The 288,358-nt window shown below is 37.1% G+C and overlaps 1 protein-coding gene and 1 non-coding gene across 2 annotated transcripts; one reads left to right on the top strand and one right to left on the bottom strand.

Moving 5' to 3' along the window:
* The first annotated feature begins 61,256 nt into the window (after nt 1-61,256).
* Nucleotides 61,257-272,151, top strand: FREM2 (FRAS1 related extracellular matrix 2). Its single transcript, XM_020969996.2, is given in 25 exon segments — nt 61,257-66,473; nt 66,475-66,760; nt 73,824-73,913; nt 159,928-160,074; nt 165,335-165,565; nt 176,092-176,217; nt 178,587-178,838; nt 222,582-222,731; nt 224,897-225,106; nt 225,967-226,164; nt 227,697-227,861; nt 227,950-228,132; nt 229,973-230,103; nt 231,641-231,799; nt 233,811-234,114; nt 236,090-236,221; nt 237,685-238,016; nt 258,015-258,207; nt 260,044-260,148; nt 263,019-263,146; nt 263,388-263,522; nt 266,476-266,602; nt 268,538-268,725; nt 268,996-269,142; nt 269,543-272,151. Coding segments are annotated over 25 exon segments (9,579 nt in total). The 5' UTR covers nt 61,257-61,526; the 3' UTR covers nt 270,056-272,151.
* LOC144454727 (U6 spliceosomal RNA) lies at nt 139,843-139,949 on the bottom strand. Its single transcript, XR_013483229.1, has one exon. It is a non-coding gene; the product is annotated as a U6 spliceosomal RNA (small nuclear RNA).
* Nucleotides 272,152-288,358: the final 16,207 nt, after the last annotated feature.

The raw sequence follows: 288,358 nt of genomic DNA, 5'->3' as shown, positions 1-288,358 counted from the left end.
CAAAGCACTTTTCATATATTATTTTATTTGATCTTAAACTCTTCTCTATGCAACTCTACCTTCCTTGTGGAGTAGGAGGGTATAATGTAGTAGTGGGGGCTGAGTTAGATTATTTCCAAACAACAGGTCAGATGAATTTCCATAATGCCTGGCAAAAGGTACTGTGTGTGTGTGTGTGTGTGTGTGTGTGTGTGTGTGTGTGTTAATTGAGTGGTATAGTTTTAGATTGCAACATGTCATTATTGGTCCCTTTCCCTCTTTGGAAAAATGCAAAGCACACAATTTATCTGAAAAGCTACCGAATAATGGCTGAATGCCCTCTGGGGCTAGTCCCACTTTAGAGTAAGACTGGTTAGTATAAACATGTGTTGGTTCAACTCTTGTTCATTTATTCATGGAGAAGGGGGAAGAGGGAATCACTTCATGCCTTGTGCACAGCTATGCGTTATGGCAGCAGAACCTCTTGCCACTGCCAAGAGGAAGAGGTCCTGGGGCAACAGAAGCACAAACCCATGACAGTATCTAATCACCCCTGAAATAACTTGACTGAGAGTAAGTCTAGCAGTTACCTATCATCAACAGAGCTGGATAAGCATGACCTGAATGGCTCAGGGGAATCAAGGACACAGTACTCCAAACTGAAAGTTGTCTGGCAAATGACCTAGCTGGAGCCATGATTTTTATCAGCTTCCACCCCGCCTTAAGGACCACATGTCTTTTTTTTTTCCCTAACCTTCCTTCCCCCCCCCAACCTCCCCAAGGGTGTTCTTCCCCACCTCCAACCCCACCCCCTTTCCATTCTTTTATTAAGATCATCAAGAGGTAACATAACCATTCCCAGGCTCTGTTTAATTGGACTTCCTCTAATGATCATGATAATGATAGGATTAAAGAGGGGATGCTGTATCAAATGATTACATTTGAATGTAAGCAGTTTATTCTTTAGTCCTTTACCATTGTTCATTCATGTGTTAACCTTCTTATGTTCCTCTTCATTTTTGTGTTAGAATTTGTTTCCCCACAGCTGTATTGTTTTCATCAGGAATGCTTGGAAGTCCTCTATTTCTTTAAAAATCCATTTTTTCTCCTGTGGTATTATAGTCAGTTTTTCTGGAAAAGTTATTCTTGGCTATAGGCTCATATTCTTTGCCTACTGGAATATCATATTCCAAGTTCTCCACTCCTTTATCATAGTGGCTGCTAAATCATGTGTGATCCTGACTGTGGCTCCTCAGTATTTGAATTCTTTCTTTCTGGCTGCTTGCAGCATTTTTCCTTTGATCTGGAAGCTCTGGATTTTGGCTATGATATTCCTGGAAGTTTTCATTTTGGGTTTTCTTTCAAGAGATGTCTGATGGATTCCTTTTGCTTCCACTCTGCCCTTTAGTTCTAAAAGATCTTAAGAAGTTTTCTTTTAAGATTTCTTGAAATAGGATGTCTAGGCTTTTTTTTTTTTTGGCCCTAGCTTTCAGATAGACCAATGACTCTCAATCTTTCTCCCCTGGATCTGTTTTTCAAGTCAGCTGTCTTTGCTATGAGATGCCTTACATTTTCTTCTAATTTTTCCAGCCTTTTAATTTTGTTTTAGTATTCTTGTTGCCTCATGGAGTCATTGGCCTCTTTTTGGCCCATTTTCATTTTTAGGGAATTTGTTGCTTGGGAAAGGTTTTGTAATTTGTGAGTCAAGTCTAGTTCCTTCTTCCATGGCTCTCATTTCTTTCCCATTTTCCTCTCTAAACACTTTCATTCCATTAATGAAGACAATTTAAAACTCTTTTTATCAACTTTTGCTTCATATTTTCCAGGAATTCTGGTTGAGTTAGTGCCTGAGCTATGTTTTTCCCTGAGGCATTGCTTGTAGATGTTCTGGAGTCATTCTTTTCTTCTATATTTGTGTCTTGAGAATCCCTGCCACCAAAATAGCTTATGACCTTCTTCTTTTTGTTGTTGTTGTTGTCGTTATTTGCCCATTCTTTCAGTTTATTTCCTGATTTTGGAATTCATGTTAGAGAAGGACTCTAGGGCACACCTAGAGGTAAGGTCTGGGCTGGTACCAATGCTGCTTTGTCAGGTTATTGAGTATTATGTTATTCTAGAATCTCAGGGATAGGCTGGAATACTGTAGCAAGTTTTCAGTGCTTCCATAGTGGTCTTGATATGGTTTATGGTTCAGAGGTGCTAGGACCCCAATATCACAATATGCGAATCCTGTCCAAAAGAATTCGACCCAAGCCTTCTTTCAGCCAAGGACAAGGTTTATTAGAACATCCATCATATTGGGCAGACTCTTAAGGAGTCTTATTGGCTAGATGATAAGAATCTAAGCAGTGGCTAGATTTTAAGAATCCCAGCAGTGGTTAGATTTTAGGAATCTGAGCAGTGGCGAGATTATAAGAATCTAAGCCAACCACATGTCTTAGTAATGGAAATATCTAATAGTAGACTTCACAGGTTCATAGACTGGGAGAATGTGTAGGGATCTTAGAGATCTCCTAATCCACTCCACTCTCCTATTTTACGAAACAGGAAAAAGTAGCCCTGATATGTCCAAAGTAATGAAGCAAATGAGATGTAGACTTGATGCTCAAAACCAGGTCTTCTCATTCTAAGTCCAATTCTAGTTCCTTTCCATCATGCTGAGCAGAAACAGCCTCTTCTCTCAACTTAATGGAAAAAATTAATTGTAGACTGGTCACTCTGTGTGATCTCAAAGCTGTGATGCTCATACAGGATTTTGCTTTGTGACCACAAGGATTTCATCTTCTTAATGTCTTAAGCTCCTTTCTCAGCTGGCTCTTTGTATGAAACTGTCTTTCTCTCTCTCTCTCTCTCTCTCTCTCTCTCTCTCTCTCTCTCTCTCTCTTTTTTAATCTAAAATGCAGACACTTTCACAAAGAAGGCATGTCCAAAATCCATGTCCTTATGTTCCTGTGACCCCTGGGGAGATGGGCTCATTGCTTATGGCTTTCTGTGCAGAGCACAAAGTATGGTATTATACATGCTTAAAAAGAGACATAGCACAACAGAAGGAAAAACAACAAGAAAGAAAAACAAACAAATAAAAAACAAAACAAAAGAGACATAGCTCAGAATATTACCAGGGAAGAGTAAAAGGCATTGGTGTTATCTAAAGAATAAGCACCAGATGTTCTACCCAATATAAGATCTTTTTTTCTGTGCTGATTTCGTAACATAGCTAAGTAGTTTATCACCAATAATGTAGGTTACCAAGATATCAAGTTTGACATTGAATCAAGGTTTATCCTAGATTTATTCTTATTCCATGTCAGGACACTTAGTGATGCCATCTATTGTCATAGGATTAGAATTGTCACTCAATAATCCCCCAATACATATTTTTGTTTGTCTACTTTTGGACTTGTTCAGGCTTGTGAAGTATTTTAACATTGGACTAAGTCTTTGAATGTTAACTTAAGATAAAGTTGGTGAAGATCAGAGATCTAGAGCTAGAATTGACCTTAGAAACCATCTGGCACAACTCTTAATTTTACAGATGAGGAAATAGGCCTAAAGCAACGAAGTGACTTACTCAAGGTCACCTAATTAGTAAGCATCAAAGGTCATTTGACTGTGGACACTGTACCAGGTTGCTTTCTATATTCCTCACTTATTACATTAAATGGCACTGACAACCTGTCCAGTCATCCAAGGCAAACACCTCGGAGTAACCTTGACTCTCTAATCTTTACATTGGACAACTTCATGGCCAGAATCTTGCTACTTTCACCACAACAGGATTTTCCCTTTCCTCTTGATCTCCATAACCATTTCTTTAATACAAACAACAATCATCTCTTACCCTGGCAATTGAAATATTCTTATAGTCATCCCCCATTACCATCACTGAATCTTTCCATTCTCTCCTTATCATCCCCTCTAAAGTTGTGTTCTTCACCTAGCCCTTTCTGCTATGGAATCTCTCTTCTTTCTATGCATAGTTGGTACCGCAACAATTACAACAAAACCAATCCTGATTGATATTTAAAAGTAATAAGACAACCACAGTGGGCAATCAATTTAAACTATTAGCCCCTTTTTATAGTCTGTGCTACAAGAAGAGCTATCTCTGAAATTGTTTGATTTCTACAAGTCAAGTTTTGTCTACACAGCAACTGGAAGCATCTTAAGTCATGTAATGAAAATATATTAATACGAGGGGGACTCCAACTAAGCCTACTGCTGGCATCTAGAATAATATGCTTAACTTGCAACTTTATTTATTGGCACTGTACCAACAATCAGTCAACAAGTATTAACTGAGTGCCCACAGGGGCATATGGTATATCTGCACTGTATCTGCTGCTGGCAACATATGTAGAGTTTCCAAGCCATGTGCATTGTTCTTCTTTGGCCTAACAATGTAGACACTTCCTTGAAGACACATGCAAAAGCGAAGAAAGATGCAACATGTTTAAACTCGAAGATGTGTCCTGTTTCTGTTTGCATGGTAAAATCTATCTTAGAGTAAAATATTTCAAATATGTATGGATGGTATTTTGCTTTTAGTGGTGAGAGAAAGAGTTGTAATCTTCAAAATCTTTGAGAAATATCAACAGAAATGTACAACCGGGTGGCTTGGATTTATAATGTTCCCATTTCCCAGAGAAGCAAACATAAAAGTTAAGTAATATACCTAAGGTCTTAGAACTAATCAATAATAGAACCAAAGATAACTCTGGCTAAATCAACTAAGTAAAAGTATGCTTTATTTAGCTTATAGAATGGTAATTGTACCATAATACTTTTTCAATTTGAGTGTCTATTGGATCTACAATGAAATGGTGGGTTAGTACAGAGATATCTTGTATTGGAAAGGAAATGTGATGAACTGGAAAAAAGGCCATAATAAATTGGAGTTAAGACCCTGGTTTCTAGCTCAATTCCACTGATATAATAATAAACTACATAACCTTGGACAAATCATTCAGATTTCCTGGACTCCTTTTCCTCATCTGTACAACGAAGAGTTTGGATTAAAATTTTTCTAATATTGCTGTTACGAAAGACAGCAGTCTATTTGACCTGAATTCAAGACCTATCTCTGATATGCTAGCTGTGTGTCCCCAGAAAAGTCTTTTAATGTTTCAGTGCCCCAGATAACTCTCTAAGATTATCAGTTTCAGAGAAGGAGATAATCTGCATTGGTAGAAGATGTCTCCTAATCTAGAGTTTGCTACCTTGATGAAATAAAAAAAAATCCAGTCCTCCTTCCCCCACAAAAAATGATTTCCTATCAATTCTGACATTCTGTGCTTCCAAAAATAATTTTAAAAATATTTAGCAAGCACACTCTTTCATTAGGCAGTTTTAGATCAATAGTTTTAAATTTTCAAATACATACCCACTAGCCGACACAAAGCTAATGATCTCTTGATCACCAAATCTGATGGTCTTTAGTTTAGACCAGAGATTCTTAACCTGTTTGTGTCATGGACCCCTTTGGCAATGCAGTGAACACTATGGAGCCCTGCTCAGAATATTTTTAAATGAATAAAATAAGATACAAAAGATTAAGAAGAGAATGAATTATTTTGAAACAATGATGTAAATCTATTCATGGGCCCCTTAAAAAATCTGTGGACCTTAGATTAAAAACATATTTCTGCTGCATTTGACACTACTGGCCACCCTCTCCTTCTTAATATTCTCTCCTCTTGGGATTTTTGTAACCTACTGGCTTCTGGTTTTCCTACCAGGTTGATTGCTCCTTCTCTTTCTCCTTTTCTGGATCATCATTTGACTATGGGTATTTACTAACATTGTGCCCTGATCTCTTCTCCCTGCTTCAAATGTCCCCCCATTACAATCCATCCCTCACTCAGCTGTCAAATTGATCTTTTTCAAGCACAGGTCTCACTATGTCATCCCACTATTCAATAATATTGAGTAGTAATCCCTATTATCTGCAGGATCAAGTATAAAATTCTGTGTTTGGCTTTTAAAGCACTTCAGCTCAGTACCTCCTAATTCTTGTGTCTGACCTCTGTTAACTATTTCATATTTATCCTCTATGTAACTTGTTTGTACTCATTTGTTTGCTTGTTCTATACCCCGTTGAATTCTGAGGTCCTTGAGGGTGAGGACTGTTTTGGGCCCTTCCTTGTATCCCCAGCACTTATTACAATGTCTGGCTGATTCTCATTGACTGACTGATTGGCACCTTCCTACCTTTCCAGTCTTTTCATGTTTTCTCATACCTTACATCCCCCATGTGCTCTGTGATCTAGAATACATGAGGCAGATAGAAGCACAGTGGATAGATTTCAAGGTTTGGAGTCAAGAATACATAAGCTCAAATCTGGCCTCAGATATTTGCTAGATGTGTGACCCTAGTCAAATCACTTAACTCCTGTTTGTCTCAGTTTCCTCACTGGTAAAATGAGGATAATAATAGTACCTACCTTGTGAAGACCAAATGAGATGATTGTAAAATGCTAGTGCGCAGTGCCTGGCACATAGTTATACGTGTGTGTGTGTGTGTGTGTGTGTGATGTATATATATATATATATATATATATATATATATATATATATATATATATATATATATAAATATATGTGTGTGTATATGTGTATATGTGTATATGTATGTATATATGTATGTACACACATATATACACACACATATGTGTGTATATATGTGTGTATATATGTGTATGTGTGTGTATATATATGTGTATTTGTGTATATATGTGTGTATATGTGTGTGTATGTAAATGCCAGTTATCATAACTATTCTCATGCAGTAACTATTCCTTGAACATGTTACTTTATCTCGTGACTCCACGTATTTTCACTAGATATCTGACTGGAAAGTTCTTCTTTCTCAAATCTACCTCCTGGCTTCCTTCAAGTCTCATTTAAAACCTCATCTTCCACAAGAAGCCTTTCCCAATCTCTCTTAATGTTAATGACTTCACTCTAAGATTCCCCCCATTCATCTTGCACATATCTTATGTGCACATAATTGTTTGCATGTTATGTCTCCTATTAGACTATATGAATTCTTCAAGAGCTGGGACTAGTGTTCGTTGCTTTTCCTTCTTTGTTGTTGTTGTTGTTGTTGACCTTTCTTTGTATCCTCAGCACTTAGCTCAGTGCCTGGCAATAGCAGGTACTTAATAAATGCTTGACTGACTCTCTTGGTAACTTCATCAGTTATGCAGATAGCGTGTGTGTGTGTGTGTGTGTGTGTGTGTGTGTGTGTGTGTGTGTGTCCAGTCCAAGCTTCTTTATCACCAGTTGTCAATTCACACTGTATGTCCTGGAGGACATCTTAAATTCAACACATTTAAAACTGAACTTTTTATCTTTTGCCTGCCCCAAGTCATTCCTTCTTTGAAATTCCCTATTTCTGTCAGAGGGAACCATCATTTGACACTATTGACTCCTCCCCCCGCTTCTGAATATTCTCTTTATTGCAATTATCTCATTTGGTCCTCACCAACAACCCTGGGGGATAGGTCTTATTATTATCATCATTTTACAGATGACTAAACTGAGGCAAGCAGGGGTTAAGAGACTTGCATCATCATTCCTCCAAATGTATAACTTATCCTGGACTCATCACTCCCATTCACTCCATATATCCAATTAGTTACCAAATCTTTGTATTTGTACCTTCATAATATTTCTTATCAAGTACTTTTTCCCTAGCCACATACCCACCATTTTAGTTCAGATCCCTATCATCTCTCATCTAGACTATTACAATGGCCTCCTTCTTTTTAAAAAAATTGTTTATTTATAATTTGTTTCTTATTTTAATTTATTAATTTAAAAACGTTGAGTTCCAAATTCTCTTCCTCCCCAGCACCCCTACTCAGTCCATTTAGAAGGCTAACATGATGATATCATTTATATGTGTGAAGTCATGAAAAATATATTTTCATATTAATAATGTTGAAAACAAAAAGCAAGAAAAACAAAGCAAGTGGGGAAAAAAAGATGCTTCAGTCTGCCCTCAGAGCTCACTACTTCTCTTTCTGGAGGTTGATAGAATTTCTCACTATGGGTCCTCTGGAATTGTCTTGGATTATTGCATTGATCGGAATAGATAAGTCTTTTGATCATCATTATCACATTGTGTTAATATTTACAATGTTCTCCTGTTCTGCTCACTTCACTTTATATCAATTTATGTAACTTTCCAAGTTTTTCTGGAATTATCCTGCTCACCATTTTTTATAGCACAATAGTATTCCATCACAATCATATGCCACAACTTGTTCAACTGTTCCCCGGTTGATGAGTATCCCCTGAATTTCAATTCTTTAACATCTTTAACATGTACTTAAAGATCCTTTTCATTTTTCTTTGATTTCTTTGTTATACAGACCTGACAGTTGTGTTGCTGGGTCAAAGGGTAAGCATGGTTTTACAGTGCTTTGAGCATGGTTCCAAACTGCTCTCCAGAATGATTGGAGCCATTCACAATTCCACCAACAATGTATTGGTGTACCTATTTTTTCCATAACCCCTCCAGCATTTGTCATTTTCCTTTTGTCACACTAGCTAATTTGATAGGCGTGAGCTATTACCTCAGAGTAGTTTTAATTTGGATTTCTCTAATCAATAGCGATTTGGAAGGGTTTTTTTGTGTGCCTATTGATGGTTTCGATTTCTTCTTCTAAAACTGACTGTTCATATCCTTAGATCATTTAGAAAATGGGGAATGGCTTTAACTTTTATAGATTTGGCTCAGTTCCCTATATATTTGAGAAATGAGAAATGGTCTCCTTCCTAATTTCTTTACCTACCTCAACTTCACACTTCTGTCAAAGTAATCTGACCATTTACTTCTATGAAATAAACTACAGTATCTTCCTATTGCCTCTCAGATAATATAAACCTGTTCAGATTTTAAATTTCTATGCTTGGCTCCAACATAATTTTGCATTCTCACTGGACATCACTTCCATACTCTATGATCAAGCCAAACTGGTTTTATCTCAATCACTTACGTAAGGCACTCCATCTTCCATTTTCATCATTTTGCATTAGCCATTGCTCATGCTTAGAATACACCCTCTCCTTCCCTCTGTCTCAGAGTCTCTCATTTTTTTAAGATGCAGGTCAGGCACCAACTTCTACATAGAACATTTCTTGATCTCCTCAATGTTAGTGCCCTCCTACCTATGTAATAACTTGTATTTAACTACTTTGCATATGTTTAGATTTATCCACTTTATATTTAAAATGAGCATATTTTGTAAAAATATTATTTAATATTTCATTTTTTCCCAAATTATGTGTAAAAATAATTTTTACATTAATTTTTTAAAATTTTGAGTTCCAAATTCTCTCCATCTCTTCCCCCCTCATCGACAAGGCAAGCAGTTTGATGTAGGTATGTGTAGTCACACAAAACATACTTTCAAATTAGTCATGTTTTAAAAGAAAATACAGACCAAAAAATCTCCAAGAAAAATAAAGTAAAAAAAAAAGTATGCTTAGATCTGCATTCAGACTCCATCAGTTCTTTCTCTGGGAATGGATAAGATTTTTCATCATAAGTCTTTCAGAGTTGTTCATTTCACTTCACTGATCACTTCACTCAGCATCAGTTCATGTATGTCTTTCCAGGTTTTTCTGAAGTCTGCCTGCTTCATCATTTTTTATAGCATAATAGTATTCCATTATATTCATATAACACAGTTTGTTCAACCATTCTCCAATTGATGGGCATCTCTTCAATTTCCAATTCTTGGCCACCAGAAAAAGAGCTGCTATAAATATTTTTTGCACATATACACCCTTCTCATTTTTGTTTTATATATCTTTGGGATATAGGCCCAGGATAGTAATCCTGGGTCAAAGGGTATGCATGGCATTATAACCCTTTGGGCATAGTTCCAAAGTGCTCTGCATAATGGTTGAATCAGTTCACAAATTTACCAACAGTGCATTAGTGTCTCAATTTTCCCATATCCCCTCCAACATTTGTCATTGTCCTTTTCTGACCTATTAGCCAATTTAATAGGTATGAGGTAGTACCTCAGATTTGTTTTAATTTTGCACAAAGTAGATATATTTTCACATGTATCTTTTGTCTCTCCCATTGGAATGAAAGCTCATTGTGAAATAGGGATAGTATCATTCTCTGTACTTGTTTTCCCAGCCCCTACTATATTGCCTGGCACAAAGTAGGCATTTAATAAATACTTGTTGATGATTTATTGAAAGGATTAGTGAGAATAAATAGAAATTAAGATGAAGTAGGGGAACAGGGAAAATATTATGATTTAGCACCAAGACTGAGCCTGAAAATAATCAAAACTTTCATTGCCAGTATGTGATTCAAACTGGCGATTGTTTTTCCAGTATACGGGGCAGCAAGGTGGTGCAGTGGATAGAATGCCAGGCCTTGGGTGGGAAAGACTCATCTTACTGAGTTCAAATCTGGCCTCAGACACTAGCTGTGTGACTCTGGGCAAATCATGAGCTGCAGAATTAAACGGCAAACCTCTCCAGTATTTTTGCCAAGAAAACCCCAAATAGCATCATGAAGAGTAGGCACACCTGAAAAACAATACAACAACAACAACAACAACAGCAACAACAACAATCTGATCAACTCTGGTCTATGGAATTTGTGAATACTCTTTGCACATTTTAAAGCTTGACATGGATTCTTTGCTTCTCTACTCTCTATCCTTCCATGATGCTAAGAACCTGTGTTGGAGATAGGAAAGGAGAATTAGAAATGAGGGATAGAAGAGTTAGATATTGTAAAAAGCATAAATTGTACTAAACCTAGATATAGTAATTCCCTCCACATTGCAGGGATTAAGGATGCCATGCCCCCACGATCTAGAAAATCCACATGAAATTTTTTGGCTTTTTCTTACAACCAAAGAATAAGTCTCCTGGATTCATGGATTTCTGGCTCTTTTTTCTTGATATGCCTCCAGTTGACTCATTAACATCTCTTAATGGTGGCCAACCACAGTAGTCATTTTGCCTGAATGAAACATATCTAACAATTCTGTTTTTTCACTTTAAGTTCCTCACTTTCCTCTGTTTCTTGGGAGCACTAGGAACACTTAGCTTGGGACCCATGATTTTAATAGAATTAATGGAATTTAAATAACACAAAATATGTGAAACTTGAGACAGAAAGATCACTGTGAGATGTCATGTGAGAGATTGCTGTAAACACATTTGGCATCCCCAAACCGGTGCATAGAACTACAGTTCTTTTACTACAAATTTAAAGAAAAAAATTATTTAGCTGTTCATTTATGCTGTTAAACAGTAGAATACACACTGTAATGGTAATATTATGTATAATAATACATATATTTTATGCATTTATGTGTTACTAAACTTTTTTTTAAGATATCTGTACATTTTTAGCCTTTGTGTGTCATCTGTTGGCTTTCACATTTTTTGCAAACTTTAACTTTTTACTTCTAAAAATTGTGTATATTTATGGTATTAAAAGATAAAATATGTTGATATCATACAATACTATAGATCTATTTTTATGCATTTTTGAGTTTGTAAACTTTTTCTGTGTTGTCTGCTGTCCTTCTGAAAAACTTCCATTCATTAAATTCCCATTTAATTTCTTACGTCAACCCACAATATATCAAAACCTTGTTGGGAAAAGTCATGTTGTGGAAAGGATAACTGTATAGCCAATGCACCAGAATTTGTAACATGCATGTACTTTACAGTCTCTAGCTAGTCTCTTAAATTTTCATTTCAAATGCATCAATTAATCAATGGTAAAAAAACTTAATTTCTTAACCCTGATAGAACTTTACACAGTGCCTTGGATATTGTAGGTAGTGTCGAACAAATATTTGTTGAATGAATAAATGCTCTTTAAGAATAAATGAGCTCTGATTAAGACCATTCAAAAGGAACAAAGAAAGAGTAGCAATAGGAGAAATACATATTGTCAAATTTCTGTTTGCATTCTAAAAGATAAATTGTTAAGGCTAAATGATATGCTTATTTAAAATGTCATGCAATGCCCCCTTTGAAACAAGATGTTAATGTACAAACTTTCTAAACTCAGGCTTTTAATAATATAGTGTCTGCAGACTCAGACTTTTAAGCTTTAGTCAAACAATGATCATTCAAGTTGACAACTATAAGAGGCTCTGGGAAGAGGCTAAGCAGTGAGCAACAGAGTCATTGCTACATATGGTTTTGGAGAGAAAGGGTCTTGGAACTCCCCCATAGACCAGATCATGAGCCTAATAATGTCTCTTCATTAATTTTGGTATGAACATACATAAAAGACACATGAATACCTTTTATCCTCAAGTAGCATATGTTCTTTTTTCTTTTTTAACAATTTCATCCAATTTTTAAGTCTCCCTCAACCCAGCTTTTACTTTTGCACTTTTCCTGAGTTGTCCTTTCTAATATTTTTTTTCACCTTAATTTTTTTGCTATTAGGATTTTCTTAAGAGTATCCACAACAATGCACTTATTCTCAGTGAAAGAGGATAGACATTCTGAGTAGAGGTGTCTCTGTGTCATTGCCTTATCTCCATTTATCAATATTTATGTGTACCTTAGGATAAAGAAAAAAAACTTTGGGCAACTTTGAGATCCTCAGAAGCAAGTTCTTAAATGAGAACCATATTAGACAAAACATTAGCATGAAATCCCTATCCAGTATTCACCCCATTATTCATTTTTTTGTTTCTCCTGTGGCTTTGACTACATTGGTTCTCCTAGATCCTCTACCACCAGCATAACCAAGCTGGAAAATTTGCCCTGGTTTCTTCCCTATCGAAGAAAACGCAGTGGGTAGAGTACTGGGTCTTGGTCTGAAGTCAGGAAGACATCTTTCTGAGTTCAAATCTGGCCTCAGACATTTACTAGCTAGGTGACTCTGGGCAAGTCACTTAATTCTCTTTGCCTCAGTTTCCTCATCTGTAAAATGAGCTAGGGAAGGAAATGGCGAACCACTTCAAGATCTTAATCAAGAAAACCCCAAACAGGTTCATGAAGAGTCAGATACAACTGAAATGAATGAATGACAAAATGTCAAATCCTCAGATTTCCCTGAATCCGGGAGATACAAGCTTTCAAAATTCAGATGTATCCAGTGCTCCATCCAGATCATAGGCTAGTAGATCAAAAGTTAGAAGAGACCTTAGAGACAACCAAGTTCAAATCTAACTCATGAGGGACTGGCTGAGATGCTGTGTGTTGGAGGAAAAGAGCATACAACACTAATATATTTTATTATTTAGTTAAGTACAATTATTATTTTGTGAAATTATTTAGACAGTTTCCACATGCAGTTTTAACCTTCATTAAATATAAAGGTATACATGTGCATGTTATTTTTCAATGTAGGCCATAGCATTCAAAATTAGTAGAATTTTATTCAATTTTTTAAAAAAATTGAATTTAATGAAGTTTAGCTAGTGTGATCAGTGCCTGGTCCTACCTCCTTGGGTTGTTGTGAGGATCAAAAGAAATTATAGGTAAAGCACTTTGCAAACCTCAAAGCACTCTATAAATATCAGTTACTCATTTATTATTATTATTATTATTATTATTATTATTATTATTATTAAGGAGAGCAAAGTAGGTTTTTCTAACACCACTTCTCTTCTAGTAGCACAGAAACAGCTGATCTCAGCAATTGATGTAACAAGAATAATTAGTTAATACAGAAGCTATTGGGTGCCCCTTTTTGCCCACACAGTAAAGCCTCCTCAGTCAGCTTTGCTCTTCCCCCACCATCCTCTAGGTATAAAAATTGCCAGTTCTGGTTCAGGAAATGTGAAGGAGGCCAGATATGTGTATGAGAGATCAGTCAGATTGTGTAAACTGATAAAGAAACACCTTGTCAAAACATAGTCAGAACAATGCCCCCATGACCTCTGGGAGACTTCTTAGCAAAGTAGAAGGTACAGATTATTTGACACACGCTATTGACTCTGTGTGTGTCTCATCATTGCACTTATAAAAATGTAAGAATAATTCTCAAAAATATTCAAGTATTGCATTTGCCTTATGATCAAATTAGATCTTAGTCTTGTTCAGAAATTAGATTTTAGTCTAACTCACAAATTCATCCTCCAACACTGAACACTTGCTCAGAAACCAAGCAAGAGAAAAGAACACAGCTTCTCATTTGTATATTGTATTTTCTGGAAGGTTGCCAATGTTCCTTAAACTTTCAAACATTTAGACTAGGGGACCAGAAAGTATTAAGTTTAGCATTATGTCTGTGGAAATTTTTGTCCATACTTCAACACTGAATTCCACACACACACTCCTTCCCCAACCTCAAGCCATTTCTTAGCAAAAACAGATAAAGGATGACAGTCAGACTCACTCTTACTCAATAACAGTACTAACATTTATATAGCACTTTAAGGTTTTCAAAACACTTCACATACTTTATCTCACTCAACATGACCACCCTGTGAGGTAGTTGCTGCTGTTATCCTCATTTTACAGATGAGGAAACTGAGGCTCATAAAACTTAAGTGAGTTGCTTAAGGTCACCTGGCTAGTAAGTGTCCAAGGAAAGATTGAAACTCAAATCTTTCTAACTTTAAGTCCCACCAACTATTTAAGGAGCAAAAATGCTACTGATTTGGCCTGGGAATATTTGTAAACATGCTGCATATATTGTGCTTAAATGGGGCTTGTTAGATGAAAGTCAATCCCAGAAAAAATGTCTCCAAAGTTATATGTATGCTACAATTCCAAAGAACTGAAGACAAAAAATGCTATCCATCTCTAGATAGAGAACTGATGAATTCTCAGTGCAGATTGAAGCATATTTTCCCCCCATAACATGGCTAATGTGGAAATACGTTTTACATGATGATATTTCTATAGTATTTCTTGCCTTCTTAATGGAGAGAGAAGGGGTGAAAGGAGAAAGAGAACTTAGAACTGAAAATAAAAATAAAATTATGTGTATATATGAGCCTGCCTTGGCATGGCTTATGATGCACTGAACAAGTCAAGTTGTTAAACAATACTAGCCTTATTTTATAGACTTATTGGCAGACTCAAAACAAAATCATAGAATCTTAATATATTGAGACATTGAGAAGACATCTTGTCACAGGATTATAGATCGAGATATGGAAGAGACTTTAAGAGTTTATCTAGTCTAAACCCTGAATTTTACAGATAAGGAGTCTGAGGCTAAGAATGGTTCAATGACTTGCCCAAGATCACATAAGTAGCAAGGGGCAGAGTCAGAATTTGAATGTAGATCCTTTGACTCCAAATACAGTGGGGTTTTTTTTCTTTCCATTTTTATACAGGTATACTATTATTGGGATGATATTCTTATCTGTGCATGAAGAAATTTAACTTGATAATAGGGACGTGCAGGAAAAACTGATGAGCAAGCCTGGAAAGCCAGAGATCACTAAAGTGGTAATTAAAATAGTGTAGCCAGGAGATAATGATAAATCCAATAGAAAGATTTGAATGGGAGATAATTTCTCAATGTATTTGTTGTGTTTAAAGGACCAATGAGACATCCAGGTAAAGATGTCTAGAGAGCAATTGGAAATGAAAGTGAAAAGAGAGGTCAGAGCTGGAAATATGGATTTGAGAATCATTTCATCCATTATTTCCATTTGATCATCAACAATAGATGAATTATTCTTTTGATATTATATCCAAGGACAAACCTAAATTTTGTTCGTGTGTGTGTGTGTGTGTGTGTGTGTGTGTGTGTGTGTGTGTGTGTGTAAAACCAGAGTTTTTAGTCAAATCTGGAGTATTTTGCATGAAATGCATTAAAATGGTGGGGAAACTGCTCAGACAATGCACGGACTTTGATGAAGAGCACAATAGGTGAAAGAGCTTTGGAGAAAGTTATTTTTGTGATATTTTCAGGAGGACATGTGTGGTGCCAGATTCCATTTGGTACCTATCCCAGGCAAATGAAAAGAGAAAGACTGACTTTGGAAGCAATAGACATGTAAGGGAAGTTGCTGGTTCTCAATGTCTCTGATTTTCAGTTTCACTCTGTAAAGATTTTGGGAATTTTACTCTGGGTGCAATTAATGTGTCTTTCTAAGTTGAGTTATGATCTCATCTTGTTCCTATCTAAAAAGTTAATTCACTCATTTATTTTTATGGCATATTCTAATCTGCAGAACTTATCTGATGCCTGTTCTTTGTTCGTTTGGATAAATAGTTTTATTCTCTGTTTTTACTAGTCTTTTGTGTACCTAGTATTTGGTAGCAAGGAATGAAAGTAAGCTCAATGAATAAATTAAAAACATGATGGAAATTAAATTATTTTGAAACAATTTACATATCTTATTTTATTTAAGCATCACAATAACTCTGTGTCATAAATATAATTATTCTCATTTTACAAATGGAGAAACTAAGACTTAAAGAGTTTATAGCTAGTTAATAGTTATATGGAATTCCACAGCACCTACTTCAGCCACCTTCATTTCTATTGGAACAAATTGTTCTTATCCACCCATTTCACCAGGGAAAGTTTTCTTGTGCTTCAGGTAGACATCCACCTTATTCACTGAAAAACCTGTTGGTTACCCTCAACCTGGTTTAGCCATCTGCCAAGATGGTTTTATTGGGGTGTGGCCACTGCACATCCTACAGCTTCTTAGAGCTGCAGGTGAGAACTCGATGAGGGTAGACACCAAAGGTTAATGAGCAGCCCTGAAAAGGGTTCAGCAATTGCTCAAACCAGAGGTCTATTCTTCCCTCAACACCTCATAAGCACCAATTATCCCCATTTTACAGGTGAAGAAACAGACACAGAGAGGTGTAATGATTTTCCCAGGAAAACATGCCTAGTAAGTTTCTAAGGCAGGCTTTGAACTCATCCTCTTGATTCTAAGACCCACATCTACCCACTGACCTCCTAGCTGCCATGGGTGTAATCGGTGATGCTGGTGGTGATACTTTGATTCAGAATATAAACATGGAAGTGAAATAAGGTACTTCATTTGCCTTTGTCTTATATTTATGTCTCATTTGTAACAGTTTAATATGCTTTAGTGTATCAGACATTCAGAAAATTTCTGAGTTATTTTTTTCTTATATAACTAAAGACAGGAAGATAAGATAGGTTAATCATGTGGCATAGCCACAATTGGTATTCTCAAAATATCAAAAGAAGATGAGAAATGCCTCCAGCATGATGGCTGAACCACCTGTGGTGAACTTGGGGGATAATATGGACATAACTTCCATGGGATGGGCAGGCATGAGTGGGTTTCATTCCATCTCATTGGAAACAATCCTCAAATCAGTGAGATCACAGATTCATTTGGGTATTTGGGAACTAGAGATAGATATTTTTATGAATTTTTATGAATGTTTCAATATTTTACCAACATAAAGAAAGGTATTACATATACATATATCACATAGCTATATATTATGTGGTGTGATACATTCCAAGGTGTAGGGTTTTTTTAAATCAGTTCACTCCCACATCAGTGCCATGCAACATGTATTAAGAAAGAAGCTACATTTAGAATTCATGTTAAGTTGGAAGCATTCATTAATTCTTTTAATAGCATGGTTTTCCCCTGTGGCTAAAATAATCCAGAACATTTGTGAAATATTATGATATTTATAGTTCTAACACAATACTATTTTCAGTAACATGAAAACACAGAGGATAGTAACAGTAGTGTCCCTTCTACATAAGGGTAGTCTTACATATTCCTTGATGGAAATATGTAAAAAATTTTAGAAGTAGACCATTACTTTGATAGTGTAATGTCCATTCTTATTTGTAAGCATGTCACATGATTATCCATGAGCTGAATGTGAATTAGACAACCTATTAATTTCTGGTGAGGTGGCTCATAAAACCTAAGTGATAAAAATGATTAATGCATTATTCTGTTTGATTCTCTTTTCCAAGTAGTCAACTCTGCATTTTTTTAAAGAAAGAAAAACCTCTACAATCACTTCCAAAATTAGTGACTCTAAGGTCTCCAGTTCTAACACTTTTGTTTTAACATTCAAAAGGTTGTTTAATATTCAAAAGTAGAAAATATTGCCTGGGTTCATGGATACTCTCATCTGACCCTACATAGAATATTTTGAGAATATCCTGAGGGCTATACAACATATGCAACAAAAGAGATGAGTACTCTCAACCTCTGCTCAAAGAAAGCAAACTTTATACTCTTATGCTTTATACCTGGCAGATTAATGAGTTTCCAGATAAAAACATAAGGATCAGAGTTTTCTTCTTGGTGATAGGTCATCAGACTTTGCTACCTGCATTTATAAATGTGAGGTGAAATGGGGGGCCTCTTATCAAATTGATAAGCTTAACCAATTTTATGAAACCCATAGAACATGAACCTTTGTGGAGTTGCATTTGCAAGGTGCCTCTCCTTAACGTATTGGCATATTTACTGCTGCCTTACACGGAGAGCTATTGTTTGGGTTTCAGGTACTGGGGCATGCTGCCTTTGGTTGGAGGATGTTGACTCATTGGGATTCAGTAGGAGAGGCTCTTTTTAGAGATGCTGCCTTTCTCCATGGTATATAAAAGCAAACTGATAACTTATGAGCTTAGACTTCCTTTTCACCTTGAGAAGATAGATCAATAGAAGAGTAGCCACCTCTCTCTGTCTCCTCTTCCTAGGCAAAAGGAATGGCTATTTTGGGATATGTGCTTGCAATAGAAGAGGGCTTATGAGTACATTTTCTAAGGTCAAAATAAAAGCAGCCAGGATATTATAAGATTTCCTAAAGGAGTACATGATAGAAGAACATGTGAATGCCCACTCCAGCCAAGGGTGGAGACCTAGGCTTGGAGGTTGACTCACAAGCGATGCGTAATTTAAGAGTCCTCAAGTTCAGGTGTTCCTAAGTTTGAGAGTTCAGAGATGGGGCTTTCCAGAGGAAGAAGGGGTTTCACTGATGCAATGTGGTCTCTGGAGAAAGAAGATCACTCACATAATTACTGATCATCATCCTAATTGGAGAACAAAGCCAACACCTTATTTCAGGCCTTTCTGAGAGACAAAAGTGTGGGATATTTGGGCGCCTTGTGTATTTCTGTATCTGTTTGCAGACTCTTGTAAGTGCTTTGCATTTTATGCTTTTTTTCTTTTTTTGGTGGTTGAGTTTAATAACAACTTTATCATGCTACATTTGCATGTGCTACTTTACATGCTTGTATGTGGCCTGGTAACCCTTATTACCCACATTGGGACAAACACAGGTATAAGTTTTATTTTGGAGATTTCTTAGAGTAACTCCAGGTCAGGACTATAAATCAAAGAGAGAAAATAACCTTCTTGGTCCCCAGGATTATATCTGGTCTATCTGAGCCTTGGGCTAAAGGTTACAGCAAAGAAAAAATCACCCCTACTAGAATAAAAAGTCATCCTCACATCAGTCACCAGACATCAATATGTGTGAGCCTCAGAGCTTTAAAAAGAATAAATTTGACTGTGTAGAAAAATATTCTTTTCTAATCTCATGGCTAATTATAAGAAATTGGTACTCGATATTTTAAGGTCATTAATTTAACGTATTTAAACTAATGTATTATATGCAGAAAATTAAACTACTAATCAGAGCAAGAATAGCACAAGACAGATCGGGTATGGTCCCAGTGAGTCAAATACTCTGAATACAGTTATCAATCAGTCAACATTTATTAAGGACCTACTCTGTGCCATGGGTTTTGCTAGGTGCTTTGGATAAGGACTGGACCTATGACTTCATTAGTACTCATTTCACAGAACTTTGCTTTTTTGTGCTTTGCTTTTTGCAAATTGTAGGTTTGTGTCAACCCTGTGTCTAGCAAGTCTGTCTGTGCCATTTTTCCAACAGCATGTGCTCACATCATGTCTTTGTCACATTTTGGTAATTCTCACAATAGTTGAAACTTTTTCATTATTATTATAACTGTTATTATGATCTATGACCAGTGATCTCTGATGTTACTATTGTAATTGCTTTGGGGCACCATGAACCATGCTTATATAAGACAGCAAACTTAATCAATAAATGTTATCTGTCTTTTGACTGATCTACCTATTGTCCATTCCTGGTCTCTCTCCCTCTCCTCCAGCCTCCCTATTCTCTGAGACACAATAATATGGGAATTAGGCCAAGGAACAGCCTCTAAAGTTGAAGTGAAAGGAAGAGTCAATCCATATGGCAGACTTCATTTTTGTCTTACCTTAAGAAATTGCCGCTTTTCCTTCCCGGAGCTAAGATGGCAGAGTGAAAAGGCAGCCGCTCTCACCCTCCCCTATCAGCCTCTGAAAACCCAGAAAATATCACCCAGGAAAAAAAAACCCCACAACAGCTGAACTGGAAGAAAGACAGGGAACAGCCGGAACAGCAGTGCAGCAGGCCAGGAAATGGGTCTCCCAGTGCCTCAGCAAAAATAAAGGAAGCAGCACTACAAAGGGCCCCAGGTGGATAAGCACCCTGCAGCACTCATCTGAAAGGAGCTGAAGAAAGCAACCTAGAGTCTTCCTAAAATCCCAGCCTTGCTGATTCCAACCCAACACCAGGTAAGCTGTCAGAACCCCAACTGTCAACCAAGGGAAGATCCTGAAACCCAGGTGGTAGAGCAAGCAAACACCAACACCTGGACATCTGAGTGCCTCAGTGAGAGTGTGGAACCGGTAGAAAGCAGCTGAGAAAACCACCAGGTGCCTTGGCATGCTACCACAAAGGAATCTCCCAGTGCATTAACAGAAACAATGGAGGCAGCACTGCAAGGGGCCCCAGGAAGATAAACACCCTGCAGCACCCATCTAAAAGGAGCTGAAGAAAGCTAGAGGAAAGGAAAAGCAGGCAACCTAGAATTGCCTGAAAGTTCCAGCCTTGCTGATTCCAGCCCAACATGAGGTAAGCTGCCAAAACCCTACAGCCTCCAATTGCCAACATAAGAGGCCCCAACACACAAAGCCAGTGACCAAGACCTAGGCTCCCAACACAAGAATCTTGGGTCAGTGCCTTCTGTTCCCCAGCAGGAGAGCTCAATCTCTTTAAAGGCCATGGAATAAAGAAACCATGAGTAAAAAGAAACATACCATAGATTCATATTATGAGAAGAGTGAAGATCAAGACAGAAATTCTGAAGAGGACAACATTGTCAACAAACCCACATCTGCAACATCAAAAGGGAATATGAACTGGTCTGAAGCCCAAAAAGCCTTCTTAGAAGAGCTCAAGAAGGATTTTAAAAGTCTAATGAGAGAGGTAGAAGAGTCCTTAAAAAATACAATTGGCCAATTGGAAAAAAAGTACACTGAAGAAAACTAGTCTCTAAAAAACACAATTGGCCAATTGAAGAAGGAAGTATAAAAACTAACAGAAGAAAGCAATCTGTTAAAAACTAGAATTGGACAAATGGAAACTAATGACTCTATGAGAGCAAGAATCAGTCAAACAGAAACAAAAAAAAAGAAAAAATAGATGAAAACGTAAAATACCTCATCAGTAAAACAACCAACCTGGAAAATCAATCCAGGACAGATAGTTTAAAAATCGTTGGACTACCTGAAAATCATGATGGAAAAAAGAGCCTGGACAGTATCTTTCAGGAAATTATAAAGGAAAACTGCCTGGAAGTCCTACAATCAGAAGGTAAAATAACCATAGAAAGAATATACTCACCACCTGAAAGAGATCCCAAATTGACAACACTAAGGATTATGATAGCAAAATTCCAAAATCACCAGATGAAAGAGAAGGTGCTGCAAGTAGCCAGAGAGAAACAATTTAAATATCATGGAAGCAGAGTCAGGATTACACAGGACCTTGCAGCTTCTACATTAAAAGACCACAGGGCATGGAACATGATATTCCTCAAGGCAAAGGAGCTTGGATTGCAGCCAAGGATCAACTACCCTGCAAAAATGAGCATGATTTTTCAAGGGAGAGATGGATATTCAACAAATAGGGGACTTCCAAACCTTCCTGATAAAAAGACCAGAGCTCAACAAAAAATTTGATCTTCAAACAAGATTCAAGAAAGACACAAAAAGGTAAATGGGACAGAAAGATACAAAATGTTGTTAATAAGGGCAGACTGTTTACATCCTTACAAGGGAGGATGACACTTGCATCTCTTGAGAACTGTATTGTTATTACACCATGTTAAAGGAGTATATATAAAGGGGGTGGATATTAGTTGACTTTGATGTAATGATAAAAAAAAATCTAATCAAGTGGGTTAAATGGATCCAAGTAAGTGGATTAGTCTGATATTAGAAAATGTACTGAGAAAAGAGTAGGCAGACAAGGGTAAATCACATTACAGGAAAAGACACAAAATCCTATTACATCAGAGGGAAAGAAGGAAGGGGAGGTGAGCATTGTTTGAACCTTACTCTCATCAGATTTGGCTCAAGAAGGGAATAACATAATCAGTTAGGTATAGAAATCTAACTTGCCCTACAGGCAGTAGGAGGGAAAAGGGGAAAGAAAAGGGAGGGAGAATAGAGGGGAGGGAAGAAGCAGTAAGGGCAAAGGGGAAGAAAAGGGAAAGGGATAATAGAAGGGAGGAGAGACTGAAGGAGGTGGTGGTCAAAAACAAAACAGTAGTGATGGGGGAAAGGAGAAAGGTAAAAGAAAAGCATAGATAGGTGGAAAAAAAGGATGGAGAAAAAGACACAGATAGTAATCATAACTGTGATAGTTGAATCACTATCTTTTCTTTTTTCTATTCTGTTGAGTTTTGTTTCCTCTTTCTAATGGTTCCTCCTATTGGTTTTAATTTTTACTTACAACTTCACTAATGTGAAAATATGTTTAATAGGAATGTAAGTGTATAGCCTGCATCAGATTGTGTGCTGTGGTGGTGAGGAGGAAGAGGGAGAAAAATTTTAAACTCAAAAGCATATGGAAGGGATTGTTGATAAATCAAAATAAATCAATAAAATACAAAAAATAATTTTTTTTTAAAAATTGCCACAGCCACCCCAACCTTCAGCAACCACCACCCTAATCAATCAACAGCCATCAACACTGAAGCTAGACCCTCCACCAGCAAAAGATTATAGCTCCCTGAAGCTTCAGATGATAGCATTTTTTTTAGCAATAAAGTATTTTTAATTAAAGTATGTATGTAGTTGTACTGCATAATACTGTTGTACACTCAACAGACTACAATATAGTGTAAACATAACTTTTATGTATAGTGGGAAGCCAAAAAATTACTTGACTTGATTTATTATGATATTCAATTTATTGTGGTGTTTTGGAACTGAACCCACAATACCTTCAATGTATGCCTGTATAGGAATTTCTGGGTGAAAGAATTTGCTCTATCAATGCAGGTTGGAACTTCTGCAATATATAGTCTTAGGGAGTTGCCTAGAGCACTAAGAGGTTAAGTGACTTGCACAGTCATACATACAATATGTGTTTGAGTCAGGACTTGAACCCAGGTCTCTTTGACTCTGAAGCCAGCTCCCTTACCTTGGCAACCCTGAAAAATCAGTGAAACAATTTCCAGGGCTTAATTGTTTCGAGGAAATAAGTCATATGCAATTGACATAGCGTTACTTCCTGGTCACTTAAGGCATTAAAAGCCTACTTTGCCCACAAGTAGTCAGCACTGTTATTGCTCTGGGCTTCAACACATCTGACCAGCATGGCTTCCTATGAAGATGACTGTCCTGAAATAAATGAACCAACATCATGTCTTTGTTGAATATCCAAGTCATTGCTAACTAAACTTCTTTTGGTAAAATATTATATGCTCTATAAGTTATTTATTTCATTCTAATCCCAAGCCAGAGCCACTGGAGCAGTCTACGTCTTGCCCTAGAACAGAGGGTAGGGTGTGTTCTCTTTTAGATGAAGAGTCATTAGGAATCTCCTTTGCTCAAACCTATGTTTCTTTTTAAGAAAAAGATTATTTCAATATACTTAACATTGTGTTTCGCTAGGGCCCTGAACATTTGGAGCTATAGCTAGAGTAGGAAATCAGGGATTAACCCGAGGTCAAATAATTGCCTCATTTTGGAGGCACTCTTGGTGGGTGATTTAAAGGGAGAGGGCCTGGTGGTGGCACGTGATCAAGGCTAATGGTATATCTGGGGTGAGCCAATGTCAGAATGAGAAGAGTGAAAGTAAGAACAGAGAGTTTGATTGTCTCCTTGACAAAGTCTAGCAGGACACAAGCTTTCATGACCTAGTGATGGGGAGAAAGGCCCCTTGACCATCAAGTTGTTCCCTTCAGTGCAGAGAGTAGTAACCCAAGGGCCACTTTATACCATGGATACCAACTGGGGAAAGGGGGACATACTAGACATTAATGGCAGTTTGGTATATCTTCACTTCCCTACCCATGATCCAACTAGGGGGAAGTAGAGGACATATTAACAAGCATGGACAAAATGAGGGAGCCAAGATGGCAGAGTAAGTAGTAAATAGCTACACCACTCCCATAGTTACCTCCAAACAACCATGAAGTAGAGTCCCAAAACAAATCCTGGAACAGCAGACCAGCAAAAAGATGGGGTAAAACAATCCCTTAGCTCCCCAAAACTTGAAGGACTGGCAAGAAAGGTCCATCTCACTCTGGTGAAAGGAGAGCACAGTCCAGGATGGGAAGTATCCCACAAGCTAGCAGCAAGTCCCACCTCAGCAAATCAGTGAAAGATCCTGAGCTCCAGTGTGGTGGAGCAGGCAAACAACAATACCAGGACCCCCCACATTCCTTATCATAGAGGAACCATCAGACTCCAGCTCTGAGAAACACCATGTGTTTCAATGTAGCCCCAGACAAACAGGTGTCCTCCAGTGGCCAGATTTCCACATGCTTCAGCAGAGCCCCAGGCAGGCATATAGATGCCTATACTACAGATGCCTAAGCAAACACACAGCCTCCAGCCAGCACCAGCCAGCCATGCTTCAGTGTAGCCCTGAGCAAAGTGGTAGTTACCAGAGACCTGACTGTATGTGCTTCAGTGTAGCCGCTGGGAAATGCAAAAACACCCCACAGTGCCTCAGTACACACCATATACCACTAGGACCCAAGTTCAGCATCAGGTAAGCTGCCAGATCCTTCAGTCTCCAGCAGCACCAGCCAACCCCCACCACGCTCCCTCAGAAAGTACCAGATGTAAAAGTCCCTCATGGGTACAGCACCAGGTAAAGAGCCAAAGCCTGTAGCCACTATCACAAGAAGAAGGAAACAGTGTCTCTTCCACCCCGGAAGCAGAGCTCAATTTTAAAAGAAAGGAAAAAGGTGAAAAAAGTGGGAAGGAATGAACAGAAAACAGCAAAAAAAAAAAATAATCTGACCATAGAAAGTTATTAAAGTAAGAGGGAAGACAAAGGCACAAACTCAAAAGAGGACAACAATGTCAAAAAACCTATGGGCAAAACCCTAAAGAAAAATGGAAAGTTGTCTCAAGCCCAGAAAGATCTCATGGAAGAGCTCAAAAAGGACAGTAAAATCATATAAGAAAAATTGAGAAAAGAAATGAGAGTGATTCAAGAGAATTATGAAAAAAGAGTCAACAGCTTAGGAAATTGCTTAAAAAGTAGAATTGGCCGAACAGAAAAGGAGACACAAAAATCCACTGAAGAAAATAACTCCTTAAAGAGTACAATTGGCCAAATGGAAAAGAAAGTACAAAAACTAATTGAGGAAAACAATATCACAAAAGTTAGAATTAAACAAGTGGAGGTGAATGACTCTATGAGATATCATGAATCAATCAAACAGATTCAAAAGACTGAAAAAAATAGAAGAAAATGTAAAATGACTCATGGGAAAAACAACTGACCTGGAAAATAGATCCAGGAGAGAAAATTCAGAATCATTGGAATACCTGAAAGTCATAATCAAAAGGAGGACCTGGACAGCATCTTTCAAGAAATTATGAAGGAAAACTGCCCTGATGTCCTGGAACCAGGATTCCCAAAATTAAAAAAAAAAAAAGCTTAAGGATCATTATAGTCAAATTTCAGAACTATCAGGTCAAGGAAAAAATAATACAGTGGTAAGAAAGAAATAATTCAAATATTGTGGAGTCACAATCAGGATCATATAGGACTTGGCAGCTGCAACATTAAAGAATCAGAGTTTTGGAACATGATATTCCAGAGGGTAACGAATCACTTACCCAGAAAAAATAAGCATGGTACATCAAGGGTCATTCAGCGAAACAGAAGGATTTCAAGCCTTCATAAGGAGAAGACCAAAACTAAACCAAAAAGTTGATCTTCAATATCAAAACCCAAGAGAAGCATAAACAGGTAAAAAGGGAAAAGAAAACACATGGGATTCAATAGAGCTAAACTGTTTGCATTCCCCTACAGGGGAAGATAATATTTGTACCTCTTAAAAATTTATCACTAACAGCACAGATAAAGGAATATATGTAGACAGCAGATATGGGTACAAGGTGTATTTAAGGGAATGACATAAAAACAATTAAGAGATGAGAAAGAGAAGCACAAAGGGTGCAGAAAAAAGGGAGAGGTAGAATGGGGGTAAATTATCTCCCACGAAGAGGTGAGAAAGACCTATTACAGTGGAGGGGAAGATGGGAGAGTCGGCAATGGATGATGTTTGAAACTTAGTCTCATCAGTATTGGCTCAAAGAGGGAATAATATACACAATCGATTGAATATAGAAATCTATCTTACCCAACAGGGAAGTAGAAGGGGAGGAGACTGACTAAAGTGAGGGGACTGACATAAGGGAGGGCAGATCAGGGGAAGTGGTAAAGAGAAGCAAAACACTGGTGAGGTGGGAAAGGATGAAAGGGGAGAGAGGGGTAACAAGAGGAAGAATAGGATGGAGGGAAATACACAGGTAGTAGTCATAATGGTGAATGTGAAAGGGATGAAATCTCCCATAAAATGGAAGCAGATAGTAAGGTAGATAAAAAACCAGAATCCTACAACATGTTGCTTACAAAAAACACAGTTGAAGCAGAGATGCATAGAGTAAAGGTAAGGGGCTGGAGCAGAATCTATTATACTTCAGCTGAAAGTGAAAAAAAAAAAGCAAGGGTAGCAATCTTGATCTTAGAGAAAGTAAAAGCAAAAATATACCTAATTAAAATATAAAAGGAAGGAAACCATACCTTGCTAAAAGATACCATAGACAACGAAGCAATCAAATTAGAAGAGCAAGGAAGTCTACCTGTCAGATCTATGGTGAGGGGAAGAATTCATGACCAAATAAGAGATAGAGAACATTATGAAATGTAGAATAAATAATTTTGATCATATTGAATTGAAAAGCTTTTGTACAAACAAAACCAATGCAACCAAGATTAGAAGGAAAGCGGAAAGGTGGAAAACAATCTTTACAGCAAGTGTCTCTGATAAAGGCCTCATTTCTCAAATATGTAGAGAACTGAGTCAAATTTATGAGAATATAAGCCATTTCCCAATTGATAAATGCTCAAAGGATATGAACAGGCAGTTTTCAGATGAAGAAATCAAAGTTATCTACAGGCATATGAGGAAGTGCTCTAAATCACTTTTGATTAGATAAATGTAAATTAAAACAACTCTGAAATACCACCTCACACCAATCAGATTGGCTAATATGACAAAAAAAAAAAAAGAAAATGATAGATGTTGGTGAAGATGTGGGGAAATTGGGACACTAATGCAATGTTGGTGGATTTGTGAATTGATCCAATCACTTGGAGAGCTATTTGGAAATATGCCCAAAGGGGAACTAAAGTGCACATTCCCTTTGTTCCAGCAATTCCACTATTAGGTCTATATCCCAAAGAGATCACAAAAAGGGGCAAGGACCTATATGGGCAAATATATTTATAGCAACCCTTTTTATGGTGGCAAAATATTGGAAACTGAGGGGATGCCCATCAATTGGGGAATGACTGAACAAGTTGTGGTGTATGAATGTAATGAAAAACTATTGGGCAATAAGAAATTATGAGCAGGCAGATTTCAAAAAAAAAAACCTGGAAAGACTTGTACAAAGTATCAGCAACATTGTGGGTTGATCATCCATGAATGACTCAACTCTTCTCAGCAACACAATGATCCAAGACAAGTACAAAGGACTCACAAAGCAAAATGCTATCCACATCCAGAAAAAGAACTGATGGACTCAGAATGCAGATCAAAGCATGTTTTCATCACTTACTTTATCCTTTCTCGTGATTTTATTTCCTTTTGATCTATTTCCTCTTCCACAACTGGGACAAAGAAATATTTTACATAATAGCACATATATAAACTGCATCAGACTGCCTGCTGTTTTCAGAAAAGGGGAGAGAGGGAGAAAAATCAAAAACTCAAAATCTTGTAAAAACAAATGCTAAAAATGTTTCTTAATAGGTAATTAGGAAAAATAAAATACTACTTAAATAAAAAAAAATAGAAAGATGAAGGCTAAGAAAGGTCATCACCACCCCTGCCTTCCTAATTCTGGGACATTATTTTTGCCCCAGCTTTGCCCTATCTGGCTTCTTAGGCTTTCCCAAGATCCATAGCTTGGGAAGAAGAGAAGTAGTTAAAAGGAAGATGGGAGGGCTAAGTTGTAACTGTGTGGAGGAAACTCTGTTAGGGGAGAGGGAGGTATTTAAGAGATTCTGGTCTCCAGCAAGGATTGGAATATACTGTGGAAGGGGAAAATGCTTTCCTAGCCTAGGGCTTCTCCACTAATCTCAGTGATCCCTGAGAAGAAGCATGAGAAGGATACTTCAAGTGCATCAAAGCAAAGAAGTCTACCCCTGAGCCCTTGCTGAAGACCCATTTTGGAGAAAAGAAAACTGAAGTTAAGAAATTTGCTCAAATTTACACATTTAACATATGAACAAAGCTGAGGCTCAAAAGGCTAGGTCTCTGACTCCAAATTCAGTGCTCTTTCCACTTCAGCATGCTTCATTCATTATCTGGTAGAATAGCCATGGCTTCTTCTTCCCCAGATATAGAGGTACACTTCACTTTCAAACCATTTTTAAACCATGCTGTCTCTACCAATTCCATCATCTCTACCACCTCCCCACCAAAACTTTGGATACCACTCACAGAACCACCCTGATCTCTGATAGGGAATTTTGAACTTATTTTACCCATATCCATGTCACAACTATTCTTTATAGCAATTTCTACAGTATGCCTCCATGTACAAATACATTCCCCCCCCCAACTCCTTTTATGTTTTATCTTCCCATATTAGAATGTAAGCTCCTAGAGGTAGGTGCTGTGCCATTTGCTTATGTTTGTGTTCTGAATATTTAGTGCAGTGTCTGGTACACAGTGCTTGCTAAATGTTCTATTTCTCTATCTACTGTCGTGTATCTATTGACACAGGCAGGTATGAAGATCATTATGGGTCATATTTTTATAGCAGGAAAAGGTCCTCAACATGCTCATTAAAAAAAAAAGCCTTCATTCTTTTTATAACATCTGTGGAAAATGTGAATATGTACATGTATGCATTCATACCAGCCCTTCAGGGAAAGGCTTGAGCACAACTTTCATGCATAAATCACATTTATTTATAGTTCCTTATGCCATTCCCTTGTTCCAAAAATGGATAATTCTTAATTTATGTTTATAGCTGCAGAATTTATAGCTCTAAAAAGAGATAGAGATGGCCACACAAAAGAGAGTTTGCATGGTATGATACATACACACACACATACACACATATGTATTGCTGGGTGAAAAGGTATACACAATTTAATAGCCCTTTGGACACAGCTCCAAATTGCTCTCCAGAATGGTTAGATCAGTTCACAATTCCACCAACACTGCATTAGTGTCCCAATTTTCCTACATCCACTCTAACATTTGTTATTTTCCTTTTCTGTCATGTTAGCCAATCTGATAGATATAAGGTGGTACCTCAGGGTTATTTTAATTTACATTTCTCTAATCAATAGTGATTTAGAGCATTTTTTCATATGACTACAGATAGCTTTGATTACTCCACATAAAAACTGCCTGTTCATATCCTTTGAACATTTATCAATTGGGGAGTGACTTGTATTCTTATAAATTTGACTCACTTCTCCATACATTTGAGAAATGAGGCTTTTATCAGAGACACTGTAAACTTTTCCCCCAGTTTTTTGGTTTCCTTCTAATCTTGGCTGTATTTGGTTTTGTTTGTGCAAAATCTTTTTAATTTCATGTAATCAAAATTATCCGTTTTACTTCCTATGATGCTCTGTATCTCTTGTTTGGTCATAAATTCTTCTCTTATCCATAGATCTAACAGGTAACATATCCTATACCCTCCTAATTTTCTTATGGCATCACCGCTTTTGTCTAAATCATGTACCCATTTTGATCTTAGTTTGGTATATGGTGGGAGATGTCAGTCTATATCTATTTTCTGTGAAACTGCTTTTCAGTTTTCCTAGCAGTTTTTGTCAAATGTTGAATTCTTGTTCCCAAAGTTTGGTTCTTCAGGTTTTTTCAAACATTAGATTATTATGGTTATTTACTGTTGTGTATTGTGGACCTAATTTATTTTACTGATATGCCACTCTATTTCTTAGCCAATACCAAATTATTTTGATGATTACCACTTTGCAATACAGTTGGAGATCTGGTATAGCAATGCCACCTTTCTTCACATTTTTTTTCATTGATTCTCTTGATATCCTTGATCTTTTGTTCTTCCAGATGAATTTTGCTATTGTTTTATCTAGCTCTATGTGACAATTTTTGGTAGTTTGACTGGTATGGCACTGAATAAGTAAATTAATTTAGGTAGAATTGTCATTTTTATTATATAGGCTTGGCCTACCCATGAGCAATTAATATTTTTCCAGTTGTTTAGATTTAATGTTACTTGTGTGAAAAATGTTTTGCAACTGTGTTCATATAGTTCCTAGTTTGTCTTGGCAGATAGACTCCCAAGTATTTTATATTATCTACAGTTATTTTTAAATGGAATTTCTTTTTCTATCTCTTGCTGCTGGATTTTGTTGGTAATATATAGTTTTTATATCCTGCAACTTTGCTGAAGTTGTTAATTATTTCAACAAGTTTTTTAGTTGATTTTCTATGATTCTCCAAGTATACCACCATATCATCTGCAAAGAGTGCTTTGTTTCCTTATTGCCTATTCTAATTCCTTCAATTTCTTTTTCTTCTCTTATTGCTATAGCTAGCATGTCTGGTACAATATTGAATAATAATGGTGTATACACGCTACTTTAAGGGGAAAAAAACTTGTTTTCCCAAAATTTTGAGGACTGATGGTCTGTGCAAGAATGCACTAATTGAGATGGCTGGGAGAGAAGGACTGGCTGCTAGGAAAAAAGAATGTGTTGCTATAGAGTTGTAGGAAGAAAGATGGGAGCAGCAGCATTAGCAGATGGTAACTATCATCTTTCAATGACAAACAATTCTCTGAAGCCAGAGAGCTACCAAGTTCCTCAGATCTGCAGATGGCAGGGGATTCAACTTTGTCCAGTGAGTTTTGAGGCTATTTTATACAGTATAGTGCAGTTTACAGCAAAAGAACAAAACCTGTCTGTCCCTCTCTGTTTCTCCCTCCCAAGACACAGAAGGATAATAGAGAGTTATATAGGCATTTCTGAAAGGTTTCCCTTTTCTCATCCTGTAAAAAGCACTATAGAGTGAAAAGTCCATGTGGCTCTTCACCCCACACTAGGATTCAATCCTTTTCCAATGTGCTCCCAGAAGATGCACAAACTCTTTCCAGCCAATCAGCAAAGCAGTACTTCTATTCTAATTAACAAGTTCCCAGCCCACCAACAGAAGTCAGTTGTCTTAAGCAGAAGACATTCATGTCTTTGATCCTCTGTTTCTTGTGATCTCTGCTCTGCTTATTCTATTTCTTCTTTTTTTTGTCTCTTCATGTAGCTTTTTTTCTGGCTTCTTACGTCTTTCCAGTCAAAAACTTCTGCTGGTCAGTGACTCATCTTTACTTTATGGGGTAAAACTCAAGAAATTCTCCATTTAAGTAAGAACCTGACATTTCTTATATAAATTTCCCATAGTCTCCAGTTATTTGACTTAACAACTTATTTGTTATAAACCTCAAAACTCTAAAAACAGTGACATAAATGAATTAATGGATCACAATAGCCTTCAGTTATTGTTACCTCAGTCATTGCTGGTCCTCTCATTCAACTCAGAACAACCTGTCCTCAGAATGATCTGTTTCCCTCCTCAATGCTCTATCTAAAATGCATTGTTTCTTCTCATGATCATTTTTGTCAGTTTTCCTATGTAAAAGATTTTTTTCTTTCCTGTTCAACAAACTATTCATATATGAAAGGGGCAATCCTTTATACAAAAAACAAAACCAAAAATACAACTTTTCATTCCACCCAGACACCTCTTTTCCTAGTCAAAGCCGAATGCCTAGAAAGAGCTGTATATACGTTTGCCTCCATTCACTTACCTCCATTAGTTTTTTCCCTTGCAATCTAAATCCCTTCTTCTACTAAAACTACTACCTTCAAGCTTACCAACCTTCTCGACTGCTAAATTTAATGAATTGTTCTTAACCTTTATTTTACTTGGCCCCTGAAGATTTTGGTATTTTTCCTCAGCCCCTCTTCTCGAATACTCTTTCCTCCTTAGGTTTTTTGGTGGTATTACTCTTCATCAGTTCTTCTGCCTTTCTGACTACCCCTTCCCAATATCCTTTGCTGAACCTTCATTCACCTCCTGTCCAGAAGTTGTGGTTGTTCTACAGGCTTTGTCAGTGCTGGCCTTTCAGTTTCTCTTTCTCTGCACTCTATTTCTTGGTGCTTTCATCAGATCCTATAGGTTCAATGATCATTTCTCTGCAGACAACTTCCAAATTTTTGTGTCTAGCCTCAGGTTCTCTCTTGCACCTAAGTCTCATAGCATCAACCACCTACTTACTGGCCATCTCTAGCAAAATGATCTATTAGCATTTTTAATTCAATATGTGAAAAATAGACTTACTTTTTTAGCGAGTCCTTATTTACTAAACCTGTCTGTTCCCCTCTGTGTCTCCCCACAAGACAGAGAGGAATAGTAGAGAGTGATGTAAGCACTTATGAAAGGTTTCCCTTTTCTCACTTTGTAAAAGGCACTATAGAGTGATAGGTCATGTAGCTCTTTGCCCTACAACAGGATTCAATCCTCTTCTAATATGATCCCAGAAGATGCGCCAAACTCTTTCCAGCCAATCAGCAAAGCAATTCCTCTATTCCAATTAACAAGTTCCCAGCCCACCAACAGAAGTCAGCTGCCTTAGCTAGAAGACTTTCATGTCTTCATCCTCTGCTTCTTGTGACTCCTGTGCTCTGCTTATTCTTCTATTTCTTTTCCCTCTCCATTCTTCTCTTTCATCTCTCCTCCAAACTTCCCTATTTTTTGAAGGTGATTGAAGACATTACAAAGTTTCCAGTTACCCACATTCACATTACTGAAAACATGCTAATGCTTCATTTTAATCTCATTTATCCAATCAGCTGCCAAATGTTATCAATTCTAGCTCCATAATATCTCTTCTACCCATTCTTTTATCTAAAGTCACATGAAGTCCTTATCATGCTTTATGTGGGAGTTTTGAAACACTCTGCTAGTTGTTCTTCCTCTTTTCAATCCCTTTCTTTTACAATCTATCTTCCACATAGTGCCAGGTTAAACTTCTTAAAATATACAAGTCTACTCTATGTTCTTAAAATACAGGTCATATCATTCAACTTTTCAAAAATCTTACATGATTTCCAATTATCTCTAAAATATAAAAGAAACTCTTTACCTTTTTATTTAGTGACCTCCATATTTCCCACCTACCTTTTATAGATGTACTTCATACTCCATCTTTTCTTTTTCAAATATATCACATGGGCACTGATATTTGAGATGAATAAATGCCTCATGAAATGAAGTCTCTTATTGTCATTGGAGATATGATTCTCACATGTGACAGGTCTGCCACCTCTTTTGATTGCCCTTCCCAAGGAAAACCTATATGCCATCCTTCCATTTAGTTAAAAATTCCTTTTGTCTTCTTGTTTCATTCATAACAAAAATTTTAAGATTGAGAGAATTTAGTTCTTTAAATAGGATGTGTACTGTTTTGTCTTAGGACAAGAATTTCCATTTTGAAAGAGCTAAATCAGTCTTTATGGCCTAAATGTTATTTATATTTTATTGTTGATTTTTAGAAGCCATCTGTAAAAGTAGAAGGATAAACAATGATCTCTAAAGTCTCTTCAACTCTGACAATTTCTATGATTCTGTGATTCTATGAAAAAGGACATAAGTTTTAGAAATTTAAAAAATGCTTTTAAACACAGAGGTATTTATGAAGAGAAGGGAATGATCTCTACAAGCCATCATGGATTAAAGTCATGTCCTACTAGCTTAATTTTTTTCTTTGACATGGTGTCTTGAAAGATATGAGGAATTATATAAATTCAGCATACCTGAACTTCAGGAAGAATGTTGATAAAGTTTCAAAATATTCATTTGATTAAGATGAAAAGATGTTAGCAAGTTGATAGTAAAGTTAGGGAGATTCAAAACTAGTTGAATGATAAGACAGTGAATGGTGATTAATGTCAGCCTGGAGAGTGAGTGGCCCTGTGCTTTTAAACATTTGTATCAGTGCCTTCTCAACAAGCATATATGAACTGACCATATTTGCCAAGTATTTGTGTTAAGTGCTGTGGGTCATGGTATTCAAATATGCAATTGACACAAAGCTAGAAAGGATAGCTTTGTGTCAGCAGGATATAATAATTAAATATAATAGGATTACATTTACCAAGGAAAAATCAAAGTCTTATCCTTTGGTCCAAAACATTAAATTTACAAAGACAAGAGGGCAGAAGTTTAGCTAGAAAAAATTGTGCTAAAAAGTCTGGGAGGATGGATAGTGTTACAGGCTGTCCAAAAAATAAGTCCAATATTAATCAACAGTATGAAATGGCAATCAAAAATAAATTTAATGTATATCCAGGGTAAATTAATGGTGGCATAATATCTGGAGCAAGGAGATGACACTTTGACTGTACTATGCCCTGCTCAAGCCCCTTCTAGAGTATTATGTTCAGTTTGGGGATTCCACATTTTAGGAAGGTCGTGAAGAACTGAGAGTATACAGGAGTTGGTTGGGATAGTGACAGGCTAGAGTCTGCAATCATGAAAGGCTTTGCTGAAAGTTCTGGGAATATTGAACCTTAGAAGGCAGATAGATGGCATGGTAGACAGAGCATGTGACTTAGAATCAGGAGGAGTAGAGTTCAAATCCTGCCTTTAGCTTTGTGACCTTGGGCAAGTCATTTGATTTCTCTCAGCTTCTATCAGATATAGGCTGTTCTGACAACAAGATTTCCCTCAGATGAATATACTGAGATAACCCGTCTAAAAGCAGAGCAATGACAGAAGTAAATGATAGTTGTAGAATGTCATGGTCTACCAGTCCATTTTGGTGTGACTGTCTTTAGAGTTTTGAAGTTTATAACTGATAAAACATAAGCCCAAGCTTCCTCATTTGTAAAATGGAAATATAACAATAATAATAATAATATAATTTACTTCATGGAGTTATTGGGATATCCAAATGAGATAACATATGAAACACTTTCTAAATCTGAAAGTGCAATAAACCTCTAGTTATTATTGTTGTTACTGTTGTTATTGCCCTAAATATAGTGGGATATTTCACGTAGAAGAGGGATTAACTTTGTTCTGCTTGGCCCAAGGAAGAACGAATAGAAGAAAGTGGTGGAATTTGCAGAGAAGCAGATTTAGTTTTAGAAAAGCTTCCTAACAATTAGAGCCAGTCAAAAATGAAATGGTGCCATTTTAAACAGTATTCTTATTAATGATTTGGATGGAGGCACAGATGAATTTGGAATAGGTTAAATGATATGCTGGAGATACCTTCATCTTGGAGGCCTGCTTCTCTTGTTTCTGAGTTCCTCCCTGGGACCTCCATTTGAGGAAGTGCACACTTCTATCCCAGCTCAGCTCCTGTCTTAGCTCCAAAGTCCTTTTCCACTCCCATTTACAACTCCTATACTGTTTTCCTCTAATGGAATGTAAACTCCTTGAGGGCAGAGCCTGTCTTTCTTGTGGCTTGTATTTTTGTTCCCAGGTTTCATACAGTGCCTAGTACAAGGTAAATGCTTAATGAATGCTTAATCTAATCTCTAATGTCCAAGGAGATAATAGCTTCCCCTTCATTGTTTTTCAGAAGTGACCTTATGGATCATAATGTCCATGGGACATTTTTTTTTAACAAAAATACTGGAGTGGTTTGTCATTTTTTTCTCCAGTGTGTTAAGGGAAACAGGTTAAGAGACTTGCACAGGGTCACACAGCTAATAAGGTTCTGAGGCTGAATTTGAACTCAGGTCTTCCTGACTTCAGCCCCAGCACTCTACCCGCTGACCTATTTAGCTGCCCCATTAGAGTTAATCAAATGAGGGAGGAATGACTAATGTGTGGGACAGTGACCACTGAAATCAAAAGTTTGAAGTCTGAATCAGAGATCAGAAAAGGTCTTTATTCTTTCTCATGAGAAAGGGCACAGCCCTTGTGGCTGCTCAAGCCAGGGCAGCCAGGGAGAGCACAGCTGGCTGTGTGTAGCCCTAACGCTTGCCCCCTTCCACTGTCTTACCTCTTTCCCCCATTGGCTAGGTACTCAAGGCATACAATCTAACTAATGTGCAATAGAAGCAAACATACCCATATTTGGGAACTAGATGTATGCGTGGGCCAGGAAGCAAGTGACAGCGACCAGGAACTGCCTGTGCTGACGTGGGTTTTTGTTTTTTTTTTTTGAGAAAGGTGAAACTCAATTCAGGGCTTAGGCTTGAGGAAACTGAACTTTAGGCCATCTCTCACACTCATTTCCAGGCATAAGTTGTACCTAATGAAGTCTGAGGTCCTGGATTCCCCTGAGGATTATGTTACATGACATGCTATGAAGGGATTATAATTTTATGTTTAGCCTAGTGAAGAGATGATTTGGGGGACAGTAGCAGAGGTAGGACATGATAACTGTCAGCAAGTTTTGAAGGACTGTCATAGAAAAAGAAGGATTATACTTATACCCATTAATTTCAAAGGGCAGAACTAGCACCACTGAGTAGGAGAGGCAGATTTCAGGCCCTTAGAAGGAAAGCACATTTTAATAACTAATGCTGTTAAAAGTTGAATGTAAGGAGCATGGCAGTCTTTAAGCAGAGACTTGACCAATTGTCGGGGACAGTACAAAGGGGATTCCTGATCATACATAGCTTAGATCGTATGACCTCCAAGGCTCTTTGATATTCTATGACTCTATGTACATTTTGTAATCCAAAGATGATTTCTTGCCTCCAGGGTAATATAATGTGATTGGTGTAGTAATTGTGCCATCGGGAGAGATGAATGTGGCTGCATATTTGTCTTATGTGAATTAACCTGCTTTAAAAACCTTTTTTTTGTTTAACAAACCAGCTTTCAATTTTGTTATTACATTCATTGCCTTGTTTCTATTGAACTGCATTTCTAATTGTAGCTTGTTAGACTTAATTTCAATGCATTGTTAGATTAGCCAAGATAATATTACTTTTGAAATACTTTCAGATTTTTGCCAACCTCAACTGTACTCTGTTATGATTCACGGCTATGTACACACTATAAATCACACAGCACAATTAACCCATTCACTGTTTTGCAAGCTATATTTCTAGTTGGTGGCTACAGTAGTGCTAGTCATCCCATTGTGCTAAAAAACTGCTTTGGCAAAAACAAAAGAATTTCAAGCCCAGTTTTCTGGACTTCCCAGTGGAATATGAGACATGTGTCAGAAACATGGGGATAAAAGGACTTATACCTTTTTTGTATCATGGACTCCCATTGGAATTTCAAAGTTTCTAGTTTTATGAAGCCAGTTCAGTGACCTTTCTTAGAATAATGTTTTCAAATGCATAAAATTGGGGAAACTAGGTGATACAGTAGATAGAGCACTAGCCCTGGAGTCAAGAGGACCAGCGTTCAAATCTGGCCTCAGACACTTATTACTTAACCCCAATTGCCTCAAATAAATACATGTATAAGATAGAATATATAGGATTGTAATTGAAATATGGTTAAAATATTTTTAAACATAATTTACAGACTGTAGATAAAGAATTCTTGGATTAAAGTGCATGCTTTTAGCACACAACATACTTAAGAACTTTTGAAGCACACAAAATCATAATCTGGACCATTCCATCTCCAATTCACCTAAGACCAGGAAAGAATAGACATAATAAGGACAGAAGGACATAGTATGTATTCATAGCCACATGGTGCCTAGGTGGGGAAATGAGCCAGCTGTAGCATCACTTGCTATTCTCACTGATCCTACCTCTCTTCCCAATAAGAGGCTCACAGGATTTCTTTCATGCTAAAGCCAACAGAGAGAGAGAGAGATTTCAATTTTATATGTGTGTGCGTTTTGTATGCACATTCAGTTCTAATTCAGCAGCTAGTTAAAAGGCTTTTCATTACCATGCGGTAAACTGACAGGGAATATCTGTGCATTCTCATCAGGGAAGTAAAAAAGCCACCATTCCATCATGAACTTCTGGAAGAAGGATCACTAAGTTTCCATGTGGGTTGACACCAAGCACAGCATATTGTGTATGATTTAAGGACTGGACTCTCATTAGCCAGTCCCTTCTTTTCTAGTTGCACTCCCTCCAAAATCATATATTACCTTCTAGAATCATAATCTTATTCCTTAAAATATTTTTCTTTCTCCTTCCTGATTTCACTTCTTGTCCTTCTTGTCCTTCTTGTCCTTCTTCTTCTTCTTCTTCTTCTTCTTCTTCTTCTCTTCTTCTTCTTCTTCTTCTCTTCTTCTTCTTCTTCTTCTTCTTCTTCTTCTTCTTCTTCTTCTTCTCTGCCTCTCTCTCTGTCTCTCTCTCTCCATCTGCCTCTCTCTCTGTCTCTCTCTCTCATCTCTCTTCTCTCTCTCTCTCTCTCTCTCTCTCTCTGTCTCTCTCTCTCTCTCTCTCTCTGTCTCTCTGTGTCTCCTTCCTTCCCTCTAAATATGGCTATAATAGTAAGGTTAGTTTTAATTGATTTTTTAAAAAAGTCTTACACTTTCCTGTCTTATCAGACAACATATAAGGAATATAATGTAATACTTTATTGTTGATTTAAAGTCATTGTAGTATACATTAATTATTCCAAAGTACTATAAAATAATGATGACATCATGGGCTACTGAGGTAGATAAACCTCAGTACCTTCAGTAACTTTCCCCAAGCTGGGCCATTCTTTTCTTTGTTATTTGTTTTCCTTACTCTTAGCTGTCTCTGATCTCCATAGTTTCCTTTATTTATTTATTTATTTTTGGCTAGGCAGTGGGGTTCAGTGACTTGCCCAGAGTCACACAGCTAGTAAGTGTCAAGACCCTGACTCCAGGGCCAGTGGTCTATCCACTGTGCCACCTAGCTGCCCCCATAGTTTCCATTGATAACTACAAGTCATCTGTGAGTGTCCTCCCCTCTCCTGGCTCTTTGCTGCTTTCTTTACTACATACAGTGCCATCTCTAGTTGTTCTGATATGTATCTGGCCACTGGACCCAGATGGCTCCAGAGGAGAAAGTAAGGCTGGTGATTTTGCACAGCCCTCCTCACTTACATCCAATTCACTTGCTTGTCATGGCATCACTTCCATGATGTCATGGTCCTCTTCAAGAATGGACGAACAACAACAATAACACACACACATTCACACACATACATACATGCATGCATGCACACATATACATACAAAACTAAATGGATAAATATACATCCATTGTCACAGAACTGTATGTCCCTTGAACTACAGAGTATAAAAATATTCCAGGCACAAGGTGATTAGGATCTGAACTAGAGAAGAGGCTGTATGAATGGAAAAAGAGAATAGAAGTAGCACAAATAAAACTTGGCAACTGATAGGATATAGAAGGTAATATAGATACAGAAAAGGAAGAGTCAAGGATGACACAAAGTTTATGAAATTTGGTGACCAGAAGGATGGTGTTGTAATTGATAAGAATAGAAAAATTAAGAGAAGAAATCTATTTGGGAAGAAATAAATTAATTCCATTATTGAAAAAGTAGGACATCTGGGTAGAGATAGTGAATAGGCAATTAGTGATAGAGGGTTGGGGTTCAAGAGCGAGATTACAGCTAAAGGGATGGATTTGAGAGTCATTAGTAAAGGGATATTTGAAACAGTGGGGCCAATGAGAATATCAAGAGACAAAGTATATAGAGAAAAGAGAGTAAGTCCCGGAACCAAGCCTTGGGAGATGCCCACTCTTATTAAGCAAGACATGAATGATGATCCAGCAAAGGAAACTGAGAAGGAAAGGTCAAGTGCGTAAGAGGAGAACCAAGAAACAAATATTATCAAGCCAAAGAAAGTAAACGTCCAGGAAGAGTGAGGGTATTTGACAGTGTCAAAAGCTACAGAGAAGACTACTATGATGGGATTGGATTGTGATGCCCATCAGAATAAATAGTTAAATTGATTTTTAATAACCTTAGAGAGAAGTTTCATTCTTGTATCAGGGTAGTAAGTCAGATTGTAAGGGGCTGGGAAAGTGAATAAGAAGGGACAAAATGGAGATAAGCAGTACAGAAGACCTTTGGGGGATTTTGGTTGTGAAAGGAAGGAGAGATATAAGACTAGGACAGTAACTTAAAGGGAGAGGCAAGTCCAAGTATGGTAGACTACTCTCTTCTTAACTTTAGGAATCACTAAATCACTCAATTATTAGTGTACCGAATCTTCTTAAAAGTGAGTGTGCTACAATTCTTTTGTGATAACTATGTACTTTGAGGTAATACCATTTTAGATTATATACCCACGCACAATTATGATTTAGATATTTCCAAAAACCAATTAAACTTGTCACCACATAGTCTTTTTGTTAAAAGAAAATAAAAATGGATGATTTTAAGAAACCGCTATAGAATCAGAAATAAGATAAATAATATTATTTGCTCTTTATGAAAAGGAATGCAGGTCATATATTCATCTTATGCTCTGAAATTTTTTGGTTTTTCACTCTCTTAACAATGTACAAACTGATGAGTCAAATTACCAATTAGCCAATTATACAATCAGTAAGGATCTGCATACATTGGTTTACATTGTTTAAATTTCAATATGATGAAGTGAACTGTATTTGCTGGTTTTGTTATGACAACCATTGTTATGGAGATTAGTGGATCTGTCTTATGAGGAGAGAAAGAATAATGACTGAAAGCATCCTCAGGGCCTAATGCCAAATATTTCTATGGGCGCTTTGAACAGTCATACAACTTCAGTTCCAGAACTCTTGAGTTATCTTTTAAATATTCTGATGCAGATTAAAGTATTAGTCAAAATTATGAAGATGTTTTAAAAAAAAATTTCCATTCTCATGGCCAAGAATGCGTTTGACAGAGTCATCTAAAACTTGTGTTTACAATATCTCTGACCCATAAATAATATGAGTAAACCAATGTGGGACATTTAAAGTGAATAATGTTCACGCATATGTCTAAGTCAGGAGGTAGGCATCTGCCTATGAATTGAGAAAAGGAAAAGAACAGGTCACTTATTGGACCTGATAAAACTAGATTTAATTTTCCCCCTAAAGATTGCTATCAATATAATTGGGGCCCACAATAGAAGAAAGATGAAATTGTCTAACCAGAAACAATGTTTCAAATATATTGGATAACCATTTAGCAAATCATCATCTCACAAAGACTGGGAGGAAAAAATTTAGCAGGGCACTTGTTGACCTAATCATAAGTCATTGCCTTAGAGATGCAAGGGACCTCAGATGTTTTCTAGACATATCCCTCTGCCTGGGCATTTTTAATTGAAATTGCAGGTAAAGGTAAAATAATGCCCAGACAAAACTGAAATACTGAAGACAATGGTGGACAGAAGGCATGACAGAGAAAGATTCACCAGAATGGGAGAGATAGCCAGTAATTCTCAGGTAAAATAACCTGAAAGCACATTAGTTAAAAGATTTATGGACTCGTGTGTCTATAATGTCACGGTCTAGACAATAGACATTCTTCCCACATGAGGTGTCACTGAATGAGCTCATGCTTTTAAAGAATACATATAATAGATAGAAGGAGGGGCACATAACAAAGAATGAGTACAAAATAATGGCACAATTCTTCCTAGAGTGAGTTGAGACTTGAGGAAAAATGCTAAGGATAATAAAGGCTGTTTTAGCTGTGCTTAGGGCTGTGCTTAGGGCTATGTTTAGACCAAGAAGAAGAAGAAGAAGGAAATGCTAGGTATTCACCACTGGGGGAAGATAGAATAATGAGAACAGATGAGCTAGAGAAGATGTGGAGCTTATACATGCCTTTTCCAGCAAGGAGAGTGGTCTTTAAATCAGAAAAGACCAAACAAGTATTATAGAAAGAGAAATAAATCCCTACTTCATAACCGATTAATGGGGAGAAAGTAAAATGGTGCTGATCATTTGCTTAGATACTCTAATAAAATTAGTTCTGGGTAAATTGCATTCTATGGTACTAAAAAATGAAAATCTTGCAGAGTTGATCATATAACCATTATAGGTAATCTCTCAGAAATCCCAGGGGAAGGAGTGGTACATGAAAAACTGTACTCAGAAAAAAAAGGTTATCCTGATTTTCAAAAGTAGGATCAAAATTGAGGCTGGCAACTATAACCTGAGTTTGAATTCAACCTCTTCAAAAATCCTAGAAACAATTGTTAAACAGATAGTTTGTAAGTCCTTAGAAAAAAAAATATTGATTCCTAGCCACCACATTGTGCTCATTGATACATTATGCCCAAGAAAATCCATTTCCTTTTATGATAGGGTCAGTAAACAGTCCTTGTTTTACCGCTGTTTCAGACTCTTTGTGACCCCATTTGGGGTATTCTTGGCAAAGATGCTATAGTGTTTTGACATTTCCTTCCTCAGCTCATTTTATAGATAAAGAAACTGAAGCAAACAGGATTAATTGACTTGCCCAAGGACACACAGCTAGTGAGTGTCTGAGGCTATATTTGAATTCACATCTTCCTGACTCCAGGACTGGAGTTCTATCCACTGTACCACCTAGCTATCCTTATCCTTGTTCTTTTTTTATTGTATCAACGTGTATTTATGTATATATACATATTCATAGCCTTCAATTAAAAATATTAAAATAGCCACTACTATTGTCTCAGTGATTTCTTTCCCCTGATTCTTTTAGCAGTGTGGTTGATTTTTTTAAAATGACCATTGTTTCACATAATAATAAGAAATAAAAAATTTCTATAACAGGACTTCTGGTGCAAGAGTTTCTAGCCCACTTTCTTACCCCAGAGAAGGTCAAGAATTAACCTTCCAGAATGATAATGTAACAAGTGCCTAGGTAAAGGGAGAAATGAAAAGGAAAATTAAGGAACCCCCACACTGAGGATTTAGAATACCAAGAAATCCCAGAGAACCTGCCTTGTGCTTATGAAATTAGAAAACATTTACTGTTAGCCTACTTCCTTAAACCCAGATCACCTAAAGTCTATTTAGTGCAGATAGGTAGTGTTACTCATACCTTACAGAACCTTTTAGGAAAAGCTTTTTTTGTTTGTTTGTTTTGCAAAAGCTTTGTGATCATGTTGTAGGAGGAGGAAGGTTTAGTGCCTTCATATATAGCTTAGCATCATAGAAATTTAGAACTGAAACAAACCTTGCATATTTAGTTCCAATTCTTCATCTAGATGAAATACAGCTAGAGAACTTAGGAAAGTTGCCTATGGTCGCACAGCTGGATGGTTGGCAGCACCAGAACTAGTAACCATCACAGTGTAATGAAAGCACTGGGCTTTCAGATGTGACTTAAAAACCTGACTCCATCACCTACGTCTCTGTAACCTTGGGCAACTGAAATCACCGAAGTCCATTTCAGCCCTTAATGCTCTGTGACCCTGTTTCTGTTGAGTATGTGTCAGATGAGGCTTGGGGTCCTACCTATCTGTAGATTCCTATCTCCTGATCAAGGAATCCCGCCGTCTTCCGAGAAGCACCTGCCATTCTCTTCATCCATTTCTTACAAATTCACTTTTCCTGGATGCCTGGCTATAAGGAAATCTCCATGAGGAACCAAAAGGCAACAGCTCCTCCTCTGAGAACTACCTTGGTTTCCATCTCTGAGACTAAGAATCTCATTACTAGCAATGGTGAGAGAAGAAATGACACCATGGTTCTAAACCCCCAAGAAGTTAATGCAGTTACAGAAATACTAGTCCTTCCATGGCCACAGACTGGCCTGTGGGACAGGTAAGATCTGCACTTTGGCTTCAGAATAGAGATAGGAAGGTGCCAAGTGGTCATTTGCCAGAGCCCCATCCTAAGCTCTTATCTCCTACACAGGCTTAAATAATACTGAAGCTTTGAAGAGGAGTTAGCTATTTCAAAGCATTAATTTGATAAATAGCTATAATGATATATGATTAAGCTTTGGACCAAACAAATAGCTTGTTTATTCACTGTCCTCTGCTGAGCTAGTATGGAAGGCATATGCATGGGGCCCCACTGTTTTTTAGACCTAAATTTAGGAACTTAAACAATTGTTCACCTTATCCTTCTTCTATTCAGTGTTTATATAAATGAATCAGAAGAAAGTATATGAGGCTTAGAAATTTGTGAATGACATAAATTTGGTAGGGCTTACATCACAAATATGTTGAAGGATAAATTTAGATTTGAGAACCTAAAATGCCGGCATGATTGGCCAAATCTAAGAAGATGGTAACTCATAGAGGTAAGCAGGTGGCACAGTGGGTAGACTGCTGGACCTAGAGTCAGAAAGACCTGAGTTCAAATCACACTAGCTGTGTGGTTCTGGGTAAATCTCTTAACCAATTAATTCATGCTTCAGTTTCTTCCTCTGAAAATTGGGTGTAATTATGGCACCTACATCCTAGACTGTGGTGAGGATGAAATGAGATAATTCTTGTAAAATGTTTTGCAACTTTAAAGCGCTGTATAAATATAACATTATTGTTGTCATTATTATTACTATTACTATATTCACAAATTAAAAATTCCATATTTTGTTAAAAAATCAACAGCATGAGTATGAGATAGGAAGAATTTTGCTAATAAACAATTAATCTGAAAAATCCCTAAGGGCTTTAAAGAATTTCAAACTCAATATCAAGTAAACAATGCTAGGAGAGATACTGAAAAATAAATGTGACATTAGGCTGCATTCATTGAACAGTAGTTTGTATGTTGAAGGAAGTTACGGTCTCACTGCACTCTGCCTTGGTCATCCTACATCTAGAGTATTGTGATCAAGTCAAGGAACCATAGTTTGGAGGATACTGACATGACAGAGCATGTCTAGAGGTAGGCAATTGAGATACAAAAGGGCTTGAGGATCAGTTGAAGAACCTGAGCATTTTTAGTTTGAAGGTAAGATGACATAAGGCATATGTTACAACTGTACTTAAATACCTGAAGTGTGATGATGATGGAAAGCAGGTATGTGATGGTGTGTTGGAGCAACTTGAATCATCTTTTGAGAGCTGATTGATTGTTAAATATTCATTATGAACATTTATACCTCAGACATTGGCAAATGCTACAGATCAGGATTTGATTTATTATTGTGTTGGTTGTCTGGCCTTAAGAAAATGATAGCGAATGTATAAATAATTCAAATTAATTTTAAATGCGTCACAATAACATTTTTGAGGGAGGAAAGGGATTAGACTTCTATTTGAGTGCAGAATGAAGAATATTGGGCAGAAGTCTAAGAGAGGTATTTTTTTTTAATAAATTTCCTTTCTCTTCTGATCCATTCTGAGGTTTCTTGTTCCACACTATTTGGGGAGTCGACTAAATTCTTAATTTCTTCACACACTTCCTTTATGTCTTAAATTGTTACAAGAGCTTTATAATTTCCTTGAGTATTTATTATTCATATTTCATTATGATTTTTGTATTTTCTCTGTTGATTTCTCTGCCTAAGCTCTGAGTTTTTATTGTGAATGTTTCCTCTTGAAATATGTGATGTTTCAGCTAAACTGGATATTCCCCTGTCATTCACTTTCTGACTCTTCTCTCTTGACTAGCTGGTACAGCCCCAAGTATAGGCTGCAAAGGGGTCTCAGCCTCTTTGTATCAATAACTATATGGTGTACCACACTGGATCCCTATCCTGAGTAGACAATCTGCTTTGTTTCAGACCCAGAACAACAATAAATAATGGCCTCCTTCTCCATTTCCTCCTTTGTCTCTGTTTTCCTTTTGGTCTTAATAAACATACAATACTTTTGTTCATCATTGTGGGAAGATGGAAAGAGTATTTTGGACATCAATTTGAGGACCACTAACCTAGGGTTCAGAAACTAGTAAAAATGATAGTACATTTCCAGTGCTCCTTTCCTTTCATTTGAGTGGACAAAATCAGCATCTTCCACTTGTTGTATGGTGAGAGAGCTCAAGGGTTGTGCTGACAAGAGTTTCTGAAGTATGGGGAACATGGGGGTTCCCTCGATGAGCTTAGACATGAGCAACTAAGTCTGCCCCTGCCAGAAGTGTTTAGGCTATTGGCAGAGAGTTAGGTTTCACTAATGAGATCTTGAGTTTGCACTGAGATTGGGAATAGGTTAGGGATAGTTCCATTTTACTGTCTTAATCAGACTACATGTGAGATATTTTGCTTAGCTTTAAATGCCAAATTTCACAAAGACACTGATAAGCTGAAGGATCTCCAAAGGAGGATGATCGAGATGAGGAAGAATTTCAGACTGGCATTCATTCTACTTCCAGCCCTGTTCTTGGCGTCTGGATGTCAAAACTATACTCTCTCATCCCATCACTTCCCACAATGCATAGGGCCTTTTACCCTGAAATACCTAACCATCCCTGTAGCTTTCTCAACATGGAAGTTCACTCTGTAAAGTCAATCCCCTTCTCCTGTTGGTGATTTCCTCTGTAAGCCTCAGTTTTGTGGAAAGGCCAAGTCTCATCTCCGCTATTCTGTTCCTGACTTCTGGACTTCAAAATCATGTCCCCTTTAGTGTTTTGTCTTCTCCTCTTAAAATAGAATTTCCTTGAAGGTAGGTACTATTTTTCATTTTGATTATATAGGGTTTGTTTCCTTAGTTATTCTTTCCTTCCTTTCCTTCCTTCGTCCTTCCTTCCTCACTCCCTCCCTCTCTCCTATCCTTTCTTCTTCCCTCTTTCCCTCTCTCCCTCCTTTACTTCCTCCCTCTCTCTTTCCGATTTCCTTCCTTTATCTCTTCTTCCTTCTTTTGCCTTCTTCCTTTTTTCCTTCCCTCACTTATTTCTTTCCTTCCTACTTTTCTTCCATCTTCCCTCCCTCTCTTCTGCCCTGTCTCCCTTCCTTCCTTCTTTTTTTTTTTGGCTGGGAAATGGGGTTAAGTGACTTGCCCAGGGTCACACAGCTAGTTAAGTGTTATGTGTCTGAGGCTGGATTTGAACTCAGGTCCTCCTGAATTCAGGGCCGGTGCTGTATCCACTGTGCCACCTAGCTTCCCCTCTTCCTTCCTTTCAGGTAAGGAAACGTAAGTAAGGGAAAACTTCCTAACAATTAGAGCTGTTCAAAAGTAGAATAAGATGCTTCAGGAAGCAGTGGTTTTCCCTTCATTGGAGGTCTTTAAGCAAAGACTAGAGGACCATTTGTCTGGGATTTTGTACAATTTGGTTTAAGCCTGAGTCATAGAACATTCACCCCTCATTTGCTTTTGTTTACCTTCTTATGTGTCAGAATGACTAGTGGTCTTGTTCAAACTCTACTTAAATCCTGGCAAGTTCTTTAATTCTGTGCTTTGTTTGAAAATTTACAGGTGGAAAATTCATGGACTGTAAGGTCCTAGAATAGCTGACATGAAAAACTCTTAACAAGAAACCCTGCCAAATGTTGGGAAACATTAAACATTTTTTTTAAAAAATGTGTTCCCAGCCTGAGGCCTTGTGTGTTGAACATCAGACCAAAGTGAATTGTTATTAATGACTTGGGTCAGGCCCACGCAGCTGCAGTAACCTGGCTCTACTCCATTTAACCTTCCCTCTCTGTCTTACTGTCTTCCCCTATAGAAGAATAGCCTTTATTTTGCCTTTGATAGTTTTGAATAGATTTTTATTGATAATCTTTTATTTTTAATTTCTCTTATATCCTCCCTCTCTCATTGCTCAGAGAGCTATCTCTTAATAAAAAAAAAAGTTGTAAACCAGGAAAAAAAAGAGAAATAGAAAAAATCAGCAAAATTAATCATCACATCACAAATAGGGTTTTGCTTTAATTGTAGATTACTGTCTTCATTTCATGTTATGTAGACCTAGTTATTAAATGTCTTCAACCAGTTTCTCCCTTCACTAGTCTCTCCCCCATTTCACCCTACCAATATCTCACCCCACAGAGCCCTAAAGCTATTGCTTGTGTTTCAATCTACAATTTCAATTACCCCTTTGACTGGGGAGGGAGTGGAGGTGAAGTGGAGGTGGATGAGAAGTTACGGTCAGCTTGTTGTGCTATTAAGAACACGATTTGAAGAGCAAAATGAGCAGAACAAAGAGAATGTTGTATTAGTAACAGCAATACTTTTCAGAGAACAACTGTGAATGATTAAGTTATTCTGAGCATTATAAATGCTCAAACCAACTACAAAGGACCTATGAATAAAGAGAAAGAACTGACAAATAGAAGTATACTTAATATGGTTTGGTATTGTCAAATGGTGATCTTCTCTAGTGTGGGTGGAGAGGGAAGGAGACAGTTCAGAACTTAAGATGTAACAAAAAAAACCAAAATTAATTTTTATAAAAGAGGGGAAGAACATAATTTGTATTATGGTAGAAAGAGTGTGAAACTGAGTATGATTCTATATTTTTGAGGGTGTGCAAGGGGTGGGGGCGGGGAAATTGTTGAGTTATACTCTTCAGTACAATATTTGAAAAATAAATTTTGTTCTGATTCTTTCACCTCTTCACATTCTATGTTGGAGAGTAGACATTGTTTTAGATCTGGAATCAGGAAGATCTGAGTTCAAGCAGTGTGATTGGGAAAATCACTAGACCTCTCTGAGACTGTTTTCTCTTTTGTAAAACAAAGATAACAGTGTCACCTGTTTCAGAGTTGCAGTGAGGAGCAAATAAGATAATTTATGTCAAGCACTTTGCAAACTTTAAAACAATGTACAAAGGCAAACTATTGTTATGTTATCATCATCCTCCTCCTCCTCATCATTATTATTACCCCCTGTAAACAGCTAGAATATTGTACTAAGCTTCAAGGAGTCAGGCTACCTGTGTAATCATATGCATTAGAATAATATAATGCCCTCAACATGTGAATTAATTGAATTGAATATTTACTCAAATTTGGTGTGTATAATTTGTCATTGCCTGATTTAAAATTTTATCTACATTTTAAAAATTAAAATAACAAATAATGATTTAGGAAAACACGTTGGAGATATGAGGGAAGGTATATTGTATTTAGGAAACAGCACTAAAACAAATAAATGTCCTGTCCTTTATTTATTCATTTGTCAGCAGGGCATCACTAAGCTTTGAGGTTGTGAGGTAGTGACTTTTTCCCACAATAGCAGTCACATACTTGTCTCATACTATTCCCCTTTGGAGCAATAGTGCACATTTACTAGCTAATAGTCAAGGTTCGTAGTCTAGCCAGTGGTCATGGAAGGTAAAGCAGAGTGAGGTAAAGTGGGTGATGAGTTCAATGAACCAGCAAGTCTGGCATCATTAGCACTGCAGGACTGAACCCAGCTCACAGGTCTCCAGCTAACTCCAGTTTTATAGTGCAATTAAAACTCTAAAAAAGTAAAAAAAAAAATGAAATGTCGGTCATGATATTAAGCATGTGGAACTTGAGTCATTTGTTCTAGCAACTTCTTAATGATCACAGTTCATGGAATAGCATTTCCTAAACTAACTTGGCCATAGAACACCTTGGGGCTTAAAATGAGAGAAAGAAAGAAATTGTAAGAAAGAAATGAGAGCTAGACTTGGAACCAAAGGGCCAGGAGTATAATCCCAGCTCTTCTCCTTATTACTTGGATGTCCTTGGCTGAGCAGCTTTAGCTCTATGGGTCTTAGTTTCTTCATTTGTAAAATGATTATTTTCTCTATTTAAGGATAGGGATCAGCTCTTGTTTCTTATCTGGGGGCACTACATTAAGAATTCTCCATCATTATTGGGATAACCTCATCATTCTGTAAGAGTTCATTAATTTGTTTGTATTCGACCTCATTATTACTCTCTGCCTCTCTAATTGGAGGGTAGGGTCCATGATCTCCAAACCTTCATTTAAGGAGGGAGCTCATGGTGGATATTTCCTCATTTCTTACCTGGAAGAACTACTCTGGGACCTCTCTGACTAGCTTCTCTACCATGTTCTATCTCCCTTCTCCTCTACATCCCTTTCAGCTTCCTTTGGATGTTGCCTTCCCCCCAAAAATAGTAAGTTCCTTGAGGTTGGGTAATGTATTTCTTTTTTTCATATGTGTTTCCTCAGCATTTAGTACAGCATGTAGCACATAGTAGGTGCTTAATAAAAGTTTGATTATTATGGAGTAGGTTGGATTGCATAAACAAATTTTAAATTCTATACTCTCATGCTGGATATTGATATGACAAATAAATGTTGTCCTGGTAATCTGGGGGCATATATTTCTCTTGGACTAGACAACATTTGTATAGCAATTTTGTTTTGTAATACTTTGTATATATTAAATTGTTTGATCCTCATAACAACTTTGTGAGGTAGGTATTATTATTAGCCTAGTTTTACAAGTGAGAAACTTAACCCAGAAGTCAAGTGACTTCCCAGTATTTTACAGCTAGTAAGTGTCTGAGGTAGAATACAAGGTCTTTCTGAATCCTGGGAACAAAGCATGTTCTCACCCCAGCAGCAAGAGTGACAGAGATGATCTGAATTTTAACAAGCATAGAAGAGAATGTATCAGTTGCTTACAGGTGTTATTCTATGTTTGTATTTTTTTCAAATGCTAATTGATAATTACACGTATGCAAAATGCAAGTTTGTCTCCCTGGTAAAGGAGAAGGTAAGAGGCTGAAAGAATGCCTCCATACTTTCTAATCTGAAAGGGAAAAGTGAAATTTTCCTTGAAAGAATGGATGAAATTCCTCTCAAAGATGGGGAAAAAATGAATCCTTGGAAGCCAAGAAGTATTCAAACTTCTGTCCTAAATTTGGAGTGTGCAAAATTATGGCACAGAAACAAAAGAGACAGATCACTGAATTGTTGGAACTGTGTAATCAGTATAATTGGATCCTTTAAGGAAGAAACATCTTGTATGCTCCACGGACTAAAGATCCTTCTAAGAGAGAGGACACTAATCACTGTAGGAAGACAGAGAGAGACAAAGAGAGAGACAGAGACAGAGAGAGACAGAGTGAGAGAAAAATCCTGATGGTTGGAGACAGGAACAATTCTTGAGACAGATAGGAAGGAGATTACAAAGGATGGAGAGGAAGCATGGGTACCTGACTCCCCCTTTACTTCTATCTTCTCTACCAGGAACAATGATTTTCAGACTGGGAAGAAAAGGAGAGTTAATAAGTAACTAAACACAGCATAAGTTAGGTGCTGGTAAGAGAGGATTAGAAAGAGATGCAATAATGACAAGTCAGTATGAGTTAATCAAGAATAGATTAAGCAAACTAACTTCATTTCCTTTTGTTAAGATCACTAGACAGAAACTACCACACAAACAGTATACCAGGAGTTCAGCAAGGCACTTAACAAAATCTCTCCTGCTATCCTTGTGAACAGAATGGAGTTATGTGTGCAATAAAATATTATAATTCACTGTACTTGTTACTGGCTAAATGGCTTGGCCTCAAAAGGAGTTATTAATGGGAGGGAGATCGCTTGAGGAATGTCACAATGATCTTTCCACCCTGGTTAGTTCAATATTTTTATTAATGATTTGGATGAAGGCCTAGATGACGTATCTTTTATTTTCATAGTAGAGAAAAGTGGGAGGGATGGTCGAAATATGTAAAGACAAGTCAGGATCCTGAGTTAGTGAGGTGAAATAATATAGAAATGAAATGGAGTTTTAAAAAAAATCGAACGTTTAAGTTAATGAGATGGAGGAGTCTCATCTAGACAAGATTTCATATGAAAAAGACCTGAGGGTTAGTGAATTGAAAGCTCAAAATAAGTCAACAATGTAACATAGCATCCCCCCCCCTAACTATTGGAATGTTCATCTGAATTAATAGAGACACTGTATCAGAATGAGAGAGGCAATAGATCTCCTGTGTTTAGACCACACTTTGATTATAATGTTGAATTCTGAACATCATATTTTGGAAAGAATATTGAAAATATAAATAAGGTCCAGAAGAGAGTAAGCAATATAATAAAGAGACTGGAGACTTATATCAAATATATGCCAGTTGAATGAAATAAGTGTGTTAAATTTAAGAAGATTTGATTGAGGGAAAGGGATGTTAGCTGTTTTGGGGTGTTTGAAGACTTTCATGATATAAAAAAGATTCTACTTGTTGAAATCAGGTAGATTTCAGCTGTTTATAAGAACAAATTTCCAATTAGACAATTAAAGGTATCCAAGTGGAGTGGGTTGCTTTGAGATGTCTGAGCCTCTTCAAAAGGATTCAGACTGACAACTTTAATCAGGTAATTTATAAAGGAAATTGTGGTTCTGGCATAGTTTGGATTCTGTGACTCTTAGATTCCCTGGTTTCATTGAAGACTCAATTCAAATCCCATCTTCTTGCAGAAGCCTTTTCTTAGCTCTTTCCTCCCTGAATTGTTAGTGCTTTCCCCTCGGAAATTACCTTTAAGTTACTATGTATACAATTTGAATGTCAGTAGTTATTTATGTACGTCCATTAGAATGTGAGCTCCTTAAGGGCAGGGGCAATGGCTGCCTTTTTTTGTATGGGCAGAGTTTAGTATAGCTCCTGGAACATAGTGAGCACTTACTAGGTGCATGTTGAGTCTACCTTGCTGACTGTTCAGTGTTCTAAGACTGGCTAAACTGACTGGGTGTGGTGGCTTATACCTATAGTCCTTGCTGCCTGGGAGGCTTAGGTTGGTGGATTGCTTGAGTTCTGGAGTTCTAAGCTTCAGTAGGGCTAAAGGCAGTTGATTAGGTGTCCACACTGAGTCCAGCACCAACAAGATGAACCTCAGAGGGGGAAGGCTATTCTGTGCTGATCAGCATTGAGACTCTTCCCACAGGAAGAGTCAGAGACAGGGTGGGAGTGGGGGAAGGAAAGATTTGTCCTCACTTACATGTTGGCACAATTTTCCCAGGAAAGATATTTTCATGTACAAAGATTCATGAATTTATCTATTGTCTAAACAGACAATATGTTACATAAAATTATTGGCTGGAACTGTCAGTAGGCATCAGTTGGTCAGTCTATCAACATGCCTTTATTAAGTGTTTCCTACGTGCCAGCCTCTGTCTAAGAGAAATACTAACAAGTAAATAAGGGAATATTTCAATTTAGGAAAATTCCTCACTGTTCTATCTTCTTACATTCTCTAAATTATTGCAGTGTTATTTTTATTTTCAGTAAGTTAATTGGCATGAATCTTATTTTCTTGCACTCTAATGAAATGAAATCTCAGTTTCCCTAAGGGATATAGATGAAAGCCCTTCCCCATTTAGCTCTCGCCTAGGGTCTCTTTTCAAATTAACCATTTGTCTCCAACACTCATTTTACACTGAATGATGAATGGCTGAACCAATATTCCAGATTTTGATTTTTTTTCCAGGGCTTTTTTTTCCTGTATGTTGAAAAATTATCATTTTCAATATGTGCTCCATGTCATTAGGGGGAGGCAGGGAGTAACTAAGAAATCAGCAAAAGTACTTAAGAACATTTAAAGAACAGGTTACTTTAAAAAATAGAGATTACTGACTTTCTTCAGGCTACTTAAACTTAATTGTGAGACAGGCCTCTTCCTACCCCAAACAAACTAGTGAACTCTACCCTTCCAGCATACTACCATACTTTGGATGCTGATCTTATCAATTCTTGCAAGACAAACAGAGTTGAGATTTAAAAGGCAGGAAAGGAAAACCCTGAAGCCGAAAGGAAGCCTTATTGATTGCTCAGTTGATCTGGTTTTTTTCCCAGTCAAAAACCAACTCAGTGCCACATAGTGCAGGTAAGGGTCATGGTGCATTTGGGTTATGACATTTTTCAAATGAGATTTCTGAACCAAGGTTTGGAATTTTTTAAAAAAGGAAAAGAAAATTGAGGGCCTTCTGGCATTTTGTGAGAAGTGCTGTACAATGCAACTTAGGCCAAAGAAGATCACAGGTTCTAAGTTGAAAGGAGCCTCAGAAGTCATTCAGTCCAACCCTCTCATTTTGCTGATAAGAAAACTGGGGCACAGAAGTTCATTTACTTGTTCAAAGTTACACACAAAAATAAGCATCAGAGACAAGATCTGAATCTCTGATTCCCAGGCCAGCACTAATTCCACTATTTCATACTGATCACCAAAATTTCCCCTTTTCAGATAACAAAATATTCTAAGTCTAAAATTTATCTTTTCTCTCCTTGATAGAAACGAGAATTGGACCTATGATTTCACTGATACGGAGAACCCCCAGACAAAGAAATTTTCTATCAATGCAGGTTAGCTATTTCTCTCCAACTCTCAGAGCAACAAGAGGTTAAGTGACTTGTCCTAGGTCACACAGTCAGTATGTGTCAGAAGTGGGACTTGAACCTAGTTCTTCCTGACTCTGAGTCCAATTTGCTATCCACTATGCCACAGTTTCTCATGGCTCTTAGATCTGGAGAGAAATTGAAAATATATTAATCAGAATATGAGAACACTTTAAAAACATGCATCTCTAAATAAATATATTATTAATGTTATTATTGTCATCACCATATTTGATAGGACCATATAATTAAATCAATATATATCTTTTGATACTTTGTACTTCATTGCAAAGGTGTGTAGGAGAAGGATGGTAAAAATTAAGCTGTGGAATATGTATCAAGAGTAGGAAATTAGTGGGCCCAGAGGCTTGTACAAATGATAAAATCACACATTTATACTAGAAGGGACCTTAGACATCATGGAGTCTATCTCCCTCAGCTTATGGATGAGGAAACTGAAGCCCAGAAAGGTCTCACAGCTAGGAACTGTCCTAAGCTGTGTTTGAACCCGTGTCTTCCTAACTTTACGTCTAGGGCTTACATCTCTATATCATGAATGCTTTCTTTTAGAAAAGAATAAGGAGCTATTGGTCATGGTGAGCATCCAGTAACATCAACAAAAACATGAAATTGATTATAATTGAACATTAAACTACTTTAACCATCATTAGTGATGGATCAGGGGAATGCTATAGATATATTTTATCAAGATTTTGGCTGTATTAGATGAAGTACCGCAGTGACCCAGGACAAATCAGACAACCTCTTATTGCTCTGAGAGTTATAGAGAAAGAGCTAACCTGCATTCACACACACACACACACACACACACACACACACACGCATGCACGCACGCACGCACGCACACAGAGTCTTGGGCTCCTTTGAAAGTCATCACTTCCAGGAATAAAGAGGTGATAGTCCCTGTCCTGGTGAGACTCTAACTGGAGTATTGAGCTCCTTTCTGGAGATTGCAGTTCAAGAAAGAAATTGATGGAGCATCCAGACGAAAGCAAAGGGGATGGTGAAAGACCTTGAGTCCATGCCATATGAGGATCCGTTAAAGGAAATAAAGATTTTTTTTTTCCTGAAGGAGAAGAAAAGACTAGGGGTATATGATAGCTGTCTTCAAGTACTTGAAGGGCTGTCATATGGAAATGGAAACAGATAAGTACTATTTGACTAACGAGGGCAGCACTAGGAACAGTGGTTTAAAAATTTAGAGTCAAGTTTAGGCTTTATATAAGGAAAAGGTTTCTAACTATTAAAGTTTTCCCAAAGTAACATGTTGTTGTTTAGTTGTTTCAGTCGTGAATGACTCTTTGTGACCCCATTTGGGGTTTTCTTGGCAAAGATACTGGAGTGGTTTGCAATTTCCCTCTTCAGCTTATTTTACAGATGAGAAAACTGAGGCAAACAGAGTTAAGTGATTTGCCCATGGCCACACAGCTAGTAAGTATCTGAGGCCAGACTTGAACCCAGGTCTTCCTGACTCTAGTCCCAGCAATCTATCCACTGTTACCTAGCTGCCATATCCATTAGCTGCGTCCAACTCTTTGTGACCCCATTTGGGATTTCCTTGGCAAAGATGCTGGAGTGGTTTGCCACTTCCTTCGCCAGCTCATTTTATACATGAGGAAACTGAGACAAGCAGGCAAGTGACTTGCCCAGGGTAACGCAGCTAGTAAGTGTCTGAAGCCACATGTGAACTCTGGTCCTCCTGACTTCAGGCCTGGTGCTCTGTGCACTGTGCCACTTAGCTGCCCCTTAAAGTAACATGGTAAGCCTCAGAAGATAATGAGATTCCCCTTACTGAAGGTCAGATGGTCACTTGTCATGCATATCATAATGGGAATTCCTTTTCAGGTATGGGTTAAATCAGGGGTAGGGAACCTGCAGGCTCAAGGCAACATGTGGCCCTCTAGGACCTCAAGTGCAGCCAAAGAAGTTTCCCTTCAATACTGAATTACCATAATTCTGTAAAGATTTACAAAGAAACTTGTCATTTAAATGGAAATATTCTCCCAATGACATTAGAATCTTGGAACAGCTTACAATCCAAAGAATAAAAATTTGAAGGTGCCCAAAAGGCAAAGGGGAGATGTATAATGGGCATAAATAAGCAGTGTATCTCTTATATTCTAAGTGGTATAGTAAGTAGACAGAGTGCTGGAACTGAGGAAGTTTGGGAAGGCCTAAGTTCAAAAACTATCTCAGATTATTATTAACTATGTGATCCTGAACAAGTCACTCAACCTTTTGCAGTCTCATTTTCTCCATCTGTAAAGTGGACATACTTCACAGGGTTTTTTTAAAGGATCAAAGTATATAATATAGGCTTTGCAAATTTTAAAAGGACCACCTAGCAGACTCGAAGACCTACTTGAAGCCTCAGAAAAGTATAACATATGGCTTGTTCGTGTGGATTAAAAAGAAGGAAACACATTTATTAAATACTATGTCACAGGCATAGTACAAAGTACTTTATATATATCCCATTTGATCCTTGCAATTTTCCCCATTTTATAGTTGAGGAAGCTGAGGCACTTAGGTTAAGTGACTTGACCAAGGTCATACATCAGTTAAGTGTTTGAGGCTGGTTTATACTGTTCTTTCTGACTTCAGGCTCAGCACTCTATACACTGCACCACCTAGCTGCCCATCTAGTGGGCATGTAATTTTTTTCCCCTTTAAGTGTGGATTTAAACTATGTGCAACGTCAATATATGAGAAGAATGCATAGTGGAGACAACTTCAGCTCCATGCAACAGCATGAAAGGATTTACTTAATTCCTAAGTAATGTGGCACAAAGGTAAGAAAACAGGGATGGGATTCCAAAGACATGAGTTATGGTCTCTGCTCTACTATTACCTTGCTGTATGACCTTAGTCAAGTTACTGAATCTCCCTGGTTTTTAATTTCTTTATCTTTAAAATAAGGTTAAACTAGGAGAGGGCAACTGGGTGGCACAGTGGATAGACTGCCAGGCCTGAAAGTCAGGAAACCTGAGTTCAAGTCTGGCCTTAGATACTTACTAGCTGAGTGGCCCAAGGCAAATAACTGTTTGCCTCAGCTTCCTCATCTGCAGAATGAGCTAGAGAAGGAAATGGCAAACCACTCCAGAATCTTTGCCAAGGGAAACCCCAGATGGGGTCAGGAAGAGTCATACACAACTGAACAACAAAGACTAGAAGATTTCTAAGGACCTCTTTTAACTCTGAATAATCTCTAAAGCAAAAATAGTTGTAAAATTGGCATTTAGATTTTTCTCCCTTTTGGTCTTCAGACCTTCCAACACCTGAGAGGCTCCTTTCTCAAACCAATCTCATCTAAAGAATGGAAAAGAAGTTATGTCTAAGTTAAGTTCTGCAACTTGTCTACTTGTCACAGACAACATCACTACCTCCAAGCATTTTAAGTGCTGTCACATAGAAGAGGAATTAGACTAGTTCTGCTTGACCCTAGAGGACAGAAGCAAAAACAGCAGAAGGCACAAAGGGGACAAATTTTGAATTGAACTAAGGAAAAATTTGCTAGCAATTACAGTTATCCAAATATGAAATAGATGTCTTTGATGGAAATGAGTTTTCTCTAGAGCTTTAGAAGCAAAGGCTGAGGGCAGCTAGGTGGTGCAGTGGATAGAGCACTAGCTCTGGGGTTAGGAGGACCTGAGTTCAAATCCAGTCTCAGATATTTACTAGCTATGTGATCTTGGGCAAGTCATATAACCCTGATTGCCTCAGTTCCTCATCTGTAAAATGAGCTGGAGAAGGAAATGACAAACCATTCCAGTATCTCTGCCAAGAAAAAAAAAATAGGGTCCCAGGGTCAGACAGGACTGAACGATCACAACAAGGGATATAAATCACTTTTCTGTATTTCAATAACATCAACAGTTAAATAGCACTTTTACATTTGAAAAATCTTACATAAATATTAATGCGTTTTATCCTCACAACAACCTTGGGAGGTAGGTGCTATTGTGATCATTCCCACCTTACAAAGGTGAGGAAACAGAAGCAGACAGATTTAATGACTTGCCTACAGTCACACAGCTACTCTTGGAGGCTGAATTTGAACTCAGGTCTCCCTAAGTCAAGTCAACTGCTCAATCCATTGCATCACTTCACTGCCTCAATGACAAATCATATATTTTCTAAACCATTCAATTCTTGTTTTGCAAAATGTGAAGACTTTCTTAAGCCTTTAAATTGTCTAAATGAACAGTTCTTAGCATTAAAAAGAAAGTTTTCGAGGGATATCTTGTTTTTACATCACCTTTATTTCCTGATATATCCTTCACCACTCCCCAGCCTAGGGATTCATCCATCCTTTGTAACCAAGAATTTTAAAAATTAGCAAAAAAAAAAAAGCTCCACAAAACTAAAATACCAACCTAACTTAATAATCTATGCAATATTCTACATCAATTTTCCTCCACTTCTGCAAAGGGGAGGAATATTTTCATTTATTCTCTAGGGCCAAACTTAGTCAACAGACCTGCACAGAATTCAGTGTCTTTCTTTCTTTCTTTCTTTCTTTCTTTCTTTCTTTCTTTCTTTCTTTCTTTCTTTCCTTCTCTCATATACATTGTTGTAGTCACTGGGCAATCTGTATGTTTTTTTTTTTATTCTGCTTCCTTCTCACTCCACCAGTTAAAATAAGGATTCCCATGTTTCTCCAAATTCTTTGTATTCATTCATTCTTATTGCATGGTAACATTCCATTATATTAATGCACCACAACTTATTTAGCTGTTCCTCAATTGATGAACATCTACTTTGTTTCTAGTTTTTTGCTACTACTAAAAGGTTGATATGAATATTTTGATGTATGTGGGATTTTCTTTCTGTCTCTTATTTTCTTTGAATATGCCTAACAATGAGAGCTCTGGCTCAAAAAGGTTATGTATATTTTAATCACTTTTGGTGGCATAATTCCAAAATGTTTCTGAAATAGTTGAAGCAATTCATAGCAGCATTCACAGTGTATTACTGTGCCCAATTGTCTTGCCTTAGCCCCTACAACATTCATTATTTACAACACACTTTTTGTGTACAGGGGGCTGTATAACAGATAAAATCATGAAACATCCACGATATAGATGAAAGAATATTGGAAGAATAGTTTAAAGACACCTGGGTTCTAGTTTTGATTTTGCCGTTAAGTATCTGTGTAACTTTGAGGAAATTGTTTCACCTCTCTGGGCCTTGATTCCTTGACTTGTTAAATGATCTCTAAGGTTATTGCTAGACTATGATTCTTAATTCAAACTAAAATCACAAAATAAAATTTTTATACTTTTATACTTTTTTTTTACATTTTATAGCTTAAAGATGGACTAACTCAAAATAAATATTTCTTATACCTGTAACCACCTCTCCCAGCCCCAACCGTCCAGTACCGTCAGTCCCCCAACTCCCAAGTACACCTTTCGGCTAAGGTGTACACGAAGGGAATGGCTGGTCAATTTCTATTTTCCCGTGAGTTAGATAAAATATTTTCCTAATGATAAGCAAATCTGCCAAATTATTGGAAGGAACACATATGAAATTTTATTAATGGCTTTAAAAAAAAAAGAAATAAACATCAATGAAAAGGTATAAACACAAGAGGGCAGGAAGAGCTCAAACTTTGAGTTCCGACTACTGTGAAACTCGATCCAATTTATTTTAGCTTGCCCTCCGGATATTTATCAATTCTCTTTACATGCAAAGAAATGTGATGCTGACAAGTAGATTTACTTTGTACTTGGTCTAATTATTGCAAGGGAACAGGAACATCTCTAATGACAGCTCTTCAAGCTCTTCCCGGTTTTTTTTAGCACCTGGGGCCACTTTCTCTCCAGCTCCTTCCTTAATTTGGTTCTTTCAGGACTCTGCTCAAACTGCATTTCCCACGAATTCCAAGTGCCCCTTTCTCTAAGTCTGTGAACTTTGATAGCAAAGGGGGTGGGGAAGGAGAGACTTGTAAAGCCACCCAATGTTCAATGGTGTATCCATTGCGTTTCTTAAAGGGAAGAAGAAATGCGGGGCAAGTTTGGGCTCTTTTCTTCTCAACGCAAGTTATTATTCACATGAAAATCTGCAAGCGGTCATCCTGAACTGCCTCGGTTTCTGGAATTGCCCAAGATATTTGAGTACAAGATCCAGTTTCCCGCCCCCTCCATCCCCACCTCTTTTCTAAAGGGAGGGCTGTACTTCAAATTTTTAGTGAAGAGAGAAAAGGAGGATCCCCAGACTCCAAAGGAAAATGATTCTATGAACTTCGGTCTGTGCATTATGTTCGCCGTCCTCCACTAACAACCAGAACCTGGGCATTGCAAAATAGAAGCCTGTTAGTGCTGGGAGCTCCCAGCTGGTTTGGAGCCAAAGTCTTTTCTCTCCCAATCACTAAGAACAACCTGCTGCAGCTTCTCTCCCCTCCACTCACCCCACCCTTTCCCCAACTCTGCCTTCGACCTGATTGGCAGTAGCTAGTACCCAATCCTCCTTGAGAGCTCCTCCTCCCCAGAGGATTCATTGGTCACTCTGACAGACAGGAGCAAGGGGGGCTAGGGGCGGCATTTCTTTCACGCCCGGGGTCCTCCAGGACCTGCAGAGGAGGGGACGGGGAAAACTGAGTTTGTAGCACTACTCTAGCAAAGGAGTCAGAAGCCGGGAGACCGTGGAGCTGGCAGGGCTCTGCCCTGGTGGAGCCGTCCTTTGAGCCGTGGCGCCAACCTGAACTGCATTGCGCTCTCGGCTCAGTCCAGTTACATCTGGGACCACTGGAGAACGCGGCAAATTCGCTCAGCCCCCTACGCTTCCCAGGGGTGCTGCTTGCTCCCTACTCGGGAAGTAGACTTTGCTGGCTCTCAGGCGCACCCCTATAGACTAAGGAAGGACCGGCATCATGCACCACGGAGTGAGCAGAGCTGCAGGAACTCTCGGGATCCTTCTAGTGCAGCCCGGGACTGTTAGCTCAGTCACCTCGCGGCCGCCCCGCGTGCAGCTGCTGCCTTGGCTCTTACTCCTAATTCTGTCACTAGCGAGGTGGGTCTCCGCTCAACTTGATGGCCCCAGCTCTGCGCTGCTGTCTCCTGGCTTCACTGGGCCATTGGGTGCCACAGGAGAAGGGGTCATAGTGCTGGCTAACCGCGGACTCCGGGTGCCGTTCGGGCGCGCGGTCTGGCTGGACCCTCTGCATGACCTGGTGCTGCAGGTGCAGCCGGGGGATCGCTGCCAGGTGGTGGTGCTGGACAACGACGCACTTTCTCAGCTGCCTGGTCACCTCAGCCCCAAGCGGTTTCCCTGCGACTTTGGACCTGGAGAGGTGAGCTACTCGCACCTGGGCGCCCGCAGCCCTTCCCGGGACCGAGTCCGATTGCAGCTGCGCTACGATACTCCCAGCGGGTCAGTGGTGCTGCCCCTGGTGCTGGAGGTGGAGGTACTCTTTACCCAGCTGGAGATAGTGACCAGGAACTTGCCCCTGGTCGTTGAAGAGCTTCTGGGTACTAGTAACCCGTTAGATCGTCGTAGTCTGGAATTCACTTACCAGCCTGAGACAGAGGAATGCAGGGTAGGCATCCTTTCTGGGCTGGGGGCTCTTCCTCGTTATGGGAAACTGCTTCACTATTCACAGGCTCTAGGAATAGAGAGGGATAGGGGAAGGAGAGAGGGATTGGAGAAGCCTCAAATGATGGACTGCAATACTTTCCTGGAACTGGGAGTGCAGTACTTACATACTGCACCCGGTCGCTCTCCAAATCGGGACTGGGTGCCCATGGTCGTGGAGCTGCACCCCAGAGGTGCCCCCTCAGGAAGCCCATCTTTGAAACGTGAGCACTTTCAGGTGCTGGTGAGGATCCGGGGAGGCACGGAGAACACGCCACCTAAGCCCAGTTTTGTTGCCATGATGATGATGGAGGTGGACCAATTTGTGCTGACTGCCCTGACACCAGACATGTTAGCAGCTGAGGATTCTGAATCAGACCCTGATTTGCTGGTCTTCAATCTCACTTCTCCATTCCAGCAGGGTCAAGGCTACTTGGTGAGCACTGATGACCGCAGCTTACCTCTGTCTTCCTTCACCCAGAGGGACCTGCGTCTCCTCAAAATTGCTTACCAGCCCCCAGCAGAGGATTCTGACCAGGAGCGTCTTTTTGAGCTAGAGCTGGAAGTAGTAGATCCAGAGGGTGTAGCCTCGGATCCTTTTGCCTTCATGGTGGTTGTAAAACCCATGAACACTCTGGCTCCTGTAGTCACCAGAAATACGGGCCTTATCCTTTATGAAGGTCAATCGCGGCCCCTCACTGGTCCACCTGGCAGTGGACCCTCCAATCTGATCATCAGTGATGAAGATGACCTGGATACTGTGCAACTGGAGGTGATAGCTGGCCTTCAGCATGGGCATCTGGCCCTCTTGGGTGCCCATAGTGGAGATCCTGGTTCTGGGCCACCACGAAAGCACTTCACAGTAGCTGAGCTGGAGGCTGGACAGGTTGTCTACCAGCATGATGATAGCGATGGCTCTCTGAGTGATAACTTGGTGCTTCGGATGGTAGATGGAGGAGGCCGGCACCAGGTACAATTCCTCTTTCCCATTACCCTGGTGCCTGTGGATGACCAGCCACCTGTCCTCAATGCTAATACTGGGCTAGTGCTGGCTGAGGGTGACACTGTTCCAATTCCACCGCTGGCTTTGAGTGCCACAGACATCGACTCTGATGACTCTATGATACTTTTTGTGTTGGAGTCCCCCTACTCAACAACAGGACAATTGCTACTCCGCCAGGCCCATCCACCCAGAGATGGGGAGGAGCTTAATGGAGGCTCCTGGAGGCAATTGGTAGATCCCCAGAAGGGTATATTATATGAGAGGTCAGTGACAGAGTGGCGGCAGCAGGACATTGTTGAAGGGAGACTGTTCTACCAGCACATTGGTCCCCACAGCCCTGGAATGGGTCCGGTCACAGACCAGTTTGTCTTTAGAGTTCAGGATGACCATGACCCCCCTAACCAATCAGGACTACAAAAGTTTGTGCTGCGTATTCATCCTGTGGATCGCCTACCTCCAGAGCTAGGCAGTGGTTGCCCACTGAGGATGGTGGTACAAGAATACCAGCTCACCCCACTAAGAAAGAAGTGGTTGCGTTATACTGACCTGGACACAGATGACCGAGAACTCCGCTACATTGTGACCCAGCCCCCCACAGACACAGATGAAAATCATGCTCCAACCCCACTGGGCGCATTGGTTTTGACTGATAATCCCTTAGTTGCAGTGACCCATTTCACCCAAGCCCAGATCAACCACCACAAAATTGCTTATAGACCCCCAGATCAGGAATTGGGGGTGGCTGCTCGGGTAGCCCAGTTCCAGTACCAGGTAGAGGACCAGGCTGGGAATGTGGTTCCAGGGACCTTTACTTTTTATCTACAGCCAGTGGATAATCAACCCCCTGAGATCCTCAATACAGGCTTCACCATCCAGGAGAGGGGCCGGCACATCCTGAGTGAAACTGAGCTGCATGCTACTGATGTGGACACTGAGGCTAGCCGTATCTCCTTCACACTCACTCAGGCTCCCAAGCATGGTCAATTGCAGTTAAGCCAAAGGAAGCTAGTAGTGGGTGAACTCTTTCACTTGGATGACATTGTTCAGGGCAGGGTCGCTTATGTCCACAACGGGGATGAGTCCCCAAGTGACAGCTGCTCTATATCAGTGAGCGATGGCCTTCACGTGGTACCCATTACTCTCAGAGCAAATGTACGCCCTGTAGATGATGAGGTACCCCTTCTGTCCTTGCCTGCTGGCACCCTGGGCTCTTACCTGGATGTATTAGAAAATGAAGCTGCTGAAATCACAGCTCATGTAATCAAGGGTACTGACGAGGACACTGATGATTTTATGCTGACTTTTCTCTTGGAAAACCCCCCACTGCATGGGGAAATCCTGGTCAATGGAGTCCCAGCTGAGCAGTTTTCACAGAGAGATATCCTAGAGGGATCTGTTGTCTATGCCCACACCAGTGGTGAAATAGGCCCATTTCCCAAAGAGGATTCTTTCAACCTGACACTGTCGGATATGTCACAGGAGTGGCGTATTGGGGGCAATATTGTTCAGGGGGTCACTGTGTTGGTGACCATTCTTCCCATTGATAATCAGGCCCCAGAGGTTACTGTGGGTGAGCAATTTATGGTGGTGGAGGGTGATAAAAGAGTAATTACCACTTCCCATATAAGTGCTGAGGATATTGATTCCCCTAATGATGACATTTTATGTACTATAGTTACTCAGCCCATTTCAGGATATGTTGAGAATATTTCCCCAGCTCCAGGCTCAGAGAAATCAAGAGCAGGAATAGCCATCAGTGCCTTCACTCTGAAAGACCTTAAACAGGGACATATTTATTATGTCCAGAGTATCCACAAGAGTGTGGAACCAGTAGAAGATCGATTTGCATTCCGTTGTTCTGATGGGATTAATTTTTCACATAGACACTTTTTTCCCATTGTGATCATTCCAACCAATGATGAGCAGCCAGAAATGTTTATGCGAGAATTTATGGTGATGGAAGGCATGAGTCTGGTTATTGATACCCCCATCCTCAATGCTGCTGATGGAGATATTCCTGCAGATGATCTGACTTTTATCATCACCCACTTTCCCTCCCATGGTCACATCATGAACCAGTTGATAAATGGTACAGTTTTGGTAGAAAGCTTCACCCTGGATCAGATCATTGAGAGTTCTAGCATTATTTATGAGCACGATGACTCTGAGACTCAGGAGGACAGCTTTGCCATAAAACTAACTGATGGTAAGTATTCAGTGGAGAAGAGGGTGATCATATTGGTTATTCCTGTCGATGATGAGACTCCCAGAATGACTATCAATAATGGACTAGAAATTGAAATGGGAGAAACCAAAATTATCAACAACAGGGTACTGATGGCAACTGATTTAGACTCTGAAGACAAAAGTTTGGCTTATATTGTTCGTTATGGACCAGGGCACGGACTGTTGCAGAGACAAAGGCCTGATGGTGCAGTTGAGAATATCACCCTGGGCATGAATTTCACTCAAGATGAAGTGGATAGAGATTTAATTCAATACGTGCATTTGGGGCAAGAAGGTATTCGGGACCTGATCAAATTTGATGTGACTGATGGAATAAATCCTCTCATTGACCGATATTTTTATGTGTCCATTGGTAGCATTGACATGGTTTTCCCAGACGTTATAAGCAAGGGAGTATCCTTGAAAGAAGGTGGCAGGGTAACACTCACAACAGACTTACTGAGCACCAGTGATCTCAACAGTCCTGATGAAAATTTAGTTTTTAGCATCACCAGGGCCCCTGTGAGGGGCCACTTGGAGTGCACAGATAAGTCAGGAGTGCCCATCATTTCTTTCACTCAGCTTCAGCTTGCAGGGAACAAAATTTACTACATTCACACATCTGATGACGAGGTGAAGATGGATAGCTTCGAGTTTGAAGTTACTGATGGACGTAACTCTGTCTTTCGCACTTTCCGGATCTCCATTAGTGATGTAGACAATAAGAAGCCAGTGGTTACTATTCATAATCTGGTGGTGAGTGAAAGTGAAAATAAACTTATCACTCCCTTTGAACTCACTGTAGAAGACAGAGATACTCCTGACCATCTCTTGAAATTCACTGTCACTCAAGTACCTGTTCATGGTTATCTCATGTTCAATAATTCCAGGCCTGTTATGGTCTTTACCAAACAGGACCTGAATGAAAATTTGATCAGCTACAAACATGACGGGACAGAGTCAACTGAAGATAGCTTCTCATTCACCGTGACTGATGGCACGCATGCTGATTTCTATGGTTTTTCCGGACACTGTATTTGAAACAAGGAGACCCCAAATGATGAAAATCCGAGTGATTGCTGTGGACAACAGCTCACCTCAAATTGTGGTGAACAAAGGTGCCCCCACCCTTCGCATCTTGACAACTGGACACTTGGGTTTCATGATTACAAACAAAATATTGAAAGTGGAGGACAAGGACAGCTTGCACATTTCTCTCAAGTTCATTGTGACAGGAGGCCCACACCACGGCTTTCTCTTCAACCTGGGGAAAGGCAATCACAGTGTCGCTCAGTTTACACAAGGTACCATTCTCTTTCCTTTACTTACAGCTACTGAATACACCGGGTTCTGTTTCCAGAAGTGATAGCTTTCATTGACAAATACAAAAATAGAGTATTAGAACAGGAATAGGACCAGATTCAGCTCTTGGCTCGGTTACTAACTTCCTGTGTGAGACACTGTGGATGTCACTTAAACTCTGCGCCTTTGTCTACTTTGTAAAAATGCGGATACTAATACCTACTTAATTCTGCCTCAGAAGGATGCAGTGAGACTAAATGAGATGATGCTTTTGATTATTTTCTTCCCCTTCAGGAAGAAATTAGGAATTCACTGCCTTCTTAGTGCCTTAGGTGCTCAAGCTTTTATCCCACTCCTGGATTCTCTGGTATGTTTAGGCTTATGTTGGGGTTACAACAAGGAAAACTTTTAATCGTTATCTGTAGCCATGTGTCCAATTGTACTGACAGCTGATGGAGGGGATAGGCAGGGAAAGAGGAATGAATGAATGTTTGGAAGGTGATGACATAGGGGAGATACTGAGAAAGGTATGAAAGACAGGATTTTAAGGAAAAAAGCCTGGGATGAATGTATGGAGAAGGGGTTTGTAAGAAGGAAGTCTGCTAGGAAGCTAAGGGAAAGCCTGGGTCATATCTATATCTAAAGCAATGAGTGGAGTTAGGGAGAAATGATTCTGCCCTACAACTCTCTAGAACTTTCTGGGCCATGCTCCCTTCAAGGTTTGCACCTTTAAGGGAAAAAGTTTTTCCAACAGCATAGAAAGAGCTTTTAGCTTTTTGGAAAAATGGATCTAGGTTTGTCAGTTCATCAGTATGGAGAACTCCCAGGGTAGATACTCTTTCCATGACACAGATTAAGAATGCACCTATAATTTACAGTCTCAGAGAGTTGCCTGAGGCACTGGGAGATGAAATGACCTGTCTATAGATAGTCACACAGACAGTGTGTTTCAGAGTATTCAGTATTTCAGGATATTATTGAACTTTGGTCTTCTGCGTTCTAAAGTTTGTCCTCAATCTACATGATGTTCTTTTGGAGGAATGCTGCTATATGAATCCTACTTCCAGTAGTAGTAGTAATAAAAACTATTAATAATAATAACTTTGAACCTAGATAAAACTTACTGTAGAGGACTTTTTGTTTTATTTGATTTCAGTTGGTATTTTGGAGTTGTTCTTGGAACTCATAGGGTCATAGATTGAGAGTTGGAAGGTAACTGAGAAGTCATTTAGTCCAACCCATTTATTTTACACATGAGGTAATCGAGGTCCAGAGAAGGTATGTAAATTGCCCAAGGTTTTACAAGTAATAGTAGCAGAGCTGAGATCAGAAATCCTGGATTCCTGTGACTCCAAGTTTTGTTTTTGGGTTTTTTTTTGTTTTTTAGGGTTTTTTTTTACATAGCACCACAAATAATTCTGATAACTGACCAGAGTGTTGAACCTTCAGAGAGAGTTGCCATGGATTTTTGTGTAATTTGCTTTATTTTACATAAATATATTTCAATATGGAAAATTCAAGTACAGAGGGAGAATAGCTGTCTAGTTATACATACTAAGGGCCAGCTAGGTGGTACAGTGATGGAGTTCTGGACTTGGAGTCAGGAAGATTCATTTTCCTGAGTTCATATCTGGCCTCAGGTACTCACTATCTGTGTGACCCTGGACAACTCATGTAACTCTTTGCCTCAGTTTCCTCATCTGTAAAATGAACCAGAGAAAGAAATGACAAACCATTCCAGTATCTTTGACAAGAAAACCCCAAATGAAGTCAGAAAGAGCTGGACATGACTGAAAATGATGGAACAACAACAAAATATACATACCAAGGATACAGCCATCCCTGGAAATATTATTACATGGTGAATTTTTTGTTATTGTTCAGTAATGTCTGATTCTTCATGAACCCATTTGGTGTTTTCTTGGCAAAGGTAGTGGAGTGGTTTGCCATTTCTTTGTCCAGCTCATTTTATAGATGAGGAAATTGAGGAAAACAGGGTTAAGTGACTTGCCCAGAGTCACACAGCTAGTGAGTACCTGAGGCCAGATTTGAACTCAGGAAGAAGAGTCTTCCTGACTTCAGGCCTATGTGTTAAGAGGACTATTGATTTCTTATAACTTTGTGGTTATTCAAAAATATTGTATCTTGCTAATATTTACTTATAAAATAATTTTGAAAGTGTGATGATAATAATCTATTTTCATGGTAAATGGTGAATTAGTTTATCTTTTCAAGACAGGTTGAGTGAGTTGGATTATAGATGACTTCTATCTAAGGTTCCATCCAAATTAAAAAAAAAAAAACCTTTTGGTTTGGTAAGATTCTATTCACAACCAACAATACATTAAGTGATAACATATTTCCAATTTTCTGTAGGAAATCAAAGCTCTGTTAACAATGTGTGGGAAGCTAAAATAATTATTTAACTAATTCTATCCTCCTCACCCCTCTAGCCTTCACCAGTACCTAGCCTCCAAATCCAAAAGGACATATTGCCTCCATTCCCTAGATATTTTAAAAGCTTAAGTGTGTTTATAATCCAAATTAAAGCTCTTTGAACATAGTACACATTGAACAAATGTTTGATGAATGAATGAATAAACCACTTGCTTTGGCTCCCTTTCTCTGTTTGCATATAGCCTGAGGCAGTAAGGGTGAGTGATTTATGCATAGCTACTGGTGGTATAGTTGGTTACCTAGTTCAGCATTCTCTCTTTGGGTGCAAAGCCCTGACCTCTAGACCTTGTACCCTCCCCCTTTTTTTCAAAGTGCTTTGGTTGCTTTCATGAAAATCCCTCTTAGGGTGACAGAATGGAAACTGGATATATATTCCTCACAATGATTTTTATGCTCAGGGATGAAGTTTAACTCTGGGACATCCCACTGGGAGTGTCCTTTTCCTGTTTCCAAATTCCTAGCAATGCTCTGCTTTTAGATAGCAAATGCTTTAATAAACAAGGGAGTCTCAAAATGTGTTAAAGTGAACTACTTGCCTGTTTTAGACCCTGGCAAATAGCCCCACACTCCAACTCCTTGAATCTTGGCTGAATGCCTGAATATACCCTCGGGCCTGCAGAGACAGGCAAGCTACAGAACTCCAAGTGTCAGGCCAAACCAGCAGGACGCTTTTTTTTGTCAGGGCCTCTGACATGTACTATATAAATGATGCCATGCTGTCTCTCATCTGGTCCATGTTCATGTAAAGGAAAGAAGGTGAGAGGGATGTTTATTGAACATTGAAGAGCAGAAAATGATGCTTTAAACATTGTTCCCCACTGTGAAAAGGATTAGGCATTATATATAATAAGGGGTCCTGGTGAATTTGGAGTAAAAGGTTAATTAAAGTGATCCCAGACCGAATCCGACAGCTCTGAACACATGAGCTGTCTTTTAAATATTAGTGTATGGCAGCACTCTACTGCTCCATTCTGCCCCTCCACCCCTCCACCCCTTGTGCTGTTGTACACAGTATGCCATAGCCTTGTAGTTATCTGTAAATATGAATTAATTGTGAATGATAAACTTTTGTGAGACCTGCAAACTCATATGGTTTCAGCAAAGATCTAAATATTTACTAAGAAAATTACTTCATATATGAGTGTGTATGTGTGTATGTGTGTGTATATACATACATATACATATATATATTATACATAAAATCAAACAGCACTCATTTCAACAAGTTGAGGCTGGAGCTTGGTTCATAGCAGTTATTTGTGGAGATTAGATAAGTGAGAAAGAATGAAAAAACTCCATTATGGAGTTGCCATGGTTGCTTTTCTAGAAACAGAATGATGTTTGTGTCTAGGGTGAGGGCTAAGCTGAGCTGTGGCTTTTGATCCAGAAGGATTTATTGAACTATATTTTGATGGGATTTAGTAAACTAGAGAAATATATGATGTTATACATATGTATATATGTACATACATATATGAATACACATATATCTGTGTATGTGTGTAACATTTCATATATACATAATATTATATTCCAATTTTTAAAATGCACTCAGGAAACTACTAAAGCAATAGTTCAGGCAGGCTAAAAACATCTTTAATGTGAAATTGTATTCCAGACAAAAATGGAACAAATAATTCCTAGAATTCATTGCAGGATACAGTCATGTGTGGTATAATTTAGAAATCATCTTGGAGGAGCTTAATATATTAGCCTAAAGAGTAAAATTGAGGTTGTATTTTAGAGTTCATTTGCAGTTAATCAAGTGATAAATTATATTTTATTAATTATATAAAACAACAAGATTGTATAGAATAGCAGAAATAAATCTAAAGTATGGTAAACAAATATAAGAGAATGTTATCTCATATTGTTTTTAGAAAGATATTTTTATCTTCTTAATTCCTCTATCCTTTAACAAAGGGAATCTATCATCTATCTATACACACGCAGTATATTCATACCTTAAGCATTGTGTGTGTGTGTGTGTGTGTGTGTGTGTGTGTGTGTGTGTGTGTAGTTTAAGGTGTGAATACACCCATAGAATCTCCAGCTTAATCTTTATTAAACATTTCTTGGGATAATTGTACACAAAGACTGCTGTACTCAATGGTTTTCCTTCTTTGACATAAAAAAACCCCCACTGGATATTAGGTTTTTCAATCTCTTAAATGATGAGGTAGGAAGATAAATACACTTTTGGCATGTTTTAGCTCATCATTATCACCTGCCTTGACTTGGAATGAAAATTCTGTGACAATTGAGTGTGGCATGTACTATTTTCATTTTTTTCAGTAATATTTTATTTTCCCCAATTACATGTAAGAAGAATTTAAGCATTCTTTTTTTAAAGTTTTGAGTTTCATATTTTATCTCTCCCTCCCTTCCTTCCCTTCTCTCTAAGGCAGTAAGCAATCTAATATAGGTACATGTGCAAACATGTAAAATGTATTTCCAGGTTAGTCATTTTGTGGAAGAAAACTTTAACAAGAAAGAAAAAAAGACATAAAAAATAGTATCCTTTGGTCTATATTCGGACTCCATTAGTTCTTTCTCTGGAGATGGATAGCATTTTTCATTATAAGTCCTTTGGGATTGTCTTGGATTGTATTGCTGAGAATAGCTAAGTCATTCACAGTTGTTCATTATATAACATTGCTGTTACTGTGTACAAATCTGGTCTGGCTCACTTCGCTTTGTTATCAGTTCAAGTAAGTCTTTTCAAGTTTTTCTGAAATCATTCTGCTTATCATTTCTTATAGCAAAATAATATTCCATTGCAATATGCCACAACTTGTTCAGCCATTCCCCAATTGATGGGCATCCTCTCAATTTCCAATTCCTAGCCACCAAAAAAAAAAAAAAAAGAACTGCTATAAATATTTTGTACAAATATTTTCTATCGTACTACTCTCCTGACATTTATCCTAAGTGTGATCCAGGAAACAAAAAAAGACTAATGGATGCTACTTGACTTGTCACTTCATTTTTTTTCTTCTAGCCTTGGATTTTCTATGAATTTACTCAGTTGGAAGGGATTTGGGGAATCAACTAATAATTCTTGCCCCACCTCTGCCATTCTACAGATAGGATTTTTCATGACCTTAGACAAGCCCTCTTTGATTGGATCTTCATTTAGCAACAAAGGGACATTTCTTTTCCACAACAGCGCATGAGAAATTATAAGTATTAAATCAATTCTCCCCGCCTAGCCCTAAGTTACTTTGGAAGTTGTGTCAACCAGGGGTATCATAGACATGGGCAAATTCTGGCTTGATATCTTTAAAATGAACTATTTGAACTCTTTTTTCTGTACAAATTCAGTGTATAACATGGGGATGTTGGCATCTTGTTTTAGGTCTTTATCATAAGCTCAGTTGCCATCAAGTTACATTGCCCCAGTTAAATTTGATTAAAAGCAGACATGCTACCATATGTTAAAAACAGTGAATTTACAAAGAAATCTATAGACTGAATTTACATGAGGGAACAAAGTCTGATTTCATATTGATTTCACTGGTAGATGATATCTTGTTCTTATGGAGCAACTTATCTAAAATCTCAGGTATTTTATAGGCAGTAACTCATCACCAGGATGTCCATATGTAATTGGCAGTAGTTAGCCTAATGATCCTTTTAAAATGACCACTTCTTTAAACCTCTGTAGCATAAACATTGTCCTATTTTACTGACATAGCCTGGCCTGAGGAAGATAATCTATCATGAGTTTCATTCATGGAAGATTGTACCCACACAAATCACACCCCCTACAACCACTATGCAACATTGAACTTGTATTCTTTCAGGCATTAATAAAGTCTATTTGTGTACATATTTCCCCTTAGGTGAGCACTTAAAGTTCTGTTAAAAGGGAAATGAAAACCCTGACACACTTAATGAGTAAATAAATACTGCACTATAGTTGAATTTATTTTTAGTGATGATTTACTTTTCATGTAGTCTTAGAAACAGCTACTATCTGACTTGTCTGAAACAAATATTGCTTTATGGAGGTGATTACAATGATAGAAGAGAATGTTATTTGATCAGTTTCACTGCCAGTACACCATGATTGGGAAAAATAAGCAGTAGATATAATGAAACAAGTAAGGTGCTTGAAGATAGGGATTCTGTCTTAGTTATCTTTCCATCTTCCTCAAAGCCTATCACAGAGATACTCTGTAAATTATTTAAGTTTAATAGAATTAAGCAAAGGGAAATTGAGGAATGAAATAGCAAATAGGTAACTGGGGACTTAATGTGCTGAGAGGGAAGCTAGAGGTAAAAGGATACCAGAATTGAACTCTTCTACTGCCTCACATTTTTCAGTTTCTTTAGCTGCACTCAACTTACCTCAGTGTAATGTAAGTCAGCTGCTAGAAGACCAAATATCAATATGATACTAGGTTGGAAAGTCTAGAGGCATCTTCCTCTTTCAGAGCTCTGTATCTTACAATGGATTCAGGCATGGGCATGTTAGATAAGCATTTTTTGCATCTGACTGAGCAAAAAGGGATGGGGTGGGGGAGGGCGCAGGTTAATACCTGTTAGCCTGCATTTTTTTTTCCAATTTAAAAAGTTATTTTATTCTTTTTGTTAATTTTCCAGCTGACATCGATGACATGAAGATATGTTATGTCTTAAGAGAAGGTGCTAATGCTACAAGTGATAGTTTCCACTTTACAGTTGAAGATGGTGGTAAGTACTGTGTTTCACATTCTTATGAATGGAAACAAATGTTCAGTGCTTTATTTAATAGCTGCTTATAGTTTAGACCGTGGCAAATTGTTATTATTCTGGTACAATGAAGGCTTGGTGTTTTGTATAAGAATTTTTTAAAAATATGTCATAATATTTCTGGAACCAGCACAGTCATATTTTGCTAAGAGGAGAAGTGATATACCCCTTTAAGTGAGTTATATGATTTGGAAAATATGGAAGAGAAAATTCTACTTTAAAAAAAATCAGATACCATTTTTCTTTTCATAAATTTGTTTATACTTGTTATTGCCAAGATATCAGTAATAGATGACAACATAAATGTAAATTTATTTCATCATCCTGAGTATTACTAATGATTTATGATTTACATTATACAGTGGAAACAACTTTTTGTTTTTCTTCAATGTTGACTTAATGATTCCAGTCTAAGGCAGTGTTTCTCAAAATCGAGGTCTAAGCAAAGGTGCTACAGATAGCTGGCCCAGGACCATGATCAAAATCTCCTTTTCCACATATTGCTATTGAGCACCCCTCCTCCCCATCCAAGGGCTCTGACTAATAATTTGCTCTCTTATCCTTGTTGTTACCCATCTTGTTCTTTTGTTTTCCTGTCATGGAGAAGACAAAATAAAAACATTACTTTTCTCTTCCTTCACAAGAAAAAAGAATAAAAGGAGCCTTAAGAACTAATTTGCAAAGGTAGGGACAGGTAAACATTTGGGTAAAGGGAGGCAAGAGCTATAATAAACTTGAAGAGGAGAAAGGAGAAATCATGTGAGAGATAATGATGTATTAATTTATTATGTTATTTTTAAGGACATTTCATTATGTCATCTGTATCTATATCTATACCACCTATGCTAGTTACCTGTACCACAACAATTTATAATCTAAAGTAATTATTCAAAGATATCTCACCAGATAACTATGCCTAACAAGATCTAAAGTATTTAAGGCATGAAGGCTGCTAAATATATGCGAAAGAGCCAATATGTCTATCAGCCAAATAAGTCATCTATCTGTATAATATATAGACATTATATAAGTCATCTCTCTATATAATATTAGTATTGATTTGGATTCATGATATTGTATTCTTGTTACTTCCCACAATCAAAATGAATCTAGCTCCATCATTTCTAAGGCAATCAAATTATACTTAAGTTTTTCCACTGGGTTAGCTTTCTCTAGCAAGGCCATGCAATTGAGAAATAGGATCATGGTATGAAATAAAGCTGAAACCAACTTAACGTATTTTCTAGCCCACTATTCTGACTTAGTTTTCACTACTCACCTAGAAGTGCCCTTACATGTGCATTTCAGTAATAGACCCTAAAGCAATTTAAATTTATGTAGTATCCAGAGGCCAAGAACTAAACTAGGGACTCCTGCTGACAGGTTTCCTGGGAAGAAATAATGTTCTATAACATTTTATGATTTTTTCTCTACAAAGCTGCACATAAATTATTATAAATCATGGAAATAATTCATCAAAGTCAATACAATGTGGTTTTCATTTTTTCTTTTTTCGTTCTTAAAACAAAGCCCTAAATTCCAGGGATCATATTATTTTACACATTTTTTAAATGGGTGGCATTTACTTAAAGTTTTAGGCTTGGTTCAGACTGCACAAAACAATGAGTCATACATGATTTCAAAATATTTAATGAAGAATGACCAGCTGAAGATAGTAGGTTTATATTTGGAAATGATAGAAATATGACTGGAATACTAAGAGATGTCTGTAGGGAATGAGTGCTGGGTTATTCCATCAGCCTCTTTAACAGCTATTGTTTCACATGAGAAGGGAAAAAAAAACCTCAAAGTATTGCTTGATATTTCCCTCCTCTTCATAGACTTTAAATCATTGTTTGTGGGGCTCAGGTAGGTTCTGGCAGAAAATCAGCTGAGTAACAAGTGTTTCAGAGTTCCTGGGCCGAGGCCAATTCTCCATGGAAGAATCAACACACTAAGGACCCTAAAGACAGAAAATAAAAAAAGTCACAAATGTCTTAGAGTGTTTTTGCTTTGATTTTTATTTCTTAGGAGTTTGTGTTGCATTCTAAAATTCCCAAATATTTGCATGGTCTCATACCCTGAAAAGCTATCTTCTTCGAAACTCTGTTGCTGTTGAATTGTTTCAGTCCTTTCTGATTCTTCATGACTCCATTTGGGGTTTTCTTGACAAAGATACTGGAGTAGTTTGCCATTTCCTTCTCCAGATCATTTTGCAGATGAAGAAACTGAGGCAGACAGAGTTAAGTGACTTGCCCAGGGTCACACAGCTGATGTCTAAGGCTGGATTTCAACTCAGTAAGATGAGTCTTTCTGATTCCAAGCCCAGTGCTCTATCCACTCTGCCACCTAGCTAGTCTTTGAAACCCTATTTAAGATTAAATTCTGTGGTCAAATGTGTGGAGGACTCTTAATGAAATATATGGATGGGGCCGAACCAAACAAAACAGTAAATATATTAGAGAAACACAGAAAGTCTTAATGGCGGAAATATTGCTTCAGGATTTCCCAGCCCATCTGTAAAGCAAGAGTGCTGTTCACAATGCCTTCCAATAATTACTTATAAAATTGTATCTAATATAATGGGGAAAAACGTGCTAAAGACCCACAGTAAAGGAGATAGGATCAAGAATGAGAAACCCTGTGCTACTATGCTACATTTAAGCTCTAGTAATACCGACAATTATTTTGGTTAGGACATAACTATAATTAAGAATATCTTTTGTGGATTGAAACGTGAACATTTTGTATCTCTAAATTTAGCAACACATTCCATACGGTAGGGGTGAGAGCTCTTTCTGACTGTATAATTAAAATACCTTTTGAAGTCTTTATTTTTAAGGCCTCTGCTGTGTGTACCATCTGGAATAGTGAATTTAAGTAGTAGATCCAGCTTATCTCTAATCATATATAATGATTTAATTCATATACTGCTTTACTTAAAATCTTAGCGGTAAATCTACGTCACTGACTCACTGTGAAGTCGGAGAAAACATTTCCTATATTTAATCATCAGGAAGTGAATAGATAGTATAGTTGAATTTGGAATTTAGAGGTCTTTATTCCTAATTTAATATTCAACCCGTTATATCAGTTCCTTTCCCAAAGTCAACAAGGTTGTAAAGAAGCTCACCTTGTTGGGTTTTGCTTTGTTTTGGTTTTTAGCTAAACAATTACCTTGTAAGATAATTGCAGTATTAACAGAATGCCAAGAAGACTTGTAAATAAAGCATTCAGAATGTGCCTTCCTGGAAGCTCAAGTGTTAAACATGATCAGAGGAAAATGTGGAAGAGACTTAGAAAATGGAAGAGATAGAAACAACTTGGGTTTTGTCTATGTATTCTTAAAGACTAAAGATGAAAATAATAGATGCTTACCTTCAGCTCTTGGAACTAGAGGCAAGAGAGCATTCCAGGTTCAGAGGTGTAAGATGGAATGTTGTATACTGAGAGCAATAAGTAGGTTAGTCTGGCTGAACTACAGAGTGCTTGAGTGTGAATAACATATGAAGATCTTGGAAAGACAGGCTGGAGCCAGCCAGTGGAGGCTCTAAATACTAAATAGGGGAGCTCATATTTTATGCCAACAGCAATGAGAAACCACTAAAACCCTTAAGCAAAGGAGTTATATGATCAGGATTTTTAGGAATATCAATTTGGCTTTGTATGGAGGAGGAATCCAAAAGGGAAGAAACTTTATTCAGGGAAAATATTTAGGAGGCCGTTGCCATAAATAGCTCAGGCAGGAGATGATGAAGGGAGTTTGGGTGTGAGTAGAGAAAAGCAAATTGATGCAAGAGATATTAAGGATGTGTAATTAACTGGAAAAGGAAACTACTACAGTACACTTGCCGAGAAAGTGAGACATGAAGATTCAGACACGGCTGAACTTGAACACAAGTGTCTTGCCTTTCATTATATCTCAATGCTTAGTACAGTCCCTGGCACATAGTAAATACTTAATTATTGTTGACGATTAAACTTCTCTGACAAAACAGCTAACAATAATATGATTTCTTTGGTAGCTTACTCACCACTTCTAGTTCTTGTTCTGAAATCTCATAAAGGACTGCAGGGAATTTTTTGGCCAACCCAAGTACCTTAAGTAATTCAAATGTCATTGTATTTCAGTGGGAAGAAGGTAGCCTAGGAAACAGACCTAGCTTCTAACTGGAGCACTATTACTAAAAGGGACAAAACTTGGTTAACTGATTGAATACCGGGTGAGAGTTAAGTAAGAATGCTAAGTTGAGTATCTTTTTGTCTCAGTCTGACTTCAAGAGTCTGCTGGGTGGTACCCCTGCCACAAACCTCTTTCCCCATTCCAGTCCATCTTCTATTCAAGTGTCAAAGCAATCTTCTCAAAGTGCAGGTCTGGTCTTGTCAACTCTCAACTCAAACTGCGGTGGCTCCCTCTCATCTCCAGGATCAGATTTAAAAAGGCTCTGTTTGGCTTTTAAAGGCCTTTATAACATGTCCCTTTCATCATCCCCCATTCGAAGTCTTCTTACATTTTGCAATCCATTGACACTGGCCTCCATGCTAATCCCTGAACAAGACACTCCCATCTCCTGACTATGGGTATTTTCACTGACATGTCTCGAATGATCTCCCTCCTTATTCCCACCTTCTGGTTTCTCTGGCTTCAAGTCCCAACTAAAATCCCACATTCTACAGGGAGTCTTTCCCATTCCTCCTTAATTCTACCTTCCCCTTTAAAAAAAAAATTCCAATTTTTCCTGTGTACAGAGTTATAGAGGGAAGTGTACTTCTTTGTGCAGAGTTGTTTGCATGTTATTTCTCCCATTAGACTCCAAGCTCCTAGATAGCAGGAACTATCTTTTGCCCTTTTTAAAAAATTTCAGTTTATTGACTGACTAACTGGTTGATAAGAAACTGAAGCAGAGAAAGTTGAATAATTTGTCTGATGCCACTTTTAGTAGTAATGCTCCAGTTGGAAGCTAGTTCTGGTTCCTAGGCCACCTTCTTCCCACTGAAATATGATGACATTTGAATTGTTTAAGGTACGTGGGTTGGCCAAAAAATTCCTTGCAGTCCTTTATGAGACTGCAGAACAAGAACTAGAAGTGGCAAATAAGCTAAAAAAGAAATTATATTATCCTTAGCTGTTTTGTCAGGGAAATTTAATCGTCAGCAATCATTAAGTATCTACTGTGTGCCAGGGAGTGTACTAGCATTGAGATATAATGAAAGGCAAAAGCAGTCTTAGACTGTCCTGTCCTCAAGGATCTCTCAGTCTAATGGGAGAGACAACATACTAATAGCTATGTACAAACAAGATTTATACAGGATAATTTGGAGATAATTAACAGAGGAAAGATGCTAAGATTAGCTAAGATTCCCATGACTGGGAAAGGCTTCTTGCAGAAGGTAGGGTATAGGTTGATATTTGAAGGAAGCCAAGGAAGTCCTGAGGTAGGGGAGAAAAAAGAGGAAGAGAATTTCAGGCATTGGGGACTGCCAGTGAAAACATATTGTTTGTACAATGCGCAGGAGCAGGAATAGAGTGGCTTGTGTGAGAAAAAGTAAGGAGTCCAGTCAATGTCACTGGATCTCAGAGTATGTAGAGGTGAATAAAGTATAAGAAGACTTAGAAAAGTAGGAAGGAAAGTGGTTATGAAGGGCTTTAAAAGCTAAACAAAAAACCTTGGTTTTGACTGTGGAGGTGAATAGGGAGCCTCTGGAATTTACTGACTGGGAAGGAAGAGGTGAATGGTCAGAACTTCACTTTAGGAAGGTCACTTTGATAGATGAATGTTGGATGAACTGGAGTGAAGAGAGGCTTGAGGCAACAAAGCAAACCAAAAGCTTACTGCCATAGACAAGGCATGAGTTGGTGAGGGCCAACACAAGGGTGGTGACAGTGTCAGAGGAGAAAAGGAGCCATATGTGAGAGATGTCGAAAAGGTAGAATCAATACGACTTGGCACCAAGTCCTACGGGATGTGAGAGAGTGAGGAGTTGGGTACAAACCTGCATGACTGGGAAACTGGTAATACCCTCAACAGCAAAGTAATAAGAAAATTTGAAAGAGGACAGGCTTCAGGAGGTAAAAGGATGAGTTCAGTTTTGGTTGTGTTGAGTTTAAGATGTTTATAGGAAATCCAGTTTGAGATATCCAATAGGCAAGAAGAGTTGTAAGATATTACAGGAGAGATATTAGGGCTGGATAAATAGAACAAAGAATCATCTTCATTTCCATTAAATATTGTCTAGCTGTTTTTCATTTTTTATCCATTTTCAGAAAATGAGAGATTCAATTAGAATCAGACATTTATTAAGCACCCACTATGCCTAAGACACTGTATTAGACTTTGGGAAAACCAAGGAAAAATAAGAAATGTTTCCTGCCCTCTGGGAACTTATCTCCTACAGGGAGAACTGTGTAATTAAGTTATACAACAATATTTGAGGAAGGGGATGGTGAGCACTAATAATATGCTGTATCAGGAAAGGCTTTCCATAATAGATAGCAGCTAAGATGAGTGTTGAAGGAAGCTAGAAATTCTAAGAGATGGGGTGAAATGAGAGTGCATTCCATGTATGGGTGGGAATTTGTGCAAAGACATGACTGGAGGATATGGAATGCTGAGTTTGGGGAAGAATAAGGAGGCCAGTTTGGCTAAAGTGAATGAAAGGGAAAATGTATACACACATGCATGAACAAATTTGTAAGTATGTATATGTGCATATATTATATGTGTGTATTATACATATATTTACACATATATGTATACAGATATGCATTTACATATGTGTATACAAATACACATAAATATATACATATACTTATCCACTGTCTTTTTTAAGCAAATTAAATTTCAAGTGTATTTTTTTTAAATAAAGGATCAGAGACAAAACCCAACTTCCCTTCTGTTATAGTTCTAAATATGTTAAGTTTTTTAAAAAGCTTAAACTGCACTAAGACTTTTGGAAAAACACACATGCAGGTCTTGGTACAGTTTAAGCTTTAAAAAGCTTAATGAAATTATATGCATACATTTGTATACATACACATATAGTTTTCTAAAGGTGAGCTGGGGCCAGTCTATGAAGGGCTTTAAATACAGAGCTGAGGAGTTGCATTTTGTCCCACAGGGAATAGAGAGCCATGGGACATTCATCAGACTTGTGCTTTAGGAGTATTATTTTATTTTGGTGGCTGTGTAGAAGATGGATGGTCCTGGGGGAAAAAAATGAAAGCAGGCATTTAGATCCCTATTATTCCTAGTTTTCCTTTGTTTTGGATATATTATATGGCAATTTGGAATATGGCATATTTGTAATTTCACCCTGAATACTTCTCAGCTTAATGAATTTCATGAGTTAGTAAACAGTGTTTGGAGGGTGCTTTTTTATCACTACTTCTAATAAGAGGATTTTTGCTACATACTTCCCTTTCTAGTGCTTCAGCCCTGCTTACTTATTCTTTTTTTCATTGTTTCTAGTGTGAGCCCTGAAAAAGTCTAAGTTTTGACTAAGGTGGAGAAGATGGGGGAATTGGGTTGCAGGAAATTCTTTTCAAAGTCTTGTAATTTCACTCATCTTAATTTTCTGGGAAATGGGGATGCCATGGGGATTTAACTATATGAAAACTTTCTAAGCTTTTGATAGAACTGACCATAATTTTTTTTAATTTTTTTTAATTTATGGAATAAAACAAGTATTTTCAAAATGTAGTACAGTAAAAAAGATGACTGCACATGAAACTGCAAATCTGCTATGTACAAATTGCTATTCATTTCAAATATACAACAAAATTATTATGTACGTTTCTTTTTCTTTCTTCTTTTTCCCCACTGCCATCCTAGAAATGGCTACCATTAGACACAACTGGGGGGTATATATATATACATATACACACATATATATGTATATATATATATGTAAAATTATTCTATGCATACTTTTATTTATCAGTTCTTTCTCTGGATGCAGATAGTAGCTTTCTTCACATGTCTTATAGTTAATTTGGGTACTTATAATAGCCAAAATAAATTATTCACTCCAAGTCATTCTTAAAACGATATTGCTGTTACTGTATACAGTGTTCTCTTGGTTCTGCTCATTTTGCTCTTCATTATTTCATGCAAGTCTTTCCATCTTTTTCTAAGATCATTGAGCTAATCATTTCTTATAGCATACTAGCATTCCATCACAATCATATACCACAACTTGTTCAGCCATTCCCCGATTGATGGTCATCCCTGCAGTTTCAGGTTCTTTGCCACCACAAAGAGAGCTGTTATAAACATGTTAGAACATGTAGGCTCTTTTCCTTTTTCCCTAATCATCTTTGGAAATAGACCTATTAGTGGCATTGCTGGGTCAAGGGCTTATGACCATAATATTTTTGAAAGGAAATGATACTATAGCATTCCCCAGGATAGGCCTGGCCTGAACTGTATGGAGGATGAGTTTACCTATACTCCATAGAGTATGAGATGATTTGAGGGTACTCCCATAACCCAATGTTTCTCCCTTATCAATCTACACAATATCTGAACCCTCCACCATTAGGAATTCATTTTTCTGAGATGAAAGCACTGCCTTCTTCTGATATTTTTGAAAGTATAACTCCTGAGAAGGAGCAGAGGGCTCAGTCTTCCAGGAAATTCTTACACTTACCTGGTCTTAAGATGCTTTGTCTTAAATTTACTTGATTTTAAAAGTGACAATGCCTTTATTATTACATTTGTATCAAGTTGTTTTCTTCTCAAAATTTATTGAACATCTTAGAAAACATCAAATCAGCAATGAAAAGTAAATTAGAAGTTTAAATAAGAGTCTAAGGTAGAAGATGGTGCCTGGGATAATTGTAGAATTCTTTCAGACCCTAAAGCAATCTATCATCATAGAAAATATTTTAAATGAGGCCTTTTTATCAAGTCAGGACTTTTTTGTTTGTTTGTTTGTTTGTTTTCCCTCACACACCAGAAAATTTCATTTGGTACTTCTGGATTAGCCAAATATATGGTAGAAGTGTGTTTCACTAAGTACTGCAAGATAAGAATTCCTAGAATGTCATATTACAGGAGAATTGAGGGAGTTTAAGAGAGTAGTAAAGAATACAGAATAATTTCACAGTGGAATTAAGACTTCATCCCAGGGTAGAGCAAGGAGGAATGGGAAAAATGATGAGGTTCAACATTTTTGAGAATTTTCCCCCAACTCTAAAATCTGAGTTACACAGAGAGGGCCCTGTGATCTTTAGAAATGGTCATTTTCCATCCCTAGGAAAAGTTCATTTATACCATTTTCAGGGAAACATCAGCATTTCTTTAGAGAATTTCTAAGTCTATCATTAATTGAAACCTCAGTGGCACCAAGAAATGTGTTGACTAAATCTCTATAGTTTTTAAACCTTTCAAACTAAATTCTGGGAAAACATCATGCTCATTTCTTTAAATGCATTTGCAGTAGAATTGAAAAGTCCTTCACAATCTGGCCCCTTCCTTCCTTTCCAGTCTTCTCATACTTTGCTTCCCTCCTCATATTTCACAATCTAGTAATACCTACCATCTTGCTCTTTCTCAAACATAACATTCCAAATACCAACTCTGCCCCTTTTCACTGCATGTCCCCCATGCCCAGAATGCTCTTGCACTTTACCTCTGCCTCCTGGTTTTCCTCACAATCCAGTTCAATTTTTTTCTTCTGAAAGAGCACTTTCACAATCTTCCCCCATTGCTAGTGTCTTTCCCTTGAGATTACCTTCCATTTATATTTATATATCTTAGATGTGCATCTCGTTTGCTTGTAAGTCTTGTAAAATATCTACAATTTAAATATAAAAAAAATCCAATGCCCTAACCTTGAGTACTAACAGTACCTCACAGATCAGATGGAAGAGGTTAAGAAGGAGACATTGAGATGTAGTAAAAAACAAAACAAAACAAAACACTGAATTTGGAGGCAGAAGACCTTAGTTAACCTCAAGCATTTAGAGTTGTCCAAAAGTAGATTGGGCATCTTCAGGAAGTGGTAGATTCTCCATCCTTGGAGCTCTTTAAGCAGAGGCTACAATATCATTCACTGACTATGATATAATAGGGATTCCTTTGACATATGGGTTGAGCAATATGACCACCAAAGTCCCAGCTCTCATGTTCTGTGATTTTATGATTCTTTGATTCTGATTCCCTGAACCTCAATTTCTTCATCAATAAAAAGAAGGATCTGGACTTGATCTCTAAGGTCTTTGGCTAACTCTGAATCTAAGAGCAGGTGGGAGGGGGAGAATTTTTTATAGGTTTTTTTTTCTTTTTTAAAGCAAGAGGACTTGGTAGTAAAGTTTTATAAAGTGCAATGCAGATCATTGTGGTATAATGGATCATCAAGTACTGGACTTGGAGTCAGGAGATAAAGGTACAAATCCTACTTCTCTAACTTGCTATCTATGGGCAAGTCACCTAACCTCTCTGTAAATAAGGATAATAACAAGTATTGTTCAACTGAGATAATATATGAAAGACATTTTGCAAACCTTTGGAATAGGAAGCTGCTGATAAGGAAACTACCAATGAATATCAGCAACTACACTACAATTAAAGAATTAAAGTCTTAAAGAGTTGTTTTAGAGAGATATGGGAGAGGGGAAAGCATCATGTTTTCTGCCCCAGCATAGCTCCTAAGTTAAGGACCCCCAAGAGGAAAAAAACTCTCCTCAACCACCCACCGTGCCTTCCAACAAAGTCCATGAAAAATAGCTGACACTGATTCAGTCCAGTCAGATAACTAAAGATTGGATGGAATTGGGACAGTGGTCCAGCATGGGGCCTGAAGCAAAGGGGAATGGAATTCAGCTGGGACCAGTTCTGTTGTCCCAGAAGGTACTTGGAGCAGAGACTGAGGCCACTGAGCAATAAATTCCCCACGTGGAAGGAAGCTGAGACAGCTTTGAGTTCCAGCCCCAGGATAAACCCACTATCGAAGATGGAGAAACCAGAGAATGAGCCATAGAGAACAAAGAGGGGAAAAGCTAAAACCACCAAAGATCTTCAAAGGCAGGAACTTCATTCAAAAACGTAGAGCACAGGCAGATAAATCAATACTGAATATACTAAAATTAGAGGGGAAGAGGACTACCAAAACATCCAAGAGACTACAAAAACATTGCAAGACAAAGCAAATTGAACCAACCCCTGATGAAACATAGAACCCTACTGATTCCCAAGAGAGCATGGAACTACAGTATGAGGTTTGAGAGAGAATAATTTTTGAGAGAATTTAATAGGAAACAAATAGCAGAATTTATGGTTTGCCTGGCAGAAATAATTAGTATAATGAAACAACTTGACTGTGGTGGTAAGTTTCTCTAAAGAAGCCAAAAAGAAAACAACAGATTGAGGATATAAATTTACTGAAATAAAAGATAGTCTGAAAGAAGAGAAGCAAGAAAATGATCTCTATACAAGCAAAACATTAGGGATCTTAAAAAAAAAGCTGCAGAGATTTTAGGGGAATTACCTAGGGCAATGAGCTAAAGCATAGGTTCCCAAAGTAGGTGATGCTGCCACCTGAAGGGCACTGGAATGACCCAGGGGGGTGGTAGTAGCCATGGGTGCAATTGGGGGAGGGGGCGGGCATTGAATAAAAATAAGAGGGTGGTGGAAGCATAAGGAAAGAAGATAAGAAAATTTTGAAAAACCATTCATACATGTTTCATCTGCCGTGTAACAGAATTAATGTCATAGTGATTAAATTATTTTGAAAATAAACACACAAAATGCAAGTTATGACTAATCAGTGGTCAAGTCCACTGACAGTTCTTAACAAGCAAATCTTGGCAGGCAAGTGTATCATATGTTGCTGGGAAGTCCAGCATGCATTGGCAGTAATATGTGCATGGAATGACTTGTTTACAATATGAAACTACAGTTATAGGACACAATATTGTGTCATCAGAATTTCAATGCAGGAAAAATATCACAAAGTTACAATAAATTATCAACTTTAAGATGTATCATTTTTTAAAAAAAAATTTGTTTGAAATGATACAAATTTCAAAAAAAAAAAGTTAAAGTAAATTTCCAGGGGAGCACTGAGTAATTTTTTAAAGGGGGTGGTAGGCCAAATAAGTTTGGAAACCTCTGAGCTAAAGGAATTTTCTCAGAGTCACATAGTCAGTATGTGTCAAAGGTAAAACTTGAATCCAGATCACCCAGACGCTGAGCCTAGAGGATTTTCCAGCTATTATAATAAACCACTAAATCTGCATCAGACGAGCAGTTGGAAAGCAAATACTTTTGAGATTTGGGAATATCAATTTGGCACTGCATGGCAGGTAGATGAAAGAAGGAAGAAGCTGGTTGCAAGGAGACCAATTAAGAAGTTATTGCAATAGTTTATAGACAAGAGGTATACTAGACAATCAGTAACAAGGGAACAAACAGACTTTGGAAAATTATACTGATCATGTGGCATTTATTAAGTCTCTCTACCTCACTGGGCCTCAATTTCCTCATCTGAAAAATGAGGGATTTGGATAAAATTATGTCTAAGGTCTCTTTCAGCTTTGAGTCTGATTCCGTGATTAGTTTTTGTTACAAATTATTGCATGAGATTGCTCTTTAAAGTTATTCAAAAAGTAGCCTCATATATTTTTGATGAGCCTATGAAAGAGATTGCCAAATGTGCCTCACTTGGCATGGTGGGGAAGAAGACTTGAACCTTTAATTTTATTTATTCCTTTTATTAAGACAACTGACCAGAACTGACCTCATTTGAACTCCACTGTGGCACAGGGCAAGCAACCTCAGAAGGCAAGGCTTACCGTTGGCAATAGATCTGGGCCAGCAGGCATACCATCAGTGTCAAGCATTACAGCTGCATGAAAGATATGGGCCCAAGCCAGCCTTTTTTTGCTGCTATTCTGTGACTGGGCCTCTCAGTTCCCAGATACTTTCCCATCAGTCATACTTCTTAATTCATATACTCTGGAAAGACATAAATAGAAGCCTGACATAGTAGTGGAAGCTGCAAAGTCATTCCTGGATATGGAATATCATGAGCTCACAAGGAGCTTTTTGGAGTTCACATAGTACATTTGGCAGTCCAGTAGTCATAAACAGGCAGGAAGTGGGCATTCTAGGTAGAAGGTGGTCATGGAACTAGAGAGTAAAATCAGGGTTAGTGGCCAACTGGATTGCTGATTGAACATAAAGTAAAGTGAGGACAAAAAAAAATTAAGGCAGTGAGCAGGAAAATGAGGTCTGAGTAGAAGCATTAAGAGATTATGTAGACCTATTAGGCTTAGAGAGAAAAAGCAAGCATTTTTGGCAATAAAATTAATTGCTGGTGACATGAGAACCAGAGAAAGACATTAATGCCTTAAGGGGGTTATAATAATGCAGTGAAGTAATGTCAGGCTTGGATAGAAATATTTTTTGAACCATGAGTGAAAGAGAGCACATGTTTTAAAATATAGATTCAGGGAAAGGGTGTTGGCTGCCATACTTGAATGCTAGCCATTTCTATTTTTCATTGAGTAATACAGAGTGGTTCGATTCAGTGTGGCACTGCAGGGAATACACTGAGGAGATCTCTATTTCTTAAATGCCTGCCTTTAAATCTCTACCTCAAAAGATTTACACCTTCTCATGAATGTGGTAAAGGAGCTTCTTACATTAAGTGAAGAATTGGGTGAGCTGCCCTCAGTCTCTTCCACAGCTAAGATTCTGTGCTTCTATGTCTAATATGAGAAAATAAATTTGATAAGTTTAAAATATAAAACCATATATAATCTCTCTGTGTGTACATATTTATATATTTGCTAATTTCCACTTACAACGGCCCTTTAGGTCTACTTCAGCAGACATATTTTGCTAAAAACACTGACTCTTTTGGCAACATGATTATCCAATAATTGAATCAAATAAAAGAATAGGGCTTCATTGTCTTTGGAAAATTCTGTAATACTTCTAATGACTCCCCAAGAACTTTCTTGAAACAAAGATAATATCTGTTAAAAGATGATGTTTTCTTTATGGTCTGTATGGCTAAGAGTCAAGGGACAAATTCATGGTACTTGAGCAGGCCATAACACATTACAAAGGATTGCTCAGGAGGAGAATCTTTAAAAAATGTCTCCCGAGAGATGTGTGGCTAGGGGGAAAAGATGAGCCTATCACATAAGGAGAGCAAAAGGAAGTAAAGGAATATGTTCTCTATTGGTGTCCACATGATGTTAAGAGAATGCGAGAAAGATTCTCCCTATCTCTCCCCACCCAGAGGATTTGGGGGAATAAATTACATGGAATGGGTAGGCATGTTTGTGGGTTAATATGTACATCATTGCAAGAAATATCCAAATTGAGGAGATCACAGGTCTGTCAGAATATTAATGAGTTAATGCATAGCATTCTACATTTATTTTGAAAGGCTTAACATGTATTGTATTTACTGCCATTATTAATTATTGTGATTTAACAAAGGTTAAGCAAACTTCCCAGAGTATATTTTAATCTTTCATTATTTTAAATCAAGTATTTATTTTATTTTGTGCTACTTGATAAAATAACACTCATTTCCCCTAAATTTGCTTCATGTGGCTAGCAACCTTAGAAATATTTGTTGAAGTGCTATATATTCTTACTAGCCATTTCCTGTTGGAATTCAACAGAAAACTATTTTGTTCTGTGGAAGAGTCTATGAGACTCCTTCAAGAGATCAAGCCCCTTTGCTACAGGGAGATGTTTGCCAAAGAGATTATTTCAAAGGGCCTAATGAGGAGTATAAGAGTAGGTATCAGAGATTAAATGATATTCCAAAATTTTGGACTTATCTCAAGTTGGGGAATAATCCTAAAGTTGGATGCCATGAGGGTAGATACATTATACTCTGGAGAGTTATGAATGTAGAAAGAGAGCCTTCCTTTCTCTCCTCCTCATCTTACATCATTCAGACATCTCTTGCAACTATCTCCTCCTTCACTCCTGCCTCACATAAAAAGATGGCTTTTCTACTTGCAAAGGAAAATTTCAAATGCATCCTTGATCATATCCCATCCCATCCCATCGCATCCCATCTCATTCCATCCCATCTTTTTATAGCTGATTGCCCCCACTAACATCCCCATACTTTCTTATCTTCAAGTTATCCGTATCTACTGCCTACTTCCTTGCTGCCTACAAACACATTCATGTCCCCATTTTTACTTTAAAAAAGCCCCTCATTTGATCATGCCTTTCCAATTAACTATTATTTTAAACCAATCCTTTTCTTGGCTCAACTCCTCAAGAAGGCCATCTACATACACTCAATGCCTCTGCTTCCTCTCTTTTCTAGACCCTTTGCAATCTGGCTTCCAGTGTCATCATTCAACTGGCATTGCCTTCTCTAAAGTTCCCAATGATTTCTTCATTGCCAAATTTAATGGCCTTTTCCTGATCCTCATCCTCCTTAACCTCTCTGTAGTGTTAGATACTGCTGATCACTTTTTCCTACAGGATATTCTCTCCTCTCTAGGTTTTTATGACAATGCTTTCTCTTGGTTCTCCTACCTAAATTGCTCCTTCTCGGTTTCCTTTGCTGCTTCTTCATCCAGGTCACACCCATTCATTGTGGTTGGGCCTCAAGGCTCTGTCCTGAGTCCTCCTCACTTTTCACTCTATACAATGCTATCTCACTTGGTGAAGCTTCCATCACTTACTTCAGGACAGCTCAAATCCAACGCCACAAAAAGCCTTTTCCAATCTCCACAGCTGCTGGTACTTCCCCTCTAAGATAACTTTCCATCTATTTTCTTTATATCTTGTATGTATCTAATATATTATCTGCCTCTATCAGAATGTAAGCTTCTGGAGAGCAGGCACTTTTTTTCCCCTTTCTTTTTATCTCCAATGCTTAGTACTATATCTGGCACATGATAAATGCTAAATAAATGTTTATAGACTGACTACTTGTGTTAGAGACCTCATAAAATCATATAATCTAGAAATTAAATAGATTTAATCTTAAAATTAAAAGTAATCCAGTCCAACTCCTACCCAGGCCCCATTTAGTTTTGTATAATGGAGGAAGCAGTATTGTATGTGGAAAGTGTACTAGCTCTGGAGTCAGAGGACATGAGTTCAAATTCCCCTCTGATTCTTACTAATTGTGTGTGTGTGTGTGTGTGTGTGTGTGTGTGTTATTTTTACCAAATCATTTAGCTGCTTTGAGTCTGGTTTCATTAGAATGAAATGGTTAGACTGAATGACCTCTGAGGTCCCTTCAAGTGCTAAGTCTAGATCTATGATCTTTCTTCAATATAAATTGAAGATTGTCATTTAACATTTTTATATTCCCAATACATGGAATCCTCTACCTCATTGCTGACTAGCTCCAAATGTTAGACTTGAACTGGTGTACCTTCCTATAACTGCCACTCACTAGTCCTATTTCTCCAATAATAATAATTTTTAAAAGTGTTTACCATATTTCTTTAAAATGTCGTGAGTATTGATGTGACTAGCTTACCCTATCTAATCTTATCACCCTCCTATCAACTTATCCAATATGTCCATTTTTAATTTACCTCTCCTCCCTAGAGTGGTGGCCATGTACTGTGAGACTCCCAGCCTATTTTAATTTTGACTTGAGCACTGATGTAGGACATTGAAAGAGTGAAAGCATAGCATTTAAGTTTTCTGAGCTAAAAAAATATTTATAAACCACTATGCAAGGATTTTTAGTAAAAATTAAATTTGTATTTCATCTAATTAAGTACTGGAAATATAGTATGATATCTCTTTTTAGTTCAGGATGCAATTTGTTTAAAAATACATCATGTCATATATTAGAAGAATTAAAAGTGAGTTCAGTAAATTAACTAGTTGTCATAACACAAAAATTTTCATTCTAGTATTTCCCCCAGTGTAGGTTCTTCTAGGTAGATCTTTGTATATGAATGCTTGACTAATTTTCCTGATTGAAAAAAATATTAACATTTTGTTGCTGTCATCTTTAAAGAAAAAATGAATTCAAGGATCATGAGTGCTTTCCTTGGTTAATAGTAATAATAATGGAATTATATCATTATTTAAGGATTGTAAAGCATTTAATAAATATAAAATTATATATATATATGTATACACATTATTGAATCTTATCTTCATTCCTTCTAAAGAAAATATTACATAAAACTATTTTCCTAAGAATTTAAACAAACTTTGATTAATACTCTGATTTCCTTCAAATAGTGATTTGATAGCAAACTTATCTTTACAGCCAAAACCAACAAGCTTATTATCTGATATTATCCTAATCATCTGCCCTGCTTCACTTCCCTCGATGAGGTCAAAAGGACAAAATGTCATGCTTAATCCTATTCAGCAAATAAGGAAAAATAGGGATTCATTAACATTTAACTTTGTGATAAAGGGTAATGAAGGGGCAAACCATTTGGGAAAGCTATTGGTTTGGTTTTCTTTTTTTTTTTGAGAGAAGCTACATGATTTCTTTGAATACTACACATAAGTTTTTAAAAGAAAAAAATCACAATGTACCATTCCTTTTCCTTAAAGCAAAAATGCCTGTTGACTAAAGAAATATTCATATTCCATGCTTCACTAGAGGTACTATTTTTCAGAAAAGGGAATGTAAATTTAGTAATATTTTCTAATTAGGTTTCAAAAGGTATTAGCAAGTCAACAAGCAAATATTTAGCATTTACAATTCACCAGGCAGTGTGTTAAGTGCTGGGGATACAAAGAAATACAAAAAGATATCTCATTTTCTCAAGGAGTTCATGTTCAAATGAGGATGACAACATGATGTTTCATGTAAATAACCAGGTAATATAAAATATGTGAAGTGTAAATGGAAGGTCATCTCAGAGGGAAGGTTCTAGTAGCTGAAGGGGACCAGGAAAGGCCTTCTGCAGAAGATGAGATGTGAAATAAGTCTTATAGGAAGCCAGGTAAACTAGGAGGCAGAGGTGAAGAGGAGAGCATTAGAACTATGAGGGACAGTCAATGTATAGAGTGCAGAGTATGGAATATCACATAGAAGGAACCCTAAGTAGGTACATGTAGCTTCATTGTAGAGATTGTGGAAAGAAATACAATATTAAAACATTGGAAAGTTAAGAAAGGGTCAGGTTGTAAAGGGATTTAAACAGCAGGATTTTATATTTGACCTCAGAAAAAGAAATAGGAGACTACTAGAATTCATTAAGTTGTGAAGTCAGATCTAAGCTCTAGGAAAACCACTTTGGCATCTACATGGATGGACAGAGTCTTGAGGTAGAGAAACCAACCAGTAGGATATTGCAATAGTCCAGGAGTAAAGTGATGAGGGCCTGTACCAAGATGGAGGCTGTTTGAGTGGAGAAAGGGGAATGTTTACAAGAAATGCTGGGAAAGTAGAAATGACAAAGCCTGGCAACAAGTTAAATGAGGTGAGCAAGAATGAAGAGTCAAGGATGACACTGAGATTCCAGGCTTAGGTGACTAGGATGATAGGGCCCAGGACAGTGTCTTAAGGGACACCTGTGGTTAGTGGACATGATCTAGAATTAGGGGTAGGGAACCTGAGGCCTTGAGGCCACATGTAGACCCCTAGGTTCTTGGGTGTGGCCTTTTGAGTGAGTCCATGTTTTGCAGAACAAATCCTTTTATTAAGGAGATCTGTTCTGTGAAGCTTGGATTCAGTCAAACGGCCACACCCAAAGACCTAGAAGACAATATGTGGCCTCCAGGTCACAGGTTCCCCACCCCTGGTCTATGCTATATAGGTACAGAGTTGAGATGTAAACTCAATCCCTCTCCTTTCCCCAGATACTGAAGTGGTATGTGTGTATGAGGTGGGGAACAGATTATATCCCTGTATGTTAGGGGTGGGAGGTTGTATATCTGTTCTTATTACACTTTGAAGTAAATATTCCTTTGTAAAAATTAATCTGACTGAATGGTTACATGGAACTGGGTGCAAAGGATTCCTAAAATTGGAGGTTTACAATTAGGGGGAGTTTGAGCTAATGACAGAGGCTAGTCAGGAGTGGGGAGCCTGCAGCCTCAAGACCACATGTGGCCCTCTAGGTCCTCAAGTACAGCCCACATGTGCAACCCCTGAGGTACATGAGGATAGAACAAAGGAAGCTAGATGTTTGGGCAGACAGGTAGAGGAACGGGGAAAAACCAGTGTCACAAAAAACCAAGACAAAAGAGAATAGCCACATGAAGAGTATTATTATTAGTGTCAAAAACTACGCAGAGGTTAAGAAGTATGAGGACTGAGAAAAGACCGTTATATCTGGCAATTAAGAGATCACTGGCACATTTGAAAAGGGTGGTTTTAGTTGAATGATGGGAAGCCAGATTGGAAAGGGTTTAGAAGGGAGTGAGAGTACAATAATGGAAGCACCTAGCATAGGCAACTTTCTCAGGAAGTTTACCTGTGAAGTAGAGGAGAGATGTAGGATGACAGCAGGGTTGGTAGGATGAAGTGAGGACTTTTTCTAGGGTAGGGGAGATGTGGGAATATTGCATACAGCAAGTAAGGACTAGTGCATAGGTAGAAATTGAAAATTGGAATGAACACGGGGATGATAGTAGGGACACTCTGCTGTAAAAGACAGAATGGGATGCAATCAAGGGAACACATAAAAAATTTTTCCTTGAAAAGGAAAAGGAACACCTCTTCATGTGAAACAAGGGTAAAGGAGACAGTGAGGAAGATGTCTGAAAGATATGAGATGTGGAAAAGATAACAGGGATCTCTTGGTGATTGCCCTCAAGTTTTTCAATTAAGTATGAGGGGAGATTCTCAGATGTGAAGGTGGAGAGTGGAGAACCATGAGACTCTTGAGGAGGGATGGAAAACTTTGGAATAACCACTATGGTGAATGAGAGAATTAATTAATTAGAATCAATTTGTATATCTGATTCACATGAAAAATTTCTAACTTAATAAAACTTTTCCAAAGGTGGCAATTAATTTCAGTGGAATTGGCTTTGTTCAGAAAAGTTATGGGTCAGAACACTTACGTTGTTATTATTAAAGCATGTTATTATTGAAGCAGGTTAAATCATGTAGTCAGAAACAAATGCTGCTTAACACATGACTTTATTACAAATGTTATTAGTTCTTTTATTTTAGAGAAATAAGTGGAACATAAATAGAATAAATAATTAGGTCTGGTATTTTTATTGAGCTCATTCCTATTATTCTTACTTTCAAATGTAAATTTTATTCATATTTGGATATTTCATATAACATGGTATCCTTAATGATAAAGCCTGATTTTCCTCTTTTTATTCATGGGAACTAGAATTGTAAATTATTGTAGACATGAAGGGACAAAGAGGCCTGCCACTCATTTCTCTGCTGTATAAACCAGTAGAGACAGATTTAATTGTAGAGTGATATAACAAAGAAGTTCTTAACCTTCTTTGTGGTATTATGGACCCCTTTGCCTGTCTTGTAAATAATGTTTTTTAATAATTGAAGAAAATATTACATTACATTTAGAGGTTAGTGAAAATAAAGATGTATTTTTTTTCTTGTTCAAGTTGACAGCCCCACTCCCAGGTTAAGAATCCTTGATCTAACCCCGATTTTACCACTACTTCTGTATCTGAACTGGCAAAACACTAAAAATAGCATTGCCAGGAGGAATTGAGATAGCCCCTTTGCTCTCTTTGAAATGTTGCAAAAGGGGAATGGGAGTAAAAATGGTCTGCATACATCAAAAATCAAGCAGAAATGGGTCATACCTGAAATTTTGTCTTCATCCCCCTAGACCTAAACTTTTTGCTGATCTGACCAAGGAAATTCTACCACCAGTGTTTTTCCTGTTAGAACTTCTCATATTATCATTGATAGCCTCATTGTTATAAAGCTAGGAATTGTTGGAAGACTGAGGTTAAGTTTAAGGAGTTAGTAGATTTTTTTTTCTCTTGTATTTAGCAGTTAAAGATAATGGCAAGCTACTGTTGTATTTTCTAGTAACTTTTGTTTTGTTTTCCTGTTATTTATACTCAGTTCCATATTACCACATCTGTCATACTAAACTTGGCTGAAGAATTGGTCATTTTTCTTGGAAAGGTATTTTTGGAGTTATGGTTATACTTGAGAGGCAATGTGGTGTAATGGTTAGAGCTGGTCTCAGAGTATTGGTTTCAAGACCTGCCTCTAATTCCTATTGGCTGTGTGAAACTGAGCAAAATCCCTTAACTTCTTAGTTTCAGAGATGCTGAACCGCGTTGATAAAGGAAGTCCCGCCATTGGGGAACTCTTAGTATCAATGAAATCACAGGAGTGAATAAAAATGGCAATAATTCTTCAAAATTCAGCTTTGGAAATCTAAAGGAATATATGACACAGCATTCTTATTTTAAAAGATGCATTAAAATGGTAGCTAATGTTTTGTCCCTTAAGTATATATAGACTGCAAGTACAGTGGATACATTGACCCAGCAATACCACTTCTAGGTCTATTTCCAAAGACGATAAGAGGAAAAAGAAAAGAACCTATGTGTTCTAAAATATTTATAGCAGCTCTCTTCATGGTGGCAAAGACCTGGAAATTGCAGGGATGACCCTCAAGTGGGAAATGGTTGAACAAGCCATGGTATATGATCGTGATGGAATACTACTGTGTTTACCCCATTTTTATAATGATCTCTAATAAACTGAAAACTGGTTGAATAGCAGCAAAGCAGCAACAACCCAACAGTTGCTCTATTATATTAACTATCTCATTGATTTACACCCAACGTTCCACAGAATGAATAGAGAACAGAGTGAATGATTTCCTCCTCTTATTAGACTCCCATTGACTCCCCCTGGTCATCCTGACAAACTGGTGGCAGTAATAAGCACTCCTTTTCTTTACTGAGATGATTTAATTTTAAATACGTACTATCAGGTCACTATCTCCCTGGCAAATGTAAACATCCAGATGAGTTACATGCTAAACTAAACTGAACTAGTGCATGGGATGGTACACGTATTTTATTTAGCTAAGAAGAAAGCAAACATAGGAGATTAAAGAAGGAATTTAGTTTTGGACTTTTTTCTGCATAAAGTTCCTTTAGCTTCATTCATAATAAAATCACAAAGTAAAAACCATTTGAAAAGAATTTGTGTTTTAAAAGGTTTTCCTCCAGGTTTTACTCTTGGGAGACTTTCACCCTTTAGGGTCGCATATTTACCCTTTGATGGCGTTTATTTGGTGTGTTGGGATGTCACATGGACATTGAGAAATGTTATGCCTCAGACTATGCAAATTGTTATTTTAAGGCTATCAGTTTCATATTAACTATATATCTGTTTCTAGCTTAAAGATAGCCTTTACCTAACTATATCTTAGCTTTTATAGGTGTTTAAAGTATTTTACTAGCTGTATGATCCTGGGCGTCACTTAATCTTTCTAAGCCTCAATTTTCTTATGCATAAAATAAAGATAATAATAGCACATATCTCACTGGGTTATTGTGGGGATCAAAGGATGTAATGTATGTAAAACAGTTTGTAAAGTTTAAGGCTCTATATAGAGGTCAGCTATTCTTAGCTCTCATTTTTGTCTTAGTTGTTAAAGTCAGACTGATTATATGACAATGATTTACACATGGTGCTGCATAGAAAACACGGGGAAGGAGGCAAGGGTGGGAAGATGATTTCCTTATCTTAATAGATTACAATGTATTCTCCTTGGATACTGTGTAATACTGACAGAAGTGACACTGGCTATCAGTGTTGTTGTTGCTTTGCTTATGAGATTTGGTGGTTTCTAAACCACCAAAGAACCTACCTTTTGTAATCTACCATGCATTGCTACTTAAAGCAATATATTCATGTTAAATGTTGTCCAATAAAATTTTGAAGGCAAAAAGAGAAGGGGACAACAGAGGATGAGATGGGTGGTTAGTGTCATGAAATAAAAAACCTGAGCTTGGACAGACTTTGGGAGATAGTGAAAGATGAAGAGACCTGGTGTACCATGGTCCATAGGGTAACAAAGAGTCGGGCAAAGTGAATGACTAAAAAGCAACAAATAAAATCTGTCCATTTGGCTTCTTTCATCCTGTGGATCTAGTCAGGGATTTTTGATCTAGGCTCCATTAAAAAATATTTTGATAATTGTATTTCAATATAATTGTTTGTCCTTTGTAATCCTACGTGCTTAATTTAATGCATTTAAAACATTATGTTGCAAAGGTGTCCATAGGCTTCAGCAGATTGCCCAAGGAGTCCGTGATATAAACGAGGTTAAGAGCCTTTGATCTAGATATAGATAGAGCTGGATCTTAATTGGATATGGAGATGGGACAGGAAAAGCATAGATAATTACCATTTTGAATAATCTCATTTCAATCTGTCTCCCCTCCAACTCTCTATGCTGCAAGATCTCACACCACTAAGTCCTCAAATGTTGTATGATGTTTCTTTCATCGTATCCAAGCCTAAGGGAGAAAAAAAATTTCACCTCCCAAGGAGCTATGCAATTAGTCTCTGAACCCATGAAGGCTTCAATCCCTTCTTCTGGGGTGTGTGTGTATGTGTGTGTGTGTGTGTGTGTGTGTGTGTGTGTGTGTGTGTACAAAATATACACATATATATGTAATATGTATTACATATATACATAAATAAATATATGTATGTATACACAAGTATATAAATGTGTATATATATATATATATATATATACATATATTGCAAAGTACTTCACAAATTTCTCATTTTATCCTCACCACAACTCTGGGATGTAAGTGATATTATCCCCATTTTATAGATGGGGAAACTGAGGCAAGCCAAAATTAAGTGACTTGCCCAGGGTCACACAGCTATTAAATGTCTGAGGCCAGATTAGAACTCATATCTCTCTGACTCTAGGTCCAGTGCTTTATCTACTGCACCACCCAACTGCCTTCGTATTATCGCTTTAAGCAAAACAGTACAATCATTCAGACAGCTGAAATGAAACATTCAAGAATTCTCTCTAAGAAGAGCAGACTAAAGTTGTGTATACTTCAGGTACCAACTGAGGAAAAGAGCTTGTGTACAACATAGTAAAACAGCAGTTTCTAGTTTGTTACAGTTACTTAATCAATTGAAGATTGTTTTACTTGGCCCAAGTTTTTGTATGTAAGCATAGTAGTACTGAGAAGTGATTGCATGGTTAAATTGCTCCTTTGATTCTACAAATGGTCTATTTGATGCTAACATAATTCTTACTACATTTGATAATTATCTGATTTAATAATTAATTCATTACAGGTCATTTCTACAATCCCACTTGATGACAGAGCATTAATTGGGTCCACATAGATTCCTTAACCAGTATATTTATGAAAAATTTACATTTTATATTGATTAGGATTAAGAGAGTCATTTCTGCAATTGGGGAGGAATTTTTAATTCCACTTAAAGCCAGTGATTAACTCACTTTAAGAATGCTGGTGGAGCAAAAAAAAAAATTTCCTGTGTGTGGGAAAGAGATACACATGCATTCTCACACAGACAAATACACAGACTTTCTCTAAGCTTTTCCAGGGCATGAAAATTTCCTAAGTAAGTGAGATATGTTTAGAAGTTAAGAACAAATTCAGGTCATGTTATCAAGTGATTGGAAGGACTTCATTAAATTCTAGGTTATTTCTAAAGAGATACTTGTATTTCATGAAGACCTGAGTGAACATTTCATTCATTTTCATGACAATGAGATAGATGAAACAGCTACCATTCACTTGACTCACCTGTTTATCTTTGTTGTACCACCATTTTCTGAGTCACAAGATACCTTTGTTGCCTCTATTTACTTCATCAGTTACCAAAATTTGTTAACTCTTCTTTCCTTCCAAAATCTCTTATAACTATCTCTTCTATTAATTTTCACTAGCAGGACCTTAATTCAGGTTCTTATTACCCAGTGTCTAGCTTTTAATCTCTACCCCTTCCCAACTAAAAAAAAAGAAAAAGTTACCTTGGTCTCTTGGCCACCAGTTGTTTTCCCCTCCAGTCCATCCTTCATACTACCACCAAATTGACTTCCTATACATAGTATTGTTTTGCTTTTGAACTCTTTTCAAGAGCTTTCAATGGTTCTGTATTGCCAACATTCACATCCTTTCAGCTGCTTCTTCAAAATAGTCTTGAACTACCTTTCCAACCTTATTTTCTGTGACTGCCCTACACATCGTCTACATGTTTACTTTTGTTCATACAATCCCTCTCACTTGGAATTTCTTCCCCACTGTGTCTCAAAATTCTACCCATCTTGAAGACCAAGTTTTAATAAAAACTTCTTCATGAAACCTTGATCACTCAAAGGAAAGAAATAATGATTTTTTTAAAACTCTTTCACCGCATTGTTTGTGCTGTTTTTATGTTACTTATCATAGTAGAAGAAGGACACTAGGATTGGAATCACAAAACCTGGTTTGAATCCTGGCTTTGTCACTTAGTTAGCTATATTATAATGGTCAAGTCACTTAACTTTTCTTCACCTTAGTTCCTGAATCTATAAATTTCAGAAAATAATTGTGTCAGGTGGTATTCCTTTCTGATTGGGACAATTGTATTGATTGAAAGGAGAGCATAAATGAAGAGAATTGCTTCTGAAACATTAAAAAAAGCAGTCCCACAGAGAAAAGACTCTCATAATAAAGAAAGAAGAGAAAAAGGAAGGAAGGAAGAAGGAAGGGAAGGAAGGAAGGAAGGAAGGAAGGAAGGAAGGAAGGAAGGAAGGAAGGAAGGAAGGAAGGAAATAAGTATTATTAATCACCCACTCTGTGACAAACACTGTGCTAAGCACTTCTACAAATATTATCTTATTTGATTATAAAGATGGCCTAAGTGTTCTGTTTTCCCAGCTTCAAATTAGAACTGACATTAGGAATTTGAGATTAAAAGGTGAGAACCTTGATACTTAGAATTGTTTTGTGACTATGTTCATAGACCATTTTTGGCCTGGTTGACAGAAATGTGGATTAGGTCTATGATGATGATGATGATGGTGATAATGGTGATGGTGATGATGATGATAAGTTAGAGGTGAGCCATAGCTGTTTCCGAGAAAAAGATCAGGTCAAGACCAGACCTCTAAGGTGCAAGATCAGATCTTGAGAGAATGTGAGAAGAATCCTCAGAGCTGGGTCTGAGAAAGACTTCAGATTCTGTACCATTAACTGCTTCTTGGAAGAGCTGATTGGAGAAAAAGCTTTGCCTTTTTGAAGAGTTGATTGTCCAGGAATGGTTCTCTACCTTTTATGGCACTTCCATCTACTACCTAAGAGGTAGAAACCCCTCAGAGCCTAATAAAGGGGGAAATACTTAAAATGTTCCTTTGGATCCTAGGCTTGGGATAGGGCTTTTGTTAAAAGAGCATAATGCAATGTCAGACCTGAGCCAAGGAAACAGACCTGGAAAGAGTCTTAAGACCCCAGGCTTAGGGACTACGTTTCACAAAAGAAAAACTTCATATTAAAAAGAAGAATGGTGTACATATAGCATCTAGCAGAGAATTGGCCCTGTCCAGCAAGGGATTGGAGAGTTCTGGAAAAAGGGCAGCTCTGTCCATGGAATAACTTGCAGTATAGACTGTCCTTAAGAGATACTGAGGGCACAAAGTTCCATAGTCCAGAGCTATGAATTGCCCTCAGGAACACACATCCCCTTTTTATATTCCTCCATGTTATGATTTTCTGAGTTTTTACCCACTTTTCCCCATGATCACTGTGCATTGCTAGGAGAGTATGCCCCAGAATTATGGGCGGAAAGTTATACTTTAATCATTTTTGCTTTACTTTCCATTTAATAAATGTTTCTGGTTAAGAGATAATATGTCATTTTGACTAATTTGTTAAATGGGAAATAGTTGTAGCAGCTCAGGGGTGATCGTGTGTGATAGTAGGAATAAATTGCCTTATCAAGATTATCCTGGTCCCTGAGAAAGTGAGTTGTAGTAGTATGCTTCCTTCAGAAATCACCAACCTGCCAGCATTAGTAAAGACTGGGTGAGCAAGCCAGCCTAGAGAAGAAAGACAAAAGTGGATGTCAGGCAGTGTGCCACTCTATTATACTACGACTGTTTACTGGCCATGGGTACGAGTCAAGTACACTACAAACTATAACATACTTTACAATTATGAGTTACCATTGCTATGTCTTATCTCTTTCCTATACTAAAAACTCCTTATGCATTATTACTTCATGTTCTTTATCTTTGAACCCCTCATAGTTCCTACTATGTTCCTATTACTTCTTCCAATCCATTCATTCAAAGCTGTTTTAAAATGTTGAACAAAACCACTGTTACTATAGCAGACAGGATGAAGTTCTGACTTCTGGTCCAGAAATCAGTGATAATATCACAGCACATATAAGAATTAGTGATATCTCTCTGGTAAAATTGCTATACATAAATGTAAAATATTTTTGAAAGCAAAGCTTTAGGCTAGTGATGAAATATATTTAGGTATGTCAGTTCAAAATTTATAATTACAAAGTGTAAAATCAGTCAAACTTTTTAAAAAGGCATATGTACATATACGCATATATATGCATATATATGTGTGTGTGTGTGTGTGTGTATACATACATATATGTCTGTGTACATATACCATTAGGTACTATTTTAATGCCTTATTTTGAAAGATTTCAAGCACTATTTTATACTATTTCACAAAAATGCATTTATGAGAGAGAGGAAGGAAACCAGTATTAATTACTAGTTCACAAAATCTGTTCCCAAAGAAACTCAAACCACTTTTTTTTAACATTACTTTAAAAGATTTGCTGATTAAATCCTAAGGGAAATGGTCCAAGAAAGGGGATTTTTGTCATTGCCAAATCAAAAGAAAACTAGAGTCTTTATCTAGAAAGAGTATAACCATACAACATAATGTAACAAAGAAAAAGAAGGATATGTGAAATCTTTGCTAACTAATCTGTAGGTTTCTAGACTTCATCAAGGAAAAAGTGAAAGGTGGAAGAAAGAACTAGGGAAAGAAGGATATTGGGTGATTTTTGAGGACCAAAAGTACAGTGAAACTTCTTATTACAGAATGCCTTAGACTTGAAATGACTTGGAATAATAGTTTAATATTTTATAAATGTTAAAGTGTTTTTAAAATTTGAGGTGCCTTTATTATTATTGTACCTAGAATGATGAATTATGAATTGGGAAGCCTTTTGTCTCTAGTTTTTCCAGAACTGCTATGTCATTTAAAATAGAGCATAAACACTGGATACATATTTCCCTGGGTACCTTAAGCAGAAAGCAGAAGCATTAAAGTGTTCAACCTAGTTTCATGTTGTTATTTTTCCCCTCATGGATTGGGTATATTAGAAGTAAGCTTCATGGATTAATTACAACATAGGTAACCACAGATGCAAAGTCTAGTCTTCAGATAGAACATAAACTCCTTGAAGGATGGGACTGTTTCATTATTATCCAGGTAACTCCAGTTCTCAGCGCAATGCCTGGCATATACAAGGCATGTGTCAACTGATTGGTTGACTCAGTTTTACTGTTATGAAATTTCTTCTTATCAGCTGGCCATTGAGTGATCAGGAAGTAGGGAAATGATTTATGCTAAGCAAACTTGGGAGACACTTATTATCAACAAGAATGCCAGTTTATAATTTTATTTTATTTTTAACATTCATTTTTTAAAATTGAGTTCTAAATTATCTCCCTCTCTCTTACTCTCCCCTACCCTTTGAGAAGACAAGCAATATTATATCAATTATGTATGTGAAGTCATACAAAACATATTTCAATATTAGCCACATTGCAAAAAAAAGTGAAAAAAACATAAAATGAAAAAATATGCTTCAATCTGAACTTAGTGTTCATCAGGTCTCTCTCTGGAGGTGGATAGCATTTTTCATCAAGGGTCATTTGGAATTGTCTTGGTTTATTATATTGATCAGAGTAGCTAAGTCTTTCACAGTTGATCATCATTACAGTATAGCTGTTATTGTGTCCACTGTTTTCCAGGTTCCACTCACTTCACTTTGCATCAGTTCATATAACTCTTCTCAGTTTTTCTGAAACCATCCTGCTCATCATTTCTTATAGCATGATAGTATCCCATCACATTTTATATTTATATATGTATGTATATATATATTTATTATATATATATATTATTACCACAATTTATTCAACCATTCTTCAATTTCCAATTCTTTGCCACCACAAAAAGAGCTGCTTTAAATATTTTTGCATATGTACCTATTTTTTCCATATCCCCTCCAGCATCTGTCATTTTCCTTTTCTGTCATGTTAGCCAATCTGATAGGTGTGAGGTGGTACCTCAGAGTTGTTTTAATTTGCAATTCCCTAATCAATAGTAATTTAAAGCATTTTTTTATGTAGCTATTGATAATTTTTATTTCTTCTTCTGAAAACTGCCTGTTCATGTTCTTTAACCATTTATCAATTGGGGAATATGCCAGTTTATATCAGCACTTATTTCTCTAATACTCCAAATACTTGTGTCCATTAATCAGAATACCCTTTTCTTATACCTACTAAAATCCTTTTACAGGAAGCCTTCTCTAACCCCTCTTAATTTTAATGCCTTCTCTCTAGCAATTATCTCTTCTTTATCGTATATGTAGCTCCTCAAGGAACTTGAAGGCACGGATTATTTTGCCTCTTTTTGTATCCCCAGTGCTTACCATAGTAACCAGTATATAGTAGGTGGTGCTTAATAAATATTTATCGATTGGTTGGTAGTGGGTATATCTCTGTTACCTTCATAGAGGGTCAAATTTTTTTTTTCACAGAGTGATCTCATTTCATAACTTGTATCTCAATATAACTCTGTATACCAAACAGACTATTATATTGAGCAATACTGACTGTTTCAAACTACTAATTTCAGAGCAATTAAATATCTGCATTGCTAGAGGGAATTTCTTCTCCAGGAGGCTTCAATTTCAATGAAATTACAAATATAGTCCAAAAAGCCCCAAATTGAATATATTTGCCATCCTTTCCTCTTTTATTTTTGTAATAGAGAAACTGCAGTTTTCACAATGGAATAGTAAAAAAAAAAGCCTATTTGGACTTGAGCCCCAACTCCACCATTAACTCATAGTTTATATGACTATGGATGAACTGCTTAATCTCTCTTAATCTCAGTGTCTTCATGTATAAGATGTCCTAAAAGTTTTAGTGCAAGCTTGAGCAGTTGATGCTTACAATCACACTAAGAGTTTTGAGAGAGCCTTATGAAATGAAGATTAATAATACTTGCCTTACCAGTCTCATGGGTGATTGTGAGAAAAGCCCTATCCTTATGAAATAAGGGGTTATTTATACTGTTCTTTTAAATTCTCAACATGCTTGCCCTAGGAGGATACTAACTTTAAAAAGGTCAATTTCACCCAGCTCATTTCCTACCATTATGGAAGAATGACTAAAATTCAAGCTGCTATCATGATCCTTTGCAAAAAAACAAAATTTCAGGGTCCCTTCTGATCATAGGTGCCTATTTAGCTCTTTGTTCTTCATCATTTATATCTGAAACCAAGTCAAATCAATAAGTGTTTATTAAGTGCCTACTATATGCCAGGCACTGTGCTAAGTTCTGCAGATACAAAGAAAGACAAAAATAGCCACTGCTTTCAAGAAGCACACAGTTTAGTGGGGTAGACAACATGAATACAATTATGTACAAACAAGATATACACAAGATAAATTGGAGATAATCACAAAAGGAAGCCATTAGCATTAAGCAAATGAGAAAAAGTGGGATTTTAGCTGAGACTTCAAGAGAAGTCAAGATTTGGAAATGAAGAAGGAGAAAATTACAAGCTATAGCTTATTGATGACAGTGAGAAAGCAGCCTGGGCTCCTAAGGGAGAAAGGCTGAATCTCCAAAAAGAAAGTAACCCCTGAACTTGGCATGCTAATTTCTGCTAAGGTGCTCAAGGCTTGATTCCAATAGGGAGACAAAAGTGCCTTCATGTGTTTTCTTGATGCTCACCACCAACCCTATTGTGGAATCTTTGCGAACTTCTACAGGGAGATTTCACCAACTTTTTTCATATTCTAGAGCCAAATCATCCCCTGCATGATCTCCTAACAAAATCGTTCAATAGTGGGTGGAGGAAAGAAAAATATTTACCCATTATCTATCCGATGAACCCACAACTGTGACCTTACCCTAATTTGGAATCTGATGGATTTTACTAAAGGAGTTAAATGGTGGTTCACTTAATCAGTGAACCTTCCGCCAAGTTACCAGAGATTTTAATTAAAAGAGTGGAAATGAAAGGTGGTGATTGTGAGGCCTGGCAAAACTAAGTATGGCTCCATAGCTGATTTTAATTAATGTGCAAAGGAAGGTATTGTTTTAACCCTTCCAAAGTTTGCATAGGGTAGTTTCTAGTATTCCAGATCCAAGTTTCTCTGTACTTGAAGAGAAATTTTTAACTGGCTTGCCAAAAGTATCCTATAAATCATAGGTATTTCAGCTCTTAAATTTCTGTGTTCAAGCATGATACTATTGACTGCATCATAGATACTGAGGGAGAAATAAAGGAAAGAAGGAAGGGGTGAAGGAGGGAAGGAAAAGATGATGGAAGGAAGGAATAGGTAAAGGAGAGAGAAAGAAAAGGCAAGGGAGAGATTGAGAGAAGGAAGGAGGGAAGAAAGAGGAAAGGGAGGGAGAGAGGGAATGGGGAAATGGAAGGCAGGAAATAAGCATTCATTAAATGCTACAAGGCACTGTGCTAAATACTATACAAATATCTTATTTAATCCTCATAACAATTCTAGGAGGTAGGAAATAGAGGGGAAAGTAGTTTTCGGAAAATTTCCTCAGGAATTTATTCATCAAATTATTCTTTCATACCTTTGTTCACTCATTTATCAAGAACTTATCTACAGGGCATAATCATATGTTTTTTTTTATAAAGAAAAAGGTCAAATTGTGCTTTTAATAAGCAACCTCTTAAGCAAGTAGCTCTCAGGACCTCTGGGTTTTTTTCAACCATGAAACAGGGGGATTGGACTAGATGACAGTGAGAAAGCAGCCTGGGCTCCTAAGGGAGAAAGGCTGAATCTCAGCTTCCATTTCAGCTCTAAATCTATCATCTGTGATCTTGATGTTCCCAGACCATGGACTGTGCTTCACATTCCGTCCAACTATATGTTTCAACCATATCTTTGCCCTCTTCCTATCTTTGTTTTCTCTGCACCACTAGACCTTCTGAGACCATGCCCTGGGCAACATAATTCACTAAGTTTTGGAACTACCATCCTGGGGTTGTGCTCTTCTGACTGAGGAGTCAATCAACCAAGTACATATGACCTACTTTGTCAAGTCAGCCTCAGGCCCTAGGAAATACTTCACAAATGTTAACCTCCAACTATTTCCTTACACTCTACCCTACTACAGGTCATATCCCATTACCCCTTTGCTTTGGGAATCAACCCTACCATTACTTTCGGAAAGGACATGTTAATCACTGTCTCTATGACTTCTCAAGTGAAATCATCTTTCCCTGGCCATTATTTTTTTAAATGTGTTTTCTTCCCCTATAATTCCTTTGAAGGGAGAGACCATCTTGCTATTGCTTTTTATGGCTTCAGCCCTTAGCACAATAAGTGTTTTAATGCTTTTTATTCATTCGTTAAGTGATTTGTCAAAGGTCACATTAGCTAGTTAATGGCAGAGTTGGCACTTGGAACTCTTGTCTCTTGAGTCTCTGAACAGTGAGATTACAAGTACATATCCATATTTCACAGTGTGGATTAGTGTTATCATATTCATTTCAAAAGATGTCAGGTGTGATGGAGGGGATGGTGATTGGCCTGTTAAGCTTTATGATATAGGAGGCTTCTATATTTATTAATCTTTCAGAATATCAGGTACATTTCTTGAGCAGCTATTCCATTTAGTCATTACCCCCCCTCTCTCTCTCTCTCTCTCTCTCTCTCTCACTCTCTCAACTTAAACACCAAAAGAAGAGAACATACTGTTGTTATTCAGTCATTTCAGTTCTGTCTGACTCTTCATGACCTTATTTGGGGTTTTCTTGGTAGAGATACTGGAGTGGTTTGCTATTTCTTTCTCTAGCTCATTTTACAGATGAGAAAACTAAGGCAAACAGGGTTAAGTACCTTGCCCCCGGTCATATAACCAGTAAGTATCTGAGGCCACATTTAAACTCATAAAGATGAGTCTTCCTAACACCAGATTTGTAAAAAGTCCTGAACTGCTAAAATCTAGACATTATTCTTTAAGGCAATCCTGCCTCTAGGCCAGTGGTCCCCAGATTAGGAGTCCTAGACCACTGAAAGGCCAGGGAATAATGCCAGGGGAATTGTAATGACCCCAAAGGTGGTATGAACAACCAACTGGACTATGGGAAGATGGATTACATTCTGCACTAGTCTATAGTGAGGCTTGTCTCCTAAACATCCTTGCTAACCCTTCACTCATTATCCCCCTGAAATTCCCCTACTCAGCGCTTTCTTATTGCTGTGCAAGGTCCTGACCTTCCCACTTCTGCTGAGGGTTGGCCCCTTAAGGCAGTTATAATTTAATTACTACCTGCAGAACCACAGCAGCATCTTCTCACCCCCACTATGTCCACACCCTCCCTCCCTCACCCCCCCCATCACCTCAGGGCTGTGAAAAGGGCTCCCTGGGAGAGTTGTGCCTTTGAGACAGTGACCAGTGAATAAGATCTCTGCTGTCTCCATATTTTGCTTTGGGAGGGAAAGAATGTGTTACACTGGATGAGCAGCCACGGATAGGTTGCAGTTTGCACAGCGGAATTCATTACACTGTCTCGGCCTCCCATCCTCACCCCACCTCCAAACCTACCCTGCTTGCACTTCCTGTTCAGGGCAAGCACCATATCATGCTTAATTCCTCACTCCGTAAGTCCAAGCAGTTGCCAAATCCTCTCCTTTCCACAATATATCTCTCCTTCTGTATGCTCTATACCCGGCATGCCAGTCCAGCTATCCATCACTTCTTGCCTGCATTATAGCAGGGGCCTCTAATTGGTCACTCCTCCTCAAGTCGCTCCCTTCTCTGATCCATCTGCTCTATACCCACCCACCGCAAGTCTGATCATGTCACCACTTTGCTCAATTAACTCGTGTCTCCTTATTGACTCTGGGATCAAATACAAATTTCCTGCCATTTAAAGTCCTTCACAACCTACTTTGTTAATCTTACTACATTTCTTCTTGCCTTCTTGTACTCTTCAGGCCAGCTAAACGGGTCTTTTGGCTATTCCTCAATTTCATACAAAAACAATCAAAATATTCAAACATGAATGGGAAATTGAGGGATCCATTAAATAGAACTATATAAAGAAAGAAGAATGGATTTATACTAAAAACTTTCTAAGTGCAAATCAGAGACAATTTATCTTTTCTTTTTGCTTTGCTTGTATGAGAGTGAAGATCAACACATGAAGAAACATGACACCTGATAAAAAGTTTTTTGGGTTTTTTTTTATGATCACTGACTCTTATCACCTATAGTTTTTGTGGTTGTATTGCAAATTTGAGCAAAAATAAAAATCTTTAAAGATGTAGCTACTTGGCCAGCAACATTGATTAAAGTAATTACTAACAAACAATTGTTATGTACAAGTCTGGCTTATTTTCCAGAACATAAGCTGGTTTTTAGAAAATAATAAATTATATATCACATCGCTTTTACTAAAAATATATAAGTAACATTTTAGTAAGAACCAAAAGATCTTTTTGTTCCATTAATTTAAAAATATGTTTAAAATATTATGAACATTAATAAACTGGAGAGTTTCTAGAGGAGAACAACAGGAATAGTGCCTGGCACATAATAAGTTCCTAACTAATTCATGTTGACGATTGACTGATTGATTGAAGGACCTTGATTCAACTTATTATGAAGAAACAAGCATGATTGAAGGAACTTGGAATTTGCCTGGGGAAGACAAAAGTGGAAGGGGAACATGATAACTCTCTTCAATATTAAATACCTACATGAATGGCTCTCATGCAGAGGATTAGACTTATTCCATTTAGCCCAACATGGCAAAACCAAGAGCATTTAGTAGAAATTGCAGAGAAGAAAATTTAGACTTGATGTCAACAAAAACTTCCTTATAATTAGAGCTATCCTGAAATGGAATGGGAAGTGGTATATCGCACCCCTGCTCCTGGGTGGAAAGTCTTCAAAGAGAGCCTGGATGACCAATGTATTATATATGCACCTAATCACCATGATCAAGCATGTTACAGTGAACATTCCTTTCACATGTGGATTCAGCTAGAGGGCCTCAAATATCCCTTCAAACTCTCAAATTCTGATTTCCATAATCTCAGTATTTTTCACTTCTATTTTTGTGTGTTTTATAAGATATATAATATATACTTGTGTATATACCACTTTAGGAGGTATATAATATATAATAGTATATGTATTATGAATATATAATATACAAAACATATATGGTATATAATAGTCAAGAGGGAAGGATGAACAATAACAAGATTAGTACAGTAGTACATATTGTAATCGTACTAATAATATGTACATTTGTAAATAAATGTAGAGTGTTTGAAAAGATTTTTGGGCTGCTCTACGTATTTTGGGAATAGCTGATTTTTAAAAATGACTTATATAATCAAAAAAGTTTGGCGACCACTGAGAAGCTAATTAATTCTCCTTCCATCTTTCCCTCTCACCCTTAATTTCTTCAACTTTTAATGGGTGGAAGTTTTATTTTTCATTTTAAAACATGGTAGCAACAAAAGTATATCTGGGATCCTTTTTTTTTTCTTTTATGCTTTTAGAGAAAACTATGTTTCCTCTAACCATTTCTTGACAGTTCAGGACCATCCTTCTAAGCGTCTAGTATTGTATTACACATCCCTTTCTGGAGATGTGTGGAGATGTTTCATCCTGCGCAAAGAAGCTTGAGAGTGTTGTGCTTTTGGGTTCTTCTGTTGGCTTCCCAATCAGTTCATCAGTTGCCACTTTTTACTCTTACTGGACCTGCTGGCAACATCATCCCTTCTCCCTGTTGCTAATTGTAGCTTCCTATCTGCTGTGGGTTTGACAAGAAGCTTGCCCATACTGTGAGAGGTGTGTAAAGGGGAAAGGGGCTAAGAATGCAGCATTAAGTGTTCTCTCATGAAACAGTGAGTTGACTGAGCAACATCTATTTTGACTGATTAGAGATCTTTTTTTTTTCCTACTGATTTTGTGGCTCTTGGTTCTGTTGTGTTGACTGTGCTCTGAATATGTGGGCTATGACTATATTGCATAACATAATTATAAAGCTGCGTCTATGCAAGAATTACAAATGCTTTTTAACTGTTCAAAAAGTAGAGATGGCCGTGTATGATAGAATAGAAAAAAACTGGTTTTGTGGCCAGGAGTCCAGGGTTTAAATCCCAGATGTACCACTTAAGGGACTTTAAACAATTCAGTTCACTCTTATTTTCCTTTTGTTAAGCTTATTTCTCCATTTGTAGAATGAATAGCATATTACAGCATTAAACCAGTTTTTGTTGTGAGGATCAAATGTAATCATGTATGCAATTTCTGGCTGTAAAGAGCTTAAAAATTATTTTATTTATTTGGAAGGGTTTTCTTGGGAGGGGGAGTACAAACCTATGGTGTAGGGAACATCCCAGTGAGTAAACTCTACCCACTGATGCAAATCTACACCTATCTGCAACTTACAACTTAGAAGCACCAAAAGGATCACCCAGCCATTATGTGTCAGAGACAGGATTTGAAAACCATCTTCTTGAATCAGAGACTAGCTCTCTACCCATTACACAATGTTGCTGCTCATAGAAATTATTATTAGCAGTAGTATTATATGGTAATCAGTATTTAGTATAGAGTCATTTCTGCCCTCCCATCCTATTATACTCCAAAGTATGTTCCATTTATGTACCTAATTGGGATTGTATCCAATAGGTCTATAAACAGTCATAATCTCCTATCACTGATCATTGATTTAAAGTAGGAAATTGTCCTGAAGCAGTCAATACAGTTTTCTGGGAGCTACCTGTTTTGAATCTTATTAAAACTTTTATATCATTTTAATGAAATGAAAAATGTATTTTTCATTTAATCTAATGTATTAATTTTTATTTTGATGTTTTAAATTAAATTTTAATGTATTAATTTTTAATTTAATGTATTTAATTTAAGTTTAATTCAGTGTATTCAGTGCTTATTGTTTGTGAAGCACTATCCTTGCCACCAAGGGAGATTCAATGATACATAAGACACAGATGGGCCTTACCCTCATGGAATCTGAAATAAAAAAGAAAAGCAGGTTTTTCATTCAGAACATATTGAGTATCGATACTAGAGAATTTCCTTCAGGCTACTGTACTTTCTTCAAGTAAAGTTGTGCTTTGGGGCCACTGTGTTTTTTGTAAGATGGATGTGACAGGTGTTCTACACACCCAGTGACTTTATTTAGATCTACCATATATAACCAAGAATACAGGTATGTGATGGCTATAAATGTTAACCCTATCCTATGTCAAGTTTCAAACCAAGATTTTGTTGTCAACAATAGTTTTACTTTTGATCATTTACTTCTTTTAAAGCCTAGAATATCATAGACTAGTTATTTATAGTGAGATAATGGCATTCTTTGATTTATACATAAAAATAAGCAATTTTGTGCATACCAGCCTTGGCTTTATCTATTATTGATGAAGACTAAAAGCAGAAACAACTGTCACAACAATTTACTTTAGAGAGTAGCCAATGAAGAAATGAAGGATGAAGGGCCATTTGTCTTTTTTTTTTTTTAATTCTTCATTAGGGCAAGTTGATTAGAAAGGGGAAAGGGGAGTAAAAAACTAATGGTTCAAGAATTCAAAGGCAAGCAAAAAAGTGTGCAAAAACATAGGCCTTCTAAATAAATAAATATCCTGGGGTCACCGATGTCTCACACTAATCCTGGATCTAGTTGAAAAATGATTTAGTTACATTTCTACAGGAATTTCCCAAGAAATTTACCTTAGTTTCTGCTGAAATGTATCTTGTCTCAAAGGGAAGGGCAGCTCATATAATTTCACTTGTTTACAAGAAATGTCTTAATTATGTTATATTTGGGCCAGAACTGTGATTTCAAAAGTATAAGAAACTAGCTGTAAGGGACTTTCTCTACCAATGAAGATCAGCCCCTTCTCTACAAAAACAAAACAAAACAAAATAAATAAGGGGCAGCTAGGTGGTACAGTGGATAGAGCACCAATCCTGTAGTCTGGAAGACCTGAGTTCAAATTTGGCCTCAGATACTTACTAGCTGTGTGACCCTAAACAAGTCTCTTAACCTCCCCACCCACATAAAAGCAATTTAGTCTTCAGAAAGTTGTTTGGAGGCATTAAAAAGTTAAGTGACATGTCCTGGGTCACACAGCCAGTATATGTTAGAGAAAGGACTTAAACCTACATCTTTCGGATTCCCTGACCCCACTCTACCCACTGTACCACACTGCCTCTCATCTTCAATAGTAGATGAGCTCAAATGATTTCTCTGTTCACAACTTCATAGTAGAGGGTAATCCTTAAATAAGGTCTATCCAACCAATGTTGTTTCACACTAACATTGTTGTTACATCAAAACCACTTTATACTGGTGGCTGATCTCCAGGAATGCAAATACACTCAGAACCCTGACAAGTATACAATGGGGAATAATACACCCCAGAGCCTCTAACACTTGAGTTAGTCAGAAAATAATTGGTAAGTAGGTCTGTGGCAGTGCCAGCGAATCCCAGGGAACTCCGACCTACGTAGGCACTCTGCTCCCAATTGCATGCAGCTCTACCTCAAATGGGTGCTGGTTGCTGGTTTCTCCTTTTAGAGCCTGAAGCAAGACACAGGAGAAAGGCAAAACAGTTCTACAGGGAACAGTTACAGCATCATGGGCCCTCTCTTGTCATGTTGCCAGGCTCATCATGAGCACAGGAAACATGTGGGCAGCTCCCCATTGCCCTTGCCCCATCAAAAGGTTGAGCAACCCTAGGTCTCTTTAGATGAGAAAAAGAAGTTGGAAGAAATGAAAGGGAGAGAAAGGAGAGAATTGGAGAGGAGAGAGAAAGAGAGAAGAGAGGAGAGGACAGGAAAGGAAAGGAGAGAAGAGAGGAGAAATAGTATTAGATGATAAAGATTAAAGATTACATAACCTCAGGTCTCTGTGAAGGCCTAATTTAAGCTCTATTTAAATTTTGGCCACCCAAGAACATAGAACTCACAGTTACATCGGTTGGAATCTCTCCTACACCTCCCAGGTGTAGATTGCACAAAATCTATATACAGACTAATAATTGGTATTATTTCTTTCTCTCTCTCTCTCTCTCTCTCTCTCTCTCTCTCTCTCTCTCTCTCTCTCTATCTCTCTCTCTCTCTCTCTCTATATATATATATATATATATATATATACACACACACACATTATATATAATATACATGTATATATATTATATATATGTATATATACACATATATATTCATATATATACACACATATACACATATATGTGTATATGTGTGTGTGTGTATGTGTGTGTACATAAACATATACATACACACAGTTCTTTCAGAAAGATCTTACTTCAGGAGTACTCATATTCAGGGAGGCATCACATTCAATAGTAATATGCTCACTGCAATATTTGGACAAATCTATTTCCGGAAAAGCAATTAATTATGTTTGATGTTGTATTCTTATAGCCAACAGGCTTGTAAATGGAAATATTTTAAGATGAAATCTTAAGTAATGCACACAACAATAATAAGCCATGGCACTCTGGTCCTCCGTCAAAAGGTACTTGTCTTCTGAGGTAGTCTAATCCACACTCCCTCCTCAGTAAAAGGAGCAATAGGTAAGTTCCCAAAGATTTTAGGACATTTCCTTAGAAATTGTTCCAAGATACAACTTAAATAATTGCATTTAACCTGGTGAAATTCTCCTGGCATTAGGCCCTTCCCTTAAAGCAAGGATTCATTATGTGGGGGTCTCCTTTTTTAAAAAGATGCATGTCTTGATAACTGTTTCCATATTATTGGTTCCCTTCATAATCCTTCATATTTCATTTTGTGCATTTTAAAACATTATTTTAAGAAAGATACCATAGATTTCACCCAATAGACAAAGAAATCGATGACACAAAACATGTTAAGAACCTCTGCCTTAAAGCTTTGCTCTCACCTTTACCCTTATTTCATGAAACCATGTCTTTTGTCAGAATTTAGTTTTGGAAGAGACCTTTAAATAAAAAAAGAACATGTCTTTCCATTGCTCTTTGGGTCACCTGCAATTTTTACTCTTCTGAGACTTTAGTGTCCCATGTTTTTGAAACTATATGATATCACTATGAGAATACTGACATTGAAAAGATGAGCTTTTGTGACAGCGACCAATTAGAATGCAAATAAGAAGCATTAAATCAAGTGTACATTTCCTAAACACATTGCAGCCTAATTAACTCCTACTATTCATTTCTGTGACCAGCTCTGAATCACCTGTCTGAAGGGCCTAGGATATACACAAATACACATAGGTATCAAATACATTTGATAAATGTTATCATACAGATGTAGATAGAGAGAGATATAGATTTAGTCATCGACAGAGCCATAGCCATAGATGTTAACATAAATATAGCCATAGCCATAGATAAATACAGACATAGATATAGATATAGACAAAGGCAGAGATAGATCGATACATATCAATATAGATAGATCTAGACATAAGTGTGGGCATGCATATAGAGATACAAATATGCATATACACAGAAACAGCCACAGATGCAGACATAGACATAAAATCAGGCAATATGCATTTTGCATCCCCTTTAGGCAGCTAGGTTTGCTATTTTGTTGTTGCTGCTTTGTTTTGTATTCTGTAATCTCAGCAAGAAAACCCTGTAGTATACCAGAGCCCAGCATAAGGCAATCAGCACATATGTTTCTGAATAGGTAAATCTAGAGGATCTCACTCTACTTATAAGAAATGTTTCTCTTCTCTTAGGATTTTGCGCCAGACACCAGTAATTAGATGATTCTTGTATGTGAAGGAAGTTCATTTTATTTTGTATAATGTTTTGTGCACACTTTGTACAGCACCTTCCAACTCTTATTTTAGAAAGCACTCATGATATATAGACCTGAGGCTTCTGAATAATTAAAATCCTTTAGTCCCTTTCATTTCTGGAGAAAGAGGAGGGAATATACATTTATATAATATCTATGTGTCAAATCCTTTACAAATATTATTTCATTTGATCCTCCCAACAACTTTAAGATGTACATGCAGGTGCTGTTATTATCTGCATTTTATAGTTGAAGAAACTGTAGCAAACAGAGGTTCTGATTTGTCCAGGGTTACACAGCTGGAAAGTGTCTGAGTCTGGATTTGAACTGGGGTCTTTTTGACTTCAAGCCTAGTGCTATAGTTACTGCACCACCTAGCTGATTTCTGGATCCCAAACCAACTTTGCAATATTTTACTAAAGTATGCAAACAGTATAGCTAGAGGAGTTATTAGGATGATATCTCTTATAACTTTTAGTGTGATTATTTCCCATGGAAATGAAGTTGCAAAGACATTATCTTCTCTGAATGTTAGAAAATTTAAAAATACTATTATGACAAGAGCACTAAAATAGGTTGTTTTTCTTATAAAGCTGTTCTTGAAAAGTTCATTGACAAATATATTAACTTGAGGATTCCTGTCACTTATAAAGGATTAACAGATCAGTCAAACTACCTACACATAATAATGTGACAAATTGATTCTTAATGTTTTTCACAGAGAACAACATTTTATCTTGATTCTTTTAAATGTCTACGAACACAGAATAAGAAGTATTCCTAGGCTAGCGTGAATTATCTCTCCAGCTCATCCAAAGCATGCAGCTGCCTTCCATGGTGAATTTAAACAATAAACATAATGGCCATTGCACAAGACTAACTAGGCTTAAAAATTGACAGTGAAAGAAAGTCATGCTAAGGAAACTGCTTCTATGAATGAGCCATGTTTGACACTGTTTCTTAGTGGTGTGGCATTTCTCTCTTGAGAGGTGGCATTTGCATTTCAGCCTTCAGAAGGTTGACATGTTTTCATGTCACCTGTTGCTCTACATTTTCACAAGCTTGTGGACTCCAGGGAGTTATGGAGAGTGCCTATATGTGAATGAAGAAATGGAGCATTCCTTTTTCTGGGTCTAATAACTTCACTTCAAAGGCATTTAAAAAAGGATCATATAACTAGACACTGTTGTTGTTAAGTCTCAAATGAGATCATGAGTATAAAGCAGTTTGTAAACTTTAAAGTAACATATACTGATGATGATGATGATGATGATGATGATGATGATGATGATGATGACTCCTGCTCTATTCTGTCCTAGTAGAACAAAGAATCTATGGTACAGAACTGAGACAGTTTTCAATTTTGTGAATTGCTTTCTCACTACCTGGGGAATTGCTTTTACCTGGGGGTATATTTTTATTGAAGGAAGTGATTATTTGAATTTTCTGGCTCTGAGTCATCTGTTGCACTGGATATTGAACCATAGCTGGAATAAATGGTCTATTTCCAGAAGTAGTGAAGTAGTGGATTACCTCTCACTTAAGTCTTCAAACAAAGGCTGAATGACCACTTGCTGCATATATTACAGTGCGTGTTTCCGTTCAGGTACGGTTGAGTAAGATGATCCATTCTGAAGTTCTGTATGGTTGTGAATTGTGCCCAGTGCACACCCTTTAGGCGCTTATATTCTATAAGCAGAGCTAAGACATCCATTTAATCGTTAATACAAAGTTTTATGTGGTGAAGGTCACAGTGGTTGAACAGAATACAATACAATTTGGGGGGAAGTAGAAATCACTTCTGGCAAGGTTCATAAGGACCTTCATGGAGATTTTCTTTCAGTTGGTTATTGAAACAAAGGCAGGATTCCAACAAGCAGAGAGGAGGAGTTTGAATCCTTTAGTTAATGGGCTTTTTGATGACATAGATTCCTTTGGCAATCTGGTGAAGTCTATGTACCCTTTCTTAGAAATAAAGGTTTCTATAGGCAGCTAGATGGTACAGTAGATAGAGTGCTGGGCCTGTAGTCAGAAAGACCTGGGTTTAAATCTGGCCTTAGACACTTACTAGCTGTGTAACTTTGGGCAAGTCACTTAACCCTGTTTGCCTCATTTTCTTCAGATATAAAATAGAGATAACAGCACCTACCTCCCAGGATTGTCATGAAGATCAAATGAGGTAATATTTATGAAGTGCTTAGCACAGTACCTGGCACATAGGAGGTGCTATATAAATGCTAGCTGTTATTATTAATTTTTTTATTATTAAATATATAAGATTACAAAGGAAACCCATTATATTAAAATACAGTTATGAAAATTTATTTTTAGAGTTCAAGTACTTTAGGTTAAGAACCCCTGCTCTAATTAGAGGGATCAGTACAAAAGATGAGAAAACTGAAAGCCTGTTTGAGGAATGCTGAAAGGTTGACCACAGCATATGGTATTTGTAGGGGAGCTGCAAGAGATAAGGTGGGGAAAGTAGGTTGGGGCCAGATTGTGAAGAATTTTGACTTCTAGACTAAAGAAGTTGGATTTTATTGGCTAAGCAATGGAGAGTTACTGAACATTTTTGAACAATGTGGTGGTAAAATGATCAAAGTTTTACTCCAACTAATATGTCACTGCTGTATGTCAGTAGTGTATGTCAGGATACTAAAACGGGAGAGTGTCTGGAGGCTTGAGACAAGATGAAGTAGAAGAAGATGGGTGAGGATTCAGAGAAATGTTGAGGTTGGGACAGAAGATAAGGGAACAGAAATGTTTTGGGAAAGAAAGTTTAGGATGTTCATGTTACGCATAGCTTCAGTCTTCTCAATAAGTAAGAAATTACTTCATCTTCTGAGAGGAAAGGGGACAGGGGCAAAGAAATGGTAGGGAAGGGGAAGAGGGAGGAGAGAAATGACTCAGTACTTTGAAAAAGCTGGAAACATTGTTTTGGAGAGTTTGGAAAGGAATCGACAAGATAGCAATGAAAGGATTGCCCAGAAACATTGAACATATCTAACACTGTAGCTAAGTATGGTGGGTTGGTTATTCTCCTTCATTCTCAAGGAGGACCAAAATAACATCACTATGTTGAGGTCAAGGTACAGTGTATTTGACTATGACTGATCAGACCAATACAAATTTGGAAGACTACCACAGGTCAGTCGCAAATAGTCCTTATAAAGTTAGATATAGTGAATTGTAGTGGCCTAGAACTATCTTCAGTGACACTAGGAAATCAGGGAATAGAAATAGAAAAATATAATCATAACCACAATTGCAACTACCACCTCTACCATAACAGTAACAAAACTCTATAGATGTGCTAGGACTAGGCATTGGTGCCATAAAAGGTTAAGGATATAGGAGAATTGAGGATGTACACAGGAGTAATTTTGGAATGACAGAGTTGAGAGTAGAATCAAAATTAGATGAGATCTTAGAGAGCTAGAAGAACATAAGATTCTAGATTTAGAGCTGAAAGTGACTCGGAGATCATTTAGTTTAATCCTTCATTTTACAGTTGAGGTAACTGGGATTCAGGTACATCAAGCAATTTACCAAAAAGTCACACAAGTGCTAGGCAACACAGCCAAAATCTAAACTCAAGCTTTCAGTCTCCAAATCCAGTGCTCTTTCCATTGTGCCATAGGACAAGTTAGGAAGGCAAGTCAAGCCAGTAGAGGACTGATGACTTTATTATCACAATAAAGTCTGTGGACAGAAAGAGTGTGTTATAAGTAGACCTCAAAAGAGAAAGTTTTGTTGTCATGGTGACAGAAGCAATTCATTCAAAACACATTTATCAAGCAACCACTATGTGTGTGTATGTGACAGAGATACAAGGAGAAATAAAACATGGTCTTAAAGAGGCATTGGGGAGCAAGATGTCTGTCCATTCCTTCTCTTCTCATCATGATAAGGGTGAGACTCCTTCTACACACACTTACCTAAGAATCGTCAGGCACTGTCATTTGTTTTGCAGTTAAACTCTCCTATAAATGTTTTCTCCTGCATTAAGAATTGTCCTGTTTCACTATTTCTGTGCCTATGCTGTTTCACTTATTCATTCATTCATTCATTCACTCATTCATTCAGTGAGTAGAAATTTAGATGAGCAAGAGTAGGAGAAGTAGTTGCCTCTGCTGAAATGAGCTATTGGGTAAATAATATCCAATAGGTAAATCCATGTTTTAGATATGAATGAGAAGAGAGTGGGAGGAGAGGGTTTCAAAAGAGAAATGCTAAGTAGGAAGACTTACTGGAGAAATTTAGAGGGTTGATCAGCCCCTGTGTTCCCAAGTGGAATGGAGGTCAGATAGCTCCTTTGAAAATTTGCCCCACCCTCAGATTCTGAGGAGACTCAGATTGTGAGGGTGATGGGCGATAAGCAAGTAGCCAAGGAGTTTTTAACAGAGTCACCAGAGAGACACCCAAAGCAACACCTTGTCATCAATTCTTGATGGCAACTTCGGGGCATTTCCTGCCATAGCCATAGAAGACTTTCATAATAGGACTAAGCTAAGATGGCAGCAGGGCTCCAAGGTGTCAAAGTTAAAGGGGGCAGATACAAAGAGAAATCTGCAGTACAGGTCAGCACCTCTCCTAGTAAAGGGGAGATCTAGAGTGTGGCCTTTAGAACTTTCAAGTCCCTGTAGTCCTAGAGCATGTTGACTGCTTCTCCTCCATACTGGTTCCACTTTGATCCTTAAAATGGGATGCTTCCCACCTTGACTTGATATACAATAGCAGTCTGAAACTGACTCCCCAACAGACATCTGATTCCTCAGAGCTTCCAGAAGAGGGATGGGAGTGAAGGGAGGTGTAGGAGGTGGGGAGAGTGGTAGTAGTAGTAGATTTTGCATTATATAGTATCACTTGCACTAGTAAAAATAGAGGATTCTAAGAAGCTGTAATCCATGTTTATTTTCAGCAACCAATGTAACTAGAAGCTATAGAATAGCAGGTGGTGTTTTGTTTAATATAGGCAACTAATCCTTATGATTAAAGTCTGAGGAATTGTAAATCACATATGTTGTCATGCTTTCCAGCCCAGACTCTGTTAGTTTTACTTAAGAAAAAAAAAATGTAATAGTTCCGAGAAGTTATTGAGTAAAATTCTTCTAGTTCTTATTTTGATCAAAGCATTATATGTTCCCTAAAGCTTGTGAAATGTCTTTCTGAAACTATGTCTAATGACTAATTAAGGGGGTAAATGACTCTTCTACTTCCTGAGCCAGGAACAAGTGGGGAGGAAGGGAGGAGATGGGTCCAGGAGCCTAAATAAGCATCTAAGAAAGCTCACTTAATTGGTTGCATAAATTAAAGCTAGTATAATAATGGCCTGGTTAATGCACTAGATCACCTTCAATTTAATGCTGTGTGATATTATGTGGGGATCAGTTTCAAAGAAGATAAATTAAGCAAGAGAGTGCCAGCTCCATAGAGGATCTCATAAGAGCCAGAAATGCTTATCACATTGCTCTTTCATTTCCCTCACTTATTACATATATTGAATCCTTTTTGAGTTGGATTAAGAATCTAGCTTTAGAAGTTTGTGCTATTTTACCTCTATTAGTTATAGAATGATTATTTTTTTACTTATTTAAGCTTTCATTATTCTGGTGGGTGAAAGTGGAACAGATTCTCAAAATTGTTAGGAGAGTATTCATTTCTCTTTTTCCCCTATAAAATCTTTCATATGCACCCCTGAGAGCTGAGAATGGTTGCTTTTCTTTTCTTTCTTATTCATTCTGAACTTAACAAAAGAGCACTTTCATATCCAATGTGGAAACAAAAGAAAGGATTGTATGTGAGGCTGTAAATTTCTGTTATGGAGAGTTTGATTCTCTTTTTAGGTATATAATAAATTCAGCAGGTAACTTTCAAAGCTATCCTGGTAGTTTGTAATTACTTCCTATTGTTCTCTTGAAAGATTATTTTTCCTATCCCTAAAGTCCTCATGATTATTGGCATTAAGTTTTCAGTAATGATCTTCTTACTATTCTCTTGTTATTATTAGAATAAGTTTTTATCTATATCTACATTATAACATGGAGGGATGAAATAAAACAGGAAGGGGGAGGGGAGTCTCTGGACAAAGTATGTGTGTGGGAAGGCTGTGGAGTTGAAGGAATCTTTCTTTATTGTGATTTCCCAAATATTTTGAAACCCATGACCTATACTTTGGGACCAGCTGGGGGAGATGGTAGAGCTCTCTGGACAACAGGAACAGTCTTGACATATAGCAGCCAATGGTAACTACCTGATTGTATATTCCCATACACACTTCTGTAACTGTAATTCTGTAGCTTTTCTATAATAGAGGTTTGGACAAGTGTAGAAAGATCCTATTCAGATTAGGAATACATGCAGCTCTGAACCTGTGGATTCACTTAGAACTGTTGAATACCAAAAACCTATAGACAAAATAGGTTTCAGAGGTGCTTTGTTAAAAGAGACACACAGAGCAATTTGTTTGGGCATGCTTTTTCCAGCCCAAAATGACAGCTCTGAAAGGGTCAGAGTAGCCTCCAGATATACCCTAAAAACAGCAGCTGCAGAGCTGCATTTGTCTTAAGTTCCAGAGAACATTATAAGGAAGTCACAGAAGTAGGTTAAGTGATTCTGATTGGATGTCAGATTCACCCTCTTCTGAACCTAAGCTCTTTAGTCCACTTGCCTTTCCATTGTTCCCAAGTTCTGGTGCATTCTATGTTCTTTCCTTTGTTTAAGGTGAGTCCATTAAGCAAGGTGGGTTCAGCAATGGAATGAAATCAATTGAATAGGCTTATCTTGCTTTTTTGGTATCACCTATTATTAGCTTTCTTTCATCATTTGCTTACGGTATAACACTTTCCCTTTCTCTCATTTCTTTATTGATTTTTCTCCCCTAGCATTATGGAGTACCATCCTTCTAACCACTCAGGCTCAGTGTCATCTTCATCTCTTCATCATCTTCTTCAGTATGTTGCTGAGTCCTATTTAATTTACCTTCACAACAATTACTTGTATGCAGGCATACCTTGGAAATATTGTGGGTTCAGTTTCAGACCACTGCAATAAAGCAAATATCACAACAAAGTGAGTCACATGAATTTTTTTGGTTTCCCGGTGCAAATAAAAGTTATGTTTACACTATGTTGTAGTCTACTACACGTGCAATTGTATTATGTCTAAATAAACATGTATATCTTAATTTAAAAAGAAACTTTATTGCTAAAAAAAAATGCTAACCATCATCTGAGCCTTCAGCAAGTCATCATCTTTTTGCTAGTGAAGAGTTTTGCCTCGATATTGATGGCTGCTGACTGATCAGGGTGGTGGTTGCTGAAGGTTGGGATGACTGGCAATTTCTTAAAATAAGACAGCAATGAAGTTTGCCCAAGGATTGAGTCTTCCTTTCATTTGAACACTTACAGGCCATTGTAGGGTTACTAATTGGCCTAATTTCAATGTTATTGTGTCTTAGGAGATATGAAGGTCAGAAGGGAGGGAGAAAAACAGGAGGAACAGCTAATCGGTGGAGCAGTCAGAACACACACACAGCATTTATTAAGTTTCTGTCTTAGATTGGTGTAGTTCATGATGCCTCAAAACAATTATAACAGTAATATCAAAGATCACTGATCATAGATCACCATAACAGATATAATAATAATAATAATAATAATGAAAAAGTTTGAAATATTGTGAGAATTACCAAAATGTGACACAGAGACACAATGTGAGCACATGCTGTTGGAAAAATGGTACCAGTAGACTTGCTCAGTGCAGCCTTGTCACAAAACTTCAATTTGATAAAAATGCAATATCTGTGAGGTCCAATAAAGTGAAGCACACTAAAACAAGGTATGCCTGTATATTCCCTTCTCTCCTCTGACTCTGCCACCACCCTCATGCAGACAATCATCATCTCAGGCCCAGACTATCACCATAGCCTGCTTGTGGGGCTCCCCTCCTCAAGTCTCTTCCAAATCCAATCCATCTTCAGCTCAGCTGCCCAAGTCACTTTCCTAAAGCATTGGTCTGACCGTTTCACCTCCCTTACTCAGGATCAAATACAAAATCTTTTCTGCTTAACATTGAAAGCCCTTCACAACCTGGCCCTTACCCTTCCAGTCTTTTTATAACGTCTTACCCTCCACAAATTCTGTGATCTAACTACATTGGCCTACTTATAGTTCTTCCGAGCGCAATACTCACTCTCTGTACCTTTGTACTGGCTATTCCTCATGCCTAGAATGTTCTCCCCTTTCCAGCCCTACTTTGTAGTTTCCGCAGCTTCCTTTCAAACTCAGTATGAATCTCACCTTCTATAGGAGGTCTTTCCCAGTTGCTGATGTCTTTCCCTCTGAGATTACCCTCTATCCACTCTGTCTGTCTGTCTATCTATCTATCTATCTATCTATCTATCTATCTATCTGTCTGTCTAGTGTATGGGTATGTATATATACATACATATATAAATACACACATACATATGTTATATGGGTGTGTATGTACATAAAGGGTAATTTGCATGTTGCTTCCCCCATTAGAATGTGAACTCCTTGAGGACAGGAACTGTTTTTGCCTTTCTTCGTATTCCCAGAACTTAGCTAGTGCCGGGCACATAGTAGGCATATAATAAAAGCTTGTTGACAGACTGAAGTATATTGTTGGTTTTATCTCATTTCCCCGCTTTTTGTGGGGGGTGGGGGTGGAGGTTGGAAGGGTGATATGATCCTAAGATTATTTGCCCAATGTCAGAGGAAGAGTAAGTAGCAGAAGTAGAATTCAAACTCAGACCTTCCCATTCTGACACACTGCTTTTCCTGTCCCCTCCCCCCATCACCCAACACACAGTCTTTCCTATGAGGTTTTTATTTTTTCTTTGTACAATATTCTTTTTAAGCAATAAGGCTTATCTGCTCTTTTTGTGGCATTCCTATTCCTATTTCCAGTCCTGAATCAATTAAGTAGGTTCCCTTTCACATTTCCCCCCTTTTGTCTTCCCTTTCTCTCTTCCTTGTTTCACAACTTTCTTGTACTTTTTATAATGCTTCTTTAAGAACACCCAGAGGGCAAAAGGAGTTCCCAATGCCCCCAGCAGTAATGGATTATTCTAATAGTACCACATGCTTTCAAACATGAATCTGCTACTTAGAAACTCTGGATTTCTTCCAAAACTATGAGAAAAACTGATCTCCTGTGCTCTTTAAAAGGGGAAAACTTGCCCTACTACAGAGTATTTTTACTATTAAAAATGCTTTTATATGTAACTGGTAAGAAAATGAGACTTTCTTCTGAATATCAGAAATTGTAAGGTTTCAATATTTCTAACTGCCTTCACATTCTCAATTAAGAAGGTACTTCTCAGCCTAGAAAACACAAGGTTGAATTTGGCGTGCCTGGAGCTCTATGATGAAGCTATATCTCTCTGGTAATGTGTATGTTTTTGAACCTGGCTCATTAAAAGTAAGGCATTACCTGCTTTCTTTGATGGTTGTTTCTGATTATACCTGTTAAAGAGATAAGCACTCCTTTGTTAGTTGCATGCAGTTTATATTCTTAGCTGAAAAGTCTATCCATCAAAATAGTAATTAGGTGTAACATCACAGGAAGAAATTACAGTGAGCACTTTAAAAATTCTTTTTTTTTGTTCAGGAGATACATAGAATACCATATGATTCTTAATATTGAAAATAGGACTGTGGCAATTCCTAAAATGCTCCACTTTATTCAACGCCAAAACAGAGATTTCATGGCTATAGTAATAGCTGTGGGGAGACTCTGACTGACTGCACAATTTTGTCATCATGTAGAATGACCAATCCGGGAGGCATTCAAGCATCCTACCTCAAATTTACCATCTGTATGGCCTGAATAAATCATTTGACCTTCTCGGTTCTCACTTTCCTAATTTGTCAAATTAACCATTTGGTCTAAATGGCCTATGAGATCTTTTCCAGTTCTAGAGCTATCATCCATGGGGTGTTGCTGTGTATGTAGGAAAGGGAAAGTGGGAAGTAATTAAGTTTTGATGGAGCACAAAGGTAAAGCACTTTTTGTTATAGCTTGATTGCATTCCTATCTCCCCTTTCTCCATATCCTTGAGACTTCCATAACCCTATCTGTGGACTCCAGAGGGAACAGAATAAAGGGGTCACCATAGGCCACTACCACCAGAATCTCCTCAGACCCAACAGCCATAAATGGTAAAATGGAGAAGTTATCGATTGAGGAGAGAGAAGTGCAGAAGTGGATATATTCATCCTACCACTAACCATAGTAAACTGCTATTCCATTATAACCTCAATATATTTGAAGCCTTGAGTCATATGTTGATTTATTATATATTTAAAGCATTATTTTCTCCATCATAGCTCTGATTTTCTTTCAGAGAAGTTCATTTCTCAAACCATGAAAGAGAATTTAAATAAAAAGGCAGGATAATTTAACAACTGATTTTAATTAGCTTGCATGTCCTGGTCTAGGGGCTCTGTATAGCCATGTGCTTCAGATCTGTGTCAGATAAGTGGCTAAACCACAGATAAGAAGGGAAAATGGCCAAAGACTAGTTTTATGAGGCTTCTGATGAGTGAAGGGAACTTACAGGAAAATGTCTTGGTTTAAATAGTAGTTCTAGTCCTATCACTATTCTTTGTTATCAAGGAGTGGTCTCTGAAAAGTTGGGTGAATATTAGTTTGTAATTTATATCATTTATTATTTCATACTTGGAAAGCTGACACACTATATAAAATTAGTTTCCAATCATTCTTCTATTTAAAGCAAATGAAAAGATATATATATGTATATATATATGTATATATATATATATATATACATATATAGTGTTGCTTCCTTCTATGTATATCATTGTGTATCCTAACTGCTCTCACCATCTTTATTTTCATTAATGCCATTTCTTCCTCTTTATGCTAAATGTTAGGTAATAAAAGTTCAAATTTGGTAGCTTCATTGTCACTGGTGGAAAAAAATAGTTCGACACACATTTGAATGGATCATTCCCATTTTTCATCTATTTGCTGATTTTTTTTTCTATTTCATTTTTAAATACTCTTAGGCTCATTTGACTTAATTCTCTTTGCAGCCTTCTAATAACTCTTTCCCCTCCATTTTTTTTCTTACTGTTTTATGGGGTAATACTACTCACATTCTTCTCCTGTTCTCCTCTATAAGATTTTTCAAATGAGTTTATGTTCTGATGCAGTGTTGCCTTTGGCTTCCAAATCTCTCTATTTGACAAGTAGATGACATTCACTGGCTGAGGCCGTTCTATGCTTTTTTGGTGCTGTGGCAACTGAGTCTACCACTGTGCCAGGCTGTTAATTATGATTTATAGAGGAGGATGGCTAGATAAGTGCCTATTTACTAGAAAAGAATTGGAATAAGGACAGGATCTCTCTCTCTCTCTCTCTCTCTCTCTCTCTCTCTCTCTCTCTCTCTCTCTCTATAATATATATATATATATATATATATATATATATATATAGGCAACTACCAGCGTAGGAAATTGCTCCTACCAATGCATGTGAGTACCTCATCTGCAACTTAGTCTTAAAAAGTTGTCTAGGGCACTGAGAAACTAAGTGACTTACCTGTATTAGAAGCAGGACTTGAACCCAGGTCTTCTGTTTCCAAGGCTAGTTCTCTCTCTAGCACTTCACATCACCTCTTTGACTAAGGAAGAAGCAGTTAATAAAAAATATATTTTGGTTTTATTTGATTCTTATTTGTATATCCCTCAGTTGTATATTTCAATATTTTAATTAGACAAAAAAAAAATGGAAGGCCAGAGAACTGGGAAGTAAAATAAAGGATGATTTGAAATATACTCTGGTATATTTCAGTAAGAAATTGTGACTTTAACAATACTGTACTGTCATGTGCTATTAGAATATTGCATTGCTTGAAACGAACTTGAACAAACATGAATTGCTAACAGTTTAATTGGAGCCAATAGGTAAACCTAATAATTGAGTTGCTTTTTGCTTCTGTATTTGTTATTGCTAGAACAAAAGTGACAAAGGGAATTGCATTATCCTATTTGGAGTCATTATTTTCCACAAGGAAACAAAAGAACTATTCTATATTCTCCATGTTGATTATATTATAGCTCATGTCAAGCTGATGAATTGAATCTCAAAGCATGTGCCTATTGGAGTTCAATGAACTCAGTAGGCGTCAATACATATTGATGATAATGAAAGGCTTTTAGTTGCAAGTGAAAACACAATTATGAACAATAACTTTAAAATGTCATTTGTTTTTCTTAATGGGTATTCCAATAATAGAGGCCAACAACCTTTTATTCATAACCTTGACTCACCCACCCTGTATATAATAACAAACTGTTTTTGAAGGAGGAAGGAATATAGTTTTGATTTGCCACAATTGCCTTTTTCCTGTCAGAATACGGGCTAGGTCAATTCCCTCTCATATGAAGGGACATGTACCACTGTGATGCCCAGTGATATGCCCAAGCTATCCCACTCAGAGATGGCACATGACAGAGTCAAGTCAGTTGAAGAAAAGTGGTTGATAATGGCTAAACTATTATACTAGGCTGTTCCACAGTGTATAAAGCCTTTAAACACCTCTTAAAAACAACTAATACCTTTATCTTATCACAGTGGCCATATTTCAAAAGAAGTAGCAGTTGCTGACTACCCTGGCGTTTCCCCCTTCATTTACTTCAGTTCGCATAAAATATATATTTAGTGCTTAATTACTATAGACAGTGAACTATAAGGAATACAAGACAAGCAAATTTGCAATTCTGGAAATGAGAGAAAAGAGTAAGACCTACCTCCCAGTGTTGTTATAAGGATGAAATACCCTGTGCAAACTTCAAAGTGCTTTATAAATGCTAGCTATTACTAAATAAGACCAAGTCCCCAACTCAGAGGAACTTATACTTTAATGGAGGATAAGACAAATAGGAAACAAGGTAAGATTAGAAAAATGCCTTAAACAGTATTCAAACTTTTCTTTGGGGGGTCAGAAGAAAAGATGATGCTACTCTGTTGTAGGATCAGGAAACGTTCAATGGAAGAAGTAGCACTTGAGGGATAGTGTTAAAGGATAGGCAGACATAGTAGACAGGGCACTAATAGGACCTGAGATTGAAAGCTAGAATGGGCCTTAGAGGCCTTCTTCCTCATTTTACCTTTTTTACAGTTGAGGAAATGAAGGCTCCAAGAGGTTAACTGATTTACCCAAGTTCCTAAAGGTGGTAAATGTCTGAGCCAGGATTTGAACACATAATTTGTTCAGCACGTTTCCCACTTCCATGGTGACACAAAAGCACAGAACACGCTCAAGAAACACTGAAGGCCAATTGTGGCCATAATGTAGGTCGTGTATTTGAAAGCAGTAGGAGAGAATGGTTTGCTGCTATTGTAAGCCTTGCGAGGGTCATGGGGGCAGGAATCTGCTGAAGCTTCACTTAATTACTAATCCAACAGGTTTATGAAAACCTGGGACAGTTGGGGTAACTACTGATAACTTCCTCCTTAGGAGCAAGGTCATAATGAAATCAAATGATATATTTGTAAGTCATTTAGCACAGTGCCTGGCAAGTGCTATATAAATGCTAATTCCCTCTCTCTCCCTCAGAAGAGATTAGGTGGTCTGATTGGAGTATCCTTGGTGCAAGGGAACTTAGGAAAAGCAAGCTGTCCAAGAATACCTGGTTTTCATTGTAACTTCAGCCCCATCTTTCTCCACGCCATTCTCTGCATGGGATAAGGGTGAGAAGTCTCCAAACAATCGATCAATCGACGAGTATTTATTAGGCTTTTACTGTGTTCCAGGTACTATGCTACATGCTGGACATAGAAGGAAGTCCAAAGCAGTCCCTTCCCTCAATGAATGTACACATTCTAATGAATAAAACAGCATTTAAATAATGAGTTCTATCTAAGACAACATATGATGTAAGTGGAAGATAACTTCAGAGGGAAAGGCTTGGGCAGATGACCAGGGTGAGAGGGGTAAGAAACAACAATCTCCCGCAGAAAGTATGGTTTCAGCTTGCTTTCTAAGAGGCAGAAGTGAGAAAACGCAGAATTCTAGGCCTAGGGACCACCAATACAGAGACACAGAGATGGGAAATTGAATGTTGCATGTGAGCAACAGAAAGTAGGCTAGGATGACTATAGTTTTAAGTAAACCATGAGACCATCCTGAAAGATGAGTAATTGTGTTGCCTCTTTGACAATATTTCTGCCCTTAATTTCTTTTTCTTGTTTTACTACTATCACTTGAATTTCTAAAAGTCACATAAACAGCTAAGCTGGAGAAAGGAAAACCTGAGCATAAATCTAACCCCAGAATTGGAAATTGAGGGGATGCTCATTAATTGGGGAGCAGCTGAATAAAGTCATGATATATAAATGCGATGGGATATTATCGTAATACAAGAAATGATGGTTTTAGAAAGGGGATGGTTTTAGAAAGCTCTGGGAAGACTTATATGAACTGAAGAAAAGTGAAGCGAGCAGAATGAGGGGACCATTTTACACAATGACAGCAATATTGTAAAGATAAATCAACTATGAAAGACTTAGCAACTCTGATCAACACAAATAGTTCACCACAGTTTCAAAGGACTCAAGGTGAAAAATGCTTTCCCCCTCCAAACAGAGAACTGATAGACTCAAAATGCAGTCTATTTTCTTTGTTGTTGTTGTTGTTGTTGTTGTTGTTTGCTGGAACATAACTAATGCAGAAATTTGTTTTGGAGAATTTCATATTTGTAATCATCTTAATATTTTTTTGCTTTCTCAATGGGTACAGCAGGGTTGGAGGAAGGGAGAGCATCAGGAACTGAAAATAAAACAAAATTGAATTTAAAACAAAAAAAGACAAAAGATGAGAATGGTAAACATTGGTTTCATTGTTGGTGGAGCACGTTTTGGGAAACTATTTGGAATTTTGGAAATAAAGTGAATAAAATATCAATTAAAAATCCTCTATTTGCCTCAATTTCTTCAACTGTAAAATGGGAATAATAATAGAACCTACTTCACAGTATTATTCTAACAAATGAGATAATATTTATAAAGCATTTAACATAATGCCTAGTGTGTGGTAGGGGCTGTATAAATGCTAGCTATTATGATGATGACTATTAATGGTAAAGATAACTTTCTTATTTTACTCCTACATTTAGTGGGAAAGCTTTGCATGTATTCTTATTCATGGTGGCTTTTCATTGTACACACACACCCCTACATATACATGTGTACATATATGTTTCTGAATTTAAAATGACTCTTCTATACTTATGCTTTACAGGGATTTTAGCATAAGGGAGGGTTGTATTGATTAAAGACTTTCTCAGCATCTATTGATACAAGCATACTGCGTGAGTTATTTTTCCTTTACAATGATAAATTTAATTGTTTTCCTTATGTTGTATCCTGGTACAAATTCAACATGGTCATAGTGAATGTCTGTGCATATGCATGTGTGTCTATGTATATATACACATGTATATATGTTTTCATATACCTATCTGCACACATTCATATGTATACATAAACACACGTATGTATATACTGTGGTCTTTTTAATTTTTTTGCACTAATATCCATTAATAACATTTGTCTTTAGTTCTTTGCTTTATAATTCTCTGGTTTAGGCATCATTTTTGATGGACATTATATATTTGATAAAATATGTTTGGTAGAATGTTTTGTTTCTCAATTTTTGAGTGTATTTGTATAGCATGGATATTCATTACTTTGTAATCTCTGAAAGATTATTGTCAATAGCTCAGCAATCATATCTGCCAGTTCTTTCAGTTTCCTGGGATATAGAACACATCTAGGTCTGTTGTCTTAAACTTTTGAGAGAAACTTTCTCAATATATCCTTGCTTATCTTAGGCATCACTCCCTATTGATCTTTTTTGTTGTTGTGTCTTTTGTAGTCAAAAATTATTCTTCTTGGCAGAGAAAAGAGAAGCAAACTAAGAATTGAACAATATTATCTACTCGCAGAGAGACAGAAAGAGAATATTTAGTTAGGAGGCTATTATAATATGACAATAAGAAATTATTGATTTTAGTTTAAGACAAACCTATAAATCATTGCCTATTTACATCACATTATCTGAAGTTCTTGAGCATTTTTAAGCTAAAAAGAAGCAGAATATTCATTATATTTAATAGACAAAGATGAACTTTAATGCCACTTTAAAGAAAACATCCAAATTTCCAGCAGATAGAAATCATTCAAATAAAATATTCTTAGTAATTGACAATTCAAGTACTTAAACTCTATTAGTTATTGTATAGATAGATAATGAGATAGATGATAGATAGATAGATAGATAGATAGATAGATAGATAGATAGATAGATAATTATTTATCTGTCTCTCTGCCTATCTTAACACTAAAAATAGATGGGCCCCAAACTGAATATAAAGAGGACTGGTTTGCATCTGAGGAATAGCAAAGTTATTTTAATGACTGCAAGATTCTTCTCAAAACAAAGACCCATCTTTGTAATATCGATATTCTTCCAATGATGTCATATGCCTAAATCACAAAATATTGTAACCCTCAAGTAAATCAAATTGAACATCAACCAAATGACAACGTAGAGTCTCATGTAATGGCAAAAGGAGGCTACTGTGAATTATAGATGCAGAATTATGATTGTGAAGCAGTATAAAGAATGCGATCAAAGGAATATATGGCCAATAATGAAGATGGGGGGGGTCCATAGTGAGATTTAGGATGACTAAGGGATAATCCACGTTCTTCATTAGGTATCCTTGCAATGTCAGAAGAATTGAAGGAAGGTCCCTATAACATTAGGTGAACCCCCTATTACAAACTTGTGAAAGAACATGAGCAAGAGTCACATAGGATGAGCAGTCATAGATAAGTTGCACTTTCCATCATTGGAGGAAATATTCACAATGAGATCACAGATCCACAGGAATTGGTTTGGGTCTCCATATATTTGTCTTGCAGAAGTAGTTAAACACCAACTAAATATGATGGAATATTGCTAAGGCCCATCATGTGAATTCCTATTCAGGAAAGATTCAAATTTATAAAAATAAGAATGATTATGCATTGTATCCTAGAGTTCTGCTGAACTCTAACCTCTTCAGGACACATTTCTAATATTATGCTCAGTACTAGCAGCAACATTTTAAGGAGGAAATTTATAAGCTGAAGACCATCCAGAATAAAGTCATCAAAAGAGTAAAGGATCCTGGGATCAGATCTCATGAGGATCATTTGAAGGAACTGAGACTATTTAACTTTGGCAAAAATAAATTTATGGAAGGACATGATATTGCATTCAGGTAGTTCAATGTCTATCAAGAGGGATTAGACTTTTTTCTGTTTGGTCCCAGAGAACAGAACTAAAGACACAATAGAAAGAAATTACAAATGAGCAAATTTGATCTTGCTAATGGGAAACAAAAAGCAAAACCAAAAATTTTAAAAAGAATAAAAAAGACAAAAAAAAATCTCTGTATAACAATTACAACTGTTCAGAAGTAGAGTGAGCTACCTTAAGAAGTAGTGAGCTCTCCCTCATTGGTGGTATTGGAACAAAAACGAAATGACCACTTACCAGGTATGTCACTGAGGGGACTCTGCTTCAGAGTGGGCTGAGTAGATGGTTTGTGAGGTCCCTGCCAATTTTCAGATTCTGCAGTTCTGTGAAATAACATAACACTGTAATAAAGGACAAAGAACCAGAATATGTTTAAATAAAAAGAAAATCTAACCAGAATGTGCAAATACTGTTGAAATTGAAGTAACCAGAGGACTAGAAAAAGCAACTTGACTTCATATTAGAAGCAAATGGGTTGATGAACTTCAGTGCATTTAAGTGCTACACAAAAATAAATTGTAATCATTGAGTACGTTGAATATACCCAAATAATCTTCAACTGTTTAAAACACTACTTGAAAATCACCTGTTAGTTTGGATAAGGAGATGACATTCCTTTATATCTATTCAAAAGCATACTTTTCTCTAGATTTCTTCATTTGTTCTTAAATTACCTAAAAGATGGAAAATATTCAAAGAGAAAAATAAGATTTGCAATAATGTAATATTTTAGTTTCATTTCTTTTGATCTCATGAATGTTGCAGAAATTATATAGAGATATGTGTATATAGTTATACTTAACTAAGACTATAAAAAGAAATAATTTTGTTGTTGTTTTTTATCTCTTCTTCTTAAGCAAGCCCCATCGCTCTCTAAACTTCAGCTTTCTCATCTACAAAATGAGGGGGTTTGACCTCTGAGGCCCTTCATGGCTGTAACATTTTGAGTTGTGCTTTTCTGTATTAAATTTCCAAACAAATTCCAAAATAGAATGATTATGAAAATATTGAAAAAAAACCTAGTGATGAGAATCTTATAAACTAGGACATTTTTTAAAAGATTTCTGATATGGAAAAATGCTCTTTGATTATTATGTAACTGCACTTCTCTGGCTTAAAAGAAATGACTGCACAAAACAAAGTAAAAGAAAAGAAAAGAAGAGGAGACAGTTTTATCAAGTGATGCTCAAAGCTTAGCATTTGTTAGGCTAAGATGAATGTTTTACTAAAAGACTGAAGCCTGAATCACATTATTATGGGAAGAATGATGCTGACTTTTCTTTAATCCGCACTCCTATAGCACTCTTCCTATCTGCCAATCTGAGAATGTTTTGCTTCTTGCTCAAATGTCCTCATGACAATATCCTGAGGGCATTAGACTTTTGGATCAGGTCTCCATGTAGCTCCCCAAACGGAGGGGTCTCAAACATAGTAGACACTGTTGTCAGTCTTCAGTCTTGGATACTGTCTAGGCATGTTTTGTATGAATGCAAGTTAGAGGCAATCCAGTTCAGACCAGTGATTTATTGTAACACTTTGGGTCAAGAGGTCATCTGCATTTTCAGAATCTGGATTCAAGACCTCAAATATTTACAGGCCACTGTGGCAACCTAGCTTCCTTTCAAAGCAGTGAGTGCTTTTTTTTATGAATCTATGTGAAATGCAGAGGTCTTCAGCAGAGAATTATGTTAAGAGTGGGTCAGATGGTATGCAGCATGTTAATTCCATATATTTTATTCCCAGGCAAAATGGTTAAAGAAGAGATACAGAGATTCTCTCTCTCTCTCTTTCTCTCTCTCTCTCTCTCTCTCTCTCTCTCTCTCTCTCTCTCTCTCTCTCTCTCTTTCTGGAAGTAGTGAATTCTCACTTATTGGAGGTATTGGAACAAAGGCTAAATGATCATACTATACTACTTCCTAAGGGGAGAGAGAAAAAGAGAGAGAGAAGAGAGAGAGAAAAGCTTACATTTATATTTCTTGTATATGCAAATAAAAATATATATTCACACATATATGTATGTATGCACATATGTTTATGCATACATATATACATATGTACTCTGTGGGTCCAATTTTGGGGGTAATTCTAAAAGATCAATATCTCTTGCCCTACTCAGAGAATTGAGAATTGCCCTTTCAATTGCCCCACTCGGAGTTGACTACGGGAAACTTCCAAACATAGCTCATATGTAGGTCTAGGTCATATCTAGGTTTCTACAACTGTGGATAACAGAAGAGTTTAAAATATTAGAAGATAAAATGAGAGTGGTGAATACCCAAGGGCAAGAAAAATATGGAAGAAAAGGTACATGATAGGGCAATGGAGTCACATGCTGATTACTCCCCAGTTTTGCCTAAAGTCCTGGTTAAAACCAGTATTATCATAAACATCTTCTTCCTCTTTTTCCCCCTAATGATAGGTAGCAATGATATAGGACTTTAATGTTTGCAAAGCACCTTACAAATGTTATCTCATTTTATCTTCACGGCAACTTTGGGAGGTAGGTACTATTTTTTTCCCCAATATTTAAAAAAAAATAAGTAAACTAAGGCAAACAGAGGTCAAGTAACTTGAGTACAATTATAATATCTGCTCTAAATTACTGAATTAACCTATCAGGATTAGTTTTGGGAGCTTGAATTTTAATTACCTCCATAAGAGATATTTTCCTTAAGCATAAAGTTAAAATATTGCATTCAGTTAGATGTAAACTAATGTCTCATTGATATTTTACTTGTGTCACCTGTATTTAGTCAGTCAATAAACATTTATTAGGTGTCTGCTCTGTGCCAGGCACTATGCTAAGCAATGTGGACACAAAAAGAGACAAAAAACAGTCTCTGCCCTCAAGGAGTTCACAAATCAATGGAGGAGAAAACATGTAAACTAATATACACAAACAAGGTATATACAGGATAAATCTGAAATAATTAACAAAGGGAAGACACTAAAATTAAAAGCAGTTGGGGAAGACTTCTAAGTAAAAGAAGGGATTTAACTGGGACTTAAAGAAAGCCAGGGAAACCAGAAGGTAAAAGTGAGGAAGGAAAGCATTCCAGGAAAGGGAGACAGACAGAGAAAATGTTCATAACTGAGAGATGGAGTGTCTTATTTGTGTCACGGTCAGGAGGCAACTCCACTGAATCAAAGAGTATATGGTGGGGAATAAGGTGTAAGAAGACTAGAAAGGTAAGATAAGGCTAGGTTATGAAGGGCTTTGAATGCCAAACATAGCATCCTGGAGTTAATAGGAAATGAAAGGAGTTTATTGGGGGAAGGGGGGCGGGGAGATGAGGGAGAGTGACTTGTTCAAACCTGTGCTTTAGAAAAATGACTTTTGTAGTTGAATGGAAGATGGATTGGAGAGGGGGGAAAATTGAGGGAGGTAGACCCACCAGCAGATTATTGCAATAGTCTAGATATAATGTGATGAAGCCTGTAGCACGATGGTAGCAGCTTCAGAGGAAAGAATGAAGGAATATTTATAAGATGCTGCAAAGGTGAAATCAGCAGGCCTTGGCAACAGAATGGGTATGGGGGAGGTGTTGAGAGATAGCGAGGGATCCAGTGTGACTCCTACTTTTTGAGCCCGGGAGGATGCTGTTTCCCTCCACAGTGATAGGGAAGGTGGTGGGGATAGGGTGTAGAGGAAAGGATTATGAGTTCTGACTTGTATGTGTTGAATTTAAGATGTCAACTGGACATTCAACTTAAGATAGGCAGTTGGAGAGGTAAGATTGGAATTTAGCAGAGCAATTGGGACAGGCTAAGTAGCTTTGAGACTTGTTAGCATAGAGATGATAATTAAATTCATGGGAGTTGATGAGACAACAAAGTGAAATAGTATAAAGGGAGAAGAGAAGAGGGTCCTGAAGAAGAGGGGCATATATAGGTAGGAAACCTATAGTTACAGGGCATGATCTGCCATTCTTGTAATTATCCAGTCTTATAGCCTTGAAGTAATCTAGTTCTGCTTCTCTCATCCTCCATAATCCACTGCCACAAGATTTCTTAAATTCATACTCTTATTACTCATACTTTCATTACCATAATTCAGGACATGATTACCTCTGGACAATTGTAGTAGCCTCTTAACTGATCCTATTACTTCCAGTTTCTTCTCTTTACCATTCATTATACACAGGTACCAAAATAATCTTTTCAATGAACATATCTGACCATATCACCATATCTATCACTCAACACATCCCAAGCTCATTCGGTGGCTATCCATTGCTTATTGAGTAAAAGATGAGCCCCTTAACTTGCCTTTAAGATCTTCAAAGTTTGCCTCCCACCTGTATTTCCAGCCACATTTCATCCTCTACATCTCTATCTCTGACATATTTTGCTTCTTTGTGGTTCCAGCTCCATTGCCACTTACTCTGTGAAGTCCACCCCCAGCTGAAAATGATTCTTTCCCTCCTAAAATTTCTTCTCAGACTTGCCTAGACCTCTTTATTTATCCTTGTCAAGGTAGAATAAAAAATATTCTACCTTGTACCACACTGTTTTTCTGTACGTATCTAGATAGTAAACTCCTTGAGGGCAGATGCCATGTTGTTTTTAATTTTTTTTTGGGGGGGGGGGTTGTTGTTTTAGGCAATGGGGTTAAGTGACTTGCCCAGGGTCACACAGCTAGTAAGTGTTATGTGTCCGAGGCCGGACTTGAACTCAGGTCGTCCTGAATCCAGGGCTGGTGCTCTATCCACTGTGCCACCTCGCTGCCCCTGTTGTTTTTAATCTTTGAGCCCACAGTGCCTAAAACACAGTGCTTTGCACAAAGTGGGTACCTAATACAAGTTAGCTGGATAAAATTGAGTGCGTTTTTCCCCTACAATTCACACAGTAGAGCAGTTATTTCATTAGGATAAAGGAGATACCCAGACTATATTCTTTTAGATTCTTTCGTTGTTGTTTTTTTGTCAAGTTTTAAGAAACTTCACGCTGTATCGCACCATTTCCTCCTTTTGGAGTTTCAATTTACTCTGCTTTTTCCATTGCCTGTTGTTCTATCTGCCTCAGAAACATTCTTCTAGGTAAGCCTTTAAGCCCCTTATCAGAGCTGGGATGATCAGAAGGTTCAGGTGTCTACTGTGAGTAAATAAAGAGGAAAATGGAAGGCCGACAAAGCTCATTGTACAGTGTGGTTGATTTTGGCTCAGCACATTCTGTTGTAATTCCCTGAAACCCTAATCTTTGTTTCTTTTGGAAGCTGATTCTGCCTTTGGCTGTGGGGAAGCTAAGAACACTAGAACACTAAGCTATAAACAAGAGGATGCACGTGTCTCTAAGTATGAGCCTAGTCCCAATGAAATAAATGGATAAGTCCTTTGCATGGGCTATGTTTTCTAGAATTTACTCTCTTTTTGGTGTACTTCCTAAAGTTACATATTTGCCCTGCAGTTTGATTTAGGAAATTGGTTTGTTGTGAGTTGAGATTATCATCACAGCTGCAAAATCCCTTAATTGTTAGTATCCAAGTGCTTATGATTATTTAGGGAATCATATTTAGTAATATATGTTAGAATACTTAATGTATAACATAATAGATAACTAAAAACTGCCCAGCCTATTGGCATTTTTATTTTAAGTATTATTTGTTGCCCTCTGGTATTTGGTGAATGATAGAGTGAAAAATACTTTCATTTTCTCCAGAGATAGATGACAAGGTATAGTGGAACTAGTGCTAAGTTTGGAATCGAAGGACTTTGCTTCATATCCTGACTCTGACACTTACCTGCATGACATTGGGTGTCTCTTAACCTCAATGGACCTCAGGTTCTTTATCTTTAAAATGAGAGGGTTGGACTAAGTGACTTCTAAGGCCTTTCCTTTCTAGCCGTCAGTCTGTGGTCCTGCATCTGTGCTCACCACACTTGTTTTCTCCTGGCAACTTCATAGAGAACCCTTAAGAATTGTTCTTTCTTGAATTTGGGCTGTTACCATCAAACACTACACTGTGGCTTCAGGGTGTTCCTTTGAGGTCACATCTGCACTCTGGTAGACTCTGTGTATAGGTAAAGTTTTTTATCATCAGTACTTTGTGGAACAGCTCATAGAACTTCAAGAATGAAAACTACTGCTGATTCACTTATTATGCACTATAACATAAATGCCAAATCATTTTTAACCGTAGTAGAGTATTTATTGAGTTTTATCTCATTATCTGTAAGATATCTTTTGATTCTCATTTCTGACTCCCTCTGATGAGTAACTGTGGAACTGACTAGATCGAAGAAATATTGATTCAAAATTATATTCAACATCAGGGACTTTTCCAATATTTTAAATGGAGATAGGCATCTTGAGGTAAGAATTAAAGGCAAGTTTAACATTTGAAAGCTTGGGATGTCAATTTGCAAGAAGACTTGGAAACTATAGGTCAAGGGTAAGTAATGTGGCCTCAACAGACAGGGATGCCCATGTATTTGACTCATTGCAGGCAAGCTCTGAAAAAAAATTCCCTTCACCCGTGAATTCTCTCCTATGATTATCTTCCCACAGTCCAAAAATCCTTCCTTGGTTTCATATTAACTGAATGAAGAAAAATGTAGCTTGTCTTGGCTGGAAGGTGAATTTTTGTTATACCAGTCCTCATTTTTTATGAACATTAAAAGAAGCCCACAGTCAGGGTAAAGGATAAAGTAACCCATTCCAAAGATCCCAGCCTTGTGAGATTAATCAAATAATGAGAAGTCAGACACACATCCAAGTACTGGCACAATCTTTCATTTGCCCTAAGGATATATGGTTGCTTCCCAAGACAGACATAGGACATTCAAAGAATAATAGTATTCATGCTTAAGGTACAGGTTGGATGAAATGACCTTCAAGGTCCCCTTCAAGGCCAACATTCTATGATTTTATGACTCATATGGTGCAAGAGATGCTTAACAGATTTAGCTCCTTCCTCCAGGCCCAGTGATGGACTAAAACCTGATAAAACTGGAACGGATTACCCCAAGAAGGAACCCTAAGCCAGGCCCTTACAAGGCAGCTCTTTGACAAAGTCACATTTGATAAGTTGCAAGAATCTTTAAGGAAAATGCTTCCTCTATTCCAAGCAAACTCAGCTGTCACTTCGGTTGAAATCTCATCGACCCTTTTTCATTTCCAAATGTCAACCCCACGCTGGTGAATCTACCTACCATACCATTATCTGAGTTGACTTGATTCTGTTTGTGGTACCTCTTTCCTATTTTGCCTGCTCCAAGGAGCTGTTTCCTGTCTAATTTTCCATATGTGCCTTTCTAATTCAGTCTTAAACCCAAGCTGCTCACATTTGTTATTTGACATATACTCAGGTAATCATGATCTACGCTAGCTTTGGATAATAATGATCATTTGTTCTCTGTCTGACTTACCTGATAAAACCATCTGACATCCAGATTTGCTGGCCTTGACTTCTGCTTGCCTGACCAAGTCATATCCCAGGCTTCTATTTCTTTCTTTCTTTTTTTTTTTGCTTTAAAAAAATATGGAACGCTTCACGAATTTGTGTGTCATCCTCGCGCAGGGGCCATGCTAATCTTCTCTGTATCGTTCCAATTTTAGTATATGTGCTGCTGAAGCGAGCACTCCATGCTTCTATTTCTAAATATTCAATCTCAACCCTCTGTCTAAACCATTCTAGGTCCACTTTCCTAGGGAAGTTCCTATCCCAGACCATGACATAGGCCTGAATCCTAGACCCAACATCTCCTGTGAAGCATAACTTTCACTTTGCAAATTTTGTATTTTGAGTAATTTGATTTGTAATTTGAGTAATTAATTTGTAATATGAGTAATACAAGCTCAAAGGTCCATCATGAAGCTAGTCATTTTTAGAGGATTTCTAAAAAATAAAAAAGATTATCCAGCTCAAATGCCCCCTACTCCATGAAGCATTTCCTGATTTACCCTCATCTTTGTAACTTCTATAACACTTATTCTGAATTTCTCTTATGTCCTTCCTTGTGCCATTTTGTTTTATAGTCAAGTATCATATCCCCAAATTTGCTTATTATAATAACTAATAATAATAATAATATCTCACATTTACTTTGCAAAGTGCTTTATTGTATTATATTATCTCATTTTATCTTCATGATCACCCTGGGAAGTAAGTCCTATTATTATCACAACAAGGGGTTGTAATCTCCATGTCAGTAAAAACCACATATTATTTAATTTCTCTAGAAGTTCCAAGAATACCTCTCTGCCTGTAGTACTTAAAAATTTCAAAGTATTTTGGTATACCTACTACTTTTATTGATGCAAAATGCAAGCCCTCTATACCATGGAAGCAGTTTTAAGAGTTGTTTTAGCCAAACACTCCATACTCTTATATTCTGCTGGGTTATGAACTCATCTGAATTTAGGAAGAGTAGTTCAGAAGCAACAGACCAGTTGTCCATCTTTCTTAATATTCTATACCCCAAGTTTGTCAGAACCTGCTAGAGCATATATTCCATTGGCATCATCTTCAATAGCCATGGGTCATTCCAATGTCACTATGAAGGCCAGAGCAAGGCTTGCCTGAAACACAATCTAAGGATTCAATAAAAATTTATTGATGTAGTTTAAGTTGAAATGAATTATTGGAGCATATCTCTACAAAACATTTCCCCAGAAGTTAAGAAAAAAGCCCAACATGGTAACAATAAAAACCTCAAGTTTAAACAGTGCTTTCCTCTTGAACCTGAGTGACAAATAGTGCAAACACAAATATAAAATGAGATAAAAGAGATGAAGCGGTTTGCTCAATTCACAGAAGCAGAGTAGGAATTTGAACTCAGGTCATCTGTCTTAGCAATCCAGTGTTCTTTCTGGTATACCAAGTTGCCCTGTGCAGAATAAAAAAAATAAAATAAAAAACACTGAAAAAAAGTTCTGAGTTTCAACTCTTTGAATAAATGAACTAATTTAACACTTCAATTAAATATACATAAGAAAGGTATAATCAATTAGGGGGAAATAGCTGTGATGTTTACTATTAAATCCTGTGATTCATCACCCCTTAGTTATTTGTAACTTTGATTTTTCTAAGGCTGTGGCACACTAAGATTCATTTGTTGTTGTTGTTCAGTCATTTCAGTCATGTCTGACCCTTTGAGGGGTTTTCTTGGCAAAGATGCCGGAGTCGTTTGACATTTCCTTCCCCAGCTCATTTTACAGATGAGGAAACTAAGGCAGACAGGGTTAAGTGATTTGCTTAAGGTCACACAACTAATAAGTGTCTGAAGATGGATTTGAACTCAGGAAGATGAGTCTTCCTGACTCCAAGCCTGGCACCTCTACCCATTGCACCAGCTTAGTTTCATGACAAGAAGAACAACAATGACAATGATGACGATGACGATGACAACAACAGCATTTAGTTCTTCCAAGGCTATGCCACAATAAGATCCATAGCCATACAGAATCACCAAGAGATGATTCGCATTAAAGAAATATTTTGTAGGAGGCAGCAGTGTGTCTGTCCAGTCAAGGCGCTGCTCATCCCAAAGTATGCTTACAGGAATTATCTACTCGTACTCCATTCTGGCCCCAGGTTATAGACCCCCTGAAGCACCATGCCTGGCACATAGGAAGCACTTATTAAATGTTTGTTGACTGACTCACTGACTTATGATAGAATAGGTCCATGATATATATACTGAAGGACTAGCTCAGATTGCTGCTTTTTTCAATTACATTTCTGGGAAATCTGGATTTCCCACACCCCTCTTTTGTATTTCCATCATGGTGGGTGAGACTGATTTCTTTCAGTTGTTGTAGGGGTTTTGAAGGAAATTTTACAGAACACTGTAATACAGAACAATTAGGACAATGTTATGTTTGAGGAGGAGCAGCTGGAAACTCTCACCATAATTTTATCATTAGAGAATCAGATTAGTTTTGTTTTGTTTCGTTTTTAACTTTGCTGAGAATATTTTCCATGATGTTGGCAGATACCTTGGATGAACATGTCTATTTTATTCCTCATTTGATATCAATACTCTGCAGAACATTTAGCAATTATTTCCATAGCTACATCTGCAACATATGTGTATAACTTTAATATACATAAATATAAAAATTATATATATAAATTATGCATCACATGTCATATATACTTGACATATATATATATATATATATATATACATATAAAATTTATGTGTACAATTTTTAGGTATACACAGAAGATACTTTGCAAAAGAGCCCTCAGAGCTGCATTTTTTCATTTGACCAAATTCAAATAAACAAAAAATAAAATATGATTGTTATGTTCTCTATACCTTTTAGTTAATCATATAATCATAAAGATATGACCTATTTTACCTGCTGGTTACCTTCTCACACTTTTGTTGGAGACTATTTTCATAAAGCTATGATAGCAATGACAAAGTGAATATATGGATAAGTAAATACCTGTCACTATTTTTTGTTCTGAAAGTTACGTCTATGATCTTCCCCATTATTTCTCAATCTTTTTAAAATTTTAAAATTCTTAAAAATTGCTGTTTGAATACTATTAAATTGTGTCATTTACCACACAGATTTCTCTCTTATATGTTTGGGTCTTCCATTTTCCTAAATGCCAATGCCTTTTTACATTTTATGTACTGAATTCAGTTGAACAATCATTTATCAAGTGCTTATGTGCCAGGCACTTTGCTAGGCACTGAGGATACAAAATCAAAAATGACATTCAATCAATCCTGCCCACAAGGAGCTTAAAGCCAATTAGGTAGAAGCAACATTTTGCAAGTAAATAAATACAAAATGTTTAATTTAATTTAATTTTAAAAGAAATACAAAGGAATTTTGGGGGACTAACAATATGGCATGATCAGGAAAGGCAGCATTTGAGCTAAGACTTTAATGGAGCTAGGGTTTCCCAGGAGGTGAAAAGGAAGAGGTAGAAGATTCTACACCTGAGATACAGCCTGTGTAAAGGTACAGATTTAATGTCATTCATGGAGAAGAGCCCAAAGATGAAAGCTCCACTATGGATGTTAATGAATATTTCGTTATAAGCACTCTGGGACATTATATCTTTTTCTTGTCCTCTTTTCAGTTTTAGTCTGAATGCCCATATGCTGGCTTGGCTTTAGCTAGAATTGACCTCCAATTCTCTACTTGTTCATTTTTCCCTCAATTGCTTTAATATAGTTTTGTGAAACAATATTGTTTATATTCTTCCATCCTTCTCTGTGATATTTTTGTAAAAGAGCTTTTGTTCCTTGAATCAAGCAAGGCTGATTATCCTTAACTGTAAATGTATCCTAGATAACACTTCTAGAATATTTCTACTTTTTCATTGTCATATCTTCTTCTATCAGTTGAACTCCTCTAAGAGAAATAGTTATATCCGGAGTCAATGTCTTTTCTTTTATCCATTTCTCATTTTTAGGGATCAATAGTTTATTTAAATAGGTCAAAATGGAGGTGCTATAATTATATCATTTATATCCTTTCTTCCAACTGGTTTGCTTTGGTCTTTAACCATTCTTAATTTGACTACACGTATACAGCTGATTCTGAAATGACAGCTACATTTATAAATATTTCCCCTCTATCAAGATATAGTCTATTTAATTTTTAAAGATGCTACTTGATGTTCATCTTATCCAGTGCCTTCTGACTCTCTTCTTGAAGAAAATATTAGTGACATGCAGATGAGAGGTTTCCCAATACAAAAGCCATTATCTAATCCTATTCATTTCTTGATCCTGAATCATATTTTCAGATACTCAGTTTTATTTATTGCTCTCCCATATGCTTACTTTTTTATTGGAGTCATTGATGATCAAGATACTTATTGACATAGTTTGGAGAATCTTGTCAAATTCTTCATAGAATTTATTTCTTCATCCTCTGTAATGAATGTTTGCCTATAAGCTGTCATGATGGTCTCTTTGTTGAAGCCAAATGATCGTGTGCCTCATGAGACTGTGATTTTTCTTGTCTAAGACAACACAATGGAACTAACCTGCTCGCTTCTTTATTTGCCTGTCAGAAGACAGCCTGTGCAATTTTATCAATAAGGCGATTTCATTAATAAAGGAGAGTTTTGTATGGATCCAAAGAACAAAGTAATAGTTATGTTTTATTCAGTGTAGTTAGTTTAGAGTTCATAGTTTATGTTGGCTTAAATTGGAGAGCTAGTTTGGCATTTCGCCGTTCATAACCAAATCAAAGGCAACAGAGTGTAGCAGAACAATAGCTTTTGCAGGCAGAGGACCTTGGTTGTTCTATTTAGTGCCTATAATAAAAGAAAACCATTTCACTTCTCTTGGCCTCAACTTCTTCATCTGCAAAAGGAAGATGTGCTATGATCTCTAAAGGTGCCTTCTGGCTCTCAATCTATAATCACATTATTCTATGAAATTTGCCCTATTTAAAAGGTGTCTCTAAGAAATAAACTTATAGCTTTAACCTTATGGTATATTTATAGAGACATATAAGATTTTATTCTTTTCATGGAAGAAAAATTGATTTTCTTGCCACACTTGAGTTTCCTTACTGTGTCTGAACTTTTTGTGTATAGAATTATGATACTAGGTTGCAATACATAAATAGCCTTTTTGTCCTCTTTTGTTTTCTGTAGCAAAATATCTAAACAAAGAGCTTTTATATAAGTCCAGGGCATTTAAATCACTAAAGTAGAATTGGGGGATGGAAGGTGGAGCTCTATTTCTAGCCCTGGCATAACTTTAAAGACATCAGAGCAATCACCAGAGTTTGTCCAATCAAATATTAAAGTTAAACACACAAGATTACGTTGCAAAATTAAACTGAAATAAATGAAAAGAAAATGCATAAAGCAAACATTTGTGGCATTTGTGCTAGTCTACTCAACCTATTTCATTTGTGCTATCGCTTAAGCAGGGACAGAGGTAGGGTTAGAATTCTGGACAATGAGTCACTTTCTAAGAGCAGTGTAATCTTTTGGACAGGAAAAACTGTAAGTGGTGTGTGTGTGTGTGTGTGTGTGTGTGTGTGTGTGTGTGTGTGTGTGTGTGTTGGGGTGAAGGGGAGTCACTATTTTAACAAGAGAAGTCAGTTTCAGGTGTGGGGGCTAGCCATCACAGTTATGGTGGCCAAGGGACCAGGTGTGATCCAATATATCTCTTTCTACTTTAAAGCCTAGAAATTTTAGACTTTCCAATCTTGATTTTGCTGTTGAAAACAAAGACCTCAGGTAAGATTATGTAACCAGCTTACGTGAAAGGAATAAAACCAAGTCAAACTAACCCTTGAGCATCTCTCCGGGAAGTTTGCATCCATTCACAAGTAAACACCCTTGATGGCTGGCTATCTATCCCTCTGTTAAATTTACAGTCACAATAGTAGCCAAAGAGATTAATCAAGGGAATATAACTAAAATAACAATTGTTTTGTTTTGTTTTGTTTTCTTTGACAGCTGACATAAAATAACTTGTAATGAAACCTGCAACCTCTTCTCCCCTCCCCACCCCGTCCTCGCCGCCTCTTTCTCTCTCTATTTCTGTGGTATTTCAAGTGGAGAGAAGCAATTAAAAAAAAAATACAATTCAAAACCTCCAACAGCCCCAAATATGACCCAGACAGTAATTCAGGTTAATTGCTATGGATTTTGTATATAGTAACGTGTGGGGCACTATTTTACAAATAGGGATCAGAAAACAACCTCACATCACAGGGAATTAACCAAATAAATGGTGCTAAACCGGTTACTCTGCGGTGGTGACTGAGAAGCCCAGCTTTCATTTCCAAGTGGAGTCTCCTTTTGGGGGGAAGTTGTCTGGCGCCACAAAAGGAATTAGGCTATGATTTGAGCAAAGACCCGAAGGCTATTAAGTTTATTTTAGAATGTGTTGCCAGAGATCTAATAAATTTGTTTGTAGCTGCAGGCGGCGCATGCATAAAATCTTGCTGAGCCAGGTGGTGAGTTGTATATGCATGAATGTTAGGTTGGCTTTTTTTCCCCCTGAAGTAGGTAAAGGGTGTGGATGTTTTTAATGAACTTAATTCAGTTCTAGATAAAATAGATATTATTTCAACAAATAGGTTCCTTACACTGTGTTCTTTCACTTCTATTTTTAAATGTATCTGCATCTACATATTTTTGGTGGGAATAAATTTGTGATAGAAAATACATGAATAATATTAATGAAGGAAACAAAAAGTAATGTATAAAATTGTGAATTTTTTTTTTAGTTTGTTTTTCCTCTGAAGTCTTAAGGACACTGTGGGGGGAGGCGGGAAGCTGCCAGTAAATATCCTGAGCAAGGACACAAGACAGGGTTACTACCACCTACATTCTCCTCTACAATAGGAATTCCAACAAATCTAAGACAGAAACAAATAACAATTTTTTGTGCACACACTTTCAGCATCAACCTTTCCGCTTTTCCAATTGAATGAACCATCAGACCTGGTTTTATTGAACTTGAGGATCTTTGTTCCAGTGGATGAAGGATTGGAATACAAGACTTGGTGGCATTAGATATATATTGTGATTGAAAAAAATTTAAATGTAATGATAATGATAACAATAATAATTATACTAGCTAGCATTTGTGTAACACTTCAAGGTATGTGGAGTGCTTTACAACTGTCATCTAGCTGAATCTTCATAACAACCCTGGGAGTGCTATTATCTTCATTTTACAGATGAGGAAACTGAGGGAGAAATTTAGGTGATTTATCCAATGTCACACTGCTACTTCGTATCAGAGGCTGAGATTTGGAATCAGATCTCCCTGAGTCCAACAACTACTATATATCCATTCATATACACATACATACACACATATACACAAAGACATTATATTATATATAAGTACTACCTACATATATGTACCACTTAGCTGCTATTTATTTATACATATAAAATAGCTATTAAAATATTTTTAGCTAAGTAGTTATATATCTGTGTGTATATATGTATATATAAGCCAGTATTTATTCAGCTTTTTAAGGTTTGCAAAGTGCTTTACAAGCATGCTATTTTATTCTGAGAACAAGCGTGATAGGTAGGTGGTTACCCCAATTTTACAGATTACAAAACTGAAGCAGAGAATGGCCTAGTGACTTGCCCAGAGTCACAGAGCTAGGAAGTGTCTGAGGCAGGATTTGAACTCAGGTCTTCCTGAATTCATGCGCAGTGCTCTCTATCCACTGAACTGCCTAAATGTCATCTAATCCAACCTCTTCATTTTATAGGTGAGAAAATCTTATATTTCCTCTGCCTGTAAGATACATGCTATTTCACCTGTTCAGAAGTAAACTCTTTTAGGGCAGGAACTATTCCATTTTATCTTTGTTTCCCAACTAGTTGGCACAATTCCTGGCAGATAACAGTCTCTAAATAAAGGATTGATTGATTGTCCTAGGTCATGAGCTGATTAGTGGCTGATCCCAGATTCTTTTCCCTGTACTACACTGCCTAGATCAAATGTATCATTTTTAGGATATTAAGAATTAAATCACTTCCCCAGAAAAAGAATATGTGCATAATAAAATATGTGCTATATTTAAGACAGTAAATAATAACTCATTTCTACAGTACTTCAGTTTGTAAAGTATGTTTCTCACAAAAATCTTGAAAGGTAGGTAACAAAAGTAGTACCGTTTTCATTTTGCAAACGATGAAAGTGAAATTTTGTGAGATGTTAAGTGATTTCCCCAGGATCACAGCTAGTAAGCATTTAAGGTGGGCTATGAACCCAGGTATCCTTATTCCCACTGTATCCTTCTGAAGTGTGTGTGTGTGTGTGTGTGTGTGTGTGTATACACGTATACACATATTTATTCAAAAATATATTTTGGCGTCTTTTTATTTCTGTCATGGTGCTTTGAAAGCCCTGCTACATGGAGTGACTGGATCTTATAGAATATGCATCATGAAATAATGCCTTTATAGACGCTGTGCTTTTGAAAATGCACCATTGACTTTATAAACCTTTAACCAAGTTGGCAACCATTTATTAAGGGCCTACTATGTGCCAGGCACTTTGCTGAGTACTAAGGATACAAAGAAAGGTAAAGGACATCTCCGCCCAGAAAATGCTCACAGTTTTGAGAGAAGAAAACATGCAAATGACTATATCTAAACAAGATACATACATGATAAATTGGGGATAATCAACAGAGAGGAGGCACAAGTATTTAGAGGGATCAGGAAGGGCTTCTTGAAGAAGGTGGGATTTTAATTGAGACTTTTCCAGGCAAGGAGAACAACCAGTATAGTTACAGGTTTGGGAGATAAAGGGTCTTACCTCAACAGACTATAGAATGAGGAGAGTATTCCATCAATGTTACTCTAATTCTGGGTATATATGTGTTTACTCTCCTTAGCATTTGTCTTTCTTCATCTCTGTATTTGTTTCAGCCTCTGTGGGTATGTGGTTTGGGTGGCAGGGGAAATACTCTTTACAGTCTAGTGACACAGAATGCATCTTCTTTAGGCCTTAGTAAATAGTTTTCATTAATTGCATGGCCAAGACATGTACGACCTCATGGCCAACCTGGTAAGAAGCTTCTCCATTTGGATTCAGTCAAAGGGCCACCCTGGAAGACCCAGAGAGCCACATATGGCTTTGAGGCGCAGGTTCCACACGCCTCCCTGTTCAGGATAATCATTAGACAGGCATTTCAAGCTCTTTCACTAGTACTGGTGTCTTTTCATCTTGTCATGAGCTGCCAGAACCTGGACTACACTAACGTGCCTTTGGAGAATTCCAAAATCACCTCCAAATAATTCGCAAGGCATCAGAATAGAACTTTAATAGAAGCCCCTTCTATTAACGGTAGTACCAAATCTAGTTTTTAGCTTTAACTTCATTCTGAACATTGGCAAGCACTGGATTTCCCATAACTTATTTTTTGCTCTATCAGAGGGAACCAGGAACTTGTGCTTTTTCAACTATTTGTTGGTGACTGAAGGTCTATTTTCCAGAAAGTCCCTGTTAGAAATTCAATGGGCACCCTGGAATTACCCCTAGATCGAGCACAAGGCAGAGTTGTCACACCAGTTTTGTGTTTAAGAAGCATGCCTCATCTTCTGAGGAATCAGATAAGGCTGTGTTTTTAGGGAGGGTTAATTGGAGGTTGTGATTCTTTGTTGTTCTGAAAAGGTATTGAGTTCCCATGGCCTATATGAAGAAGTCATTAGATGAGCTGGAAAAGTTCAAAAGAGGTCTTTTCATCAAAATTTCTGTGGCTTTTTAGTGATAGTGTTTGGGGACAAAGCATTTGGGAGTATGGTTTTCAGCTCTCGGGCACCTGTTGTGTGGATTTATGACATCAGTTAAGTACTTTAATTTGTTTCAAATGAGACTTGGTGAGTAGTTTATAACACATCACATTCTGTCCATTCTAGAAAGGCCTTCTATGGATCACATATCATTCAGGGTTAAATGTACGTTCTTGTTTCTGTCTTCTTAGACCAAACAGAGGGAGAATTTCTAAATGTTTACCAGCTGAAAAATTCGGCATATTGAGGATTTTAAATCTCTGCAGTACAGTGATGAACTTGCAGAGAGGAAGTTTCCAAGGTTCAGCTCCAGATTGACATTTACGAGCTGTGGAATCATGGCCATGTTATTTTCTTTTCTGGGCTTTGGTTTCTTCTTATCTAAAATGGGAATAACACCTATCTCACAATGTTGTTGTGAGGATCAAGTGAGATAATATAACCCACTTTCATCCCATAAAGCTCTATATAAACATTAGCTATTATTTATTAGCTGCTATGTTTTTAAAATGTGCCTAGGTATATATATATATATATATCATTCACATATGTTATATATACAATATGCATGTATGTATATATATACACAGAGTCTGATGATAAATTAGACATGTTGTCATAGTTAATATACCACATCACAAAGGAGTACAGCCATAGTAGATGAAAATAGAATTCCCAAAATATGCATGTCAAAACAATGTAGGGTTTGAGTAAGTAAGATTTTGTATAGATATCAGAGACAGTTTATATTTTGACTAGTATGGAATCAGAAAAAATGTAAAATTTCATTTCATGCAGAACTAAGTTCATACTCTGGAATTAAATAAAAGATTGATGATTTCATCAGTGTAGGTAGACCTAAACCAATTGATAGGTGCCTTGGTAGATGGTCTTTGTGAGTTATGTTGTGGAAAAAAAAATCATCAGTTGATGTCAGAGAACAGGTGATGAAAAATAGTTAATTTTCTGTGGCAGTGAGGTGGTGGACAATTAGGTCAGAATATTATATACAATATCAGATATGGTCTTTGTATTAGATGTTCAAAAAATCAGACTGTGTTATGAAAGGGTTCATTTGGGTGGGGTGTGGAAATGCCTGTGATTTAGTAACAAAAAGATCAGCTTTATCTTAAACTTTATATGTAATAAACACAGTAAGTCATAATGTCACATAATATACTTTATAATGTGACATGCAATACAATAATGTATAATATATAATAATATATTAAAATCATCACCAGGTAGCCAACTTTTTGGTGATGAATATTAGAGAAGTTAGTTAAGCTGTGATCAGGGAATAGGCTTGTACCAAAGCCTTTCTACCTTGTATATATTTTGTATTTGATTATATGTCTTCATGCTGTCTGCCCCCAAAGAATGTAAGTTCTGTCAGGGCAGAGACTGTTTCATCTTTGCCCTTGTATTCTCAATCCCAAGCACCGTGTCTAGCACACAGTAGTCAATTAATAAATACATGTTAATTGATTGCTTAGTAGAATTTATATGCTATCATCTATTAAAGATTCTGAGAACTACCGAGCACCTCTATGCTATGAAATGAGCATTAGAATAGGAATTTACTGGAAGTGTAGTTAAATGCCATCAATTCATCCTTCGTATAGCTTCGTTGTTCATAGTGGTTTGCATGTTGTCTACCCATCCTTCACCCCATTAGACTGTAAGTGCCTTTAAAGCCAGGAATGTTTTTTATCTTTTTATCTTTCTTTCTTACCTATTTTTAACATTTAGCACAGTGCTTGGTGTACAGCAGGCTCTTAATAAATGCTTACTGACTGATTATAAAAGTTTTAGATATGATATTTGTATTAACTTTTCACAGTTATTACCGATAGCCAATAATGGGACCTCAATGAGTTGCCTGAAGTTACCTTTTTTCTAGAGTGTGTCTTACAATGTCATACTTTAAAACCCAAGCAGGCTAGTAACCAGTGCTTGGTATTTTATTTCATTGACTCAAAATGCCCTTTCACTTACATAGTACAATTTCACTGATCTGATAGGCCCCCAGAACTTTCCATCTTCAAGAACAGGGCCAGGAATGTGGAACTATTTTGAAAAAAATTCTCACTAATTAAGAAAATAGCTATTATAAAAGCCCAGGCAGTATTTTTTCATTAGGAAAAGAGTTAAGAGAGTATTATCTGGATTTCTCTGGAAATGTTCAGATCTCCATGGGTTACTATGGACAATTTGCCAGCACCATTAAAGAAAGGTGATTGTGGGATACTACTAGTCATAAAAATACCAATAATATTGAGATGTACAGGTTAATAATAAGGAAAGACTCAGAAGAAAAAAATATTTGGTCCAGACTTGTGATTTTGTTGATGTAGAGAGCTGACCATCCAGAAACTCCCTCTACCATTACAGATAGATGACTTTTTGGCAATTTACAATCTCAGAAAACTGAGAGGTTAAGTGATTCATCAAGATTCAGAAGGTCACAGGGTCACACAGCCATTATGGGTCAGAGGTGGTTTTTGAATGTATGGTTTTATGAATGCTATAGCAAGCACTTAATAAATGTGTCTTCCTCTCTCATTTGGTGAGCTCATTTGCTGCCATGGGTGCAATTTTCATCTCCAAGCAGATGACATAAAAATCTACTGTGTCTAGTTTCAGTCTCAGAGTTCCAATCCTACATTATCACCTACCTGTTAGACATTTCAAACTGAATGTCTTATAGCTATCTCTAACCCTACTCACTATATCACAGTGGCATTTCTCAAAATAAATTCCAGCTAGAAAATTAAAGTTTGAGGGCCACTTAGATCAGGAGCAATCAATACTAGGCATGCCAACAGCCTTGAAGACATCACTGTGTTATTGCATAGCACATTAACTGATGCTCATAATCTCCCCGTTATCAATAAAAAAAAAAAAACTTAAATTATGTCGAATTATTCAGCATGTTTTGTTTACTAAGACAATAAAGAACAATATAATAGGAAGACATTTTGCAATGAGAGACAGACACTAGGTTTTAAACCTTTTTTTTTAATCTTTACTACCAATTCTTTTGTTTAATCTTCAGGTCACTTTGGGAGTTTCCTCTTCTCATATTTGTGTTACAGATACTCATCTAGGCTGTTAACTAAGGAGGGGGAAGGTCATTGATTTATGATCTGTGGAATATTTACATAACTGCTGGGATTATGATTGAAACCTGAACGAGAGAGAAGTGTCACGGGCAGCATAAGTACACAAATTAACTTAAAGAAATTTTGTTAAGAGTGTAATTGTCTGGGCTCGGTGAGTGTCTCCGATACACTCTGGGAGGTATAGTTCTTCAATGCATAAATCTGGTCTGTGTTATGTTAGCAGGTCAGGCAGAATGTGGGTATCCTCACCTTCACTTATCTAAATCTCAGCTGATTCCACGGTGCTCTGGGGCCACCACTCTCCCCTTTCCATCACCAAGTGAAACAGCCCCTTGGACCTACGCCCCAAACTATGTGGGAGTTGGAAAGTGGGAGGTGTGCTGTGATAGAAAAAAATTTTTTTTAAATTAGTATAAGGACACAGTACCAATATTTAGAAAGGCTAAGGGAAGTTATAACTAGAAATGAAAACAAAAAATAAGCACTTTCATTGAGATACTTCCTACCTGCCTTATTCCTAACTCTCTGGACTTCTTAATTATCCCTTCCCTACTGCTGGCTCATTCTGGAACTTATCTTAGTTTTTCTAATCCTGGAATAGCCTACCAGTACTGCCCAATATTCCTCCACAAGCCCTGCCCCCTTTTCTCATTGGCAAGTTTGTCCTGGAGCCTCATTTTGTGGAAGGACCCAGGCCAGCTTACCATCTTCTCTTTCTGACCCTGTTACTGCCTTTGTAGACTTCAAAACTATTCCCTTAAATTAGGCACTTTCTTCTTCCCTCTGTTCCTTCAGATCCTTTTTGTGTGTTGTCTTCCGCTGAAAGAATGGAAGCTCCTTGAGGGCAGAAAATTACTTTCTTTTTCCTCATATTTTTGTATCTACAGTGCTGAGCATAGTTTCTGACACACACTAAGTGCTTCATAAATGCTCATTTCCTTCCTTCCTATACCTAAATAAGTATCATTTCTCTCATTTTGCCCACAGTTACACAGCTAAGTGTTGAAGATAAGAAAATTACAAAGCATATTAGTGCCTTACAAAAAAACTTATTCATAACAACTCTTACCCCATTTTACAGATTAGGAAATTGAGACTGAAAGAAGGAAACTATCTTGTCCATAATCACAGAATTAGTGAGTTTTGGAGTCAGGTTAATAGAATTATAGATTCAGAGTCAGAAGGGACCCTCAAAGTCATCTGATTCTTCCCCCTTGTTCTACAGATGAGGAATATGAGGCTCTGAGAGGTTATGATTCTTCAAGTCATAACAAGGAATAAATGGAAAAGTCAGGTTTTGAACTCAGGCCCTCTGATGGCAAATCATTTTAAACTTGAAATCTGGGGCTTTGAAATTAAAATTAATTAAAAATAATAAAATTACAAAGAAAAAAGCCTTGCCACCTACAAATTTTCTCGGAGAAGGGATGCTAATGTGTCGGATGAACAGTATAATGGAAAGAGCAGTTGATTTAGAACCAGAGGACCTGGGTTCCAATCTTATCTCTGTACATTCTACCTAGGTGACATCTGGGAAGTCGATAACTTCTCTGGACCTTTTTCCTCACCTGCAAAATAAAAATATTCGACTAGATTAACCCTAAGGGTGGGGAGGCATGAAACAGCCTGACATACATGGTCAGTGAAGGGAAACCTCCTATTCTCAGTGCTCTTGCTATTGTTTTTGTTTCCAATTCTCTGTGACCCTGTGGACCACGCTGTCCATGGAATTTTCTTGCCAAAAATACTAGAGCAATTTGCCAATTCCTTTGCTAGGAGATTAAGGCAAACAGAAGTTAAGTGACTTGCCCAGGGTCCCACAGCTAGCATCTGAGGTCTCATTTGGAGTCAGGTCTTCCTAACTCCAGGCTCAGTGTTCTATCCATTGAGCCATCTAGCAAAACAGACATTAATTGACTTGCCCAAGGTCATACAGCTAGTGAGTACCCCAGGCTGGATTTGAATTCAGGTCTACCTAACTCCAAGCTCAGAGCTCTATCCACTGAGCCATCTAGCTGCCTCTATTCTTAGCTAACCTCCTTTAAAAAGTCGTGTAGATTCAGCACTCTCACCCTCCTCTTCTAAATCCTCTTCAGTCTAAATTCTGACCTCATCATTGAAATGAAGCTGCCCTCTTCAAAATTACCAAATGATCCCTTAATGGTAAAATCTAAAGACCTTGTTCTCAATCCTCAGCTGTCTTGACCTCTTTGCAGTACAACACTGTCATTCAGTTTCTCCTTTCAGCTATCCCCTACTCTCTAGGTTTTTAAGACTCTAATCTCTTCTTCCTAATTGTCTGACTCCTCATTCTCAATTTCCTTTGCTGAACTTCATTCATACCATGCTTGAGAATTAACGGTGCCTCTAAGGCTTGGACCTCTGCCCTTTTCTCATCTTTCTTTATTTTCTCATTTGGTGCAGTCTTCACCTCCGGGTAGATGATATAGAGATCTACTATACCTAACCAGCCCTAGTCTCTTACCTGAGTTTCCATTCTACATTATCAACTGACTATTGGACATTTCAAACTGCATATCCTGTTGGCATCTCTTAACTCTATGTACCCTCCGATCCAGTTGTACTGATCAGCTTGCTGCGGCTCACAAAGGACAACCGACCCCCGTCTCTTATCTCCATGCACTGCTTTTCCCTCACACTCTCCCTCCTCACCTCTGCCTCTTAGCATCCCTGGCTTCCTTCAAAACTTAATTTAAAGATAAAATTTTTACGAGAAACCATTCCTGGTTCCTTCAGCGGCCACTGCCTTCCCATCTAAGATTACCTTCCCTCTACTGGGTATGTATTTTATCTGTACTTATTTATGAAGGTTGTCTCCTTCCCTACCAAGACCACCACTCCCTTAGAAGATGAGCTTTTTGAAGGCAGGAACTGTTTTGGCTTGTTTTAGGGTTTTGTTCTTCTTGTTTTGTTTTGTTTTGTTTTGTTTTTTTAATCCAAAGGGCTTAGCATACTGTCTGGCATTAAGTGCTTAATAAACGCTTGTTGATTGGATTGGAATGGGAAAACATGAGTTAAGGAGGAATGGGAAATAAAATTAAACAGGTTTGGACCTCATTATGAGCAGCTTGAAAGCTATACAGATGTGTCTAGACTTGGTTTTATAGGTTAAGCAGGCACCATTAGAGATTTTTAAGCAGAAAGATGACAAGATGAAAACAGAATATTGCTTGACAGTAGGACAGAAGAAGCAATGGAGGGAAAATAATTGGAACTATGGAGGCTTACTAGAGAACTCAGTTATTAATTGTCATAAGGAGATAAGAGTAACTGGAGCATAATTTTAACAAATTCTAATTCAACAGGCTTGTTAAAGTGGCTACCATGTGCAGAGCATTGTGTTATAATAGATAGAGCACTGGCCCTGGAGTCAGCAAGATTCCAGGTTCAAATCCAGCCTCAGACACTTGCTAGCTGTGTGACTCTGAGCAAGTCACTTAACTGCTGACTGCCTCAGTTTCCCAAAACATAAAATGAGATTCATAATGTCTGCCTCTCAGAGTTATTGGGAGGATAAAAGGAAATAATATCTGTAAAGTATTTAGCACAGTGCCTACTTCATAGTAGGTGCTTAACAAATGCTTTTTTCCCTCCTTGACTCCCCAAAGAGCATATGGTCTAGCTAGCAGTAAATACAAATACAACTCAAACTAATAAAAAGTATGACAGGATAAATGAATGAAGAAGATACAGAAAGAAGCATTTTGTTAGGTAGAAGCAAAGAAAAAGTATTTGTGACTAGTGGAAATTAGGAAAATTGGCCCTGGAGTTGGACTTTGAAGAATGGATAATTTCTTTTATTTTCACCCATACAATGCTTGTTTCTTCTGCTTCTCCTTTGATTTTCTCTTGGTTAATTAGGAGGCAAGTTGGTTATTTCTGTCCCATAAATATGATTTCTTATCTAGAATGAGCTAATTGAAGTTTTAGGGTACAGGGATACCAGAATGGAAAGAAGAATTGAAAACACTTCTCCCGGCTCTGTCCATTTTTTAGCCCCATTTCAGAAAGAAATTACTCCTCACAGCATTGTTGTTAACCACACTCACCTTTCTCTGAAACAGTTGGGATGCATCAAAGGAAGTCATAATAAGGAGCACCGTGAGGGGAGTGTGATCTCTCATAACCATTTTCCTTTCTTTTACCAAGTACAGTAGCTTTCACGTTAGAGAGATCACACACATTTTCTTTTCTTCTGTTAGATGGACAGCTCCATTTCGCTAGGAAGGTGGAAAAAGAAAGTTTTATCTCCCCAGCACAGTAAAAGAAATGAGGACATTTGTGTGCCCAAAAGAACAGGGTGGAAAACATTGAGGAGATATTTTTAAGTGGCTATAATTAAGGTGAACTGAAGTACTCCCCAGAAGAGTTTGACTAACCCAAAACAATTTTTTTAAAAGTTTTGTTGTTTTTTAAGAAGTCACAAATGTTCCCTTCAATCAGTAATAGAGCAAAACTTGCTCTTCAGCAGCCTCTTGTGGGGAATGGAGGCTTCATAGCAGTGTTACACCTTACCTGGCGAGCCATAGCCAAGGCTAAGTCGTGGGTGAGAGCAAGTGAGGGTGTCTGTTTTGTGGATGTCAGATTAGAATTCTCCTGGTACTTACCTTCCTTGCTCCCTCTCCCAACTTCCATCTCTCTCTCCCTCTTTCCTTCCTTTTCTTGTCCCTTCTTTTCCTCTTTCTATTAACCTATCTATCCTTCCTTTCCTTTAACATACATAGTTTGAAGTTTTGATTATACCTTCAGAAAATAGAGGGAAATTAAACAGTCTGTCCTTTGGAAAAACAAAACAATGTGATTAAAATTCTAACTCTGTGGCATTTTATTGTTGATCAAATATAGTAAGGCACTTTTTTTGAGGAAAGGGGACAGGTCTGTAATATTTCTTCTATGTAGTAAACTACCTGTGATCAGCAACCATTCTTCAAGTTAAAGCATTAAGGAATTAGTTGTCTGGGACACTGAGAGGTTAAGTAACTTTCCCGGGGACCTGAAGCCAATGAGTGTCAGATGCAGGACTTGAGTCTAGGTTTTATTAACTCTGAAGACAGCAGTCTAGCAGCTACACCAGGCATGTGTTTACATGAGGAGCTGCCAGCTCCACCACAGATGTTTCATGAATGCCCATCATCAGTTTGAAAGAACTCTGAAGGTCTTTATTTCTATGAGATTCTAAGTGTTTGAATACACACACACACACACATGCGCACACACATATGCATGCATTTTGTTATTCAGTTGGGTTCAACTCTCTGTGACTGCATGAACTAAAATGTTCGTGAGGTTCACTAGCAAAGATACTGGAGTGATTTGCCATTTCCTTCTCCAGTGAATTAAGGCAAACAGAGGTTAAGTGACTTGCCCAGGGTCACTCCAGGCCCAGCACTCTATATTTACACACACACACACACATACAACATATAACAATATGGAATACATTTCTTTTTTATTTTTGTTTTTAATTTATTTTAAACTTAAATATTAAAACAAATACAGAGTAAGAAAAGAAAAATAAATGTACCGTAAACTTAAATACAAAATAAAAGAAGAAATGGCATTGCCAAGTGCACAGTAGAACATGAGAAGATTGAAAGCATACAGCAATAAATTTCCATTTCAAGAAAGCCTGTATAATAAATACTATTCATTGGGTTCCGAGCTATCCATTTTTGCTTCCTTGTGAGTTTTCTTTTGTTCTCTGCTGTGTAGTTTTTTACTTTGTTCTTTTTTGCTGCTTCCTCTCCCCTCCCCGAAGAAGGCTACAATATGTGTATACACATACACATATACTTACACATACATATATACATATACACAACATATATAGATACACATGCATATACATATACATACACATACATATACTTAGATATCTATAATCATACTCATCTGTAGACATATACATTCATATGCATCTATGTAAGACCACACTATACTTGTTTTTCCTCTGTTTCTCTGAAGCTGGATAATATCTTCCTTCATAGGTCCAAGTCTTTCCCTATTTTTCTAAGCCCATCAACTCATCATTTGCTATACCACAGCAATATTCCAACCTTATACTGTCTAGTTATTTTCAATAAACTAAAACAACATTGATTAATATACCTAGCATATAATGTAGTTTCACTATTTTTCTCTTTTGATTAAATCTATTTTACCTTTAACTTTGTCTGAGATCGTGATTACTACTCCTACTTCTTTTTGGAATGCACTTCTGCATCATGATGTTTGGTTACAATGTTCTAAGACCACATGAAATAAAGCAAAACATTGAAGAATTCAATAATTATTAATAACAAAACACAAAGACTTATTCCCTGTCCATCACTTTGCAGAATAGTTGTATTACTAAATTGTTTCCATTACTTCAATATCTTTAAGTCATTTTTCTATTGATTTTCATGAAAAATTGGCAATTTTTTCCACTGGAAATAAATGTTAATCTTCAAATATAAATAAAATCATATTGAAGAAATCAACGATTTCTTTTAAAATATATATATATATATGTAAATATGTACATATATATGACAGGAAATTATAATCTTCCATCAGAGTAGTAATAATACTTGGAATATCAAGAGCAATTGCTAGGTGTTATTTTTATTTATTTATATCTAGGGAAAAAATAATGATCATTTCATTCTGCCAATCACACATATTGAAAAATGCCCAGCTTCTCTTCCCTCTTTTTTCTTATCAGACCATGATGTTCTCCTTGGTTTTTCTGCAAATGCTCCCATTTTAGCATAATGTGTTAATCTGCTAGTTTGTTGGGGTTTTTTTTTAAGAAATGAACAGAGAGAACTCAGATGAAGTGAGGGGGAAATACAAAGACACAATAAAATGAGACTTGGCTATGGGTTAACAAATAGCACGTTTACTGGCTCACTCAATGGTAAATGAAGTTATAGGGGACTATATACACCAAGACACATTACTAAGGGAACCAAAGAATTCTGTAAGGCAAGGTAGTCAGGAACTGGATAGCAAGTTGTTATAATGTGTTTTTTTTTTACATTCTATAAGTTTAAAACTATATTAGATTGTTTTGTAGGGAGATGTTACATGTAATATGTATCTCTCTTGTGCCAAATCACGGTGATTCTTAGTGCATGCTTAATGTGTTTGTTTGAAATCTAAGGAATGTATAGACAGAAAAAGGATGGCGTTTTGATTTTAACATTCTACCTTCTAGGAGGAAATAAGTTGACGAACCAACATTTTCATCTGAATTGGGCATGGATCTCCTTGGAAAAAGAGTACTATCTGGTCAATGAAGACTTCAAATTTCTGGATATTGTCCTCAAACGAAGAGGTTACTTGGGAGAAACTTCTTTTGTCAGTAAGTTAATTTGGTTCTCCCATTCTATTTCTTGTTGAAAATGTGTGCTTTCTTTCCTGGCACGGGAATCTCAATGGAATTTCTTAGTTCATTTCTAAATCGTATTAATGTATAGCATCAACCAAATTCTTAAACTGCCAATGAGTATGTTTCTACAGATTTATTCTAAGGATTAAATGTTATGGCTCGTCTTGAGAAGTACTGCCCAATGAGATTTGTAATGAGGGCTTCAAGTCACAGGGGACTTCCTACTCTGGATCTTCTTCATAGTTAGGTGTTATTTTCAGTGTGTGGCCCTAAGGCAGGGAAAAAAGACAGGGTACATCAGAAACCTGTTTCTAAAATACGTCCTTCTTGTCTTCAAGTGGCCTTCAGAAATATACTTCCAAAATGAAAAGTTGTTTCTACATTAAGGCTTGAAAACAAAAATGAAATAAATGGCTTAGATATAATAGATGGTAGGGGCAGTGTACTTCCTCTGTGTTTAACATCTAGAAAGCTTTAGGATGTAGCTGTGTAATGAAACTGTTGAAATAGTTGTGTGAAATCTATGTGAACATTCCTGTGATAATGAACAAACAAAAACCATTCAGTAGTAACTCATTAAGCATATAGGAGGAACTTCCTGTCGTGGGTTGCACTTGAATGCTCAGGTGAGCCCTTACAAGTTCCAGAGGAAAAAAGCACACTAGACAAAGGAAGTGTTCTTGGTATTGTAGAGCCTTGCATAGCTGTCATGCTTTGCCTCCTAGTCATCTCTTGCATTTAAAAAAAATACAGAACAAGACCAATGCTAGTTGGAAGACACTCTTCTTCCATCAGATTGTGTTTGATTGTATGCAACTATAACAGAAAGAAAAGAAGGCATGTTTATGGCTTTCGATAGTAGTGTGGTGGTCAACAGACCACAGGGTCATAACTTTCAAGGTAGAAGGGACCTTTGAGTTCGTCCAGACCAGAGGTATTAAACACATGACTCATGGGCCCCTGAATCAAACTTTTAAAAATTAGAAACTGTTTGACAAACTAAGTAAAAACATAACAGAACATAGATAATGTTAATACGTGGTTCTATAAGTCATTTATCCCTTCCACATCATGGGGGTTAAGTGGAAAATACATGTAAAAAATTTGGCCCTCTTTTAGTACCAGAGAAGAAGTCCAAATAATTGTGGTATTATGGTATAAAATCTGTTGATATTATACAATACTATACATATATTTTATGTGTTTCTTAGTTTCTAAACTTTTTTGTGTCTGCTGACCTTGACTTGTCATCTGTGGCTTCTGCAAAACTCCCATCTTATGCCAACCTACAATATATTGAAACCACAATGGGAAAAGTTGCAATGTAGAAGTGATAAGAACCAGAATTCAAACACTCACTCAACAAATATTCAGATGCTTGTCCTTTAAGTCAGTCAGTCAATAAATATTTATTAAGTACCTACAGAGTCCTCGTGCTTACTACTCTGCTGTGTGCCTGTGAAACCTGGACAGTCTCTCAGTGCCCTGGCAGGAAACTGAACCCCTTCCACTTGAATTATCTCAGGAAGATCCTGAAGACCACCTGGCAAGATAAGGCACCAGACACTGAGGTCCTCTTTTGAGCTGAACTGCCAAAAATTCAACTTTACTGTAGAGAGCACAACTCCGTTGAGCTGGCCAGATAGTCTAAATGCCAAACTTATGCTTCCCCAAAAAACTATTTTATGGAGAACTCAATCAAGATAAGTGGTCACATGGTAGTCAGGAGAAGCAGTATAAGGACACTCTCAAGGTATCTCTGAAAAACACTAACATTGACTGTGAGATATGGGAAACACTAGCACAGGAACATCCAGTGTGGGATGCCCACATCAAAAAAGCTGCAGTACTCCATGAGCAAAGCAGAATCACAGAAGAGCAAAGGAAACGTGTGCAGATCCAGAACCACTCCTCTAAATGTTCTAATGGACTGCTTGTGCCCAATCTGTGGTAGTGCCTATTAAATTAATATTGGACTGCTCACCCACAACCAAACACACTGTGCCCTGACTCCAATATAGTGATATCAAGGACAACAACATTAAGTACCTATTATGTGCCAGGCGCAGGGGTATATAAAGAATGGTAAAAGACAATCCCTGCTTCACTGGAGCTCAGTCTAAGGAGGAAACTACGCATATAACCATGCACAAACAAGCTACACACAGGATAAATTGGAAATAATTAGAAGAGGGAAGACACTAGAACTAAAGGGGAGTGGAAAAGGTTTTCTGTATAAGGTGAGATTTTAGCTGGAATTCAAGGAAAGGCAGGGGAAATCAGGAGGGAGATGTGCTGCCTCCAAATCCATTTTGAATGATAAAAAGGAAAGGCAGTAATATTCAAGATTCCTTCCAGCTCTTAAGCTATCCCACAATCAACTGTAATTTGGTTTTGTACTCACATTGAATTGTATAAATATCTTTCCCTCAAGGGAATAAGAAGACCAACTTTATTAATGATAACTCTAACTCACATTTTGGTATAGCTAGCTAGTACAGTGGATAGAGCACCAGACCTGAAGTCAGGAAGATTCATCTTGAGTTCAAATATGGCCTCCGTGACTTACTAGTGGTGTGACCCTGGGCAAGTAACTTAACCCTGTTTGCCTTAGTTTCCTCATTTGTAAAATGAGCTGGAGAAGGAAACCACTCCAGGATCTTTGCCAAGAAAACTCCAGATGAGGTCAGAAGAGTTGGACATGACTGAAAAACGACTGAACAATGATAAGAAAAGCTCACTTTTAAGTTTAGAAAATACTTTACATACATTATCTCACTTGATACTCTCAACAACCCTGTAATATAGGTGTCATAATTATACCCATTTTACAGATGAGGAAAATGAGGTGGGAGGAAGGTTATAGCACATCCTATGGCCACATAACTTTTAAGTGTCTGAGGCAGAATTTTCCTGATTCCAAGTCCAGAACTGTATCCAGTAATTCATCCAACCTTTCATGTAGGGTCTCTCAACCAAACTATCAAAAAGGGAGAAAAAACCAATAAGGTCAATTCCATTTGAGAGAAGACACCATCATCACAAGACTAGCAGCACTATTGATGATCTTATTTATCCCCAAGATGTCTTGGAACATTTCCTCTTTTCTTGGTAGACAATTATAACACAATGAATACATCTGTTTCCTCTTTAGGTTGGAGTTTGTAGCTAAAAAGAAAATCACTTCCTTTATATATCTCGCATGTAGTTAGTTGTTTCCACGAGCTCCTTTTGGATGACAATATAGTCACAAGTGATTTTTAGATCTCTTTCCTGACTGTGGTCACAACCAAATGACATAGCAGTAACACATCAGGACAGTTCCTTTTTCACACTTTGATACAGATCCAAGGCTGGGTTTTATTTGAACTTTGTGCCTGGAGAAGAAATGGAAGCAGGAACTAAAAACAGTCTCTTTAGCAGCACTTAGAATGTTTGTATCTGTTTGCATTTTGTGTGTTTTCTCAGAATGAGCAGCTATCTTTATCAGCCACAACATGGCCAACTAGTGTTTAATCGATAAAGTCAACAGCTGCAAAATATTCTCAGTACATGCTCTTTCAAGACATTGTCTTTGGTTCATTCTGACATGTTGGCTTCTTTTTGGTTGAATGTTAAAACAATGAGCAGTTTCATGCTATATCTGGTTGCTTTATATTTGTTCTGTGTGATTATATGGCTTTCATTTGGAACAAAGCATTTTTTTCCCAATAGACATAGATGTCATCAGCAGCAAAGATACAAGACTCTACCACCGTGAGTGGTTAACCTCACAGAGTTACTAAATAACCTGAGGTGATATAAAGTTGGAAACCTACCCTTGCTGGCCCACACCTTGTCAGTCAGAGCAAACAGGAATAGGATTTAGCGTGCCAGTGCCAGGAAGTAAAGCTCAGACATAAGACTGGACCTTTAGTCTTCAGAACCTCAAAGAGCTGCCTTTCTCTCGGTGTGTGACTCAAGCCTTTATATGTTCCTGATATCTCATCTTCTTAATCAAATATTTCTAGGAAAAAAGAAAAAAAAAACAAAACCTCCTATCACTAAGGCCTATGCAGCCTACTAATATACTCATAAATATTTGGCATCACAGTTAATGTCTGGGGAGAATAGTTAGAAAATTCAAGAATTGTACTTAAGTTTATAGTTGTCTTCACAGTGGTAATTATATAATTGCTTCATTCACAGCCCCCATTAGCAAGATAGAATATGTATAAACTTCACCCATTTCACTAGTATGTTAAACTATCAAAGGCCCCACATTAAGGTGCACAGAGGCTCCTTCACACTTCCAAGTCCTAATTAGGGCCAAAGGGTTTTGTTTAACAATTAATTATCTTTGGGAGAAAAGTATGAACTTTAGCACAGCTCATGAATTACTCAACTGATTTTCCCTGTGCAGGTAATGTTTGGGCAGAAATATTTCTGTTGTGTGTACGTTTTACCATTTGAATGGATTTCTGCACAAAAGTGGGTGGGGTTCACAAGAGGCTGGTTTTTAGTTTAGCTTTGGACCTCATTACTTCCTGTAGAAGAAATAGAAAGAATAAGGTAAAAAGAAAAATTATTTGGCTTTAGAGATTTGCATATATTCTTTCTTATCCTAGAATTAATGAATATCTGACCAACCAGTATAATTAAAGTTAACAAATGAAAAACATTTAAAGTAGATGTAAGCAGTACAGTGCCTGGTACATAGAAAGTTCTATATAAATGCTGGCTATTACTATTATCATGATAGTCAATAAATGCATTGATAAATCAATCAATATATATTGATATTGAGCACCTACTATGTTCACAGCTTCCTGATGTCATGGTCTTTCTTGAGAACTAAAGACAAACAACAATGTAAAAGTGACCTTCTAAGTGCTATTTATGGGCCATACAAGGACGAAAAGATACCTGTGAGGGCCCAGATCAAAGGAGACAGAGTGCCAGGCTAGGAGAGATCTAAGTCTAAATACTATTTTTGACAATTACTAATTGCATTACAATGAGCAAGTCATTTCACTTTTCGTAGCCTTAGTTCTCACATCTGTAAAATGAAGATAATACCTATCATTCCTACATTCAAGGGTTTTACAACACCCTGGCTCAACTGAGGATATATGCTTTGCAGACTTGAGAGAGAGAGAGAGAGAGAATATGAATCAATTCTAAGTAGAAAAACTTGCAAGTGATATGATTTCAAATGAAGTTAAGCAAAACTAATGCAGTGTTTCTTTGAAAGGTATTGGCACACAAGATGGCACAGCAAAAAAAGACAGAGACTTCAAAGGAAAGGCACAGAAACAAGTGCAATTCAACCCAGGTCAGACCACAGCCACATGGCGAGTGCGAATTCTGAGTGACGGTGAACATGAGCAGTCAGAAACCTTCCAGGTGGTGCTGTCAGAGCCCGTCATGGCTGCTTTAGAATTCCCTGCTGTGACAACAGTGGAAATTATTGACCCAGGAGATGGTAAGAGGATTTAATATCTTTTCCTGTTGTTTCTAAAAGTTGACTCCTTTTCACAGGTTCTTAAAAGTGAATTGCGGTTTTAATTTTCCATAGCAAGAACTTAGCACATCTGTATTCAGTAAACATTAGGAATAAAATTAGAAATTAAGTGGAATTTGATTTTTTAAAGTTATGTACACCACAAATATGGTGTAATTCGTATATTCTCTTTCCTTTAGCAGTTCATTCTTTCCATTTTGGCTTGTTTTCCTTAAATCATTACTTACGAGATATTTTGGCATGTGACATACACGGTAAATCAGGCCAACTGATATTTCCCACTTGAAAATTAGGTCCCTTCCTACCATTTCTAACGTCTCATCAATTAGATTTTCAATTGCGACTTTGGGCAAATCACTGAATCTTCCTGGGCCCCAGTTTCTTCCTTTATAAAATGAAAGGGTTGTACAAGAGGTCCTCTGAAACCCCTTCTAGCCCCTAGACCTAAGACTCTGTAAATCTATAAAGTATTACCCAAAAGGCAACAGGGAATAATAATGATAATAATAATATCTAACATTTATATAGCGCTTACTATGTGCCAGGCACTGTACTAAGGGCTTTACAATTATTGTCTCCTTTGATCTTCACAACAACCTTGGAAGGTAGATGTTGTTATCCCCATTTTACAGATGAACAAATTGAGGCAGAGGTTAAATGACTTGCCCAAGGTCACACAGCCAGTAAGCATCTGAGAAGCACATCTGTCTAATTCCTGAACCTGTTCTCCAAAGTTACATAAGCTTTAGTTTCTATCCTTACTTTAGGATAGTACATTGCTTTGGATTTTTTTTTTCTAACTAGTACTTGAAGTCTTAGAGTTACCTCGGTATTGAGAAAGTAAGAGACTTGTCGAGAGTCACAAAAGTTAGCATGTGTTAGTGCCAGGACTTGAATGCAGGTCTTCTTGACTCTAGGACTAACCTTTTCTCTATTTATTCTTAGGTGGCACAGTGGATTGAGGTTGGTCCAAGAGGTGTTGAAAGCTATGCCAAGTGCACGAAGAATGAGAGAGCAAAAGGATGTTCTGTTACGTTCTAAAATGCAATTTATAATAATAGTAACAACTGGCGTTTGTGTAGCACCTACTGTGTGACAGCCTTGGAGCTCCTTGGAAAAAATCCTACTGTGAAAAATACAAGACAATGTATTATCTTTAAGTTAGACTAAAAACTAAAATCTACGTAACTTGAGAGAAGACACAGGTTCGGGAATTAAACAGGTGTGCTACTTAGACACTTAGTAGCTATGTGATCTTGGGCAAGTCATTTAACCTCTGTTTGCCTCAGTTTCTTCATCTGTAAAATGAGGACACGTTTAACTGCACCTTCTTTATTGTGAGGACCAAATAATTGTAAAGTTCTTAGCACAATGCCTGAAACATGGCAGGTACTATATAAATGCTAACTACTATTACTATCATTATTATTATTATTATTAATTGTAGGATCTAACAAAGCATCCTTTTTGTGCTCTCATTCTTCATATACTCAGTACAGCTTTCAACATGTCTTGGATCAACCTCAATCCACCTTGTCACCTAAGAATAAATAAAGAAAAGGCTACCAGGGGTATGGAACCAGGCCTTGAGGCCACATGTGGCCCTCTAGGTCCTCAAGTATGGCCTTTTGACTGAGTCAAGTTTCACAGAACAAATCCCCTTAATGAAAGGGTTTGTTCTGCAGAACTTGACTCAGTCAAAAGGCCTCCCCCGAGGATCTAGAAGGCCACATGTGGCCTCAAGGCTGCAGGTTCCTCACCCCTAGTAGCCATAGAGTCAAGAAGACCTACATTCAAGTCCTGAATCTGACACATACTAACCTATGAGCTGAGGCAACTCTAAGATTTTAAGAAATAGCTGACAACTGGTATTGGTATAGGGACTTTCTTCAATAAATCGTGAGTGTAGACTCATTCCATAACCCTGTCCCCAAAATGCTCGTTTTAATGTTGACTAGATTTTAGACTCTCTTTGATATTGATGGGAATGTGGGATAGCACATACAAAACATATTCCACTTTTCTTTTTTATGATTCTATCCCCTCTGTGCCCTAGTTCTAATGGCTTCAAGCTTTCTTTTAAATTTCTTTGGACTTCAACTTTTTTATCCAATGGTGGTCAATGTGGATGAACATTGTGCTTGCCTCTGACCTTTGTCCTTTCTCCTCCTACTTTCATGGGCCCTCAGGGCTGCCTTTTTCTCAGTCCTGCCTAAAAATGCTGTTTGAGCAGCTTCTGGATGACCAACTTTTTTTTTTTTAATGGAAACCTTTTAGAGGCTCTTCTGAAGTTAAAATCCCCTCGGTCAGAAACCATGGTTTGTTTTTAAATGACCAGCTCACTTTGGTTTCTCAATCAGAGAGCTCTTAAACCTCTGCCAAGATAAAATCAACCTGAGTGCACTCACCAGAGGAGTCATGAAGAAATCTCTGCTTTAGACGGTTAACTGAGCACAGTTACATGTAGAAAATAGAGACTGTATTGTTACAACCTTAATTTTTTGTGAAAAACCCACCTTGCCTCTCATTTAGTTAAATTCACTGTTCAAATATATTCTGGAATCCCATAAAAAGGCAATTAGCATTAGATTTGACTTGGTCAGCATGGTAGAAGGATAAACCAGGCTTTCATCTGGTCCTGAGAATTTGGTGAATGCCCATGTAACAAAGCTTCCTGATTTAAAAGCCTAATTTGTCCTTAATGTCCACTCATGTGTTAAAGTTTTGTTTGAATTCACTTCTGAATACTTGGTTGCTAACTTACAAGGCTGAATTTCCTTGTATCAAGAAAGAAGAGATTTGATTCAATTTTATTCTGCCCTACTTACTATTCATTAGCTCCAGCTGCCTCTTAATGCCCCTAGTCATATGGAATTCAAGGACTTGAAGTGAGCTAAAGAGGCTTTCTAATCTGGAGTCTGTCTCCTCTATCCTGTATCCAAAGAGGACCTACCCTAAAACCATCTTAATTGTCTGTCATCCTTCAAAATCTCCAAAGGAAATCTTGGCTACTTTTCATAATGCATCCTCATGTATGAAACCTGGATAATTAGCAAGTGCTGCTTAATGCCTAGATTGTACTCCTTTTCTTCCAATTTAGAACATTTTTTTCTTGTTCTTGCTTCAGTACAAATAGAGAACAGCCATTCACCTTAGAGTTTCCATTCACGTATTAATAAATCATAGAATCCACAACGGCCCTTTCTTCATCAGATTAAATGACCCTTTGAACCATCCTACAGAGAACAAATTCCCCAAACCTTTGGTCTTTGTGGTTACTTTACGCTAGTCCATGTCTAAATTCTTCATATTTCATAAAAAGTTATAAGGCCTTGGCTACAGACCACACAAATGCTGAGTGGAGAGGAATATTCATGGTTCTTATGTTTTCCTTTCCCAGAACATGACTTCTTAGATTTTTTTTTCATTTTTTTAATTGCTAGACTACAAAAGGCAACATTCTGTGGTGAATAGAGAATTGACCTTGGAACCAAAAAAGACCTGGGTTCAAATCCCTCCTCTGATACACCCTGGTTCTGTGACTTTGGGCAAGTCATAACCACTTGGGCCTTAAGCAATTCCATAAGAGCATTAATTGTGAAGAAGTTACTGACCTGCCTTGGTAAAGGAAGGTTCTCTCCAGGAGTCCCCTCACCATAGAAATCAGCAGTCCAATCCTTAACACTACTCCATTACAAAAACATGCCTGTCTCTTCATAACAAATTGTGAATATCAATCAATCAACAAGTATTGATTAAACACCTCTCTATGCCAAATTCTCTGCTAGGTACCAAGAAAGATCAAAGTGAAATTACATATTACCAAGGGAAATAATGTAAACATATGCAAAGTAAAATAAGAAAATAAAATAAAAGCCATTTTGCACAGAGATGCTAGCAGTTGAGGAGGGGGATCAGGAAAGGCCCATGTCCTCCTCTCGCCACCCAAAGGTAAACTATCAGTCCTTTGATTCCTTACTTATGTGTAGCTATATCTACATCATTTTCCTCTTTACTCAAGTACTTGGAGAATCCCAGGCTTTCATAAAATTGGATCCAATGTTTTTGTGATTCAATAGGACATCCTCAATTGAAAAATCAGTGTACTATAGAGTTCACATAACCAATTGTTATGAAGACGAGAACTTTGTTATCTATTCAAAGGATAAACTTAGTCATCAAGCATGCCTGAGCCTTTGTATACCTTAAGTAGTAGATACCATGTACCACAGCAACACAAGGTTCTAGAAACCCACCCCAGCCTAAGAATTCTTTATGACAGAAGTTGGGTTAACATAGATTCAAACTTAGATGGCCTTATGCAACTCTAGCCCTGGCGCTAACAGTTGTCAACCACTGGCACCTGTCACTTGCCACAAGCATTGGCCCTTCACAGACATAGATGATTACCCAAGTATGGATGTGGTACCCAAGAAGCTATGGGACTATAGGACTTAAGAAGCCTCAGTTATCTTGCAGTGATTCACTACCTATGTCTTAGGAAGGAAAATTTGTTTTGTTAGATGAAAACTTGGGCAAGAAAAGCAGATGTTACATGGGGGAAAAAAAATGGAGGCACATGGCACCCACCACTTTGTAAATGTCAGTGTCTTAATAGGAAAAACTTGATTTATCCCCACTCCATATTACATTTAGAGCATGATTTAAAAAGGAATGATGAATGAAGAAAATGCATTTTATCTTATAGACCCACATAAAATTTAACAAATGTTGCCATGTTTTTCTTTTTTCTCCTTCTCTGTCTCTTTCTGTTTGGAGTCCTACTTTTCTTTTGGTCCAATAAATAATGCCTTGTCTCCTTGTTTCTTCCTTTGCTTTATAGAGAATCATAGAATTTTAAAGCTGAAAGAGATAACCCATCCCTCACTTTGGAGACGAGGGAATTGAGCCTCAGTAGATTTCTTCCTTAGCTTGGCAAAAGCTAAACATTTTCAAACAGTATTATCTGAAGGTTTTCTTTAGCCTTGACTAACCTGAAAAGATTAGATCTTCACTTAGAGATGAGATAATGAGAATTCTTCCCTTGAACAATTCATAGGATCCTAGCATCATGAAAACTTAAAGCTGGGAAAAGACCTTTGAGGTCATCAAGTCCCATTCTACCCTATTCTGCAGATGAAGAAGCTGAGGCACAGAGAAAGTCATTTGCCCAGGTTCACACAATCAGCAAGTGTCTAAAGTTAGATTAATACCCAGGTCTTCCTGATTCCAAGTCCAGTGTTCTATCCACAGTGCCTCTGCATGCAATAACCATCTCACCTTACACTGATTATCTGCCGATTGGGTTGGAATCCCACAAATCAGACCCCACTAATTCCTGGGATCACTAGGTTGAATTCCTAGGAGTGGCCAGTCGAGGTACTGCTGTTCCTTGTATCTTCCCCTTCTTACTTCCAATGCTAAAAGTACAGAAAGCATTCCCACACACCAAAGAACAAATGGCAAATTGTCCATTTGACTGTGTCAAATGACCTGAACAGACTAATTTCTAGAATAGACTTTAACAGTGTCCCTTACCAAACAGAACATAGTGTTTCACTCTGTTACTCAGAATAACCATTTTAAACACAACCACTGTGTGACTTCAAAAAGTTTCTCACCTCTCTGATTCTTACCACTCCACACTCACCCCTCACTTACTACTGATAATGCCGTATATCTTCACTTCTCAAAGAGTCTGTGAGATTTTGTTAATCTTTGTTAAAGTAAACAAATACTCTTAAGGAAAAAAAAACATATCATGACAAATCCTTATTTCATAGACAATTTTAGACACATAAGCACATTTTGATTTTCCAGAAAAACAGGTAGAAAAATATTTCTACTTTATTTTTAAAATGAAGCTTTCTTCTCTTTTAAATTTGTATATTAACGTATTTATAAATACAGACCCCGAGGCTTAAACGTCACTGAACTTATTTTAATTTAAAAATACTTCCTTATAAATTCAATCAATAATATTGTCTGTATTCATGAATGTAAGGTATAATAGATATTTCGCTTGAAAAGCTTCCTTCACTTTTTATGTCAGACCATTTCCAGTCAAAGCATAGGTTTTCTATGCATAGGAGAATAAAACCTTGCTGAGTCTACTGTAGCAGGACTGATCACCTAAAATATTTAAGCAATTCAGTGCTGTTATTTAGAGTGTTTGAAGTCTCTTCTAACCTCTTTATGGAAAGAACTAATTGAATTTTCTTTTTTTGCAGAGTGATGACAAAACATAGACACATATGTGTGTACATATGTAGTCTTGAGCTAATGGATTACATATTTGCACACTTCAGACACTTTTTCATTGGGACTGTATTGGTTTGACTAATTATTTTTTAACAGAGAATAAGCTTCATTCACACAGAAGTGTGGAATTTTGCATGTCTCAAGAACTCTAATGTAATTTAATGAAAAGAGATGGCAAGTTTTATGCACCTTGTATGATCTCAAGTTCGTGACATAGAATTCAGATGACTCAGGAGTTTTTTTTTTCTCCCTAGACCTAAAATTAATTGTAATTTGTTGCACTGTAGGGAATGTAGAATGAGGGGAAACACTGAGAAGCTGATTCATGTTCACTGCTAAATCTGAAGGCTGACGTGTCAAGAACTGATAAAACGACAGTTCATTCTAACTGAGGACAGAGAAGTGATAAAGAAAGGAGGCCAGAACCTCAGCCCTGCCAACATCAGGAGTTTTACTTTTGAACTACATCCATGAACTCTCATTGCAGCGTGTGGGTCACAGCTTTATGTGATTAAGAAATCTTAGGAAAAACAGGTTACAAAAATTTGTTAGCTATAGAATATTTGGTTTCTAATAAGACACAGAAAGGTACAAATGGAAATGATTCTGCTGGGAAAAGTCCTTCTCAAGAAAACTTAAGCTACATGAAATAAATACAGGCTTTATTGATATAAAATATATTCCTTGACAATCCAACATGAGAGAGAGAGAGAGAGAGAGAGAGAGAGAGAGAGAGAGAGAGAGAGAGAGAGAGAGACAAAGAGAGAGAGAGAGAGAGAGAGAGACAGAGAGACAGACAGAGAGAGAGAAACAGAGAGACAGAGACAGAGACAGAGAGAGAGAGAGAGAGAGAGAGAGAGAGAGAGAGAGAGAGAGAGAGAGAAATTAAACATGTAACACTGTGCTAAGTACTAGGGGATACAAATACAAGGCAACGAAAAGACAGTCTCTACCCTCAAGGAGCTTATATTCTAATAGGGAAAGACAATATAAAAAGGAAGCTAGAAAGGGGTTTGTTGAAGAGAGCAGTGAAGAGGGGAACATGGAAGGCAAGGTGGAACCAGGAGAGAAGACACTGTGGGTTCCCTGAGTTTTTCATGTAATGGTGGTGTCAGGCAAGAACTCACCAATCAGAGGTTTTCATGTTTGTACAGTACCTGAGGAAAGTCTTCAGACTCCATGCTATTCTTGAATTGCACATGCAACGCTAAGCCAGACAGCTCTTAGGAGCAGCATGTTCTTGTATATGCTAGATTTCTATTGCAATGTTCCTATTTATTATTCATTTGTGTCTCCATTGTGGTTGATAAATACGATTATTTCTCTTTATAGAGAAAAAAATAAGGCATATACAGGTTGATAGATTTTCTCAGGTTTAGCTTTCAAATATATAACAAATCCTGTGTTCACCATCAGTTGTCCACAGATTTAAATGAGAACACAATATAAACGTATTGTAATATTTACAGAAAGTTGTTTTAATGGACTAAATTTAATACCAGTCATGAGACTATATTTCTTTTCTTGCATCTCAGCAGTTTTTAAGAACTCACTTTATCCTATTAAATTTTACAGAGTAGAGTTTGTCTTTATCTGTCTTTGTCTCATATGCTAGGATTTGGTCAGCTTCTAGAGCAAGGCTTTTTCGTGTATGTCATGGAACTCTTTATGATTTTGGAGAAATCCACCAGTCCCTTCTCTGAATAATGCTTTTAAATGTAGCATAAGTTTATAAAGGAAACCAATTATATTGAAATATAATCATGGAAATTTGTTTTAGAAATTAAGTCCAATGGACCAAGGTTAAGAACCTCTTCCACGGAGAGAAATGTTTCCTTCTCAGAGTGCTAACAACAACTTTATTTTGGCTTCCAAAAACCACTTGGAACCCTAAAGTAACAAACAGTGGCAGTGCTAGTAATCATAAATATTTTTCTATTCAGAAAATGTTGTTCCAGTCATGCCCATTAGCTCACAAAGAAAACAATGGATGTAACTTAGTTTCATTTAATACAAGGAACAATAATATTTATGGTGTCATTTCATCCTCTTCTATTACTGAAAGATTCATTCATTCACTCATTCAATTAACCAAGATGTACTGAGCACCATTTTTTTTTTCTCTAACAGTGGCAGATCTTCTGGGCAACACTTATTTTCAAGCAGAAGAAGCAGTTCCTAGATACATAGTGTTTTAATTATTTTCTTTCTGCTTCTACTCCTAATTTTCCAGAATCTAAGTCTGACTTGGCAACCCTTTTTAATCTAATTGAAATTGGCCTCTTTTTTCCCCACTCTTGTCTTTGCTCTTTGACTTCCAAGGCATTCCTACTTCAGGATAAATTGATCATGATGCTGTAAAAAAAAAATTTACACCATCACTAAATGAGCCCAAAATGCTATGCCCACTTGAAGCAGGCTGCACACATGACGTTATCAGCTCTCATGATAAAGTGAAGTACAGAAAAATGTAACAAAAATTTCCATCAAATCAACCTTTCCTCTTCTACACCCCCCACCACTTTCTCCCTCAACACATCCAGTCACATTTCCTATAGATAAAAGAATGCCCAAGGGAATAGATAAGCCTGGTACTGTGCCCTCAAGGTCAGTAAGCCCAGGCTTTGTCAAACCAAGTGGAGGAGTGAATTCCAGAGCTGAAGGCCCCCCACAAAGATTACCCTACTTTACTCTCTTTCATAATTCAAGTCTACTGACAAATGGAAGGAGTGCTGCCCTGCCTGACTCTACAGGCTTAAGTGGTCCAGGGTAAGAAAGTGATATGCAAGACTCAAACCACATGGGGCTTTAATAATTAAAATCCAACACACGGAATTTTTCAAGTAAATTTTATAAATACGTGCCTGACTAGTACAGATGAGTTGAATGTGTGTTAATTATAATAAATACCACCCAACAAGTGGATTTTCTGTACAAAGTGTGACTTGCAGGTTTCATGCAAGATAGAGTTAAATAAGTCCACTGGCAAATACCAAATTTCTTTTGATGATGGAATGACTTTCCCTATATTCAGCTGAAAGAAAACGACACTACTAAAGCATTATACATATCAACTTTGTGTAATATGTGTTGCTTTTTTTGTTGCAAAGTTTGATGAAAATCTCTACCTTGAAATTGAGCGTTGTGAGTGAGTTTTTGGTTTAAAAGGAATCAGAAATAATGAAATCCTAACTCATAAAAGTATAGTTAATTCAAAGCTGAATTCTATTTCATAGTCTTATGCTTTTCAACTAAGAATATGGGATAAATTAGCTAGATAAAAACAACTGCTGTAAAACCAATTCAGATAATAAAACTGGAATTTTTTTAAATTATATTTGTGAAATCTTAAGACCACAGATTTTGTCAAATCAGTATGGTGACATTTTCTATTAAGTATTGTTTTCTTGCCTGTGGTATTTCTAGTATTCTTTGACCATCAGAGAGTCATGCGGTACAGTGCCTCAAAGAGAACATGATGAGTTGTTTTCAGTATTTTTTTTAAAGAAAATTGTCAACAAGGCATTTATGCAATAAGTTCTAAAGTAACTATGTCAAACAGTCATTTACTACAGTGCTATATAATAAATGTCTTGGAAAATCATTTAAATCATCTGTATGAAAATTTCTTATTATTATCCTTTTTTTAATTTAGCCTTCATATACCATTAAAAAAAGAGAAATTTATATTTGTATGAGTACACTTGTATATATCTCAGTTACTCTTCTAGGGAAAGTGTCCAAATAAATGTTTCTTTATATCTGATGAATAGAGTCCTGAATTCCAAAGGAATTTCTGCTTTCAAAAAAAAAAGTATACATTGCATGATTATCCCTCTAAGCATGCAACATCCAAAATGAAAGAGATTAAATTAATTTGCTGAAGTTTCATTCTCTGCCAAGAGGCCAAAACTAGTTTTCAGGGAAGGTATGCCAGAAGCCCTTACTTAAGTGAGAAAAAGAGATTACAGAAGAGATGAAAGAGAAATCTTTTTTTTTTTGTAACTCCCAAGGAGATGATGCTTTGGCACTGAGTTTGTATGTTTTCAATGTTTGTCTCCTCCCCCCCCCACTTTCCCCCTACCCTCACTATTGTTCTGTAGTACATTATGAAACGAACAACAGCAAAACAAAAACAAAAACAAACACTGGGGAAGATGCTTGTTTCACAGGTGATGATCTCGGGAAGTGCAGTAATGACTGTTTATTCTATGTTATCTCTGCAGAATCAACAGTCTTCATTCCTCAGTCTGTCTACACCATTGAAGAAGACATTGGTGAATTGTTCATCCCCATCAGGAGAAGTGGAGACGTGAGCCAGGAATTAATGGTGATCTGCTACACGCGACAAGGTAGTACAAGTCAGGTTAAGTACAAATAATGATGGAAGAAAAGGGAATCCTCTCAAGGCAAAGACACAGATAGGTTTACACTAAGAGCAGCTGCCTTTCCTTTTGACTAATGGGTAATGAAGCTCAGGAGACATTCTTTACCAAGCATCTAGGACTACTGAATAAATAGGTTTACTTTTCCAAACAACCTTAAATGCCTTGGGTACAAAATACTCTAAATTAAAGGAATTTGAAGGTTCTACATGGTAGATTATTGATGGTGAGCTTTAGTGCAGGGGTATCAAACATGCTCCCCATGTATCCGACAATGCTCTTGAGTGCAGCCAAAGCAGATTAAAATATAATTGGGAAATATTTAACAAAATACATAAAAATATAATATAACATAATTAATGTTAATTTGTGGCTTCCTAAGTCAGTATTTGAGTTTGATATCTCTAATTTGATGGATCAAGACTTAGGAAGAGTAGTACAGGGGATAGAAAGCTGGAGTCAGGAAGATCTGAGTTCAAATCCAGACTCAGATATTAACTAGCTGTGTGACCCTTATGTGTAAAATGGAGATAAGAACAGCACCTACCTCTCAGGGTTATTGTGAAGATCAAATGAGATAATAATTATGAAGTGCTTAGCATCATGCCTGGCACACGGTAAGCACTACATAAATGTTTGCTATTATTATATAGATAGGTGGTGCAATGGATAGTATGGTAGGCCTGGAATAAGGAAGACCTGAGTTCAAATCTGGCCTTGGGCACATACTAGCTATGTGACTCTGAACAAGTCATTTAACTCTGTTTGCCTCAGTTTTCTCATCTGTAAAATGAGCTGGAGAAGGAAATAATGAACCACTCCAGTATCTTTGCCAAGAAAACCCTAAATGGGGTCATGGAGAGTCAGACACAACTGAAATGAATGAACAACAAAAACAATTGTTGTATCCTATACTTAAAATCTGGTCAATCACTTAACCATTCTGGGCCTCAGTTTCCCTATTTATAAATTGAGCAATATTATAACTATAGTACTAACTCCTCAGATTATTGTTGTACGGATCAAATAAGAGAATATATATATAGAGAGAGAGAACATCTGAAATTTTATAGTTTAACTACACCTGACCAATATTTTGTTTCTTAAAGACAAATACAATATCTTTCCAAGGTATTTATATGTCTTTCTAGTTTAATTTATTAGAGCTTAAAGTCAGGACCAACTCATATTGGATTTGTGGCTCACTTTTCCATAGGTCTAATCCATCATCCATTGACAGGTACTGATTTTCTCTAGCATTCTTGGGCTGTTTTGATCTTCCAGTAGAAGGAATAAACCAGTTCACCCAGGAGGATATCTTAGCAGGGTAAATCATTACAGTAAAATTAAAGCAGCCAGAGGAAATAGTTTGTTCCACTACACTGAGGCAAGATTTTGAGATTAACCACTTACTGGCCATCATATAGACAGCTAAAGATTATTGGAATTTATGCCCCCTTAGCCATCTGGGTTCGACTCACTGCCTATAACCTTGTGGTACGTTCCTAGGAAAATCTTTGGGGGCTACTCTAACTAAGTATAGATTCCTAAAACACACTGGTATAGCCTTCATTATTTAACCCAACACCTTTCCTGCTCCCTTAAAATACGTATTTGCCTTAGAAATAAATAATGTCCTCTTTCTGGAAGACAAAAAGTCAATTTGGTTATTTTTATGCACACAGTAGAACAAAGAATGACAGTTCAGGTGCTTATATATTAAATTTTAGTTACAGCATCTTTCAAAATAATTTGTTTATGCACGAGTAATGCATTTATGCATATAATCTGTAAAAGAAATTTATGTTAAAAAATTGTCCTCTTTTTCTGTTAAATCATTTCTAACCAAAAAGCGGTTCTAACTAAAATGATTTTGTACAACACAAAATTATTCCTTAATTTGAATTATAATCTGAAGAACCTTATTAAGAATGAAATATTTTTGCTTAACAGGAACATAAAAAGCTCCTGTATAGCTTTTTAAAAGCTGCATTTAAGTGAAAGCAGGCATCCATAATATTTTATTAATCTGTGAGCATGTTTTTATAATTTCCAAGGGAATCTTTAAATTGTACCTTTGATTTGGAACTCAGGAGGAAGAAAAATAGGAGACTGTAGTACTTATTTATTTTTAAGTGGCTTGGAGCCAGCTTAGAATCCTTAGAATTGTGAATAGTAACTAATGTACTGGGAAAGGTGAAGAAGTAATTGATCATTGTGATAATACATTGGGAATGACAAAGTAAAATCTTGGATGTGAAAATTTGTGTCTTTGAAAGCAGCTTTGAGAAATTTTTTTTTCCTCATGAAACTTTTTGACCACTCTTTCTTCCCAGGAACCGCAACAGGGACCGTCCCAACATCTGTGCTCTCGTATTCTGATTACATATCCAGGCCTGAGGATCATACCAGCGTTCTCAGATTTGACAAAGATGAACGGGAGAAAACGTGCCGGATTGTTATTATTGACGACTCTTTGTATGAAGAGGGTGAAACATTTCACGTTCTGCTGAGCATGCCCATGGGCGGAAGAATTGGTTCAGAGTTCCCAGAGGCTCAGGTTACGATTATCCCTGACAAAGATGATGGTAAGAACTAATTTATCATTCTAAATGTTATCTCTAGAAGAAGCAAAATGTGGCAAAGGATGATAATATAAATATATGTTATCCTCCCATCATATATCAACTTGGTGTTTTTTCCATCCCCACCTGTTTCCTTCCTCAACCATGCCTAATGTCAGTGAAATAGAATCTTTGAAGAATGGCTATATTCACACTTATTTTAGAATTGATTATTTATATATTCTGCTGCCTCTATGTCCGCATAATATGTGATTTTGTCTGCATAGCATGATTTTTAGGTGCTTAGAGAACAAGGGCCATATATAAATGGTTTCATTTTATACACTATGTAACCTGATATCAGGTAATATTAAATGATTAATGCTTTTTTTAATTATGAGGAGAAAAAATAAAGAAAGCAAATGCTGGTAAACTCAGTTATTTTCTGCTTGTGCTAGTTGGATAGATTTTGTAATTAAACTCTAAATCCAAAGTCATTCCTGATGGAACCTGCCAGGCAAGGATGTTAAATCAGTAACTAGAAAGCTTGTGAAAGAAAACAGGAAGATCTTGTTCCACCCCATTCCCTTAAAGAGAAATTCCAAAGAAAAATTCCTTCCTCCGGCAGGAAGAGTGACAGAGATAGAGAAAGAGAGAGAGAGAGAAAGAAAGAAACAGCAAGACAGGTAGAAAGACATGATTTTTATAAACTCTCCATGTAGAGAAGTGTATTGTTGGGTTTGGTTTGGGTTTTTTTTTTTAAACAACCAGTGAAGAAAGAAGTGAGGCATGGATGGCAGTGTAGGGCACCACGAAGAGACAAGAATGCACGACATTTGTCTCTTCTTCCCTGCCAGTCTTTCCCTCAGGGTAACAGGGAGAAGAAGAGAATGGAAAAGCCAGAGTTTTTGCCTGGAGAGAAAAGCTGTTGGAGCTCTCACACCTAAGCACCCCTGAAGTTGGGGACAGCTGGGGATCAGCAACACCCTAAATGATCCACAGCTCACGTTTGAAACTGAGAATGGGCAAAGGAGGAAAAGGACCAGGAGTGATAATTGAGAAAGCTAAAAAATTGTTAATTATAACTCAGAATTTGCTTTAAACTGTATTCTAAAATTATTATTTCCTTTTGGTGTTTAAGTTTGTTAAGAAGTTAACTTTTCAATATAAATAAGGCAAAAATCTATGGTCATATCTGGATAAGTGATAGAGACTGTGATTTCATTGCTAAAGGGAATCAACTGATAAGGAAATTCCCTTTACTGATACAGACAGGTACCATACAGTCCTAGAGAGTTGCGTAGACTGCTAAGAAGTTAAACAACTTCTCCAGGGTCCCACAGCCTGTATGTGTCAAAAACAGGACTTTAATCCCGGTTTTCTTGATTCAAAAACTGGCTTTCTATCCACCACCCTACATGGCCTTTCAGGCCTGTAGAAAGCCAGTGTCTTTTCGTTTTAAATGAAGTAGGAGTCCCCCAAATTAGATTATATACTTGGGCACACTGCCGCCACTTGTGGCCACCTGAATTCAAGGATGGTTCTTTTACAGTTGAATAACCTCCTTTGAGGTGGAAACTCCAAAGGAAATTTTTGTGAAAAGTAATACATCATGGAGAAAAAGATCTTTTAAGGCCATCTAGTGGTTTTAAAATAATGTGCATTGCTAGATTTAAGAAACTGCCTTTCAGTTCTGTTTAAATTTTCTCTTTAATATTTTTATTAAATTAATTATAAAGTATATAATTATAAATTATGATATATACAATATAAGAATAATATAAATTATAAATTAATTAGTTATTTTCATTGGTATCTTCTAAGAAAAGGAGAATGCTGCTTTTGAAATAAGGTTGTACATCTACATCCAGAGTAACTTGATTCTGTGTATTCTATTCAAATTTCCAAGTACATACACATAATGGAGGGAGAAGGGGAGTTTTGATTGAAGAATGCAAAATAAAGGCTTAAAACAAATTTATCAAATAGTAATAAAACTCCCACTTCATTTGAAAAAGACCTTTGTGGATGGTGGAAGTGTTGATGGTCATCATCATTGTCTTCAGAAAGACCGGTAATATTGAACCACCACATGATTTTTCATTCTCTTTTTCTTCTGGGCCACAAGGAAAGGGCAAGCAAAGGAAATTCAAAATAGGAGCTGTTTTTTTCTTAAAGTAAAAACATTTTTTAGCTTAAAAGTTGGATAGAAATGGATGCTATATTCCCCATGATACAGCTAGGTGGCTGAGTGACTTGAATGCTGGACTTGGAGTCGGGAAGACCAGAGTTCTAATCTTACCTCAAAGTGTAACATCTGTGGGATCCTGGATAGGTCACATTACTTCTTTCAGCCTCAGTTTGCTCATCTGTAAAAGGGGGATAAGGACAGTTAGGTGGTACAGTGGATAGAGTGTGGGGGGTCAGGAGTCAGGAAGACTTGAGTTCAAATCAGGCCTTAAACACTTACCAGCTAAGTGACCCTAGGTAAGTCACTTAACCCTGTTTGCCTCAGTTTCCTCACCTGTAAAATGAGTTGGAGAAGGAAATGGCAAATCACTCTAGTATCTTTGCCAAGAAAAAAATCCCACAAAGAATTGGACGCAACTGAAACTGCACAACAAAATAGGTACAATAAACTTCTACTTCACAGGGCTGTTGTGAGGATCAAATGAGATAACAGATGTAAAGTGCTTTGTAAACTATATAAAACCTAGCTATTAGGAATAGTGATAGTGATAACCCTATCAAGAAGCCTGTTTGGACCTGGAGAGTATACCTCAGACACCACCTAGTGGCAGCTCTTCTGGATTGCAGGCATTGTTCCTGAGTCCCCTGAAATATTAGCCTTCTAAGACTAAACCTTTAAAGGGAAATCAAATCTCACAGAGCCCATATATGTAACACTCAGGAATACACTTAAATATTACACATCAAACTATATGTACAATGTGTGCGTGTTTGTGTGTGTGTATGTGTGTGTGTGTGAGAGAGAGAGAGAGAAAGAGACAGACAGACAATGAAAATCTGCGGGAATATTTTAAAAATTCAATTGTAATGAGTTTTAAGATATGATCTGATAAATCTAGAAATTTATGATTCACTACATTTCCTCCTTGCTTTCTGAAGCAGGTTGTTTACACACCTATGCACATGACTGCCTCATCTGTAATTTTATCCCTGACCTCCATTCCAACTTCTTCCTATGCTCTCAACTCTCCGTTGGATATTTCTTCTTGGACTTTCCATTTTCACCACATCTAAAACAGCATACTCAAATACTAGCACCCCTTCTGACTTCCCTGTTTCTGTCAGCAGTACTCTCATTCTTCCTATCACTGAAAATCAAAACCTGTTTTATTGGTCTCTTTCTCTATCCCATCACTCCACCAACCCACAGGAAATGAGTCTCTAATGTTCCTGCCATCTGTCTTTTCTTTACTGTTTTCACTAACTGTATTCACTAAGGAGCTTCCAGTCCTTATCATCATATTCTAAGATTATAGCAATAATCTCCTACCTCATCTCATTAGATTGAACATTATACCCAGTCGAATCTTCCTAAAATAAGCATCAAAAACATTTCATTTTTTTCCATTTCCCTATAACTGAATCTCTAGGTTTTTTATGTATCATGCATTCCTTTGGGAGACAGGTGAAGTTTATGGGTTTCTTTTAAGAATAATGTGTTTAAGTGATTGAAGGAAAATTTTACCTGGAGGTTGGTGAAAATATTTTTTCCCATCCAAGTTCATGGACCTCCTGAAATCTGTCTGACCTCAGGTTAAGAACCCCTGACTTAGAGTAAGAAGAGGAAGGGTTTCTTTCGTATGAATTGACCTGAATGACCTACAAAAAAAGTCAGTTATAGGAAGTAAAAGGAACTTATTTTAGCTTGGTGGATCATTTTTAAAATTAACTTGAGATAATAAAAAGTTGAATTCATTTGATTTACATAGTAATAAAAGCATATAAAATTTTATTAAGTATAACAAATATTTTGTAAATACACTTAAATTACACATTGTGCACAATTTTATACATTCTCCCATGCAGTATCTACTCAATATGCTGATGGGTTTTCTGTTGATATTTTAACATTCTGAGTCTACCAATTCAACCCTAGACCTGTTTGTCTCTACCAGTTCAGTGTTAAGCCTGGCTGAGTTACACTTTGCACTTTCTGCATGACCAGCATATCTCCTTGTCCAATCATACATGTACTGCATAATATCTATATGGACAAAAGTCTAACAGGTATAGGGAATCTGTGGCCTCCAGGCCACAAAGGTCCTCAGGTACAGCCTTTTGACCGAGTCCAAGTTTTACAGAACTACACTAAGACTTTTGGACATCCTGCAACTCAAGAAATCAAAAAGCATTTGTTAAGTGCCTACAGTACGTCAGACACCACTCACTAAGTTATATCTGCCCTGAGCCCCTCCCCAGTCCAGTAGAATGTTAGCTCCTTAAGGGCAAGGAACCTTTTTGTCTTTGTATCTCCAGTCACCTTGGACACATTAATATTAATAATATTTGTTGGATTGGAATATATTAATGAGATCAAGAATCTACTAAATTAATGAAATATTAGTATTATAGTCAGAAAAGGAGGAAAGGGAAGAAAGACGGACACAAGCACATATATTGTATCAAGAACCAAAAAAAGATTGTAAGTAATGATATGAACATTTCTACCCATTTTAATATGCCTCTCTACAACTTCTTTTCATTGTTTCAAATTCTTTCAAGGGCCAAACTGAAGTCTATTCTCATACACTCGAATACAGGAATTATATCCCACTTTAATCTTCTCTTCCTTAGGCCATGTCTCTAAGTGACCACATTATTACCTCCTCCCTCCACTTCAGTCAAGTTCAGTGGCTTCCTATTACCTCCAGGATTAACTATAAAATCTTCTGTTTGGCTTTTAAAGCCCTTCCCAACCTTGTTCCTTTCTACCTTTCCAGTTTTCTTATACCCTGCTCCTCTCTAGCGTACACTGAGATCCAGTCGCCCTGGCCTCCATGCTGCTCCTCATCTACCAGCCACTCCATCGTCAGGCTCAGAGCGTTTTCACTGGCTGTTGTTCCCCATGTGTGGAATGTTCTCCTTCCTCATCTATTTCCTGTCTTCTCTGGATTAACTCTTACGTACTTATGTACTTCAGTTCTTAGTGAGTTAGTTCAGCAATTAGGTACTTGGTCACTTAGGAACTTGGACTGGAAGGGGTGTGAGGGCTTACCTAGCCCTTTTTAGGTCTGCTCATCCACCTTTCACTCAACTCTCATCTGTGGTTCCGAGAAGCTGTAACACACACACACACACACACACACACACACACACACACACACACACACATCAGTAAAACTGTCTCAACAGACAGACCAAACCAGGTTGAAGGTAACCAATAGGCTTCAAACCCATTGGTGAATTAAGGGGATGTCTACCTCAAGCATATGAAGATTTCCCCCCAGAGGAATGAGTGGATGAGAACAATTTATTCCCAAGGACTCGGAGGTGGCTGAAGCAGGTGCTGTGGAGTGCTTAGAGCTGGGTCCCACACTGAAAACATCAAGGTCATCCACTGCATCCTGGGCTGTTGCTAGTTGCCTTACTTTTGTCCTGCCACTGGACTTTGATGACTCTGGGAGAGTGAGGCCAAAGACTTTGTGCAGCTCTTGCCTTGCTTAAATCCAATTCACACAGAAGTCAAGACTTCACCTGGTCACTTTATGATATCATTGCTCCTCTTTGAAAACAAGGAGGAATAGCAGCTTAAGGAGGTAGGGACTCAGGTACTTAGGCACTCAGATAGGTAAGTGTACATATGTACTTTGGCAATAAGGTACTTAATTACTTAAGTAGACACTTAGATAATTAGGCAAGTAGGTACTTAGGGAGATGGGTACTTCCCTTAAGTACTTAGGTGGACATAGTTAGGTATTTAGGTAATTAGGTGCTGAGGGACTTAGGTATTTAGGGTTATAATTAGGGTTAGGGTTCAATCCCAAGGCAGATTGAACTGGATTGAAACAGCTTAAAGAATCAGATTGAAATGGTTTGAACAGTTTTAAACTGTATTTAACTGGTTTGAACCCATTTAAATTGGACTAAACTCAAGTACTTAAGTATAAATTAGGTAATTAGATACTTAGGTAATTGCCGAGGTAGGTACTTTGTTACACAGCCCATTAAGAAATTAAGTTCTCTGTTACTTAAAGTAATTTGGTAATTTGGTACTTAGCTACTTAATTAGGTACTTTAGTAATCAGTTAATTAGGCACAAAGGTATTTGGGTATGTAAGTATTTAGGGATATTGACACTTAGACAATTAGGTACTTACAGGCATAGATTTATATGTATTTAGGAATTTAGGATTAGAATTAGGGTTAGGGTTCAAATCAGATTGAATAGTATTGAACCTGTTCAAACCATTTAAACTGGTTTGACCCTAAGGAACCACCTTCTGCAAGGGGCCTTTCCCAGTCCTTAATCTTAGTGTTTTTTCTCTATTATCTCCAATTTATCCTATTTGTACATAGTTGTTTGCCATGTTATCTCTTCCATGAGACTATGGACTCCTTGAAAGAAAGGATTTCCCCCCTTTCTTCGAATCCTCTGCACTAACCTGTCCCATTATTAGTGCTTGTTTAATAAATTCTAGTTGACTGACTGACTCTAGGTTCAGTATCCTAAAGTTCTTTATTTGTCATAGTCCATCATCATCAACGGTCCCCTGCAGCATGGTTGTTAGTCCACCCACCATTTGAGAAACTGCTGTCTCTACTGAAACCAGTTGCCCTGGCTTTGAGCTAGTTCAAATTCTTGTACTCCATTTCCCATCCAGAGGGTTTCATGTTCCCCTCCATTTTCGTTCCTGCCCAAAGTCTAGGCTATAAATCCTTTTTGTTTTCTTCAAAGGAAAATAAGTTGCAGTCATACAGCTAGGATTTTTGCTGTTTTCCTTTGTTCTCAAAGAGGACCACTACGTCAGGAAGGTGATACCGTGACTTGCAAGTGAATTGGATTTAAGGGAGGGAGAGCTGTCACCAGACTCACCTTCTCCTCTGGAGTCATCTGGGTCCAGTGGTGAGATATAGATCAGGACCACTGGAGATGACTCCCTAGAGCTAGGAAGAAAGCCAGTGAAAGAGGGAAAGAGAAAATGAAATCTGATGGAGGGAAGTGAGACTGAGATAAAAGGAACTGGAGAGGGAGTAGAGTAGAAGGTAGATAAGTAGATACTCCAAAATGTTAGGGCTTCCTATTTGGGGCTCCTATCACTCACTACAAAGCTTATCTTATCACTGTCTTTTGTGTTGCTAATTAGCGGGTTAACTACTTTTCTCAGCTGCTGAATTGTTATCAATTTTCTGAATCTCAGCCATGGAAGGACCACTAGTCCAACCAGTTGAGGTTATTTCCTGGGCTCTGGGAACCAGAACAATTTCACCTGCAGACTGGGTGACACTACCTTCAGGAGCTATAGCTCCACTAACCTGCTTCTGTTTACATGTGTAAAGAATACAGGAGCCTAACCAGGAAAGCTCAAAAAAATCCCTGAATTACACTATTCAACCCATACCTGCAGGAGCTTGAAGACCACCTTCCCTGCAAACATATATCAACCTGTTAGCAATGATTCCCCATTGAATGAGGCGGTACCAGTGCTGAACCTTGATTAACTCTTCAGGGCTTAGCTCCTAGCTCAGCTTCCTACTCCCACAGCCTGGTTCTCTTTGACCCTGCTAAGAACCTTATAGAAACCCACCAGAGTCACCGATGTTGAATACTTAACTCCCTCCAAGATCCAAGTAGACTACCACTATGTGTCCATTCTCAATGACTGCCCATATCTCCTCTCGATAAAGTTTGCTTATTTACTTACTATCTGCTCTGTTTTGTATCTGTTCCAGTGGTAATGTTTCTCTCCAACAAACCATTATCTCTTTCGTAGTGTAAGCCCTTTGCCAGGTCTGTGACTAATAATTCCACAAGCTCATATATTTCCTAAGTTTTTTTTTTAACTTAGGAAAAGTAGAAAATGTAGGCTGAATCAGGAACTTAGTAGGTCAATGGCGTGGCCTTCTCTTTCTCCTTGACACCAGGACTGTGGATAGGGTCCCTGCCTAGAATCACATGGCCCTCAGGTTTTTTTCTTGATAACAAATGGCAGAAAAAAGATATTGCTGCCTTTTCCTGGATAGGATTTTGGTATTCTGAACCTTCCTGTGTTGAGATTAAGGCAATGCATTACTTATCTTTTTCTATCCATCCTTTCCAAGTTTGCACTGCTTTAACCTAGCATTCAAAGCCCTCCATTATCTAGTCGGAACTGAGCTCTCTCAATTCATAGGCTACTGTTTCCTCATACTATTATTTTTATTGCCAGAATGGTCTATTCACTGTCTCCAGTATCCAGTTCAATAAATTCAGTATCATTTCTCATCAGAGAAGAATATAAGCTCCTTGAGACAGCAACAGTATTTTTTTAAATTTTTATATTAGTACAACCATTTGAATATATTAGATGCCTACTGAATGTTTATTGAGCTGAATTTTATTGTATTTATAGCACTTTGCTCTGTTTACCAGTTAGTTGTATATTCCCAGTGGAAAGTAAGGGGCTCTTTTTGATTTTGTATCACCTGGGCCTCACTTATTGAACTTATGATAAATAGATGTTTTGTTTTGTTTCGTTTTTTTTGTTTGAAATGGTATATGCACCATAGAGTATAAAAGAAAGGCATACTCAGAGTTGTAGGAAGACGGTTTACATCCTACTGAAGGATGCAACATACACAAATATAACAAACTGAGGAAAGAACCAATAAGAAGGGGGTGTCTGGAAGAGCTTCCCATATGAGGTAGCATGTGAGCTAAGACCTTGAATCAGGCTAAGATTTTTATTTTACTTTTTATTTTTTATTTTTTACCAGGCAATGGGGTTAAGTGACTTGTCCAGGGTCACACAGCTAGTAAGTGTTATGTGTCTGAGGCCGGATTTGAACTCAGGTCCTCCTGAATCCAGGGCTGGTGCTCTATGCACTTCACCACCTGGCTGCCCCTTTGACTCCTTTAATAAATCAATGGAGGGAGGAAAGGGAGCAGAAGTGGGCTACCTTTGCACCTGAGATGGTTCACTCATATTGGCAAAACCCACTATCGTTAATTGGCAGCTTCATTGAAGAAACTGGAGATGAAATGGATCACAGAAAGTTAATCAACTTCTCAATATTGAAAGGATTTAACTATTAGAGCCACATAAAGAAATCTCCTATGTAAAGAAGTGCCTCACTAGAAAAAAAAAAAAGGAAATTTCTATTTCTGTCTCCCTAATTTGAAAATCTAGGTATTCAAATCAAATTATTATTTTTTTTAATTATGAGAAAGGATTGAGGAAAACTCACAGATTTGGTGATTTTGCATTTTATAAAATAAATTTAAAACCCTGAATAAATAAAAATATATTACTATGTATATACACATAAAAATAAATTACTATAAAATGAAATATATTTTAAAATTCTGTCATTGTCCTTGAAGCTGACATAAGTTAGCCATATTAATCATGGGGAAGTGTTTGCTAACTCATGTGAATGAGACAGAATAATAGAGTAGTATATTGAAAAGGTATTGTATCCAGACTCAGAAGACCTGCCTTGGTATGTGACCAAGGGCAAGATACTTAGCCAAGTCTCGGTTTTCTTTTCTTTAAACTAAGAAATTAGACTAGATCATCTCAATTTAAAAAGAAAATGTTTTAAAATGTTTTTAAAATGTTTTAAAAAAAAGTTTAGGGGCAGGTAGGTGGCTAAGTGGATAGAGCACCGGCCCAGAAGTCAGGAGGAGCTGAGTTCAAATCTGACCTCAGAACAAACACCTGACACCTACCAGCTGTGTGACCCTGGGCAAGTCATTTAACTCCAATTACCTAAGAATAATTTTTTTAAAAAGTATTAAAAATGTTTTAAACTTTTTTAAATGTTTTTTTTTAAATTTCACTCTATCTGTTCCTTCTGTATAGAACTCCTGTCTCCTTGGCTCATTGCTTTCAGCATTCTTTATGAGAAACAGTGGATATTTTTGAGCATCAATGTTCACGATTTGAATTTGCCAGTTGGAAGATTAAAGTCTAATCTGTCACATTTCTACAAAGGCTTTTAGTTTACAAAATACCTTCTTTATAATAATTCTTGTGTGACTATTATTATTTACATTTTATACACAAAGAAAAAATAGATTACTGTCAGTTTTACTATAACATTTATTTTGAAAATGCTCATTTGTTCCAACATAATTGATATTTTAGGAACAATTTGAGCATAACATGAATTTGCACCTCACCTAACTGAACTGAGCTGTGTAGGAACACAAAAATGCACACACATACCTCAAACATCTATCAGTGAACTCATGTATTATCCTGAAAGTTTGTGTTTTTCTATTCTTTCACATTTGTAAACTTTTTGGTGTACAAAAAAAAAAGAAGAAAAAAAAGAAAAACACTGAGTTTTGGAGTTGCAATCTTCTGAGGCTGCCCCCTTTGTGTGTGAAGCAAAGACCCAGCTTCACTCAAGGCTGCTGATGCTGCCACTATTTATTATAATATTTATGTATTCATTAATCATTTAACATGTACAAAACTGTGCTATTTTTTTTATTATGTTCCTATCTTTATGTGTCACTGTTGAGGTTTTCGTGTATTGTATTCCTATCTCTATTTTCCACCTGAGCACTGTGGTTTTTATTGCCCTATTTTGTATAATGCGGTGATTTTTAGGAACTAATACATCACATTATAGTAGAACTGATTTCCCCACAGTCGCACTGTCATAGGCTGGAATTGAATGTTCTTTGAATTCTGAGAACCAGAATATGGTTCTATAGCCACTGAAAGCTAACATGATTATTATCATCTTTAGAAATGAATAAACATCTCTCCATCCTGGACATTTAATTGTCTGCCTACCTGAAAAAGAAGGGGCTAGGACAGATTCATTAGAATTTATTTCAACATGCAAATTTATCATGTACTTATTGGGTGCCAGGCGCTGTGGTGGAGACTGGGTATAATAGAAGAAAAAATTTAAAAAAAATCTCCACCCTCAAGGAGCTTTTATTCTACTAGAAGAGAAGAACATGTATATACATAAGTAAAAATCAACAAGCATTTGTTAAATGTCTATTATATTCTAGGTAATGTCTGTTAGCTGTTGAGGATACATAAGAAAATAAAGCAGTCCAAAATATATACAAAATAAATAAAGAGTAATTTTGAGGTTGAGGATGACAAACAATTGAGGAAGAAGCAGGAAGGGCCTCTAGTAGAAGATATTACCTTGTTCTGAGATGTAAAAACAAGGAGTGAAGAACATCAAATAGGTCACTTTGACATAAGCAAGGAGTATGCAATCAGCTTGAAAGGTGAGTTGGAGCCAAATTGTGAAGGACTTAATATTTTAAGCCAAAGAGTTTGTCTTAGAGGCAATATAGAACTATGGAAAGCTTCTTGACCAGGTGAGTAACATGGTCAGAAATGCCTTAGGAATATCAATTTGTTAGCTATGAAGAGATGGTTTGGAGATGGGAGAGTTTGTATGCTGAAGACTGATTAGGAAGCTATCATAATGTAATAATTGAAAGAGGTGCTAACAGTCTAAAGTGGTCTGGTGGCCACAGAAGTGGAGAGAAGATGTACATGTGAAAGATGTTATGTAGGTAAAAAGATCAAGACTTGACATTGAATTAGATAATGAGACATCAGGGAGAAGGAAGCATCAGTGCAAACCTAGGTGATAAGAAGAATGAGAGTAGCTTTGTTGAACCTGAGATGTCCATGCAGAGAAGGAGTTCTTAACATTTTTTGTGTCATGGCCCCCTTTGGTAATCTGGTGAAGCCTATGGATCCTTGTCAGAATAATATTTTTTTCTTTTTTAAAATTTTATTTATGAACTTAAGAAATAAAAAAATCCTTTCCATAACAGCAGAATAGGAAAAAAAGGATGATTGTCCACGAAACTGTAAATCTCAGAATAATATTTTAAATGCATAAAATAAATTATAAAACATAAGTTACAAAGAACATAATGTAAATTATAAAGGAAACCAGTTATGTTTTTATTTTTTATTAAAATAATAAAACACTAAAAAAAACAAGCTTATGGATCCCAGTTGAAGAATCCTTAATCTAGTAATTAATGTGAGACTAGAGTTCAGGAGAGAGATGAGGTTTTGATATGTAGCTTCGGGACTCTTCTGCATAGAGATGAGATCTGAACTCCTAGAAGCTGATAGGAGCAAAAGAGATTATAGAGAAAAGAAGCACAGGTCTGGAGTACACTCAGAAATAAAAAGACAGGGAATAGATAAAGAATGTTTGTTGGAGACCTCAGGAGTCTGGTCAGTCTGAGTATTTGGTCAGACAAATGGGAGGAGAACCACAACAGTATTATGAAAATCCAGGGAGAAGGAGAGAGTAGTTTGAAGGTGGCTAACAGTGCCAAATACTGTAGAGAGGCTAAGAAAAATGAAGAAACATGAGAAAAAGCCACTGTTTAGCAACAAAGAGATTATTTCTGATCTTGGAGAGAGCAGATTAAGTCCAATGGTAGTGAAGTAGTGAGGGGAGAGGGTAGAAGGGCAGGATTTAAGAATACAAGGTTTCGATAATGAAGTGGGAAGTGAGAAAATATGAGCAACCAGTATAGATGGCATTTTTCCTAAGAGTTTGCCTGTGAAATATAAGAAGACAGTCTGAAGGTCAAATGTAGGAAGGTAGCCATCAGGGAATTTTTGTAGGCAGCAGGGAAGGAGCCAGTGGATAAAGAAAAGTTAGAGAGAATAATAGGAAATGATGAAGGAGAAAGTGCCCAAAGAAAACAAGAAGAGATGATACAGGAGCCCAAATGGAGGGAGATGCCTTAGCAAAGAGAAAGACAAATTCTTCATCAGACAATGAAGCAAAGGATGAGAGAATGAGTGTGAGGGGTGACATTGAGGGGATCTGAAGTATATAATTGGGGAGAAACAGATAACTTGTAAAGCACTGTATGAATACTAGTTTTTAGTATACTAATTTTTCAGTAAAATATGAGCGTGGCTCTTCTGCTAAGAGAAACCAGAAAGAGAATTGTGTAGGTGGCTGAGGGAAAGGTTTAGAACATCCAATACGCATCCTAGATAGAGTCAATCAGTGAAAAGTGAAAGGAATGTCTGGAAATAGTAAGCGTCCAATTGAGAATAGGTAACATCAATTTGCAGTGGACACAGTTAGCGTGGCTTTGTGTCTTCCCCCATGGACATTCAGTGGCACAACTGGTGGGAGCAAAGAGGGTGTTTGGTAAGAGTACTCCAGAGAAGCAGTTTGGAAAGGCATAAGGAGTAAAAAGGCAAGCCAGACAAGGGATTCAAGGGTAGGGAAAAGTGTAAAGTTCAACTAATTACTATAGGGTCAAGATTCCGAAACATAGAAAGTAGCTAGGGTAGGGGTAATCATCTGGGAAAGCAAGAAGGGATATAGTGACTGGAAGCTGTGGTGAGTACAGAAAATAGCATTTGAAGGTTTAATGCATAATAAGAGATGCAAGAGTAGGAGGGTATGGTCAATTAAATGAACTTTGTGCAATTATAGAGGTAGAACCTATATGGATAATGATGGGATCAAGTGTATGACCAGCCTGAGTATAGCTGAAGTGACTTGTTAGGTCATGGTAGAGATGGCAGAGAAGATGACATGAAGCCTGGATTGTCTAGGCTGTGGTCTTTATCCAGGCCTGATAGCATGGTAGCACCAGGTACAAGTCAGAGTTGGATGAGGGAAGGCCTGTGTCTGGGCTTTTTGCTGGTTATAAGACTAGGGCTTGGCTGAAGATAATCCCTCATCCTTAGGAGTCTTTCTTTCTGGGTTCTAGGATGCTCTGAGAACATAGAATTCCTAATAAGACTGATCTTTACCTTCAAAACTATTTATATAGTTTTATTTTGTTTTATCTGATACATGTTTCCATTGCACAGATTAATGGGTGGTTTGGAATTTTAGGGCTTTGAGTGGGGTGTGTTCTCAGCATGTAAGAAACCTTTTTGTGCCTGTGTGATTCATCACTTCCTTGCGATTTGCCTTCCCAACTCCTCCACAGACAGATCACAGAACAACAATGTTGGCAAAGGAGACTGGAATGTGGGGCTCCCTCATTATGCCCCTAGGGGAGTGTGGTTGAATAAATGCCAAAGTGGCCTCACTCTTGGCATGGTTCTTGATACAATACTTGTTGCATTTAACTTCTTAGCTGTCAAGAGAGCTGCACAAAATGAGACTCCCACTGCATTCATCCAAAAAGGCCTCTCACATTGAAGGCAAGCATCTTGCTTCCTCTCCAGGGATCGATGCATCTTCTCTCTCTAGTTAGATGGTGTTAAAGTGAATGAGAGCTCTGATAAGTGCAAAGGTTGGACCTCACAGGGGCAAGTGTACTTTAGTTGAGTCCCTGTGGATACAGGATCTGATCTTCATCTTTGCAGGCTCAGAAACACAAATTTATCACTTCACCCAATACTTCTAAAACTTTAGTCACCCTAACCAAACACAGAAGAGACGGAGAAACCAGAAAGACAATGTAACTGACCAATTCAGTAATCTACTCATGGATCCTCCATCTCCTGACTCTGTGCATTTTCATTGGTTCTCCCCCATGCCTGGAATGCCCTCCTCTTCACCTCTGCCTCTCCTGCATTCTCTGCCTTCCTTCAAGACTCAGCTCATATTCCACCTTCAGCAGAAGCCCCCACCCTAGTACTTTCTCTTTAATATTATCTTCCATGTATATTGTATATATTTTGTATGACATAGTTATTTGTATATTGTCTCCCCAATTTGAATGTGAGCTCCTTGAATAGAGACTGTGTTTTTGACTTTATATCCAGTGGAACATAAACAAAGGGGAAAAAAAACATGGTTGCAGCACTCAAGTTCACCTCCTAATTGGGAAGCCAACAAGCAAATACCCATAGTTGTTGACTGACTAACTTACCTACTCAGCACCTCTTGACAACCGTCTCAAATTGAAAGGTGCAGATCAAATTTTAACTTGCATTGATAGAGGGAATGTTATGATTAAAGTTCCCTATAACAGTGAAATCAAAAATCTGATAAAAACAAACTTTACACTACTTGTCTATCTGTGTGTATTTTATTATCCTCCCAGGAAATCTATGTTCTTGAGCAGAGGGCTTGTCTCAGTTTTTGCTGTTTGTTTTGGGTTTTTTATCTCTGTCTAGCATAATGCCTTGCACATAATGGATGCTTAGCACATGTTTGTTAAATTGAATTGAATATACTTTTTTCAAAGACCAGACTTCTAGTGGACATACTCCCTGCCTGGTACCTGACTCCCTACCAGACACTACGGCTCGCTTGCTCTCTCTCTCTCTCTCTCTCTCTCTCTCTCTCTCTCTCTCTCTCTCTCTCTCTCTCTCTCTCTTTCTTGGATAGTGTTGGATAAACACTGACAAATTCTTAACTCGTCGACTCACTTTTCCCCCTAAACTCCACATAGAGCACCATACTTCCATTTGCATTTGTTACATGTCATAATTTCAAAGATTACAGGCTATTTTACATTAGTTACATTTAGAGCAATGAGATTTAAGAGACAGACTACTCTCTCCAGAAGGAAGTTTACAAACTATCTCAGGGTGAATGAGTCACTTCTGTTGCTGGTTAATCTCACCCATTTTATGTTGACTTTTTTTTAGACCTAATTTCATGTCATAAAGCAACATTTTTTCTTAGTCCCCCAAATTCTATTAGGACCTTATTTGCAACTGATATTACTCTATGATATTATTCTTGTATCTTAGCCAGAGAACCTAAGAAATTGTTTCCTTAACAATTAAATTTGTGATATTTGTATCCTATTTAAAATAAACATCTCATAAATTACAAGATCCTTAGATTGACTATGCAAATGATTGTGTCCGGTGTTAGTGAGAAATAAAAATTATGCGTATCTAATGATAAATAACATTTATATATCACTTGCTATGTGTTAAGCATTTTACAACTATTATTTCATTTGATCCTAACAATAACTCTAAGAGGTAGGTGCTGTTATCCTCATTTTTTACAGGTGAGGAAACTGAGGCAAACAATTTAAGTGACTTGCCCAGGGTCACACAGGTAGTAGTTGAAATTTTTGAATACTTCCATTCTGAAGTCTAAAAGCTATCAGAAAATTAAAGTAAAAATATTTAAGTTAAAAAAATAAGGCTCAAGTTTGTGGGACTTAAAAACAATGCATCTAATTTATTGACCACCCCTGAAATAAGAACATCTACATATTTGAAATATTTCTAAGATTCCCTCTCATTAAAAGGAACTTTGCATTCTTATTTGTGTCGAGAACCTAGGAAAATATGTTGGCACTTTTAAGATAACACTGCTAATTAATTATTGGCACAATTTATGTGCCATTTTGCTAGCACAAAAATGACACCACTGACTTCTTTATATTTGTACTTACATCATTAACTCAGAGGGACTTTTCCAGGAGGGCTGATAGTTTATCAGTGTGATAAAAGTGTGTCACATCTGCGCTCTTTTGTCTTATTCCCTTTGAGACCATGGGCATTTATTTTGTGATCTATCTAAATACAGTCTATAAAACAGTTGTTTTTTGTTTTTTTGCTTGTTTGTTTGGGGGATTTTCTCTTTGAAAAACAAACCAGTCCCAAGAGAATTCATTTGTAGCCATGGCTCCATCAGTACCACACTCTTATCAGCTTTGAGAACCTATTTCCATTTATCATGGCTTGGCAAGTAAATGGGGCATACATCCGTCAAGGATACAATGGATCCTCGGTCTCATTAGAATGTGCTTCTCCTAGAGTAGACCACAATCCACCCATGCCATCTGACCTTGTGAGATTCTTGGCCATTTCTGGGAATTCACCTTAGAATATTCACCTACCATGGCCACAACTTTCCTTTTGTTGTTGTTCACTTCTTTTTAGTCCTGTCCGACTCTTTGTGACCCCCTTTGGTCACACAGCTAGTAAGTGTCTGAGGCCAGAATTGAACTCAGGTGTTCCTGACTCCGCCGAGCCACCTAGCTGCCCCAGTGAGATGTTTTTATGGCATTATTAACCTGTACATCCTTCTTATTGATGCCCATGAAATATTTTCCCCTTGCCCTTCAGGTCACTTTGCCTGTAATGATGGTGATGATAATAATAATAGTATGTATTAAGCACCTACTATTCACCAGGCACTGTCCTAAGTGCTTTACAAATATTATTTCATTTGATCTTTAGAACAATCTTGGGAAGTAGGTAGGCTTACCAATGAGAAAACTGAGTCAGTCAGAGGTTAAGTGACATGCCCAGGATCACACTGCTAGTAAGTGTCTGAGGCTAGATTTGAATTCAAGTCTTCCTGACTCCAGGACTGCTGCTGTCTCCCCTGCACCACCTAGCAACCATGAAATATGCTAGCTACCATGAAATGTATTTACATACAAACGTGTGTACTCACACATATAACCACATACATACAAAGCAGAGGAGAAGATTCTGTGAGTTATTCTACATTTTTTAAGTTCTCCCAGTTAAACTGATAGACAACCATCTATTTAGGCAGGAGATAACTGCAGGAAAATAGCACTGTAAACAAATCTCTAAGCCTTTGGCAAAGAACCTGACAAGACAGTAGAAGCTGAGTGTTGCCTGACAGCTAACTGCTCATTTATCAGAGAAATAAGCTAGAAATAGACATGAAAGAAAAGTGACGAAGGCAACAAGTTAAATATTAAACCAACAAATATAAAAAAAAAACAACAACAACAACCCTCCCTCCTTCCCTAATGGCACATGTGCAAATATAGGAGTTTGTGTATACAAAGAATTCTTGTGTATACAAAAGAAAACTTCTCCCTCATTTTCTAAACCTCACTTTTCTCCTTTGTCTCTCAGTCTCCCTTATCTCTTCACAGTCTGTGCTGGAATTCTTTTGCCTCCACGTATGCTTTTGCCTCAAACCAAAAAGAGAGGAGAGGGGGAGAGAGAGAGAGAAAGAAAGGAGGAGGGAAGAAAAGGAGAAACAGACAGAGACAGAGAGAGGAAAGGAAGGAGGGAGGAAAGAGAAAGAGAAGGAGAAAGAGCCAGAGAGACAGAGAGAGATTGATTTTTTTTCTTATTCTCGTGTCTGATCACTGCCTTCTAACTCACTTCCGTCACTGTACATTTTTTTTTAAATATACCTCCTAGGATGAAAGGGAAATATTTTCTCTAGCAAGCCCTGAGGCCTAAGGGCTATGGGAATATCCCAATAATTTTGCTTACAACCCTGCTTCCTATGCTGCCTAACCTGTTTCCTTTTGGCATCCATTGGGGACTCTTTCTGCTTTTATGCCTGGACTACTCATTTCTCTCTCCGTATAGTACCTCTCTAAAATTAAACTCATACACACAGACCACAAAGAAAGATAGATGAATATTTAATCAGTTAAAGGAGAGGTTTTCTTGAACATCCTGAATGTGAAAGCTAGCTACTCTGTAGGTCCTTAGAGACAACCATCCTATCTGCATTAATGTGTGGGTTTTGTTTTTGTTTTCTATCAGTCAGCATTCATGGAGCACAACTATATGACACTGTGCTAGGCCCCCGAGAAAGATATAAAAGAAATAGAAGAAGCAATCCCGCTGTTAAGGAGTTTGTAATATGAAGAAGATAGGTCAAACACAGACAACATACACTTATGAAAAAGACATTAAAAACACATCTATTCAGTGCATCTAGGGTATCAGTAGTCCCCAAAGTGCAGTTAACAATACATACACACATTTCTAAACCTTCTTGTTCTATGTATTCTACTTGGACCCCAGTGGGCAGACCTAGGAGCCATGGATAGAACTTGCAAATAGGCTGGATATAGGAAGAAAAAAAAATCTTTCTAAGCACTAGAGCTACTCAGAAATGGAATGGACTGCCTAGGGAGGTAAGCAAAGACTAGATGACCACTTGGCAGGTCTGTTAGCTCTTTCTCATGTTCAATTAGACTAGAGAGTTTCTAGGAAAATTTATTTGGGAAAGATCACTATAAGCTGGGAACACCTGCGCTGGACATTAAACAAAGAGAAGATGCATAATGAATGAGTTCTAACAAAGAGACAGAAAAGTACAAGACAGGTTTGGGAAACAGACTTGGCTGAACATGAAGGGAAGTAATGTGAAATATAGCTAGAAAAGGCTTAGTGGAGCCAACCTATAGAAGGCTTGAGGGCTAAATTAAGGGTCTGAGTTTGGTCTTATAAGATCCTGTAGGGAGTACATAACTAGGAAATATCTGATGCAGGAGTCAACCTGAGGTCTTCCTTACTCCTTCTGTCTTCTGCACTACAGAAAAGAATGAATGGTCTGCATGGAGTCTAGAAAAAAGAACGTTAAAGAGGAAGAATTTGTTGATGTTTATTTGACACTATCAAAGAAGGAATTTTTTTTTTATCAAATCCTACATCAGATACTTTGCAGCTATATGACCCTGGACAAGTCACTTAACCTCTTTTACCCTCAGTTTCCTCACATGTAAAATGGAGATCGTAAGAACACCTACCTTTCAGGCTTATTACAAGGATCAAATGAGATAATCTGTGTTAAATGTTTTGCAAACCTTAAAGTGTTAAATATTGTTGTTGTTGTTGTTGCTGTTGTTGTTGTTGTTGTTATCTGGCAGGCACAAGTATTCCAGACATCAGATTTTATTATAAGTAAAACAGGAATAATTAATTGCCTTTAGCCCCAAACTATATAAAATATCCCACAAGCGCGTCTAACTTTCTTTGCTCTGATTCTAAGCTCACTTTGAAACTTTCTAACTATTAATTTACTTAGGAGCTTCGTATCAGAGAGAGAATTGTCTTGGACAAGTGTTTCACGTGTTCCAGTCACTAGGAAGGTCTATGCCCTTGGAAATTAATGAATTGAAACTGGTCTACAAATGAATCACTTCCCCAGAGCCCCATCACTCATGGATTTTTTTTAACTAGACTTGTGATTCATCAATTTAGGAAGTAAGGAACTTCAGATTGGCACTGTGTGAATAATGTGTGAATAACTCTTCAAGAGTTACTTGAGATCCTGAGAGGTTAAATAATTTATGAAGAGTTACACAGCCTGTATGTCGAAAGCAGGGCTTGAACCCAGTTTTTTTTTAACTCCCACACTAGTCCTCTATACACTAAGTCAAGTTGCCTCTCACTTCTGCATGAATGGCTAAAATCAAATTACCGAAATTGTAAAGCCAATGATCAGACCCCGGGCCCACAGTGACCTAGGAAGGTGTAGACTCCTTGGCTGGAAACACCTTGATGTTTCACCTGTTTCAGCAGCTCTTCCTTTTTTCTCCTTTCACTGAACCAAGGTCTTATTGGGAAATAATTTTCTATGAAAAATGGAGAGGACATGCTAATGAATTCTCAATCTGATTCCCATGGTTTCATATCTTTGACAGTTAAATTTCCCATTTTATTTATCAAAAGGATTTTCATATAGACAACAAAATTCCTTTGAACAGTATTGCTGTTATATGGTACTTAACTCTCTAAGAGGTAGATGTGAATTAATGTTATAGATCACAGACATTACAGACCTCTGAACATTAGCAGAGGTCAGGTTTAATAAGAATACCACATCAGCACCTTTATTTTTTTCAGGTGGAATAAAAGCCAATATTGGCTACATTGTGGTTATCTTCACTGGTATTTACCTGCAGGTTAATTAGGAAATATTCAAGCCCAGTACTGTGAATCTATTTTATCTCTTTGAGCCTAAACCAATAGGAAGTTTCAGTTAAAGATGTTGGCTTCCGAGCTAATTCTAGAAAATTCATCATGCTAGATCTAAGCCAAGAATAAGTAAAAAGCAGCATGGTGGTCTCTTTGCTGAACTCAGTTCAATCCCATTCAAAAGTAGGCGGTCATCAAAAAGACTTTTTTGACAGCAGGGGTTCTGAAGACAGAAAAAAAGAATCACTTCTTGGAATACATGGAGGTTATGGTTGCGTGGGAGGAATTCATCTTTTTTTCATTTGTCCTGAGTTAAAAGACTTCGTCACTGGCCTGTTTCTGCTTGGAACAAGTGCTTCTTTTAATATAAGATACAATTATGCAATGGAGATTTAATCATCATATTGAAGGGCTAGACATAATTAATGTGAGCTAATTCAATGAAAGGACAAATCTTTATTTAGCCACCAAAACAGCTATACGTAATTGTATAAGCTTTAGTTAAAGCAATAGTAATTGTTGATGGAGAAATGTGATTACTTCCTGTCACAATAAGTAGATTATTCATTTAATTACTTCATTAGCACCTTGTCTAGGAGTGTTTTGGCTACTTCTTTACCAATCACCATATTCCAACCACTAAGTGCCAAAGAGATTAGAGTTTGGGAATATTCAAAGTCCTTGTACTCTTTGGAGTATGACAGTCTAACTTATCAACTCTATCATCTCTGTCCCCATTACTTTCAAATAATCCTTGTATGTGACATGATGTCAAGTCCCGTTGCTATGTTGGTCACTTACCTCTGGCCATATGCTTGCTTTTCTAAATATTTCTTAAGATTTAATGTCCAGAATAGAACACAATACTGTGTAACATAACTGCAAAGCACAATGATAATCTATGTCTTATCTAACTTTTGTGTTTCTCCAAACACCTAGCACAGTGTCCTGCACACAGTAGGTGATAAACACATTTTGTGTTGTTGTTTTTTAACCAAAATGAATCAAAATGTGGTCTAACCTAGACAGAATGAAGCAAGATAATCACCCATTTTGTTTCAAAGAGTATCTTTATTATTTACGTAGCATAAGAGGGCATTAGCTTTTTTGGCCATCAAAACAAACTGTTAATTCATTTTGAGCTGGCAGCCCACTAAAATCCTCTGATATTTTTACCTTATTAAATTCAGCCTATTGTTCCAGTCTGTCAAGAATTATTTGTTTTCTATTTCTCACATCAGTAGTATAACCCAGAGGTGTCAAACTCACAAGGGCTGGCAAAACTCCCCAGTGGCCTAATCAGATTAAAATGTAATTGGGGAATGTTTAACAAAATAAATAAAAATACAGTACAACATAGATCAAGTTAATTTGTGGTTTTCAAAGTCAATATGTGGATTACAGGGATCCATTCCAATTTGAGTTTGACACCACTGATTTAAGCTATACTTTCCAGATTAATATTATTTGTAAAATTGATAAACATGCAATATAAATCTTTAACAAAGTCACTGTTAGGCTGACTTCAGAAAAACCTGGAAAGCCTTGTATGGTCTGATGCTGAGTGAAGTGAGCAGAACCAAGAGAACGTTGTACACGATAACAGCCATGTTGTGCAGTGACTAATATTGATAAACTTCACCCTTCTCAGCAATACAAGGATCTAAGACATCTCCAGAGGCCTCATGGTGGAAAATGCTATCCACATGCAAAGAAAGAACTATGGAAGTTGAATTGCTATTTTTTTCCCCTCTTCTGTTGAGTTTTGTTTCCTCTTTCTGATGGTTCCTCCTATTGGTGTTAATTTTTACTTACAACATTGCTAATGTGAAAATATGTTTAATAGGAATGTAAATGTATAGCCTATATCAGACTGTGTGCCATCTTGGGAAGGGTGGTGGGGAGGAAGAGGGAAAAAAATTTTAAACTCAAAAGCATATGGAAGTGATCATTGCTAAATCAAAATAAATTAATAAAAAAAGAAAAGAAAACAAAAACAAAGTCACTGTTAAAAATGTTGACCAGATCAGGACCAAAGAAACATCTTTTAAGCATTCCACTAGAGACTTCCACCCAAAGTTGCTAAGAATCAACACTCTTTGACTCAGTCTACTCAACTAATTTAGAATATATGTAACTGTAAAAATTATTCATTCCATACTTTTTAATCATGTCCACAAAGATTTTCTAAGAAGAGACTTTGTCAAATGTATCCCAGAAAATCAGATTTGGAAAGGACATGTAAGGTAATTTACCCCAACCCGTAACAAGTACTCACCTAATCTCTGACTAAACACCTCCAGCAATGAAATGGACCCTTGGTGTAGATCCTTCCACTTTAGATAGTTCTTATTGTTAGGAGGGGCAGCTAGGTGGCCAGGGGATAAAGCTCTGAGCCTGGAGTCTGGAAGACTTGAATTCAAATCTATCCTCAGACATTTTACTAGCTGTGTGACTCTGGGCAAGTCACTTCACCTCTGTTTGGCTTAATCCATTGGAAAAGGAAATGGCAAACTACTCCAATACCCTTGCCCAGAAAACCCCATGGACAGTATTGGCAAGCAATAGTCCACAGGATCAAGAGGACTTGGTTGTGGCTGAATGACCAAACAACAAATTGTTAGGAAGCCCTCCACTCACTCTAGAGACATCAATAATCTTTTGATCATCAAACCCAATGTTTTCTCTATAGCACTGGTGGTTTATCACCACCTTTCTATGTGAAACTGCTTCTTTCCTTGACTTGCATTTTACTTCCCTATACAGCTTCTTTGACCACTCTTTGTTCTTTAATGGCTTCTCTTCCTTCTCCACTCTTCTAAATATGAACTTCTAAGGCTCTGACCTCCTCTGTTTTCTATGCACTCTCTTCCTCAACAATCCCATCCAGTCTCATGTCTTCAGCGACAACCTCAATGTGGATGAATTCCAACTGAATATCTCTAGCTATAACCTCTTTTCTGGTCTTCAGACTTACACTGAAAGCTGCCACCTACATATTTTTATCTAGTATAGCCTGTCAGAATTCCACCTTAAATATATCCAAAGCCAAATCCATCATTTCCCTTGAAAAAATTAGCTCATCTTCTTGTATTTCCAGTATGTTAATGGGATTATCATCCTTCCAAGAAATGAGACAAGCAACTTAGAGTCATCTTTTACCTTATTTTTGCCTTATCTCCCACCACTTTCCTTCATACCTTCGACCAAACTAGACTTAGGGGTCAGGAAGTAATCCCAAACTTGAAATATGCTCACCTGCCTCTATGTGCTTCTATATGCTTGTCCCTTTGCCTGGACGGACCCTCCTCTCTATTCCACGTTTGAAATCCTGCCCATCCTTCAGTACTCAGATCAAAAGCTACCTTTTCCGTGAAACCATCTGTATGCTTCCACAAAGAATGGTGTCCTAACATCTCTTATATCCCTATGCTTCTCTGATAAGCATACTGAAATCTATTGTCCTACAGCTAAAGGAAGTAAAGCTTCAAATTTTGAGCCTTCTTATAACCAGGAAAGCAAAAGGCTATTTGACTTCTGTCCTAGAGTCCTAGAAGAATTTTTCAATATGAAGTCAAATTAGTCTGGTAGTAAATCCAAGTGTTGACTATATTAGAATTATTGTTGGCCAATGATTTTCCAACAAAGTCACTGATTTGGGGGTAAAAGACTACTGCTTAATATTTTGTCACAATTTGACTATTGCGTAAAGTACTTTAAAAATGGCTTATTTGGAAAGAGCGGATTCAACAAGAGTTAAAAAAAAAAACCTCATGGATATTACATGGAGATTAGTTCCATGGTGTAGAACTAAACCCAACAGCCTCCTTTCCTATAGTAATATAGGAAAAGAGCAGGAAGTTGGCCCCCAACCATGGAATTTCTCATTTCAGTTAGCTGGAAGAACAAATCCTTATCTAAGTAGCTTCCTAGGCCAGTCAATCTAACAGCTAGTAATCTGTTTTCAGTATTTACATGTGTAGTTTTAAGTGAGTGTCTTCTTCACAGAGTTAAAACTGAAATAATTGGGATGGGAACTTGAGATCCCTGAATCCCCAAAGAAAAATAGACAACTTAACCAAGAGATTATACTAAGATCTGACTCATACTTGCCGTGCATGCAAGATACTCACTGTATCTTCTATAGGCAGATTATTATATGAAAAAAGGCAGAAGATCCACACAGATTAACAGTCTATAACTTTACACTTGGATTTGTTTACGTTGGTTCCCCTGCATTTCACATTCAGCAGTACTGGCCTCTGCCACACACATTTATTATATTACTTGCACTGATGTATTCTTCAGTCCCTGAGATATCCCTCACCAACTCAGGCTACAATCAAAGACATCTCTGCGTTTATATGAGACTTTATGGGCTTTGCCAGGGTAGTGCTTAAGTGACAGGCATGTGTTCTGCTTCCAGACCTCATTTAATCCTTACAATGTAAGGTTACCACCCATTATCTTGATCTTGACGCATCTGTGTACACTCTTCCCAGTGGAATGTGACTTCCTTGAGGACAGAAACTGCTTCCTTTTTTTTTTGTCTTTGAAGTCACATGTTATAGCTTTGTTGTTATTTAGTAGTTTTTAGTTGTATCCAAATCTTTGTGACCCTGTGGGATTTTTCTGGCAAAGATATTGGAGTGGTTTGCCATTTCCTTCTCCAGCTCATTTTACCGATGAGAAAACTGGGGCAAACAGAGTTAAGTGACTTGTCCAGGATTGCACAGCTACTAGGTGTTTGACGCTGGATTTGAATTCAAGTCTTCATGACTCCTGGCCTGGCACTCTATCCACTGTGCTACCTGGCTGCCATTAACACACAGCAGACACTAAATGAATGTTTGTTGAAGTTAAACGCATTAGAGGCCTCCCTCTAGATTGATTATAATAATCCCTATAATCATTACTCTTTAGATCTAGCCATTCAACCAGCAACAACCAGATGGACATTGAACCATTCCATTTTTCTTCATCATCTCCAAGGGGATCTCTTTGCAGAATGTCTCACTGAAATCCAGACATGCTAGCAATATTCCTTTCATCTACTATTATAAGGTATTCAAAAAACCAAAATTAGCTAATTCTGGCATAATTCATTCTTTTAAAAATGCAGTCAAGTTCCACATAAAAACAATTTTTAACATTGTTGGGTTTTTTTTTAAATTTTAAGTTCCAATTTCCCTCCCTCTTTTCCCCCTCATTGAGAAGGCAAGCAATTTGATATAGGTTATACATGTGTAGTCATACAAAGCATATTAGACATGTTGTGAACGAAAACACAAAACAAAAAAACAAACAGTTTAAAAAATACTTGTATTGATGCTTTTTGTTTTTACATCACGGTCATTTCTAGATGTGCCACTTTATACCCTCTTTTGTACTAAATAAAAACAGTTAAGTAAAATCAACTGGCAGAGGCATTGTGCCAGATGAAGTATGGCTCATTATACACCATAGTCCCCTCCCCCGCCCCACCTGCCAAACACACTCTCTATCAAAAGAAGGAAGTTGCAATTCATCGTTGGTCTTTATTATTGCTCTGGGTCCTGCATATTTCACAGTTCATATAAGCCATAGGAATATCGCTTTAGAGCTGACAGGGATCTCAAACGGTGTCTTGTTGAGTCTTCTTATTTTGTTTCTCAAATTCCTTATACTAACCTTTTCTTAAGGCACAATCATATTTCACTACATTCATATACCACAATTTTTTTCAGCCATTCCCAATCGATGAACATGATTTATTTTTGAGGAAACCATGGCTCTTGCTAATCACACTCTTCCTTTCTTAATGGTTATAAACAATCTCATTTAATAAAACATTCTAGACTCTTGCCAAGAATCAAAATCAAACTTACTAGCCTGTAGTTTGAACAACTCATCTCCCCCAAACTTCATTTTTGTAAAAGATATAAAATAAGGTAGCAGAAAGCATTGGACTTGGAAGCAGAAAAGACTTTATTTTACAAACCACTTCCAACACTTAGTGGGTGAGCAGGAATAGGTCACCTAAACTCTTTGAGCCTTAGTTTCTTCATCTGTAAAATAGAGATAATAATGCCTATAGCACCTTCATTGCAGGGATGTTTTATAAGCAACAAATGAGAGAAACTATGTAAAACATGTTAAAATATTAAAACCCAGTGTAAATGTCAATTATTCCCCATGACTTTTCACAGATCACTGACAGCAGCTCCATACTCATGGCCTGCAAGTACTCTTACTTCCTTAGAATGACTATAAGTACCTTAACCTGGTGAAATCTCTAAAATCCTTCTTAGCTTTAAATCTATGATCCTGTGATCCTGATTAATGATCATTGTATTATTGTGTGGGTAGTTGATTGTGGAAATGCTCAGTGTATATGATAGGAAGGTATTAAAAGCGTATTCTCCATTACCATTTTTAAACATTTTTATTTTTTAATTTATGGAATAGAACAAGCATTTACATAACAGTACAATAAAAAAGATGATTGCCTATGAAACTGCAAATCTACTATGTAAAACTTGCTATTCCTTTCAAATATACAACAAAATTATCATGTAAATGTCTTTACTTTTCCTTTTTTTCTTCCCTTCCCCTCTACCCTAGAGATGGCTAACATATATATATATATATATATAGATAGATAGATAGATAGATAGATAGATAGATAGATAGATAGATATAGATACATAATTATTCTATATATACTTCTATTTATAAGTTCTTTTTCTGGATGCATACAGCATCTTCATATATCCTTTGTAGTTAATTTGGGTATTTATAATAGTCAAAAATGACTTATTTGCTCAGATTTGTTCTTAAACAATATTGCTGTTACTGTATACAATGTCCTTGCTCATTTTACACTTCATTATTTCATGCAAGTCTCTCCATGTTTTTCTAAAATCGTTGAGCTCATCATTTCTTATAGCACAGTAGTATTACATCACAATTATATACCACAACTTTTTTATCCATTCCCCAAATGATGAGCATCCTTACAATTTCCAGTTTTTCACTACCACAAAGAGAGCTACTATAAACATTTTAGAACATATAGCTTTTTTTCCCTTTTCCCCTAATCATCTTTGGAAATAGATCAAGTAGTAGTACTTCTGGGTCAAAGGGTATAGGTAGTTTAATAACTCTTTGGGCATAATTCTAGGTTGCTCTCCAAAATGGTTGGATCAGTTCACAATTCTACCAGCAATGAATTAGTGTCCCAATTTTTCCACATCCCCTCCAATGTTTCTCACTTTCCCCTTCTATCATTTTAGCCAATCTGGTAGGTATAAAATGATATCTCAAGGTTGTTTTAATTTGCATTTATCTAATCAATAATGAGTTAGAGAACTTTTTCATATGACTATTTTAATAGGACTATTACTATTTTCAAATGAAGCCTATTGTAAATTTAAATATTGCATATTTTGAACTAATATTGCTAAATGCAACTCAAAAATTCCATCTTATTTGTCTCCATTTTTAAAAATTTCCAGTTAAATGTAAGTAATTGTATGACATGGGGGAGAAAATAAAGAAAATATTTATACTGCTAAAAGCAGACTTCTAAATAGCTATGTTTATTTTTAATGAGACATTATCTTTTTTTCATGGGGTAGGGTGAAATGGATAAATAAGAATAGTACTAGAAGGTATGGTTGTATAGATTCCAAGAAAGTAAAACAACTAGAAGGGCATATACCATTAGCTTTGAGATTGAGCTGTTTGTTAGCAGCTGGAATACATTTGACTATTTCCCAACAGGGGTTAATATCACCAAAAGAGCTAGCTACCCTGCTGATAAGCAGTTCTCCTACTTTATTGGCACCATTGAAACACCACACACTTGTCAGAAAGAACGATGTTAAATAGATTTGTTCCACTGTGCATATGCATGCACACACATATATCTGCAGCCATTTGAAACCTTCTTGTCATTCCCATCATACTATTTCGGCACCATTATAAGAAAAGGCAAAGTTTAGAGTTGTTTCTAAGTACAACTAAGAATTTTGCATATCTTACATTTCAAAATGACCTTATCTTCGCCATCAAAGTGTATGAAATGACTAGTACCAGAAATAATCTCTTTTGTCTGTTTATTGAGTAGAATAAAGTTATTCAGTAATAATAAAGCCAGCAGAAATAAGAATAGACCCTAAAGATCATTGAATCCAGGAATTCTTGGACCCTTTTGGCAGTCTAATAAGCCTATAGATCATTTCTCATAATAATATTTTGAAGTGAATAAAATAAAATACATTATATTACAGAGAAAAACAATTACATTGAAATACTATTATTAAAATATTAAAAATAAACAAGTGCTAACACTCCAGGTAAATATGAACCCAGATGAAGAAACTGAGCGGTAAGAAGGAAATAACTTTCCCAAAGTCACATTGCTAGGAAGCAATAGAGCTAGAATTTGAATAAAAGTCCTTTAAATCTAATTCCAGTGACTTTCCAACACACCATGCTGCCCTGGAACTAGCATATATATGATATCTCAAAAGTCTTAGTGAAGTTTTAAGTAAAGCTCAGGGTGTCCCAAAAAGTCTTAGTGCCATTATAAGCTTTATTTTAATTATTTTATTTATGTTAAGCTTTACTTAAAACCACACTAAGATTTTTAGAACATCCTTTATATTCAAGTTAGGTCTTACTACTCATGGGCCTAAAGTAATTTTACTCATGTGGTCACTTACCAGAACTTTATGGACATCACGTGTGGCTGTTGTGTATATGATGAATGAAAAACCCAAGAGACAGAGTTTCTGGGTAATTAATAATCAATTTATTAATTAGGCTAGCTAATAATAAATAAATTGATGGTCAGTGGTTTCTTTCAGTAACCAAAGACAAAGATATGGAGAAACTGGAAGCTTTAATATACTTTTCGAAAAAGGGATGCCCCTGACAGGTGAAAATTAACCCTGATAGGTGAACAATTAATGTGGAGGTGGGCTAAGAGTCTTCAGCTCCTTCTGCTGAGAATGTAGCTTGATCGTGAAACTCAGCCATCTCTAGCAATCAGGACAAAGGAATCCATCTCTACCTAGAACACTCTGGTGGGTTTTCTCCTTCATGAGCTGGGTCACCCTAAACTCCAATGGAGGGTTACAAGGACATGGGCTTATTCCCTCAGGGCAAGAATTCGCCTAGATTTGATTCTGTTTACATTTCAAACAGAAGTAAGGACTCCTAGTTGGGTGGGATCCTGCCCAAGATAAAGGAGCATGTACCCCAAGGATTAGGCAATCTCATCTATCATCCTTTCTTAGGAAGTTTGTAGCAAGTAAAATCATTTAACTCTCTAGTTATATATTTTTATAAGGGTTGTAAAGTGATATACTATTTTTTTATCTTTTATTCCATCATTCTGTTTGGCTGGACAAGTTATTTGAAATGACATTTTAGCCAAGCCTGGTTGCATTTAAATGAAAAAAAAGATCAGAGAGTGTATACAATACTTTGTTATAAGAAGTTTCAGGTTGATTTAGACTGCCAAGTGCTCAATTAGGATGCAGCAATCTGTTCATCGTGAAGACATCTGAAGGATTTGGAATCAATCCTCCCATTGACATTGTCCAACTCAGTGGTTGCCAATAGTTTCAACTTCAGTCTTGTGAAACTGATGAAAGGAATAATAGGAGTTCACTAGCTAGTAGTGTATAAATAATCTGAATGCAATAACTTTGGGGAAAGGAAACCTATCTTTTCACACCTGATTGGTCTGAAATTTATCTCAGCTTAAATTTCCCCTCAAGCATTTATTAATCTACCTTGTTGTCTATGGGAGCATGCTGATGAGCCAAATCTCTTCAGTTGAAAAGCCTACTTGAAGTTCAGTCTTCTTTTTTTCTAGGACAGAATTATGCTTGATCTGAGGAATAATTTTCAATAATGTGATACTAAAAAAAGAAAAAAACATTGCAAGTCAAAGCTATGGCGCCATACATAGATACAATGGCATAATATAATCTTGCAGAAAGAATAAAAGATATTTATGTGTTCAGAACCTCATTTCTTATTTTTGCCAGTACAGTGTGCCTTCTAGATATCTAAAATATGACTTAGACCACACAGCTATTAACCAAATGTCAATTAAGTTAGAGAAGTTAAAAGGGATGGGATAGCAGAGACAGCCCCAGTTGTAGGAGGAACAGGAAGGATTATGGGTCAGAGTTGTTTATAAACATAGGTGTAAATACTAAGGGACCAGGAAGTTTTCCTAAGGAGGAATGAGAAAAAGCAACTACAAATACAATATGCTAATATGAGGATGGGTGCTGGTATAGATGATAATCCCCATCTATTAAAAAAAAAAAAGCATCAAGCCCCCTGTTGACTGCTGGTTATATATATGTGGTTGGAGGAGGCATGGTTCTGACAGGTCCATTAGTGTGTGGAAAGGAGTGCAGAGATTGTGAGAAAGAGGTCACTGTGTTAGAAGGTACAAGCAAGAATAGTACGTAAAGGGAGTGATTGAAAGGGGGGCTCCCAGCGTCACTAACTGTAGTGTGTTAATGAGTCTATGTGGATATGTTGTCACCTCTAGAGTGCTTAATTTTCATGCAAGATTGGAGTTTTAATTAATAGATGTGGTATCAGAGTGTGGCTAGTAAGCTGGTAAAGTAGTAAGAAGCAATCTCAAGCAAATGGTCCACTAGATTATGATCTCCTCTGCTCTTTTACCCTTTTGTGGGGGAGGCAAAAAATCCCTAGCACTTAGCACAGTGTCTGGCATGTAGTAGAGCTTAATGAATGTTTGTTGACTTGACTAAGAAAGGGAGTAATCAGAGAGAGATGACAGAGTGTTTCTGTACAATGCTGCTGCATTTTGAATGTGAGGCAGACTTTGGGACTTCTTCCTGTTGGTTGTTAAATGGGAACATCTGTACTTAGAAATATGGAATAGGAAATTGTCTTCTCTCTTCACCTATAAGCTTTCACTGATTCCCAGTTAGGGGGTACAGTGATAAGAGTTCTAGGTCTGGAGTCAGGAAGAGCTAAATTTTGATACAACCGTCACACATTTACTAGCTATATGACAAGTCGCTTGGGCAAGTCACTTAATCTCTGTTTGCCTCAGTTTGCTCATCTGTAAAATAAGGATAATAATAGCACCTACCTCCCAGAGTTGTAAAGTTCAAATGAGATAATTGTAAAGTGCTTAGCACAGAGCCCGATACATAGTAAACCTATGCATATAACCTATTATTATTAATTACCTTTAAAGTATCTTTATAAAAATTCTAAAAAATATTATTAAGCATTATTAAGGGAATAGTTTCTAAGCATTTTCTTCTCTCTCCAATTCAAGTAGTTGCTGTTTCTGCTGATTACTTTTGGCTCAAATACAAAAATTCCTAGCTCTAGCTCTGTTGTCTGCTTTCCAATTTCATCTACAAATGCTCTCAGGAGAATCTGACTTAACTGGATCTTACTCCATGCCACCTGGAAGCTAATATTTTCTTCTTAGCAGAGTCTTTTTTCTGGATCTCTATTTGAAAACTTTCTATTTCAACAGAACCTTCTGTGGTTTGTGCTTTGATAGTACAGCTTTTGAGAACCAAGGTAACAATTCTGTGACCAGGCAATGAAGACTTTTGTGAAGTTTTTTTTTTAAGGTAAAATATAATAGCTTTTGTGACCTTTACATAAAAAACAAAAAAACTGTTTAAATACATTTCTTGGGTCTCTTCAAATTGCAGCAGTCTGAATCTGCTAATCTATGAACTTTACTTTCTACTTTAAAATATGAAAAAATAACCATGTAGGGTAAGTGATCAATTTATCCCATGTAAAAATATTTTTAAAGAAGAAAAAATGTCAGCTAAACCAAAGAATACATTTTTAAAATCTGACAACATGTGTATTGTTCCAATGGACCTCTCACCTGTGGATCTGCTTCTTATTTCTGCAAAGGAGTAGAGAGAAGTGTTTTTTCATAGTTCTTTCAAATCATGCTTGCTCTTTGTAATTTTACCATTTTAATTATGATTTTTGTAGTTATTCTTTCTATTTACGTTTTTGTAATCATTGAATATATTGTTTCCTGTCTCCACTTACTTCACTTTGCATCTATTCATATGTCTTCACATTCATTTCATTCATTGTTTCTTCCAGCACAGTGATATAGCCATATACCACGATTTGTTTGGCCATTCCCCAGTAGATGAGTATCTACTTTGTTCCCAATATTTTGCTACTAATTTAAATTCTAATTAAATCTTTGTCATCATTGGTCTTTGTAATTACTTCCCTACACATTACCTCTGCCTGGACTAGACCTTTCTCTTGCTGCTTGTAGTAGTCAACTCTTAGGGTACAGATGTTAATTATTTCATTATCCCCTTTTTAGTTCTTGCTCCAAACACAAAGTGCCCTCAATCTGTTTTTAAAGACATCTATTTCAAAACACAATACACAAGCATAATGTTTGGAGATAAAGTACCCTGATGCAGCAATGTAAAATGGGACTTGAATCCAGATGTATTTTCCCGTCTCTTCTTTGGGAAGAAGTTTGATTACAATAATTTCCCTGCAAATAGGTTTCATCATTTTTATTATTTACATGGTTGTAATATACTGCTCTACTGATTATACTTGCTTAACTTCACTTTACTTCATGTGTCTTCCTATATTTCTCTTCATTCTTCATGGTCACTTTTTTCTTATGCCAAAGTAATGTTCCATTTCATTTATACTTGGTTTTTAATTTATTTTAAATGCTTAGCTATCCTATAAGCACCTTTAATAGGAGCTACCATGGATTCCCTTTCTTCCATTTTCCTATTGGCTCCCAAGCTCCTGAGAATGACTTTAGAGATCCCCGAATTTATGTGTGGTCTCAGCAGTGGCAAGGCAGCCCTTGATTTGGAATAGAGTACAAAGTTCTTTTGTTTATAATGATGTCTGAACTACTTCCAGTTAATTGCAGACACTTCTGTTTTTTATGTGGAACTCATTATGATTTACACAAACTGAAGAAAAATGTTCAAAGCATCTATAACTGCTTTCCTAATTTTGAATCGAGGTACATGTAACAATTGATTGAAGAAGTTTTATTGAATAAATGAAAAGTGTTACTTTAGGTGGCATAATGGATAGAATACCAGCCCTGGGGTCAGGAAAATTCCTTTTCCTGAATTCAAATCTAGCCTCAGATATTCCCTAGCTATGTGACCCTGGACAACTTGCTTAACCCTGCTTACCTCATCTGTAAAATGAATTGGAGGAGAAAATAGCAAACCACTCCAGTATCTCTACCAAGAAAACCCCAAATGGGGTCACAAAGAGTCACAACAACATGTGCTGAACACTGGGTTAAGTGCTGGGGATACAAATATAAAGACAATTCCTGCCCTCAAGGATCTAATGTTCTGGTATGGAAACACAATGAAATGGAAAAGTCATAGATATAGTGGGAATTTTGATTTGGAAAGTCAGAGATGATAACTGAAGCCATAGGAGTAGATGAACACACTTTCAAGGAAGAACGGCAGTATTAGTTTGATGGTTCCTAATCCGGTAAATTGAAGAGCGGAGTGGATTGAAAAATACAAGATTCATTAAGAAAGGAGACAAAGGATGGCCAGGATGTAAATGAAGTGTAGCTGGAACCTGTTTAGATTTGGTAGGCCTCATGCCAATGTAAGGCATTTACCAGTCTGGACTGTAGGCCTCCAGAGCATAAGTTGCAGACATAAAAGAATCAAGTCCTTCAGGGAATGGGGACCAAATCCCATCAACTGTTAGGAAGTTTCTCCTTGCAACAAAACTGCCTTTTTGCAATGGATTCCCATTGCTCCTAGTTCTGCCCTCTGGATCAAGCAGAACAAATCCAATCTCCTTTCTACGTCATAGTTTTTTATATACTTGAAGACAGATATCATATCTCCCCTCCTCCACAAATCTTTTTTTTTAATATAAAATTTTATTTTACTTATTTTAGTTTTAATTTATGGAATAAAACAAGTATTTCCCCAACATAGTATAACAAAAAAGATGATTGCACTTGAAACTAGAAATCTATTGTGTGCAACTTGCTATTCTTTTAAAATGTATAATAAAGTTATGTAAATTTCCCTTTTTTTCCCCCTCCCCTCCACTGCCCTAGAGATGGCTGCCATTAGATACAAATACATGCTTCTATTTATCAGTTCTTCTTCTAGATACAGATAGTGTCTTCCTTCATATGTCCTTTGCAGTTAATTTGGGTATTTATAGTAGTCAAAATTTTATCCATGCTAAAAACAAAACAAAAAAAACCTATTCCTCCAATCAGTCCTCAAGGCCCTTTGCCATCTGGGTTTTCCTCACTTTAATCCTCTCCAGCTTATCAGTTCTACTACACTGGAAAGCAAGCACAAACCAAGAACAATGCCCATGTAGCCCTCTTCAAATAATGCTGGATTGGTCATGCATCCTGATAACCATGAAGCTTGGTTAACGCTTGTACATGAACTCGTTTTGACCCTGAGAAAGGTCAGCTGAAAGGTTGAGAAATAGATTGACAGTGGAATCTCTGATAACGTTATCTTTGGGGGAAAGGCATAAATCCCCAATTGAAATATATATGGGAAAATATGGGCCTTAAGTTATCAGCACCTCCTATAGACATTAACTTTTCTTCATTCAAAGGAAAATATGATTTGAGGAGAAAGAAGCTACATAAATGAATCTTTTTAATCTGCATATAACAATTAATAATTACCTTTTAAGTTCATGTTGTATAAAAATTTTAACTTCAACCAAAAATAGATATTTTGATAGTGGGAATGGTTTTATTACATTTCCATTATCTCTGTTGCAGGTGTGTTGTGTAGCATGCCAAACCTCCTCATCACTTCTGCATGTAGGAAATACAAATGATCCTATCTATGTCATTTGGAGCCAAAGTTCTTGCATCAGCCTTAAAAAGTGTATTAATGTTTAATGAGGTTATGCAGCCCCTTCTAAGGATGTGGCTTTAATCTATGTCCTCTCCTTCTACTACAACACTATCAAAGATGAAGGCAGTTAGCTTTCATTGCTCCAGTAAAGGAATACTGTATACCTCAGCCAATTTGAATACCCCAAAGAGTTAAATTATTAGGATCCTAAAGCACCATACAAAGGTAATATGAAGTAGCAGACAGCCAGTCTTGGAGACAGGAAGACCATCGTTCAACTCCAGTCTTTAACAAAATACTAGCTAAGGAATTAAAAGTCTCAGGACTCTAGGCATTTTGTTACTATAAGTTATTAGTGAGCAGCCAACCCAAACCAGTGGAGGGAATTACCAAGGAGCTTCCTAAACGGATAAAGTTTAGATGTGAAAGAGAAGAAAGAAGAAGAAGAAGAAGAAGAAGAAGAAGAAGAAGAAGAAGAAGAAGAAGAAGAAGAAGAAGAAGAAGAAGAAGAAGGAGGAGGAGGAGGAGGAGGAGGAGGAGGAGAAGGAGAAGGAGAAGATGATGATGATGATGATGATGACTAAGACGAAGATGAAGAACAAGGAGGAGAACAAGAAGGAGAAGAAGAAGAATGAGGAGGAGATGAAAGAAGGAGGAAGAAGGGAAGAAAACGAGGAAGAGAGGGAAAGGACAAGAAAGAGAGGAGGAGGAAAGGGAGAATGGAAGGGAGGAGAAGAAAGGGGAGAACAAGAGGAGGAGGAAAAGAAAACTGAAGAAATAGAAGAGAGAAAGATCATTTGTTTTTGCTCCCATGAAGGGTAATGGGTGCATGGAACAAGACCAATAGTCTGATCATGAACAAATATTGTCAGGCATTAGAGAAGGTACAGGACATGTCTAGGAAATATCTGGAAATTTCAGGTTGTTTTTCTTATTCTTTCACTTTTGGTAACCAACAATTGAATTAAATGTGCATTTATTAAACCTATAGGTCTGCTTCAAATCTAATATAAAATTCTAACCATTCCATAGATCTTCTTCCTTTCATACTCTGTCTCATTCTCAACCAACCTCCTGATAATGATTATGATTCCTCTTTGCCTTGTTTCCTCTTTTGCTTTCTCCTTAAGAAGCACCTTTTCCATTCTTTCTTTTCTTCAAACAATTTCTTAATTAATAAAAAATTACCTTCTCTCCCTCTTACTTCCCACTTCTCATTAAAAAAGAAAGAAAAACACAATCCTTGTGACAAATATTCATAATCAAGCAAAACAGGTTCCCATATTGGCCATGTCCGAAAAATGTGTCTCATTCTTCACCCTGAGTCCATCACTTCTCTGTCAGGAGGTAAGTGCCATCTGTCATCATGAGTCCTCTTGAATCATGGTTGATATTATATTGATTAGATTATATTAGATTTTCCAAGATGTGTGTCTTTACAATATTGATGTTTCTGAATGAATTGTTTTCCTGGTTCTGTTCACTTGACTCTTCTTCAGTTCAGACATATCTTCCAGGTTTCTTTGAAACTATCCCCTTCATCATTTCTTCAACACGTTGGCACTCCATCACTAATATGCCATAATTTTTCAGCTATTTCCTAATTGATGTGTACCTTTTTAGCTTCCAGTTCTAATCCAACACAAAAAGAACTGCTATAAATATTTTTTTGCACATGAGTACTTTTTATCTTTCTTTGATCTCTTTGGAGTATAGACCTAGCAGTGGTATCACTGTTTAGCAATGTGTTATGCACAGTTTAGTAACTTCTTCCATTCTTTCAAAGGAAATAATTCATTATTTCTAATAAAATGGAAAATAGAGCTTCATGGGGGTAGTATAAAGAACACTGAGTGTGAAGTCAGGAGAGGCTTGAGTTTGAATTATATCTCTTACTAGTTCTGTGACCATGGTTAAGTTAACCTCTTTAAGCCTTAGTGTCCTCTTCAGTAAAATGGGAGAAATGCACATATAGTACTTATAGTTAACAGGGTTGTTGCTAGTATCAATTAGTCAGTATTATGTACAGAAAGTACAAAGTAAGCCTTAAAGTATTTCATAAATGTCAGTTATTTTCCTTCTCACCTGGTCTCCTCCTCTTGTAGAAAAACCATATTGAATCTTGGATATACAAATAATAATAGTTGGAATTTATGTAATTCTTTAAGGTTAAAAACACAACTTATCTAATTTTAACTAATTTAATCTTCAAAATAACCCTGTGAGACTGGTACATCAGATATTACTATCGCCATTTTATAGAGGAATAAGCCGAAGCTCAGAGAGATTGTGACCTGTCCATAGTCATACAATTAATTAGTGACTGTTTGATCCAAACCAAGGTCTTTCCTGACCCTTACTCAAATACTTTACTCACTAAAATGTACTGTATTTTTATCTATTACTTGGTATTGGCAGGAACATAAACATAATAGACATTCAGTAAGGAGATGGCACAGTGGATAGAGTATCAACCCTGAAGTCAGGAAGACTCATCTTCCTGAGTTCAAATCTGGCCTCAGACACTTACTAGTTGTGTGAACCTGGGCAAATCACTGAACCCTGTTTGCCTCAGTTTCCTCATCTGTAAAATGAGCTGGAGAAAGAAATGGCAAACCACTCCAGTACCTTTGCTAAGAAAACCCCAAATGGGATCACAAAGAGTTGGACACAACTGAAAAACAACAAAAACTCACAGCAGATTTCCCTAACATTCTTCATACTTCAAGTTCTTTAGTCCTCAAGTTATTCATATTAGTAGCTCTTATGGCAGGAATGCTTAGTTGCTGGGACCTCCTGCATAGAGTTTTATTTATGGTGGGGCTTTCTCATGTTTTTCTTATGATCTACCACTAATTTGCTCATCTGCCTTTGATTCATATGCCAAAGGTATTTTGCTAATGGAAGCTGTTCTAGGTGTTGTGAAGGCCTAAACCTAAATTCCATCTTCAAGTTCCTTTTCATGTTCTCAAGTTCCTTCTCAACTTCTATTCTTTTCTTCTTTCTCCCTGCCAATTAGACAGAAGATGCAGATCCTTATCTTTCTGCCTCATTTTCCTTTATTTTTGCTGGCTACTGCAAACTACCTTATGTAAGAACTTTCATGACTTTTTTTTTTCATACCACATTTCTAGCTTTCCAGGCTGTCTTTGATCCATAATTAGCAGATTCCTGCCAAAGCTCTAATGAAAAAAAGAAGTTGTGCTTAGCTGTTTGTTGCCTGTGAAATCTTAAGCTGAGATTCTACCTCCAAACACATCTTGTTTCTTTTCTTCTCTTATGGATCCTCCTCATCGATCTGATTCTAGACACCTACATCATTTTATTACTTTATTGACTTAGCATCTTCAATGCATAGGAATGACAATATGATAGTAACTTAAGGAGAATAACAAAGTTGAAGAAAAGTTTTATTGCATGAATTTGTGTCTTATTATTAGCTAGATCTGACTGAGCATGTTTGTGGATAGAAGGGACCCAGCCGATAGGGGAAAAAATGAAGATTGAAGAAAGGGTAGGGCTAAGCAATGGATTAGGTTTTAGAGGAGAAGAGAGAGGTTGGGATTCAAGGGTATGATGTTAATCCTAGGCAAGGAGAAGAGACTTACTTATCGTTTTAAAGAGTACATTATTTGAAGTTTACAATTCACCTGAAAGCTAAAGAATAGCCTTTAATTCAGCCATGCTACATAACGTACTGTCAAAATGGATATGCTTAAATACGTAATGCTCAAATTTTTGGAGAGGTGAGAAACTATGGATGTGAAACGCTGCATATGCTGTCAGACATTGTTGCTTTGTCAGTTAGTTTTGCTTAACTGTGTTTGACACTAGAGAGGAGTCAAGGATTCAATGGGGAAGACATGTTAGGAAATGTTTGTAACATGTATGTCTATAGCTGGATTTTTTTTTAAAAGAATGAACATATAGAACTGGATCAAATTTCAGAAGATTTCAGTAGGCAATTGGGACTTGATCCAAAATCAATTTATTGATCTGGGTAATATTTTGTTTCAGTTGCATATTATCTGTTCATCTTGGGCTAGCCACATTCTCATGGTCTTACATGGACAACTTGAACTTTTCTCTAGTATTCATAAAATAGTGAAAGAATAAGAGGAAGATCTTCAATGTATTGTATACATCCTTTACGGTGAGTTTATGGAAATACATGAACAAAAACAAACTAGGAAAACTGAATAAATGGATTGTAATCTTTACTTGGAAAGGAAGTTCTCATACCTTTAGGACTACAGATCCATTGAAATGTGGGTGAACTATACAAGAAGACCCAAAAGCAATGTATTTTTATTCCTGTCATAGGAAACTATCCATATAATAATATATTATAATGGCTGAAAAGGATCTTATTGTCACTGTGATGGTAGTGCTGGCATATGTTATTTTCAAATCCAATCATACCTAAACAGGAAATCCTTTTATAATACTTACAAATGGTCAATCAGTCTTTGCTTGAGCATCTTCAGGAGCTGCATATTCCTTAGTTAATGAGGGAGCCCATTCCTTTTATACAACTCTAATTTTTTATAACAACTCTCATTTTTAGGGAGTTTTTTCTTTATATTAAGTAGATATCTGCCTGTTTAATAACTGTTATATGATAGCCCTTTGGATACTTGTCCCTCTCCCCCTAAGAATTCTCTTCTTTGAGCTAAGTTCCTTCAGTTATCTCCATATGGCATGGTCTCTAGACTTTTCCACATCCTGGTCACTGTGTTCTGGACATGCTCAAACTTACTGTAAAATGTATTGCCCAGCACTTCACATAATATTCTAGACGTAATTTGATTTCACCTTTCTCTATCACCTCTCTCATTCTGGAAATCATGTTTTTTTCAATGTATTATAATATCACATTAGCTTTTCTAGTTGCCATGTCATGTTACTGATTCACATTAGGCTTGAAGTCTACTGAGTCTTCTAGATATTTTTATGTGAATTGCTATCTAGCCATGTCTATATTGTCCTGTATTTGTGAAGTTTATCATCCAAATCCATGGTGGACATTAAATTTGTATCTTTCTAGATTTTCATTTATCATATGCAACTCCTTATTGTAGACTATAAAAACATTTTGTCTCAAATTTGTCATTCAATATGTAACATAACTTCCAGCTCTGTTCCATTCACATATTTGACAAACATGCCATCTATGCTGTCCCCCAGGCTGTTGAAAGATAAATTGAATAGACCAATAATTGATTGCTTAAAAAACTGCACTAGAGAGCTCTTTGAAAATTGATATTAACCCATGAATGACTACCAAACCCATCTAACTAAACTATGATCCAATTCATATCTTTATATTTACAAGGTAGCTATAAAATGCTTTGGTGAAATTCAAATATACTACATCTCTTGTATTCCCTTAATCTATAAGCCTAGTCTGCTGACTTGTTTTTCATTTTTTAAATGAACAAGTGAATAAAAGTATGAATTATGCTCTTGGAAAAGCAAAAATTAGCTGAAATTAAAGATGATAGTTTAGTTTGCAACACAGTATCTCCAGCACTTAGCACAGCACCTGACACATAGTAAGTTCTTGATAAATGTTTATTTACTTGACTTTCAACCTGGTATCATGTTGAAATTACCCATAGAGGATTCTGTATTTAAAAATTAACAGTCTCCTTAATGGAAAAAAGACCAGTATTAATGATACATGTTCTTTGACTTAGTAAAGCCCAGGTATATTTCTACATCATAATCAAATTGGTGTTAGGTTATTTGTTTGTTTGTTTTTTAATTCTATGCTCCTAGTAGATTGTAATATAACCTGATGTCTTCTGGATGAGTTTCAGATGATTGTGATTGAAAATTATTTTACCCTTAAGATATTACAATTTAAGGATTTTCTATCTTATCTGACAACTTAGGGAAAATAAAAAAGACTGAATAAGACTCATTTTAAGCATAATTTAAACATAATTTTAAACCTAAAACTATAGAACTATAAAATGAAGAGCTTTTGTTCCATACTTGACTGAATGAGCATAGGCCCAAAAAGGGAAATTGAGAATTCAAATCATTTGATGATTAATAGTAAGAGTTTTCTTCATGTAAGTTATTTTATTCCATTCACTTTCCCATTAATATAATGGAATACAAGGTAGTGGGGCCAGGATGGGATTTGGGGGAGCTGAAGAAGGTTGAAATAGCATTAATAAGTAGGATTTCTTCCCCTATTGAGCTAAACTTTAACCCAAAAACCTAATTTATACAATAATGTAGTTTGCAAGGACTGTGAGGGGGAAAAAGATTGGTGTGTTTCTTTATTGAACATACTGGGTCAAACTCAACATTTTTCCTCCAAAAATGATTTTGTGAGCCTTTCAAAAAAGCTCAGATATGCTGTGGTCATAGAGCTGGTCAAAATAAGAACTCTCTGTGTTAGTTACCTTCTCCAGTCTCTTTATCTTCACCTTTGTCAGTTTGCATTGTAAGAAATGTCAGGAATTTATTGGCTTGCATTTAAAGTCTAACTTGACTAAGGTTAATAAGATAACACCCTCATCTATACACACACACTCACATGCCCTGGCATCCAGAAGTGCAGGAACAGCTCAGGTTGAAAGGTCCAGAAATAGGGAAATATGTTTCCAGCAGATTTACCACCCATTAGACCAAAATATGCAAACCAAATCCCCAAGTTTGGTTTCATATATTGCAAGAATTCTCAAGAAAGACTATTTAGTAGTTGTACTGCACAAAATATGAACAAAACAAATTAGCTTTCTTCTATTCAGAGTTATTTATTTGGCTTAAATAAACAAAATAAGTGAAGAAATGAAACTATGAAGCAATGCACAGAAAGGGGTGTGTGTGTGTGTGTGTGTGTGTGTGTGTGTGTGTGTGTGTTTCTCCTCATGAACCACTGGTGTTAGGGAATGAGCTTAAATTAAAATCATATCCTCTGAAGCATGAAAATCAGGCTCACAATGGCTTTGTGTTTTAAGGAGCAAAGGCTCAAGCTCCATGCCTCTTTTGGCCTGCGGCCACTTTGGCTCTAGTGTAAATCACAATTGATGAAGAGCAGCAGAGTACAAGGAGTCACTCAAATTTTCAACTCACAACATGTGTATAGTCAACCACTTAATCAGCTGGCTAGAAGGTGAGCCTGAAGTAGCAAGAATCTCATATTGCATCTCCCCAAATCATCTTCTTACTAAGATTCATGTAGTGAAATGACTTTTCGTGGATGCCAACTTATGCCTCCAGTTATATGTGTCATACATGTGTGTGGTTAATCACAAAGTTGACCAAAAAAAAAAAAAGCATAGCTAGGTCAATACAAATCTATCACCACTACTGGGAAAAGTAGATATGAATTCTGTTCTCCCCAATTCTGAGTGGCCCTAAGGAGCTCCAGTGAGACAGTCATTCTTATCTGTGAGCTCAGATTTCATACAGAGGAAACAAAGCACCCCACAACTCCAGATAGATCCCTGAACCGGATCCCTAGATTTAATGACCCATCTGACTATATGTTAATCTTGCAAATGATTCATTCTCAGGATTAGAGTTAATACAGAATCCTCAGGATCAGGAATGATACAGAGTCAGGTTTCAGGACAATATGATTAGACTTAAGTAAGTTATGAGTTAAACAACTGGATCTGCCATCCAAAATAAAGTCCTATCACAGAGGAAATAAACCGATCAAACACAGATATTCAGCATCATGTGACAATATCATTTTGGGTATAACTCTAACAAAAACTATCGCCTGTAGGTAAATCAATGAAATTATCTTTTAACTTTGGGATTTGGGGAAAATACTAATGCCCATACTTTAATACCAATCTTTTATGAGGCATTTAGAAATTATTACTATTCAGGAAATATAAAAGACAACTAACAGTTCATACAAATCCATGTTGTAGGTCCTTTTCTAATGGGATTCTACTCTAGTAATAGGGGCAGAAAAAATGTGATCTAAGGCTGATTAATGCTGGATGTACCTGGGGATCATAATTCAAGTTAATTTTCACTATCTCTATAAAGCTGAGTATTTGAAGATAAAATAAAAATAACATGATTGGATTCCATTTCTTTCTCACCAGAGCCAACTTTCTACTTTGGTGCTATTGAGTACTCTGTTGATGAGAGTGCTGGATTTGTTGAAGTACACATCTGGAGAACTGGCACTGATCTCTCAAGGTTTTCTAGTGTCATGGTGAGATCTCGGAAAAGTGAGCCCCCATCTGCTGATGGTGAGTCACTTCTTATATCAGTTCTCATTTATTTCTTAAGGCTTTTGATAAATCTGGGGCTTTCAATATGGTATTATTACATTTAACTTAAAAACTAATCCTAACTCTGCCACTTGCTACTTATGTGACTTTGGTCAAGTCATAATCTATCTAGTCCTCAGTTTCCTCATCTGTAAAATGAAGGCATGGATGAACTAAATTAACTCTGCGGTCATCTAGTTCTAAATTAGTGATTCCATGATCCACACAAATGAATTCAGTTCAACAAATAAATTCCCTTTTGCTCTTTGTTTTCTAGATATTGTGAAGATGAATATTATCTGTATCACTGAGTAGCAGTATGAAGAATCTTGTAGAACTTTAAGTGCTCTATACATTTGAATAATTAAAGTAACAAAATATTACAGTTGATTTGCTTAAAAACATATTTTGTCACTTTTAAGTAAATATGAGACATTTTGGAATTATAAGGAGTCATAATGCATTACATGAGCCTTAGGCTAAGTTACAAGCTAGTAACTCAAAAATCTTTTTCATCCAAGAGTCAGATATGTACAAAACAATTTAATTAAGTTGTGTATGTGTTACTTGATTCTTTTTTTAAAATAGTAAAACAAAAAAATCTGTTTATTCTGTTTTTAACCTTTTGTACCACATTCCATTTAATGAATGTACCTAAATTTCTTTATTGTTTCAATTAAATATTATGACTAATTAAGGAAGCCAGATTTTTGCAAATTCAGTGAATAGATAAGCATAATCACAGGGTTTAAGCCTGTGAAAGATCAAGAGGGGCTCTCCAAAATGGAATCCTGGCAAAGCTATCATGAATGATCCTGAGGGCAGAGTATTGAAATAACTCAATGTGGCTCTGCAGAAAGCTCCCTGATGAGTTCACATTCAAAAAGAACATTTACAAAAGATGGAAATGATGGATATAAAAAGAGTGGCACAGTCCTGTGAGAAAATTTTCAGAAAGGCTCAAGTCTAGAGTGATCTAAAGGTTGGAAAAAATGCAAAGGACAACAAAAAGCCCTTTTCAAGCTGTTTGTCAAAGGAAGGGCATATTCTTGGCTTGGGGAAAAGGATGTGATGTGACTTTTTTGTTGTTCATTGATGCTTTATTTGAAATGTAATATTAAACATTCATGAAACCAATTGCTTTGTAGCTATTTAAAATAGAATAAATTAGTTTCAACATATAAAATGTCCATAATAATGTGTTATTCACTCTTCAGTCTCCCTCAGCCTTTTTTGTTCTCCATTAACTCCAATTATCTTTTCCTTTCATAGGAATAGTGTTCTGGTATGGCTTTTGTGTGGGGGCAGGAAGTAAGGCTTTAATTCAACTTAATTCCATTTACTTCAATAGAAACCTATTATGTGCTTACTTTGTGCCACTCTTATTATAAGGGCTATGTGACCTTGGGTGAGGCACTTCAACTTCACAATATTCTAGGAAGCCCTCTAAGACAAAAAGTTGAAGATAAGGTGCTATTTTGCTTTGGTTGAGGAAGTTTCCTTCCCTAAGAGTTCATTATACCAATGAATCCATGGGCTCAGTCCCTATCCCTACCCCAACTTTGTGTCAGGCACTGTGGTACATGCTAAGGACACAAAATCAGAAACCAAATAGTTCCTGTCCAAAGACCTTGGACTCTCTAGATTATTGCATAAAGGTCCCTCAAGATTTCTTTATGTTCTAGATGTTTATCCATCTTAATTGTATTGGACTATTCAATGAGCCACTGTAGCTTCTTAAGCAGGGGCATAATATGGCAGATCTCTGCTTTAGGAATATCAGTTGACAAGTTTTGTAGAAGAGGAAATGCAATGGGGAAAGACTGAATTCTGAAAGAGCCATTAGAAGGTTATTTCAGTACATTAGTACTTGACTGTAGACCAAGCGAGAGGTGATGAGAGCTGGAACTAGGGTGTTAATTGGGGAAATGGAGAAAAAGAGATAGATGAGGGGGGAAAGAGATAGATGCAAGAAATATGGGGGCTCGGAGAGGGTGAAATTGACAAGATTTATCAACTATGGATGTGAAAGGTGAGGGAGAAAAAGAGTTAAGAAGACTCCAAAGCTGTAAACTTGGGTGACTGAAAGGATGGTAGTTTCTTTTGTCACTCTTTAATCAGTTAATCCTTTATTTCTCCTTTAGCTGGAACTGATTATGTGGGCATCAGTCGTAATTTAGATTTCCCACCTGGAGTTAACATGCAAACTCTCCGGGTCATTATTCTGGATGATCGAGGACAACCAATATTAGAGGGAGTTGAGAAGTTTGAATTAGTATTACGTATGCCTATGAATGCTGCCCTTGGAGAGCCCAACAAAGCCACAATTTTTATTAATGATTCAGCCTCTGATTGTAAGTAGCTATTATGTTGGTGTTATTCGGGGGTTTTTTTAAATCAATTTTTAAAAGTACCGTAAGGCTACCTGACTGTTTCTAAATTGACATTTGAATTGGGTTTACCTTTTCCATTGGTAAATATCATAGAATTTTGCAGTCTTTAAAGATATTTTCAATCTTTGTCTCAAATGAGTAATTATAATGGGATTGGATACTAGTTGTTATGATCGCTATTATTCTGGCAATTTAAAAAAAATTTAGTTCAACATTTATCATGCTGCAAGACTTTATGTGCAAGATATTATGCTTTTATTACCTTGAATTCTCATGGTACTTTTTTTCCTTTCTTTCAGTTGAAACAATCCAATTGCCATGTGAAATAATACACAATTTTTATCAGTTTTGCTTAATGTGATCACTCTCCAGGAGTGTGCAGTGGCCACTCATGGGTGAATTGTCAAATTTTCTGTGTAAGCACTTAAACCTCAGGAATCAGTAAATACTACAAATCAGGGCTTGATTTATTCATTTGTTACTTGTCTAGACTTTTAAAAATTATTGGAAAATGTTAATAATGAGATTAAATTTTAAAACATATTGAGCATTATTTTTTTAATCTAGATAACCAGTTGTTAAACATTTACCAGTATATCTTTGACTATAACCTACCTCAAACCTGTTATGACCAGAATTCTTTGGAAAGAATTAATTATCTCTTTTGATACCATTAACTTCCTAAAAGTTTGCTTTATTTACTTTTTAACATATCTCCAAGTAAAAAAGGATGATGAAATAGGTTAAAATTAAATGTATTTTGAGTAATTTCATCCAAAACTTAATTTTCAAAACATTCTGATTTTTGTTTTACTTCCTAGTACCTAAGATGCAGTTTAAAGAACGTGTGTACAGTGGTAATGAAAATGATGGCCAGATTGTTGCCATGATTTATAGGAGTGGGGATATCCAGCACAGGTCTTCAGTGAGATGCTATACTCGGCAAGGATCTGCACAAGTAATGATGGACTTTGAAGAACGCCCAAACACAGACAGTTCCATTATCACATTCCTTCCTGGTAAATTAGGACTCAGATTTTGGGTTGTAGAACATTGCATATAATGTCAGGTTTTTGTTTTTAATGGATGTATTGAATGATTTTACTGATTTTTCCCTCTAATTCCACTTTCTCTTTTAAATTTTTTTTATTATATGGGAGAGCTTTCTAGGAGAAAAGGAGGGACATGGGGATATCTAGATTATTATAAAAATCTATTTTTGAAAATATATTAAAATGACAAGGAGTAATCACTGATTATATACACTTACTTAGCAGGTTTTAATTTTCATGAAATTTTTTTCTATGTTTATGATCTACATACCATTGATTGTAGTTAAGGTTGATTAATAAAAATTATTATTTCTAAAAAGGAAACACATTTTAAAAATTTTTTAATTAAAATTTTTTCTCAGTCTCTTGTCTACGGCAATAGATATGAAATGACCTTCAATTCCTTCAATTTGTTTTTTTCCTTTCTTTAATGTGCTATTGGAGACCTTATTCTTAAATAATAGTTTACATGTTTATAAGGACATGAATTTAAAAGGCTAAAGATAAGTATTAAATAAATGGTCCCTCAATTCTCTTCAAGGCTAAGGAGTAGATTACGTTTGTACTGCCTTGTTGGAGAGAAGAAAAACTTCCCTCGGCTTTTTTCCCCATTGGAAAATGATAGCAGTTACAGTAAACTAGTTTTGCCATGAATAATATGAAGCTCTTCCTTCCAGGATACCAAGAGGATGATATTACGGCCAGCAGAATAGTTGTAAACAAGCTCACCCTTCCTCTCTATTGCCATTGCCACTTCCTTCTTCCAAATGCCATTGCCTTAACTCTAGTTCAGGCCTGCATCATCTCTGGTCTGGACAATTAATGCAATATCTGCTGAATTGGCCTGACTCCCATTTCTCCCTTTTTGCAATTGATCTTACATGTAAGTGTTAAAATAATCTTCCTGAGCCTGATATTTGACAATTACTTTTTGGAGCACCTAAACTATTGCTTATGGGATAAAATATACACTCTTTAGTCTAACATTTAAAGTTTTCTTTTTGAAAATATATTTTATTTATTTAATTAAATAACTCCCAATCACACTTTCAATTCCTTCAAATTTGTAATTAGTATCTGCTATAGCTAACAATTGAGCATATTAGCAAACCTCTAAAAACTAGTAAGGTCTTAAGTGACTTCAAAATTCTGCAAGTTGAAGGGCATAACTGCATTTTAAAGTTCTGTTTTCAAAAAGCAAAAATTTGGACCATAAATCAAAAAATTAAAATAAGAAATCCATCCTGACTAACCTTTATATGTCAGTGTAGAACGCTGTCTATTGGATTAAAGATATGTGGACACAAATGGAACATCTCTATGAAATTTGGAAAATGTATACAGTTTTCTAAAAATATGCCATACAATTATGTTTACGGATATTTTTCAGGGTCTTATAAGAAATTGCACCCACTTCCACTATACATTGTTCTCTATGTAAATGGACCTTATGATTGGATTGTATGGAATGATATTAGCTTCTCGCCTTCTCATTCCAGGTGAGACCGAGAAGCCCTGCATCCTTGTACTGATGGATGATGTGATCTATGAAGAAGAAGAGGAACTTCGTTTGGTTCTTGGTACTCCACAAAGTGAATCCCCTTTCGGAGCTTCAGTTGGTGAACAAAATGAAACTTTGATAAAGATTCGAGATGATGCTGATCGTAAGATGTTTTTATCCATTATAACATGAACTAAGCATGGAGATTATGACCAATATAATCACTTTGATTTTATTTTTCAAAATTTCAGGGACAATTATTAAGCTTGGAGAAACCAAATTTAGTGTCCGTGAACCAAAAGGACCAAGTCAGTCAGTCATTGTGAAAATCCCTGTGCTTCGTCAAGGAGATACTTCAAAGGTTTCCATTGTGAGAGTGCACACAAAGGATGGCTCTGCCGTCTCAGGAGAAGACTATCACCCCGTGTCAGAAGGTAAGCAGAAGCCATACTTTAAGTTGATTTAGTGTTTTATTGATTACTGTGCTGGTCAATACATTTGAAAAAGAAAAAAGAAAAGAGCTATTCACATAGACAGTAGATATTTACATTGTTGCAGTGGATGCACATCAATTGGGGACTGACTCAACAAATTATTGTATGTTAATGGAATGGAATATTAATTAGTATGCTGGACAAAACAATGTATGTGATAAATAGAGAGAAACATGGAAAGCCTTAAATGAAATGACCCAATATGAAGTAAGAAAACCGGGAAAACAACATACACAAAGACTGCAATAATGTAAATTGAACAAACATCAAATCAACCACAACAACAGAACAATCAAAACTCAATGTTGGGAAATTATGATGAGGTTTGATCTCAAAGAAAAGTTTGAAAAGCCCACTCATTTTGCTTTTTCACAGAGATGGGGCACCACAGGTATGGAACAGTGCATATAATGACAGACTTTTTCACTGTGTTGGTTAGTTTTGCTGAACTATTTTTTGTCCTCTTTTTTTTATTCTTTGTTATAAGGGATAGTTCTCTGGGAGAGGGAGGGAAGAAAAGGTGAGGTATGTAAGAACAAAAGATCAAATTATTTCAAAAATGTAAAAGAGTATGAGAAATACATGTAATGATAGATTTGCAAACAAAATAAAGGGGGGAAAACTCTTCAACTTAACATTATTGTATACAGAAAGAACAAAATATTAAGATGCATTGACTAAATATTTAATGGAAAAGTTTCTATTTCATAAAATTTAATAGAAAAAAACATAATTTTGACTATTATTTGTACACTCAAAAGCACCATTTTTCAATAGCAAAAAAAAAATTGGTTTGACAGAAAAATATATGTATTAAGTCACCTATCTAAAGTGATTACTCATTTTATCCTGATAATTGGCCTACTTTTTCAAAAGGCAAACACTAAATGAAGTCATCTTTTTTTAATCAGTACTCTATTTTTGTCAACATATCGTGCATGACTACCAGGACGTGTCCAGTAATAAGTCTGAGCAAAAACTCAACTACATTCCTATCTCTAGAAGAAAAAAAAAAGCAATAAGGAAAAATATTTTAAATACAATCAGGATCATAGGCTGTAGAGCTAAAAGGTATCATATAAACCATAAATCCAATACCCTGATTTTAAAGGTAAGGCAACTAAACCCCAGGGGAGGAAAATAAGACTTTCCCGAGGTCATGCAACTAGTAAGCAGCAAAGTGAGGCTCTAAACCAAAGTCTTTTGATTCCAAATCCAGCCTTCTTTCCACCATGACCTACTATGTCTAACCACTAGATTTTCCAAGAGACAAAATGCAATCAAACTAATGTGCAAGTTGAATTGTTAACAAAAACTAAAAATCCATTTGAAACATTTTTTGTTCCCCAGAGGAAAAATACCCTATGAACTAGTGAAAAAAATAAGTTCAATTGATTCGATCAATTTAAGCTATACCTAGTTGTTGTTCTAGAGTGGAACAAAAGCTTGATTTAGAATCTGAGGTTCTGGGTTCAAATTCTAGCTATGACATATTATCTGTGTGATTTTTACCATGCTTGGCTTCCTATGTAAAATGAAGAGATTACACTAGAGGGCCTCAAAGGTCCCTTCCAGCTCTAAATCTAGACAATGATTTTATCATCCTGTGCTCCTAGGTTATGATATTGACTAGTGGCAGCCATGTAGGAAACGAGTAATGAGAATAGAAAATCCTGTTTACAAACCACAAAAATTATTAATAATATATTATTATAGACTCTATAAGACTATAAGACCCCATAGACTCCAGATTTAAATCTATCTTTTTTTGCATTTGTAGAAATTGAATTTAAGGAGGGTGAAACCCAGCACATTGTTGAGATTGAAGTGCTTTTTGATGGAGTCAGTGAGATGAGGGAGGCCTTCACTGTTCACCTGAAGCCTGATGAAAACATGGTGGCAGAGACACAGGTGAGTAATATTATTGTGCAAGTGTGTACATGTACTCCAATGGTCACCATGTAGCATGGGTTTATTCCTAAATCTGCTACAAAATTCCTACATAGCTGGTAGATGTTTGCATTAGGATTTGAGGCCAGTTCTTCCTGACTCCAAGTCCATTGCCCTATCCACCATGCTATGTTGTCTCTTACTTGAAGCCTGTGCCATCAGAGTACAGGCTCTGCTAGCTCCTCTCAAACCAGAAAGGCTTCAAATATGGACCTGGATCTGTCCTTGCAGAATATCCTGGCTAACTTCAGAAAATCATCTTACAAGAAGTCTGGCCACCAGGCGATAAATGCTGTTAGCCACACCAATGCATCAGACTATCCACTAAGATATGGAGAGACTGCATTCTGCATTAGTTCAAAGGATATATCTACATAGATGAAATCACAGCTCTCATAAAGTACTGAAGTTTCCTTCCTGAACATATATGATGATTTTGAATCAATAAGACAGATTCTTTACTCACATATCTCTCAGTCTAAATTTCCTCATCTTTAAAATGGGGATAACAATAGCACCTACCTCTCAGGGTCGTTATTATGATTAAATGAAATAATATTTCTAAGATGCTTATTATAGTGCCTCATATTTAGTAGGAGCTTAATAGGTGCTTGTTTCTTTTCCTTCATTTCTTTGTAAGGATAGAGATCTGTGTCTTCCCTGAAATAGGGAACTCCCAGATGAGGAAACTCTCTTTAGCTAATGTAAGTTGCCATCTTCTCTGCCACTAGTTACTGTATGACCTTGGGCAAGTCGTTTAACCTCTACCCGCCTCAGGAATTAATAATAGCACCTAATTCATGGGATTGGCATGAGGATAAAATGAGATAATATTTATATGAAGTATTTTGCAAACCTTAAAGCTCTATATAAATGCTAGCTATACTTATTATTAACTTAGAACCTTGAAGAGTTACCTAGAACACTGAGAAATTAAGTGATTTGTCCAGGGCCACACAGTCTGCATGTCTGAGAGTTAGACCTTGAATGCAGGTCTTCCTGTCTTGAAGGCCAGATCTCTACCCACTATACTATGGCTGGCCTTTATACTTTTATTAGTATAGCCTAAGACTGCATTAACTTCCTATCTAATCTTTAAAATTATCATGAGAACTTTATCAAATACCATGGTGAAATCCAGATGCATTGTCTATGACATTTCTCTGATCCACTAATATAGTAACTAAAGGGCAAATAATTTGGTAAAAATCACTGTTCTCACTCTTAAGCTATGTATCTATTGTGAATGTGAATTCAAAACATAAAGGTGGTTTTTTCCCCCACTAAATTTTGTAGTGAGTCTCTTTATTTTGTAATGTTTCTTTAAAAAAAAAACTTGTGTTTTTTACTTTGTGTTAATTTTTAAATTCAAGAAGTAGAGACAGATAATCACTTTGATCTATGATTTAAGAAAGAAATCCTAATTATATCAAAAGTCAACTTTGATTAGTGTGTTTAGAGTAAAAATATTAATCAATGAGATTTCTCTTTTTTCTAGGCAACCAAAGCCATCGTGTACATAGAAGAAATGAACAGCATGGCAGATGTCACTTTCCCTTCTGTACCTCAAGTTGTATCCCTGTTGATATATGATGACATTTTCAGAATTAAAGACAGCCCTGGCCCAGTGCCTGGCTACCCTGTGGCTTGTATTACAGTGAGTAGGCAACTGTGGAATATAATTTGAAAATAAATGATTTTAAGAAGTCGTAATAACACAATGTTATGCTAAGATTGAAGCATAATATGCTACAGTAAAGAAAGTGAGAAGATAGAATAAATTTATGTTTATCTGGGTATGATTATCTTGAAATTCCCAAAGGAAAATTTTAATGATATGTAACGGAATGACTTATTTTTATTCACCCACTTATTCATCCATTCCTTCATTCATTTGTTGAATGCTGATTATGAATAGATATTTCTTAAATGCTTTGGGAATAGGAAGATGAATTAAGATAAAATCATTATCTTCAAGAACATTGCAAACTATTAAGGAATATTTTAAATGTGCATAGGTAAGTACAATTATCTACCTATGTAATAAGGATAATATAAGTGATTAAAAACAATAGGCATTGGTGGACCACATTGTATAATATTTTTATATCCTTCCAATGACTAATAAATTATTCTACACATAGTAGCCATTTAACAAATGATGGTTACTTTGGATTGAATTGAATTTAATTCAGAGGAAACAGAGATATATACAATTTAATATGTCTTTAGAATGTTTCATGGAAGAGACAGGATTTGAATATGGTCTTGAAGAATTGTTAGGATTAGTGGGTTGGGTAGGAGGGGTTGGGGAATGGAGTAATTCTAAGCCAACGTAACCAATCAAAAATATCACAAATCATGTATAGAAAATGGCAAAAATATTAAATGGAAGAACTAGTGCATTTGTATTGTGTCTGTAATGTGTAAGGCACTATGTTTATCTCATGTATCAAATATGGACACTCTCCAGTTTATGTCTTTCCTAAATCATTGTGCCCAGAACTGAACACAACACTTCAGATGAGGTCTGACAAGGTCAGAGTACAATGGGATTATCACTTCCCTATTCCTGGAAGTTAGGCCCCTCCTAATATAACTCACAGGTGCATTAGCTTTTTTGACTGCCATATTATGCTGCTGACTCATATTGACCTTACAGGATAGTATAACCATAGGTCTTTTTTTCAGAACAACTATCTCTCCATGCTTCCCTATATTACACAAGTGAAATTTTTTTTGTACCCAAATAAAAGACTTTACATACATCTCTACCAAATCTCATCTTATTAGATTCATCCCAATGTTCTATCCTATCGAGATCCTTTTGGATCCTGACTGTGTATCCACTGTGATAAAGAACTCAGTTAAGGGATTGATAACAAGCTAATTCCTTCAGATTCCATGATATTCATGGATAGAGTCTTTCTCCAGCACCAGAAATAAGGTCTAAGAAAATGAGTTAGTGATATTTTTTTGAATGAATTAATAAATCTGCAAAAGCAACTTTGGACTGCATCATGAAGAACTTAGATTTGAATTTGGTTTACAGTGAGTGGGGGTTTTTTTAAGTTTTGTTTTTTTAGCAGACAAGGGTAAATTCAACATGATGCTGTAGAAATATTATTCTGGCAATAGTGTACAGTATAGAATGAAAAGAGGACACAACCCAATGATATCAATTAGGTGCCCATTACATTGTCCTGGATTTGAACTGTGTGCCTACACTAAAGTAATAGTAATGGAAAGATATATCAAAAAGAAAGAATTGACCCCTGATTGGGGAAAATTAAGTGAGCTAACGGAAGACTCAAAGGTAACTCCAAAATCTGAAGATTGGGGGAGTAGGAAATATTGGTACCATCAAGAAAAAAATAGGAAAGTGAAGACAAAAAATTGGTATGTGGAGGAAGATGATGAGTTTGATATGTTGACCTGCCAGATGATAGTGTAGCATTCCCACTCAAGATACTCATTAGAAGTCTGGCAACGTAGGACTAGGGTTAAGGAGTAAAGACAGTGCTAGAGTCCTCTGTACAGAAATCGTCAAGGAAACTGTGGGAGTAGAGAAGATCACTGGGAAAGCACATAGAGAAAGAACTTGAGAAGAGAAATTTCCATGTAATCATACATGATTGTCACAATAATGTTATGTCTGTTTTCCATAGGCTTGCAACCCCAAATATTCTGACTATGAGAAGACAGGCTCCATATGCTCAAGTGAGAGTATCAATGATACATTGACTAGATACCGATGGCTTGTCAGTGCACCCACAGGCCCTGATGGTGTGACCAGCCCCATGAAAGAAGTGGATTTTGATACTTTTTTTACCTCCTCTAAGATGATCACTTTGGACTCCATTTACTTTCAAGCTGGTTCCAGGGTACAGTGTGCAGCTCGAGCTGTGAACACCAATGGAAATGAAGGGCTGGAGCTAATGAGCCCAATTGTCACTGTGAACAGAGAGGAAGGTAATTTCTGCCCTTATTCATTTAAAGTTGCAGTCAAATGTACACAGCATCTATATTCAGAACATTATTGGAAAGTTCTCATTTCTAGAGATAATTTCTCTCAAGCAAGGAACAGTCAGCATCACCCTACAAGCACACCTTGCATTTTGTAACAAGGAAAAACATTTTTGTTTATTCTAAAGGTCATGAATCCCCCAAGTACATTTAATTATGGTTTAATTTACACAAATTCAGTTCATGTTGTTATTGTTATGTTGGTCCTTTTTTCTCAAAGAGGACCATGATATCAGGGAGATGATAGCATGACATGCAATTGCCAATTTGAGTGAGGGAAGGCTGGGCAAGGTCACCAACCTCATTTTCTCCTCCAGAGTCATCTGGGTCCAGTGACCAGGTATTCATCAGGACAACTGGAGATGGCTCAGCCCATTCATGTGTACATGTTCAGAAACACATGTACTACATAAAGTGAAGTATATTGCATTCATATGTTTAGTATCTGCTACTTAGTGATAATGTTTTTTAGGCCAAATATGCCTCTTTCTTTAAAAGTGACAATATGGTGTAGTTTGCTTTGGAGCCAGGAAGACCTAGGTTCAAATCCCACCTCTGACAATTACTAGCCTAGAAAAAGCACTTAACCCCTCAGTATTATAGGGAATACTAAGAATATAAGTTCTGAAAAAAGTGCTGGCTGTTCTTGGTGGAGGGAGTTCTCTTACCTAGGAGTTCCCTGTAAGAATGAAATCACAGGTCCAGTCTCTATCCCTTTTGATTAATATCTATGGTTTCAAGTCAATAAGAAACTTAATATTGCCTTCTCATAATCCAAGAATTTAATCCTTTCTGTTGAAATGAAATCATACCATGTAAGTTTGTGTTGAAGGAAAAACAGAAACAGCTAAGTGGCACAGTAAATAGGAAGTTGGACTTAAAGTCTAGAAGATCTGAGTTCAAATCCTTCCTCAGACTCTGGGCAAGTCATATAACTTCTTTCAGTCTCAGTTTCCTCCTCTGTAAACTGGGGATAATAAACAACTCCCTCACAAGATTGGTGTAAGGATCAAATGAGATAAAGTGTTTTCCAAACCTTAACATGCCAAATAAATGCTAGCTATTGCTATTATTATTGTATGAAAATTATGTCAGAATTACTGATGCTTTGTTTGCTTTAATTGTGCCCTGAGTCATTTTTATTTTTTTTTAATATGACTAAATGTGAAGAAAAAAAAATCTACTTTATGTCTTTGGCATCTATTTAGTAAGTATAGCTTGAATTTGAAAGAAAGCACATGCAATGAGTTTAATTTGTGAACCACAAAGTACATGCTTATTTTGAACCCCTTCATATTCACGGAGATGACAAAGTACCTATAAAATTGAAAATGCTAATTCAGCATGATCAACCCATGTGACTTTTTCCTATTTATTTCCTTTATTTGTGTATATAGCCTTCCTAGCTGAACTTCATAAATATAGAGCTGAAAAAGGACATAGAGTCCCCCTCCCTTCATTTACATATCAGGAATCGTGACTTGCACTGTTACAATACTAATAAGTGTCTGAGACAAAATTCAAATTCAGTTTAAATCAGACACTGCTGATTCCAAGCACAGCCCTCTACCTACTAATCCCCCAGCTTCTGTTGCCATTAGGAAGGTTTCGTGACCTCAGTTATAGTATTAAATTAACTCATTTGTCCAAAAGTAATAGCACTCCACACCCCCCCAAAAAAAAACACCCTCTGGTGCCTTAAGTAGAGCACATAAGGTAGGTAGAATTGCCCCAGAACCGTTAATTGGATTCTCTCTTTTATTTCCTAATGATGTGCCCTGTAATGATGTCACCTGTCATTCTATGTTTTTGTTAAACTGGTATTAAGAGAAACTATCATTTAAAAAACATTAAGCTTCATAGTAAGTTATTCTTCCTCTTAACTGCACACACAAAAACATTATTTGTACTTTTCACAAAGGTCTTTGTCAACCCCGGGTGCCAGGTGTGGTTGGTGCAGAACCTTTCTCAGCCAAATTGCGTTACACGGGCTCTGAAGACGCAGACTACACAAATCTTATCAAGCTCACTGTCACAATGCCACACATTGATGGTAGGTAAACTAATCTAGTCAAATAAAGAAAATGTTTTGGTAATTAGGATTTTTTTTGCTTACTATCCTAAATAACCCAACATATAATTTACCAACTCAGGCCTTTGAAGGCCATTAACTAGCATGTCCCAAGACTGTCATTCTGCCTAGTTGTTGGGGGTTTCTTTTTCTACAACAGCATTTTCTTCTCTCTACCTTTGACATCCAGAAAACCAATTGCTTTGTTCAATGAAACCACAGACAAATACTTGAATTTCTATCTTTGTGAAATAGGAACACATATGGTTGCTTCTGCAGTACTCAGTAGCCTTGCCAAAGATGCAGCTAATATGTCCATGCTTTTAAGCATTCAGAAAGCACTTTAATATTTGATCTAGCTATCTGAGCATTCCCTTTAAACATGTCATTGGGCTTTGTGTGTGTCTCTAAACATTTATAATAATTAAGATGCTTTCTTTATTACAAGCCTGAATGAAATATGGAAATAGCAGTCTAAAATTATTTCATTAATTCTTGTAATTATCTTTTATTATTCTCTTATGTTTATGGATTAGAAATGAACCTGTGACTGAGAATTGTTAGGAAATTTGAATACATTGCCCTAAGTACAGAAGGTCCTCCCAAATCTTGAGTCTAGTCAATCGATTTACCTATTGTTATAAATATTCACGCTTTAATTTTAAAAAATTGTTTCATTTCATGATATACAGCATTGTTTCTAAGTTATATGTGTGTGTGTGTATGTGTGTGTGTCTGTGTGTATGCATATGCACTCAGAAAGCAATTTGATATAGTAGAGAAAACCACAGACGTGGAATACAGAGACCTAGGAATCATAGTTCTGACACTTAGTAGCTATAGGACCTTGAACAAGTTCCTTTGTCCCTCCTAGTCTTAGTTTCATCTAAGTAAAACATGTATAACAATAAGACTCCCTCATGGAGCATTTAATAAATATTAAGACAGTTTGGTAAAGTGGGGAGTGTCAAATTTGGAATCAAGGGACCTGGGTTCTAATTCTGGATCCACTGCTTCCTTCCTGTATTACTTTAGCCAAGTCATGTCACTTCCTTCAGCTTCAGTTTATTCATCTTTAGAATGAGAGACCATTCCGCATAGTAGATAGGCAAGGGGTAGGAGTCAGGAAGACCTGGGTTCAAATCATACTTCAATTATTTACTACCTGTGTAACTCTGTATCTCAGTCTCCTCATCTATCAATGAGAGGGCTAGAACTGATGGGCTGTAAGGTCACTTCTAGTTCTCAATCTTTGATCCTATGACTAGATAATCTCAAAGAGCCTTCCATCTCAAAATCTATGATGCTAGACTCCTTAAAGTTCTATATAAATATAAATTATTATTATATAGTCTCTACAACCCATTTTGTAAGATCTGTCAGCTAGACAATTTTAAAAGTGACCACTAGACATGACCAATAACAGTGATAATAATAACTTGTAGGCATGCTCCCCGTGATCTCCACTAGAGAGCTGTCCAACTTTGAGTTGACCCTCAGCCCTGACGGCACAAGAGTTGGGAACCACAGGTGCTCTAACCTCCTGGATTACACTGAAGTAAAGACGCATCATGGTTTCTTGACTGATGCTACCAGAAACTCAGAAGTGATTGGAGAGACATATCCTTACCAATACAGCGCAGCCATGAGGGGTTCTGGTACCTTGCGATTCTACCGCAACCTGAATCTAGAAGCCTGTTTATGGGAATTTGTCAGCTACTATGATATGTCTGAGCTCCTTACAGACTGTGGAGGCACTATTGGGACTGATGGGCAGGTAAGAGCTTGTAACGTATGTTCTTTTGTCCCTAATGACCAAAGTCATGTTGTTATATATATATCTTTATGTAGAGGAGTTTTGCCTTGTGCCCTGGAAACAGATTAAATCTCTTACCCAAACTGACCATCTTAGTATAGCTATAGATTATAGACATAGGCATATAAAAACATACATGTGTACATATACATATATCTATGCATATATAGGTGTGTGTATATTTGTATTGTGTCAGTAGCCACAAGAGAAATTGATTATTGTCAATGACTCAGTGAAAATCTATTACTGATTCTTGGAAAAAAAAGATAAAATACATTTCCTATTGACAGTGAATTGATAGCATTAGCTTTGTATATGAAAGATAGCACATCATTATTATTGGACACGTAGCCTTTCCTAACATGCTTTGTTCTCTTTATAAGTCCTTAGAAATTTCAGCCCTGATTTCTGTCACATGCATTTTTTGATTTACTTATATGTGCCCAGATATCTGGGATGACGCATCATAATAAAACAAAACTGAGATGAAATACATAAACACTAATCACTAACCTAAGCTCTACCACTCCTCTCTTCACTTTTCCTCCCTATTTTTTTCTTCTTATTTTCTCCTTCATTATTTTTCCCTTACACTTTCTTCCCTTCTGGTTCCTTTCTCTCTCCTTTCTTCCACCTCTCTTTTTGTTAATGTAAGCAATGTGTCCTTGCCAAATGTCTATCTGCATGTGCGTGCACGCGCGCACACACGCACACACACACACACACACACTTCAAACTACAAGTGGATAGGAAACAAAAGTGGAAAGCACTGGTTTTTTTTTTAAATGGTAATCACCATACTTAGACACTGCTATTTTAATACAACAATATAAAATGGAATCATGTGCCTAACAATATGCTTCTTCCTCCAATGATATAGAGTACAACTTCCTCAATCCTTCTTATCTTGTGTGTTTCTTTTCCATGTCCACCCTTAAGTTCTCCATAGGGGATCCATCTAGTATGCAAGGGATCTTCCTCTAGAATCTAGTTCTATTGACAACTCATAAATACCAGTAGAGTTTGAGAGCAGTACATTGGTTATTCCTTATTCTCACCATATAACATTAATGATATCCCATTCTCACTATCTTCTTTTCTCATCAGACAACTCTCTGATAATATGCTTAACACTTATTTTGGTGATCACCATATGGAATTTAAAACATGAAGAATTTGTTAATTTGTTGATTCTTTGACTTGAACATCAACTAAGGTCTTCCTCCAGTGCCTCATTGTAGTAATCTTGAATTCTTCAAGGCTATATAAGCAAAATAAAACCTCCAGTGAATCTTAACCAATCTATTCTGTTCAATGACCAGCAAAACTAAGTTTGGAGAGCTTCAGCACTAGAAATGGTTGCCAGGTGATAGTTGTCAGGTAATTTTTTTCAACCACAAAAACTGAGACCATCTTCACCTGAGGTCTATGGATAGATTTTACTGGGTACTTGAACTTAAATGGGGGGAACAGATCTTTATTTTCACTAATCTCACTATTACAAGTTAGTGAAATTTAGCATTCCTTCCATTATTGAAAACCATCTTTCTGAGAAGGGGTCCATAGACTTCACCAGACTGGCACAAAAAATGTTAAGAACTCCTGTTCTAAGGCAGAGAGGAGCTGTGATCTGCATCAGTGAAAAGGACATGCACTTATATTGAGTTGCCATATCCTCTAAATACTTGACCCAAGAGTGAGGTTTTATTTCCTGTCAAATCACGAGAACAAAATTTTCATAAGAAAACAAGCATTAAAAAAAATCTTAGCCTTTTTTTTGTCATGGACTCCTTTGGCAATCTTGTGAAGCACGTGGATGCCTTCTCAGACTAATGTTATGAATCTATGAAATAAAATACATAGGATTATAAAGGAAAGCAATTTTGTTGAAATATAGTTATCAAAAAAAGATTTTTTTAAAAAGTTCATGGATGCCAGGTTAAGATCCTTTGCTATAGAGAGGTGTCTAGATAGAATGCACAGTGTTATAAAGTTGGCCCAGTGTCAAGAAATGACTTAGCTGTTCTATTTTCCTAGGGTGTTAAAATGTGGAAGAAGCAAAGTAAGAGATAGCCCACTCTCAGCCTTATTAAACTTCAAAGCTATGAAACTTACTTTGTTCAGCATGTGTTGATGTGGGTAGATGGTAGTGATCTCTCAGGGCTTCCCCAGACAGTAAGGCAGTGTACAAAACATACCTCTCTAGTGCCAGAAGAAATTGGTAATTGTACCTGCCAGTAAAAACTCAAACAAAAGAATCCTGTAATTCTTACTCGTTGCTCAAAACCATTTAAATCCATCTGTAGAAATAAAGGTTCAAGCTGGTAAGCCAGGACTTTCTTTATGTGTAGTAATTAGGCATTTTAGTTCCACGGGTACAAACTGTCACCTTTTATAAAAGAACTTTTGAAACTTTTAATTCAGTAATGCTTAGTAAAGGCTTTGCATTCTTTAGCTGAGAACATTGTGTTTCTTAAAGTTTCCTAAAATAAAGGTGTTTTTATTAATAAAGCGGCATCCCCCCCCCAAAAAAAAACTCTTAAAGTATTATAAGGAAAATTTTCACATGATATTTTTCCACTACAGTGAGACTCAGGACACCTAGTTTGTTCCCAACCCTCCCGTTCACAAACCCTATAATTATGAAGCATTTATTAAGCACTTACTGTGTGTCAGGCACCATGCTAAACTCTGGGGATATAAAGAAAGGCAAGAAACTGTCGTTGTTCTCAAGGAACTCACAGTCTGATGGGGTGACAATACATAAATAATTAGATACAGAGAAGATATAAACAGAGTAGATGGAAGATAATATTAAGTATTAATATACTATTAATTATTATATCAAATAATATACAGTGTGTAATATATATCATGTTCTTTAGTTATCAAAGTGCTATCATTTAATTGTACCTAAAGGGACTATGGAAGTCATCTAATTTAATCCTTTCATTTTATAGATTAGGAAACTGAGTCCCAAAGATGTTATGTGATGTGCCCAAGGTCACACAGGTGACAGCAATCCTCACATTTTACAAATGAGGAGACTGTGTCCCAAAGATACTAAGTGATTTGCCCAAAGTCACAAGACTACAAATATCAAATAACTTGTCAGATTTTATCCTCACTACCTTGATAGAGTAGGAGTAATTATCTCAATTTAACAGCTGAGACAATTAAGGCACAGATGGTTAAGTGATTTGCCTGAGGCCACACAGCTTAGAACAACCTAGGATCCAGATTTCCTACCTGCCAGACCTGGTGTTCCTTCCGTCAGTATAGAATACAGCCCCTCCATACCTTCTCATCCTACAGCATTCTTATCATGGAGTGCCATTTATTGAGTTATCACTGCCAGTCATTTCAAGGCAAAGAGAAAAGGCATCTGGTATTTTCCAGCTCCCCATTTTCACCTCTTCTTAGCTTGCCTGGCTTTTTTTAAGACAGCTCAAATCTCACCTTCTACAAAAGGATTTTCCCAGTCCATCCTGCCCATTCTAGTGCCTTCCCCTTGGAAAATGACTTCATCCACCCTGTTTGTATCTTGTGTTACCTAGTTCTTTACATATTGCTCCCTCTTTTAGAATCTGAGCTCTTTAAAGACAGGGACAATTTTTTTGCTTTCCCAGCACATAGGAAGTACTTAACAAATGTTCAGTTGCTGACTTACTGACTATTATTAATATATTGACACTCTAGAATAGAATTAAGCAGAAAGGGGGAAAAAAGGAGCTCTTGGACACATGATCTGAGAAATCCTGTCTTATAGGAGAGGAAATCTAAAGCCCCACCCCCTACCCCTACCCCAACAAGGTTTTCTAGCTTGTAGAATATCCCACATCTCCTCAAAGAGAGAAACTTTAAATATGTGTCACAGAAAGTGCTTCTTGGTTCTAAGAACTAATTCAACCATGCCTTCTAGCTAGTGTCTTAAACCCAAGAAACTCTCTTAACAATGTTTTACTGAAGAACAGTACAGAGGCACCATGTGAGGCAGCAGGTGCAGTATATGGAAAGCTGGCCTTGAAACAGGAATAGCAGAATCCAAATCTCCCCTTCAACACATACTGGCTATGCCCCTGCACCCTCTGTAGGCTCTTTAAAGTCTAAAAAGTTGCAGATAAAGTGCCAGCCTGCACTGGTCAAGGGGTTTTCCTTTTCTGGGAGTTTCTCATGCCAGTTGAAACACAGATCCAGTCCCTATCCCTCACCTACTGAAGATCATTTCATTTCTTAAGATTCTTTACCCTCTTGTTCCCTTTCCCTACTTCCAGAAGAATTTTAGTATTCAAGGAGGTCTTAGGTCTTATTTTGAGGCAAGATTTGCAAAGCGTGTACCTTGGATTTAGAAAAATCTTTGGGATAATTCTGTGTTTTAGAATGCTTGCAGTCAGTAAATTTCTTTTAGTTACCTAACCCAGCTATGACATTGTCCAGTAATTGGTAGTGTTTGTCATGTTGTGCTGGGATCAATGACTAGGATATAGTGAAATACCATCTAACAAGCATGCTACTTCTATTCCAGGGCAGCTAGGTCACAACAGGGGATAGGGTGCTGTGCCTACAGTCAGGAAGACCTGAGTTCAAATCCACCCTCAGATACTTACTAGCTGTATGATTCTGGCAAAGTCATTTAACCCGTTTGCTTCAGTTCCCCATGTATAATCCTTTCTTTGGAAGTGTTGGAGCTCCCTGATTCAAAAAACATCTAGTAAGGACAATTCAAGAGCTATGTTAGGCATCGGAGAGAGAAAGACAACGGTCCCCACTTTCCCTTTACAGGCAGTGAGTTTGGCACGTCTGAACTAAGCAACTCTTTAAGAGCCTGTGTTGCAGAAAAGTTGTTGACCAGTCTCGGTAGAGGGGCTTCCTCTCCTGAGAATTCCTTATACTACCAAAATCGCAGGCTAAGTCCCTATCCCTCATCCCTCTCTATGGGTCAGAAGGCCCCCACATGAGCATATAGTCCAAGAAGGACTTGACCAATGATTTTCAAAGATTATTTTATAGGCCAGTTTACCTGGTATCATATTGATTTGATAAGTAACAGTAGCTCAAGTGTTTTCTCCAGTTGTGATGCTGCATGATAAACAGTTGCTTTTTGTGGCAGGTCAAACCTGGGTCTTGAATTTCTGCCTCTGATCTGTGTGAACTAGGTGACTTTAGACAAGTCACTTAATCTCACTGAGATTGAGTGGAGATAATGTATCTCACGGGATAGTTTTGAGGATCCTATGAGATAAGCTACGTGAAACACTTTATAAACTGTAAAATACTGTATAAATGGTAGCTAGAATTGCATTGTACCCAAAGTAGAGTGAAAAGGATGCTGAATTTGGAGTCAGTGGATGTAGGCTCGGATCTCATCACTATTACTGTGTAACCTTGAGCAAGTCACTTAAGCTGTGCTTGGGTCAATTGTTCCCTTGGCCTATCATCAATCATGACTCGTGAAACCCCAGCCTTGGATGATTCTCAGAATCTACCACTTTTACTCCTAATTACATGTTGCTGAACAGAGATAGATAAAGTCATGAAACTATATTGACTGTATCTGAGACAAGTGTATGTTATATAATCTCAACTTGGCCCCCATTTCATCATGGCAATTTTCTGTCACCTCCATAATCAGCTGAGTCTCTCATCATCGGGGTTATTTCAGACCTTTCAATCCCTTCTCAGGCTTTCCACAGCAGCCCTTCACCTAATCTCTCAGCTGAGGAAATTGCTTCATCCTTCACCAAAAAGAAACAAACAAACAAATGAAAGAATGAATAAAAATGGAGGCCACTGCCTACAGGTCCCACTTCACCTCCTTTTCACCTCATATCACTCCATTGTTTTCCACCACTATATTCTCCTTCACTCTTGTCAACTTTCTTCATGTACGATTGACATCATTCTATCCTGTCTTCTCTGGTTTGTTGCCTCCTTTGTCATCCCATCCTCTCATTAATTTTTAATGTCTCCCTATCTACTGAACCTTTCCCTGCTTCCTATAAACGTGCTCATGTCCCCATAATTAAAAGCCTTTATTTTATCTAACAACCCCCACAAGCCATCATGATCCCCCTTGTAGCTAAATTCCTAAAGAAAGCCTTCTGCAATTGGTACCCCTACTTCCTCTCCCTTGAATCTCTTCCATATTTTCTCAGTCTGGCTTCCATCTTCATCAGTCAACTAAAACTGCTCTCTCCAAAGTTATCATTGATCTCATAATTACCAAATATAGTGGCCTTTTCTCAATACTTATCCTTCTTGACCTCTTTGAAACTTCTTACACTGTTGATCAATCTCTTCTCCCAGATACTGTCTCCTCCCTAGGTTTTCATGTCCCTTCTCTCTTTTGGCTCCCCTTTTACCTATCTGACCACTTCTCATTTTCTTTTGCTGGATATTCATCTAGATCATTCCCATTAACCATGAGTACCCCCCATAGTTCTATCCTGGACCCACTTCTCCTCTCCTCCTATGCTCTCTCACTTGATAATATCATCACATCCCATGGGTTCAACTATTATCTCTATGCAGATGAATTCTAGATCTATATATGCAGACCTAGTTTTTCCCCTGGGCTCCAATCTCACATGACCAAGTACTTCTTAGCTTGAACTGGACAGCTCATTGTCATCTCAAATTTAGGATGTCCAATAAAGAACTCATTATCTTCCCCCCCAAAAAAAATTCCTCCCCTCTTCCCATCTTTCCAATTATTTCCAAGGGTACTAGCATCATCCTAGTCACCCAGACTTAAAACTATAGCTTTATCCTCCACTTTTCATTTGCACTTATTGCCTCCCATATACAATCCATTGCCAAGTCTTGCCATTTATACCTTGGTAACATCTCTCATATGTACCCCTTTGTCTCCACTGATAGTGCCAACACTCTAGTATAGGCCCTCATCACCTCATGCCCAGACTACTTCAATAGCCTACTGGTGGGTCTGCCTCTATCACAAGTCTCTCCCCACTCCAATCCATCCTCCACCCGACTGTCAAAGTGATCTTCCTAAAGTGAAGATCCTACCATGTCACCTCCCCTACATACTCAATAAACTGCAGTGGTACCCTATTGCCTCTAGAGTCAAATACAAAATCATCTGTTTGGCAATCAAAGCCCTTCATAAACTAGCCCTCTCCTACCTTTCTAGTCTTCTTATTCTCGTATTCCCCTCCTCAGACTCTGATCCTGCAACTCTGACTTCTTGTTCAAGCCACTTGACACTTCAGGACAGCTGGGTGGTTCAGTGGATCGAGCACTGGATAAAGGTGTAAAGACCTGATTTCAAATCCAGCCTCAGGCACTTACTAGCTGGGTTACGCTGGACAAGTCACATAACCTCTGTTTGACTCAGTTTCCTCATCTGTGGAATGGGGGAAATAATAGCACCTACTTCCCAAATTGTCGTGAGGATCAAATGATATACTAATTGTAAAGCATTTAATACACTGCCTGACATATAGTAAGTGCTATATATTAATTATTTAGTATTGGTAGCATTATTAATATTATTAACACTATCTGAAGCCTCTGTGCCTTTTCACTGACTATCTCCCAAGCCTGGAATACTCTACCTTTTCACCTTGGCTTCTCTTAAAACTCCCTCAATTCTACAGGAGGCCTTTCCAGCTGTCTTCCTCAGTGCTCTTACCTTCCCTCTGAGATTACCCTCCACCCACATTGTACATATCTTACATGTACGTAGTTATTTTCATGTTGTCTCCCTGATTAGAATGTGATCTCCTTGAGAACAGGTACCATGTTTTGCATTTTTTTCTTACCCCCCCCCCAGCACTTAGAACAGTGTCTGGTATATTGGCAAGAGTTTAATCAATACTTATTGAATGACTGATTATTCTCTGTGGGCCTCAGTTTCCTCATGTGTAAAGTGAGGGGGAGAGGCTGGGCTTGCTGACCTCTAAAGTCCCTTCCAACTCTCATGTGATCTGTTATTCCTTGATATGTTATGACAACAGATTTCTATGCCATAATTCCTAACATTTTATTTATGCAATACAGTTTTATTTTTAGAATTAAACATGTATCATGTGACCTTGGACAAATCACTTATTTGTTACTGACCTTGGTTTCCTCATCTGTAAATTGAATGGGCAGGACTAGAGGACTACTAAGGTCCCTTTAAGCTCCAAATTGATAATCCTATAATGGATACTCTTCTAGTGAATCATGTTGCATTTTTACTGCATAAGCTTCATCTCAGTGATGGCTATCCATTTTTCTAACTTATCAAGATTAGTTTGAATGGTAATCCTACCCTCCAAGATAGCAATTTTCTAAGCAAGGCCTTTATATAAAATTCAGAGATGGCTTATTCCTGGTAGAGAGGTATTGCTCCTAGCAAGAACTGTCTCTATGCTTCTTTGATTCTCTTTTCCTCTTTTTAATTCTGTGTGTGTGTGTGTGTGTGTGTGTGTGTGTGTGTTTGTTCATATGACCAACACTGACTCCCTCCCTCTCTGGTTGTCAACATTGTTATTTCTTGCCAACAGTCCTACCCCATGGGGTGAAAGTTGGCAATTGCAAACTTTCCTGGAGTTCAGCATCCCCAGGAGATTTCTTGTACACAACACTATGAATGACAGATGATGAAACCACAAAAAAAAAATGCTTTGAGAAATATACTGGTGACAACAACAACAAGAATAATAGACAGCTTATAGACCACCAGAATAGGGAGTGAAATACTTCTCAAAAGATGCTCTTTTGGCACACAGTTGGAAACAAATTTAATAATATAACCTTAACTTCAGCTATCAGCATTATATACCCAGAGTAAAATTTTGTGTACCACATCCCTTGCCAAAAAATAAAGCTAAAATGTATCCTTATAAAACTCCATTTTAAAAGCCTGTATCCCATGATACATTCTTAAACTGACCCTCAAAGGCAGCTACCTTCCTTCTCCCTTGTGCTCCTTTTATTATATTCCTTCCGGTATACAGCATTTTTTTTAAAGTAACCCAAAGAGAATTATTAATCTAAAGCTGGAATGGCCTCAAAGGCTCCCAAGTCCCAACCTCTCATTTTATAGCTAAAGAAATTGAAGGCTAGGGGCAGCTAGGTGGTGCAGTGTATAGAGCACCAGCCCTGAAGTCAGAAGGAAGTGAGTTCAAAACTGACCTCATACCAAACACTTGACACTTACCTAGCTGTGTGACCCTGGGCAAGTCACTTAATCCCAATTGCCTAAAAAAAAAAATTTGAAGGCTATAGAAAGTAAGTGACTTGCCTAAGGTCACATAGGTAGTGAGGATCAAACATGAGAGTATAAATGTAGGTACTCTGGCCTCACAGTCAGGACTTTCTTCTGTCACACTCTGCAAATGGCATTACATAGTTTCTCCCTTCTTTTCCTGAATCAAATTCATGCCCCTTTTAATGTACAGGAAACAGAAATTACCAAAGCAAAATGCACTGCTGTTGGTATGGGGTTACTAAAATAAATAAATAAAGCACTACCTGCTCTCAAAGAGAGAGACAACATATAAGTACCCACAAAATAAGTACAAGGTAATTGGGGTGAGCAATAGTAGCTAGATGGATTAGGGAAGACCTAATGCAGAAGGTGGTGTTTGAGTTGAGTTTTGAAGGAAATTAATGCAAGGAAATTGATGTCCAGAGACCTCTATGTGACTCTGGGCAAGTCACCCCTGATTGCTTCAGTTTCCTCATCTGTAAAATGAGCTGGAGAAGGAAATGGCAAACCACTCCAGTATCTTTGCCAAGAAAACCCCAAATGGGGTCATGAAGAGTTGGACACAATTGAAATGACTGGACGGTAACAACCAATTATATAGCACAGACACTGCACAGTCAAAAGGACCGTATAAAACCTCCTCTAGAGGGACCATCTCCCAGTCATCAAGCATTGCCTCCAGCTTTCCTTGGTTTTACTCTAGCCAGTTTCAGCTGATTTGAATTCAGTGATTATGCTGAATTAAAATCCATTAAGTAAGCAATATGGCCTTAAAGACTTATTAAAAGCTACCACCATGCTGTTAAACTGTGTTTACATCCCAAGTACACAAAAGCTATTTTTCTTAAGATATTGATATTCTGGAGAGGTTTTTTTTAATAGACATTTTCCAAAATAACAAATGAAGTCATTTTAGGAAAAGTTCCCCAAATGTCTTATTGCTGTGTAACAATATAGAAACAAGTACAAAAGGCAAAGGTTAAACATTGATTTTTCAAGGCTGATTTGGGTTATTTTCATTTTTGTAAAAAAAAAAGAAAATAAACCTGCTGTCCATTTTGCCGTCAAGTCATTTTGCCTTGCTAGGACAGAATCTTAACTTAATACCTGGTTATGTAAACAGGCAGCTGATAACATTGTTCAGTGGGTATGAATAGGCTACACAGACATAACTGCTAGTATAGATACAGTTTTAAACACTAAACTTGGTGTTTAAGTTCTGAGAAGTCTCCAAATCCTTAGGACCCAGTACAAGGACTTCAAAAGTCAATGAGTAATTTGACTTAGCTGCTTAATCTGACTATTTTACCATCTGCAAACTAGGTGACATGTTCTGTTAATATCCTTGTCTCATGTTACAGTATCTTTAACTTATTTTAAACCCATTTTAGAGAAAAAAGTGTATGCCTAAATACAATAAAAGTAAAATAAATGAAATACAACAAAACAAAATAACTTCAAAGTTAAGTGAATTATGTTCCTTCACATATGGCCAAATTTACAACTTGGATAAATTTGTAGATTACTAACACTCTGAATAAAAAAAATTAAAAAATTTAAAAAAAATTTAAAAAAAAAGATGATCCACTGGACAAGGGAATGGTAAACCACTCTAACATCTTTGCCAAGAAAACCCTATGGAAAAAATAATCCATGGGGTCACAAAAATTGGATGCAACTGAACAACAATAATAGTCCCCTATTTCAGGATTTTCCCCTCCCTGTAATAGGGGACTATTATTGTTGTTCAGTCACATCCAACTGGATAAGGAGTCAGAAGAACTGTATTCAAGTTCTAACACTGCTAATTACTGTAGCCTTGAATAGATTGAGATCCCTTCCATGCTTTGTCATCTAGTACAATGCTTATTCACTTTTTTTTGTAAATACTCTGTAGAGGATCTACCCAAGGCAGCATTGGCCTTCCTCTCATTCTTTCATAATTTACAGATTCATTGCAGCATTCGGGCTGTCAATCTGTTGTCCCTACACTACCTGGCTGGCCAACCTACTTTCTCTGGTCATCTATTTTCTGGAATGTCTTTTATACCTCTCCTTGGTTCATCATCAATAATACTTCATTATTACTTCATTATCACCCTCTGAGGTATCTATGATTTTGATTCTTTTGAAATTGTGGTATCTCATTATTTGCAATAGTATATCACTATTGCTACTGGGGGGAAATGGATTTTGTCAGCAGAGTACAATTTGAGCTCATTTGAAACATCATACAGTTGTCTGAATGAGATTCAGTCCCATCTCCTCCTATCTGATTTAGACCCAACTCACTAGTTGTCCTACATTGACTATGTGTCAGGCATGATGGTAAATATTGTTGATCCAAGACATACTAATGTAATAAGCTGCCCTTCCAACTGTAGGTGATGGTCTGGATAACTGGCAATTCTTTATCCACTTTTTTTTTCTTGTGGAGATAGCTAGGATGCCTGTTTTGGTGATCATGGTTTAGTCGCTTTGGTACAGTCAATTTCCTTTTTTTGTGGTCCTGTTCAATGCTTGTCGTATCCTGCATTTTCTGACCCTCTCCTAAGGAAAAAAAAAGTATTCATTCTATCTAAGCATGAGCACTCTACAAACTTTTGCACTTTTTTTTTTACTTCAAACCACATTTTCTAGAGTAGTTTTCATGATCCTTCCTTTTGCTAGGGTCAGGGTGTACAGAAGAAAGAAAATTAGACTTAGAATGAGAAGATATGTGGGTTCAAATTCTGCCTCAGCCACTATGTCCTATAAGTACATTGATATACTATATGATAGAATGCGAACTACTTGAGAATATGGATTGTCTTATTTTTCCCTTTTAGTGACTGGAACATAGTAGGTATTTAATAAATGCTTTTTGCTTGATTTATTGCTTATTACCTAATGATCATGAGCAATATTAGCATAATGTCAATCATGAGTATAATCTTAGAGCTTCAGTTTCCTTACCTATAAAATGAGTATGATAAGTATGTGATTTAGAGGATTATTTTGAGCAAAATGACCTACAAACATTCAAGTGCTGTAAAAATGTGAATTATCATTACCCATTTTTATTTTGAAGGAAAGGCAACAAAGCATTTAATAAGCATTTATTATGTCAGGCCATGTATCAAGCACTGGGGATATGAATATAAACAAAAAGGAAGACTTTCCCTGACCTTAATGAACTAACATTCTAATTGGGAAAGATAACACACAAAAGGAAGATGAAAACGAGGAGCACAGGGAAAAGGACATTGGTGATTACATGTCAAAGTTCCCAGGATGGATGGTCTAGAAGATACTCTCCAATGGGAAAGGGGACCAGCATGGCACAAAGATGTTCCAGGGTGAGACGGTAGCTGATTATTAGAGGCAAAGTCCAGAGAATCACACGCAGAACCAAGAGAGGAAAGTTCTGGATATAAAATTATGTATTGATATAAGTGAGAGGATAATATTAAGTTCTTCATAGAATTTCCTCTACTTCATCCATTGCAATAGATATTCAGTTATGTTCATGATGATCTGTTTATTTCTGCTCACCTTCAGCACCAGGAAGCAACCTGATCCCTTCCCCAGGAAATATGTCTCTTGTTGACTTTGGGCAAATGATGAAACCAACTTGTCAACTCTTTTATTCACCTCTGTGTGGAAACCTGTGATCATGGCTTCCATTTGGCTGCAACATCTTTATGTTTTCTGGTTGTATTTATAGTGATAATATCGAGGTGGATGTGAATCGGATCTTCCAAAAGCCAGTCAAGAGGGAAATACTGTATGTAGAAAGCCTAATAATTATGTGGTTATTGGCACCCTCCGTTCCCTCTTCCACTAGGGATCCATTGTCTTCCTCTAAACACACAGTGAAATAGGAACTAAATTAGTTATGTTGTCTAATTCATTTGGCATATTATGGGGATGTTGAAAAATGAAAAGGAATTTATTAGGTAAATTCAATCAGAAAGAGAGAGGAGGGAGGAAAAAAAAAAGAAAAAAAGAAAAAGAGAAACATCTATAAACTTAATTCTGGCCTGACTGTAAGATAGAATTGCCCAGCGATTGGAAACAGACATCCCAGACATTTCTTTTGCCTTCTCAAATATAAAGATGATGAGCTGCAAGGGAGAGCTTTGTTTTGCACTCAAGAATTCTTCAGCTAACCCCCTGCAGGAATCATTCAACTAGTATCTCATTGTGTGCTTTTCTGTGCTTTACAGCACCTCCTTGTTGCTCATCCTCAGTACCAAATAACTTCAAAATATGTCAGTACTATAAGGCATTAAGACTATTCTCCTAAATGTCTATTGTTTATAAGAAATAGAGTAAATGAATGTCTGCTCTGTGTCCAAGTTAATGAATGAGTGCATCTGAAAATATGGGTCTTGGTGTGCTTGAGAATTTTAAGCGCAGCCATAAGATGCACCTGTCCTGCTGCAGTGCCATCTTTTGGCACAGCAGCTGCTATCATAGTCTTTGTTCGATCTGTCTTCTGTCTCCAAAAGTCACTAGACTAAGTAAAATATGAACAACCAGAAACTTATCTGTGCCTCAGCATAGAAAACAGGAGGAACAAATTCATTCCCCTGTTCATTTAAAGAAGTCCATTGATAATTCAATCAATAAAACAACCAATACACGTTTATCAAGTGCCTACTATGTACCAGGCACTGTTATAAGAGTGGGGGATAAGAAAAGAGGCAAAAGACAGTCCCTACCCTCAAGGAGCTTACAATCTAATAGAGCAATAAGCAATAAGCAAACAAATAAAAACAAAGCAAGCTGTATACAGGATAAATAGAGACAGAGCAAAAGTACCAAGGGTTAAATTCAGGTTGTTTTAAGGGTAAAATCTGTCTCAGTTACAGCTACATTGACATTATTTCTTTTTTAAGTTGATTTTTCTGTTTTCTGATTTATTCTGTTTAATTTTAATGACTCCCCTGGTAACAAATATTACATAATTTTATTTACTATTATATTTAGTAAGCACTTTATATAAATTGTTTTCCAATTATTCTTTCACAGCAGTCTGGTGAGGTTGACAGATTGAAGCAATAACCACTTTAATTTGTATAACAATTTCATTTTCTGTTATTTAATTTTATCCAGTCAGTGAACAAGGGAAAGAAAAAAGACAGGAATTATACCCATTTGTTGGGACCAGAAAAGAGATACAGTAATGTTTCCTATTTCTTAAACTAAGCATTCCTTTACTGCTACTACTAATTGTCAGTTTTTTTCTTCCTCCTGGATTTATTTTCCGCTTCCTTATCTTTTTAAGTGTCAAATCCCCCTAATAGAAGGTACGCTCCTTCAGGACAGAAACTGGTTTTCATTTTGTCCTTGTACTTCCCTTGTGCAGCACAGTACTTTGTCCATAACAGGCATTGTAGAAAAACTTACGGAATAAATGAATAAATTTTAAGACTTTTATCGAAGTCTTAGAAATGAAGGTAGGGTTAAAATGCAGTTTTCTTGACCCTGAAATTTAGTATTATTTCTGTTAAACCATACTGCCCTTCCCTTGTTTTCTCCATTTTCGTATTATAAGCTACAAGGGAGAGTTCTGAACATTTTTTAAACAAAAATTGGGACTTATTAAATTCACATAGAAAAATATCAATCTGAATTGACCATAACATATAGATTAATCACTTTTCCTGTAACAACAAAAGGCTATTAAAAGATCAGTTACTAAATTGCATTAATGATATGCCTATTAACATATTTTCTCAGATTACTTTTATGGATTTCAGCAAGTAGCTGAAAATACTAATTGGCTAGGAATCAAATAGCTTGGTAATTGAGCTTCCTCTTTAATGTAGATTTATTTGTTTGGTGATTCTATGACTTAAATTTCATGAAAAGGGGGCAAATTATTGTAGAGGCAGCAATTAAAGTTGCTCAGTCCATTGGTGTCTGTTGCCAGTTCAATAATGGATGTATTTGTCCTTATTTAACTGCATCTCATTTGGGGCCAATAATTTCTTAAAGGCCATAAGGTCTCCTTTACTTCTATTCTGATAGTACAAGTTATTGATAGCGTCACTCAGCTAATGTCACACGCTAACAATTAGTATTTCATTTTCTGAGCAGACATTTTCCCCAAGTGTTTGATCAGCTTCCAAGGCCAAACTTATTTTAGTAATGAAGGACTATAAGAATTTGATTTGGAGGCATTGTCTCATCAGAGTGTGTCAGCCAGAGCAGTGATGTGAATTCACTGCCTTTAGGTTATTACTTACTCATCTAAACTATTTAACTTCTTTCTTACCAGCCTTTCAAGCAAACCAAAGAAATGAAAGTTAATCTGAGTGATTGAAATACAGCAGGGTATTTGATGATGGATAGCCACTTCTTCACACTGAAAATAAATCTTTCCTAAAACATATCCCGTCACTTCCCCCAATGCCTCAGCAAAATGTTTCAGTAAAAACATTTGTGGTCTAACAGGTGAAACACTGGCCTAAGAATCAGAGGACCTGAGTACTCATCCTGAATTAGCCTCTTGCTTTCTATGTGACTTGGGGCAAACAACTTAAATTTTTGGCACACTGCTTTTCTCATTAAACGAGGATAACAGCTAACCTGTCCCACCTACCTCATAGGACAGTTGTAAGGCTTAAATGAGACCATGTATAGAAAAGTATTTGAAACTTTAAAAAGATCCATAAATGCAGTTATTAATAGGTTTGTTCTGCAACGTGAAGAGATTCCTAGGTAAAATATTTTTTGTTGCCGTGTAGATTGCCAAAATAGCTTGTCAGCTTAAAGTCAGTGTTAAGTAACTAATACTTAAGTACTCAATTATAGCTCCCACAAGTTGATTCTTCTTTATCCCAACCCTTATACTTCAGGGAAGCACACTGTTCAATACCCCCTTTCTATAAAGCAGGGGTTCTTCACCTTTTTTGTGACATGAGCAGTCTGGTGAAGCCTGTGGACCCCTTCCTAGAAGAATGCTTTTTAGTCCATAAAATGAAACAAATAGTATAATGTAGGAAACCAATTATACTGAAAAAAAAGATGCATTTTTTTTCCTATCCAATATCCTTCTACAATTTAGAAGTTAGTGCACCCTAGGTTAAGAAATCCTTTTGTAAAGCAACTTACAAGTAATTTACAGAAATTCCCTATTTCCTCAAAAATGCCTATATTAAAGGTTGTAGGACTTTGGTAGTCAATCAGTCAACCAACAAACATTTAATAAGCATTTACCATCTTCCAGGCACTTCTCGAAGTGCTGAGGATACAAATGCAAGCAAAAAGAAAAACTGCCTCACACTCAAGGAGCTTGCACTCTAACATGGGAAGACAGCACATAAAAGAAGCTAAGAAGAGTGGGGGTGGGGAGGAAGATAACTTGCTGGCCAGGATGGAAAATGCTGGCCTGGGCAGTCTGCTTAAATGGAAGGCCTAGGAAGAGCTCTCTGATCAGAGGAGAGCTGAGGAGCTGAGACACTTTCCGGGTAATACTATGGAGAATTTACTCCCTTCCTCTCATATGCATAGACCTAGTGGAGAAGGAAATGGCAAACCACTCCAGTATCTTTGCCAAGAAACCCCCAAATGGGGTTACAGAGAGTCAGACACAACTGAAATTATTTGACAATAACAGTGTAGACCTAGAGCAAAAGCTGGTGAGCAACTGTAGGAACTGAAGGGTTAGTAACTTGGTTATTTATCAGACATGTATGTATGCATGTATGAATGGACGTATGTATTGAAATGAATGAATGAAAAGTCATTTTAAACACTGGGTTAAACATAGGGAATCCAGCCAGAAAAAATAAGGCAACACCTGCTCTCATGTAACGCATTCTAATTAAGGGAGGAAACACTGATAGAAAGGTAAAGCTTCAGGACAGACAGAAGGGAGACAGCACATATGGGGTAGCATATAGGCCAGGCTTATCCCATATAAATGACTGGAGTAGTTCCAACAATGTGCCTGGCATGATGACTGCTGCCCAGTTCAATTCAGCTCAATGACCATGTGCTTAATATGGGCAAGGCATTACACTAGATGTTGAGCTGGCAAAATAAAAAAAATCCAAGGCTGTCACCATCCCTGTGCCTATCTTCCAGGAGCAGTAGGAGCAAGTCTTGCTCGTCCTAGGACAAAATGTATTGGTCAGTCATTCAACTAGTATCTTAAGTGCCTACTATGTGCCAGGCATTGCGTAATCTGGAAAGAAAGGCAAAAATATGGTCTTCTTGTAACAGTTTACATTCTAATAGGGGGAGATGATAGGCAAATAATAATATACAAACAAGACACAGAGAGCATAAAATGGGCTAATCTCAGAGAGAAGACATTAAGGTTAAAGAGAAATGTAAAAAAGGCTTCTTCCTGAAGACGTGCCTTCAGCTGAAACATGAAGGAAGCCAGAGAATCCAGAAGGTGGAGATAAGGAGTGAAAGAGTTTTAAACACAGGAAACAGCCAGTGAAAATTTTTGGAGTTAAGAGATGGAATGTTGTGTCTTAGTCCTTAGGATCCTGGACCTGAAAAGGATTGCTTTGTGCCTTAAATTGGAAAGTTCATAGAGCAGGAAACCTCTCTGTACATTTGGGAGTAATCCCATTACAAGCAGGCTGTGCCTAGCAATACAGAAGGTAGATTTTGATAGCTTACATAAGAAAAATCTACCATTACAGAACCATTTGGGGCTTGGAAAAGTGGTACTGTTGGAAATTTATTTTAATTAATTTATTTATTGTTAGTTTTCATCATTCACTTCCATAAGATTTTGAGTTTTAAATTTTCTCCCCCTCCCACTTCTTTTCCCTCCCCATCCCCAGACAGCATACAATCTGATATAAGCTCTACACATATATTCATGTTAATCATATTTTTCCATGGGCTACAAAATTGTTGGAACTTTAATAAGAAATGATTACAAACAAAAAGAAAAAAGAAATAAAGAAAAAAGGAAGGAAGAAGAAAGGAAGAGAGAGAAGAAAGAGAGAAAGAAAGAAAGAAAGAGAGAAAGAAAGAAGAGAAAGAAAGAAGAAGAAAGAAGAGAAAGAAAGAAAGAAAGAAGAAAGAAGAAAGAAAGAAAGAAAAGAAAGAAAGAAGAAGAAGAAAGGAAGGAAAGGAAGGAAGGAAGGAAGGAAGAGAGAAAAAGAAGAAGAAAGAAGAAAGAAAGAAAGAAAGAAAGAAAGAAAGAAAGAAAGAAGAGAAGAAAGAAGAAGAAAAAAAGAAAGAAAGGAGAAGGAAGAAGGAAGAAAGAAGAAAGAAAGAAAGAAAGAAAGAAAAGAAAGAAAGAAAGAAAGAGAAAGAAAGAAGAAGAAAGAGAAAGAAAGAAAGAAAGAAAGAAAGAAAGAAAGAAAGAAAGAAGGAAAGAAGGAAGGAAAGAAGGAAGGAAAGAAGGAAAGAAAGAAAGAAAGAAAGAAAGAAAGAAAGAAAGAAAGAAAGAAAGAAAGAAAGAAAGAAAGAAAGAAAGAAAGAAAGAAAGAAAGAAGGGAGGGAGGAGGGAGGAAGGAAGGAAGGAAGGAAGGAATAAAAATTTTTTTAAATGAACATTGTAATTATAATCACTGAGCTTCACCCAGGAAAGAGTTGAATTATGTGCCTCCCTTCCTTCTTTGCAGAGGGAGGGGACTGCAGGTAGGGAACATTGCTTATACTGTCAGGTGGGGTTTAAGTGTTGGTTGGTTTTCTGGACTGCTTTTCTTTTTTCTTTAAAAAAAATGTTTGTCATAAGAATTAGTTTGCTGCGAGGGAAGGGGGTGCATATACACACACATGAATACATACACATACATGTGTTTCAAAATAGAGATGCTATAAAATAAAAGATAGCAGTAAAATGAGATTTTTTATAAAGAGACTTACATTGTAATAAAGAATATTATTTAGCAAAGCCATTTGGACCTGTGGCATGGGGAGCCTTACCTGAGATGACAGTAAGTGTTCTGTGGAAGAAAAAAATGTGGAATCAAAACACTTGGGTGTGCATACTGGTTCTGCTGTTTGTTAGGTGTGTGACCTGAAGCAAATCCTTTCATTTCTATGAGTTCCAGGTTCCCACTCTGTAAAATGAGGGTTTGGACTAGCATGAGATGATCCATAAGGTCTGTTCCTGTTCTACAGTCTATGATATTATAAGCATATCTCATGATGGAACTATAGTATAAAGATAACTCCTCTCTCTCTCTTTTTCACAAACACACACACACACACACACACACACACACACACACAAAAAATCTTTAGAGTTATCTCAGTTATGCTTTTAACACCTCAGGGAAATAAGCATAAGATCCAAATAAACCACTCAGTTACCAGTGTTGCTCAACACTCTTACCACTTTCGGGGCATCCCATTCAGGGTTATATAGACAGGTATGAAATGTTTCTTTCTTTGCCTCATTGTCTACCGTGTAATCCAGATTGCTTTTTGAAAATGGGGTGGGCAGCTAGGAGACAGATATTGGTCCAAATAATGGAACTGTTAGCTTTGTATAGTTGTGAACTCAGATTTCAGACTGAAAATTCTTTGCTCCATATGAAAACAGTTCTATTAACAGGTCTTTAACTGACCCAGAATTGAATGGTATAGAACAAAAATGTAGTTAAAATGTTACAATTTCAGTGATTCCTCTACCCAATGATATTAAATGAAATAAAAAGAAGAAAGTTCACTCTATGAAGTAAATTGACCGATGCCCAAGCATAGGTTTAGATGCAATAACGTTCGGGTTTAAATACAATTGAGAATACAATTATGTCATCCCTCTTTAGGTCCTGAATCTAGTGCAGTCCTATGTCACACTGCGAGTTCCACTCTATGTTTCCTATGTTTTCCACTCCCCTGTTGGGGTGGGAGGATGGCAGCATTTTGACCTGAAGTCTGAGCTGCGACTCACTTTTGTGTATGACACTGCCATCTTGTGGAATGATGGAATCGGCAGCCCACCAGAAGCAGAGCTCCAAGGTAGGTCCTGGGCTTTCCATTCAATTTCTATTCAACATTTATAAATATAGATTTGTTTCTTTAACATTCATAAATATACATATGAAAAAAGCACCCCTTTGGCAGTCTGGTAAAGCCTATGGATTCCTCAGAATCATTTTTGTTTGCTTTTTTAATAATTGAAGGTAATGCTCAATTTCAGTTAGAGGTTAATGAAAATAAAGATGTATTTTTTTAAACATATACTTTCACAGACTCTCTGGAATCTATCCTAGGACTCCTTGGGGACCATGGATGACCTAGAGATATGTAACCTAAGGATTTTCCCCCAAGTCCTAAGTTCCCAGAAGATTGGAAACAAATTTCAATATATTCAATTACTCTTTTTAAATAGCATCAGTTTCCATGGAAAAACACTTGACTTTACTCTTATAATTTAAGTACATTGAAAGCTGTATCATTTAAGACTCAGAAATATTACAGTATATAAATTTTCTAACATAACTGGGAAAACATTCTGCCAAACAAAATAATTTGTATATTGAGAAATAGCCCCATGACTCAGTCAACGCAACGTAAAAGCCAATTTCAGTTCCTGAAAAGGAAGAGATACCTCTAGTAAGAGATACCTCATCAGAAAAGTTGCATAGGTTTTTATTTCTGAAAGTCACTATACAATAGAAACATATGCTGAACTGTCATTGTGAGATGGTTATTAGTTTGAATACCGGAGAACTATGGTAACAAGTGCCAGTATAGGGATATATTTCATGTTTTCACTTTTCCTAGGCAATGATCATTATGTAATATGTTAAGGTTTGCAAAGAACTTCCTGTAACTATGGTGACATGTCGGTATAGGGCTATTTTTCACATGTTTTCACTTTTCCTAGGCAGTGATTTTATATAACATGTTAAGGTTTGCAAAGAACTTTCTGTATATTATCTCATGACCTTAGTTAGATCCATCCCCATTACAGAGTCATGATTCAAAGTCCAGAAATATGCAGTTAATTAGTCCCATTAATCAAACAGGGTACTGTTTACTTTCAAAAATACAGTGTTATCCTAGTTACATACCCAGTTGTGGCACAATGCCCATAGCAACCTTTTTAAAAAATAGAGAAACCAAGAGAATTGAAGAGACATTTCAAGTGCAAACTCATGTTCTTAACTGGATTATAGTTTTGTTAATAGCTATGTCAAATGTCATGATATTATTGAAAAATTACTCGCAGATCATCTTCAAACTGATTTTTTTCCTTTTGCTTAAAAAAAAACCCCACGTATTTTAAATGACTCCTAGTGGTACTTTTTATGCTTCTTTTCTCCAGCATAAAGGCGTCATCTCCTTCTTGTAGCTAAAGCCAAATCCTGTCAAACTGCTAGATTTCCTGGAACAATTGTTTTCTGCAAACCTGTGAATTTAGTAGAATCTGCAGAATGCAGATACCTTTCAAGCCTTGACCTAATTCAAACTCCTAATTCTGAGATTGTCATGGTTTTCAGATGCCGACTTCATTTCTGTAGGCTAAAGCTCCAGGAGAACTTTCATAAGGCATAAGACTCTTAGTGGTTCTGCTTGGTTTTCAGAGTGCAATGATTGAATCCACTTTGGCCAATTTTGTTTCTTCTAATTCCTAGACATCTTTTACTCCAGGGATAGGGAGAAAGCCAAATGCTGCTGCCATTAACACATGCCTGTAGAATTCTTCTCTGATTTCTTTGATGAAAGCACCAAGAAAGTTTAACAATCTGAAATAATTTTTAAAATACTTGAACTATTGTTCTTAGAAATTGACTTGGATCTCTTGTTCTTTTATATTTTTTCAATGCTATTTGGTCTCTTGCCTGATAGGTTCCCTTTATCCGACCAGCATGCGCATCAGCGAGGAAGGGCGTTTGGTTGTAAACTTTAAGACAGAAGCTCGATTCCATGGTTTGTTTGTGTTGTCCCACCCTGGTAAGAGCTTGTTTTCCTGTTCCTATCGTCTCCCAATAAGACATGAATTTTTGTTTTCGAATTTTTCAGTGCGTTTGACCATTGACAGAAATCTTGCTTTTAAAATGCATCACATGGTCAGTTTTCTATAAAAAGATTGAATGTTGTTCATTGACATCCTGGATTATATTCCTATAATCCACTTGTTCTCAAAGGGCATGCCATGGTACACTACTCTTGCCAAATTCTATAGCATTTATTGTTGCAATATTATCAGTCTGAGCACTTCTCCCTCTTTTCATTAAGATCTTTTCCTAAAAATACTTAACTTTTTATTTTATTATGGAACTTACACTTTCAATTGCATGAACATATACACACCCAAGTCTCCTGAGTTAGTGTTACCAACTCAAATGTTGAGTCTGTCATGATCCTTTTAGCAAAAATAACACTGGGCAATGAACAAAAACATTTCATAACCACTGATGTGATCTATAATATATTGCTTTTATCTAGAGGTAGAGACTGGACCTATGATTTCATTGGCATAGGTAGGGTGGGGAACCTGTGGCCTTGAGGCCACATATGGTCATCTAAATCCTCCAGGGTGGCCCTTTGACTGAATCCAAACCTCACAGAACAAATCCACTTAAGAAAAGGATCTGTTCTGTAAAACTTGGACTCAATCAAAAGGCTGCACCCAAGGACCTAGAAGGCCACATGTGGCTTCAAGGCCCAAGGTTCCCCATCCCTGATGCTCAAATGAGGAAACTCCTTCTATAATCCAAGTCACCACCTTCTCTGTAATTTTGTCCTAAAGGTCATCTAGTGCACTCTGAAGTTAAATAACTTGCTTAAAGCTATTCAATCAATATGAAAACAGGTCTTCCTGTCTTTAAAGCCTATTCTCTGTCCAATGTGGGAGGAAAAAAGAGGGGAATAAACATTTGTATAGTGCCTTCCAGGTGTCAAGGCACTGTCCTAAGCACTTTACAATTATCTTATTTGATCATCACAACAGCCCTGCAAGGTAGGTGTATTTTTATTCCCATTTTATTGTGAAGCAAACTGAGGCAAAGTTAAATAATTTGCCCAGGATCACACAGCTAGTGTCTCAGGCTGGATTTGAACTGAGATTTTCCTGACTTCAAGCCCAGCACTCTATCTACTGTGCACTTAGCTGCTACAAGGGTAGGCACCTCCTTTGCTTTTGTTTATTTCTTTGAAATTGTAGGATAGTACAAAGGTGCTATTAGTAAAATATTCTTATTATTAATAATATTTTTTCTTATATACAAACAACAAAAAGTAGCCATACCTTCTGTTTGTATCATTAAGCATTGTAATAGTAATTCTAGCTCCCCAGTGTCTAGCATTTTGTTCTGCAGACAGTAGGTACTAACATATTATTGAATTGTGTTGAATAGAATTAAATCTCAATGGAAACTAGAATCAAAAGAACAATATATACAGTAATGAAAATGGTGTAAATTAAGGTGACAAATTAAATGTCCAAAATCAAACAAATTAGGAAGGTTAATGTGAGTTTCAAATGACTAAGATCAAAACAAATTTCCTTTCTAGTAAGAAATAGTATTTTTTTTAAAGTAGGAAGTTATATGTCCCTTCAACAACAATGGCTATATTAAATAGTTTTGCTTAATTTTTTATGGAAAAGTTGGGGGGACTATAATTAGGAAATGATTGATTGATATATCAAAGGAAAAATTTAAAAATATAGAATTGTAAGAGAAACAATTTCAACTTCTTCCTCAAGATGAACTGACTTTTCTAACAGTGGTTTATAGATATTATGCAGAGAATCTCACCCGCAGTGCTACTCTGTGAGATATCCATCCTAAACTACAAGCTAACTGTAAAAAAAAGTCAACAATGATTGAAATGCTGAAAAAAAATCCTTATTTAAAGAAATGTTTTTTAATTAAGATCTTTTCCTAAAAATACTTAACTTTTTATTTTATTATACCAATTCCCACCATTCCAAAGTGTGCATATATCTGGCAGGCTTCCAGGGGATAAGAACCTCATCCATACTCTTCTTCCTTGTTCCTGAATGTGTTCTGACAACAGAGAGAATGAACCAGCCGCTCAGATAATGAAGGTTTCTCATTGTATCTTTAAAGAAATCAAATTACAAGAAGTAAAGAATCAATCAAAATAATTTTATTTTATTAGTCTTGAAAATCTATTGAAAAATGGACTTTCTGACATAATTTACTAAGCTAAAATATTTTAAAGTTAATCTTAGTATGACATAGCCTCATATGAGTCTTTAAAAATAGATTCTGTACTTAAATTAGACTTGCCCAGCTGTGTTGACTGTAACTGGTTATATTAAGTCCAGCTCATAGCATCTGTGCACTAGAAATGTGTATAACCTCTAACTCACTAGAAAAGAGACCCTAAACAGTATTTCAATGAACCATCTCACAATTAGAAGGGGCTTTAGTGATCTTCTTGTCCAAAGCCCTCATTTTACAGTGAGGAATTTGAGACCCAGAGGGGTGAAAAGATCCAGAATCACACAACGAGGCAGAGCCAGAATTCAAACTATGTCTTCTGACTTCAAACATGTACAAAAAATGTACTTTCCACTATATCACACTGTACTGAGTGAATAGTACAATATAGTGAAACAATCATGAAGAAACAAAAAGATTGGTTGTCTTGTTCTGGTATTGCAACATGCAACTCATTTTAACTTATACAAGTTAATTTCTCTGATTTAATTTCCTCCTTTGCCTGTCTACTACAGAGAGTATGCAACAAAGGAGACGATGTATATAAAAAAGTATTTTTAAAACGAAGTGCTTTATGAATGCCAAGTATTATAATCACCATTATTGTTGATGTTGTTGTTGTCTTTATAGCATCTTCCACAAGCTCTATGATCATCTCAGCTGATCATCCTGGCCTGACTTTTTCTCTCCGCCTCATAAGGAGTGAGCCAACATACAACCAGCCAGTCCAACAATGGAGCTTTGTTTCTGACTTTTCGGTAATTGATAAAAGATCTACCTTTATTTTCTTTCATTGGTGGCTGGAAATCAGTGGGTTTTAGCTAGATATCCATGAACTTTTAAAAACATTTTTTTTATAAAAGCACTTCAATATAATTCCTTCCCTTTACCATCTTCCCTGCCAGCAGGGTTCATGATACTGAAAAGGTTAAAAGCTCCTACCTTATTGTTGCTCAGCTTTTTAGCTGAATGTACGTATTTTTTCTTTTCCTTTCCCAGGTCAGGGACTACTCAGGAACGTATACTGTGAAACTGATACCATGCACAACCTCTCCACATCAGGAATACAGCTCACCAGTAATTTGTAACCCCAGAGAGCTAAACACATTTGACCTAGACATCCGATTTCAGCAGGTAACTCTTAGAGAATTATTTCTTTATTGTGTTGCTTTATGGAAGGTTTTCATAATAGTAGAGGTCACCTTTAACCAATGTATTCCATGTCAAATGTCCAACATTAAAAAAAAATTATAGCATTATTTTTCCCATGAAAATGGTATTCACAGTTGAAATTACATCCATTTGTATGTAACTTATAGTTAAATATCTTCTAAACATGTTACAATAATAAAACATTATTCAAATTAAGATGAGATTCTGAGGTTCTGTATTATTGAATATGCAGTAATCCTTATTATAGGCAAAGTGTTGATATGTTCAGTCATATTTTCCATGTCATAAATAAGGTAAGTATGGTACTTAGCATAGCACACAGATGAGTTGGCACAAACTCATAAGTCAAAGCCTGAAAAAAAATAAACAGGACCTAAAAATTAGCCCACAAACAAGTTAGAATTAGAATAAAAATTGAAATACACGTAATATCCTATAAACTGCTCATCATTTTCCCCCAAATCTTCCAAACAGTCCCATCACTATTAAGAGCACTGCCATCCTTCTGGTCACTCAAGCCTAAAACCCTTGCTCTCAGCTCTTTATTTCCACTCACTCTACATATCCAATTGGTTACCAAATCTTCCTTCACACATCTCGTGTGTTTCCCCTTCTCTTCATTCATACATGTATGCAACCTTAGTTCAAACTACCTCTCACCTGAACTGCTGCAGTAGCCTGCTATTGCACTAATCTTCTAACTGGCTTCCTCACCACATCTCTCCTCACTCCAATCTATTCTCTACTCGGCTACCAGAGCAATTCTTCAGTGTCTCCCTCCCACCTCCAAGGTAAAATATTAACTCTCCTGTTGGACTTTAGAACTCTTCAAAATCTGTCTTTTCTACCTTTCCAGACTTATTACGACTCACTCCCCTTCCTAGATTCTACAATCTAGCTACTCTAGTCTACTTGGAGTTCCTTGAAAAAGACACTCCAACTCTTATCGCTCAAATCCCACCTTCTGCAGGAGACCCTCCTTGGTCCTTTCAGCTGCTAATAGCTTCTTATTTCAGATTTTATTCCTATATTCTGTATATATAACTTGTATTACCTAGACATATATATGTATGTGTGCACATATATACACACATACATGTGTTACATATATCTGTTTTATATATACATATATATACATATATATGTATGTATGTATATATATATATGTTATCTACTCCATTCAAATTTAAGTTTCTTGATACATGGGACTATTTTTGTTAGATTTTTTTAAATCTTTTTTGTACCTCTAATGGTGCCTGTCACATCCTGAGCACTTAATAAAGGCTTCTTGCCTTATTTTTTACTGAGATGGCAGTGTGAGGGATCTGTTGGGGATTACTTGTGGGTATAAGATTTAGATCTGGAGGAGCACTGGCCCTAAAGTCAAATCTGGCCTCAGACCAAACACTTGACACTAGCTGTGTGACCCTGGGCAAGTCACTTAACCCCAATTGCCTAAAAGCAAACAAACAAAAAAATAGATTATTCTTGGAGCAGCTAGGTGGCGCAGTGAATACAGCTCTGGCCTTGGAGTCAGGAGGACCTGAGTTCAAATCCAGCCTCAGACACTTAACACTTACTATCTGTGTGACCTTGAACAAGTCACTTAACCCCAACTGCCTAAGGAGGGGGGGAAGATTTAGAGCTACAGGGATCCTTAGTACCATCTCATTTTGTAGACGAGAGGCAAAATCTTCAAGATGTCATGGGATTTAGTAGCAAAACTGGGACTTGAACCCAGGATTTCTGACTCAGAATTTAGTATTCTCTCCAATTCTTCATGCTGTCCTTACTGCTTAAACTGCAGAATGTACCTAGGAGCAATTCTTTAAATAAGCCGAGTTCACTGCATAAAGCAATGACATCTTAAGGACTTTGTCTCCCCTGAATTGGACTCAGTAGAATTCTCTAGGCAACCTTGGGGATAACTCCCTGAGGTATACTTGTATGTCTCTACTGTTGTTGTTGTTGTTGGGGGTTTTTTGCCTTGATATTTAAGGAGAATTTAAAACCTTACACTTTAATACTGGTCCAAGCTATGTAACGTTGCTCTTCATAAAAGAGATTTGGAGGTGAATAGGGTTCAATGAGTAATACTGAGTGTTGGCTAATAGTAAGCTAACCACATGCATTCCATAAGACAAACAAGTGGAAAAGGTCTGGACTGGTAGTATTTTTGCTTTTTTTTTCCCTCACAGACAGTTTGACCCATCATTTTAGTGCTTTCCTGAGCCTTACAGGCAGGAAGTAAGAGACAAGTTGGTATAGTTTTGAAGACCCGGGCTCAAATTCTGTGAATGTCATTTAACTTCTCTGAATTTCAGGCAACAATTCTCTAAGAGTTTTCTCCTAAGTAATGAATTCTGTTCACTTTTCCTAGCAAAGAAAAAAGAATACATAGCTTTTCTCAGCTTTCTCCTACAATATGTCCTAAGACATGCTCTATGATTCCCCAGGTAAAAGTAGCCTATAGAAGTTCCATGGGTTCTGTGAAGCCCTCAAGCCAATAAATAAGGCAGTTGTTATATACTCACCCCAAGGTCCCACACTTGGGTTTCCAAACAATCCAATTGGTGGGAAATTAATTTAAGCTGGACCAAGTCTGTTTCAAAGCATCATGGCCTACAACAGATGGTTTATGGTCAATATCAGTGTCTTCCACCAATGAAATCACATTGTTATATTGATCTAATAGGTCCAAAAAGGGCAAACATAATCACAGCTCCTGCCATAGTATCAACATAGTAAATCAGTAGCTAAGTGACTGATACTAAATTACAATGAGGTTATCCACAGCATGCAGACAATATCGAAAGCTGTGTTCTCCTGGGCACGTGAGAAAATAGTGTTTTATTTTGGCATCTTCACAATGTTCAAGGTGGATATGTTAAAGAGTGTTTGTGATTGGTTTTAGGTCAGTGACCCTGTGGCAGCAGAGTTTAGCTTGAACACACAAATGTTCCTCCTATCCAAGAAGAGTCTCTGGTTGTCTGATGGATCAATGGGATTTGGGCAGGAGAGTGATGTTGCATTTACAGAAGGTATGTTTACATGTAGAAAGGGGTCTGGTCCAGCTGCTATCCAAGTATGTCTATAAGACTGTTACTTTTGCAGTTATTTTTATATAGAATAAACTGTCTCTTTGGGAGACTTTCAAAAATAATTTTTAAAATTTATTTTCATATGTCCATTGGAATTGGATGTTTTCTGGGAAAAGTACCCTTACCTGATGATCTTTAATATACACATATACATAAATGTATTTTTATTTGAATTTCCATAATAATTATAGGGATTCAATGTATTTATAAGCATTGGAGAAGAAAATAAGATGAACTTGTAAGATGAAGCAAACAGAAAACCCTGCAAGATTATAAATTATTATATCTGTGATTATGACTTCTATTTCTTACCAATTATTAAACACATTCTAAAATATTTGTATATTGTCTTTAACACAGTAGTATACATATGAATCTTGTTTTCATAATCTTTTTCCATATCTAAAATATATTTTTATTAATTACTAACAACATGATTGAGAGGCAGTGTGGTTTAATGGCTAGAGGTGTGCAAACCTTGGGAATCATGAGACTTGGGGTGATGTCCCTTTCTCAGTGTATGTTGGCTTTGGAACTCTGGGCCAATTATATTGTCTTTCAGCATCACAAATGATGAATTTATTGCCCAACCTATTCCACTAATCCATTTTTCTATGTTTTGTCTATTATCAGATAGTTTTGATAGTTTCTACTTTAGAGGATAATTGCGATGTGAGAATACTTCCTTACTCTTTTGTTTTTCTTTTTCCTCACCTAGAACTCCCTATATAGCTCTAGAAAGGAAAAAAAAAGTGTGTGTGGATATGGAGAGATATCTGTGTAATAGACATATGTGTGATTGGTGTTTTGATCATTATAGCATTAACTATGTAGATTAAAATTGGAAGTATTTATTGAATGTCTCTATATAATTATTTTTATTGTTATCTGTGCAAAAATTATTTCACAGTTGACTTTATGTGTCTAACATACATCCTGGTACTATGGTCTAGTAAAGAGAATGCTAGTCTTGGAGTCATGAAGTTCTGGGTTCTATTTCCAAATCTGAGACTGTGATACTTCACAAGTTGTGTCTTAATTACCTGTCTTAATTTCCTCAAATTTCCCTACTAACAATCACAAATCCTTAGCTATATTTGCGTACGTGTCTTGGTAGTTTAATTCCCAACTATATCAAACACTTTGTCATTATTTTAAATGTTACTTCTCTGCAGATTTGAGTGATCTTTTGAAACACTTATTATGAGTTTTATCTAGAAATTTTTTTCATTTTTTAATGTCATCTTAACTGGCAGGTGCTTCAGAAATAGCTTTAGGTTTCTCTTTCAGGCTATTTTTTAAGTTAAAAAAGAAACCTAGGGGCAGCTAGGTGGTGCAGTGGATAAAGCTCTGGCCTTGTAGTCAGGAGGACCTGAGTTCAAATGTGGCCTCAGACCCTTGACACTTACTAGCTGTGTGACCCTGGGCAAGTCACTTAACCCCATTGCCTAGCCAAAAAAAAAAAAAGAAAAAGAAAAGAAACCTAAATGACCTCTTTAAAGGACCCTTTAGTTTTCAAGTATTAATTCACAGAGTGTGTTATTCTGTTCTTTTTAAAGTTTATTTATGTAAAATGAGCTAAATTATAATGGGATGCATCCAATATCAAATGTTGGGCCAACCTGTGAGTGGAACACCTGCCTTTGACCTAGTATTAACCACTACAGAAAGAGCTACATTGGCCTACTCGGATGGACATGACACAGAGCAGGTTTTCCAAGAGAAGTCTTGAAATAGATCAGACCTTTGGACACCCCTCAAGGGGCCTTCTATATGCCTAGAAACAGGTCAGAGATTGGTTTGTGCCAAGAAAGTGACCCCTTTGCCTCTCTCACAGGAGTTAACAGGGATAGTCTACCCTATCTCTTCTTCCAGGTGATATTATTTATGGTCGAGTCATGGTGGATCCTGTACAGAACCTGGGTGATTCCTTCTACTGCAGCATTGAGAAAGTGTTCCTATGTACTGGAGCTGATGGATACGTACCTAAATATAGTCCAAGTAATGCTGAATATGGTTGCTTAGCAGACTCCCCTTCTCTCCTGTATAGATTTAAAATTGTGGTAAGTCCCCATGGCTTAAGGCACTGAGTAGGTTTCCAATTGGTTGAATTTAGTCTTACTAAAACCATCTAGTCTTCCTGAGCTTAGTCACACAGAAGAAAATTTGTTTTGCTCTTTATTTACAAGAGGGAGGGAGGAGTAAGAGGGATGGAAGGGGGAGAAAGAGAAAGAGGGAAGGAAGGAAGGTGGAAAGGAGGGATGTTAGTTGTAACCTTGGCTTACAAAGTGTGGTGTTTTATTCAGCAGCCAATAATTTCCTTTATCATTTAGGACAAAGCTCAGCCAGAGACCCAAGCCACTAGCTTTGGAAATGTCCTGTTCAATGCCAAACTTGCTGCAGATGATCCGGAAGCAGTTCTCTTAGTTAAGCAGCCTGGGTCTGATGGATTTAAAGTTGACTCAACACCACTATTTCAGGTGAGTAAAGAGTTAGTCTTTGGGATCTGGGGATCTTGGAAAAGTTATTCAACCTCTAAATGCCACAGGCAACTCTCTAAAACTATAAATCACAGAAAAGATGGCAACCTGCATTGGCAGAGGAAGATTTTTCCCTTGGGAATTCCCTCTACCAATGAAATTATAGGTCCAGCTTTTATTCCTATCCACAATGCATGAAACATAGTAGGCACTTAATAAGTGCTTGTTGATTGATTCATAAATAAATGTTCAAATATCTGTTGAATGAGTGAATGAATACAACAAATTAAGTAAAATTAACATTCTTTAAAACCACCCTTTATTGACTTCCTAGGACCCAGTTAACAGACTGGCCAAATAGCTTGTCTGATAACAATTTTTTTGTTTGTTTGTTTTCCAGGTCTCCCTTGGCAGGGAATGGTACATACATACAATCTATACAGTCAGATCAAAAGATAATATTAACCGAGGTATCGGCAAAAGGAGTGCAGAGTACCAGTACCACTCTCTATCAAGTTCTGGGATACTTAGGGCATCCACACAGAATAGAAAGAAAAGAGAGGCCAGAAATGCTCCCCAACTTGCCAAGGAAATTGGGGCTGAAAACAACAGAGGAACAAATATCCAGCACATAGCCCTGGACCGTACCAATAGGAGGCAGATCCCCCAAAGGGAAGTTCCTCTGGATGGAGTTCTTCCTAGGGAGTTGAACAGCAGCAACTCCGAAGTAAACCTCATCACAGTTATCACAGGTGTGGCCACTGGCTTGCTTACCATCTGTCTAATTGCAATTACTGTACTGCTGCTAAAGAGGAAACAGAGCTCCAAAAAGAAGGAAGCCCCAGCAGGATCAGGGAGCACTGAACCGATGATGCCTCAGAACAGGTACACTAGCGACAGCTCGGAGGTTTGATGTCAGGTGCTGCAAATCAACTTCAGAAAGGAACCCAGGGTGTACTACTGTGAACGGACAGAACTCGTTCTTCTCTTTCTACAAACACATGAATACTTCGAACCCAGTCTCTCATTCTGCCAAAAGCTCAGCCTCGTGTCTTCACAGCAGTACCAGCCACTGAAAGGACAACACTGAGACGGAATGACATTTCACTGTAGCAATTTCTCAAGACCGTGAAGAAGAAATTATCCAAAGGTGCTAGTAGATCTTATGAACAATAGAAGAGGAAGTCTGTTCTTTGTCTTTTTCACTGTGTATGAACTTCAAAGGTGCAATTTTCATGTTGTTTATTCAGGATATTCAGTTTGTTAGTAGGAACTTCTTTATCATTAATATGGCAGAATGGGAAATACATTGTTTAACATGACAAGTTTTCCAAGAAATGAAGACAGCACAGAACCATGATGAGGGCTATCTCTTAATCCACAAGTTTCGGGTTTCTTAAACTATGTGGGAGAAGGAAAGAGAAGAGATCTTTCAGTAATATTTGATCTGATTCTCACCCTCCCCTGACCCACATTGTTTTGTTTGCTTATTTAAATTTATATTGAACCAAAGAATATGGTCTGTCTAGAAGAGAGCACATTTTTATGGAAATGGGACATCTCTGTCCTGGTATATAATGGGTTGTAGAACTACTATATAGTAAATTATAATTGTTGACCATACCAACAGATATGGGAAAGGACATGGGCTTGGTCATCTGGAGAAGACAGAATGTCAAAACTCATACACAAGACAGGTTTCTGAAAGAATTGAGCCTAGAAAACCCCTGCAACTCCAAGTCCTATATTTTGTAGTTAGTTAGAACCTTGTAGAAAATGAGTGTAAAGGAACAGCACCTACTTCATTGGAAGATGTTGTATTTATTAATATAGTGATGTCTAATGGTGGTGTCTCTTGAAAATACTGTAGAGAATGACAGCTTCCTATCTCCTGGGATAAGGTGAATCCTCAGTTAGCGTGCATAAGCAGAATGGTCATACTTAGATGTATGAGGGTTAAATTGATGATGAAACATTTTAGGGATGTTCTAATTAGAAACTGATCCAGATGCAGGGAATGCTTTATAGCTGCCACCCCAAAAAGGCCCCACAAGATATGAAAGAAAGTCCTCCTTGATCCAGAAAAACCTCTTTGCAAAACCCATGTTTGTGAATCAGCCATAATCTTCTAGTGCAACATCTAGAGTCCTTTTAAATATATATATACACATGTATATATATATATATACCCTTATGCCTATGTGTATACAAATAAATGTATGTGTGCATATATACATATACACACATGCACACAAAAATATACACGCAAAAATTTTAGGGAAAAGGAAATCTCAGTGATGATGTATACCCTTAACCTTCTGATTTGGGAAAACAAGTGTCTACAGTGGTTGGAAGAAAACTGAGATGAATGGGATTATATAGTATGGATTTCCCTTCCCTTAGGCAGCTTGACAACTCACCATTACAAGAAATCTCTGAGAAAGAACAGAGTAGTCTGATTGCCTCACTCAATAAATGAGTTCACCATGGTTCAATTATATTTCAAGGGCACCCAAGCAGCATATCTTACCAGGCAGATCCACATAGTGCCCTGAATCTCAGGAAGTCAGTGGTAAGACATCTGGAAGCACCCATACCCAGAGTTCTGGCCAATAGTTAGGTGTTCTTTGGCTACCTCATAGTTTGAATGAATTGAACATCAGCTCTGTTGCTACAGTCTATAAACTATGTGCTATTTAGTGTTTGGGCCAATTTGTACAGAGTATAGAATCTCACCTAACTTTGTATTAGGTCATCAGCAAAAAGAGAACACACAAACCAAGCCTCACTGCAAAGCTACCCTTCATGATTGTGCCACAAGACTATGTTATAGCTGTGACCATTATAACAAGAGCCTTCTGACACCTCCAATAATCAATACCTTTAGAAACCCATCTTAGGTCAAATTCCATCTCATAGTGAGGAGTGTTTTAGCTATGCTTTTGTTGGATACTTCATGGCATGTAGAACCGAATAAACACACAACTTTCCCTGTTAAAGATCTAGAAATCTTTGTGCTTCCTTTTATTATTCTTCTCCCTCTCTTTTTTTTTTTAAAAAAAAGTTCATTTTGGTTTGGGGAGCAAAGAATGAGTGTCTGAAAACTGAGTTAAAATTGTGCAGCCTAACTTTCTTAAGTCTATGGGACTTTTAAATAGGAGGAAATTCAGAGTTCTCTAATGAAATCCATTTTTATTTACTACAGTATATAGAATATCTTAACCTTTATCTATAGCTTGTGCTTCCTAACCACAAAAATATTTGATTCCTGAAAGAATGTATTTTATAGTAAGATTGATTGGCCTCACATAGATTTTTTTTTAAACTATTTGATGGATTTTTTTTTTCATTTCCAACACATTATTATCATTTTGTCAAGAGTTCACAGTTTGGGAGAAAAAAAAATGCCTGTTGTCTAGAGCAGGAATGGAGCCGATTTCCTGGAAGATGATCAAAAGTTGTTGTTTGACCCTTGATTGAGATGGCATCCTACCGAAAACTCATAGTATTAAAAATAAATGTCACTGATGTCTGTAAAACTTATGATTGTGCCAAGGATTCATTCACTAGTGAATCTTTTTTGTTTGTTTTTATTTTTCACATTAACAAGTAAATTGAAGATACATTTGCTTAAGCTTCAGTCAGTCCAAATTTATTGAGTACTCACTGTGTGCAGCTAGTTCTACTAGCTGCTGTGAGGAATTGTAAAGAAAACAGAAAACCTGGTTCTTTCCCTTTTTGGTTCTTAACCTACTATAAAGCTTTCCCTGAACCAAAAGTTATATCAGGTATGGCATGGACATGACTTCAAATTCCTACTCTGCCATTTATTACTTGTCTGACCTTGGGAAAGTCACCTAATTTCTCTGAGCCTCAGTTTCCTCATCTATATAATGGGAGGGGGAGAGAAGGGCTAGATATCTTCAAGGTAACTTTCAGCTCTAAATCTTTGATCCTATGATCTCTAAGGTTTCTTGTAACTCTAAAGCTAAAAGGACACTGCACGCCTAGAACAAGAAGAAAGTACTAATACTTGAAGGAACTGTGATTTCATAAGCTCCCAGCTACTTTTCCTATTAGACTGTGAGCTCCTTAAGGTCAGGGACTGTTCTCTGCCTCTTTTTGTATCCTCAGTGCTTAACTCAGGACTTGCACCTAATAGGTACTTAATAAATCTTCACTGACTACCTGACTTTGTGTCAGAGACATGATTTGAATCTAGGTCTTCCTGACTAGTGCTCCTTCCACTCTATTACCTCATCTCTTGAGTGCTAATATTAGTCATTAAAAAAAAACAAAAAATACCATTTTGCCATTGACACCACACATCTGTATTTATAAAATATGAATGAAAATTCTGGAAAATAATTTTCATTTCACATAACTATAAAGCAGCTTGTAACAATGCAGATTTGAACTCTTATCCAAATAGCAGCCCCATTTTATTAAAAAGAATGGAATATAATACTTAACTTCAGTATGTCATCAGTAATATTCTCCATGTTAATTTACTGAAAACCATGTCCCACTAAGTTTCTACTCTATAAGAATCTGAATATTATAGATACAAATATATCAAAATTCAGTTTTTAAAAATTCAACAAATGTTTGGTAAGTGCCTACTATACTCAAGGCACTGTTTTTGTCTCTGTAAACTCTTGTTATCTTTAGTATTGTAACAACTTGTTATTATAAAGCAGCTCCATTTTGGACCTCACCCAATGGTGTTTCCTTAGTGAAGCACCCAAAGGGGCTCATTAAAAGCCCTTCTCACTCATGATTCCATCCCACAAAGTGGACTCTACATGCCAGGGTTAGAGAGAGGCAGACTCTCATTTTCACAAAGATACCTTGCCCCTCAACCCCATTCATAATTTTGATGCTCAGTAAATATTAAATGACCATGCTAAAGAGAAGATTGATCAAGTAATTATGCCTTTGAACAGAAGGGCCTTTTCTTTTTAAAATATGTAGTTACATTTCCATTGTATTTTTAAAGAAATCAGTTCAACATATGCCTGCGTCAGTTACATGGTTCAGATACAAAATCTCTTTTGTTTTTAAAAGTGTAGGTATTCATCAATCTCAATGTTTTCTTATTTTTGTTTTAATTGTATTAAAAAGTACATCCTACTTGAATTGAAAATTCTCTTCTTCAGCCACTGCACAGACTAAAGGGAAGTACTCATAATTCACGTTTATATAACACTAAGATTTACAAAATACTTTCCTTGTAATATTCCTCTGAAGTATGTAAAGTGTTATTATCCCCACTTTATTGATGAGGAAAATGAAGCTTGGAGAGTTAAAGTGACTTAACTATGGTTAAACCAGGAGAAGTTATCAAAGCTAGAACTCAAACCCAGGTCTCCTCATGCCGAGTCTAGTATTCTTTCTACTATAACATGGTTCCTCTAATAGAAACTAAAAAGTGAAACTGACAAGTAATAATAACTACTTACATTTATATAACCAGTTGAAGTTTACAAAATGCCTTACTCAGAAACTGCTAATTAATATATACACAGAAAAGCCCCAGCAGTCAAACGAAGAAGAACCCCAAAACAACCAGTCTGTCCATTATGCCAAGCTTTGTTCACATAACCATGTCATCTGTCAGGAATGTAGAAATACCAGTTCCTCTATTTGTGTATTCTAGAAACAGCTCCATAGAAAGAAAGACAACCCAATATTTTATCTGCAGGATGACGTGGCCCTAGCTATGTCGATCTGAAAAAAGTGGCCTCCAAAAGGCAAGAATTACCTTAGAAAGCCATGTTCAATTAATCCAATCTGATGTATCCAAAATAAGTATTTTGTCATTTCTAACTGATTATTATTTCACACATTTATTTCACATAACATACTTGTCATTTACTTTTCCAATCTAATCTCTTTAGCCACCTTGTGAAGTCAGTTAAAACTCTTCTTCTTAATAGGATGAAACACACAGAGAAGCTGATTGCCACAGGATGGCATCATGATAAAGTAGGAAAGGACATTCTGTTTGGAGTTAGAGGATGTAGGTTTGAATCATTACACTTATCATTTCCTACTTTACCTGCACGACCTTGGGCAAGTCATGACCTCTCAGCGGCTCATTTTCTTCATCCTTAAAATGAAGGTCTTACAATATATGATCTCTGAAGTCTATTCCAGCTCTTAATATGAGATCCTAAGTCTGAATTTGCCCAGCACAATGGTGGTAAGGATGGGGTTAAAATTCTGTGCTTGTATTGTCACTCTGTTTTAGAACTTCCCAGTTCATATATTCTCTTTGACACAGGGCTTTTTTATGAAATAAACAAACAACAACAACAACAAAAAAAAACAAATCTCAAATGATAGCAAGCAACTAGTTTATATCAATTCACTCCTTAACACATTTCATTTTTTTAAAAAAATTGTTTTCTTGGGAATAATTCTAAAATGGCATGGTAGTGAAAATGAAGCTAAGAGGGAAAATGATTGCCTGCACATAGTAGGTATCAAATGCTTGTAGACTGATTTATTGGTTGATTCATAAAATCAAAGAAACACATAGGTTAAGACTTTCATTTCTCAGTACTTCTGACTTTCTAAAATTAGTAAATTGCTCTAGGGTTCTACCAGTTCTTTTGATTTCTTTAGATAATAGCCAACCTCAAAATGGAAATGCAGACTACATTTCAGAATATGTGATTAAGAACAGAAATGACATTGAGGGCATTTAAAATATAAAAAATTAGCCCTCCCCTTGATCTAAAGCTAATTAAGTCAAAGGACTCAAAGATGGGCTTTTTTCTACTGGTTTGCATTAGAATGTGGCTTAAGGCATGTCTCATTAGACGTGTCTAACTCCTGAAACTTTCTTTTGCCTTTGTCTAAGTACCTTGGTTTTTTGTTTTGTTCCAATTTTCTCTTAAAATATTCAATTTCACAGGAAACCCTGCCAAAATTAAACCATCTCCAGCAGTGAAATCCTACTGTGATACCAACAATTCAACCTCTGCTTCATTTCTAATTAACCGATCCTGGTTCTCATTACTCTTCTCCTTCCCCTATGGGTGCTATTACCGATGCTCCTAGATCAGAGCTCTATTCATCTGAGAGATGGGATTAGTTGGCACAGCACCTGTCTATGGGGTGTCTCTTCTGTGTAGAGTCCTGCGACACTTTTAAGTGAAGGAACAGAAAAGAACTACCCCTACAGAAACATAAAAATCATTGAGTATCTTAATGGCCATATTTTCCCAGTTACTTTCTAACCACTTGTTGATGGTTTTTTCATGTTAACTTAGTAGACAGAAAAGACCAAGTTCATATGATTATCAATGATATGCAACCATTTCAAATATTATGCAAATTTACTTGAGTTTTAACTGGGATAAAGCATGAAAATAATCCCCGGTAATAATGAAAATAAAGACAATGTGTTATAGGGATTAAGTCAGCCTTGGAACTAAGAAGACCTACGTTTGAGTACTGTCTCTATCAGGTTCTAGCTGTGACCATAGACAAACTAACCCCTCTGTATACCCTGGCAGCATTTTAAGACTAAATTTTTGAGGTATTAAACATCTTGAAGAGGTAGTTTCCTCCCTTAATATTCTCCTTTCTGGTCAAATCACAGGTCTGAACCAAAAGGGAAAAAATAATGAAAAACTATGTCTAGTAAAATTACTTTTCAAATATGATCGATTTTAAGTTCATATCTCTGCTTCCCCCCCCTTTTTTTTTTAACAATTTCACAGAATCTGGTGCTAACTGGCTAAAGAAGCCAATTTCTAATTGCATATTGAACTTTTAAGTGTAAGTAAAATAGTAAATGTGTGCTATGTAACATATCTCTTGGTATAAGTATTGTATAGCAAAACATAAGAGTGCTAATTAAAGGACAAATTGGTGAAAATGAAGATAAACCAAGATGGAAAAAGAGAATAATAAATTTATGAACAAAAGGCATCCATGAAGTAAAAATGAAATTACTGTTTTCAAAAAAAAAGTAACTATAAAGCTTACGACTAAATTAAGCATATTAAGATGAGGAAGCATACTACTCACCTCCACATGGAAAAGGAGTAGACTCAAAATGAAGGAGACATATATCTCTGGATATTTGCAGGCATTTGTTTTGCTTGATTATGTATATTTGTTACAGAAGTTTTGTTTTTCATTCTTTTTTCAAAGGGTGGGGAGGTAGAAGTCAGAGACAAAGAAAATGTTTTGTTAATTGAAATATGATAAATTAAATTTAAAAGAAAAAGAAAAGTAGTAGAGATCTATACCAGTGTCCTCTATCGTGGTTCAGGATTTTGAAGTCTTTGGCAAAATATTTCAGGCCAATTTTCCTTTTAAATAACTTTGCCTTTACACTGAACAAGGAACAATGTATGTAATTTTATTAAGTGCCTCCTTCTTCCCTGAAATGACCTTCACATATCTGATAGATATTTATCTAGTCACACCATAAGATTATATGTATGTAGTGAATGTATTTGCAAAGCTTTGTAGCCCATGCAACTTTTTCTATCAGACTGTTTATAATACCAGCAATATGCAAATATTTCATTCCAGTTGCTAGTTACAAATGCTGATATTTTTTTACATGTGCATTTTCTCTCTGTTTTACATGCCAATTACTTGTAACTATTTAGTCTCAAGTCCTTGCCTATTATAACTCGGTTTCTTTGTTGAAAAAAAATGTAGCTATTTCCTTTCTGGTTACATCTCTGCATATGAGTACTAAGAACAGATAGGAATTGAACAATATCTTGGTGCTTGTTGTAACTTGTTACTTAGACCAAAAGCACAAAATTATTATGGTCTGCAATAAACCTCACTTGTTTTTACATCCATTTCATTTGTTTCCAATTTTAAATATTTAGAAATCTGTGCTTGAACTGCAACCATGATGGTTGTAAGTGATAAGGATTTTGTCATCTACTAAAGTCAGGATGCTTAAACTCTGAAGGTCCTCGTTTCTCCTGAAGTAAAAACTTGAATTAATTTGCTTATCCAGTAAAAACAAAATTAGTCAATTAGCAGATATATTTGTTGAGAATGTAATACATATGAGAACTTTTCTAGGTGCTATAGTCTCTGCATTCAAGAGGTTTACAAGCTACTTGGGGAAAATCAGACAAAAAAAATGTGAAAAGTGAAATAATGATACACCAGGTAAATAATAGGTGGGCCCTAATTTATGTATTCCTCACTCAAGTGAACAGACGTATTGCACAATTGAAAGTCATAGTGCAAAGCCCTGTGTTCTCCAAGACTGCTGCCTCCCTGTTCCCAACCCAATCAACTCAAGTCATCCCCTTAGATCCTTTCTTGAATTTCCCTTGGAAATGAAAGTGAATCATTTCTCGATACTCATTATTCTCCCCTATATGTTTGCCTGTCTTCACCTTTCTGTACAAAGTCTATTCAAAGAAAAGAGAAGTTGAAGGAGGACAGCTACACAGGAGCTATCCATGTTTCTTTCTCAGTTACCAAGAGTAAAACCCATTAAAAAACTCATACTACCAACTTCAAGGGGAGTGAAGAACATGAGAGGCACAGTGGGACAACAGAAGAGAGAGAACTTGATGAGCAGCAGTTAGCAAGGGGCAGAAGAAGAGAGATGGCTATGACAAAGGACTTTAGTTACCCCCTGGAACCCAAAGAAGTTAACAATGACCTATAATGTAATAAGATTTTTAAAAATTAGACATTAAAAAACACATCCAGCTAGGTAGTACAGTGGATAGAACACTGAGCCTATTCCTGAATTCAAATCTGGCCTCAGACACTTACTAGCTATGTGACCCTGGGCAAATTACTTAACCCTGTTTGCCTCAGTTTCCTCATCTGTAAAATGAACTGGAGAAGGAAATGGCAAACCACTTCACTATCTTTGCCAAGAAAATCCCAATGGGGTCACAAAGAGTGGCACATGACTGAAACGACGGAATAACAACAATTTCTAGGTTTAGAGTGAGAGAAGAGCTCTATCCACCATAGCTCCTCATCCTCATCCACTGAAACCTCCAACCCTTGCTGATCCCCCCAGCCAGTCACAAAGTCAACTAGAATTTATCAGGAACCTATATGTGCCAGACATTGTGCTCAGAAGTAGGGATGCAAAGAAAGGCAAAAGATATTCCCTGCTTTCAAGGAGTTCACAGTTAATGAGAGAGATGTGAAAAGTTTCAGGGTCCTCATTAGCAACTGCCCAAATAAGCCAGCATAGGATACAAACCAAAAGGTAAATTGTAATTTATTTATCCACTGCAGTGTGACACACACTGTCAGCAGGTGATGTATAAAAGGGACTTGTTAAAATAAGAAAAACGATGCTTAAATCATTACAAGGAAAGAACGTGTCTGTTAGCACAGTCATTTTTACACCAGACAAAAAAAAAGAAAAAAACAGTATCTTCTGTATCAGTCAGTTAATTAGCATTTGTTAATCCACTTTCCTGTACTTTTATTCTGTAGGATAAAAAGAAAGGGAATAGTTTCTGGAACTAATGAGATCCTAAGAGTTCCTAGAAGTTTTCTTTTGTAATCCTAAAGCAAATAGGAAGAAGGGAGGTAACAACTATACATCACAATCTCTTATGTGTTCTACTAGCCGTCCAATATTTTATCCTCATTTTAGCATCTCATGCCATGCCATCCATCAGCTTTTGACGGCACACAGGTCGTCCTCTAGTTTTTCCCATTGTATATTCAGCCACCTTATAATTCTGTCATTGGGAGACTTCAAATCATTCAGAAGTCTTGTGGAAACTAAGTTTTTATTGCCTTCATCTAACCAAAGCATCAATCACTTTTAATGTCCCCAGGAGGGACATTCATCATGGTGTTGAAACTGAACTACCTCTCATTGTTCACCCATTTAAAGAGGGTCCAATTCCCTCATTTAAAAATAAAATCACAACTGACAGTTAATATTAGTTATCACCTTGTCCCCCACCCCAAGGGTATTCCAGAATATGCTGCTTTTGGCTAAAGATGGGATAAAACTATGTCTTTGGAGATGGCTTGATGGAGGATTTCTGGGTTTTAATTTTTCTTTAATATCAAAATGTATTAAACTATAGACATAGCTAAGATAGAAATATCAAAACAGAAACCACCCTGACCTTCTTTCATTTCAGTCCCTGTTGCCATAGGTATACTTATGGCCCAGGCAGCCCCTGAAGTGGGCTAAAGCCATGGGTTTTCTGGAGCCAACTGTAACATGCTCTAGAAAGCTGGTTGTTAAATTTTCAGTATGAGTATTTAAACCTGAACAAATGCTACAAATCAAGACATGATTTATTGTTTTATTGATCATTTATATTTAAGAAAGTGATGGAGAAAATGTCAATAATACAGATTATATTTAAAGTCTCTTGTGGCTGCATTTTTTTTCCAGAGAACCAGTTGTTAAATATTTACCAGTATAGCACTGGCTAGGGGCCCAGGAAAGGAGGTTCGTTGCTAGCCCAAATCTGAGCACAATGAGCTAAAAAGGTAGCCCCCTGGAAAAGTTTTATTTGGGACCTCAGAGTGTATGATTATGCCATCACACAAAAGTTTAGTGAAAGTGTTTCTAACTTAGAAACCAAGCAGAATCAGATGGTATATATAAAAGTAAGATCAGCAGACTTGGAAGCAGATGACCTGAATTCTAGTCCTAGCCATTCTACTTAGCAGCCAGTGTTACAGTGGCCAAGTTATTGAGTCCTGGGGTTTGCTCCAATAGAGATAAGAGCATTGGGCAGAATGTTCTCTGTGGTTCCTTACAGTTCTAAATCCAATGATCCCTGCTGTCCTTGTTATGTCAAGGCCCCTTCCAGGACCAGATCCTTTGATCATTACATTCAAGTCAGTGGTACATTTCTACCATTTGCCTCAGCCACAAGGCAGGCGTGGAAAAATGGCAGAGTGGGGAAAATGTGTTCACATTGTTTCCTCTGCCTCTACAAGCCCAGTATTGTAAATGAAAACCCTTGGACTCTAATCCCACCTTTGCCCCTAGCTAGCTATGTGACCTGGGTAAATTATTTAAGCTTCCTGGGTCTCAGTTTCCTTATATAATGAAAGAGCTATTATAATGCTCTTTGAAGTCTCTTCTAGCTCTGTATTCTACCATTCAAATAGTCTCTTCATTCAAATCTCACTCCAGTGCCTGTATAATTAAGCAAATATTTTTACTACTCTGGACCTCAGTTCAATAGCAAAATGTAATTCATCCTAGTTGACATTCTTGTAATTCATTAATGGTTGAGAATTCATTATCAATTTAAACTTGGAAATGTATTTAAATGTTATTTAGTCCTTACTCTCAGCCTGGTCTGTCTGGATCACACAATGTTTAATACAATACTAGGAGGAAAAAGAAGAGGTGCCGTTGCTGCTGTTGTTATAGCTAGCATTTATATAGCATACTAAGGTATGAAAAGTGCTTTACATGTGTTAAATTATCTGATCCACATAATGTCCTGGTGAGGTAGGTGCTATCATTAGCCCCATTTTATAGATAAGGAAATGTAGGCACAGAGAAGTTAAGTGACTTGTCTAGGATCATGCAGCTAGTGATTCAAAGTCAGGTTTTTCTAACTCCAAGTCACACTCTCCATCTATTACACCGTCTGCTTGATGTATTATATACCAAAACTTATATTTAGTCAACAACAACAACAACAACACACACACATACACACACACACACACACACACACACACACACACACGTACGCTCACACATGAAGCCATTCCAGTTGATTTTTTTTTTTTTTGGTAAGGCAATCAAGGTTAAAGTGACTTGCCTAGGGTCACACGGCCATTCTAACTGATGCTGAAAGGGATGATGGTTCTCAAAAATGTGTTGAACTGCACTGTTCTTTCTGGTGACTCCAAGACTGATCCAAAATAGTTCAGGCTCCTATCAACTCTTGCCTGGTCTATTGCAATAGGCTCCAAAACCCTCACCCTGCCTTACGTCTCTCCTTATTCCAATTCATACTCCACACAGTCACTAAAGTGATTTTTCCTATAACAGAAGTCTGATCACATCATGCCTCTAGTTGATAAATGGCCTATTCCCTTTGTTTGGCATTTTGAACCCTTCCCAACCTGGCTCTAACCTAGCTTTCAAGCTTTATGATACGTTGCTCACCTTTGTATACATTACAATCCAACCAAATTGGCCTTTTTCCCATTCCTCATACAGAATACTCCAGATCCCATCTCTGGGCCTTTGCATGGGTTGTTGCCCATGCCTGAAATTCACTCCCTCCTCATCACCTCTCACTATTCTTAGTTTCTTAGCTCAAGTACCACATCCTATGTGGAGGCCTTTTATATCCCTCTCCAGCTACTAATATTCTCACCACAAAATAACCTTGCATATATTTCATATATATATATATTATAGAAAGAGAGAGAGAGAGACATATGTCTCCTTATGCTATACTATAAACCACTTAAGGGTAGGGACTATTTTATTTTTGTCTTCACATCCCTAAAACCTAGCAGAGTACCTGGCACATAGTAGGTGTTTAATGAATGCTTATTGAATAATGGACTACTTGCTTGAGTGACATTTCTAACCCTGAAAGAAGAAAAGAGTAACACAGAGTTTACCTAGCGTAATCTTACCTTTTAAGGTTCACCAATCTCTGTTTGAAAGCTTTGTACACCTCTATTGGCCATCACCAGATTCTCAGCTAGAAAGCACATTTTTAGGAAGGATACCAATAAGTTAGAGAACATTCGTAAGAGTGAATCCAAAATTGTGAGTGAGCTACAGACCAGGCCATGTGAGAACTGATTAAAGGAACTAGGGATGTTTAGCTTGAGGCAGTGAAACCCCAATGGAGTGATCAGAGTATTTAAAGGGCTGTCAAATGGTCCCAAAGCAAAAACTAGGAGCAGTGGGTAGAAGTTGCAGGAAAACAAATTATTGATTAATGTAAGAAAAAATTGGCTAGAGATCTGAATGATCACAAAGTGGAATTGGCTGTCCTGGGAAATAGTCGGTTACCCTCTCAGTGGAAGGTTTAATTGTTGGCTGGATGGTCAATTGTCAAGAATTTTGTATAGAGAGCTTTGTTCAACTTAGTTAAACTAGGTGACATCCCAGCCAATTCTGAGATGAAGTCAAGTATGGAAATCTTTACTGAGAGAGACCATATTTGATATTCTTATCTCTTTCCCTTATTTTTGCCTTACACTTTTTTTGTTTATTAATTTATTTGGTTTTAGTTTTCAATGTTCACTTCCACAAGATTTTGAGCTCCAAATTTTCTCTCCATCTTGTCCCTCCCCCCATCCTCTGAATACCCCTTTCCCTAATCTGCCCTTTCTTCTCTTATTCCCTTCCCCTTCTATTTTCCTATGGGGAAGGATAGATTTCTACACCCCATTGCCAGTATATCTTATTTCCCAGTTGCATGTGAAAACAATTTTTACATTTGTTTTTAAAACTTTGGGTTCCAAATTTTCTCCCTTCCTCCCTCCCCACCCACCCTCACTGAGAGGGAAAGCCAACTCCATACCGGTTATACATGTGTAGTCATGCAAAACAATTCCATAGTAGTCATGTTATGGAAAACTAACTATTTCCCTTCATCTTATCCTGCCCCCTGTTTATTCTATTCTCTCTTTTGACCCTGTCCCTCCTCAGAAGTGTTTGCTTCTGATTACCGCCTCCTCCAATCTGCCTTCCCCATATCATCCCCTTGTTCTCTTCCCCCTTCTCCCCCATTTTCCTGTAGGTTACGTGTGTGTGTGCATATATTATTTTCTCCTTAAGCCAAATCCTTTGAGAATAAGATTCACTCATTCTCTCTCCCCTTTCCCCACTTCCCCTGCACTGTAAAAACCTTTTCTTGTCTGCTTTGTGTGAGATAATTTACTTTATTCTACATCTCCCTTTCTCCTTCTCCCAGCATAATCCTCTCTCATCCCTTAATTTTATTCTCAAGATATCACTCCTTCGTCTTCAACTCACCCTGTGCCATCTATCTATCTATCTATCTATCTATCTATCTATCTATCTATCTATCTATCTATCTGTACATACATACATACATATAATTTTTTCCCTCCAACAACTCTCATACTGACAAAGGACTCGTGAGTTATGAATATCATCTTTCCATGCAGAATGTAAACAATTCAACCTTAATAAGCCTCTTATGATTTCTCTTTCCTGTTTACCTCTTCATGTTTCTCTTGAGTCTTATATCTGAAAGTCAAATTTTCTATTCAGCTCTGGTCTTTTCATCAGGAATACTTGAAAGTCCTCTATTTCACTGAATGTCTATTTTTTCCCCTGAAGGATTATACTCAGTTTTGCTAGGTAGATAATTCTTGGCTATAATCCTATCTTCTTTGACCTCTGGAATATTATATTCCAAGCCCTTCAGTCCCTTAATATAGAAGCTGCTAAATCTTGAGTTATCCTGATTGTGTTTCTACAGTATTTGAATTGTTTCTTTCTGGCTGCTTGCAATATTTTCTCCTTGACCTGGGAACTATGGAATTTGGCTACAATATTCCTAGGAGTTTTACTTTGGAAGTCTCTTTCAGGAAGTGATCAGTGGATTCTTTCCATTTCTATTTTACCCTCTGGTTCTAGAATATTAGGGCAGTTTTCCTTGATAATTTCTTGAAAGATGATGTCTAGGCTCTTTTTTTGATCATGGCTTTCAGATAGTTCAATAATTTTTAAATTACCTCTCCTGGATCTGTTTTCCAGGTCAGTTGTTTTTCCAGTGAGATATTTCACATTGTCTTCTATTTTTTTCATTCTTTTGGTTTTGTTTTAGAATGTCTTGATTTCTCATAAAGTCACTAGCTTCCATTTGCTCCATTCTAATTTTTAAGGAAGTATTTTCTTCAGTGAGCTTTTGGACTTCCTTTTCCATTTGGCCAATTCTGCTTTTTAAGGCATTCTTCTCCTCATTGGCTTTTTGGACCTCTTTTGCCATTTTGGTTAATCTATTTTTTAAGGTGTTATTTTCTTCATGATTTTTTGGGGTCTCTTTGAACAAGCTGTTGACTTGTTTTTCACGATTTTCTTGCATCACTCTCATTTCTCTTGCCAGTTTTTCCTCTACTTCTCTTACTTGCTTCTCAAAATCCTTTTTGAGCTCTTCCATGGCCTGGGACTGATTCATATTTTTCTTGGAGGCTTTGGATGTAGGAGCTTTGACTTTGTTGTCTTCTTCTGGTTGTATGTTTTGATCTTCTTTGTCACCAAAGAAAGATTCTATGGTCTGACTTTTTTTGCACAGTTTGCTTATGTCTCCAGCCAATTACTTGAGTTTTAAACTCTTTGTTAAGGTAGGAGTCTGCTTCCAGTGTGGAGAATGTACTGTCCCAAGCTTTGGGGGTTTTGTGCAGCTGTTTTCATAGACACTTCTAGGGACCTATAAATTTTCAGTTCTTTCAAGGTGGTACAATCAAGGGTGAGGTGTTTACCCCCTTTCTTGGCCTGTACTCTGGTCTATGAGTGACCACAATCACTCTTTTCTGCCTTGGAACTATGAGGAGGATTCTCTCTGTACTGCCACTACAAGCTCCACCATGCCAGCACTCCCCCTGGCCCCAGGACAGGCACCCAGAACTGCAACCCAGATCCAACCACAGGCAAAGCAAGAGAATCTTGCCCCAGCACCAGCAAAGTGATCCTGGCAATCCCCCTCTGATCAGCCATTCGATTCCCCCTCAGTCTGTGGGCTGAGCTCCAGAAGCAGCTGTTGCCCCAGGGCTATGCCAGACTGGGGCTGGGACTGAGCTTCTCTCTCACCGTGGTCACAGACCTTTCCTACTGATCTTCTAAGTTGTCTTTGGTGTTTGGGGTTGAGAAGTCTGGAAACTGCCACAGCTGCCCATGATTCAGGCCTCTGAGGCCTGCTCCAGGTTTGCTGAGGCCTGATCTTTGCCTACACACGCACACTGAACTGTGCTTCTCTCCCCACCCAACGTAAAAGACCTTTCTAATCAACCATCCAGGCTGTCTTGGGCTGGAAATTTGCTTCACTCTGTCTTTTTGTGGGTTCTGCTGCTCTAGAATTTGTTTAGAGCCATTTTTTATAGGTATTTGGAAGGGTTTGGGGTAGAGCTCAAGCAAGTCAATGCTTTCACTCCACCATCTTGGTTCACCTTCCTTATTTTTCCCTTATAGACCTTGTAACTTTGCCACTCCATCTTTCCAGTGAAAAATAATTATGAAGTTCCCAAGAACAGAGAAGATCAAAGATGGTACTCCTGGGGAGAGCTTGGTTTGGACAGTGGCCATTTTGAGCCAGCAGAGCATAAGGTCTACAGTTTCTTTGTCCCTTGGAAGTTGTACGTGGGCCACAAAGTTAGAAAACTAATAAAGTTTTGCTCTTCCATTGCCTGTCTCTAGAACTCAAGGCCTGGGTGGAGCAGTGGATGGAGCATTAAGCTGAAGTCAAGAAGACCTAAGTTCAAATCTAGTCTCAGAGGCTTAGTTGCTATGGGACCCTATACCTCTGTTTGCTTCAGTTTCCTCGTCTGTAAAATGGGCATAATAATAGCACCCACCTCGTGATTAGCACAGTACCTGGCACACAGTAAGTGCTCTAACAATGTTAGCTATCATTATTATTGCCTTCTTTTAAGGACAGGGCTAATCCATCCTGATGGATACTGGGTTTCTTTTTACCTCTCTTTTGAAAGGTGTCTATGAAGAAAAATGACAGAGAAGTCTGAATGCTTCACAAGATGTTCAGGGCAGTCTGAAACTGCAAACAAAAGTATGCAATAAAGGATCCAGTGGTGTTGCATTTATTCATGTGGGTTCAGGCCATTGATTTACTTTGCCCTTTTACTGAGTTTATGAAGGCAGTAATATTTTGCTGCAGTGTGAAACTAATATATAAAATCTCTTAAAGCTGAGGTCTTTCAAATGTTTGCCCAGGAGTAATAAATTTGATTTTAAAAGTCTGTTAGCTACCTGCTATTTAATGCCTAAGACAAATGCTTAAACATCATTTTCCTACCTTTTTTACTTCACTGTACAAATGTGCCCCTGTGACTAAGATCGTTTTCGGCAAAATGTTCACAATGAAGTTTGATAACTTTCAGATGACATTCATTTCTCAATGATTACACCATCAAATTTCCTGAAACAAATTTGTTGGAAGAAATCTGGGGCATGCAAAGTCATAGCCTATGGTAAGGTTTAAAAAGGTGAGGGGTAGTGGGTAATGCACAGCAGGTGATTATGATGAACAACTGACCGAGATTAGATCGCATGGTGAACAATTAGACAAAAACAGACCTGCATCTGAGTGGAGGAAACATAAGAGTCCACCTACCCATGACTATGTTTTTTATTTTTCACTTTCAAGACATGAAGGATAACCACAAAAAACTCTGAATATTTCATAGTGTTAAAAGTATTATGGATCTTAAAAGCACACAATAAAGGAGTTATTAACTATAGAGTAACAGTGAGTCTCTGGCATTCACTGCCTGAGGGCCAGATGTGTTACACTTCACCCCTCCCCCCAGACTTTTCTGGTGACTTTAAGGGGATTTGGGAGTGTTTACTTTCTACCATTAGCTCAAAACCCAACCAGTTGTGTTCCCTCAATTTAGGGGTCCCCAGCATCCTAGTTCCACTGAATTTCACATATACTAAAAACAGATTGTTGTGTCCAAAGGGACAAGAGTCCCTGAAAGATTGAGTGTTTTAAGTGAAGTTAACAACTCTTTTACAAAGGATTATTTACTTCAAAGATATAGCAAGAACATATTTACCAACATCTCCTCAATACCTGAGGGGCATAATCTTCCTTTTAAAGCACTTCAGTCTCAGGAAGGGAGAGGAATGAGATTCACAGCTTAACTCTGTTCCTATGCAGCATAGTTCCACTGAGTTCCAAGAACAAAGTCCCTCTGGACTTGTGTCTCAGCACCCTGGACTTTCATGGCTTCCCTGATGGGCTAGCAGTACCATCTGGCTTTGAATCCTGACTCCTGGGTTGCTATGGCTCAAGTTCCTGGGTTCAGGACTTCACTACCTTTACCTAGAACTGAAAAGGACAAACAAAATAGACCAAAATCCCAAACCCATTTCTTGGGGTTATAGAGCCTAAAGGGAAAGGGGGAAGGTAGTCCTTCCCCCACACTCAGCTTAACACATGGTATCCATACTTACGGTAAAGACTTTTAACCCCTGGAGGCTGCCACAGAGACAGGAGTGAGACTGTCCTAATCA

The sequence above is a fragment of the Phascolarctos cinereus genome, unplaced genomic scaffold (assembly GCF_003287225.1).
Source record: "Phascolarctos cinereus isolate Bilbo 61053 unplaced genomic scaffold, phaCin_HiC Scaffold_726;HRSCAF=1367, whole genome shotgun sequence".
Lineage (NCBI taxonomy): Eukaryota > Metazoa > Chordata > Mammalia > Diprotodontia > Phascolarctidae > Phascolarctos > Phascolarctos cinereus.
The sequence above is the reverse complement of the archived record's forward strand: the minus strand, read 5'-3'. Positions and strand labels throughout refer to the sequence as shown.